Raw genomic sequence first — 288,358 nt, forward strand, 5'->3', positions numbered from 1 at the left:
TGTAAAGGGGACCAGAGGTGCAGGGAGATGTGTAATGTAAAGGGGTCCAGAGGTACAAGGGCTGTCTAATGTAAAGGGGTCAGGAGGTTCGGGGTACTGTGTTATGTAAAGGGGTCCAGAGGTACAAGGGCTGTGTAATGTAAAGGGGTCCAGAGGTGCAGGATGCTGTGTAATGTAAAGAGGTCCTTAGGTGCAAGGTCCTGTGTAATGTAAAGGGGTCCAGAGGTGCAGGGTGCTGTGTAATGTAAAGGGGTCCAGAGGTGCAGGGTGCTGTGTAATGTAAAGGGGTCCAGAGGTGCAGGGTGATGTGTAATTTAAAGGGGTCCAGAGGTGCAGTTGTGGAGAGGGGGGGTACACAGTAGTGACAAAAAGATATTGAAGGATGCAGAGGTATGCAGGGGGCACAGTGGGGTGTTTTTACATTTTAAGGTGGGGGGTGCCAGATATAGGATCCGTCCCGGGTTCCAAATGCTCTAGGTACGCCCCTGTGCTGGGGTTACGGGGCTATCTGTCTAATACTCCCTTATGGCAAAACATGAACTATAAAGAACTGTACAAACTCAGAGGCTTTGGGAACTGGGAAAGGATGGGAAATATATTACAAAATTATACCATGGGACTATCCTTAAATCATTTATGGAAATACAATCAAAGTTTAATATACCATGTACCAATTTCTACAAGTATTTGCAGCTGCGTCATGAATTACAGATGCAGTGAAGACAAACAGAGCTTAGATTGATAGACCACCCACTGATACAAAGGATCCTAATGGAAAGTGAAAAGAAAGGTATGATCTCCACAGGTTGCCACATGCTTCTCAACACAATTCAGAAACCCTGCCAGTCTGCCTTGTAGGTGCAAATGGGAGAGGGATGTGGGGGCCATGGATGGGGAGACGTGGAATCTTTGCCTTGCCTCCGCCCCCCTGGTCTCGGTATCTACCTCTCAAAAACTGTGCCATCTTTATTTATTACATTGGGCATACAGAACGACAGTACGCCTCCCCAAATGGGGAGTATGTGACACACCTCTATGTCCAAAATGTCAGAGGGACAATGGTGACCTTTTTCACATGCTTTGGAATTGCCCCAAACTCTTCTGTTATTGGAAGGAAGTCCTTGACACAATCTCTCAGGTGTATGCTTTCACCATTCCATGAAACCCTACGACATGCCTACTGAGTGCCCTGGATGACTAGATGTTATCCCCCTCAGCACGCACGGCGATTCTTCGCCTGTTATATACTGCTTGCAAAATAATTGCACAACTTTGGATAACTACCAGGGTTCCCACTAGGCGCCAATGGGTTGAGCAGGTCAATAGAATGTTAATCAGAGAGAAACTGACATACCAGCACAGAAATGCAGCCCTGCAAATTTGATACAATGTGGCTAACAACTAGAAAAAACTGTTTTACAGGGCTGGAAGGAATACTTGTGCAATTATGCAGATAGCATTCATAAAGGTGGTAGAATGTCGGGGGGGGGGAGATGTCGGGGTACGGCTTGTCACCAGGGATCTGGGGGCACGCAGAACCCATCCAAAATGTTTAATTGTTTTACTTTTCTTTATGCTGAAGTTTTGCTGCTTTAAATGGTTTTCTTCTTTTACTCATTGCGCTTTTTCTCATGCATAATTGCACATTACCTGTAAGCTCTGTCATATATTGGGTATACATGATGCAAAGTTTGACTAACTACCATGTGCTGATAACCATTATCTCTATTATAATCTGTAATATCCCCTATGTTATGTATTTGACACAATGAACAAATGAAATAAAAAACTTTTTTCTGATAAAAAGGTGTTGCAATTTTTTTTCCACGCAGTATTTGAGCAGCAATTTTTCAATCGCAATTTTTAAAAGCCTTTACAGGTTACCACTTTAAATTTACAGAGGAGGTCTACTGTTAAAATTACTGCCCTCGATCTGATGTTTTCAGTGATACCTCACATGCATGGTGAAATTGCTGTTTACATACGCCACAAGACCGACGCTAGTGTTCGCCTTTACGCTTTTACGCGTGAGCACAGGGAGAAAGGGGTGCTTTTTTTTTTTTCTTTTTAATCATCTTTATTGTTATCTCAGGGAATGTAAATATCCCCTATGATAGCAATAGGTAGTGACAAGTACTCTTTTTTGAAAAAAATGGTCTATTAGACCCTAGATCTCTTCTCTGCCCTCAAAGCATCTGACCACACCGAGATGGGTGTAATAAAAGGCTTTCCCAATTTCCCAATGGCGCTGTTTATATCCGGCAAAACCAAAGTCATGAAATGCTAATAGTTTCTGGTTACTTAGGCCATAGAGATGATTGGAGCCATTCTGGTCTCCAATCAGCTCTATGATCAGTTGACAGAACCACTCTGCATTCTTGGGTTCCCTGGTGGACAGAGAAAACCATGGAAGACGGCGGGGGGAACGTTCCCTCCCACTGCTTGTAAAAGCAGTCTAGAGGCTAATTAGCCCCTAGGATTGCTTTTACATGAAAGCCGAACACTGGCTGAAAAGAATGATACCAAGATGATACCTAAACCCTCAGGCATCATTCTGGTATAACCATTTCAAGTCCAGCAACATACCAGTACGTTGCTGGTCCTTGGTGGGCATATATTGTAATGTTATTTTTTTCATGCAGCCTATGGGCTGAAATAAAAAAAGAGATTGTTAGGTGGGTATGCCCACCATTAGAATACCTCCCTTCATTCACCCACTTTTAAAGATGGGCATACATGTACCATTTTTTTTAACCGTGGTGGTGAAATCACCTCCTACAGTGCTGGAGTCGCTGATTTACGTATTGTGAGAGCAAACGCTGTTGCTATCAAGATAAATAAATCATTACTGCAGTTGAATAGAGTAACTGAAAAGCAAATAATGATAACAATAAAACATTAACTCAATAAAACAACTTATTTTTTTATCGCAATCTGTGCTTAAAAAAATATATGCCAAAGCATGGGGGCAATCCGCCCCTAATGGTGGGAGCAAATCATCCCTCCACCCCTACCCCTATGCTTTGGCATATATGCTCTTTTTTTAATGGTGGTGGTGAAATCACTTCCTACAGCACTGGAGGCATGGCTTTACATACCCTGGGAGCAAACGTTGTTGCTGTCAGAATAAATGAACCCGTGCTGCAGCTGAATGGTGTACCTGCTAGGCAAATGATGGTTAACAATAAACAAAGTAACATTACAGTACAACAGTAAGACATACCATACCTGCAAAGCAAATACAATAAAACACAGTAAAAATAAAACATTACAGTTCTAAAATACAGTAACAATAGAGAGAGAACAATAGATATAGAACAATAAAGGGCGAGCAATAGAGTGGACAATAGAAAGTGAACGTAAGAGAGAGAACAATAGAGAGAAAATAAAAATAAAACGACAACTCTTTTTGGATTTTTTATTTTTTATATTTTTTGTGTTTTTTATGTGTTTTTTATTTTTTTTGCATTTTTATAAACTGTAAACTGTAACTGTAAATGTTCCAGATTAGGGTCTCTCAGAATGTAATGACCATCTCATCTTTTGAGACCCTGTGTAAGTGTGCCCTAGGACTGTGCAATGCTGTACCCTACGCTAATACTCCACTAATGTGTGATAGCGTTTGAAACAGTCACCAATGCAGAGGCCAGGTTGGTCAGGACAGGAGGGACAATAAAAGCAGGTCTCATGCCTATATCCGCGTTTTCTGCTGACACAACAGCTTCTTTGGGGGTTTCTTTGGGGAGGGGTTCCAGGGAGGGCATACCGAAAATGCTTCTCATGCAGCCGGCTCACTGCATTATATAAATATATAGACACTTTTTTACCAGTGTCTGGCTTTATGGGCAATTAGGCACATCACCAACAAATGGTCATTGAGGTCCACCCCTCCCATGTTAAGGTTGTACTCGTGGACAGAGAGGGGTTTCTCCACAACACCAGTCGCTGTAGGAATTTGGACTGTTGTATCTGCGTGAAGGGAGGACAGAATGAAAACATTCTGTGTATCCCTCCACTTCACTGCTAACAAATAATTAAATTTCAAGCAGGCTCTCTCCCCCCACCTAAGTCAGGATTCTACAAGCCGTTGGGGGAAGCCCCGGCGATTAGATTGCATAGTGCCACACGCACCAATTCCACAATTAAAAAGGTGACTAAAAAGACTAATAATTGTCCACACACAAGTGGTACCCCCTTCCAAATAAGGCTGACACTAAGTCCCACACAATCTTACCAGCACTCCCTATGTGGTCTGGTAGTTCTCCAGCTCCACGTGACTGTCCTTTTCCTCGTAAAAAACATAAAACTATATGTATAGCCTGTGGCTCTGTCACAGAACTTATACATCTTGACCCCATATCTGGCACGCTTGCTGGGAAGATGCTGTTTGATAGACAAGTGGCCAGAAAACTTAATCAGGGACTCATCAACGCAGACAACTTGATTGGTTGTAAACAAGGCTGCAAACTGCTGATTGAAGTGATTTACGAGGGGCCTAATTTTGTGGAACCGATCATATCCAGGGTTACCCCGAGGACGACAGAGTTCATTGTCATGGAAATGCATGATCTGCTCGTATCATGTCATGGAGGCAGAGAACATGGGCATATGGTGAATTGGGTCAGTGGACCAATAGGACCGCAACTCACTTTTTTTAACTATACCCATGAGGAGGGATAGGCTCAGGAAAGTCTTAAATTTGGAGACGGTAATAGGTCTCCAATCTCTGGCAGGGGGCAACTGGGGATTGGTGGCGATGAATTGACCAGCATACAAATTGCTTTGGTCCAGAATAGATCTATAGAAATCTTCCGTAAAAGACAGTGAATAAAAATCAAGTAAGGTAAAATCAACTGTTCCACCTGAATTCCGGGTTGGCCAGTGAATGGGGGAAGTACGGGTGCTGCAGAAGTGGTGGGCTCCCAATTCAGATTGGCAAATGCAGCAGGAAGGGCACTATGGGCTTGATGGCCTGTCTTTGTCATCTTGGTGGCTGCGGGACACTAGTTGTGCTAGCCAACTCATTAGTTTGAACTGCACTTATGGGACTCGCCACATCACCAAGTGTTACTGCAGTGCTGGATGTACGACCAGGATGTACTAGGCTGCTGGTGCTTGCCAGTTCACCAGAAGGATGAGAGAGGCTAGTACTGGCTCTCTGCTCCATACGAGAGCCCTATGGTTCTTGCACCTCAACAACAGCAGAAGAACAGGGTGGGGTACACCTGACCTTGGCAGGGACCACTACTCCGTCATCAGAGCTATATGTCAGGGTGCTGCTGGTGTCTACTGGTTCATATTCTGAGACTGAATCGGACAGATGGGTGACTTCCTCTTCACTCTCACCTGTCAGGCTCCGGAACATGTAGGCCTCTTCACTAGTGTACCTTCGATTGGAAATTTTGGCCGCTAAATTTACTGGTACACTAGTGAGACTCACAGGAAAAAAGAGCACCAGACTGTCAGCGACTGCTTCAAATGCTACCAAAAAAATGTTGGCATTCGCAGGGATCAGGCCTGACAAATGCTGCAGTTATGTGTTTAGTGTTTTGTAAGTGACATTTATCAATTGATATTGCACTAGGGTGGGCTGGGCTGGAAGGAGGGGCTAAACGCAGGTGCTAGCAGGTATCTGGGCTGATCCTGCACACACTGCATTTTTGGCAACCCTAAACTACTGGGGACGCTAATATAGATCTGATTAGGTCAGATATTGATCCGTTCAGACACTATACTACTAAGGGAGGTGTATGGTGTGTGTGTGTTAGCACTACTGGCACTAATCTGACGCTGCCTGGGGCGACGCAGACCCTAATTGATGCTACAATCCGCCGGGTGATCAGGGGGCTAAACATTTTATTAGGTAATATACGGTGGGTGTTCTGACGCTATAAAAAATAACTAGCTAACCAGCGTCACCCGTGCCACTAATACAGTGATCACTGGTGACAGGGGGTGATAAAGGGGTTAAACCTTTATTGGGGGGTCCCTAGACCTATCTGGGGCTACTACTAAGTACCTTAATGCTGATTAGTGTCATAAATGACACCAGTAAAGTGATCAAAGAAAAATATGAACACTGCACTGGTTGACACAGTGACAGGGAGTGAAGGGGTTAACTGGGGGGCGATCGGGGGTTAATTATGTGCCTATGTGTACTGTGTCAGTGTAGTGTTGGTGCAGCCGAGTCAACCTGCCGCAGTAAAACTGTAGCGACTGGTCCGAAAGTGGTTAACAATATTTTTTTTCCTTTTTTGTCTGTTAAATTTACCATTGAAAGCGTGAAAAATTTTAGGTGGTCTTGACCTCAAAATCTCAAAAACACACTTCCTGTCCTAGTGTGACCACTGTATCCATAGATACAGTACAGTGAATGAGAGTTGTCACCATAGGACAGGTTTAAGGACTGCATTATATTAAATACTTGTTCCTGAGTATACACTTTAATTCAACAACATTCACACGTATATCAAAGAAAATAAAAAGGTAAAAGAGTGTAGATTTCCTGTAAAACAGGTATACATGAGAAGGTAATATTGTAAAACAGCACTCCGTGCAGTTAACCTTTGTTCAATGTTGTAATAACTTTTACACAGTAAACAACACGCCAAATTAATGAGCATCAGCATTCACAATTTCCTTCAAGCTCTCACACTGGTGATATCCAGATTGGACCCTGTGACTCACTGAAGATAAGTGACTTAACATTTATCAATATGGATGAATGGGCTGCTTTGAATCAGGAGCTCTTACTTAGTGGAAGTGTTATGTGTTCCCAGTAGAGACATATGCATCTCATTATTTTTCATTTTGCTGCAAAGAGGCCCTTCTGCCCGCTATATGCACAACAGGCACTTCTTCATCCAAATTCCAGCCGTTCATAATATTGTTACATCAAACACAGATACACTTCCTGATGGGCCCTTATCTGGAGAATTGGATTTGCGGGGAGAATATGTAGGCTGGAAAGGACAAGAGATACATTTGTTTGTTCCAACATATTTATTAGGTTTTTTGATAAAATTTAAAACAATATGATCAAGAAATCTGTAAAAACTGGTAAATATGATTGTTTTGTGTTTTTGTGTGTTTTTTGTGTGATTGTTTTCTTTCTTTGGCTAGTTTGTTCAATCCAGCGGCAGAACTGTTAGGGGATAAGGGTGATGTGGAGGAGTACTAAGACTCATCAGGTAAGTAATACCGTGTTTCCCCAAAAATAAGCCATACCCTGAAAATAAGACCTAGCCTGATTTTCGATGAGGGCTGCAAAATAAGCCCTACCCTGAAAATAAGCCCTAGTAAAGCCCATGTAAAAATATATAATCCATTTTGTAAAAATGTTATATAATGTCTACTGTGTCTCCTTTTGTAACTTTTTTGTCGAAAATACCTTATTTACAGCGCCGCTGGGCACTCACCTGACCCACTGGAAATCTTCCCCTCTCCTCCCGGATGATGTTGGTGGCCCCTCCCTCTGCAGTGCTCGGAGCGGGGCTGGCGTCAGCAGGCATCTCGGCCCTTCCCTCCGCAGTACCTCTGCCCTTTCCTCGGCAGTGCTCAGAGCAGGGCTGACATCAGCAGGCAACTTGGCCCTTCCTTTGGCCATGCTCGGAGCGGGGAAGAAGAGCTCAAACGGATCAGGTGAGCGCCCAGTGGCGCTGTAAATAAGGTATTTTCGACAATACAGTTACGTAGGGAGACTCACTGGACATTATATCATATTTTTACAAAACGGATTACATATTTTTGGGATTAAACATGTGTAAGGATTAAGGGGTGTCAAAACAAAATGGTTGACAATATGTCTTACTAAATACTTGTCTCTCTATCCTTCTCTGTAAAATAAGGACTCGTCATCTTTAGTCACGTACGCATAAGGAGAGGCCGCATCAGCCCTAAAAAGCAGTCTACGCCCAGAAGATTGTCTTATCAGCTGATAACACCCGGAGAATTGTCTTTCCTTTGCAAAAATGTTGTTTTTTTTACATTTGCTGATGTTTGCCCTTTTCTGTCTATAAAAGAGAAGTAATAAAGAGCTCAGAGCCAGAGTGAGTCAGTCAGAGTGTCAGAGTTAAACACGGACTTCTGAGCAGAAATACTGAATACCTCCGTGTCTCTTTGCTTAGATAAGAACTCTAACTAACAATTGGGAAACGGTAACATAACCTGACAAATAGGTGACTTGTTGAGGTCACACCTAACATTTCTGGCGCCGCGAACAAGGGACCTGCAGAAAGAAACTACAAGAGGCGAACGAACATAAGGACGGAACAAAGAGGCTGGGCACATCAAGAACCACAGACAAATCCTGCGCAGGTAAGAAAAGCTTTATTTTCTTATAAACTCTGTGCTTCTTAGATTTGTGCCCACCTGATCTGTCTGAATTGTTCTTCAGGTAAACACCAACCTCTGTAGTAAGCGGGTCTTGAACTTAATATTTTGGCTTATGTTACCGTTGTTTCTTGTCTGTCTACTTGTCATCTGTCTGTTGTGACTGAGATAAGCCCTGTTTGTATGGTGTGAATTGAAACATATATCATCCCAATGGGTAACGGAATGCGCCCTTAACTCGTAAGAGTACTTTGGGGGTCCGACACTTAAGTTTGATATACGCTTTTTGATTCATGAGCCTAAAAACGGGTTGAAAGTATAAGTCCTGACTGCCTCAATAAAGCAGGAATAAGAAACGAATGCTGAGAGATTCCATGGTAATGGGACGGAAATAAGGTCTCCACAAAGTCCCGGAGACCTAGTCATATGTGTTTGGCCACCAAAAGGGAATGCTTGTATATGTTGTAGCCGTCAGTCTGGTCATAATATTTGTCAGTTGGCTAGCATATAAGGTAATTCGATTTCAGAAATCTCATCCAGGAGAGGTTTTTAGTATTTTGGCACCCTAGGAGGAGAAGGCAATGAGACACTTAGTAAGTGATCCAAACGCCACCTAGGCAGGACTGTCAAAATGGGCCAGACACATGGTAAACCCCAGGAGGAATCTCAGAAATGTTATGCTGTTAAAGACATAATTACAATGTTGTATGGGAAGGATAAGGCACAGGGCACAAATAGGATTCTCAAGAAATTGGGGATGGATGGAGAAAATGGATTAAGTGTAGAAGGTTGGGAAGAAATAAAGAAAGACAGACAGGGAGAGATATTGCAGAACAGATGGGTATTACAAATACAATGTTTAATTAAGGTTTCCAACAGGGCTGAAGAGGAGGGATGGGAGTATTGTCAGGAAAAGGGTGGATGGGATATGAAGGTCCGACACAAAAGTCTTCCTTCTGCTCCCGGCGATAGGGTTAATACGGGAGATACTCCACCTCCTTATAACACCACCACACCAGGTAATGAAAGACCAAAACTTTATCCTTCCTTAAGAGGAAGAGGATGGGTATGCCGAGTATGCGGTACCCAGAACCCAGACTGGGCACAGGAATGTGTGCATTGCGGCGCTCAAAGACCAGAGCCCGTAGCTCCAGTCCATAGTCGGACTAGGGTAATACAAGTAAATAATCCAAATGCGGGTCAAGCAGGACAGCCACCTACAGTGACCCGACAAGTCGTTCTGAGGACATGGACACCTTGGTCGGCTGACACTCTTATGGCATTAATACAGAATGCTCCTGATCCCGTAGCAAAACCTGCCGCATTCTGTAGATTCGTGACACAATTACTAGACACACATGAAGCAACTTGGCAAGATGGGGAAGATATATGTAGACATAAAATGACACTGACAATGTTTAATCAATTCATGACTAAACTTACCCCACTTAGACCGAATGGGGATCCTACCACAGATCCACCAGGAATACACCCCCGTCATATAGACTCTAGACCCCTGTTTATTGCTCAGTTACGAGAATTTTGCCAAGGGAAACAGCAGGAAAGGGGTTCGACAGCGCCCATAAAACAGGCCCCAGGTCAGACTGTTACAGAATTTTACCTCAACATGGAAAGCATGATGGCTGACGAAGGTCTAGATTTAGCCTTACCCGTCACCATTAGGGCTTTCAATCGACAGTTTATGGAAGGACTAGTACCCCAAATAGGTGACAAACTGAAGGCATGTACTCCCGAATGGAGAGCCATACGGGACAGAGGAACATTGTTGCAGAAAGCACAAGGCATAGAGGCTGATTTAGCAGAAACTAAACCCAGAAGGACACCGGGAGTTAACACTGTTGCCCGGGTCAATGAAGGAGGGAATTCCTCCCGTAAACCTCTTACCTGTTATTACTGCAACAAGGTGGGACATATAAAAAGAGACTGTAGGAAAAGGATAAAAGACGAACAGGAAGGAAACACGGACAGAGACACGAGGGACTACAGACAGAGGCGTACCAATGATAGGGACGATCCGACCGCATGACTTGCCCCAGTCCTAGCTGAATCAGAGAACAAAATGCTCCACATGTTGATGAAGGTGGAAGGTAAACATATTCCTTGTTTGGTTGACACAGGAGCGTCACGCAGTCTGTTGTCTGATTCAGTAGTCCCTCCACACATGACATCCCGTGACACCATACCCATAAGTGGTTATGACGGTCTTTTGTCCGATGCCCCACTGACTAAACCTTAAAAAGTAAAAATAGGGGGAATGGCAACCGCCTGACACTTGTGTATTGTTGCAATATGTAGACTTGTTTAAAAGCCACTCTCTCATTGTTACAATTCCTGGCTGAAAAAGGGTGCAAGGTGAATAGAACTAAGTTACAGGTATGTCAGAAAAAGGTTGTCTTTTTGGGCCACTGTATATCCCAGGGTACTCGACACCTCACTGAAGACCGAGTCCAGGCCATAAGACAAATGAATATCCCACGCAACTTTAAGCAACTTCGTATGTTTCTGGGAATGGTGTCATATTGTAGACAATGGATACCACATGCCAGTTCTCTGATGCAGCCATTATATGATTGCTTGAAAATAGTACCCTATGTACTCACAGAAGCAGGTCATGAATCTTTTAGCACCTTAAAAAGGTTACTAATTTCGGCACCTGCGATCGGGATCCCTGATTATACCAAAACATTTCATTTGTACATTGCTGAAATCACGGGACACGCAACAGGGGTGTTGACACAACAACACATCAAACAAAGGCCGGTAGCATACTTCTCGGCGGCTCTCGATCCTGTCTCTAGAGGATCACCGTCCTGTGTACGAGCAGTTGCAGCAGTGACAATTATCATTGACAAATCCTCAGAAATTGTCTTAGACAATCCTGTAGTGGTACATACCACACATGACATACACGCCATCTTGTCACAGGTCCAGCCAAAACACATATCAATGGCAAGGCAGCTGCGTCTACAATGCACCTTGCTCCTACCCTCCAATGTTACCTTTCAGCGATGCACTTCTTTTAACTTAGCACAGCTTTTACCATTACAGACAGATTTGACAGGGGGGAGTAATGATGATAATGGTGTAGACACAGCACAAGATACTCAGGATTCTGACACACTTTCGTTTCAAGACATAACATCTGATGAACACGATTGTTTTCAACTTATGGAACAAGAAACCACGGGGTTCCCACATGTCACAGACATACCCATTACAAATGCAGAACACACACTGTACATAGATGGTAGTAGATTTGCCGATGACAAAGGTAAATATCACACAGGTTATGCTGTGGTAACGGACACACAGGTAATTGAGGCAAAGTCACTACCAGCACACATGTCGGCACAAGAAGCGGAACTAACCGCTCTAGAGAAAGCCCTAGAACACTTGGAGGGACAAGAAGGGAACATTTACACTGATTCCGCATACGCCTACGGTGTGGCACATGATTATGGCCACATATGGAAAGCTAGAGGTTACCTTACAGCAGCAGGCACACCTGTTAAACATGGTGAAGGAATCAAAAGAGTCCTGAACAATCTTCAAAAGGTTATAAGAGTAGCCATCATGAAGATAGCGGCACACACGAGCGCAAAAACAACTGAGGCAAAAGGAAACGCATTTGCAGATTTAACTGCAAAGAAGGCAGCTCTAGGGGAAGTAAGCCCTGAGACCTTAGCCACGGTACAGGTGAGTATGCCCGAAACCACATGGCAGCAGCTAATCGAACTACAGGAACAAGCAGGGGCTATTGAGAAGGACCGTTGGGTTAAGGAGGGAGCTGCACCAGGCCTTGACAATGTATGGAGAGAAGGAGACAAAATATGTCTACCCGTTTCTCTATACCCCGCAATGGCAGCGGCTGTCCACTTACCCACTCATGTCAGCTCCAATTCTATGTATAGGATTGTAAGCCAAGGATGGCTAGCCCCTGGATTCAGTAGTACTGCAAGGAACTACTGTGCTGCATGCCAAATCTGTCTGATTAATAACCCAGGACAGAGAGTGAAAACCCCACGTAAACATCAGGTCCGGGCCCAATATCCCTTTCAGAGACTGCAGATTGACTACATACAAATGCCTAAGAGCGGCCCCTTTGAATTTGTTCTCGTGTGCATCTGCCTATTTTCAGGCGGGCCGAAAGTTATCCTGTGAAATCAGCTACGGCAAAAGCCACCGCCAAGAAACTGATTACTGAGCTGATACCTAGGTTTGGTCTCCCAGAAACAATAGAATCAGATAGGGGGACACATTTCAGGGGAGAAATAATGCAAAATGTGATGGCAATGTTAGGGGTTCAACAAAGTTTTCATACTCCTTACCACCCACAGAGTTCAGGATCAGTAGAAAGAGTAAATGGTACAATCAAGCTGAAAATACAAAAAGCTATGCAGGAGTTGAACAAACCATGGCCTGAGTGCCTACCCTTAGCTTTGTTCTCTATTAGGTACACCCCAACAGGAAAAACTGGGTTATCCCCATATGAAATACTGTTTGGAAGTGCACCTAGATTAGGTTTATATTTTCCTCAAAGTATGCAATTACAATGTGATAGGTTAACTACGTATGTAATACAGTTGCAACAGCGTCTGACTAAAATCCACAAGAGTGTGTATTCTTCTCTTCCAGACCCTAATTCTGTCACAGGTACTCACGATCTACAACCAGGAGACTATGTGTATGTAAAGAAACATACCAGAAAGACACTGGAACCAAGGTTTGAAGGTCCTTTCCAGGTGCTATTGATTACAGCAACCTCAGTGAAATTGGAAGGGAAACCTACCTAGATCCACGCTTCTCATTGTAAAAAGGAGCCAGTTGGCAAATGACAACATGTATCTTTTTATTGTTTCAGTAATCCTGGCTAATAGTTTGGTTACCTCACAGAATAAAATATACAAGGATGAAGGATTTTCTAAAAAAATGTTATTACTGAAGTTTAAATATGCTTATGCCCAGAAGTCAGGATATGAGAAATGTTGGATTTGTAGCAAATTACACCCCAGCACAGCAAGTATACCACTGATGGCAGTTCCTATAAACTATACTGATCTTGCTAACAGTAGCATTAACATAATTAGAACAAATACCAGCGAGACAGTAATGTTTAAGTCAAATGGTCTCGCCTTTTCCCCTGCCTGGTGTTTCAACTTAGGGAACACAACGGGAGGAAATGGAGAATGCCAAGACAGCAAGTTTAATTTGTCCATTGTCGTATTAAATGGAAGCTTCTATCCCAGTAATTTCAGACAACAACACCAGGTGGTTAGTATCCAACTTATCCCTCTATGGATACACCTCCCTTTATAGAAATAATATCGGTAGTAGATCAGTAGCACTGGGAAATAATATATATATCTGTTGTGAGGATAAATGTTATACTTGGATACATAACACCAGCATTGAGGTACCTGACTATTATGACATCATTGCACAACACCGTACGGAAGTAAAGAATTTACAAGAGAAGGCCCGAAATATTGGTCGCGACTGGGATCCGTTTGGTGGAACTTTTAGTTTCTCAGGGTTATTCTCTTGGGTTAAGAAGGCAGCAATGACGATTATAGTGGTGCTCTTATTCGTATTTTTCTTTTATGCATGCTTTAAACTGCTCATGTGCTTTTGCAAGAAAGCCAAGGTAAATGATGCGGAAAAGATGGAACTTTTGTGAAGATAGGTAGATTTAGATCCTTGACATCACCCATCTGTCAGAAAAGCCACTCTTCCTGAATTTTAGATGTTGGTACTGTCCAGGGGGATGGGTGTATACCCCTCTGACAACTCGCGGTCAGGGAGAGTACTCTGGATATAGGCCGACTAGAACTTGTTCAGGTGGACCCAGGGCAAGAGGGAGGGGTGATGTCAAAGGGGGAAATGTAAGGATTAAGGGGTGTCAAAACAAAATGGTTGACAATATGTCTTACTAAATACTTGTCTCTCTATCCTTCTCTGTAAAATAAGGACTCGTCATCTTTAGTCACGTACGCATAAGGAGAGGCCGCATCAGCCCTAAAAAGCAGTCTACGCCCAGAAGATTGTCTTATCAGCTGATAACACCCGGAGAATTGTCTTTCCTTTGCAAAAATGTTTTTTTTTTTACATTTGCTGATGTTTGCCCTTTTCTGTCTATAAAAGAGAAGTAATAAAGAGCTCAGAGCCAGAGTGAGTCAGTCAGAGTGTCAGAGTTAAACACGGACTTCTGAGCAGAAATACTGAATACCTCCGTGTCTCTTTGCTTAGATAAGAACTCTAACTAACAATTGGGAAACGGTAACATAACCTGACAAATAGGTGACTTGTTGAGGTCACACCTAACACATGTCATAATGATGACAGGGGGGAGAGGGGGAGAGAAGACAGGGGACATAGATAAGACATCCCCCTAAAAATAAGCCCTAGTGTTTTTTTTGTAGCAGAAATTAATATAGGACCCGGGCTTATTTTCGGGGAATCAGGGAGTGGGTCCATGACGCCCAGCACTCACAGGATGTCCTCGGTCTTATGAGGTGAATGACATAGGACCTCTTTTAATCCTGAAGACCAAGGGCATCTAGCTGTTGAAAATAATTACTGCATTAACACTGCTGGAGTGAGGTATGGTTTGTAGCCAAAAACTGGGTTTACTATAAATAAAATCTGGATCTTGAAATGTAAGATGCTGCAACTTACCAATTCTTAAAGTGATACTAAACACACATTGTTCAATGAGTTGCCAACACTGCTCTACAAAATCCCTAGCTGGTTTGGGGACTTGGACCAAAAAGGGAGATAGAGAACGGCAGGATCAATCATTTTTTTTTGCAGAATACAGAAAACAAATCTCATAGTGACTGAGTGAGCATAAACAGCATGTAATACACCATTTATTGAAAGTTTTTTTATGATGTGGGTTTAGCGACACTGTAATAGTCAAGAGATAATATAGATCAGTGATGGCAAACCTTGGCACCCCAGATGTTTTGGAACTACATTTCCCATGATGCTCTGGCACTCTGCAGTGTAGTGGAGCAACATGGGAAATGTAGTTCCAAAACATCTGGGGTGCCAAGGTTCGCCATCACTGATATAGATAAAGAAGGTGAGTAGTAACAAAACAATTTGTGAACATGTACCTATCTGCGGGTACAGTAGCCAACTGCTGAGCCCTGGGGCAAATTTAATAGATGGTAGCCATACAGAAGGTTCATGCTCGTGTTGCTGTGGAGCTACAAATTCCATCATTGAACTTCACATCATTGACTTACAATGAAGCCAATACTATTAGTGCTTTCAGGTTTCATTCCTCCACAGTGCAGGTTGATTGAGAAAAGGACTATCATGTGACATAGCGTACTATGGGTTCCGTAAGAAATGCTCCTTGGTGTTTGGAGGTTGATTACACTTCTGGTGCAGCTCTGTTCTGTGGTTAGTGTAAAGGTCAGCTTTAGGCAGGCCATAGATGATGCGATTTCTTTTCCTGAAACCTCTTGCAGAGCTATTGTGTCCTCCCAGTGAGGGGGACATGGGTTGCTGTCCCTGCTGAGAAAACACAGTGATTATTGCTAGAGGCTATAGCCGCTGGCAATAATTGCAGGCAAAAATCCAACATGCTGTTTGTACCCAAGTCGATCGATGGATCAACTTGGGTACAATGAGCCTGCCTGCCCATTTGAATCTCAGCTGCTAAACTGGCTGGGATTCAAACCATCTATAGCAAGCTTTACCTTGGTGTAAATGCTCCATATGCTTTGGTAACCAACAGTAGTTCCCCCTTTACCTTAATGGAGAGGGAATGGGCCCTCTTTTACATTGGTGGTACGTGGAAGAGCCCACTTTTTATTGGTGGTCAGTGGAAGGGCTTCATTTTAACTAATGACCACTTTGTATTTGTTTACTTTAAATACTCATTTATGTTCACAGTCAGTATAAATGCCCCCTACTACTCTACTGTACTGTATGTAAATGTACATATCCCTATTACGTTGGTGCTGCCTTCCATTGGTGATCTTTGTATAAAGTATATTTCCCCAACTACATTGATCATCAGTGTAAAATTGATAGTTAGTGGAGGGTTGTCACATACACTGCTTTTGAGTAGAAATGCCCCTTTTCCATTTGCGCCAATGTGCCATAAATGCTGCTCCTGATTCCATTGCATGGTTGGTTTGGCTGGCTGGACCATTGACAGGTGTGTGTATTATTGGCAGCCACAATGCACATGTCAGACACACTCAGAGGTGATTGCAGGCTGTACAGCTGCTAAGAGAATAAAGACCCTTTGTGTTTTCTGCAGGTCTATAATGGCATTGATGTGAGTATCAGTTTGTGGAAACCCATGACACCAGATCCAAATCCCAGTAAACAGGTGGAGAGGGCTTTGGATAACAAGGATGAGAGAGGAAATTCTGTCCAACTGACTGGCTGACCTGCCATAACTATCTGACAAGGGCCCCCCTGAATTTGGGCACTATAGCAGTTGTATCAGGTGCTTTCATTTTCCAGCACCTACCAAAAGCTAAAATCTCAGTTATGAGTGGACTGTCCATGTGGACTTTAAAGTGCATATATAGCCCAAAGCTTTTATTTAGTTTTAGATACAGCAGGCAGGGCTAACACTCTTTTTTTTTGTCTGTGCCCTATTGGTGAGAATTTCCTTCTCTTCCTGTCCAGGAGACACAACAGGAAGTTAGAGAAAAGGGAGACAGTTGAACAGTCGTCAGCAGATCAGGTGACCCAATTGAAAGATTTACCCTCACCTCTTGTTCTGGGGACAGCTGTACACTTTAGGATTTTCTTTAATTTCATGGTGACTGGTTATCAGGACAAATAGAGTAAAATAGAATACTTCTTGTCAGAGGGGATGGAGACCACAAATGCGACAGGGGTTCTAACTCTTCTATCTCAACCCATAACCAAAAAAACGTTGGTCTATACCAGTGGCCTCCAAATGCAGCCCAGGGTCCTGATGCGGCCCTTTTCTTGCCTTTATCAGGCCCTTGGGACACTATTTCTCCCACTGATATGAGGTACTATTTCTCCCACTGATATGAGGCACTATTTCTCCCACTGACACCAATGATGAGGAACTATTGCTCCCACTGACACCAATGATGGGGCACCATTCCTCCTACTGACACTAAAGATGTGGTACTATTCCTCCCACTGACACCAATGATAGGACACCATTCCTCCTACTGACATTAAAGATGTGGTACTATTGTTCCCATTGACACCAATGATGAGGAACTATTCCTTCCACTGACACCAATGATGGGGCACCATTCCTCCTACTGATACTAAAGATATGGTACTATTCATCCCACTGACATCAATTGACTAGTAGATCTCCAACTTACAAGCCAACCCCAATGCACTGTTTAACTGGGCGACTATGTGGCAGATGAGGTTTAAGGTAGATAAATGTAAAGTTATGCACTTGGGGGATAAGAATATGCATGCATCATAAATACTAGGGGAGTACAACTGGAGGAATCTGTGGTGGAGAAGGATCTTGTTGGTTTTGGTAGATCATAAGCTTAATAATAGCATGCAATGCCAAGCTGCGGTTTCCAAATCGAGCAAAGTCCTTTCTTGTATTAAGAGAGGTATGGACTCCAGAGAGAGAGAGATATCATTTTGCCCCTGTATAAATCATTGGTAAGACCTCATCTGGAATATGTAGTTCAGTTTTGGGCACCAGTTAACAAAAAGGATATCAGGGTACTGGAGAAAGTGCAGAGAAGGGCAACCAAACTGATAAGAGGCACGGAGGAGCTCAGCTATGAGGAGAGATTAGAGGAACTGAATTTATTCTCTTTTGAGAAGAGGAGATTAAGGGGGAGATATGATCAACATGTACAAATATAGAAGGAGTCCATATAGTGAACTTGGTGTTGAGTTATTCACTTTACGGTCAACATAGAGGACCAGGGGGCACTCTTTACGCCTAGAGGAAATTTAATCTCCAAATACGGAAAGGTTTCTTCATAGTAAGGCTTCTTTCACACTGGGGCATCGTGGTAAAGCACTGCTATTTTTAGCGGCGCTTTACCATTCTTTTTGTGCCACGTTTCGGCCGCTAATGAGGCACTTTTAACCCCCTCTAAGGGCCAAAAAAGGTTTAAATGCACCCGCAAAGTGCCACTGCAGCACCACTTTGCATAATATAACTGGGTAGTTCTAAAGGTAAAGTTGATCCAGGGAAAATCCGATGCCTCTCGGGGAATCAGGAACACATTTTTTTCCCCTGCTGTAGCAAATTGGATCAAGCTTTGCTGGGATTTTTTGCCTCTGGATCAACTGTGCGTATAGGATTGTGTATATGGGATTGTATGATATTATTTTTTATTTATTTTAATGGTTGAACTAGATAGACTTGTGTCTTTATTCAAGCTAACTATGTAACCAATGATGAGGCATTATTCCTCAACTGTCACCAAAGATGGGACATTATTCTTCTCACTGACACCATCAATGGGGCACTATTCTTTTCAGAGTTCAGAATTGGACAGCATAGTCCGATTCTGGTGCAGACAAACAAAAAGGGTCCTGCACCAGTTTGGTGCGAATGCGGTGTGGTAAGAGCCATACAAATCCATGGCTCAAATCGCACCCCAGAGACACCGCATGTAATTCACACAGGAATGCGATTTCTGTGCGAATTATATTCAGTGTCTGAACCACAGCAGTGTGATCCCAGGCTTAAGAGCAGTAAACTGGCCCTTTGTTTAGAAAGTTTGGAGACCTGTGGTCTATACCAAAACTATAACTGTGCAGCTGTACTTTGTGGTGTAATAGATAATAGATAGTTACCCTCCATCCGCTTCTACTGTCTATCTTCTATTTATGCCTTCCCTGATGCTAGTTCAGCGTCTTTCTGTCTGTGTTTGTACACATAATATGCAAACAAATTGCTTGTCTGTTAATAATTCATAGTGCATGGTACTGATTTAGGACAATCCATAAATTGTCGGAGGTCTCGTGGTACAACAAATTATGTTTTGGCTGCTTCCTGGCAGACAAAGGCTGCGTTCACCCAGAAACAAGCACTTTTCAATCCAAATACATCAACCTATGACATTATTTTACAAAGGATATAATACTACTTCATACAATAGAATGCATATATTTATATCATTAACGTCATAACAAACCAATAAACAGAAACATAAAATTAGCAGCTTTTTCCGCAAGTACAAAAATACACATCTTTTTAATAATTGCATTGTAATGGATATTACAGGAGGGAGTCGGGGCAATCTGTACAAAGTCATGAAACAAATGAGATTTCAGATGGCTTTAAATATAAAACATAAAATACTCAACATCATGTCCTACGACTACACAGCACATTGCACACACATACATTACACTGCTGAAATAATAAGAGGTAAACATAATAACATAGACATAGTCAATTCAATTATAGATATACTGTATATATTTATGTGTATGTATAATATTTACAGATTATTACTGACATTGGTAACTGTCCTCTCATCTCACACTTACCACCACAGAACACACTGGTCCCACTTACATGTTAGAATAATAGATTGTACCTATGAGCAGAATTTGACTTACCTACCTGTGAGTGCGCCTGTATTCAGTGGTACTAAGGAGCCGCATTTAGAAATGTGACTGCCTTAGACAGGGAATTATTGATGAATTGCCAAACAGTTTTCATCACTTTTAGCACCAGCAATATTAAAGCCGAACTCCAGCTAAATACAGTTAAAATACATACTCTTTTATCTGCTAATCAACTTGTAAGCCCTCGTTTTTTTTAGTTTAACGCATTTAGCACAATAAAATAAATATTCCCAGGTAAACTATTTGTTACAGTTCTTTCCCCAACAACTGCAGTTTACAACTTTCATTGCTGCTTTCTCATGCTTTCTCAGTGCGAAAACGAAACTTCAGGACAGAAAACAGTTACAGCGGAGTTCCACCCAAAGTGGAAGCTCCGCTTATCTGCCTCCTCCCCCCCTCCGGTGCCAGATTTGGCACCTTTCGGGGGAGGGGGGAGTGGGTACCTGATTTTGACAGGTACGGACCCCCACTTCCAAGAAATCTCCCTGCAGCGACATCACTCAGAATTTCGCCCCCCCCCCTCCTCCTTCCCTCACGGCCATCCAGAATGCGCAGAGCGCATTGTGCAGTAGGTAACCGGCTGTGATTACCGGCTGCGGTTTTCCTTACAGGCTATGGCAGCGGCAGCACCCGAGAGCCGAAGGAAACATCGCTGGATTCCAAGACAGGTAAGTGTCCTATTAATAAAAGTCAGCAGCTACAGTATGTGTAGCTGCTGACTATTATTTTTTTTGCTTGGGGAAGGGGGGGCAAACTCGGCTTTAAAGTATAACTAAAGGCAAAACTTTTTCCTGGTGCCTTCATGGCAGCATACATGCAGTAGTAGACCTGCCTACTTCTGCTCACAGGACCAGTGCACAGCTATAAAAAGTTAACACCCACACAACAGCCCATTCCCATGTGACTTTGTGGGCAGCAATCGCTAGGTAATTTTAAGGGCTGCAGCCAGTGAGAGTAATTGCTGTAAATTCCTCCAGCATCATCTGGACATCGTGGGCACCTTATGCAAAGATGCCACCCAATCAGGTTCTATTATGGTGCATTCTTTTAGCACTTCTGATGGGCTTTGTAGTCCTTACTACAGCTTTCTTTGGCGGGAAGCCAGTAGCTTACTCATTTTCTTATATGATAGGGTTTGCTGATTCGTCCCACCCAGGTAGGTAGTTATTGATATACCACATGTACAGTATGCTGCCATGGAGGCACCAGGAAAACAGAAAATTCTATTATATTTAGCGTAATTTTCCTTTCCTGGTGCCTATCCATGGCAGCATACTGAACCCACCCAGTTCTTTCCTATCAATGTACAGGACATGGGCTGTTGTGTGGGTGTTTTTTTTTTTTATAGCTATGTACTAATCCTGTGGGCAGAAGTAGGCGGGACTACTTACATATGTATGCTGCCATGGATGGGCACCAGGAAAGGAAATATTTTTTTAGTTTTGGATAGAGTGGAGAGGGATTAGAACACCAGTCAGACCCCCGTTAGGTAGATTCACTCTCTCTATTTGTCCTGTTTACCATTATCACTGAAAGTGAAAGCAAAAGAAAATCCCAAATTTTGTGTCGTCTCCAGAAAAGTAATAGAGGGGAAATCTACCAATGGGGACAGTAGTATTGGTGACCTGGGGGGGCCCAAGGGATTCCCTTCATTTGCATGGATTTCCTTTCACTTCCTGTTTAGTTATGGGACAGGAAGTGAAGGAAAATCTCCCCAATGGGACACAGATTGTGAAAAAAACACTATCCAAAATGGGAAAAAAAAGTTTTGCCTATAGTTCTACTTTAACAGTTAACAGTGCAGTTTGGATTCAGTCTGTTAGCGTGAAGAAGGGAGGAGAAGGGGAGGAGCAGGGAAGTGCCTTGCTATCCTAAGCTATGGGGCTGTGTGTTTCTCTTTTGCTGCACACAGTGTAAGGAGACACAACTCTAGTCCCTCTGCATGCAAGGGCAGTTCCATAGGATGCTGCAAGAGAATGGAGCCACCTTTAAACAAGGAACATGGGGCAGCAGTTTACACTGACAAATAGGCAAGGATTAAAAGATAAAAAAAACTGCATACTAAGTAATGATTACATTAGCTGCTGAAAGTGCTTAAACTGAGGGTTTAATAACAATTTATACAAGAACACCCCTTTTCTGTAAAAACAAACAAAAAAAAACAAAAAACAAGAAAAACCCAAACCTGCTGAATGGACAATTAAGGTGTAGCGGCACCCTCTGTGCATCTATTAGTATATTCCCTGTCAATGTATGTGCACTCTAGCAGTTTTAGAGATTTCTTATTAATGTATAATTGCAGCGTTTGCTGTTCTTTTTGTATCTGTCTGAAATTTGGGCTTCAATGATACGTCCACCCTAACACTAAAATCGCTACATCTACATCTACAGCTACAGCTACATCCACGATAAAAGCCAAACCTATCTAGCACCATAAAGAAAAAATCAGTATTCATACCTTTTTTGAAGCCAATGCGGTCCGGTCTCCAGCGGCAGAACCTCTGCAGAGGACACAGCCGAAAACAGCTGTGAAATGAATGGGGATTGACGACACCCATAGACTTAATATTTGGCTTGTCAGCTATGTCCTCTGCACCTGCCTCCACAGCGAAGCCACAGCTGACAGCTCAATGTGGGATTAGGTCGGATCGGCTTAAAAAAGGTATATATACTGATTTCTTCTTTACAGGGTTAAATAGGTTAGTGTAAGATCGTGGATGTCTGTAAATGTAGAGCTTTTAGTGTTAGGGTGCACTTATCGTTTAAAGAGAGACTGTCACTTCCCTCATTCAAGGTAAAGTAACGATGTCTGCAGATAGCCCACCACACCAGGCAGTTATACTTACCAAGCCACGGTCGCATGTAGCTTGAGCATTAGCTAATGGAGTGTGGCTGCATGGGCGCATGTGACCTCACCCATGTAACAGCAGTCTGGCTTGAGCCAGTTGCCATGCCCATGCACTGTCGCATAGGTTGAGCAAGGGAAGGGGGTGTTATGACGCTGGGATACTGCAGTAGAGAGGCAGCAACAAAGCATGACCCAGAAAATTTAAAAGCCTCGGGGAATGGGGGGTGGACTATCTGCAGACATGGCAATACTACCCTGAATGGGCAAAGTTACAGTGTTGCATTAAGTTGGTGCTGCAGTGCAGAAAAAGGCACTGTGTTGTCAACACAAAAAGGAAGTTAGGGGCACACTGGATTTCTCAATAGGTATTTTTCTGTGCAGCATTTTTAAATATGCATGTACTGGAGAAATGTACAGATTTTTTTAAATTCTATCAAATGTAAATCTGAAAACAAAGTTACGTTAACAACCCCTGTTGAAATTCTGCAGAAAATATTTTCTTTCTGTACACAGGCATACTAATATGTAGGTTAGTGGAATAATTAATGCACTCAAGAATGAGCCTTAAGCCAAAAATTTCGCTTATGTCAAAACTGTCCCCCCCCTCAGAAAAACATTAAAATACTGTCTAATTCTCCTTTAAAAAGCACACTACATTCGTTCGCATAAATTACACGCAAAAGTGACTCTTCCAAAAACAAAGCTAATTTGTAAGTTCAAAAAAACAAGGTCCCCTAAAAAAACACCTGTTTTAATGATCTATCTTCACACATAGGACTCCTCAGTGAAAAATCTTTGGTCTATCTCTTCAAACTTGGGATCGCTGCAGCGTTTTGCAGACCAGTCCTGGCTGTTTTGTTTTATGGCATTGTCATAGTCTTCTGTGCCTTTTACAGGCTTAGGTAGATCTGGCTGCAGGATTAAGTCTCCTGTGCTGGTGCTCAGTTTCGGAGATACACAAAAATTTTTCACCAAGTCACAGTTGGCAATTTTGGCCCCAGTGTCCACATTAGCAGGTAACACTTTATTCTTCTTGAAGCCAGTGACAAGAATGCTGATGTCCCTACCAAGTGATGTTTTGGCAATCTCTTGTTTTGAGCAAGATGGCTTATCCTCCGCCTGGTGGACAGAGTGTTCACTAGAAGACTTCAGGTTGGAATTGAGAAGCACAGGCTCCTCTAAAATGTAAGAGTTTGTAGATTTTCTTCGGTTTCTCCGGCCTAACAGTGTAATATTTTGACCAAAGAAAACCGTTTGTGGCATTAGTGTGCTATCTTGGCTGTTTGGCGATAACTCAATGTTTATGGATACGGGAGATGGGAAAAGGAATTCGCTGCATTCCACATCCTTTTCACCATTTCCTTTCTTGTCTGTCAAGCATCTCTCTGCTATATGAGGTTTTTGTGAAAGTTTCTGGCTACTTGCAGTACAACTTAGATGCCCATCCTCTTTGAGTTCTTTTGGCCTTTGCACTATGATTCGGTTCTTTGTTTCACAGTCTAAATTTGGCACAGATCCTTGTTTAACAAAGAAGGAACATTCTGAAATTTCAGATTTAGGTAGTCCTTTAGTGGTATGATTTCCATCTGCTTTACAGCAGTCCACTTGTGTCACTGATTTGTCCTTTTTTTTAGAGCTCTTCACACCAGATTTGCCATTTTTTAACCACGTAATTGGTTGAGTGCTGACATTGTGGCTTGGCCACTCGGTTTTATTTTTTCCCGTAGAAAGAGCAGAACTTTCATTAGGCTGTTTATCATGATCAACCATTGATAAGGAGTTAACACTCAGGAAGTCTGGACTGAGTTCCAATAGTTTTGTGTGTTGCCTTATACAGTCAAAGTTTGATGGCACTTCATTTGGATTCACCACCACATAATCAGAGAAGTGGGAAAAAGCACTGTCCAAGGAACTCAGTGAAGATCCTGATGGAGATGTTCCCGGAGAAGACAAGCTAGAGCAACTAGTCCGAGAACAAATGTTTAGCCTCAGTGCACTAGGTGGCAGAAGTCTATTAGGAGTGCTCTTTTTGTCATTTGTCTGTTTTTTACTGTTCGCTTTGGAGACATCAATACCTAAAGTTACGCTGCGATTAATAAGTTTCTGCCCTTCAACCTGCAAATAGCGATGCTGTTTAAGATAATCATCTGCTGACTGGGAGAGAAGTGCATCACAACTTGAGTTATTCTCCTGTGGAGATTCATTAAGCTGGCTGAACCTGGATGCCAGGATTCCAATGGCCGGTTCTGAGCATCGCCGATGCCTCCTCACATCTGTTGTGGAGGAATATCCTGAAGTGTTTGAGCACAGAGATTCATTCTCAGATTGCTCATATAACACTGATCGATGATGAGAAACTGCTGACATCTTCAGGGGTGAGGTCTTAGAACAACCATAGGTCCGCGTCTCTTCATGGTAGGCCTGGTCCATGTCACAGTCACTCAGAGTCAAAACAGAGTCTCTGCTGCGGTTTTCATGACTCATCTTTGTAGGTAAGCTACTGTATGGGGAATCTCCATCGTCATTAAGTTCATTCTCCAGGCTGTCATATGAAGAGTCAATATGCTTAAAAGAACAAAGATCTAGAAAATAATAAGAATGAAAAAATAAATAAATAAACCAATGCCATTAAATTCTGAAGATTAAAATAATACAGTCTATAGACATCAACATTATTCTAAGCTGTAATTCTGCTGTCCAATAACATTAACTGTTACTTATATGGAAACTATCAAGTATTTTCAGAACGTACATGTTATGAGTTATTATTGTTACCTCTAACTAAAAGCAATTTTAGATTTCACTTCCATGATTGTATTTAAAATCTATCCAAAGCCAAAACTTTTTATTTCATTTTGGATAGTGAGGAAAATGTATAGGCCCCCCTACAGCAGAGACACTTTAATTATAGACCTGCATCCCCTGTTCCCCATTCCAACAGTAAGCTAGCAGCATGCCAGCTTTATAATACCAAATATAAACACATTGAAGAAGCTTTTAGCGCTTGGTCCCTTCTCCATACTAGCTCAGCAGCTGCAAAACCTAAAAAACAAGACAGTTCTGTATGCACATTGTCCCCTAGGGGGCAGTGAGAGCAGAAAATATTTCCTCTGAGACTTCCTCTTCAAATATATATATATATATATATATATATATATATATATATACAACATATATTTTTTAATTACTGTATGGTAAACCATGAGATAAACCTGGTAAACCATCCAGCAGAAATAGGCCAGACTGAGTGAGAATAATCTGTGTGTATATGCACCTTTGTTCTGCCAAACCATTTAAACAGAATGAAGTTACATTGTAACTTATTAGGGACTTTGTCATTAAAAATTGCTCATGTGTACATTTTTCATATCCTCATTATTATGAGAGATGTTCCTTACATAAGTTGAAAAAGTCATGTCACATCATTGGCCTATATACTATAGGATTCTTATTCCTATTTTACAACTATTATAGAAGCTAATTTGTTTTCGTCCATGGCAGCATACACATGGTTGGTGGCTCTGCCCACATCCAACCCAAGGTCTATTTTTAACTTTACAAAAAAAGAGAGCTACCCGCTCACTCCATTCTTTTTTCTATCCTCAAACCTCCAGGACAAGAATGGGGTTTTCCAGACTTTCTAGAGGAGCCAATCTCATCCAAGTTACCCGAAATGGATGTGGCAAGGACCTTGAGGTGCTACGTCTCCACTACACTACCCTTTCCGAAAGATGAGAGGCTGTTTATAGTTCCCATCCAAGCAATAGGGGGTCAGGCACCCTCTAAGAGGACAATAAAAGGATGGATTGTGTGCATAATACAAACAGCATACCAGGCTAGTGGTTTTCCTATTCCTAAAGCTGTGAATGCACATTCGCTTCTTTTGTGGGCAGCTATGGCAAACGTTTCATCTGAGACAATCTGCTAGTTGGCTGTGGGCGGAGCAACCATATATATCTATGTCGACATGGATAGGCACCAGGAAAAGAAAATGACAGAGAGAGGAAAGTATTCCATTTTCTGTTATTGATATTGTATTATTCTACTATGGAAGTTTAGTACCTGAACTGTCCTCTCTATTGTCGTCCTTTGCTGACAAGCTGGCATACAATAACGAAAGGTCCTCCCCAAATATTGTACAGTAGTTTTCAATTAGAAACTGTACAAGTACCGACACCTGGAAGTAAAGTGAGAAAACAATACATGAGATGCATTGCAAACATCAGGATTCCCTCTAAAACAGCCTTTGACAAGGCAGGGATAATACTGAGCGTAGCAATTAAAAAACAACTTTATTTTTTCATAGAGTGGGGAAGTATGAGAACAGGTTTTAAATGTTCTTTGCATGCCTGATGAGCAGAATTCCTTCCACTTCCTATTTGTTTGACACATGTCACTTAGAAAAAAAGTGGGGGGAAATTTCCTCAGTAGAGGCACAGACAGCAATATAAGCCTACCAGGTAGGCCTGAGTTCCTATTGGGGAATCTTCTTTAAAATTTCTGTTCTGACACTCAACACCTGGAGATGAACTGTGGAGAAATCTTCTACACAGAGAGAAATAAAATAATAAAATCTTTATGAAAAACAGCATTTTGGTTGGTGCTGGGCTTTAACTCTATCTGGGCTATGTGTGAACTGCTGTGTCTGGCTCTTGTGTGCAGCAGGGATGGTTCATATAATTTCTTCAGGTGTGTGAAGTGGCACTGCACCAACCCCAACACATCTATGGCACTGGGGTGAGACTTGTAGAAGCCAGACTTCTGCACAATTATAATAAGTCAGGTGATCTTTATTTTACATAGGAAGCCCAACTTCACTATGGCTTTCAGGGACTACGGCACTGGAGTTGCACAGAAGTAACAGTTGTGGCTGCAATAACCCTGTATATAAGGAAACTGAGGTTCTGGTTTTCCAATTTGCCCAGCTCCCCTTTGGGGTATTGTCTACCATTGGGAAAGGTGTGACTCAGGCATCAACCTCTTTATGGACACATAAGGCTGGATCTTGCACCCTGCCCTAATTCACCAGTGTAAAGATGGATATACACACAATTTCATTGGATGTTTTTCATTGATAGAACGTTGCAAGAAAGCTTGTTAATTTTTCTAATCATTAGTGGGGTCAAACCAACGTTCGTTTTTGACCGCAGTGGCAAGAAAATTTGAAGGAGCAGGATGGAAAATGTTGAAGGAGCAGGATGGAAAATTTTTCTTGAATGTACAAATCTCTAAGCCCTTGTACACATGGTCGGACATTCCGACAACCAAATCCGTCGGATTTTGTTTGACGGATTTTGTCCGAAACTGTTACATACACACAGTCGGACAAAGTTGTCAGAAAATCCGATCGTACTTAACGTGATGGCGTTATTTCGTTAGGACGGGACTACGTTCAGGTAGTTCTAGTAGTCAATAGCTTTGGTCTAGGAATTTGATCTGAGCATGCGTGGCACTTTGTCTGATCGGAATTCTCTACACATGATCGGACAAAGTCCAATCAGATCATGTTGTCGAATAATTTTATAGCCCAGCTGGAAAACTTGGTCTGTCGGATACTCCGACGGAAACAGTCCGATGGAGCCCACACACTGTCGGATTATCCAACAACGCGGTCCTATCGGACATTGTCCATCGGAATGTCCGACCGTGTGTACAAGGGATAACAGTGAATGTGATTTTTGTCTGGTAAAGTCCATTCATTCCAAAATGTAATGTTAAAAGCAAACAAAATCTTGACCTACTTTCAAACGACATTCGAATGTTCTGAAATTTTTCTAACAATTTTCTTACAAAAAAATTATAATTTTATACAAATTTTCATTGGAAATTCTACTAGTGTTTACCCAGCTGTAGAATGCCTTTAACTACTTTAGAGACTGTTCTCTTAACACCAGGGCAGAGCTTCAAACTGGGAGTGCAGGTAGTCCTTCTACCTCCTAGTTTTATACATTCCTATGGCTAATGAATCAATCTTATCTCTTAGGCCCCTTCCACATGGGGCAGGCTGCCAGCTGATGCCCGCTGAGCAGGCGGATGGCTGGTCTGTGTAGAGCAGACACCGACATAGCCCACTCTCCTCTATGGGCGTTCAAATGTAAACAGACCGCCTGTCTGTTTACACCCGACTGCCATCTGATTCCATCCGCCAGGCGATCCCCATCCGTCTGTTTTTAGCAGATAGGATGGGAACAGATATCAGTAGTTGTCAACGGACACATGTTCATTGACACTGGCAGCTACATTAAAGGAGACTGGAGGGTCTGATGGGGTCCTAAAAAACTGACAGGTAGACTCGATCGGTCTGCCAGTGTGAAAGGGGCTAAAAGTGTATGTAAACACAATTGCTAAATTCACAGCTAGGCTTTAACTTACCATTTTACAAGCTACTTTCAATGTTTTTTAACTGTAGTTTTCAATAAAAGAATACCTATTCACCCTGCCATTAATGTCCTTGTTTAGGCACTTCCAATTATAGAGTGAAAAAGCTGTATCCCTTAAGAAATTACATGCTGTTGTGCATTAGGCATTAAGGCATTTTTATTTTTACTTATGTGAATGCAGTCCATTGCTTTTAAAGGACCTGTACATACAAGCACGTTATTATCAGTAAACTTGCCCTGTGTTTAGATCCGTAAAATCTGTCTTACTGGTCAGTTTTTTTCACACATATGCACAAATATGCACGACTATGCGCCATTACTCACGTATGCACATAAATCACACCTCCCCTTGAAGGCCTCATGCAGGTGAGTGTAAATAAATGCATTTCAAAGCATTTTTTGTTCACAAATCTGAATGCAGTTGTTTTGTTTTCAGCAGAGACATGCACAAACCAAATATCAAAAAATCTGTATCTAGAGACATGCATTTTATGTGCTTACGAGTATAACTGTATACGTGTATTCACAGATGCAAAAAAGGGTATTCTGGTATTGCAAAAAAAACAAAACAGAAGGATATAGAACTATAATGTTATGCTTTTAAAAAAAAATTATCTAGTGCTTGCTTTGGCAGCACATATACTAAAACATCTAAAAGCTAACATTTTACTGATCATTCAAACAGAAAAGCCAGAAAAAGCTTACCTATATGAAAAGTAAAATTGGTACCGTCCTGTGCATCCTCTCCATTCATAAGCTGAAGTATCATAAACAAAGTTTATGATGCTCAGTTATGAATGGACAGAGTCAGTGATCACTGTTCATTCTGAAAAGGAACAGATTTACCGTCTCCTTCCTCTGCTCTCCATCCTGACAGATCGAGGACAAAGGGGCCAGAGGAGCATGGAGGAAGACCAGAGCGGAGCACAGAGGGGGACCTTAGTGGAGCATGGAGGGAAACAGGAGTGGAGCACATTGAGGGGGACAGAAGCATGGAGAGGGACTGGAGGAGCCTCGAGGAGCACAGAGGAGGACACAGAGGGGGACTGGTGGAGGAGATGGGGACAGTCAGGGGTGATGGGTAGACATGTGCAATTGCATTTAGTTCCAATTTCCGAATTTTTGAATTTCCGAAATTCCGAATGTCGAATTTCCGAATTTCCAAATTTTGAATTTCCGAACTGCCAAGATTTAAAATTTGCAACTTTTCAAAATTGCGGAAATTCGGAATTCAAAAATTCGGAAATTTGAAAATTCAGAAATTTGAAAATTCTGAAATTCTAAAATTTGGAAATTCGGAATTCGAAAATTATAAATTCATAAATTCAAAAATTCAAAAATTCAAAAATGTGAAAATAAAATTTGGAAATTTGAAATTTGAAAATCCAAATTTTTGGATTTCCGAATTCTGAATTTTAGAAAAAAAACGAAACGAAAACGAACACATTTTTTGTCGATGCACATGTCTAGTGATCGGTGCGGCAGCGGTGGGGGGGAGTTACAAGCAGCAACCTCCCTATATAGATTTCAATAAAGCAGCTGAAAGCTGCGGGAGGGAGAGGAGGAGAAGCGGCTCCCACACCAATCACCAATGACTGCTCAGGTATCGGATCAAGCAACGGAACATTTGCCCGAGTACAAGTATCGGCATTGATACTGATACCCTAATAATCTATTTTATTATAATTTAATATAACTACTTATTGTATTATAATATATATTAAAAAGGTCTGAAAAGTAGGTTATAGGAACATTTTTTAATGCCTATACATGCATATACATGTGTAGACATGCCCACTATATGGAGCATACTCATTTTTTTTTTACGCAGGAACTTTCTGCCAGGAAGATCCAGTGTTCATACATTAGTACCCTGTGAAAGGACCTATATGCACATTTTCTTCAAAGAATGCATGTTCTTGCTGGCAGAGCTAGCAGAAGATCATACATAAAATACTTGTCTAAAGTACTTGCATTTAGACACATACAATGTTTAAATGCATTACATTTTTTTTAAATACAAAACTATTTACTGTACAAATCTGACGATGGTGTTTTAGACACCAGTTTGAACAAGCCCTGAAAGACAGCCAATTGGCTTGCCCTTTTCAGTATATCAGAAAGAATTCTGACCTGGAAGGGATACCGTATAATATAATATTTAAATTAAAGGATTTTTAGCACTAAATATAAATGTGTAACACTTATTGATGCAAAATATGACAAAAAGTGATGGAATAGTTTTAGAACAAGTCCACATGCTCACTCCGGGTACAATGTTACTCTGCACTACAATGCACACACCATGTAGCAGTATTAGGTGATCGTGAGGGCCAAAGCATTAAGATTTACACATATTCCAAAATCGCAGTATCAGTTGTCACACACTATGTTCTGCTTTTATTTGCTGAATGTTACCTTTCTTGTGAACTCGCCCTCTGCTTCTGGACTAGAAAGGTTTGGCAGCCAAAGCAGACTAGGGGCAATACACACTGCCAGATTGAAGGCTGTCATTTGGTTGGTGTCAGAACGTTGCTCAATGCAATGCAGAACCCCAAACAGGTAGTATAGTAAAGTGACATTTATTTGGGGAAGCTTCTCCAACAACCTGCAATAGGAAAACACAGGATAGTAAATACTTGACTGCTGAGGCACAGTGTGCCTAGGTCCCAATTAACATAAAACAATGGGATCAAATCCCCCACCACCCTTGCCCTTTACCCCGTTAAATAAGATACTTACACCCATTAGTTTGGAAAGGGAAAAGCCACAGCTTTATTAAATTCCAACACATAACATGTGAACATATTTAACCAGTGCCAGTCACAGTCGTACTATGAGCACTCAACCAAAAGAGGAAAGTGGGGCCTGTCCTTACCATAAGTGCTGGACAGACAGCCTACTTCCAATTTTCTATCAAGGACATAGCCCATTACAGCAACTTTAACTGCTGGCAAGGGCAAGAAATCGCTCTTCCAACTGACTCTTCCAAAAGACCCAGAATTCCCTGGGGCACACGTTCCCTGAGCTCAGACCCATCCCATCCCCATGTTTCAACCAATCGTTCCTCTTGTCCAGAACCTGGCCATGCCCCCATCAGTCAAGGCTCTCTTTCCTTAGGGAAGGGGGGCTCAAGAGGCCTTCATTATAGGATTTCTAACAAAAATTAACATGATTAGAAAGATTCAGCTTTGTGGGTATCGGAATTTGGCAATAACGCTGCGTGGTTTACTTAAAAAAAGCAGTATGGCTTTACTACAACAAAAGCATGGTTTAAAGGCATTATAAAAAACTTTCTGCGCCTTGAGTTTTTCACCTGCATACGATGTACATTGCCCTATAAACACAACCTATACTGCAGATGAGTAAATCTTCACATTCCGGTGACTGATGTTTGTTTCTAAACATGAGGCATGTGGCATGGCACTGCACAGGTTAATGGATGACCACTGTCTGTAGTGTGAGAACTGACAGTTTCTACTACATATCCCACAATCCCTAGGGCTCTCATCAAGTTCTCTTGGAGTAAGAGAAAGAGAAGTTCAGGGTTTGTAAAAAATAGATATACTCACTTCAGTGGATGCAGCATCGATCTGATACTGCATCTGTTCCCATGTGGCTCAGCACAGGACTGTCAGTCTCCGGCTCTCTGCTCTGCCACCCCCTGACCACCACACTCACTGGAGCTGTGGAGGGGAGGGGTGCAGCTGGCTCAGGTTGATTCTGGGTGGATCTTAACCATATGGGACTTTTCAGAGCCTGGACTGAATCTATGATGTCAGTTTACACCAGACTTCACTGTAGGCTGAAAACGGGTCACAGGAGTACACATCTAACTGCACTCCTGTGATCCATAGGAGAAGTATGGCAAAAAAAGGCTTTGGACATTCTTCTATACCAGTAATCAGATCTGACATAGACCAAGCAGACAGAGCAATTAACAGAGAAATCACCATGCAGTCTTTCATTTCATTAGCACGTTCACATTTGTGATGCAACACAGAGTAAATGGCTAGGCATCATTTGGGTGCATGAATCTTTAGCAAATAAGGATAAGCTTAGATAAATGAATACATGGACATAGCAGGGTCGATAAGCCATGACACTACAAGACACTACAAGTTGCAACAACAACATGTGAGCCCATCATTACAAGGTAAGGCAAACAAACAAAACATAATATAACTACACGAATGCCTAGTTAAAACAGTGAAAACATTTGAAGGTGTATAATAATATATAAGAAAATAGCATGGGGGGGGGGTCATAAAAAAAAATTCTGGTATAGAGACTGAGTGTCACAATTTTGTTTTTTAATTCATTTGACCCTCAATGTACTTTACTGAATTGAAAATAAAATACTCCTGTCCATGAAACAAAATGATTGCTGATGCTGTATCCTGACCAACCAATCACAATCTGTCTTTTTCTGGTCTGACTTATGGGTTAGAATGTAGTGTATTTTGTAGGCATATTTTAAAATTTTAAAAATTTTACACAATATTATATTTTTTGTTTGCCAACTGCCTCACAAAGAAAGGATAATCTGGCACCTACTTCTTAACAGCCTTTATTCTTTCAGCTGGACTTCCATGGTCCATGACAGAAACCCATTTATCATAAAGTTTGGATGAGAAGACACTGCCGGGGATGTTGCGCAGAAAGTCCTGTGTGAAGAAACAAATGTCAGGACTGAGCATGAAGGAATTTAGAAACAGATGTAGGAACGTATGACTGAGAAGAAAAAGTCTAATCTAGGCAAACTAAGAAAGTTAGTGGATGCCAGAAATCACAACTACATACACAGATTAAATACTTGTATGAGAGCTGTTTACTTGTCAAATGATTTGTATTTCTGTCCATCCAGTCATAAGATTTAAAAAGCTCTGCCACATAACATGGTCCTGTCTGATCATGCAGGAAACCTGATTTTCCGCCTCACAGTTAAGCAAATAATGCCGCGTACACACTACGGCATCAGACTATCCGGCGGACTTTGTGTGCAGGGCCCCCCTTCCCCAAAGCACCCCCCATGTTTAGGGCACGCGGTCTGGTACGGCTCAGGAGGGGGGGTGCTCACTCGTCCCCACCCCCTTTCATGACCGACCAGATAAGGGTCTTATATGGACCTTGGGGGGGACCCCCACGCCTTTTTTTTTGGCATAGGGCTTCCCCTGTAAGTCCAGCGACATGTCAATCTCGCCGCCGAAGGCGGTGACATTGACCTTCGCTAGTCCCGGCTACCTGGAGCCACATTCAAAATGAAAGGACTTTCCTCCGTGTGTGGGCAAGTCCGTTCATTTCAAAAGTACGGTGGACTCCCGCCATAGTCCAGCGGACCTAGTCCGCTGGAAAAGTCCGGTTGTGTGTGGGCAGGTCCGCTTGTTCGGAAAGTCCGGCGGTTTGTCAGCCGGGCTAAGTCCCCCGGACAGTCTGATCCTGTGTACGCAGCATTAGGTCTCATTCACATGGGTGTAGTTAAGCATCTTCTGCAAGCAAATATGGCCCTTTCCATGTTGTAAATGCAATCATATAAACATTGTCTTCCAAATCTTGGGCCTCTCCCTAGCCTGTGACTAAACAGTGAAAGGAGAAGCAGCATACTAATGAGCTTATTTTGCTGTCACTCTGCACTCTCCTTGTTAGGTCATGAACAGCAGTGAGGTCCAGGTTTTACCTGGAAATTTTTTTGGGAAATGTTGGTATACTTTTATTTGTGTATAAAATATACTATATAGATATTTCTGGTTTAAAGCTCAACTCAAGGTAAACAGTAAATTCACAAATAAAATGGTGGTCTGTTATGCCATAAATTCCTACTCCTACATATCAGCGGTGATGTACACTGGGCCATGCAGGGGCAACTCAGAATACATTACCGTACCAACTCTGTGACATGGTGAAAACTGGGTGCAGTTTTCTGTGACTCCCGTGTGCAGGAGTGATGTCATCATGGTCCAGCCATTTAGGTGGCCGAACAGAGTGAACCCAGAAGCGCAGTGTCAAAGGTCTTCCTTTGACAGGTAAGTCTGTCGTAATGTGAAAACTGATGGCATAAAGCTAGAGGGGACCCAGATAGAAAAAAAATTAACACGTTTTCTACCACTTCAAGAAAACATAAATACAGCCCTAGGTGGGACCAGGAAGGCAGATGAGATAAGCCAAATTCTAGAGGGCAATATAGATCGAGTCTCATTCTTTTATACCTTCAGCACTGAAGCGGTGACAAAGATAGATTCACAAGCAAAGTCAACATGGAATCCTGCATTGAGTCTCTCCTTCATTTCCTTACAGGATTTTGCATTTGCTGAACGCCTGAAGATGCCTCTTGTGAATGGTCCATCTTGGCAAAGCACAGAGAGCATATCCTAAAGAAAAAAAAATGTATATGCATTATCAATGTAGAACCTTCTAGTGCCTTAGATATAAATAGGTTAGTTGTTAGAGTACACAAATTAGCTTGGCTGAGAGCCAGGCCTGGGTTGTGAATCTAGGTCAGGGTTTATTGACTCAGGGAGGCTGGATGACTCATTCAGACAGCTCTTCTGGTGCCTCTTCCTGTTTTCTGGAGCCTTAGAGAAGGTTCTAGATGTAGTGGGTGGATGCTAGGAGGGGATGTTTGGAAGATTTATGAGGGCTCAGCCAATCCCCATCTTTTTGGCAGGGGGCAGAGCTTATATTACTTATAAAATAGACATGGGCCATAAAAGCTGGGGGCAGAGCTTACCTCATAAATAGACATGGGCCATACCAGCAGGGGAGTCAGGTGGAAGATGGAGTGCTAAGGAGGCTGTTGGAGGTGTTTGCTGGGCGCCCCCTAGTCTGGGGGTGGCCTTGGGTCTGGGGCTCGGATGCTGGAAGGATTCCCCACAGCACACAGTGGAATACATTCCCGGAGGCATGGGAGTAAGGAGATAGGCAGAGCAGGTCAGCACATCTGGGAGATCTCCTGAGAAGTCAGCCAGGTGGGCTGGTGAGTGTTCAGTCTGGAAAGACTGTAGAGAGAGTGGCAGGGCTGGGCTCAGCCCTTCCTTCTCTGAGCTGGCCGCTCAGCTGTCAGCTAATTGCCAGCTCCTATCTCTCCACAGTGTATCATTTGTTGATGATATCCTGCTTGTCAGTCCTGCCTACGTAAGCTTCTCAGTCCAGATGATCTCTGCCTTCGCCTTGGTCACATCTCTAGAGACGCTCTCCTGTGTTCTTGTTAAAGACTTGCTTGTCTGACTTTTCTTCTGCTTGCTGTTCTATTACGCTGTTCTCTGGCTCCCTGATGTTTTGGCTTGTCTGACTATCTGTCCCGGTTCCTGAACTCTGGCTATGCTTTGACCACATTTATTCTGTTTACCTTTTTTTATTATTATTAAACAAGTGTGATTTAACTGTACTTCTGTCTCAGTCTGACTTATGGTTTCTGACAGGGAGGACTGCGGGAGAAGTTAGCCTGGAGGGCTAGCGAAAGGGGCAGCTGCAACCAGGCGGGTTGGCAGTGCCTGAAGAGGTGGTGGTGGGATCAGTAACCACAGGAGTGATTAATGCTGGACACTGAACTTTTGCTATGGGGCCTCTGGTTCCTGCCATTAATAGGCTATTGCTCAAAAATCTGATTGCCTTGTCAGATCTCTACAGTGTACCAGCTGGGTTGTGCAAGCACGTGAGTGTTGGAGGAAGAGTGGCGTATTTATAGGACTGTATGTAAGAAGTGTTGTCCCTGAAATTGTTTGGAGTTAAGTGGGCATCCCAAAATTTCCAATCCCTATTCAAGTCTATACCCCTCAGTAAAACCAAAAAATAAAACCAAAAAAAAAAAAAAAACAAAGTCACGGACTGTTCTCTGACTCTAGAGTGACTGTGGAAATTTGGTGTGCCTGGCTGTACAGGGTGGGGGATCCCAGTTACTAGCGGCCCTTAAGGGGGTGTGCTACATCAAGTTTTTAAATATTTAACATTATCTCTCCTTGCAGTCAGTATGGACAATGTTCATTCAGTCTAAAACAGTAGTTATCAACCCTGTCCTAAGGGCCCACTAACATGCCAGGTTTGCAAGATAACTGAAATATATCACAGGTGATATCATTTGCTGCTCAGTGATTTCAGTATTCTAGTCTGTATCTCCCCAAGGTAATACATAAAACCTGGCCCGTTAGTGGGCCCTGAGGACAGGGTTGATGACCACTGGTCTAAAACATGTATGTCTAGTTTCAGCTATGTAAGTCGGGTATGTACATTGTTTTAATAAAATGAGAAATTAAATGATTAAAGTGTTACTAATCCCACAACAGTAAAAACTGTCTGTTTTTGCAGCATAGCATGCTTGTTACAATCACTGTGGAACTTAAGAGGTTAATCCTCTGCATTGTGTAAAAAGGCTGTTTTCTCTTGTATGCACAGGTCCTTCCCTCCTGCCCGGTCTATCTGGGGAAAGCCAGCTAACACAGGCAGGGTAGCCAACCTGCACATGCTCAGTTGTGTCTTTTATGCTGGAGAGAATAATTACTTGTTCTCAGAGATAGCCAGGTCACATGATATTGACATCACACATGTGGGCGTGTATACAGGCTGCAGTGGAAATCTCCTCCTACGTGAACTCTCAGCACTGGAGAAACTGTGCAGTTTATCACTGACTGTGGTATACAGATCAGCCAAAAAGGTATACAGTGGCAATATTTTAATGTAAAAAGAAGATTTATAAGCTGTGGGCACTGTGGGGGGATGGATGAACTATTTTCATATAACTGGGTTTAGTAACACTTTAACTGTTTTCTGGTAATCAAAAGGGGGTTTTCATGTGTCTTTCAGGACACTTCTGTATAATGTCAGTCCCAGCCGTCTGGGCTGCTGCTAGGTTTCCATTACTACAAAACTGAATGTACAATGCATCTGGAAAGTATTCACAGCGCTTCACTTTTTCCACATTTTGTTATGTTACAGCCTTATTCCAAAATGGATTAAATTCATTATTTTCCTCAAAATTTTACAAACAATACCCCATAATGACAACATGAAAGAAGTTTGTTTGAAAATCTGAAAATGTATTAAAACAAAAAAAAATGAAATAAATCACATGCACATAAGTATTCACAGCCTTTGCCATGGTACTCATACTTGAGCTCAGATGAATCCTGTTTCCACTGATCATCCTTGAGATGTTTCTACAACTTCATTGGAGTCCACCTGTGGTAAATTCCGTTGATTGGACATGATTTGGAAAGGCACACACCTGTCTATATAAGGTCCCACAATTACTAGTGCATGTCAGAGCACAAACCAAGCCATGAAGTCCAAGGAATTGTCTGTAGACCTCTGAGACAGGATTGTATCGAGGCACAGATCTGGGGAAGAATACAGAAAAATGTCTGCAGCATTGAAGGTCCCATTGAGCACAGTGGCCTCCATCATCCATAAATGGAAGAAGCTTGGAACCACTAGGATTCTGAGCGATCGGGAGAGAAGGGCCTTAGTCAAGGAGGTGACCAAGAACCCGATGATCACTCTGACAGAGCTCCAGTGTTTCTCTGTGGAGAGAGGAGAACCTTCCAGAAGAACAACCATCTCTGCAGCACTCCACCAATCAGGCCTGTATGGTAGAGTGGCCAGACGGAAGCCATTCCTCAGTAAAAGGCACAAGACAGCCAGCCTGGAGTTTTCCAAAAAGCACCTGAAGAACTCTCAGACCATGAGAAACTAAATTCTCTGGTCTGATGAAACAAAGATTATACTTTTTGCCCTGAATGGCAAGTATCATGCCTGGAGGAAACCAGGCACCGCTCATCACTTGGCCAATACCATCCCTACAGTGAAGCATGGTGGTGGCAGCATCCTGCTGTGAAGATGTTTTTCAGCAGTAGGAACTGGAAGACTTGTCAGGATTGAGGAAAAGATATATGCAGCAATGTACAGAGACATCCATGATGAAAATCTGCTCTGGAACTCAGACTTGGCCAAAGGTTCATCTTCCAACAGAACAATGACCCTAAACACACAGCCAAGATATCAAAGGAATGGCTAAGGAACAACTCTGTGAATGTTCTTGAGTGATCCAGCCAGAGCCAAGACTTGAACCCGATTGAACATCTCTGGAGTAATCTAAAAACAGCTGTACACCGGCGCTCCCCATCCAACCTGATGGAGCTTAAAAGGTCCTGCATAGAGGAATGCGAGAAACTGCCCAAAAATGGTGTGCCAAGCTTGTAACATCATACTTAATATGACTTCAGGCTGTAATTGGTGCCAAAGGTGCTTATAAAGTATTGAGCAAAGGCTGTGAATACTTATGTACATGTGATTTTTTTTATTTTTTTTTTATTGTTAATACATTTGAAAAGATTTCAAACTAATTTCTTTCACATTATGGAGTATTGTTTTTTAGAATTTTGAGGAAAATAAAGAATTCATTCCACTTTGGAATAAGGCTGTAACATAACAAATTATGGAAAAGTGAAGCACTGTGCACTGTATACTAACATAAATAAAAAAGTTGGCTTATGTATTAGTATTTATGGTGTATGAAAGTATAGCTGAATATATTTAAAATGTATATATGATATGTAGGGGATACAATATTTTCCAAGACACAGCTGAAATCTTCCTACTAACTCATCTTACTAACAAGTTGTCTTACTTACAAATCTAACTTTTAAAATGTTGGTCCAGCCATTTTTATTTTTTATTTATGGTTGATGCTAAAAAATTAAACCACCTGACAATTTTTTAATCTCATCTTATTTTTTAATATACCATCCAGTCTTGTAGTAGATATAACACAGTACCCAGCAGATTTAGGTTTGGTATTAGAGTTTAGCCTATGCTTACACAGTCACGTACAGACAGTGCAGTGATACATCATCTCACATGAACATTTAGCACAAGCAATATACAACTTAGGAATTTTCTTTCTACATGATTGGCCTTTTCAGAAACAGTGCCAGTTCCTTACAGTCGAGCCAAGGTTTAACGGCAACATTTCTCAGCCACATACAATACATCAGAAAATGATTGTAGATTAAGATTAATTTATTATTCTAAAAGACAGTCCCATTAACTAGCCGCTGTATCAAACAGATATGTTTTCATTGAATCGATTTAGAAATTATTCTCAGTCTGGAGAGACGACGTTCCATGCCATTCCAGCTACCAAGAGAAATGTTCTTCTGTCGTGTGCTGTGTATAAACCTCACAAGGCAAATTAATCAGTTGGTAAGATGCCAAAATACCATGGATAAGAAGGCTGATCTAAAGTTGCTGACTGCTTTTAAAATTTAATTTCCATCTTCTGTGAGACGGTACAAATAGATGGAAGTGCCAAGAATGGGTGACAACCTAATCACGGCCACCAGTAGTGACCTCTATCAATTAATATCATAATGTATGTAAATTCAAGAACAAAAATGGAAAAAAATGCAGTTTACCAGTCCATAGATGTGGTGGCTGCATTCATTTTTTCTGCCTTTTTTTATTTTTCTTTTTCTAGTGATTGTGACAATATCACACAACATTTATAATGTTTGCATACTGTACTGTATATATGAGAAAGCAGTGTTGTCATCCTAGAGTGGGAAGTGTGTTAAGAGTACAACCCCCCATCTCCATACCATAGTGGAGAGTTGTTCTGTAGTCCACAAGGGAACCTTGGCATGCCAGGCAACACTGCTTAGGATTTCAGTGCAGCAAAGAAAATGTACTGGCAACTCAATAAGGTTATAAATATGACTACATTTAAACATAACTAAATACTACTCTCTCAGAAAAAGCTACGCTACAGGTCTGTATTTAGAAATTACATTGTCCTATGCCACATGTGTCAAACACAAGGCCCGCAGGTCCAATCTGGCCCCCCAGGCCATTTCATTTGGTCCTCGCACCTCTTCTGCAGCTGCACCCCCATATGTCTCCGTAATCACCTCGTCTCAACAGTTGGCAGCAGAGAGGACAATAGAACTCCTCCGCCAGATCCTGCATTTCTCTTTGCAGCCACAGGGAGGCTGGTCTCTACCCAGTGGTCTCAGCCATTGGCAGCAGAGAGGACTATAGAACTCCTCCGCCAGATGCTGCATTTCTCTTTGCAACCAGAGGGAGGCAGGTCTCTGCCCCCGGTCTCAGCATTGGGCAGCAGAGAGGACAGGACTCCTCTTAGAGATCCTGTGCATCTGCAGCCGTACCACCCCTTTGCTTCCACCTCACCGGTCTCAGCATTAAGCAGACTTCAACAGCTGACTCCAGCTCTCCTTTGCTCCTGCTCCAGACACTGCATTTTCTGCTTCCTAGCTCTACGCCAGCTTCCTTCCAGCAGAAGCACAAATTAATGGGGGGGGGGGGGACTTCTGATGGTGGGGTGGCTTGCTCTGGACATCTAGTCTTACAACCAGCCCTTTGAGGGCACTGATAATACTGATGTGGCCTGCGATGAAATGGACTTTGACACCCCTGCCCCCTAATAAAAAAATATCAATAGTCCACACGTATAGAGTGCATTGATGTGCTGACAATTGTAATTGACAAACCAGTCATTAGGAAACCCCCATCAGTGTTGTCGCCCCTTCATACCCAATCTCGTGCACAGTCTAATGCATGCTGTGCCCTCCCTGTCCTGTACTCGGCAGCACACATATCAGGCAGCAATTCCTGCCAGGGTGGTCATAAGAGATTGCCCGACAGCGTCTCCAGCAGAGAATCTCGCTGTCATCTAAGTACACAGCAATCTAGTGACACATAGCAAGTTAAGCAATAAACTGCCTAACTGCCTTAGACTAAGACAAGATACCCCCACTGCCCTTGAAGTGTACAAAAGTTGCATAGTGGTCATGTGACTGCTTGATAATTTAACAAAAATGGGCTTAGTTGCATTTTATATATGGTACTTGCTTCCTATTTTTTGTTCATGGGTAAAATATAAGGAGAAAATAAGCTAGTTTACATATGCTTTAACATCTGATACATTTTAGAAGTGTTTTATCACGTGATGAGGGTTGTGTCAGTATCTTATGTGCTTCTTAAGAAGCAGTTTCAGGATTTGCTGCTCACCATTATGGCTTTGGGCAGGTTGTCATTCTCACATATGGTTGGCAATGACAGTCCAAACAGCTTTCCAGGAGTTGAGGAGGTTGGAGAGAGCGGGATGTTGTCCAGATGAGTGTTAGAACCACGCCAAAAAGTCCAGTTTATGATAGACCTCTTCCTTTTAAATGGCTTCTGGCTTGACTCTGGGGAAAAAGTGAAAGCATTTAATGGAAACGCTGCGCTCTAATCAATTTAATATTTGTTTTCTTCCTGGGCAGTGACCAGGTCTATCTTATAAAACACAATACACAGTCCTGATTTATATCGCCAACATTTTTTTGACTGCGTACCAGAAATGATAGCAAATTGGATGCGTAAAAACCTTGAAATCAGCTTTTCTTTTGACATCTTATTTTGAAAGCAGGCCCTGTGCTAAAGCATTTAATGCTTGTGGGTGACGGACAGCATGACAATTGTTTTAAAGGGACAGTTCAAAGATGGCCTTCGGGCATAGAACTAAACACACATATGAAATACATATTTGTAAACTGTCTATCTACCAAAAGACTTGTAATTCTGTTCATATGATTTTTATCCAGGCACCCTGCCAGAAAACATAGCCAGGTCCTTGCAGTTAACCAGTTTAGCTGGACTAGGGGCTTGCTCTTGCCTATGATTGGACAATAAATGAGCAGCAGCCCAATGAGGAAGCCATAACTCAACTCGCTCTGCTCTCTTTTCCTGTTATCAAGTTCCAGTGTTAGTTTGATAGCATTATTCAATGCACTCAAAGCTGATTGGCACATAGTGCTGACACTTTTAGTGCAAGTTAAAATAACTGCAGATTCAAGAGTTTGGTATTTAGATATTCTTTAAATGGTATCCAGAACCTTAGGTCCCAAAACTGGTAAACAGAAAACAGCAAATATATGCCTTAGTTTCTACCCATTGCTTAAATTGTCACTAAACACACATCATATAAATATACAGTGTATTACATGCTGTTCATACTCACTAAGTCACTATGAGATTTGTTTTCTGTATTCTGAAAAAAACCTGGTTGATCCTGCTGTTCCCTAGCTCCACCTTCTGTTCATGTCCCCAATTCATCTAGGGATTTTGCAGCTGTGGTGGCAACTTTGCACATTCTCAATTCTCCCTCCTCCTCTATGCCAACTAACCAGCTAAAAACAATGGGGGTGGCAAAATACTTATAGATTAAACATTTTCCACCCATGCTATAGCCGAATGATGGCTACAGCGCGGGCTTCCAGTGCCAGAGAGGCGTCAATAGGTTGGCACGCTCTGTGACTGCCAAGCCCTTCCGACTCGGGTGATCACAGAACAGGGTAAAAGGGACAATCACAGCAGGCTCTTTACCACCTGATTAGCTGTCAGCCAATGACAGCTGATCACAGAAGTAAACAAGCTGGTTATTGTCTTTTTTTTCTCCTCATGATCAGCGGGAGGAGAGAAGCAGAAAATCGGTAACCGGCTTCTGTTACAGGGACATCGGTCCCTGCCTTGGTGCCCGCCAGTGCCACCTATCAGTACTCATCAGTGCTGCCAATCAGTGCCCACCAGTGCCACCTATCAGTGCTGCCAATCAGTGCCAATCAGTGCCTCACCATCAGTGTCCCCTGTCAGTGCTGCCTATCTGTGCCCATCAGCGCCACCTATCAGTGCCCATCAGTGCAGCCTATCAGTGCCACCTCTCAGTGCCACCTATCAAAGCCCACTAGTGGCAAAAATAATTTTCCAAAAAATAAAAACCCATAAGTGCCACCTATCAGTTCAGCCTCATCAGTGCCTCCTCATCAGTGCCCACCGGTGCTGCCTCATCAATGCCCACCAGTGCAGCCTCAGTGTCCATCAGTGCATATCAGTGCCGCCTCATCAGTTCCCATCAGTGCCGCCTCATTAGTGCACATCAGTGGAGAAAAATGACCTGTCTGCAAAATTTTATAACAAGCTATGAAAAAAACAACTTTTTTTTCAAAATGTTCAATTTTTTTTTCTTTAGCAAATAAAAAAAACATTAGTGATTAAATACCACCAAAAGAAAGCTCTATTTGTGTGAAAGAAAAATTATAACAATTTTGTTTGGGTACAGTGTTTCGTGACTGGGCCATGTGACAGCTGTATATTAATTATATTAATTAGGAAAAAGGTACCTAGATGTTGTCTTTTATTAAAATAATTACAGTGCCATCATCCACATACAGAAATAGAATGGACAATGTGTTTCAGTATCACTTTAAGATCAGTACTGAATGCTTTATCACATAGGCCATTTACTAGAGTGATATAACAACTTCATCTCCTTTGCAGCCTCCACTGGAGACTATAGTCTATTACTACAGATACTAGGATAACCGATCAGGAAGACTGAATGTCTGCAATCTAAGCCTCGGCAGACATAAAGCCCATTTTTTTTGGCGTGCGTATTATATATTGTTCACTATCTTATGCCGCGTACACACGAGCGGACTGTATGGCGTACTTAGTCCGTCATACAATCCGACGGACAGTCCGTCATACTTTCGACTGAACGGACTTGACCACACACGGATGCACAAACAGTCAGTCGAAAGCTTGCGCGATGACGTGTACAGCACGTACGACGGGACTAGAAATAGGAAGTCCAATACACAGCAAAGCACCCTTCCGCCGTGTAAATCCTTTCTGAGCATGCGCCATTCTTAGTCCGTCGAACTAGCCTACTGATTGTCCGCTGAAACCAAAGTACGACGGACAGAATTTCGAAAAATCCGAAATACTTAGTACGCCAGACTGCATGCTGAAAAAGTCCGCTGAAGCCCACACACGAGCGGACTGTCCGCTGAAATGTGTTTCGACGGACTAAGTACGCCATACAGTCCGCCCGTGTGTACGCGGCATTAGGTTTACCTTGTACTTTTACAGACACCAGAGGATATCAATGTATACATACTGACTGCTATGTATGTTCCAAGTATATTCCATTTACAAATACTATATTTTAGTAATATGCTGGCACCATATTTTTCCGAATAGTATTTTTCAGAACCTCTAAATAGAACAAATATCACGTTGAGGCACCTCCTTTCATATTCACTGAAGGCCTCACAAGTAGTTGAGAAAAAGTTGGACCGAGCTTGCTTATATAGCTGAAGAAACTTATTATATCACTTGGATCTTTTAATATGGTACCAATAAATTGTGATAAATGACATACACATACCTAAACATCAAAGAACAAACTTAATTTTAAAACTAGAATGTAATACACATAATGTAGGAGTATAGGATATATGGTGCCCAATAATTCTTGGATAATGGATGACCTGATGTGAAAACCTTAATCAGATCATGTATTTGTTTATGGATGCCAGCCCCCTTCTCCACCCTATGATTAGTCCTTAACTATGATGGGCAGCCTCAATTACCAATTGTAAAGAGCAGTAGGAATTTAACAGGGTGCCCAATGTGTTGAAACGCACTTCATCAATGACCACGGTTAACTCTGCACTTTCTGAATGGTCCTGCCGTCTTCTGGGACCTCTGTGGAGGGGGGCGGAAATGTCGTAAGATCGTCAAGCAGCGATCTTACCTGTAAGTGGGAGCAGGTATAAATCAAAACCAGGTACCCACTACCCGAACCCAAACGTGCCAAATGTGGCAGGGGGGTGGAGTTATGAACAAGCGGAGCTTCCCCTTTTGGGTGGAGTACTGCTTTAATTATATATTTGCTTCATGTACTGTATGTATTATACTCAGGACTAAATATCCAATTAGTCATTTTAATATCTTTTCGATTCAGGCAAATAGAAAATATTGCATATGAATAATTCATATTTTCCACCCACAGCCAGCAGGTAACCAGCTCCGTAAGAGTGGAAGCTTTCTAGAAGTTCATATACAGTTGTGCAACAGACCTGAATGGCACAGAAAACAAATTTCACAAATTGTTGACTTATACAAGAGGGACACAACTCCTCTCTGAGCATTAATGGGGGTGTATGGCCTAGTCAATTATACACAGGCTGCCAGCAAGCATACACACACTGTACTGGACTGGCTTATTAGAAAGCAGAGAATGCTTTGCCAACTGAGAATATTAAATGTTTGCTTGTAAAATAATGGTTTAATGAAAATAATTTATATGTAAATATAATAAAACTAATTATATAAATTATCGGTCTACAAACTTAAAAAAAGCTGAATCAAGGCCAACCTTATTTACTTTTTAGTAAAGCCAGTTCAGCAAAGGATGAATTCCCATTTGCCTTGCTGAAATATCTGATAAAAAAGCAAGGAGAGCGAAGAAATAATTTTGCTCCTTGGCTTGCAGGAATGATGGCTTTGACCCCACTATTCAAATTGTGGTGTGAGATTATTTTTTAATTCAATGTGTATGTTTTTCCTTAAAAACATTGGGAAAATATTGTACGTATCTCCTTTTAATGGCAATAACATGCCTCATTTGCTCTAGTAAAAGCACACACTGCTGACATCCAAATACTTGCCTTTGTCCTGTGAGAGCATTGCAGCCAATTTATGTGTAAAATAAGAACAGCACTTTTGAATCCACCAACATAACAGCCCCACCAAAGAAAAGCTGGCCCAAATCTTTGACGTGTATGGTTACCGCCAAACGTTAGGAAGGACGGAAAATACAACCGTGTTCCTTTAACCCCTGTGGTAACCAAGGATTTTAAAGGATCTCCATCTTGACAAACAGAAAAGGCTCATGTTGCATGTTCCCCCTGAATATGACAGCAATCAGCCCCATATGTCATTGACAAAGAATTCCGTTTTTTTTTTTCTTTTTCTGGGTGTGGTGTTTCTAAGACAGCTGAAATATGAATATCACAGTCTGTTTCTTTTTTCTTTTTATTATTCTATATATTTCAGTATTGGATTTGCGCTGCCCCACTTGGGACTGGGTGGAAAGACCTTTACTGGAGGCTTTAACTTATAAAAATATTTCTCTACATAACCCTTCGGTAACCCTCTGACTTTTCAACAAAGGAGTACAAAGTCAATGCTGAATTTACAGTGCTGTATTGCACTTGGCTTTTAGGTGGGAGTTCAGAAAAAGAGAACAATAAAAAAAAAACAAATAAAATGAATAACTTTCTTATGTCACCTAGTCCTTTATTTTACCTTAAGGGCCCATTCACACCTCTCAGTGTTAACACACTCGTTAATGTGTGCTACGTTAAGGTCACCTATTCACTTTCAATAGGCAATTAACAAGCCTCAGCACAGGCAAAAAAAATATACCTGGCTATCTTTGGCAATGCAGAACACCACAGTGCACAAAGAATCCCAGATAACAAGCAAATGAGCTGTACGTTTGAAAATGACTTGCTAAGCTATTGCTAGACTTGCCAGGCTTCATAAGTTTGTTGCACAATTGCAGCAATTGCAGGATTCCAGATCAACTTTTTTTGCAAACAGTTCTTGTTCAGTTATGTTGTGCAATAGTCCTCCCACCACAGGGGTCACTGTCACTGAATTTTCATCTTTGCTCCCTGCTGTAGAGCTCTTGCTGTAGACTCACCACAGCAAACTTTGCTCTCCCTAGAGGCTTGTCATGCAAATTTGCTACAAATTGGAAAAGTGTCAACTAGAACTTGTGCTTCAAGTGCTCTGCAAATGTACAACCTGCCAGTGAAAAAGTGCAGCAAGTTGACCGACTTACAATTCAACAATGCCACAAATTTGTGACAAGTTATCCTTGCTATCTGGGATTCACACCTGTGCCAGTGTTGCTAACCTACCAGATTGAAATTTACTGACACGAGACCCAAAACTTACTGGCACTGTCAAGTTTTTACTGGAATATCTAAAAGTTACAAAATTGAATTTTTAAGTGCAAATTTCAGTATTTAGGCTACAAACAAGTTCAATATGCAATTAGCAAAGTGATCTAAGGTAAATATTAAGGCAAAGACATATTTCTTATTTTTCTTATTTATTTTATTTTTGATATACTAAATAAGTAGCTCAGGGACAGGAATCAAGAGGGCAAGAATGGGCGGTGCGCACACACATGAAATTGACTCTTACAGTGACACTGACAGCAGCGTGCAGCAGCACAGATGATGATGGCACCTCACCAACATGACACGTCCCCTCCTGGCATGGAGAGTCACAGGGACCCTCTCTCTCCATGCTAGGTGGTCCCTTCAGTCCACTCCTGGCTTGCCTTCCTCCTGTTCTGTAGACCTGCACATAAGGCTTTGGCTGCTCCGTTCCCTTGCATGACTTCACGTGGCACACTGCTGGCACAGGCCGAACACACTGTAGCAAGCACTCGGATGGTTTCGACCAAGCGTCACAGCAATGTTTTTTACTGGCAGCCTTTTTCTTTCACTGGCATTTACTGGCAGGAGAAAAGTGCCTATTTTTTACTGACTGCCAGTAAAAATACTGGTGGTTGGCAACACTGATCTGTTCATTGTGGTGTGCTAAAGCATGCATGTATACTAGGGTACAAAGTCCATACCATACATTACTTACCTTACTTAAGCCCCATACACACTATCAGATTTTCTGCTGATTTTTGTCTTCAGATTTACCAAAACCATGTAGTAAAAGGGCTTGCCTGACTGCATACACATTGAAACTCCTAAGGTTTGACCTCATATTATATGGTTTTGGTAAATCTGAAGGAAAAAATCAGCAGACACTCTGATAGTGTGTATGGGGCTTTAGTGTTGTGTTAATGTGCAATCATGGCTTTAAACTGATATTAACACACATAGAAAGGTGCTACCCAGATAGCAAGGATAACTTGCCACAAATATGTGGCAGTGTTGAATTGTAAACCCCTCATACACACAATCGGACTTTCCGACAATAAAACTGTGGATTTTTGTTCGAAGGATGTTGGCTCCAACTTCTCTTGCATACACACGGTCACACAAATGTTGGCCAACAATTACGAACGTTGGAACGTACAAGACGTATGTGATATCTCCATTACGATTGCTAGTTATATCTCCGGCTCGTACTTGATTCTGAGCAAGTGTGGCTTTTGTCTGACGCACTTGTGTACACACAATCGGAAAGTCCAACAACAAACATTTGTTGGCGGAAAATTTGAGAACCTGCTAGCCAACATTTGTTGGCGGAAAGTCCGCCAACAAATGTTCGATGGAGCATACACATGGTCGGACTTTCCGCCAACAAGCTCACATGCAACATTTGTTGTTGGAAAATCCGATCGTGTGGAGGGGGCATTCGTCTTGTTAATTTGTTACAGATTTTCACTGGAAAATTGTACGCTTGCAGAGCATTTGAAGCAGTTCTAGTTGACACTTTTCCAATTTGTAGCAAATTTGCGTGGCAAGTCTCTAGCAAGAGCAAAGTTGCAGCGGTGAGTCTACAGCAAGAGCTCTGCAGGTCTACAGCAGGGAGCAAATATGAAAATTTAGCCACAGTGATCCCTGTGGTGGGATGACTTTTAAGAGTCATGAAATGTGGACTTGCTGCAATTGTGCAGCAAACACGTGATGCCTGGAAAGTCTAGCAATAGCATAGCAAGCCATTTTCAACGGGAAGCACAATTGCTCACTATCTGGATAAAATGGCTGTAAATCTGAACTTTAAGAATGAGTTATACACACACATATGAAATACATATAATGGACTGTTTTAATTCCCATAGGATTGTATTATTCTGCATCTAGTTCTAAAATTTACACTGCTCCACCAAACAGCACAGCTCTTTATGGCAGGCCAGAAGACTTTCCAGTTCTAATGCCCAGCCTGTAACTTGACAGTAAAAAGCCAAAGCAGTACATTTATAAGCTCATCTTTGCTTACTTCTTCTGTCAGGATTGTTTGTGTTAACCCCTGATTACTGCAGTACAAGTGATTGGCCCCTTGGGTTGTTTCTCCCTGTCCCAGTCTAAGCTCTGTTGTACAGGGATTGCAAGTGGCTCATACTAGGCCCATAAGTCCCACAACTCCTTATAGAATCACTTTTTTCTCAGTATGGAATTCTGCCTGAGTAAGAGCTTATTTCTCATCCTGTAACCTGACGGGGGGGGGGGGATGTTACTATAAAAGCCGGCTTCTTAAGGAAATGTTACCCTATCAAGGTCTACGAACATTAAGAGAAGCCTGCAGATGGTTGATATCACCAATGTTCCCTGTCCTGCCTTAAATAGGTGAGTGCACTTTAGAAAGAAACTGGTATCCCTACACATGTGCATGCTCACAGGTCTTTTTATCATATTCACCAACAAAAGTACTTAAAGGTGCAGGTAAATCCATGTTCCCGCTGCCTGGACTGCTCAGGGCTGGAGCCGTATTTTTTTACTGTACTTTGCCCCTTGCATGAGCTTGACCAGAACATGCAGAATAAAGGCCTGATTCAAACATTTAGGACAATTATTATTCTTTCTATCAGGGTTTCATAGGAAGCAATGATGAAGGACATAATGAGGTTGATTTACTAAAACTGGAGAGTGCAAAATCCTGTGCAGCTGTGCATGGTAGCCAATCAGCTTCTAATTTCAGCTTGTTCAGTTAAACTTTGACAAAAAAAACTGGAAGCTGATTGGTTTCTATGCAGAGCTGCACCAGATTTTGCACGCTCCAATTTTAGTAAATCAACCCTAATCAGTGCTCCAGGCCTTGGTCAGACCAAGCAGTGAGATCATGACTCTGTCTACATACGAGGTCTGTAATTCTTCTGCCAAATTTGATAAAGTCAGTGGGGTCAGATAGGATTCCAAATTTTCCAAAAGTACACAAACTCTTTAAACCATTTTGCTACATTCAGAAGAACCTCATTTCTTTATTAATCCTGAAACTTTGTCCAGTCACAACTAGAAAAACTGTGACTACACGTAGCAGAAACAGATCAATCTTTAGCATCTGGCAAATGTGAGAAGGCTAGACACTGCGCATGCATGACAATGGACTTTATAGATCAACCTCCGTAGACAAAGTTATAATTAGCCGGCCTATGAAAGGTGCTTACCTGCTGCCATGGGGCATTGCAATCAAAAGCTGTGTGTTGGCTGCTTAACTCCTTCATCTGTGTATGTTATTGCAATACATTTCTATATGTAAAAGGCTAAAGTAAGTGGCTTTACACCAGAAGACTAAAGGAAAAGCGATATATTGTGAAAATCATATTTATATACAGAACAAAATCCTATGTGCTTACTTGATATATAAAATTAAATACCATCAACAAGGGTGCAACAACTAGTGGATCCATTGTGAGAGGAGGCGAGTCAACTACTCCTGCAGCAGCAAAGGTAAAGACAGTTTGTTGACATCTCCTGTGCTGCTGCAGAAATTTGGGTGTGTCTACATTGATAGGTGTACTACTCAGGTAGGCCTATTCCTACACCAATCCCAAATGTATATCTTAGTAGGACGGTTTTTCATCTACTTAGTTAAAGTGGTTGTAAACCCTTACATATACCCAGTGAAGGGACATTCCTCAGGTGATACACTGAGATGAGACAAAGCCTCCTACATAAGTTGTACCTGTCTATCTATACAGAATTTATAAGCTTGCCTGAGAATTCAGAAAAGAAGGGGAGGAGAGCTGAAGTTACACTCTGCAGAGCTCAGTGAGGAGAGCTCTGAGAGCTGATTGGAGAGGATGGGAGGAAAGGGGAGGGAAGGGAGCCCCGCCCCTACACACAGCACACAGGAACAGAGCTTAGGCTGTCAATCTGCTGGAGATCCCTCCCCTGTCACCAAAATTGTCAGAAGTGATTCATGCAGATAGCAGAGGAACCTATAGAAGGATATGCTTTGGTCATATTTCATGTCTGAGGTTTACAATCACTTTAATTGTTGTCTGGCCTAAGGGAATGTGAGGGCACCTACCTTCTTTAGAATATTTAGGAATAATCAAGCAACTCTGCAAATCAAACCTTTTTCCTTGCTGCCTTTAATATATAAATATAATAGCCCTTAATAAAACTTAGTAGAAATATACAGCTCTCCAGATAAGAAGTTATGTTAATAAAAGCATCTACAACATCCTTTGTATGATTACTAAGCTAGCTTATGATAGCTTTGCACATATAAGCAGGAGGCATGCACATGTAAAGGGATACTTGAAGTATGTTCTTTCAAATAACATTGGAAAACATAAAGGGTTTATTTAGTTAGTTAGTTTAAACACTTCCTGTCCTAGGTTAACATGGCTCACAAACTGTGATTAATTCATTCTCACACTAAGATAGGACTATGGAACACTTTTGTCAGTAGAGGCAGAGAATAGACAAGAAAGTTGACAAGATTTCTGCCAGGATCAACAGGTAATTCTTTGCACTTATTGAGCAGATATAACATTGTCATAATCACTTTAAATGGTATATTTAACAGACCCAAAGGGACTAAATAAGGAAAATTCATTTTAATAATTACATATGATTTAAAGTCCCATAATATGAGACTGATCCACACAATATGTGTAGCAATACACTGGTTGATAGCATTCCAACCTTTTTTTGGCATATGACAAAGCTTTTTGTACCATTTTTTGTACCAAATAAAAACAGTTTGTAAACAAAAAGAAAAAAAAAAGTATAACAAAAGGTTTTAGTTTTTAGTTTTAGTTTTCTCGCCTCGACTACTGCAACTCCCTCCTCATTGGATTACCTTTACATAGACTATTCCCCCTTCAGTCCATAATGAATGGCGCTGCCAGACTCATCCACCTTACCAACCATTCAGTGTCCTCCACCCCTCTTTGCCAATCCCTCCACTGGCTTCCACTCACCCAATGAATAAAATTCAAAGTACTAGCAATTTAAAAAGCCATCCATAACTCTGCCCCCAGCTACATCACTAACCTAGCCCCAAAATACCAACCAAGCCGCTCTCTTCAGTCCTTCCAAGACCTCCTGCTCTCTAGCTCCCTTGTCACCTCCTCCCATGCTGGCCTCCAGGATTTATCCAGAGCTTCTCCCATCCTTTGGAACTCCCTGCCCCAATCTGTCCGACTGTCCCCTAATCTATCCATCTTTAGGCGATTCCTGAAAACCCTTCTCTTCAAAGAAGCCTATCCTGCTTCCAACTAACACTGTTTTACTTCCTCCATCAGCTCATCCCCCACAGCTAAGTTGATCCTTCTTTTTTAGATTGTAAGCTCTAACGATCAGGGCCCTCTGATTCCTCTTGTACCAAATTGTAATGTAACTGTAATGTCTGCCCTCATGTTGTCAAGCACTGCGCAAACTATTGGCGCTATATAAGACCTGTATAATAATAATAAATAATAGTTTTGGTTAGAGTGGAGAGGGACTAGAACCACTGTCAAATTGTATTGGTGTCTGCGCCCTGTTAGGGAAATTCATCCTCTCTACTTGCTCTGTTTGCCGTTATCGCACAAAGTGAAAGAAAATCACAAATTTTTGGTTGCCACAGAACAGAAATCTTCCAATAAGGACACTAGTTCTGGTGATAACCAGTGTTTCCCTCACTTTTCAGGGATTTCATGTCACTTCCTGTTTGGCTAAGGGACAAGAAGAGAAGAGAAATCTCCTCAATGGGAACATGGCAAAAAAAAAACTGATACTTTTAGTGCCTTGGATATTTAAGGCTGCATACAAGCTAAATGGAACTAAATCCACTTCAGAATTTCATTTTACTTGTCTGATATTTATACTTGTCACAAATACGGAAGCAGGGCATGTATTATTATTGGTAATCCAGTAAACAAACTACAATTTCTTGCACAATTTTAGACAACAACACAAAAATGATCAACAATGTATTCCTTTTTAAATATGATATTTTTCATAAAACGCAGGGTTACAGTCCTAGCTAAACTGTGGAATGTTGCCCCTTCCCCTTTCCCTCCACACACAGAAGAATATCAATACAGAACGAGGAAAACATGTATTTCGAAGTAAACATATATCAGGATGGATTTTTAAATATTCCCTGTTGTGGTAATTGGAAGCGGCCTCAGAGGACGGTTTCCTGAAAATGTTACTTTTCTGAACATATGTAAACATGCCGTAAATTCTAGGAAAATACTTCAGGCAGCTGGAATGTGCCGCTCTCATTATGTCAGCTCGCAGGAATAACAGTAGGCTGAAAGGGCCCCTGTAACAAGCAGCACTCACCAGTTAGCGGATGGCATATGGCCATACGGCTGGGCTTCAGTATGAACTGACATTGCATCTCCCGAGGAAACTGTTCCATGAGGAAGGGCTCCTCCAGATTTAAGGGACAGGTAGGCTCCTTCCCTGTCTGAAGTTGTGGCAGTGCGTCACGAATATGGCTCATTTTTATTGAGAATGGGTATTCATGCCCTGAAGAAAGACAGATAAAATTCAGACATCATGTAAAAGCTATTGACCATTCATATAATATATATATATATATATATATATATATATATATATATATATTATATATGTATATTATACACATATATATATATATATACAGTGGTGTGAAAAAGTGTTTGCCCCCTTCCTCATTTCCTGTTCCTTTGCATGTTTGTCACACTTAAGTGTTTCGGAACATCAAACCAATTTAAACAATAGTCAAGGACAACACAAGTAAACACAAAATGCAATTTGTAAATGAAGGTGTTTATTATTAAAGGTGAAAAAAAATCCAAACCATCATGGCCCTGTGTGAAAAAGTGATTGCCCCCTAAACCTAATAACTGGTTGGGCCACCCTTAGCAGCAACAACTGCAACCAAGCGTTTGCGATAACGTGCAATGAGGCTTTCACAGCGTCCTGGAGGAATTTTGGCCCACTCATCTTTGCAGAATTGTCCTAATTCAGTTACATTAGAGGGTTTTCGAGCATGAACGGCCTTTTTAAGGTCATACCACAACATCGCAATAGGATTCAGGTCAGGACTTTGGCTAGGCCACTCCAAAGTCTTCATTTTGTTTTTCTTCAGCCATTCGGTGGTGGACTTGCTGGTGTGTTTAGGATCATTGTCCTGCTGCAGAACCCAAGTTCGTTTCAGCTTACACGAACAGATGGTCGGACATTCTCCTTCAGGATCTCTTGGTAGACAGCAGAATTCATAGTTCCTTTTATCACGGCAAGTCTTCCAGGTCCTGAAGCAGCAAAACAGCCCCAGACCATCACACTACCACCACCATATTTTACTGTTGGTATAATGTTCTTTTTATGAAATGCAGTGTTCCTTCTACGCCAGATATACTTGGACACACACCTTCCAAAGAGTTCCACTTTTGTCTCATCGGTCCACAGAATGTTGTCCCAAAAGTCTTGGGGATCATCAAGATGTGTTGTGGAGAAATTGAGACGAGCTTTGATGTTCTTTTTGCTCAGCAGTGGTTTTCTCCTTGGAACTCTGCCATGCAGGCCATTTTTGCCCAGTCTTTTCCTGATGGTGGAGGCATGAACGCTGACCTTAACTGAGGCAAGTGAGGCCTGCAGTTCCTTGGACGTTGTTGTGGGGTCTTTTGTGACCTCTTGGATGAGTCGTCCCTGCGCTCTTGGGGTAATTTTGGGCGGCCGGCCACTCCTGGGAAGGTTCACCACTGTTCCATGTCTTCGCCATTTGTGGATAATGGCTCTCACTGTGGTTCGCTGGATTCCCAAAGCTTTGGAAATGGCTTTATAACCCTTTCCAGACTGATAGATCTCAATTACTTTCTTTCTCAATTGTTCCTGAATTTCTTTGGGTCTCGGCATGATGTGTAGCTTTTAAGGATCTTCTGGTGGACCTTACTGTGTCAAGCAGCTCCTATTTAAGTGATGCCTTGATTTTGAACAGGTGTGGCAATAATCAGGCCTGGGTGTGGCTAGAGAAATTGAACTCAGGTGTGGACAACCACAGTTATAGTATGTTTTAACAAGGGGGGCAATCACTTTTTCACACAGGACCATGATGGTTTGGATTTTTTTTCACCTTTAATAATAAACACCTTCATTTACAAATTGCATTTTGTGTTTACTTGTGTTGTCCTTGACTATTGTTTAAATTGGTTTGATGTTCCGAAACACTTAAGTGTGACAAACATGCAAAGGAACAGGAAATGAGGAAGGGGGCAAACACTTTTTCACACCACTGTATATATATATATAAATTTATTATATATGTATATTATACATATATATGTGTATATGTATATATATATATATATATATATATATATATATATATATATATATATATATATATATATATATATATATATATATATATAGTATATAAATTTATATTTATTATGCATCTACAATTAATTATTTATATTATTATAGTACGTGATTTATATAGCGGTAAGAGTGCTTTACAACGTGAGGACAGACAGTACAGTTACAATAAATAGAGTGCAGCACTAAAAACATATTTGCAATATATAACACAATGCATATAACAGGTGCAAAGATTAATAAAGTGCATTAAGTGCAATCAATAGTGTATATAACGATATAGGAAATCAATAGCAAAATATTGCATACAAAAGAAATATGATTTTTTTTTAAATAAAACATGTACTAATTAAAGTGCAATAAGTTTCATCAATTGTGCAAAACCTAAAATGCAGCTAGAGATGAATTTCAAGCATAAATATCAGTGCAATATATATAAAGGGTGCAGATCTCTGCAAAAAATCATATGGGACTTAAGTCCATGTGTAAAGTCCATTGCAAAACCGTGTTTAAATGATCATCAAACACCCAGTTGTGTAACACCCACTAAAGTAAAAAATGGAGTACAGTTACAATGCAATTGAATACAGGAGGAATCAGAGGGCCAAATGTTAGCTGATTTAGTTGTTATTGTCTGAGGTTGTACTGAACACCTTTTTCTGCCTATGTGCATACTTACCTCCTTTGTCTATTGGATGTTAGCTTAAAGGCACGGGCAGCACTAGATTTTTCCAGGTACATATGTATACAATATAGTAGGCTGTCCCTGCCGAAGGGGGTGAGGAACGACTTTGGGGGGTGGGGGGGGGGATTGATGGTAAGCCAAGGCTAGTTTAGGGGGCCAGGGAGGAAGGCTGGAGATGTTTTAGAGAATTTGTGGATTGGTCCTTTAAAACCCACCAAAACTACTTTAAAGCAGAATTTAACTTAATCTTTGCCAGTAAAACACAAACCATCAAATATATGTACACATACTTCTCAACTTTTTGAGACAAGAATGAGGGACACCTATTAGCAAATGTATGTAGACATCCCTGCCTTCTGCAGACATACAAGCAGGCAGATTCGACAAAAAGTCCTTCCTCTCGCTGCTGCTGTAAGCAAAAGAAAAAACCCTGAAGACTGCTGGGATGTATGACGATGATATCCCACGAGTCTGCAGGTTGGAGAGGCAATGCCATTTTACCCCAGGCCATGAATGCGAAAGCAGATTGAGGATTACTAAAATGTTATGTTGCATGTCAGAGTTTAGGTTTGTCTTTCCCTTGACATCAATTGATTTTGGCAAATTATAAAATTTTCACCAAAATCTCCCAGTTTGGCCCGATCCCTAGTGACCATCTGAAACACAACAAATGATTTTAGCGTGACGATATCTGTATACATACAGCTAATTTTAAACCCAATGAGAGTAGGAAAATAACTGATCTGAAAAACGTTATTTGCATTTGCGTTTTTGGATCTTATCTATTTGTAATGGACAAATGTAGGCCCCGTTCTCTTTTTAGTACATACACCGTCATTGCTGACAGTTAGCGAATACACTGTAACAATTTCTGCACTCGTTAGCTTTCATTTGTTATTACTGGCACAATTTTTCTTTTATTTTCATAAGGGTTATTTTCAATATTTATCTGTTATATTTGGATTAATGTAATCTGTTTTGCTTCAAGTGCCTGGAAACTTTATACATCTGCCGAGGAACTTTTCATGTGCCAATGTTTTTTTGTTTTAAAATTGCCGCTACTTTTTTTTTTTAAATACAGTATAACACAGCATGTCTGCGGGATCTTGACGTTCGGGGCATGGAGAGAGCATGCATTTTCCCCTATGCCCTTTACATGTTTATTGCTTGAGTGACCTGTCTGAACCCTGAGCACAGGGTGCATGGGCGCAGTGGCGTTTCTATGTGTTTATACAGTATGTAAATACAGACTTTGAGAAGGTCTATATTTGCACAGAACCTTTGAGGGGGGGGAAAAGATGATCTACAAGGGTGGGGGGGACTACACCTAAGTTAATAAACTATTTAAATAGTAAATACTTTTAGGATCTAGTAAATACTTTAAGGCCAGCTTCTCACCTGTGTGGTGTAATAACGTACACACAATAATGCGCACTGGATTAAAGTGATTGTAAAGTCTCAAGTTTTTTTTTGTTTTTTTTTTAACCACTACAATACAGGGCACTTTCGCCCCCTTCCTTCCCAGCCCAATTTTCAGCTTTCATCGCTCTCGCACTTTCAATGACAATTGCGCAGTCATGCTACACTGTACCCAAATGAAATTTTTATCATTTTGTTCGCACAAATAGAGCTTTATTTTGGTGGTATTTATTCACGACTCCGTTTTTTATTTTTTGCGATATAAGCGCAAAAAAAGCAGAAATTTGGAAAAAAAACAATATTTTCTTTTTTCTATTTTAAAAGAAATCCAATAAAATCAAATTTTGTCATAAATTTAAGCCAAAATGTATTCTGCTACATGTTTTTGGTAAAAAAATTCCGTTAAGTGTATAATAATTGGTTTGTGTGATCACGGACATATGTACGCAAATGATCATGTACAGATGTGTGCAGGTGATCACGTACATATGTGTGCAGATAATCATTGGAACATGTGATTTTAGTGGGACATATGTGGGGGACATGTGTTTTTTTATTTGGGGACATGTGTGGTGACATGTGTATTGTGGTGACATGTGTGTTTACACTGTGTGGTGATGTGTGTTTACACTAGACTGGTGATCAGTTAGTAAAAAGCTGTAAAAACAGCTCATACTCACTGATCACCAGCCGGCTGCAGCGATCTGCTCTCCTCTCCTCAGCGATGACTTCTGTGTGAGGAGAGGAGGAGATGATTGCCTAGCAACCGGCTGTATGTTTACATCACATGACGGCTGTGATTGGACACGGCCGTCATGTGATCAGGAGGGCCAATCACAGAGCCCTCCTGCCGATCCGAGATGCGCCGTGTCCGGATGACACGAGCACATCCGGATCGCGCCGCTGCGCGGGTACGCGCGCGCGCGATCCCTCTCCTTCTGAAGGACGTTCCTGAACGTCCTATCAGAAGTAGACGGCTCCCACCCGGCCGTATATGTGCATTGGCCGGGTGGGAAGTGGTTAAATAACAAACATGTTATACTTACCTCCTATGTACAGTGGTTTTGCACAGAGCAGCCCAGATCCTCCTTTTTTGCTGCTCCTAGCCCCTCCCTCCTATCGAGTGCCCCCACAGTCAGCAGCTTCCTATGGGAGCACCCAAGTCGAGTCAGAGCTCCGTGTATCCATTCAGACATGGAGCCCCGACCTGGCCCCGTCCCCTCTCTCCCCTGATTGGCTGACTGACTTTGATTGAAAGCCATGGGAGCCAATGGCACCGCTGCTGTGTCTCAGCCAATCAGGAGGAGTGTCCCGGAGGGCTTAGATATTCGTTGACATCACTGGAGAGAGATGGGGCTCAGGTAAGTAATTAAGGGGTGCTGGGGGGCTGCTACACACAAAAGTTTTTTTTATCCTAATACATGGAATGCATTAAGCTTTAATTTATTTTACCTTGTTGGTTTAAATAAATTCTACAAAAGCATATTGCGCAATGATGGCTATTTACTTCTTATCAGACTTTTTACACCCTCACATGGGTGGATCTAGGAGGACCCAATCCTCTAAAGCACATGGAAACTCCTCCCTGGTCTTCTACAACCTTCTGTGGCTATTTTACATTGCCCCACATGCCACCCGGTGAAACGGACAAGATGGTGCCAGCCGCCTCCACCATATGTACACAGACCCCTCCGCAGCCGGCATGGCAAGATCCAGCTCCAGTTGTCGGGAAGAGGCCCTTGTCCTCATCAATATGGGGATAAGGTGCTTTGGGGTGGGGGGGCCGCAGGGCGCACCCTTCTCCAAAGCATCCACCCCCCCATGTTGAGGGCATGCGGCCTGGTACGGTTCAGGAGGGGGGGCGCTCGCTCGTCCCCACCCCCTTTCCTGACCGGCCGAGCTGCGTGCTTGGATAGGGGTCTGGTATGGATTTTGGGGGACCTCCACGCCGTTTTTTTGGGGTAGGGGGTTCCCCTTAAAATCCATACCAGACCTAAGGCCCTTTTATGCTCTTGGAAGGGGAACCCATGCCGGTTTTTTATTTAAAATTCGGCGTGGAGTTTTCCCTCAAGATTCATACCAAACACAGTGCCTGGTATTGGCGGGAATCCAAGTCGGACCCCGCACCAGTGTGAACCTGGCCTCAATGTCAGCAATGCTTGTCGCTCATTGGGAAAATAAAATAAACGTTTTTCCTTTCCTGATGCGAGCCGGCTAGGCGCTGGCTCCCGCGACGGGGCTCACAGGGTGTCAATCTCGTCAATAAAAGCGGCCAGATTGACACAATATCGCGGGCACCTACTGTATGCTCCATTGGGAAAAGATACTAGGTGAAGAAGTCCCTGAGATGACACGCCGGACAATATGGACCCAGGCAGCTAAGAGCACACTTTACAAGGAAAATGCCTGTAAAATCCTTTACTTTTGGTACTTGACTCCAGATGTGCTCCACGCCATCTATCCATCTAGCTCTGACTGATGCTGGCGATGTCAAAGGGATAGAGGTACTCTTTACCATATCTACTGGAGTTTCCCCCTGATAGTGCCCTTTTGGCATTCGACGCAGCACCTGCTGCCCTGCCTATTTGAGGTGGCGGTTCCTTTGACGCTAAAATTTTTCCTGCTAGGTGTATCACCACTACAAATTCCCAAACCGCACAAGAAACTACTTAGACACATCCTTACTGCTGCACGCTGTCTGGTTGTCTTCAACTGGAAGCGGAGCTCACCACCTTCTCAAAACGCTCTGTAGGCCAGAATAAAAGACGTGGAGCTAATGGAAAAAAATACTGCTAGAATACAGGATAGGCTGAAAATACATGATAAGGTCTGGTACCTGTGGCATCTTCGGGAGGACCCCTCTTGAGCCGGTAGATGGGCTAATGTGCTATTCCCCTACCATTCTTTTATTCCCCCTTTTCCCCCAAATACCCTCTTCTCCCTACCCTTCTATTTCTTCTTTTCTTACACTCTTTCTTTTACTTTAAAAGCTTATATCTCAGCTGTGGCAAACTCCATATGTTACCCAACAGTTCATGGTATGATCTAGCACGCAAATTGTGCCAATTGTATCTACATTGCTTGAACTTGCGGTACTCGGGTTTCAGTACTACTTGAAGCTTACTTTGTTATTTGCAAAAAAAAAACCTGAAGAGTTTGACCATGAACTAATGTTTCAGACACTTCTCACATTTTCCTTTTGTCAGTTTAGTACTGTACATGATTACCTTTTCTGTTACTAGTGCAACAAGCTATAGTGTATACGAATCTATCAATACACTAATATATAGAAGAGTTATTGATCACTGTGAATGTTTGGCATCCTTTGACTGTGTCATTGATGGACTGGGCATCCTATATCTCATAATTTAGTGAAAACCTGAAATGAATTTGATGAGTAAATCAATAGATTGCAACAATAGCATCTATCTGTTGTGCAATGATTGCAGAGGTCAGCTATTCATACATTCTTGTCATATCTGTGTGACTGTGTGACAGGCTCCATTTAAACATTTAAGCTGAAGATGACATTCCTTGTACGTACCAATAAGAGGATAAGGAGCATCATCTTTGCCCGAGGTGACCCACAGCTGGTAATCTGTATCTGAGCCCTGCGGAGAACACAACAGAGGATAAATTGAGGAAAGTTTACTGGGCACACATTTTATCATACCCTATCAACAGAATATTTCTATTTTTTTAAATCCAGGATGGCTCATCTGTCCCAAACCACAGGTAATTGCTCTATGTGTGATTACAACCCAAACACCCACAGATAGCAGTTGCTGTCATCCTATCATTGTTTGTATAAGCTGAGTGGCCACAACTATCTACATTCACCTGTAAATCCAGCCCCAAGAATATGCTTTTTGCCCAACCAGTGATTTAAATCCCGTGAGAATGAGGCCTTAAAAGACAATTCCAAAGTTTGAAACACAAATACACAATATACAATATACAAATCCTCCCTGACTCTGGGGTTTTTTTTTTTTATTAATGCAAACACTGCACATTCATTTACCCACTATTGTATAAAAAAATCAGTGCATAAAACGCAAGGCTTCATGCCAGCACTGATTCTTGCACCAGTTTACCAAACATAGAGTCAGCCAGCCCATAGATGAGTTGGTTCTTTTTTTATTCAACCAGTGGGTTGAAAAAAAAAACGGACCTAATTTCCCCATCTACACATTCAAGGTGGACGGGGGAATCCTCCCTGCTGAGATATTGTATTTTGATGTTGGGGAGACTTTTCTACCATTAGAATACAGTGATCAACTTTGCAGGCTACAGCCTGCAGTGCTGATCGAGCAGGGAAAATCCAACAGGGTGATAGTACAGAATATGATCGGTAGATCGACTTCTGTACAACATCCCTGCCCATACATGGATCAAAATTCGGCTGGTTCTTGCTGAACTGGCTGAACTTCAATCTATGTATGCCTGGCTTTAAGAAATGTTCTATTTGGAATGATTCCTTTCCTGTTATAAACCGGTAATGAAATGTACAGCTTAAATTACATATTATATTTGTGGTGATCCCTCCATCCGTTGGTGACTTTTTCAAGTGAGTAATCCCCGCACAGTTATGAAAACAATCTTCCAGAGGTGAAATTGATTATCTCTAGCACAGTTTTCACAAATAATCCCTGCTGCAGATTACATCATGTTGGAAGGATATTGTGTATTATGTTAAATGGAATTCTGATTTAAATCAGAACGAAACAGCAATTACAAAATATTTGACAAGCTGCTGAGAGGTGGAAAAGTGAGATGATTCTATTAGCCCAGAAGATGGACGGCAAAGGAACTTGTCATCCTATACTCTCATAGTGACACGCCACTGTGGTGGGTGCTGGAACTTGAGATGATGCACTGCAGAGCTCTACCTGGCCTTAGGCCTCATTCACACTGGCACCCCTGCGCTTTTATATTCTAAAGGCAGAAGAAGTCAAATAAACATTTTTTTTTTTTTTTTGCATCCCAGTTCGCCTATTCCTGAATTTAAATGTCCCTACTCTAAAGCAGGTTTAGCAAAGTTTAGGTGCATTTAGTCACGTTTAACATTTTTAATCAAATCCTAGACCCACAAAATAATTTTTTCTCTAAATGCAGCTAAACTGGCCACACCTTAACATGGGTAAACACACAATGTGGAAGATATTATTTACATGCACATGCGCATTTAGAAGTATCCTACAAATGCATAGAAACGCAGGTTTGACAGTGTCGGTGTGAATGAGGTCTTAGGCCCCTTGCACACAGGGCTGTCCAGCTACAATGTGGCCCTTCTGGTACTTTAATGTGCCTGGGAGGGTCAGGTGCAGTGTGCAGGCATGTCTATTAGTTAGACGGTGCTTTAGCAAACTAAAGTTCATTCAGTTGGAATTAAAAGGACTTAAGACCCCTTTCACACCGAGCTGCCACCAGCGTCAGCGGTAAAACAGCGCTATTTTTACCACCGCTTTACCGTCACTTTACTGTTGTTTTAGCGGCGCTATTCGGGCGCTAGTGGGGCTGTTTTAACCCCCCCCCGCTAGCGGCCGAAAAGGGGTTGAATCCGCCCGCAAAACGCGTCCGGAGCGGCGTTTTGCCAGCGGTATCGCAGTTCTGCCCCATTGTATTCAATGGGGAGCAGCGGTGGAGGAGCGGTGAGTTCACCGCTCCTTCACTGCTCCAAAGAAGCTGCTGGCAGGACTTTTTCTGAGACCCTGCCAGTGCCCCGCTCCAGTGTCCAGCCCTCGGGCTTTCGCACTGGAGTGCATGGAGCAGCTGTTTTAGGGCGTTTGGCAGGCGCTATTTTTAACACTATTACGCCTGCAAAATGCCCTCAGTATGAAAGGGGTAAAGAGACTGTTTTTGTTTGTGGGCGCAGTCCTTTTAACTCCTGTTAATTTCTTCTGCAAAATGGTCAGACCTCAAAAACATATTCTGTTAATTCTGTCTCAAATTAACATACTTGCGTTTTTTGCTTTCCTTGCTCTTTTCTAAGTCCTGTTTTGTTGACCAATAAAATTTGTAGCAATTTTTTATGTTTTATGTGTTTTGTAGTGTTCCAAGTAATGAATTTTACACCCCCCCCACCCCTAAAAAAAATTCATTCAACATATTTCCCAGCTTACACACTGGAGCGGTGCGCTGGCAGGGCATAACAAAAAGTACTGCAAGCAGCTTCCTTGGAGTGGTGAAGGAGCAGTGAACTCACTGCTCCTCCACCACTGCTCCCCATTGAAATCAATGGGGCAGCGCTGCGATACTGCCAGCAAAGCGCCACTCCGGCTGTATTTTGCAGGCAGATTTAACCCCTTTTCAGGTGCTAGCGGGGGGTTAAAACCACCCTGCTAGTGGCCGAATAGTGCTGCTAAAATGTCGGTAAAGCGCCACTAAAAATAGCGCCGCTTTACCGCAGACACCGGTGGCGGCTCGGTGTGAAAGGGGTCTTAAACACATGCATTTCATCTGTTGTAACTGTATTAGACAATCACTTACCTCTACACCAAACTGCTGTAAAGCCATTTTAATGATATCAGTCACTGTGTCTTCATTGGTAACAGTCAGTGTTTTTGACTACAGAAAAAAAAAAGTTACGTTAACATTTCGAATATAGGTAATTATATTTAATCATGTTGTAAAAACTCTAAAAAATAGACTAAGAATAAGAATCAGTTAATTTCAGAAAATCCGATAAGCTAGCACTTCTGAAAACCTTCCCTGTGATTAAAGAGCAACACAGAACCCAAACCTCTCACAAACTATGGTCACCATTTTCAATATTCTTCCCCAGAGTTGTTTTTTTAACTGATGACGTGTATATATTAGTGTATGTAGAGTATGTATATATTAAAATGCATGTCAGGTTTGCTTGCTCCCCACCTTTGGAAGTTTCATTCTATTTAATTGTCCTGGTGGTCTTTGTCATTAGCACAAAAAGTGATGAAATAGCCAACATTTATAAGTGGTCACTGGAAGTCACTGCAACAGGACCTTCCAATATGGACACCTGTTCTGATGATATCCATACCTCCCAACTTTTGAGATGGGAATGAGGGACATCTATCAGCAAAAGTAAGTAGGCATAGGACACACCCCTTGCCACGCCTCCTTAAAGGAGAATTGTACAAAAACAAAGATTGGTTAAACCCACAAGTGCTTTTTTACCACTACTATTCCTTTATATTGGCTTTTGGAACTTACAAATGCAGCAATTTAGAAATCAGATGAAAGGTTTAGCCCTGTAAAACACTTTTTGATAGATACAATTTTTTATTTATATATATTTTATATACAGCCATATAGATCAGACCAAAATGAGAGACAAATGAGGAGGAATGAGGGACAGAGGGACATTGCTCCAAATCAGGGACAGTCCCTCGAAATCAGGGACAGTTGGGAGGTATGTGATATCTGTTTATGGGAGGAATTCCCCTCACTTTGGAGAGATTTACCTTCCTGTTGTGTCTCTGGCATTAAAGAAGTGAATGGAAATCTTTTCAAAGAGACAAACAGCAAGAAAAGTGAAACAGTTACTAACCTGTTTCCTACTCGGAAAAAAAAACACTTTAAGTTATATACGATTGTTTGTATCCTTTATGTAATGTTGGCTTTTGAAGTCTACATTTATACATTTATTTGCCCTGAATTGAGTTTGAAAAATGTTGTGCCATTTCACTGAATACTCATTCAAGTTGAAACAAAAATGTAACAAATTTTAAGGTCTTTTTTGTGTAGAATGTTTAGAGGACCCTGAGCCACATCATAAAATAGTCTGCTTATGCCAGGGGCGGACTGACAACTCATGGGGCCCCCGGGCAATAGGAGATTATGGGGCCCTTAGGCAATCAAAGATTATGGGGCCATACAGTAGACACAAACACACACACACAGTATACAATAACACAGTATACACAAACGTGTTTCTATTGGCTGAGAAGGTACTGGAGAGGTGGGACAGCTCTAATCTCTCGATTTTTAGACCAAAAGGATGTCGGTAAGGGACAATTCAGAGACAGATGTAAAAAAAACAAACAAATTTTTACATACTGTCCCTGGTTTTATTGAGGCTGACAACCCTGATGGGGCCGCCTAGTGGCATGGGGCCCTCGGGCAGTGCCCGAGTGGCCCAAGGGTTAGTCCGCCCCTGGCTTATGCTTAAAAATAATACTAAAACTGAGGGATAAGTGGAATGGTTTGCGCAAAATGAATTTTACTGCAACACAACCGATTTCTGAATGAGCAAATATTGTTCATTCAGCTACTTAGGTGAAGGTGCTTGAAAAAAAACACATGTATGTGTGGATGGTATCAGTAGAGCAGTGGACGGTGTCAGTAGGACAGTGGATGGTGTCAGTAGACAAATGGATAAGGTCATTAGAGCAGTGGATGTGTCAGTAGGATATAGATTGGTGTCAGTAGTAATGAATGGTGTCAGTAGTTTTTTATTTGTATTCGTTTTTTTATATTTATTATTTACAATTACATTTTTTTATTATCTTTACAATATTATTATTATTATTTTTTTACAAGCCCCATTGAAGGATTTTGGTGAGCTATCAGGGGACTAAACAGACCAGGGCATGAGCAGCAGGGGGAATCTGCGCCACACGGAAGTGATTAGGGTGTGCCCAGGCACACCAGGCACACCCTGTGCACATGCCTATGAAAGGGTACTGAGAGTAGTTTATTTAATTTAGTGATCTTTGTATTTAAATTCTTGTTTGGACGAGAGAAAGCTTCCTCCTCCAGTTAAGCTAAACTTTCCTGTTGTCACCTAAATCCTGAGTGCTGGGGGTAAATGGAGCCATCCCCTCTCCAAAAACACTGGTGAAAATGGAGAGATCCCACACACATGACATAATTTCTATACAAGGTTATTTTAATAAGCAACTACAACAGCAATACCCGCCTGAAAACCGCCCTCTCTAACATGTTTCACACAATAGGGCTTATTCATAGAGATCTCTCTGCTTAATAAAATAATAGTAAAAAAAAGTGTAATTTCTTCTGACACTTATTGCTGGTCAGTGATGTGGGAATCATTAAGACCAATGCATAAGCAATATAGCCAGGCAATCAAACTTTTAGCCCTTGTACACACGGTCGGACATTCCGATGGAAAATGTCCAATCGGACTGCGTTGTCGGATAATCCGACCGTGTGTGGGCTTCATCTGCCTTTTTCAGTCGGAATGTCCGACCAACAAAGTTTGAGAGCTGGATATAAAAATTTCCCAACAACATGATCCGATCGGACTTTGTCCGATCGTTTGTAGAGAAATTCAGCCAAAGTGCCACGCATGCTCAGATCAAATTCCTAGACCAAAGCTATTGGCTACTAGCCTGAATGTAGTCCTGTCGTAACTAAATAATGTCATCACGTTCCAAATGATCGTATTTTCCGACAACTTTGTCCGGCCGTGTGTATGCAACACCAGTTTCGGACAAAATCCGTCGGAAAAAATCCGACGGATTTTGTTGTCGGAATGTCCGACCGTGTGTACAAAGGCTTAGAAGTAATGGTCAATAATGTTGTGTGGTGTGTAGAGGGTGCTGGGTAATAGCTAATTAAGTATAAACACAATAATATAAAAAAATTAAATAATCATGCATGTATGAACAGTGCAACATTCATACATGCATGATTATTTAATTTTATTATATTATTTTGTTTAGACTTAATTAGCTATTACCCAGCGCCCTCTACACACCACACAACTGTCTTTTGAGTACTACCATACCAGTTAGGGGAGCAACTTATATTTCTGTATATTATTTTCACAATTTTTCAATCTCCTTTATCTTGTTTGGCGCAGAGTACACATATAGTTTCTATCACTAATGGCGAGTAATGGCAGCCTCTATAATTTTATTATAGATTGCCTTTAAAAAAACATCCAATTCAACATAATTTTGTCTTGCCAATTAACTCCACGCATTTTGCCAAAATATTCATGCTGATTTGCAGACGCTTCAGAGAAAATAAAATAATAACTTTGCTCATCCCTAGTAGGCACTTTGCGGGTCAGCTCTTGGGAAACAGCATCAGTAAAACTTTTACGTTTAGCGACAGGTTCACTTTACGCATTTAATACAAAACTCTACTAAATAAAACAGAAGAAAGTTTACTAAAGTTCATGTGCAGCAGCAGATGAAAACGCAGCGGAGCCTAAAGCCTGGGGCGCACAGCACTTGAAATAAATGACAATAGAACTGTGGAACATTGGGGTAGATTACAAAGTAAACATGCTGTGGAGATACATTCGCTTTCCCTAAGGTCCTTGCGCTTGATTGACTCGGCGAGGTCAGATGATCCGAATCTGGCACCAGGAAAACATTAGGTTATATGCCACATTTTGTCGGTTTTGAAATAATTGTGGTTGCTTCTGGGAATTCTGCATGTCTAAGATACTAAGAAAGACATGCTGAAGATGAGCCCCATGCTAATGGATAGCTGTCATCTGACACTTCACCCGTCACCAATTAAATAACGAGGCGCAAATGCAGCTGTCTGACGATTCCCCATCAGGGTTATTTTTATGTGTGGTGTAAAGTAGAACCAAATAAAACTGAGCTCCAGGCACTGCATTTGTTATTTCTTAAATTTTTAATGTATTTTTTTTTTAATATACAAGCAGTGCAAGTATCTGCCTCTTGCAATCCACTGTACTACAGCCCTGAGCCTGGGAGAGGGAGGGGAAGGACTAGAAGCCAATCAGGTGTGCTGAGTCTTTTGTGCTAACAAGAAGTATGTTGATAGGTGAAGGCAGCAGAGAAGTCAGCTAATCATTTTGCTGCTTCTCCTTTCACTGTCCAGTCACAGGCTCTGGGGGTTTGGATATGACCTCTGAAGCCCCATATACAAGATCAGAAATTCTGCCAGCAAAAGTCGGATGTGAGCTTTTGGTCAAAAATTCCGACTGTGTGTATGCTCCATCGGACTTCTGCTGGCAGAATTCCAGCCAGCAAAAGATTGAGAGCAGATTCTCTATTTTTCGGTCGGAAAAAGTTCCAATTGGAAATTTCCGATCATCTGTACAAATTCCGACGTGCAAAATTCCTACGCATGCTCGGAAACAATTCGACGCATGCTCGGAAGCATTGAACTTAATTTTCTCGGCTCGTCATAGTGTATGTCACTGCGTTCTTGGCGGTCAAAAGTTCTGAGAACTTTTTCATGACCGCGTGTATGCAAGCCAAGCTTGAGCGGAATTCTGTCAGAAAAATCTGGAAAATCCACTCGTGTGTACGCGCCATGAGTGTTACCTAACTTCAGCAGAGAAAAATCAGGTCTACTACCCTGCCAGACAGAGATGAGCTGTGTGGTGGAGCTTGTAAATCTCAGAAATGGATGGACAGAAATATCCTCTGGCATGTTAACTGCTCTCTTATATGCATTTCATTTAGGTATTTACTGTTTGCCTGGGGTTTACTTCAGTGATTTCCAGCTTCCAGGAGCATCGGCCACAAATAGCATATACTGTACATAGATACATTGGTCAAAACTGGATGTAACTATATATAAAATATCCATACCCGGGACTCATCCTTAGGAAATAAATACTGGACATAAAGTGCCGGTTCACACTATTGCGATGCCAGACATCGCATGTAATTTGCAGAACCACTGCTGTTCACATTACATGCGATGTCTGTGCGGTGCGATGTCAGCCATACAGATAGTGATATCCCACCGCATTCAGTCCAAACACGCACAGGACCCTTTTTTCTGTTCGGACCAGAATCAGATCGCATGTGTGTTCACACATATGCGATCCAATTCATGTCCGAACTGTCAGTTCGCAGGGCGATTTGCGAGCTGAAATGGGGATGTCGCTAACATATAATGACACTCCCCAGCAGTTAGCATATGGCATTGTGAACTGCCATGTGTGCGGGTGCGATGCGGGAACCTGCAGTTGATTCGCAGGGTTCTCGCATTGCAATAGTGTGAACAGGCACAAATAGTGCAAATCCAACTCCAGACAAAACTTTGTGATGGGAAATCACTCCAACATGGACACAAAAATAACCTCCTCTTGAGTAGAGTTAGGAAGAGTTAGAATTTCAGGCAATATTCTTTATTACTGTCTGTGCCTTTCTGTCCCCGTAACAATAACACCCCCACCTTCTTATTATTGGTATGGCCATCACTGGGACAAAATATGAGGAAAAGTCTATCCAATAGGGTAACATACACACATTTAAAACCAAGGCTGTATATACTGTAGGCAGGGCCACCATCAGGGGCGTACAGCCGCCACAAGTGTAAGGGGCCCCGTGGCCCGCCTGGGCCAGAAGAAGGCAGGACGGGTGGAGGGAACCATCACAGCTCCCCATGATCGGGAGCAGTGATCAGTGTTGTGTCACACACAGCCCCTCCCCCCCACAGTTAGAACCACTCCCTAGGACACACTTAACCCCTACAGTGCCACCTAGTGTTTAACCCCTTCACTGCCAGTCACATTTACAAAGTAGTCAATGCATTTTTAATTGCTGTATAACTGCGAATGGTCCCAAAATCGCGCCAAGAGTGTCCGATGTGTTCGCCATAATGTCGCAGTCCCAATAAATATCACTGATCGCCGCCATTACTAGTAAAAAAAATAATAATTAAAATGCCATAAACTATCCCCTATTTTGTAAGCGCTATAACTTTTTGCACAAACCAATTAATTAACGCTTATTATTTTTTTTTTTTTTAATATGTAGAAGAATATGTATCAGCCTAAACTGAGGGGAATTTTTTCTTATATATATATTTCTATGGGGGTATTTATTATAGCAAAATGTTTTTTTTTTTTTAAATTGTCATTATTTTTTGTTTATAGTGTAAAAAATAAAAACCGCGGAGGTGATCAAATGCCACCAAAAGAAAGCTCTATTTGTGGGGAAAAAAAGGACGTCAATTTTGTTTGGTAGCCAAGTTGTACGACCGCGCAATTGTCAGTTAAAGAGACGCAGTGGCAAATCGCAAAAAACGCTCTGGTCTTTGACCAGCCAGGGTTTAAGTGGTTAAATAACACTCATGATTTGGGAACGGGGTGTCCAACATGTTAAACGAGGTGTGATGGTCAGGTGCCCAAAAACAAATGGCTATATAGTGTATAATTCTTGATATAATGTGCCATCAAGAAAAAAAAATGATTACACAAAACAAATGAAGAAAATGATATGTCTGTGTAAGCCCAGAATTGATGAGTGAGCGTCTATTGTACAGCGTCTCCCTGCACGGCACAAATAAGGACAGTTTTATGTAACTACAGCTGGAAAAGTCTGGCATCATTTATACTGTATGTGACTTTTAAAGAAGTAGGCTGTGGCTGAAATAAAGAAGCTTAAGTGTAACATAAACTGTCTGTGAACCATCATGTAATGTGGGATAATTATCGGCAAAGGTCCTGACCCATCAGCTAAATTTAGATAAGTATTTGTGAGGAGCACACTCAAGATGCTAAAGTGGATTCCATGAAGGGAAAGTAAATCGCCTTTTTTACGTACTTGTTGATCCACGTGTATCACAAACTCCGGGACTGCTAATGCTGCCCTCACTTATTAGCATTTGACACCTTGCTGTAACTATGAAGGCTGAAGGGATAGTTGTGTGCTTCACTTTTATCCTACTGATCAGTACAACGCGTGGAAAAGTTTTTGATGAAACTGATTAAAAAAAATTGTAAAAAAATAAGGTAATTTTGGAAAAAAAACTTTAGGGACTGATTTACAAAAACTAAAGCATGGAAATCTGGAGTAAAAGTGAAGCTTTATTGATAGTTACCTCAATTAGTTACCTCACCATCTTATTGGTTGCTAAAGACTGGAATCGCAATATGATGTTATAAAAAGTAGCATTTTTGTGTGCATTTTTAAGCTGTATGTTTTTATGTTCATTAATGCCGCGTACAGACGATCGCACATTCCGAAAACAAAATCCACAGGATTTTTTCTATGGATGTTTGCTCAAATTTGTCTTGCATACACACAGGCGCACAAAGTTGTCAGAAAAAGGATTTAATTTAGTTTAACTTTGCAAAGACACAAGTTCAACTGTGATGCATGTCAATGGCCCATTTAGACCTTGTTTAACAGAAAACACCAGTTGCCTTTCACTATAAATTTTTTTAGTCCAGTCCTGGAAATCTGCATCTGCTATTAATTTCCATGAAAATTGGGTTCCTCCCGCTATATGCGCCAAATGCATCTAGATGCGCAACCGCTTTGTATGTGAGATATGCAACTGCTGTGTGCGTGGAGGTATGTAATTGTGGCGCATATCTGGTTCCCAGACGTGGTGGCCAGCACACAGGAATGACATCACGCCCCTCCAAGAAGTTGCTTGTACTGCTGCTAATTTCTTCCCACCACCATGCCCCGCTCACTGTTCTCACTGTTCTCTGAGGAAGAGATGATCCTTATTTGCAAATGAAGATCATTTTTTATTTATTTTTACATGGGGTGGTGTTTGTGTGGGTCATGTGTGTATGTCTAAATGATTTGGCCTCAAAACAGATACCTACTTCCTGTGTACAGATTCACTTCCGGGTCAATGTATATTGCTTCCTGCTTCATTGTGTGTGTGTGTGTGTATATAGATATATCTATAGATGTAGGTTCTTGTGTCCACCAGCAGAGAGAAGTTGGGTAGATGCCACACTCCCAATTCTGGAGGCATAATAATGGTCTAGCACAGGGGTCTCCAAACTACAGCCCTCCAATTGTTTAGGAACTACAATTCCCATCCTGCCTAGTCATGTCTGTGAATGTCAGAGTTTTACAATGCCCCATGGCATGTATAGTTCCGCAACAGCTGGAGAGCCGTAGTTTGAATATTCCTGATCACTCTAGCATGTCTTGAAAAAAGGTGTTTTTTCATGTGCCTTGTATAATACCCAAGAAATATTGGTTGGAAAATACAAGTGGGTCATGGCGCATCTACATTCCAAATTTGGCACTTAAATGGTCATGCATTATCCAATCTGATTGGCAAATCTCTGTACAACTTGATATTTAGGCAAAATAGATAATAGGAAGACGCACTTGAACAATTAATTCAAATGATAGGAAATCAAACAGGCTCTTGCACTAAATCTAATTTATTTAGGATCTAACTGATTGCAGTGTATGGTCACCTTTAAAGATCAAGATCTAAAAATATGAATTTATTGGGTTTAGAAACTCTTCTCTGTTATTTGTAATTTATTCAAAGATTTGGGTAAAATAAGAAGAAAACACATTTTAAAGATATATTAGAAGTGATTGGAATGAGATTAGCATCAAAAGGGTTAATCAACTGAGTATACCTACTAATTGCCTAACAAGACACATCCAATGAAATTACATTAACCAATTGTATTGGGCGTGCGCTATTATCAATGAGAAAACCGCAGTGACCCTAGCGACTTGCAGTTTACATATGCGGGTATTTGTTATCGCTATTTGCCCTTAATTAATGACTTTTCCGATGCACCAAATAATGTATGAACTGGTGCAGTGCCTTCTTCTTAGTAAATCACCCCCAATATGGAATTGGGTTCTTTGTGTCGCTGCATTACTCTCATGCATTTTGCATGTAATTGCATAGAAAAATAAAAAACATAAATTCTGTTTACTGGTTATACATATGGCATACTGCATTAAAATTAAAATGTATCATACCTGTGTTTTTTGCTTGTTTATGCATAGTTCAAATTAGCTTTTTTTGTGCATGCATTATGTAAGGTCAAGGAGAAATATTAAGAACAGAGATTCTTTCTGGTGTAATTCAGCTCAAGACACACATAAACTACTGTATGTTTTGTGTAGCATAGTTTAAGTAAAAGAGTGAAGTGAAAGAAAATACATATTTCTAAGCCAACACTTGTTCTAAAAAAATTAGAATAATATACTGACCCATACTTTCATAATCCTTACTTAATTCAGAATGATTAAATCCAAGATCCTTCAAATTTTTGGTAAATCAAGCTCGAATCTTGGCCAAGATTCACAGCAAGATTCGGTCTTGATTTACCAAAGCGTACAGTATGGTAAAGCGAGCCTATTTTAGCTTTAGATGTCCAATCCTATTGTTTTTTTCAAACCCCTCCAAAGTGTGAGCCAGCATTTTTGGTCAGTGGGAGAATATTAGATTTTCTTGTGTAAATATATTCTGTCACAGGGTAAACTGCTGCAGACATGAACTGCGTTGACCCATTCCTACAGCAGCCTCCAAAAAGACACATATAACCCACTTTAACAGACAAAGCTTTGACACTTTGGAGTAGTTTTGAAGCTTACAATTGAGCTCCACTGCTACTACCCCATCGCTATAATGGAACCCCCAATGGGCAGTATGAATGAACAGGAGGCAGGAAGGGATGGGCAGACTTCAGCGCTATGAGGAAAGCCCTTCTCTTTACACTACTACACTAGGCTATCTTGAATTGTAATTTTACATTCGATTATATAACCCACTCTGGAAACTTTAGACATTTTAGACAATTGTGCACTTCCAAATTTGTTCTAACAATTTGGGGAAGGCCCTTTCATGTTTCAGCTTGATGGTGCTCTGTGTACAAAGCCAGTCCCATAATTTGGTTTAATATGGTGGGGAGGAACTTGGATATAATGCAGAGAACCATGACCTTAACCCTACTGAACACCTTGGGGATGAATTTGAACACTGATTACTAACCAGGTCCTCTCATTCAGCATCACACCTCCAACTAATCTTTTACCACTTCCATCAGCTCATTCCCCACAGTTACAACCTTTTGTACCACCTGCCCCACCCTATTAGATTGTAAGCTCTTCTGAGCAGGGCCCTCTTAATCCTCTTGTATTTTATTGTATTATAACTGTATTGTCTCCCTTTTATATTGTAAAGCACCGTGTAAACTATTGGCACGATATAAATCCTGTATAATAATAATAATAATCAATATCTGACTTTTAAATGGTCTTTTGAATAAATAGGTACACATTTTTGAAGACACAATATTGTGGAAAAAATTCCTAGATAAGTGGAGGTTGTGGTAGCACCGAAGGAGAGGCCAGTTCCAAATAATGCCCATGGTCTTAGAAAGAGCTATCCAACAAGCTTATATAGGCATGATGTCAGATGTCTACAAATCACTGGCCACAAAGTGTACAACAGTTAAAATCAAATTGCATTCTATGAGCAACATGGCTGTTTCTTTCCAAAAATTACAAACAACTAAACTATCGTGAAAGAAAGAAAATGTTTATCAAATGTCCTGATCCGATGAATGACAAATACTTCAGGAATGGCCCCATCACCAGTAAACACTACAATTATAAGCAATGTATATAACATGGATTAAGCTAACTATAACCTTTAAAGTACAATATAAACCAGTATCACGCTGAGGTTTTATTAGATAAAATAGTCACATTATTACAAGTTATGCTAACTGCACATGGAATGTAAGAAATGTTACTATTTATGACCTTGGGTTAAATTTGATAATGTGTTTCTTACTATTGTTGCATTCAAAACTATTTTAAGTAGACACAATGAAAATGTTGTTTTTTTTTTTTTTTTAGTTTTTTACGAAAGCAGAGAAAGTACTGCAAAAACAAGATAATATTCTGATTGCTATTCCTGAGATGTTAAAATGTAAACATTTGCTTTCAGCGGTCAGTGTTTTTTTTTTTTTTCCTATTTAAATAGACTTTTCAGGACAAAAAAATGCAAGCTTCTAGCATGTATAAAGCGTAGGCCCCTCTCCCCGTCCTCCTGAATGCTGGGACACCCTGGGCAGGTAAATCTTTGGCATTCCTGGGTAATGACAGAGCTTGTGCCCTCCTGCCTCCCCCACTCCCCCCATTCCCAAGATTTCTGTCACAATGATGGGCTGCCTAGTTGGCCAATAGGATTGTGTATAAATACACATGTTCACTTTAAAAACATCAGTCTTTTAGAGTCCACTTTCAACATAAAACATGTAATTGTACCTTAAATAACACTGTTGCCTTAAAACAAATTCTAAATAATACACCCAATGAGAAATAAAGCAGTTAAGAGTAAAAAATTGCAGAGCTATTCATCCTGGGAAACTGCATGTGCATCTGCTCTGTGAGAATAGGGGCAAAAAGTATGTTATTAGGTTATTTGCTCTCCAGATTGAATGTTATTCATTCTTACAAAATGTAGCAAATCATTAAGATGCTACATAATGGCCAACAATGGAGCTGGCAGTTATAGTAAGGGCCGGTTCACACAGCGAGGCGATGCGAGGCGACACGGCTCGCCTCGCCTCGCTCCCGCAAGTCGCCCCCGTTCTGTACAATGGAACCGTTCTGAGAGGAGCGACTCGAGTCGCTCCGACTCAGAAAAAAGGTTCCTGTACTACTTCTGGGCGACTTCGGGGGCGACTTGCATTGACTTCTATACAGAAGTCCTCTGCAAGTCGCCGCTGAGGTCCCCGCAGGTCGCGGCGAGGCAAGTCGGAGACGCCTCGCCGCGCCTCGCTGTGTGAACCGGCCCTTAATAAGTATTGCCTCTCAACTCAAACTAGTGGCCATAATGTGACATTTTCCGGATACACTCTCTTCTGTATGAAGGATATATTTTGATCTGGAAAGAATATAGCCTAATAACATTTGTTTCTGCCCTAATTTGCACAGAACAGATATACATGTAGTTTCCCAGGACAAATAGCTCTGCACATTTTTTAAACATACACCTATTCATGCTCAGCTCTTCTGCTGCTTGAACATGCACCGCAGAAGAATCTTCAACACTCAAGTTTCTTCCAGATATATGAGATGCTTTGGGCCCACTGAGCATCATGGCACTGACCTACAGGTCCCTATATCAGTGCTGTGTCCTGTAGTGACCACAGAATGATCTACAGAAGGAACCACAAGGCACGGCAGAGACAGAGGCATCCAAAACTCCTGGGAGTGTCACATGAAGACTCCAAAGAGGCTGCGGCTCAGAAATGGGAGGCAGGACAAGTAGGTATTGCAGTCTTCTTTTTACCTCCTGCCACTTCTAGGTGGTTTTCATGTATGCTGCCAGTAAGTGACGGTAGCTTTTTATTTTACTCAGTGAAAATATAGACTTATAGTTCTCCTGACCTGTCCTCCTAAAGAGGGCTTCAAGTTAAAATGAAAGACATTAAGTATATCTAAAGCCAAAACATTTTGCTTCATATTGGATGTAGAACGGGATGGTTAAAGCATTAGGTTGTTTGTGTAATTTTGGAGATTTACCTGTCCTATAGACACAGCAGGAAGTGAGAAGAAATCTCCTCTAATGCCCCTTACACATGATCGGATTTTCTGATGGAAAATGTTTGATAGGAGCTTGTTGTCGGAAATGTAGGCTCCATTGGACATTTTTCATCGGAATTGCGGACACACAAAATTTGAGATCTAGATCTCAAATTTTCTGGCAACATTGTCGGAAATTCCGATCGTGTGTACACAATTCCGACACACAAAGTTCCACGCATGCTCGGAATCAAGCAGAAGACCCGCACTGGCTATTGAACTTCATTCTTCTCGGCTCGTCGTACGTGTCGTACGTGTTGTACGTCACCGCGTTCTTAATGTTCAGAATTTCCGACAAGATTTGTGTGACTGTGTATATGCAAGACAAGTTTGAGCCAACATCCTTCAGAAAAAAAAACATGGATTTTGTTGTCGGAAAATCCTATGGTGTGTACAGGGCATAAGACAGTTGTCATTCTGTCAACTTCAAATTTTGGGTTTTCCTTTGACAATGGTCACCCGGACAAAGTTGGGACGACAATAAAAATCTGACAGGGGTTTCACAACTATAACCAAAATAATAAAAAAGGATTCCCCAAAGCAAAACATGACTTTTCTTAGGGTCATAACCAGCATTTTTCTTCCGCCAAACACGGCGAGTCGAGTTAGTGCCAAAGAGCTCAATTTTTATCTCATCTGACCACAGCAATTTCATTCAATCCTTCTCTGAATTATTTAGATGGTCATTGGCAAACTTCAGCCTGGCCTGTACATGTGCTTCTTGAGGAGGGGAACCTTGCAGGTGCTGCAGGAATTCAATTCATGGCTTTTGTGTTACCAATGGTTTGTTTTGTGACTGTGGTTCCAACTGCCTTCAGATCATTCACAAGTTCCTCCCGTGTAGTTCTGGGCTAATCCCTCACTTTTCTCATGATCATCCTTACCCCATGAGGTGAAATCTTGCATGGAGCTCAAGCATGATGGTGATTGATGGTTATTTTGTATTTCTTCAATTTGCAAATAACCACTCCAACAGTTGGCTCCTTCTCACCAAGCTTCTTGCTGATGGTCTTGTAGCCCATTCCAGCCTTGTGCAGGTCTACAATCTTGTCCCTGATGCCCTTTGACATCTCTGTGGTCTTGCCCATGATGGTGAGGTTTGAATGTAAGAAAGAGATTCTGTGGACATGTGTCTATTATACACATAACAAATGTGTTGTTAAGCCCCATACACACTATCAGTTTGTCTGCTGAGTTTTTCCTTCAGATTTACCAAAACCATATAATATGAGGTCAAACCTTAGGAGTTTCAACTTGTATGCAATCAGGCAGGCCCTTCTATTACATGGTTTTGGTAAACCTGAAGGAAAAACTCAGCAGAAAAACTGATAGTGTGTATGGAACTTTAGGAGCACCTTCTTAAATTGACAGGATTAATCTGTGTACCAGGTGAGCAGATACTATAGCCAGTCTGTGGGAGCCAGAATTATTTTTGGTTGGTAGGGGATCAAATACTTATTTTAGTTACTGAACTGCAACTCAATTTATAATATTTGTATCATATGTTTTTTTTTGGGGGATTTTTGGTTGTTATTCTGTCTCTATCATTTAAATGACGCCTATGATAAAATGATAGACCCTTCATTTCTTTATAGGTGGGCAAACTTACAAAATCTGCAGGGGATCAAAAAATTATTTTCCCAACTGTATGCATAGCCTATGATGACGTTGACCCTATTATTTATGAATTATGTGCCATTACTTCTTAATGATGCTGCATATGTAACATCTAGTTTGTTGTTCAGTTAGTATTGCTGTTTCCTATTGTGGTCTGTGGTCCCAATGTATCATCCCAGCAGTAAAATACTGTATAGCATTGACTGTAACCCTTCCAAACCAAAGTTTTTTGTAATGTTCCTATTGGAGACATTTCCTTTTTTGGTGACCATCATTCCAGAGACAAGAGCAGAATGCCAATAAAAAAAACTGACAGAGATTCTAGCCCTCTCTCTAACCAAACAAAAACACTTTTTTCTAGAGTTCCGCTTTACCAGTCTTTGCAGATTAGGAGGCAGTCACGGAGTGAACACACAGAATCTCGCAGCACAGTGCATACTTGAGAAAATGTGTTCAATGGAAAGTTATGAAGAGAAATATTTTCCTAACCTGGGTTACAGACGTCAGTATACCTAAGTGAAATTTAATGAATTTATACAAACACTTACATAGGCACAGTTCCCGATATCCTTTGTAATAATCTTTAGAGGAATGGTTTTTGGGTGGTCGTTTTCTTTCTCTTCCTTGATGTATCTAGTAAGCAAGAATAGAAATAAAGGTTAAAAACGCTAACGCTTAATGGAATACTCCATTTACAATACAAATTACTGGGACATACTGTATATACACAAGACATTTTTTAATGTATTGTTATTTAAAGAAAAACACCCTATCGTTTTATTCCACAGTCAGCTATGATTTTCTAAAACTGCCAAAATTTCCAGTTTAATTTTATTGCAACTGCAGCAAAAGTATTTGATAATTGTCTAATGAGGCCTTTCCAGTATGGGATCCTCCACTCAAATCTTAATTCTAGCTTGGTATCATTAACTGGTCTTTTTTGGGGGCAGCCCTAGGAGAAGGTGAATAATGCAGCCAGAGCTGTGGGATTTTTAATTTTTTTAATTTATATATGGTATTTTGGAGACAAAAAAACATAGAACAGGGCCTAAGTGGCCTGTCTCATTTACCTACAGAAGAGAATCAGGAAAGAATCTGTAAGAAATGTACCATAATCGTTGGAGTGCAAATAAGTGACCAGGAAACAATTCTTATTTTCATAGCAAATGTGGAGGTTTACTTTAAAAGCATAATAATGTTGAAAATAAAGTCATAACTACAGACATTAGGAATGATAATGCAAGGAATAATAACCCATCCCACAGAATCATTATCTCCGATAAAGCAGGAAATTATGATTGCTGATTGGCTGATACGGTTTACTAGGTGTCCTGTCTGCATGGAGTTTGTATATTCTCCCCATGTCTATGCTAGTTTCCTCACAGTGCTGCACTTTCTTCTTAAACACTTGAAATATGCTGAGCTGATTAATGAAAACTGGAGAAAAAAATGGAACAGCTGGCAATAACAAATATTGAGGTTTCATTTTTCAGTTACTGGAAAAATAAAATAAGGGATATAATTGCTTAATATGGGAAAATGTCTCCCTGCAGTTGAGAAATTTAAATTTGAGAAGTTTAAATGGCCCTGTCCCCACAGGGTCACTTAGAAAAGAGGCCCATCTTTACTTACCATTCCAATTGTCCGTGTCATGAAATGCTTCCTCCTCAGTGTCCGATACAGTCCCTGAGAAATATAAGAAACTGTCAGGTGGTTATAATCTCCAACATTTACCCAAAACTAAATGTCTATTTTCATTGCTCCCTGATGCTACAGTTATTTCACACTTCCATGTGTAGGACTACCTGCTCCTCCCACTACATGCAGTGGTTCCTCCCGCACGCTTGTACATCTCCATAAGACATACGTGCTGGCAGGAGGGACCACTGAGTGTGACAGGGGAGGTAGGTATTCAACCCTTCTGAAAGTGTAAAACATCTGCAGCAATTGGAGAGCAGTAAAAGCAGATACTTTTGTTTTTGGTAGATGCTGTAGAATTTCTTATATTTCTCAGGGACTCTATTGATGAAATCTCTGTATGTGATTTCCTGGGTCTGCACATATGCTGTAGCCATTACGAGGGAGGTGGGCTCTTCATGTTATTTTCTGCACAATATAATATAAATAAACAACATAGCAGGAAGAGTGGATACCGCTCATAATTGTTATAGCATGCGTGCAGAAATAATACTCTATAAATAAATAAAAGGCAGCACTGAAAAAAAAAATAACGTTTTAATTATCATATATTTATGAAAGACAGCATCATAAAGAGAAATAACCGTACAGCAGAGTACATGCACAAGATCTCCCCACAGTTCCTCTATCTAGTCAAAGACACAGTCTAAGCTACAAGCACCATACACATTTTCATTATAACCTGATGAGATTCAGGCTAATAGTACAGCAATTGACAAACATCAATACACATGAATAAATACCAGAAAAAGCCTTTAGCTGAAATGCGGACACAAAGGATCATGCAGAGGAGGGGATTACAAAGTTTCAGAGTAAAGCCCCCTTTCTCCAGATGGATCTCACTTGAGCAAGGGGTTTTTGCTCTGAAACTATGTGATTCCCACCTCTGCATGATCCTGTGTGTCCCCATGTCAGCTAAAGTCTTTTTCTGGTATTGATGTTTGTTAATTGCTGTACTATGAGCCTGGATCTCCTCCCCTTTCTAATGTAAATGTATATGATGCTTGTAGCTTAGACGTTGTCTTTGTCTAGATCAGGAGTGCCCAGCCAGTGGCCCGTGGAGCCCTCTGATGTGACCCATGACCTCCTGCTCTGGGATGGCGGGTTGGCAAGCCCAGATGGTGGGTTCCCAATCCACCATCCCAGAGTATCAGTGTTGTGAATAAAGCTGGTGGTAGAGGAAGTAAGCGGCAGAGCCGTATAAGCCGATGCTTCTTGTATAGCGCCACGCCTCCTGTCACAGGCGGAGTGATACCAAATGCACTCTGCCTGGGACAGCAACAGCTGGCGATACCTGAGTGGAAGACTGTTATTAAAGGTAAGTTTAATACTAAATCACAGTGTATATGCGGGCATATCTATTCTGCACTGGTTACTGGGCTGCTTTCAAACTGATCCGCAGGTGCAGCGCAGTGCACCTGCGGGTTACCTGCACAGAGCCATAGACTTCTTTTGTTACCTATGGGTTGGTGCGCTTTCAGAAAGTGCACCACACCTGCAGGATATAATAGAAGTCTATGACAAAGTGCAGCTAACCCGCAGGAAAGCCACAGGTCCACAGCGCATCAGTGTGAAAGCGCTGTGGAGCGGCAAATGTAAATAGACTTGTGTCCATTTACACCCGCCTACCTCCAATCCAATCTGCTAAAAAAACAAAACAACAGAAGGGGATCTGTCCCCTTCCATGTGGGTGGATCAGATCAGAGGGCCCACAGAGTAGCGTGGGCTGTGTCCATGTCTGTTCTGCATATGCGTGGACACGGACCTGTCATCTACCTGCTCTGATCATTGTGACCCACGACCGGTTAACAAGTCGCCTTCGATCTTCAAAAGGTTGGGCACAGATGGTCTAGATCAATGAACTGTGGGGAGATTTTGTGAATGTACTCTGTTATTACAGGTACTTATATAGCACCGCCAATTTATGCAGCGCTTTACATGTATATTGTACATTAATATCAGTCCCTTCCTTTAATGAGCTGACATTCTAAGGTCCCTAACTCACATTCATACACATACTAGGGCCAATTTAGACAGTTGCCAATTAACCTACCCAACATGTCTTTGGAGTGTGGGGGAAACCAGAGTACATCCACGCAGGCACAGGAGAACATGCAATCTCCAGGAAGGTAGTGCCTTGGTTGGGATTCGAACCTAGTGATGCTAGGCAGAAGTGCCTACCTCTTAGCCACTGTTTATGATTCTTTCTTTCATAAATATATGAAAATCAAAACATTAGCGGTTTGGAGTGCTGCCTATTATTTTTTTATAGATTATTATTCCTGGGTCTTTCTTGAGGGTTTTACTAATAGCATGTGTGCAGACCCATGAACATGTGGAGCTGGACCATATAAACATCAATAAACATGGTGGGAATACCCAAGACTCCCGGGAGGACTGGAAAAGAGTCAGAAATTATGACCGGGTGATCTCACTGTTGGAGCACCCAAGATATTTTAAAATGCAGAGGCTGATATAACCAACCAGGCTCCACCCAAAGTTAAAATATTACTTTTGAAAAGATCTGGAACTTTAAATGTTTCTTACATTTTTAACAAGGGCTAATGATGATAGAATCTAGTTCTAGAATTCCCACCTATCACAACAGTTACATTTGGGTTTTACTTTCTTCATGGATTAGGATCCATTCACATTTCTTAATTTTTACCACATGGGATTTCCATTAGAACAGTTCCATTGTACTGCATGGAGCGCGACATGTCAGGCTAAAAAGTCGCCTGACAGGTCGCCCTGATGTGGGAATGCTAGGCAGGGAGTGATGACTGAGGCTGCAAACTCTGAACTGTGACTTTACGGGGATTGGCTGTATTACTTATTATATAGAATTTATATAACGCCAGCAGTCTTTACAGCTCATTACAATATGAAGTGAGACAGTAGAGTTACAATACATTATACAGTAATTTAAAAATCAGTTTTTGGAGGATCCTGTTTGTAAGAATCTACAATAAAAAAGGGATGGGAAAGTGATACAAAAGGTAGTAACTGTGTGGATATGAGTTGATGGGGAAAGTAAAAGTTTAGTTGTTAGGTGGAAATGGGATAGGCTTTTCTGAAGAGATGAGTTTCCAGGGATCGCCAAAAGGCAGACAGAGTGGAAGATACCTGGACAAATTGGGGTATGGAGCTCCAGAGGATGGGAGAAGCTCTGGGGAAACCCTGGAGGAGAGCATGGGAGGTGGTGAGAGGTGATGAGGAAGCCAGAGAGCAGGATGTCTTGGCAGAAGAACAGAACAGAACAGGACCGTGAACAGAACGGTTTAGGTGATATTTTGAGATAAGGTTGGTGATGTAGCTCAGGGCAAATTGGATAGCTTTGTATGTTGTTGTTTGTATTTTGAATTTATTTGTTAGTTAAGTGAAGTCGCAGTAGCCAAGGCAAGAGATAACAAGGGGGTGATACTTTTATTTAATTAGTAAATTACTTCACCATGCTCTGTAACCTGAAACATAAAAGATATCAAAGAGAATAAATATAGCAGACAGGGACCACCAGAGAAGTAAGTCCCAGTCTGTTTTTGGTGACAACCATGTGACTTTATGGAACACTTCATGGAATCTGGCTACACACTTTATGGTGCGTAGCCAGATTCTTTTTACTATAACAGAAGCAGGAGAATCCCAAAAGTGTTCGGAAGCTCCCAAAATGACCAAAGGCAGGATCAGAGCCAGGAACTCCGACATACAGAACTTTCTGCTGGAGGTCCTTAGAGAAAACACAAGCCAGATGATCCTCCAGACTTGACTTATAACTTTAGGGAATCACTTTTGGGTGGACTGTTCCTTTCAATCAGCATACAATACAGCATACAAATGTTGTAATTTTTCCACTAATAGAAAAGGTAGCAAAAAAATGTAATTGTTGATTTGTTAACTGTTAGAAAAATGATTACTTTTCATTTCGACACCACAATAAAAAAAGTGGACTTTAACTTTTCAGTCCAAACAGCACAAATTCCGCAGACTGAAAATAAAGCCAAGAAGACCACAGGAATCCAGCAGCAGCTGATCGCCCAGCATGCATCTCCGTATCACAATAAAACCATCCATCATATCCCTGACAGTAAGCATTTTTTGTAATGAAAGTGATTTATACTCGGTACAGTGGAAGGGAGCAGTTTGTATTTCAAAAAAAATTACAAAGAAAAACAAAAGTGCTGTGTTATTTGTTTAATAAGTGCCTGATGTTATGAATCCAGCACTGACAGTGCAAAGTGTTATCACATGGCTAAATGGCAGCTGCATCCATCCAATCAGTGAGCAGCATTTGTTCCCACCTCTGTAAAAATACCCGAACGTTTTACTAAATGCTCAGTGTATACAAGCTGATATTTTATACACAGGTTAGCCATTGCTTTAAATTGTTCTGGTTTACATATTGGGTCCCTTATCAATTTTTTGATGCATCCACGCACAATTGGCAGTGAAAGCCTATGCGGGCGTGGCCTGACCTTGCATGGCGTAGGACGTGTATCTCCGGAGCTCGGCTGAGTGATCCTGTCTCCCACAATAATCCTGCAACACCACAGCGCAAATAATCACCCGCACGGACCTGGAAGGCTTCCCCTATCTCCGGTGACCATGTCTCCCTCGAAATCCCAGCGATCGGCAGCAGCGAGGCTGGCCCAGTACCGCCGACATGTTAGTGAGGAGGGGGAGGAAAATGGCGGCGCTGAGGAGGCGGGAGACACAGACAGGCTTCTTGAGGCTATTACACTATGCCGCACATCCCTTACATCGCAAATTGAGGAAGTGCAAATGGACATCTCCTTAATGCGGCAAGACTTTCAGAAACTGCGTGAATGGGTCAGGGATACTGAGGCCCATATTAGCAGTATGGAGGATGCTCTCCCGCCATTACAAAACGGCTCTGACCACATGCAGAAGCAAATAGACCTAATGCTTGCTAAACAGGACAAAATGGAAAATCGCATATGCAGATGCAGCATTCGATTGATTGGTTTTCCAGAAGGAGCAGAAGGTAAAGACCCAACAACTTTTCTGGAACAATTGCTGATTAAGACATATGGCCGAGAATCTTTCTCCCCCATCCTGGCGGTGGAGCGCGCGCACCGTATGCCTGCCAGACCTCCATGCACCTTTATTGCAAAGCTCTTGAACTATAAGGATAGAGATGCTGCCCTGCGTATGGCCAGGGAAAAGGTTAACATACCTGTCGGCAATACTAAAGTGACAATCTTCCTGATTTCTCTGCGGAAATCCAGAAACGCCGACAGAGCTTCATGGAGACGAAAATATTACTGCGTGTGCAACAAGTGAAATATTCTATGCTATTCCCAGCGCGCTTCAGAGTGGAGGCCGGAGACCGGGCACTCTTCTTTGAACAACCCAGGGAGATCATAGCATGGCTGGAACGCAGAGCGACTCAGGATAGAGCTGTCTGGCAGTGAAAGCCTATACAGGCATGGGGTATGGCTGTATATATATTACTGATAATACGTGTAAAAAAATGCTTACCAAAATATGTAAATATAACCTAAAATGTAATTGCACCTATCACTCTGTAGTCACCCTTGTCCCCCCCATATACTCAACTGCCCCAGATTTACAGAGATATTACCAACAAGTCCATACAGATGGTTGTCATGCTCTTTTATAGCTGGGTCAGCTCATGGGCTCCATACTCCTTTTCCTATAAGAATTAGGTAAAGGGGGTACAGACGGCTGAATTTCAATCTTTGTCAACTGAAGTTGATCATTAGATTGACTTCTGTGGAACGACCATGCTGAAAAATGTTCATCCCTCATGGCTGCGGCTGATTAGTATATTATGACAGCAGAGAGTCCCCACTTTCAGAATACAGTGGCACAGTAGTGAGAATTCCTCCATCCACCTCACGTGCATGGATGGGGAATCAGTATGTTTTTTTTTCATTTAGTCCACAAGCCGAATGAAAAAAAAAACTGGTGTTTACCCAGCCCAGCCAGTCTTGTATACGATCTTGTACTTAAAAAAGATAGGATATGCATGTGTGGGCTTAAAGGAGAAGTACAGCCAACTCTCATTTGTCTTTACTTCTCCTGTGAATCACAAGCATGCAGTTTGTTCTGTGACCCATTTTCGGCAGACAGCAACAATGAAGTCAGGATCTGTCCACATGCCTGGACTGACACCAGGTTCAGCCTCTCAGCGAGCCGCAGAGAGCCTGAGCTGGCAGCTCCTGCCCACTCCACAGCCCAGAGCTCCAGTGAGAGCGGGGTGGGGTCACCAGCTCTCTGCTCAGTCACCAGCTCTCTGCTCAGGGAGCCCTGAGAACTGAACGATCAACGGTGTTTGATCACTTGGTTCCCAGTCTTTGGACAGGGACAGATGCAGCATCAGACCAATACACCTGTCAAACGGTAACACAGGTGTCATAAGACGAGCTCAGGGAGGACAGAATCCTCCCGTGGAGCAGAAGACCCATGCTGCATCCACCTAGGTAAGTATGATTCTGCAAAAAACAAAAACATACTTCTCTTTTAACCTGGAAGATTTTGATAAATAGTCGTGTGGCTTTGTCTGTTACTCCTGTTACTCTTTAAATCACCAGACTGTATTTTTTGGGAGCTCTTTTGGTGAAGTATCTCGTGTTGAATTCCTGGCTCAGCACCCCTGCTATGGTCATTATAAGGGGCTCGCTTGCTCCCTGCTGGATTTTACATTATGGGAAATGCATCAAAAGGAACTTGAGCACAAAAATATAGGCAGGGACACCCAGCACGCTCAGATTAACAACATAGTTGGCAAAAATGGCACTTAGAGCTTTCTGTTGAATGGGTCTCAGACATTTATCAGACATATAAGACAGGGGCTGGCTCAACCCATAAGGCTACACCTATAACAGGGGTGCTCAACCTGTGGCACATGTGGCCCACTGAGCCCTCTGATGTAGCCCCTGACTTCAAACCAGGGAAGTGCATGCCTGGGGTTGGAAACCCATTGATCATGATCTGGGCTTGCCGACACACCATCGCAAGGCATCAGAGTGCATCAAGCCAGCAGCAGAGGAAGCAAGGGGGCTCTTGTCCCAGGCGGAGCGATACCAGGTGCACTTCCCCTGGGGTTCCTTTCTAGCAGCCTGGAGACTGATGCCAGCAGAAGCTGGAAGACGAAAAGAAGGTCAGTGTATTAAATGACACATAAACTGTGCATTTGCAATGTGCATATTAGCACCTACAACAGGGTTAATATCTATTAGGCTGCTTTCACACTGATCTGCGGGTGTGGCATAGTGTGCCTGTGGGTGTCCTGCGGTTTAGCTGCACTGAGCCATAGACTCTATTATATCTTATGGGTGTGGTGCACTTTCTGAAAATGCACCAAAACTCCTGAACTCCTGAATCCTGAAACTCCCTTTCAGAAAGTGCACCACATCCACAAGATATAATAGAAGCCTATGGCAAAGTGCAGCTAACCCAGGAAATCTGTAGGTGCATCAGTGTGAAAGCGCCTAATAGGGGGCTCAGGACAATAATAGCTTGTTTACATTTACATTTTGGGTTGTGGTAAAACCCCACAGTTGAGCCATATTTTTACCACACAACCCCAACCACTGGTGTAGCGTTAGTGGTTGCAATAGCAACGCCGCCCTATACTCTAGGGGGGCCCTTTCAGCCTCCCTGTCACCTTCTGTTTTAAACTTGGAAAGGAAGTTTCTACTGCAAATGCTGAAAGACAACTTCTCCCCCCCAACGGCATTAAGTAGCTGCAGGAGGAAAATGTTAATTATGCTATTCCAAATTGAAATTTTTTAATTCTGAACCATTTTATTTCATATATGGCCCACGTTACCAAATCAATTATGTGGCCCCCACTCTTAAAAAGGTTTAGCACCCCTGACCTATAACATATATACCATGTTGGGTATACTGACCCTTTAAGAGGAACCCCGGTCCAGTAATTGCACATGATGAAAGAAATCTAGGAATTGTCAAATTAATTTTTTAGCAAATTGAAACTTACAGACAGATTGGTGGCAGATCAAAGTGGGTATTGGCAAAGTATAGGTTCACGTTAATCAATAGGAAGGGGAATAAAGCACTGTGCTCTATATTGTACAAAAACAATACAAATAACATCATAATAAGAAGCAACCTACCTTTCAAAAAGCATAAACCATTTTTCTTTCTCCTCTGGAGTACTGCAAGAGAAAAGCAGACAAAAACCATACATATTAAACAAAAACAATTCTACGTTCAGGGAATATATTACATTAAAGCCTAACTCCAGGAAAACAGCTAACTACTCAGCCAAGGCACATATTTCTAAACTGCCCTACCTGCCAAACAAATCTGTAACTCTCTTCAGCCAGTCTTGTGATTCAGAAACCAAGGCCAGGTCAGTGACTTCAGAAACTGAAACCATATACTAACTAGAAGTGATGGGATTCCTAATTTAACACATGAACTGTATTTTTACTGTAAACAGCAAATAAGCCCAAGACATTGCTATTATAAGTGAACAATAGCAGACAGCACCAGTAGGGGTGAATGTGGGGGGTGATCTGTAATTGTAGCTCTAGTTTTCAAGAGGATTATGGGCTGCTGTACAAAAGCTAATAAAACAAGAAACAAAATATTATTTTTACTAATACGTTTTATAAAATGGAAAACCATAGATAAATGAAACAATATAAAAAGATAGATAGATAGATAGATAGATAGATAGATAGATAGACACTATATTACCAAAAGTATTGGGACACTTGTCTTTACACAGACGTGAACTTTAATGGCATCCCAGCACACAAAGCAGGGTCCATAAAGATATGGATGAGCGAGTCTGGGGTGGAGGAACTTGACTCATCTGCACCAGAGTCCTGACCTCAACCTGACAGCCAGCCCTTCTCGTCCACATCAATGCCTGACCTCACAAATGTGCTTCTGGAAGAATGGTCAAACATTCCCATAGACACACTCCTAAATCTTGTTGATAGCCTTTCCAGAAGAGGAGTTGAAGCAGTTATATCTGCAAAGGGTGGGCCAACTCAATATTAAACCCTACGGACTAAGACTGGGATGCCATTAAAGTTCATGTGCATGTAAAGACAGGCATCCCAATACTTTTGGTAATATAGGGTATATAATATAGAGAGAGGTGTTCTGTAGACCACAGAAGTGATCTCAGCAGACCTGATAATGTTGCCTGCGATTTCAGTGCATCAGTAATTACGAGCTGATAGGATCTCTTGCAGGATCAACATCTATTTTTGTGCAATTATAGAACCGATCTAACAAAATACTTTTGATTGTAAAAAACTTCTGTAAGAATGGTCAAAGATTCCCATAGACACACTCCTAAACCTTGTGAACAGAAGAGCTGAAGAGGTTATAGCTGCAAAGGGAACAACTCTATATTGAAGTAAAAAATAGGTGCAGAGCTAAATTAGACATGTGCACACTGAAATATTTTGTTTTGGAATTTCGTTTTCGCCCAAAAAATACATTTATTTAGTTACTCCCGAAATTTGTTTTTATTTATTTTGCTTCGTTAAAAAATGCATTAGTCCGAAAATCCAAAATAATTAAGGTCAAACCTGTCATTGAATGCTTATGGTGTCTGTCGAATGTTCTAAGAAGATTAGACGGAGCAGCGAAACTGTACGACGCCGTAATCATACATTTCCAGTCAAATGTTCCGCCTACAATCTTTAGTAGAATTCTAATGTTGTAAGACACTAGTAATAATTATATTTATTAATTATTATTACTAGTCAAACAACATTAGAATTCTTCCATAGCCTATGGGCGGAGCATTTGACCATAAATGTCCACTCACGGCGACTGCTTAGTCGAATCTTCATATCAAATCTTTTCTCTCTATGTCGAATAATCTTGGACTAATAGAGTTAGGTTAGACACATTCAACCTTTTTTGCTATTGTCTCTATAATGTCGAATATTTTCTCTCTATGTCGAATCTTTTCTCTCTATGTAGAATAATCTTGGACTAATAGAGCTATTGTCAGTGTCATGTCGAATCTTCTATCTATATCGAACTGTTGTCAAAACGAAAACGAAAATAAAGCATTTGTTTATATTGGATTATTCGGCTTTCGGATTCTGCACATTTTAACAAACGATAACGAAAATACCTGAAATTTGGATGAAAACGCATTTGGACAAAAATGGATGCACATGTCTAGCGCTAATCCAATGAATATAAATATATGGGGACCCTATCAAAAGGATACCACTATAGTTCTAGTAGTTGGTATCACAAGTGATTCATGTGTTAATGTTAAAACTAAAATAACCATATTGCAAATAAATATATTAAGTGCAAAAAGAAGTGCAGAAAACATTGCAAATAATATTTGAAAAATCCATGTATCGATATTGAATATAAAAAAAACACACATACGTTATTTTGTGGTTATGACATTCATGTGGAAAAATATATAACAATATTTTCATTTGCTGTAAGTGCAATTGCTATTTTTATTCTTATTAAATATTGGGTTTTACACTATTGGAGCCTCTTATCTCTTTCATGATATTTGATATATAGCGATGAGTTTTGAGCCTAAGAAGCGGATTGAGGAGCGCTGGGCATTTTTTATATCTGGAGGCTGTGCATTAAAGTGGTTTGGTACCTAAAAATGAAAGTTCATGTTATTAAAATCAACAGATAGCATACTTACCTAAACGAACCCTGAAAAAAAAAAATATTATTTACTTACCTTTTATTTCTGATGTTTCAGCTGACTTCCGGGTTGTCCTCCCGTGGGAGTAGGCGTGGCTATCGTCCTCGCAATGGTCCCTGGGAAATTTCCCAAGAATCCATGGGGGACAATGAAAGTTTTTCTTTCCTTGTCACTGCTCTCACTGAGCATGTGCAAGATGGAGCGGAGCATGCTGGGAGCCAGACGTCATCATATACCAGGAAGTAAATGCCTGTGGGCTTCAGACGCCCACAGTTAAAATGGAAAACACCATAGCAGGTTTTTATAAGTCATCCTGAGGAAAAGATTTGTCGCGCCGGGGGTCAAATAAACGCCGGACGTGGATGCCAATCGAAGGTAGCACTCGCCCACCAGTGAGACAGGTAAGAAAAAAATAAAAAAAGAGTGGAATCCCGCTTTAAGGAGGTCTGCAGGATTGTCTGACGATCCAGGAGTGATATATTTCTATTACAAGCTCTCCACGACCCTATGTAGCGGGGGGTCATATACTTCTGGTAGCGGATTGAACACGGCTCACAATTGGAAGATTTGATTCATTTAAGGATGGACTTTATATGAATATCCAAAAAGCTGTCGGTGACAATCAACACTGCGCTATCCCCAAGAAATTATATACAAAAAGAAGCTGCTAACACGATCACAAGGATAAAATAGTGAACAGAATACCAAATATTAAATTATAGTGTAGCGCTATAGAAAAAAGAAGAAAAATAGTCTATTTAAACTACTTAGTTTCAAAAAATTTTTCACGATTTTATGCAAGTGTGGTGCAGTCTGAGAAGCATCACTGAATGTTATTTAATTTTGACACTTATATAATATTGTTATATCACTAAGTAGTTTAAATAGACTATTTTTCTTCTTTTTTCTATAGCGCTACACTATAATTTAATATTTGGACTTTATATGAACAATTTTTAAATTTATATTTTAGTTATGCACGGGTGTTGTTATTAATGTAATCACATTTATTTTTATTGGACACTAATTTGGGATTTTAAGGTCACTGTTAAATTGTGTCATTTTTTATATGATCCGTAGAGTATATACAATACATAGGTGTGCGGTCAATATTTTCACACAGTTGTTGTCACACTAAGTCGCACTGCCTCCTTTATCTGGTTAGTGTGTTTTTGGGTATTTACACATAATTCAATTAATTAGTGTTACTGGTTTAGCGCAATTGTTTTTTTCACCGTGTTATCTTTTACTGTAGTTATGTTATACAGCAGAGTTGCAGCTTCCAATAGGGATTTATAGAAGGCCTGTTTTAGTTATAGTTGCATTCATAGTGCATATATTGACCGTAGCGCAGTCTCTTTTTTCTTATTTGTCTAATAGCTTAGCAAGTCATTGTCAAACTTTCAGCTCAATTGCTTGCTATCTGGGTGATGTTCAGCACCCTCTCTCTCACTTTGCTGTGCTAACCTGCTGCTGGGTGAACACACTAACTGCTGACAGAAAACTAAAAAGGTACATGTGATGCCCATCAGAATCATTCACTCTGTGACAGGTTAGTCCCCTATCTGCTCTCAGGGATGTGGGCAATTGGAAATTTTTTATTACATCTGGTGGATATGTCACGTAGCTCAAAAGTACTGGGCAGATATCTTTCTCCTTGCTACCTTGATAGGGCATAGGATTCCTTGCAGAGTAAAGTACTCCCTCCTCTGTGACAGGCCACCTGATCTTTTCAAGGCTCAGTTCAAACTTATGACTTATGTTCTTACTGCTGTTAAGCAGACAATCAAAAAAGCATGAAAGATTTCCACTCTTTATGTAGCCAAACTCAGGTCTAGAATCACAAGGATCATCTTCATGAAACAATGGAGGTCAGGCTGTCTGTTACATATTTTCTTCACTCAGGGACTAACGTGGGCCTATAGCCCTATATCTCCCCAATGGAACCAATGGAACCCTGTAAGTAAGTTTTTTGGGGGGATCCCTAATAGATCAGACTTCTTTTTTTCATTCTTCTTTCATTAGTTCTATACCTCGTAACACCAATAATATGTACCTTTATGTTCTCATGACCTGCCCCCTAGTAGGTCAGATTTTTGTAACCCTGAATATCATATTTGTAATGGAAAGAAAACATAATAAAAACCACTGAACCCAGGAACCCATTAAGTGCCACCCTGTTAGTCAGGAACTAGCAAATTTTTGTAGTAGTTTATATGAGCAGATTTTTCACGCTATGGCCTTGCTGTGAAAAGTTCTTCTGCTCGGGAACTGGCTGTTCCTGAGTGTCCTTGTCTTGTGTGTGGTTTACCACTGCCAATACCAGTTTAGCCTGATATATATATATATATATATATAATATATATATATACACATATACATATATACAGTTGTGCTCATAAGTTTACATACCCTGGCAGAATTTGTGATTTCTTGGCCATTTTTCAGAGAATATGAATGATAACACAAAAACTTTTCTTTCACTCATGGTTAGTGTTTGGGTGAAGCCATTTTTTTATCAATCAACTGTGTTTACTCTTTTTAAATCATAATCACAACAGAAACTACCCAAATGACCCTGATCAAAAGTTTACATACCCCAGTTCTTAATACCGTATATTGCCCCCTTTAACATCAATGACAGCTTGAAGTCTTCTGTGGTATTTGTGGACGAGGCCCTTTATCTTCTCAGATGGTAAAGCTGCCCATTCCTCTTGGCAAAAAGCCTCCAGTTTCTGTAAATTCTTGAGCTGTCTTGCATGAACTGCACATGTTTGAGATCTCCCCCGAGTGGCTCAATGATATTGAGGTCAGGAGACTGAGATGGCCACTCCAGAACCTTCACTTTATTCTGCTGTAGCCAATGACAGGTTGACTTTGCCTTGTGTTTTGGATCATTGTCATGTTGGAATATCCAAGTACGTCCCATGCGCAGCTTCCTGGCTGATGAATGCAAATGTTCCTCCAATATTTTTTGATAATATACCGCATTCATCTTGTTATCAATTTTGACCACATTTCTGGTGCCTTTGTAGCTCACACATTCCCAAAACATAAGTGATCCACCTCCGTGTTTCACAGTAGGAATGGTGTACCTTTCATCATAAGCCTTGTTGACTCCTCTCCAAATGAAGCATTTATGGTTGTGGTCAAAAAGCAAAATTTTGGTCTCGTCATTCAAAATGATTTAGTGCCAGAAGGTTTGAGGCTTGTCTGTGTGTTGTTTGGCGTATTGTAAGCGGGATACTTTGTGGCATTTGCGTAGTAATGGCTTTCTTCTGGTGACTCCACCATGCAGTCCATCTTTCTTCAAGTGCCTCCTTATTGTGCATCTTGAAAGAGCCACACCACATGTTTTCAGAGAGTCCTGTATTTCACCTGAAGTTATTTGTGGGTTTTCTTTGCATCCCAAACAATTTTACTGGCAGTTGTGGCTGAAATTTTATTTGGTCTACCTGACCATGGTTTGGTTTCAACAGAATCCCTAATTTTCCATTTCTTGATTAGAGTTTGAACATTGCTGATTGGCATTCTCAATTCCTTGGATATCTTTTTATATCCCTTTCCTGTTTTATACAGTTCGACTACCTTTTCCCTCAGATCCTTTGACAATTCTTTTGCTTTCCCCATGACTCAGAATCCAGAAATATCAGTGCAGCACTGGATGAAAGATGCAAGGGTCTGTCAGGAGTCCAAAAACGTATTGACCTTTTTTACACACACACTAATTACAAGAAAACAGATCACAGGTGAGGATGGTTACCTTTAATAGCCATTCAAACCCCTTTGTGTACAACTTGTGTGTATGTCAGACCAGAATCACCAGGATATGTAAACTTTTGATCAGGGTCATTTGGGTAGTTTCTGTTGTCATTATGATTTAAAAAAGTAAACACAGTTGATTGATAATAAATGGCTTCAACCAAACACTAACCATGAGTGACAGAAATGTTTTTGTGTCATTCGTATTCTGTGAAAAATGGCAAAGAAATAATAAATTCTGCCAGGGTATGTAAACGTATGAGCACAACTGTATATATTCACTGTATTACACTGCTAATTGGAAGCCTAGTGCAGCACTGCTGAAGCACACTCAGAAACCACAGCATAACTGGAAGGAGATCAGTGTTCTCCACAGTGTTATTTAAGGAAACAATGTACTCTTGCCAGTTTTCCAGCAACAAGAACAGACTCTTGATAAACATTTGGATTTTGTCACATATGTTCCTAAACAGGTGTACTCAGCAATCAATCTCCAACTGAAACTGCAAATGAAACATATTGCTACAATTGTATTATGATGTTATGTCAGTGAATAGTGTATGTGGCTATGGCACTTTATTTTAACTTTCAAAAGTGTGTGCTTAAATGTAGTAGCCTTCTGTTTAAATCTTTGATGTGATGGTTTCAGTATTTTAAAGATTGTCACTGGGGAAACTTCACTTCTGAGTGTTTTAATGACAGGTCTGTAAACTTTAGAAGGAGCCTTAATTGGTTCAAAGCAACCTCTGAGGTTCAAAATAAATGCTGATTAAAGGTCCCTGCAAAAGAAGACACACTGGGGTTGATTTATTAAAACCGGAGAGTGCAAAATCTGGTGCAGATTTGCATAGAAGCTCGTCAGCTTCCAGGTTTTTTGGTTAAAGCTTTATTGAACAAGCTGAAGTTAGAAGCTGATTGGCTGCCATGCACAGCTGCACCAGATTTTGCACTCTCCAGTTTTAGTAAATCAACCCCACCATAGTTATTTTTTCAGCAGACCATATGTCTCCAACCTTCCCTCCATTCCAGTACTGCAGCCTATTGGGCATTTGAGACGCCTGAAAGTGTCAGATGCCTGTGTACCCCATCACATGCTATGGTTCCTTCCTCCAACCCCTATGTCACTGCTAAGTACTGTAGTAAGGTAAGGGTCAGGGGCCAAAGATACTTTTGGAGGCTACAGAGTAGAGCTGCACGATCAATCGTTAAAAGATTGCGATCTCTATTCAACCTCCCATAGAATCTTAATCCAGCATTTCTACGATTCATGGAAAAAGTGCTGATACTAAGCATTTGCACAAATATCGGTACTCGTGCAAATGCTCCAACAACCGAAACCAATACTTTCAGGCTTGGTTATTTCATCTGGCTTATTCCTCCTCTGACATGTAAAAAAAGAAAAAAAAAGCCACAATCATCAGTTGTTAAGGAGCGGGGTCACCGCTTGCTTAACAATTGATGACTCATTCAGCTGTCAGAGCAGTTCCCCTGCTCACAGCTGCCAAAAAGAAAATCAGCTGGCAATGTTTATCAACAACATCGCTCATCCACTGAAAGAGACAGATAAAAAGAAACATTGTATCTTCTTATCTGTCCTTCTGTTCATTTACAGATCAAAGGGGTGAACTTTGATCTGCAAATTAAGCCAGTTTAACCACTTACCACTGACCGCTCGCCGTCATTATACGGCAGCTCTTCGAAGTGGAATATCATTGTTATGGCAGCAGCTAGCTGCCATAACCCCAGTATCCACTTCTTCAGCAGGCGGTCTGCTTTTAGATAGAAGTGGTCTCAGCAGCGTATTTGCCGTGAGATCACTTTTATCGGTGGTGGGAGAGGGCTCCCTCCATGCTCCAGTGACGGAAGCCATCGGCAGCGATGGCCCCCACCCGGCTCCATACCATTGCATTGCCCCTGGAGCCGATGCGAGTGCCTAACGGGTGCGATAACCGCTGGGCTCCCGTGATCGCTTGTGACACACCGAGAACCGGGATCTGTGTGTGTAAACACACAGATCCCAGTTCTCTGAGGGGAGAAGAGACTGATCCTGTGTTCATACAAAGTATGAACAGCGATTTGTCATCTCCCCTAGACAGTTCCATCCCCCCTTCAGTTAGAACACAGAGAGGGAACACAGTTAACCCCTTGATAGCCCCCTAGTGTTAACCCCGCCAGTGACATTTTTACAGTAATCAGTGCATTTTTCAAAGAGCGTGGGCTGGCTCTAACTGGTTTTCTCTGATGATTCTGATACCCTACACTTCCCCTCTCCCTCTTACCTTGCCTTTGTCTTATTTTCTTGTTTCCACCCTCTGTCTTTTTTCTCTTGATGGGTTGCTAAGCCCTATTTAGTCTCCTATTTGTGCCCCGGACTAATCACAATGTGGTTTGCTAGCTGATATGTCCTGGCTGATTTTCCTAACCATGGGGACTTACCTGGGAACCAATGGATGTTACATTTAGGTTTACTATGATTGTTCCTCCTCTTTTGTCTATGCTATGTATGTTTGTTTTCCCTTATGTCACCAGTCATATAGCCCCTGCATGGGCGGACTAGGTGCCTTTTTGTGTTACTGTGTTTTAATGATATAATTGAATACAATTATTGAACCAGAAATTAAAGTAAAGACCCATATATGGTTGGCCTAAGACAGTGGTAAGTTGTCTCTTGTGTTTATTTGCTGAAAGGTCCTGTTGTCCTAAGCACAGCTAACTGAACAAATTGTGTTGCACTGAGGGAGGGCCCGGTCTGTATTATTATAATAATTGTCATTAAAAATGATCAGCTCCTAGAAATGAGAATTTGTTTTCTCTTCTCCAAATTGAAGTCCAGTGTTTAGTATGACCTCTGGATCACAGCTACTCATTACAGAGCAAGTCAAAGGCTTTAATCACACTCAGCCCTTTGGATGAACTCTCAGTCATAAAACCTTGATCTACATAGCATATGTTGCTATTTTACTACAGGGTATTTTAGGAGAATCTAAGCAGAGATGAAAAGGCAATCAAGGCATGGAATAAGACACATATAATAGAGGTCTAGTCATCATCACTCCTAATATTTGTCCACATTACTGGCAATTCTTCATGAAGGATCAGTTACCCTCCAACCCATTCCATCTTCATCCACCAAGTATTGCTCAATGCTCACATTCCACCTTGGCCTTTCTCATTAAGTCTGCTGCTGTTAGGAAAGCCAGTGGGAAATGGGGAATGTTCACATTTTCCTTGCTGCTTTACAGAAATAAAAGTGTCTGCAGACATCAGGGATTGCTGTCCCAATCAGAGAATTTATGTATCTACATAGGCATGGCCTGACCGTGACACACAACCCCTTGCATGTCCTCACTAAGATGAGCCCTTACAACCTAGCTGCATGTACAGTGACATAAATCACCCTCAGAACTGCTTTCACTTTCAGCAGCTTAGATGCACCCTGCCCCCTCTAACCAGTGATGTGGCAGCCTGCCAGTCTTTCTATCTCTAAAGTAAACACATAGCACATATATTTGAGACACAAGGCCCACGGGCTGAATCCAGCCAGCGAGGCCTTGCCATATGGCCCTCACACCCAGTTTTGCAGCCGAATCATGGCAGAACTCCATTCCGCCACCTCCATCTCTCAACTTCCCCTCCTGCTGCCCGCTGTCACTTGTAAACACAGAAGCATGAAAAGCGTGAAAAGAAAAGCGCAAATTAACAATCACCAAACTTCTACTAACACAAAATTAGCAGAATTCCGCTCCTGCTGCCCGCTGTCACTTGTAAACACAGAAGCGTGAAAATAGTGAAAAGAAAAGCGCAAATTAACAAACACCAAACTTCTACTAACACAAAATTAGAAGAAGGAGCCCAAAGGGTGGCGCTAAAGAGCTGAAAAACCATGTAGTATGTCAGTACGTTTGTGATTGTTGGCCAACAATTGTGTGACCGTGTGTATACAAGACAAGTTTGGGCCCACGTCGTTCGGAAAAAATTCCACGGTTTTGTTGGCCAACAATCCGATCATGTGTATGAGGCTTTAGAGGCACCTCTCTTCTCTTTTATACTCAGTTCTGAAATGACGCTACTTGTATATCAAGACACCGCTTGTATGTCAAGTCCAAATTTATTAAAAATGTTTGCCTGTCTTGTAAAACGATCTCAAACCAAGTTACTCTCAAACCAAGGTTTTACTGTACTTAAATGTCCATAGTTGGTCCACAGGTTCACTTAAGCTTGCACTATTATCAGCTTAGGCAAGGATCACAATTGCAGTCATTATCAGATCCTGTCTATAAACAACATATCTGTCTATAATAACTCCAGGGCAAGGATCAAAATCAATTTTACATTGAAAACCAGAGGCATGTAATGCACAAAATGTGAAAAACATTTGTGTCTACGTGTGTTGTCTTTTGTTTGAAGCACAGCAATAATGCTCCAGCTCCCTTTATGGGGAAGACATAAAAGTTATTATAATTAATAATAACAGCATTTACAAAACAGACTTGGGATCTCTTTGAACAGCACGGCAGCCAGTGAGTCCTTTAACAAGAACTCATTTTCATTGCAGCTCATCCAACTAGCAGCTGCAGCCAAAAAATTGTTTATCAGGGGAATATTAACACGCAAATGTCTCTACAATTTACACAAATGAATTCTTCAAATATTCAATTGCTTACACTTCATTAAACAGTTGTAAATTTTTCTAAGGTACAGAAAAACGAATCCAGTAATTTATTTCAGACAGTTACAACTGTATATGACATTCCTGATTGTATGCACCAAAGATATTTATTTAAAGAGAATTCAAGCATCTGTTTCCATTGTGGAATGGGTAAGGGAAGAGTCCTTTAAAGAGGAAGTAAACTCTCCCACTATGATGCTTCTCTTCATTTACCGTATATACTCGAGTATAGGCCGACCCGAATATAAGCCGAGGCCCCCAATTTACCCCCAAAAAACTGGAAAACTTATTGACTCGTGTATAAGCCGAGGGTGAGACATGGCTGTCCATCCCTGTGTGTCCGTCCATCCCTGTGTGTGTGTCCGTCCATCCATCCCTGTGTGTGTGTCCATCCATCCATCCATCCATCCATCCCTGTGTGTGTGTCCGTCCATCCATCCCTGTGTGTGTATCCATCCATCCATCCATCCATCCCTGTGTGTGTGTGTGTGTGTGTGTGTGTGTATTCATCCATCCATCCATCCCTGTGTGTGTGTGTGTGTGTGTGTGTGTGTGTGTGTATCCATCCATCCATCCATCCATCCCTGTGTGTGTGTGTGTGTGTGTGTCCAGCCTACCTGTGTCCCAAGCCTCCGTCCCGAGCCGCCGTCGTCCCGAGCCTCCTCTGTCCCGTGCCTCCTCTGTCCCGTGCCTCCTCTGTCCCGTGCCTCCTCTGTCCCGTGCCTCCTCTGTCCCGTGCCTCCTCTGTCCCGTGCCTCCTCCGTTCCGTGCCTCCTCCGTCCCGTGTCGTGCCGATGGATCGCCGCTCTTCTCGGCGGCCATTCTACAATTCAAAAGCCGCGCCTCCGTCCTCCGCCTGTGATAGGCGGAACACTCAATTTCCCAGCAGCCTGTGTTCCGCCTATCACGGACATCCTCTCATACTCGTCCGTAGTATGAGAATGAACGGATGTCCGTGATAGGCGGAACACTGACTGCTGGGAAATTCAGTGTTCCGCCTATCACAGGCGGAGGCGGAGAAGGAGGCGCGGCTTTTGAATTTTAATGTCCGCCGTCTGTCTGCTCGATACGCTGATCGAGCAGTCAGACAGCGGTGACTCGAGTATAAGCCGAGGGGGCACTTTCAGCCTCAAAAAAGAGGCTGAAAATCTCGGCTTATACTCGAGTATATACGGTAGTCCATTATAATAAATCATTATCAGACTATAGCCACTGTAATCCAGCCCAATTCACATATTACTTACTGTTTAAAGAAACTTTAAAAAAAACTTGTTTCCAGGGGTTAGGCAGCTCCATCTTAAGTATTGTTTTCTGAGTCCACAGTGGAGTGTATTTCCGCCCTTACATTGAGCACTTCCTGTACTGTTAACCAAGCCTCCTTCTCAGCCAACGTTTCTATGGCAACCCTGCTTCCCTGTTCATAGCTTACTTGTTTATTTCATAGTATTTACTTGTGCCAATGTCTAATGTTTGCCTTTGTCAGACTTATCAGCTTCAGCTGATAAGACTGCAGTAATGGCCAAGTTTAGACTGTATGTGAGGTCACATGGTGTGTAGGAGGAAGCTCTGAGTGATTAGCAGAGTTCAGTGTTGTGCTGTAGGAAGTCCTGATAACAGATAGATAAGACACAGAGAGTGTGCCGTAAATCAGGGGCGATCTGGGCATGCTCAGTGACTTCATTCTACAGAACAACAAGGATTACAACAATACTAAGCAAGTAAGGAGATATCTACAGGCGGTGTTCATTAGGGTTTTTATGCTGATTTACATGGGACAAAGTTGGTGGGGAGGGTTTACAACCACTTTAAAGGCAAACTTTTTGGTAAAAAATAAATTTTAACAATATATGAATATATATATACAGAAGCTATTTTTCTAATTAAAAACAACCTGTTAAGGCTTCCCTATAGTCATATGAGCAGTCTCGTTTACATTCCTTCAGTAACATTACAAGTCTTCGTAGATACAGTGGTGTGAAAAAGTGTTTGCCCCCTTCCTCATTTCCTGTTCCTTTGCATGTTTGTCACACTTAAGTGTTTCGGAACATCAAACCAATTTAAACAATAGTCAAGGACAACACAAGTAAACACAAAATGCAATTTGTAAATGAAGGTGTTTATTATTAAAGGTGAAAAAAAATCCAAACCATCATGGCCCTGTGTGAAAAAGTGATTGCCCCCTAAACCTAATAACTGGTTGGGCCACCCTTAGCAGCAACAACTGCAACCAAGCGTTTGCGATAACGTGCAATGAGGCTTTTACAGCGTCCTGGAGGAATTTTGGCCCACTCATCTTTGCAGAATTGTCCTAATTCAGTTACATTAGAGGGTTTTCGAGCATGAACGGCCTTTTTAAGGTCATACCACAACATCTCAATAGGATTCAGGTCAGGACTTTGGCTAGGCCACTCTAAAGTCTTCATTTTGTTTTTCTTCAGCCATTCGGTGGTGGACTTGCTGGTGTGTTTAGGATCATTGTCCTGCTGCAGAACCCAAGTTCGTTTCAGCTTGAGTACACGAACAGATGGTCGGACATTCTACTTCAGGATCTCTTGGTAGACAGCAGAATTCATAGTTCCTTTTATCACGGCAAGTCTTCCAGGTCCTGAAGCAGCAAAACAGCCCCAGACCATCACACTACCACCACCATATTTTACTGTTGGTATAATGTTCTTTTTATGAAATGCAGTGTTCCTTCTACGCCAGATATACTTGGACACACACCTTCCAAAGAGTTCCACTTTTGTCTCATCGGTCCACAGAATGTTGTCCCAAAAGTCTTGGGGATCATCAAGATGTGTTGTGGAGAAATTCAGACGAGCTTTGATGTTCTTTTTGCTCAGCAGTGGTTTTCTCCTTGGAACTCTGCCATGCAGGCCGTTTTTGCCCAGTCTTTTCCTGATGGTGGAGGCATGAACGCTGACCTTAACTGAGGCAAGTGAGGCCTGCAGTTCCTTGGACGTTGTTGTGGGGTCTTTTGTGACCTCTTGGATGAGTCGTCGCTGCGCTCTTGGGGTAATTTTGGGCGGCCGGCCACTCCTGGGAAGGTTCACCACTGTTCCATGTCTTCGCCATTTGTGGATAATGGCTCTCACTGTGGTTCGCTGGATTCCCAAAGCTTTGGAAATGGCTTTATAACCCTTTCCAGACTGATAGATCTCAATTACTTTCTTTCTCAATTGTTCCTGCATGATGTGTAGCTTTTAAGGATCTTCTGGTGGACCTTACTGTGTCAAGCAGCTCCTATTTAAGTGATGCCTTGATTGTGAACAGGTGTGGCAATAATCAGGCCTGGGTGTGGCTAGAGAAATTGAACTCAGGTGTGGACAACCACAGTTATAGTATGTTTTAACAAGGGGGGCAATCACTTTTTCACACAGGGCCATGATGGTTTGGATTTTTTTTCACCTTTAATAATAAACACCTTCATTTACAAATCGCATTTTGTGTTTACTTGTGTTGTCCTTGACTATTGTTTAAATTGGTTTGATGTTCCGAAACACTTAAGTGTGACAAACATGCAAAGGAACAGGAAATGAGGAAGGGGGCAAACACTTTTTCACACCACTGTACATCCCTGAGCTGTCACAGTATGCCTGTGCAGATCGCCCCAGAACCCCCTAATACTTACCTGAGCCCCATCTCGATCCAGCAATGTTGCACAAAAGCCTCAGCTGTCTGAGACTCTACCTCCTGATTGGCTGAGACACAGCCCCATTGGCTCCCACTGCTGTCACTAAAATTAAGTGAGCCAATTAGGAGAGAGAGTGGGCAGGGCTGAACTATGGCTCCGTGTCTGAATGGACACACACAGAGTAGTGACTCAGCTCAGGTGCCTCCATAGCAAGCTGCTCGATGTGGGGGTATTCGGCAGGAGGGAGGGGCCAGGAGCACCGAAGAGGGACCCTAGAAGAGGAGGATCTGGGCCAATCTCTGCAAAACTACTGTACAGGGCAGGTAAGTATCACAAGTTTGTTATTTTTAAACAAAACAAAAAAATGAGACTTTAATATTACTTTAAGGTCCATACACACTAGGCGGCTGAAAAAAATGTGTGAACTTCTGGCAGAAAAAGCAGCATAAAAATGCATATAGTGGCTCATATTGCACAAGAGTTTATGTTTATGGGCATTTGCTTTTATAAGTGTTTTATTTCCCCAAAACATTACCCTCTGCTCATTTTCCACTGTAATCAATGTACACTTGAAAACTCTGAACGCTACTAACGTCACCTTTTAAGAGCATTTATACACGTCAAGCATTTTTACTGCCTAAAAGCTCCTCTCAAAAACACACTTTTGATATTTTTTTTCCTTTTTTTAAGCCTGAAAACAATGCTCTGCAAATACACTATATTACCAAAAGTATTGGGACACCTGCCTTTTTACACACACACGTGAACTTTAATGGCATCCCAGTCTAGTCCGTAGGCTTCAATGTTGAGTTGGCCCACCCTTTGCAGCTATAACAGCTTCAACTATTCTGGGAAGGCTGTCCACAAGGTTTAGGAGTGTGTCTATGGGAATGTTTGACCATTCTTACAGAAGCGCATTGGTGAGGTCAGGCACTGATGTGGATGAGGAGGCCTGGCTCGCAGTCTCCGCTCTAATTTATCTCAAAGGTGTTCTATTGGGTTAAGGTCAGGACTCTACTCAGGCGAGTCAAGTTCCTCCACCCCAAACTCACTCATCCATGTCTTTATGGACCGCAGGGCGTGCTCGGGCAGTGTGATCATGGCAGGACCTTATATGACAGCCTCCCGGCACAGTAAGCTGACATTCGGCTATAGCGTGGGTGGGAAGTGGTTAAGTGTTACTTATTCAGTTTTTTATCAGCCATGACTGAGGACTAAGGTCTGAAATGCGTAGGATGTTTTTACAGCTTTCTACATGTCTTTTCAATAAAGGAATAATATTTTTTGGATGTCATCCTGAGTGCTGACCATCCCTTTCCTTATTCTGGTACGTTGAACATGTCGGCAGCCTCAAGGTCTGAGCACTGGGCGGAGCTGATATGTGGGAAGGTTGAAGCACCTATACATCCGTTCTCTTCTGAATATATGACTGTAAATGCCCAAACGACGTGCATGGACAAATAGGCTAACATAGAATTGTTTATACAGGCTAAAAATAAAAATGCCAAACGCCTATATAAGCATCTTTTTTTTTTTTTGGATGCCCAGTGTGCATGAGGCCTTACTGTCCCTGGCTCACCAACTTCATTTATTAGATTTGAGTTTTATTCAATTAAATCATGGAGGCTCAGCATTACATATGGGTGTTACCTAGTGCTGTCTGCATGCAATGCAACCCTCCTCCAGACTGACATCAGCCCATCAAGTCTTTTTTATATTTGCATAAACTTCATAGAAAAGCATAGAGCCCCAGTGATGTTGTCACTGGGTTTAAATAATGTATGTAATGAAAAAGAAAAGGTTTACTTAAAAATGTGTCTCTCATGTTGATGAGGAGGAAAGCAGTAACTAGGGAAGGCAAAATATAAACAGATTAAACATCAGTCATATTTTTTATAAAAAATTAAAAAAAGAGAGAGGTTATACTTGCCTGCCCTGTGGTGCAATGGTATTGCACAGAGTGGCCCCAATCTCCTATTCTTGGGTTCCCACCACCAGATTTGCAGGTTCACTCCCAAACTGCGCTCTGTGCGTTCATAGACACACACAATGTGGCTCAGCCCCGCCCACTGTCAATGGCTCCCACTGCGCTTAGACAGCCTGTGGGAGAGGGGGGTAGGAGGAACGGCTACTTCCATTTCAAGGGAAAGGGGCGTTTTTTCACCGCCCTGCCAGTGCACTGCCCCAGTGTGAAAGCATTCATTTATTTTCATGGAAATAGGTTTTCGTGAGATTTTCATACGTTTTTTTTTAGCGTAAAAGCACCTGAAATGCGCCTCACTGTGAAAGAGATCTAAAGCTAGCCATACATTGTTCATCAGGAATTGGTTGAAATTTGCTTAATGGGTGTCACCCCCCTCCCACCTCACATGCTTCCGTTGAGCTGACCAGAAATGAATGTCTGAATAGTAGCTGCACCCAATTAGAGATTTTTACCCTTGTGTTAAAGCTTTGTGCAGGTGAAAAAAAAACGGGGTAAACTGAAAATGTTCCAAATAGCAACCAATGTAATTTTATCTTTACATTGGTCCCCGGTTCTTTCCAAGGGAATTTCTTACGATCCCCAGCCAGTTAAATGATATATTCCCACCATTATGTTCCAGGTCTGTCTTCATACCTCGATCGAGTAGAACATGCCTGGTGCAGCCACCATATAGGACACACATCTCTCATCTCTCATCTGTAGGGTTGCCACCTCATCCCTCATAACAAAGACATTAATTATACAGGTTCTGTGGCTGATTAAGGTGGTAATTAAACTCACTTGGTGCCTTATCTGCATTAAATTAGCCCAGAACTGGTGTAATTAATATGTGTTCGGGTTTAAAGGGATGAGTTTGCAACCCTAGTCACCTGTCATCTCTTGGATCTAGGGAACACCAGCTCTACAGAGGTATCATGCGCTCAGCCCCATAAGCCCAGCATTTCTGAAGAAAGTTCATTCCACTGCCTACTCCAGTAACATTTTTGTTTCAGCCATTTCAATCTCCTTCCTATGGATTGAATATCAGGCTGACCACACATACCTGAAGGTGGCAACGCAGTTGGTGATTGGCCAGCCAATAACGAATGACCTCTCTGGGTATGTGCTGCCTTCACAGACTTCCTCCATGCATGATGCTGTCCACATCTCACCGACTCGCACATGGTGCTTCAGTTTATAGTGGGATGGGGATCTACAAATAAAATAAAGGCATAAAAATATTGTCAATAACAACTGCAGACCAAGAAGAATTTTTCTGTATCCAACTCATCTGTGCCCGTAAACCATTTCTATATCTGTGCAGAAAATCTGTTGCTTGTATCTGTGTCATGCAAACTATGTAACAAAAAGGATGAGAAGCTGGACTCAGCACACATTGTCCTACATATGTAGGAATGAGAATATGAATCTTTACTCTTAAAGTAGTATGATGGCACACAGAGAGGCTGCACGTAACTGTGTAGTCATAAGGTTTGAAAATGTTTGGCTTCTAACTGTCCCCTGTACTGAGCAAGCGCAGTACAGGGCAGACACTATGTGATAGGGGACACTATCTGATTGGATACTGGCGAGCTACGGGAAGGTGAGAGTCCCTCTCTCTCACCCCCTCTCTCTCTCTCTCTCTCTCTCACCCCCACCTCTTTCCCCTTCCCCCCCTTTCTCTCCATTTCCATCTCCCCCATTTCTCTCTCCTTCCTATTCCTATCTTCTCATGGGGGGGGGGGGGCAGCATCAGGCTAGTGAGGGTGGTGGGGGAGCACTTTGGTAGGCCAGAGACCCTGCATAGTAACCACAGAATCCACACAACCACCAGAGACCCCAAATAGCCACCAGAGAGCCCACAGAGCCACCAGAGACCCTGCATAGCCACCAGAGAACCCACACAGCCACCAGAGACCCTGTATAGCCACCAGAGAACCCACGCAGCCACCAGAGACCCTGCATAGCCATCAGAGAACCCACACAGCCACAAGAGACCCCAAATAGCCACCGGAGACCCTACTTAGCAACTAAAGAACCCACACAGCCACCAGAAACCCTGAATAGCCACTAGAGAACCTACACAGACACCAGAAACCCTGCATAGCCACTAGAGAACCTACACAGCCACCAGAAACCCTGCATAGCCAGTAGAGAACCTACACAGCCACCAGAGACCCAGAATAGCCGCTTGAGAAGGAAGGGGTGTGACCAATTTAGATGTGGGGCTCCCAATCTTAGTTTTGCCTAGAGCAGCATAAAACCAAAAAACACCACTGTATATATGTACATTTATATATACAGATAATTACTAATATGCTTGGGATGAGGATGGATGGATATTATTATTGTTAAAAATCATCATGGTAAGCTCTGGGGCTCTAATTTGCTATTGGCTGGGCTAGCTCTGTGGACATTGTAATTCTTTGATTGGTAACAGGCTGGTCTTTGTCGCTATTTGTCTACAATTGCACAGTAGATCCTATAATCCCTGTTCTCAATACTATCTTCCACGTGCTATTCTAAAATTAATGTTTTATATTATATTTTCTACTAAATTGCCTGGTGTTCTTTGCTTTTGCTTAATTTTTTATATAGTTTTGTACAATTTCCTTTGTGTCTAGTAATATTATGTTAACCTCCCTGGTGGTATTCCCGAGTCTGGCTCAGGTGAGATTTAATTACCATAAGCATTATTCCCAAGCCAGACTCGGGATTGCATCGCTGGATCCATGTGGGGTGGGGGGGGGGTTACTTACCTTGTCCCCTGGATCCAGCGATGTCTCCCCGCTGTGATCAGCGAGCCGTTGCGTCTCGCTCTATCGGCGACGGCGCCAGGCTCTGTTCCCTGCGAGCGTTGCGACAAACGGGGACGGAGTTCAGCGCCAAATTCAAAAAGTAAAATACACAGTATGGATACGGTATACTGTAATCTTACAGATTACAGTATTGTATCAAATAATTACACATCCCTTTTGTCCCTAGTGGTTTCTCCAGTGCCCTGCATGCAGTTTTATATTATAAATACTGTTCTTTATACCAGGAAACTGGAGATTGTCCATAGCAACCAAAAAATTTCAGTTTACATCAAAAGTGGTTATAGACCAGCTAGAAAACAGCGATAATAAATTAGAATCACTTGCAGAATTGAGCGATAGTAATTTGTGGGGAAATTCGTCATCAAACACTAAAAGTAATGACGGCGACAATTCTGCAACTCAGCATATTTCAATGTTTTTTTTAATCTGAATTATATGTGATGGATCAGAACACAATAGTCTAAGTTGGTGAAGTAAAATTTGGAAAATATATACATAAAACTATTTTTCAGAAATAAAAAACTAATAATTGGCATGTGCGGACGTATTCACCCCCTTTGTTATAAAGCCCATAAAAATCTCCGGTGCAACCAATTACCTTCAGAAGTCACATATTTCGTGAAATGATGTCCACCGGTGTGCAATCTAAGGCCGCGTACACACGGGCGGACTGTTCGCCCAACTTAGTTTGTCAAACAATCCGACAAACAGTCCGCTCAAAATTTGCATGAGCGGACTTGACCACACACGATGAACGAACAGTCCGCTGAAAGCGTGCGCGATGACGTGAACGGCACGTACGACGGGACTAGAAAAACGACGTCCTATACACTGCAATGCAACCTTCGCCGTGTAAAGTCTTTCTGAGCATGCGCGAGACTTAGTTTGTCGAACAAGCCTACACACGAGCGGACTGTCCGCTCAAACCAAGTTTCAGCAGACTGTCTTACGGGAATTCCGAAAAACTTTGTTCGTCAGACTGTCCGCTGAAACTGTCCGCTGAAGCCCACACACGAGCGGACTGTCCGCTGAAACACTGTTCAGCGGACAAAGTTGGGCGAACAGTCCGCCCGTGTGTACGCGGCCTAAGTGTCACATGATCTGTCATTGCATCTACAAAGCTTTTTGAAATTCCCCAGAGGCTGCAACTCCTAAGCAAGAGGGACCACTAACCGAACACTGCCATGAAGACCAAGGAACTCTCCAAACAAGTAAGGGACAGTGTTGTTGAGAAGTACAAGTCAGGCTTAGGTTATAAAAAAATATCCAAATCTTTGATGATTCCTAGGAGCACCATCAAATCTATCATAACCAAATGGGAAGAACATGGCACAACAGCAAACCCGCCAAGAGACGGCTGCCCACCAAAACTCAGGGACCGGGCAAGGAGGGCATTAATCAGAGACCCAGCACAGAGACCTAAGGTAACCCTGGAGGAGCTGCAGAGTCCCACAGCAGAGACTGGAGTATCTGTACATAGGAAGACAATAAGCCGTACACTCCATAGAGTTGGGCTTTATGGCAGAGTGGCCAGAAGAAAGCCATTACTTTCAGCAAAGAAACAAAATGGCACGAGTTTGTGAAAAGGCATATGGGAGACTCCCAAAATGTATGGAGGAAGGTGCTCTGGTCTGATGAGACTAAAAAAAGCAACACAGTGGTTTAAGGGGAAACGTGTAAATGTGTTGGAATGGCCTAGTCAAAGCCCAGACCTCAGTCCGATAGAAAATCTGTGGTCAGACATTAAAGATTGCTGTTCACAAGCGCAAACCATCCAACTTGAAGGAGCTAGAGCAGTTTTGCGAGGAGGAATGTGCAAAAATCCCAGTGGTAAGACGTAGCAAGCTCATAGAGACTCATCCAAAGCGACTTAGAGCTGTGATAGCCGCAAAAGGCGGCTCTACAAAGTATTAACTTTAGGGGGGTGAATAGTTATGCACATTGACTTTTTCTGCTATTTTCTCCTATTTGTTGTTTGCTTCACAATAACAAAAAAACATCTTCAAAGTTGTGGGCATGTTCTGCAAATGAAATGATGCAAATCCTCAAACAATCCACATTAATTCCAGGTTGTGAGGCAACAAAACACGAAAAATGCCAAGGAGGTGAATACTTTTGCAAGGCACTGTAAATCAAAACTATAGACCTTTAGGTGCCACAATATCCCTACACTTTACAATTGCTATTTCTTTTAAATTATTTTAGGCCAGGTCCCGTTTGCTTTAACTTGCATTATTTGGTGGATTTTACCAGCTCTGCATTTAAAAACAATATTCTCCTTTCTATTGTATAGACTTTATTCTTTATCAAATTCAAATACTATCTCTACGTTCTCTGCCATTGGGGGGGGGGGAGGGGCAGGGTATAGGAAATTTACTTCTTTATACTATTTAAATGCCTTCAATATATATGAACAGCCTCTGCTTTACAAGTGTATTTATTACTAAACCTGGTAAAAGCAGCAGAAGATTTTTAGAACCAGCTAGAAAGAGCAGAAATCCAGGCCACGGCCACAGATTACCTAACAGGTCAGCCGCATTTCTCTGCTGGGGAAGGGAGGATTATGTCCAGCATAAGAACATGCAGTGACTTCCTTTAATACCCAAGGTCACGTTTACTATGTTAGGTTTATAAATAGAGATTATGTCTAACAGTCACATCATATCCTTTGTCCATAAACATGCTGCATTCTTCAGCTGGAACTGTCAGTGGTAACACACACCTATGTCAATACAATTTTCTCATGTATCTATCATGCTTTCTAGCTTTGTAGCTATACACAGTAAGTGAAAATGATCTGCTTAAAGGAAAACATATATAATAACAACTATAAAAATAATAATTATTTGTATACAACACAAAAAAAAAAAAAAAATGTATACACACCATGCTGGGCTTTTTAGTAAGAAAGCCCAGCACTACTTCCTTTTATGACAAACTAGTAAAAGACCCTGCTAGCACAACAGCTATAAGAAAGTATTCACAGAGCTAAAAGCTTATTTGCAGTTTAACAACACCTGTTGGCGGTAAGTTGTAAATAACATTCAAATAATAAATCACATTACCTTCTAAAAAATTTTTATAAATACGTATGTTTTATATATTATTTGTAGCACTCAACATAATATAGAAAATACATTTAACCACTTGCCGACCAGCCGCCGCAGTTGTACTGCGGCAGAATGGCTTGGCTGGGCGAAACAACGTTATATAAGTACATGACTTAGTACTTGGAGGAGAAACCCTTGTTGGCAAGTACAGAGGTAAGATGATTCTTGTATTTGGTTACCAGGTTTGCACACATCTCAGGAGGGATTTCGGTCCACTCTGCTTTACAGATCTTCTCTAAACTAGAAATTTCAGCTCCCTCCATAAAATTTCTATAGGATTAAGGTGTGGAGACTGACTAGGCCACTCCATGACCTTAATGTGCTTCTTCTTGAGTCACTCCTTTGTTGCCTTGGTGGTATGTTTTGGGTCATTGTCATGATGGAAGACCCATCCACGACCCATCTTCAGTGTTCTGGCTGAGGGAAGATTTTACAATACATGACCCTGTCCATTGGCCCTTCAATGCGGAAAAGTCAGCCTGTACCTTTGGCAGAGAAACAGCCCCAAAGCATTATGTTTCCACCTCCATGCTTGACTGTAGGGATGATATTCTTGGGGTCATAGTCAGCATTTTCCTTCCTCCAAACACAGCGATTTGAGTTAATGCCAAAGAGCTAAAGTTTGGTCTCATCTGACCACAGCACTTTCTCCTAATCCTTTTCTGAATCATTTAGATGTTCATTGGCAAACTTCAGACTGACCTGTACATGTGCCTTCTTGAGGAGGGGGACTTTGTGGGTGCTGCAGAATTTAAGTCCATGGCAGCGTATTGTGTTACCAATGGTTTATATGGTGACTGTGGTCCCAACTGCCTTGAGATCATTCACAAGCTCCTCCCGTGTAGTTCTGGGCTGATCCCTTGCTTTTCTCATGATCATCCTTACCTTATGAGGCAAAATCTTGAATGGAGCTCCAGACCGAGGGTAATTGATGGTTATTTTGTATTTATTACATTTACGAATAATCGCTCCAACAGTTGTCTCCTTCTCACCAAGCTTCTTTGGTCTTGCCCTTGATGTTGAGGTTTCAATGGAAGAAAGAGATTCTGTGGACAGGTGTCGTTGGGAGGGCCTTCTTAAATTGACAGGACTAATCTGTGTACCACATGAGCCCATACTGTAGTCAGTCTGTGGGATCCAGAATTATTGTTAGTTGGTAGGGGATCAAATACTTATTTTACTCACTGAACTGCAACTCAATTTATAACCTTTGTATCATGTGTTTTTCTGGATTTTTAGTTGACATTCTGTCTCTATCACTTTAAATACACCTATGACAACAATTATAGACCCTCCATTTATTTGTAAGTGGGCAAACTTACAAAATCTTCAGAGGATCAAATAATTCCACCCCCCCCCCCCCCAACTGTATAATATAGGGAGAGGTGTTCTGTAGTCCACCTAAGCAGGCCTCATAATGTTGCCTGGGATTTCAGTGCATCAGTAGTCACGAGCTGATTGGATTTCTTGCCGTATCAACAGCTATTTTTGTGCAATTATAGAACGGATCTAACAAAACACTTTTGATTGTAAATTTAGCAAACATACACAGAGAAAATAAGGGATGTTCTTTGTTGCGGTATACATACACTATAATGTATGTAATTGGTACTTAGACATCATCTGCAATAGTGGTGACAATAGTACACAACTGACAAAAGTTTGGGAACGGTTGTTTGACAATAATAGCTCGGAGCTCATTTCCTAATTAGATTTTTATAATGTCAGCGCTGGAAACATTTTACCCCAAGTTTAATTGTTCATTTTCCTGATTGTTCCCATTAGGAAAGACAAACTACACAAAACACATGCACTTCCTGAAAAACAAATGATCTGGATGCTGCTTTCTTACATAATAAGGGAAAGCTGGCTTGCCAGCATTGTATTAACAACCCCCCCCCCATGTAATCACAGAGATGACCTAACAACCTACCACAACAATGATTTTCAAGGACACGTTTTAGCACATACTGGACCTTGGATCCTTTTCGAGATAAAATGATACAGCATGTCATTTAGTGTTCATCATGGTAATGTTTGACAGCTTATAGAGAACTGTCTGATCTACTTCTATATTTGTCAACGGCTACTTTGAAATAATGGCAAACTGGGCCTAATGACTCAAAAAGAGACAAAAGTGGAAGTCTCCTTCATAGTAACAAATCAAACCCCAGCTGTCACTTTTATAGTCCAGGCTGGAAGTCTGATGAATGACTTACATTTTCCTATTTTATAACAAATCATTATTGTTATTCCACGCAAGATGACAGAGCATTCTAAAAACAATGGTTTTATTTTTTTATATATATCATGTAAATCTGCTACGCAACCCTTTTTTTTGGACATTTCACAACTATTCACTAAAATGTTCTTATTCTGACAGTTTATGTGCACTATTATGTGTATCTTCTATACCTAACGTAAATTTCCCAGCACTTTCCCGCACCCAAGTAGCCACACTTGCCATATACATCCTGCCATTCAAGTGAATAGCTGTATATACTCTTTGTCTTCGCATGCATGTCGGGTATATTTCCCAAACTTGGACATTTTGTGTTCAGGAAATACATCAAGAGCACATGGGCGGCTAAGCAGGGTCCTCCTGTCCCCTTCTATAATTGTACTGTCCCCCTCTACATTGTAAAGTGCTGCACAAGCTGTTGGCGCTCTATAAATCCTGTATAATAATAATAAACACCAATGCAAAGAGCATCAATGGGGGTTGATTTACTAAAACTACAGAGAGTAAAATCTGGTGCAGCTCTGCAGAGAAACCAATCAGCATACAATTTTTTTTTTTTTGTCAAAGCTTAATTGAACAAGCTGAAGTTAGAAGCTGATTGGCTATCATGCACAGCTGTACAGAGTTTGCGTTCTCCATTTTTAGTAAATCAACCACAGTGTTTACAAATGTATGGCCAAGTTCAATTATTAACTTGAATGGCAGGCTGTACATGACACATGTGGCTCCCCGGGCCACATGTGCATGAAGCCTTAACCTCCCTGGCGGTATGATTCAGTCTGGAATTAGGTGCTGAAAGCGGTACAATTATTTTGCATGGAAATCTGGCTTTTATTTTGTAGTCCTGTAATTCTTAGGAATAACTCTCTTAAATCTGTTCAAACCAGAGTCTAGCAGACATCCCGGGTATGATAAAATTTATAATATAATAAAGAATAATAACATTTATTCAATAATGTAATAAAATCCTAAAACACTGAAAAATTTACACTTTTTGGTTGCTATGGACAATCTCCAAATTCCAGGCAGTAAAAAACAGTATTTATAATATAAAAGTGCATGCAGGGCACTGCACAAACCACTAGGGACAAAGGGGTTGTGTAATTTTTAATACAGCATTGTAATCTGTAAGATTACAGTGCTGTGTGTGTTTAGTGTGTTTTAACTTTTTTGAATTTGCCGCCGTTCTCCGCTCCCGTGTGCCGTAACGTCGCAGGGAACGGAGCTCGGCGGCATTCGGCACTGTGAATCGAGCGGAGGACAGCTCGATCACACAGTGCGGCGGACATCGCTGGATCCAGGGGACAAGGTGAGTAACGATCCCTGTGTCCTCCCCTGCATCGAGCGAAGCCATCCCGAGTCTGGCTCGGGGTTACCGCTCCTATCAGTATATTCCTACCCCGAGCCAGACTCGGGATTACCGCTAGGGGGGTTAAAGTGACATTGTTGCTATTTTTAAAGAGGTAGTAAAGTCTCTAACTTATCTTGTACCTACGGGTAAGCTTAAAATCAGGCTTACCTGTAGGTACAATGAATATCTCCTAAATGTGCACTGCTAAGGAGATATTCACATCAGCAATAGCCGATGGTATCACCCACGCATGCGCAGTGATGCTCTACATTCAGGGCACATAGTATGCTATGGAATGCAGAGCGCCGTGCCCACAGTTCCTGTGTGTATGTGACGTCTTAGAATGGCTTGAGCCTGCAAACCCAGAAGTAAGACTGGGTGAAAATGGAAGCCCTGGCAGCAGTGACAGCATGCCGCTAGAGGGCTTGCTCTGAAAGGTATGTATACCAGTGCATACTAGCACATTATGACATAAACCTACTGTGGACCTTTTTTTTGGGGGGGGGGGGGGGGAGTGGTTTACTACTGTTTTAGAATATGTAACAAAGGCATCCTTGCAAAGCAAACAAATAATTTCTGTCCCACAGGCCAAACTTCAAAATTCCTTTGGGCTGAGGAGATAATCTTGCTAAAAGAGCTTCAGCATCCAGCACACTTCCAGGTTTGTCTGCTGCCTGGTCCTGTTGTGTGTTGTGGTTCCTTTCACTACTCCCTGTGTTCTGTAGTGATGTAGGAACCAGTAGAGGAAACCACAGAGCACAATCATCCAACACTCCCTGAGTATTTGGTGGCCAGGGCAGTGGTACAAGTGGGTATTACTTGTTTGCTTTGTAAGGATAGCTGTATTATATGTTTTGCAACAGAGTTGCATTAACTGCCATTTTTTAAAGTAGAGAGAGTAAGTAGAGTAGAGAGTAATGCCCTGTACACACGGTCAGAAATTCCGTAGACAAAATCCGTCTGATTTTTTCCGATGGATTTTGGCCCAAATTTGTCTTGCATACTTTGTGTGTCAGAAATTCCAATGGAAAAATCACCTTATAAGAGAAAATAGATAAATGAGGTATAACTATGGCCTATAGGTCACCCACTCAGCGCCACCTCAATCCTACAGTGCCAGCAGCAGGTACATGTGTTGAACTATTCAATATCATATGACGATGTCTCAGACTTTAAAATCAAGAAAACATAAAATGTCAAAATGCCATCTGTTGAAGTCGAATGACGAAACCGGTCAGGGCGTGACCAGCACGGAAACCGGAAGTGACGTTGTGCGCTCCACCGTGCTTTGCCTTCTACCCGGAAGTGTCATACAGTGTCTGCAAGGAACAACACACTTCCAGTGGACGACTGGAGATGGTGATAGCGCCCTTTATTTTATTTTTTTATGCTCGTTGATTGCATTATAAATGTAAGCAGCTAGGATTAAGGGGGGTTTCTGCTGTATGGGAATTTTGCATTATAATAAACAGGATTACGCTATGTACACCTATCCCTGTGTTTTATGATACAATCGGAGTACCTATACCAGTGGACCTTCTGGATAAGTGGGGTGTCAGCACAGAGCGGTGTTTGTATACTGATACAAGGCTCTCTTTCTAGCGGCGTCTGGTGAGTTTGTACCCCAGAGGGGTGTATGCTTCACAAGGTGGATAATTGCATTCTTACTCTGGAAGGTGAACGCTATGAGAAAAGTGACTGAATTATCTGAACTGTCCACATATCCATCTGCTACATAAAGACTGTTGGCCGTGGTGTTTGTCGTCGTCGCCATATGGTTTCATTACCATCAATTTTTTATTTCTATTTTTATTTGCTTTTTAGCGCTGTTTTAATATTTATCTGATGCAAGGAGGACTTTAGCTCTGGCGATACTACTGTAATATTATAAGAGGGAATGTCTGAACAAAGACTTTAATGGCAGGATTACCAGGGATTATTGTAATGGATGCAGATTTAAAAACATTGAAAATGAGTTTTCAGCAGCAGCTAGGGTACTGCTAAATGATTTTAATTGAAAAGTAACACTCCATACACAATGTAGAACTTTTGTTGTCTGATTTCCTTTAGATTTAACAAAACCATGAAGTGCAAGGGTCTGCCTTATTCCATACACATTGAAACTCTTAAGGTTTGACCTCAATTATTATATGGTTTTAAAGAAAATTGTATTGTGTGTATCCAGCTTCACTGACCTAGAAATGTTTTTTTCTTCTTTAGAAGAAGTAGAGCTAAACTGTAATTTTCACTTAATGGACACAGGAAAGTTCCTAAAAGTAGAGAATATTAGATATAAGGAGCAGACTGCCAATCATAAAGGCAAGTATTTGTCTGCATATAGGAATGAAAATATTGTCACAAGTTCTAATTCTATCCAATATTGTAAGGTATATCCATAGACATGTTAAATAATCTTTTTCTTTTATCTAAATTAAAGTATTTTATTGAAAATATTGCATGGATAGATACAGCATTATCAGGAATAATAATATTGTACAGGACAGAGATGACGCACCGAAAAGATCAATACACATACTGTAGCAGGAGGCAGCATCAATCAACACAATGTGGGTATCAAAAGAGTTACATGAAACTAAATGAGGAAGATATTGACCCAGAGGAGATGTTGAGTTATAATGCAATGCACCCTTTTATCTTGAATATTGCATGGAATTATATTCCATGCAATTTTCAAGATAAAAGATAAAGAAAAGACATTTAAATGCCACTTAAAATTTTTAAAGAAACCAATTAAATCATTTTACATAAAGGAAAACCCTGTTGTGTGGTTGTTCAGTAGAGCATATATTATGCCAGAAAGATATGCTAAATACAGTCAACCATAATACATAACCATTGTAAGAGGAGAAATCTCCTTCCATATTTGTGGAGCAGTGTTACAAAATCATTTCATTATTGGTAAGAGCTATAGGTTTAGCTGCAGATGTCTTCTATGTCTAAAGGACAGCAGCTAGAAGGTTCAGATTGGCAGGTTCCCCCAGATTTTTGGCCATCCCAATACTTTTTTGGGCATCCCCATGTTCATATATCAATTTATTTTGGATAATCTTTTAACATAGAATTGGTGCAGTATATTGTTCTTTCTGAGCTTCCAAACAGAAATGCTGACAGATAGCGTTAAATGATAAAAGTCTTGAATCATGAGACTTGTTATACTCACTTTGACTTTGCAATGATAAGGATGTCAGTAAAGAGGAAGAGGTGCCGGTCCTGGGTCTGTAGGCCCGTCTTCAGCTGAACGTGGCTGTGTGCTATGAAGTTTCGACTTGGGCAGATGAATGCTTGGACAAGAGGGCATGATTCAGGACTGACAGGTGAGAAACAGCCATCCCTATACAAATGTAAGAAACACATGTCAATGAACCTAACAATTGCATATGCTGAAATAAGCAGAAATATACATTTAACTATAGACATAAAAGCAAGCCCAGCTCTGCTAAGAAAACTCCTTTCAGGTGACGCCTTCTAGGGATTAGATGATGATTTTTTTTTTACTGTGACTTTCAGTGATAATGGTAAACAGGAGAAATAGAGAAGGTCAAGGGCACAGACAGCAATAAAATCTGACATTTTAACCTGCTTGGCGGTATTCCCAAGTCTGGCTCGGGGTGGAATTTCAGTACCACGAGCGGTAACCCCTGAGCCAGACTCTGGATCGCATTGCAGGATATAGGGAGACTTACTTACCTTGTCCCCTGGATACAGCGATGTCCTCCACGCTGTGCGTGTGAGCTCCTCCGCTCGATTCACACAGTGCCTGAGTGCCGCTGAGCTCCGTTCCCTGCGATGTTATGACGCACGGGAGCAGAGATCGGCGCCAAATTCAAAAAAGTAAAAACAAACAATACACATACAGTACTGTAATCTTACAGATTATAGTACTGTATAAAAAAAAATACACATCCCCTTTGTCCCTAGTGGTCTGTGCAGTGCCCTGCATGCACTTTTATATTATAAATACTGTTTTTTTTCTGCCTGGAATTTGGAGATTGTCCATAGCAACCAAAAAGTGTCCCTTTATGTCAAAACAGCGATAATAAATTAGAATCACTTGCAGAATTGAGCGATAGCGATTTGTGGGGATATCCGTCATCAAACACTAAATCTAATGACAGTGACAATTCTGCAAATGAGCAAATTTCAGTGTTTTTGGATTTGAATACATTATTGAATCATTTTTATTATTATTTGTTATCATTATTTATAGTTATTTATTATATTATAAACTTTATCATACCCGGGATATCTACTAGACTCTGGTTTGAACAGATTGAAGAGAGTGATTCCTAAGAATTACAGGACTACAATATAAAACGCCAAATTTCCATGCAAAATAATTGTACCGCTTTCAGCACCTAAAATCAGAAATAATCATACCGCCAGGGAGGTTAATCCCTCTCCACTCAGTCCAAACCTAAAAAAATATTTTGTCTTTAGTTATATTCGAAAGCCTGTTAACACCAATAAATTGTTATTAAAAGCTCCTAAAACATTTGTTAATGCCGTGCGGTACAATTTTTACACATTATACAGACACAAACAGACTGGACATTTGCTATGTTTTTTCTACATATCCAACAAGCTTTATTGAAAGTGGTGGAAACTCACAAAGCCAGAATCTGGCACATGCTACCTGCCAGACACACGCCTACTCTTTTGATGTTTTTCCCATCCATCAGGGGCTTAGTCATGACCTTCATAGCAAAGCTTTCTGGCAATCAAGAAAAAACTGCACAAGTGCAGCCTTTCTGTCTGTATCTATATATTGTGTGGAAGAGGAGAGGAACAGATTCAGGTGCAGTCCGTACTTCCCACTGCAGGTGGCGCTCAACTGAAGCGGTAATGTAAAAGGGGAAGGAAGTTGTGGGGAACTTGTTTCCTCTATGACTTTCTACCGTGACAGGGAGACAGCTGTCCGATTGGATGCTGGCGCCCCATGAGTCTCCTTGTCCATCTCGAGTTAGGCAGCCTATTTAAGATTCCGACTCTTGAGTTTGTCGCACTTTATGAGAGTGGCTAGCATAGGGACAGGATCCCTGGCAGGGACAGTGCTTAGAGGCAGGGCAGGGACTATAGGGGTTATTTACGAAAGGCAAATCCACTTTGCACTTTAAGTGCAAACTACAAGTGCAGAGTGCACTTTAAATTGCACTTGGAAGTGCAGTCGCTGTAAATCTGAGGGGTAGATCTGAAATGAGGGGAAGCTCTCCTGATTTTATCACCCAATCATTTTCAAGCTAAAATGCAGTTTTTTTTTTTCCTTGCATGTCCCCCTCGGATCTACAGCGACTGCACTTCCAAATGCACTTTCAGTGCAATTTCAAGTGCACTTTGCACTTGTAGTTTGCACTTGTAGTGCAAAGTGGATTTGCCTTTCGTAACTAACCCCCCTATGTCTTCTTCTCTTCAGGAAGCCTCCCCTTTAGTTATGGACTGGCCAGGCTGCATTTTGCTGCTCTTTGCAGATGCAGTTGGCATCTTCAAGTCTTCAGACTGCTGTTACAATTCGTAAGCGGCTCAGGACAGGTGTGCCTGGCCACCGGGGCTGAATAAGTTGTGCAACATAGTTGTGAAGTTGTGAACATATGTTGAGAACCGGTGGAAGGAAAGGCTGATTGGGGCGATTGACACCATTAAATCTCCAGGCCAGGATCTTTCTTACTGCAGCTTAAACAGTGTGATGTTTCATGCATCGGGGAGTTACAAGATATGGGGGGTTGATTTACTAAAGGGAAAAAGACTGTGCACTTTGCTCCAGAGCTTAGTAAATGAGCAGAAACTCTGCTGACTGCCATCATCCAATCATGCGCAAACAAAAATGCATTTTTTTTAATTTTCCTTAGTCATGATTGGGTACACTTGGCAAAGCGAAGCCTTACCTCATTTACTAATCTCTGGAGTAACTGCACTCTGCAAAGTGCACAGCCTATTTGCCTTTAGTAACTCAACCCCAATGATGTGAACATGTCTGGCTGCCCTTATAGTGCTATGAACAGCCTTAGGTACACATATAAATATGGGCCATACCCAAAGGTTTTATGGTGGGATGTACCAACATATAAATTAGATGCAGAGAGGACAGTGGAGAGGAAGCAGCTAGTCCCAAGAAGCTAGTCATTTCTGTATAAAGATGAAACCTTCCATAAAGGATAGACTGCATCAGCTCCTCCTTCACAATGCTCAGCCACATCTCCTAGCCTAGGTGTGATGTTCCAGACACTGAAAGCTGTGAAATCATCTGACAAGGTGTGAACCGCTAATAAGTGTCCAGCTGCAGGATGATACCATTTTCTAGTCTCAGCCAACATCCATTTTAAAAGCTTTCAGGAATGTAAGCCAATATAGACTAGTCAATTAAATGAAGTCATGTTATCATTATGACTGACCGTCTAACTATCCACATAAACAACCACGCACACAATAAAATCATAAAAATAAGTGTATGATTACATGCACATTAATGAGTAAAGATACACTGTTGGTGAATGACATGTAACAGCCAGATGTGTACATCAGCCATTCAGTTCCTCCAGGGGTGGCTGGGGGTTCCTTGAGCTGTGTGGCTAACTGACCTCCTATCTGATGGTGCCTGCATGGTAGGGATTGACCGATATAGTCTTTTCGGTGCCGATATGATACCGATATTTTGGCTACCTCTCAGACCGATTGCCGATATTCTACACATTTAACCCCAAACCTCTTCTCTGCACTTGAAAGTATTCAAAACGTCAAGATTGATGTTTTTGAATACTTTATATTTTTTTAAACCGATGCCTTTAAGATGGCAGTAATCCGGGAAGCGATGTCATGACATTACTTCTGGATTAGTAGATCCGAGACCTGAATGAAGTATCGGCTTTGTTTGTGTCTCTGGTCAGCCGTTACTCAGGCCTCCCGCTGGGACAGGAGTGCCCAGGCAAGTGCTGGAAGGTGGCGGGAGGGGGATGTCTCCTCCCACTGCTTGTAAAAACAGCCGAATGGCTGTTGAGCCGCATCGGTTGTTATTAAAGTAAAGCCAACCGTCCGCGCTAAAAGCCGGTATCGGGGTGATGCATGCAGCTGCATGCATTACACTGGTAAAACCCCTTGAAGCAATATTGGTAATATCGGGTACATTTGTGCCCGATACCAATATTTTAAAAAAAGTGAATATGGGCCACCAATAATAGGCCGAACCGATAATCAGTCGATCCCTACTGCATAGTTCCAGTTTGAGGTCCAATGCCACTTGGCAGAGGCAACAGTATGACCGCAAGGGTGTCATTCTGGCCACCACTGTAGGGCAGGCATTCTTCTCACCTACTACCACCAATGTAAGGGCCATTTTCCAAATAACCCCAGTATACTCATCTTACTTGGGGTTCCCTGAGACCTGAAAATTATTTCAAGGGTTCCTCTGGGGGTTGAGAAAAGGCCGATGTAGATATACAGTCCACTCTTAAAGTACCAGTCCACTGATATGGCATCTACAAAATATAACATATTCTCCTGATATTATTCTATTATCCTACCATCCTTAATTCTCCTCCCTTCTCATGATACTTCACTTTGCCTTTTTTTTAATGATTGCAGTATGTATGCACATTGATCCCCAGCGTAAAGAGAACAAATAGCTGCTGGAATCACCTTAAAGTAAACCTGTTATGAGAGAAATATGGCAGCTACCACTGCCAACCCTCTTCTAAACATCCCTTCTCCCACACATGAATTGTGGTAATAACACCCAGGGGTGCGTCCATGACACCCTGCAGTCAAAGGGAACAGGTTTAAAGTATTTTAAAATAAAAAAATACACACTGGAATTGGACTTAAAATGGTAATAAACCCTCAGAATTTTTTATCTTAACACATTGAGCACAATAAAATAAACAGGTTTAAAGTATTTTAAAATAAAAAATACACACTGGAATTGGGCTTAAAATGGCCATAAACCCTCAGAATTTTTTATCTTAATACATTGAGCACAATAAAATAAACATTCTCTAGTAAACTATTTGGTAAAAATTCTTATCCCGGCACTTGCAGTTCACTGAGGGAGCTCCTACTCCCTCAGTGCTGATTCCCTGACCTTCTGGTCTTCACAGGAGAGAGTGCTTCTATTGCTGCACACAGTGTCGGGATACACAATCCTAGTCCTGCATGCAAGGGTGGCTCCTTAGGATGCTGCAAGAGAAAGAAGCCACCCTGAAAAAGGAAACCTGGGGTAGTGGTCATGGCAGAAGTTTAGCACCCCTGGCGGTATTCCAGAGTCTGGCTCGGGGTGAAAATTTTGAACCATTAGCGGTAACCCCAAGCCAGACTCGGGACCGCATCGCTGGATCCAGGAAGAGGTTACTTACCTTGTCCCCTGGATCCAGCGATGTCCCCCCGCTGTACGAGCAAGCCGTCCTCCTCTCGATTTATCACATCCCCGGCTCCGTTCCCTGCAAGCGTTGTGACGCCCAGGGATGGAGAACGGCGCCAAATTCAAAAAGTAAAACACACACATTACATACAGTATAATGTAATCTTACAGATTACATTGCTGTATGTAATTATTTCACATCCTCTTTGTCCCTAGTGGTTTCTCCAGTGTCCTGCATGTAGTTTTATATTATAAAAACTGTTCTTTATGCCTGGAAACTGGAGATTGTCCATAGCAACCAAAACTGTCCCTTTACATCAAAAATGGTTTTAGACCAGCTAGAAAACAGCGATAATAAATTAGAATCACTCGCAGAATTGAGTGATAGCGATTTGTGGGGAGATCCGTCATCAAATACTGAAAAGTAATGACAGTGACAATTCTGCAACTGAGCAAAATTCAGTGTTTTTGATTTGATTACATTATTGAATATTTTTATTATTATTATATTATTATTTGGTATAATTATTTATAGTTATTTATTATATTATAATTTATGATTTCATTTTTCAAACTTTATCATACCCGCGATGTTTACTATATTTTGGTTTGGACAGATTTAAGTGAGTTATTCCTAAAGCCACGTACACACGTAGCCGTCTGTCTGACGTACTTAGTCTGGCGGACGTCCGCCAAACTGTCCATCGGAATTTTCGAACGGGCTACTTGCCCACACACGGCACTTTTTCAGCGGACTAATACGGCGTACTAAGTCCGCCGTACTAAGTCCGCCGTACTTTCGAAATGAACGGACTCGCCCACACACGCGGAGAAAAGTCCGCTCATTTCGAGCGGGTCTCCAGGTAGGCGGGGCCCGTGAAGGAGACGTCGCTGGCCCCGCCGCCTGGTATGGACTTAAAGGGGAACCCCAACGCCGAAAAAAATCGCGTGGGGGTCCCCCCAAGTCCACAACAGACCCTTGTCCGAGCACGCTACCCGGCCGGCCAGGAAAGGGGGGCGAGCGAGCGCCCCCCCCTCCTTAGCCGTACCAGGCAGCGTGCCCTCAACATGGGGGGTGCCTTGGGGAAGGGGGGGGCCGCGCGGCCCCCCCACCCCAAAGCACCTTGTCCCCATGTTGATGAGGACAAGGACCTCTTCCCGACAACCCTGGCCGTTGGTTGTCGGGGTCTGCGGGCGGGGGGCTTATCGGAATCCGGGAGCCCCCTTTAATAAGGGGGCCCCCGGATACCGGCCCCCCACCCTATGTGAATGAGTATGGGGTACAATGTACCCCTACCCATTCACCTGTAAAATAAAAGTACAAAAAAAAACACAACACACGAGATAAAATACTTTATTGCACAGCTCCGGGGGTCTTCCGTCTTCAGGGGTCTTCTCGCCGGATTCCTCCGCTATCTTCTTGTAGCTCTTTTGCTAGCGGAGGAGTCCGGCTTTCTTCCTCGCCGCCGGCCTCTTCTCCCGACTTCGGGGGTCTTGTCCCCCTCTTCGGTTCTTCTGCCGGGCCACCGCGCCTTCTTATAGCTCTTTTACAGGCGGTGGCCCGGTCTTCTGTCGCTGCTGCCGCCTTCCGTTCTTCTTCTTCTTCTTCTCCTTCTTCTCCTGGAGATGTTGACTCGATGCTCTCTCCGGCCACAATGCCAGGGACGCGCTGCGCGGCCACTTATATAGGGACAAGGGGCGGTGTCACATGGCTTTATGCCACATGGGTTGGTCACATGGGTTGATGTCACATGGGGACTGTGACATCGTAAGGGGGCGGGGTCACCATGTGACACCAACCCATGTGACATAAAGCCATGTGACACCGCTCGCTCGCCCCCCTTTCCTGGCCGGCCGGGTAGCGTGCTCGGACAAGGGTCTGTTGTGGACTTGGGGGGACCCCCACGCTGATTTTTTTCGGCGTTGGGGTTCCCCTTTAAGTCCATACCAGGCGGCAGGGCTAGCGACGTCTCCTTCGCGGGCCCCGCCTACCTGGAGACCTGCTCGAAATGAGCGGACTTTTCTCCGGGCGGGAAAAGTCCGCTCATTTCAAAAGTACGGCGGACTGGCATACACACGGCAGGATTGTCCGCCGAAATGTGAGTACGGCGTGCAGATTGTTGTGCAAACCGAAATTCTAAGTCCGCCGTACTGTCGGGTCAAAAAAGTATGCCGGAGGCTACACACGGGGGGATTGTTTGGCGGACTTGAGTTTGCCGGACTTTTCCACCGAATTGTTTGATCGTGTGTACGCGGCATAAGAATTACAGGCCTACAATATAAAACACCAAATTTTCATGCAAAATAATTGTACCGCTTTCAGCACCTAAAATCTGAAATAATCATACCGCCAGGGAGGTTAAACAGGAACATATGCTAGGATTAAAAGATAACAAAGTTGTATACTTAGTAAGGCTGGCCATAGACTGAGCAAATTTATTTCCTGTAACCACGGGTGTTGATGGGAGAATTCCTCCTACTGAGCCATTGTCTTCTACTAGCGGGGGAAGGTGGGGGAAGCCATCCCCGCCAGGAGAAGACAGTGATTCTGGCTAGCGGCTATAAAAGCCACTTGCTGTAATCACATGGAAAATCCGGCAGGCTGGTTACCCTAGTTGATCGATCATCCAGCTTGGGTATATTAAGCCTACACATACATGGTTTAATCTCATCCGCTTCCTGTTGAACTGGTTGGGATTCGAACCGTCTATGGCTGGCTCAAATAATTTAATCAGCAGCTTGTTTCTCTTTTGAAAAGTTTACTTTATTCCTATAGCAACTGCTTGTCATACAACATGCAGCTCACAGCAGCCTCTAGAAAGAAGTGTTGTATGTAGGAAAGTATCAGTTACATCACAGCCCACCCAGATATTAATGAAATCAAACAAAATTTAAACTTTCCATCCTTTATGTAAAAAATTTAAAAAACTGAGAAACAGTGGAGTGGATTTACTAAAGGCAAACAGACTGTGTACTTTACAAATGCAGTTGCACTCACTTTCCTTAGCAAATGTAAATGTTGTAAAGAAAAGCCAGTCAACAATCCCCATTTTATGCTCTAGATTCTCAGATTTCAAATGTCAGAAATAGGCTTAGTCATGAAAGGGTTAAATACACAATTTGAATCCATTTATATCTAATCAATGAAAAATTAAAAAAACTCCCGGCAGTGCCCACATGGCAAATCCTTTATGTTTAGTTCAGCCGGAGTCTGTTGTGCGGTATGACAGTTTATCCTGAAGGCTGCTACTCCCTTTAGCAAAACTATAGCTATTTCTTTAGGAAATCTTAACCCCTCCTGAAACATAATGAACTGTTCAGGAACTCTACGGCTGCCAAAACATCTCCCCGATGCATGAAACATCACACTGTTTAAGCTGCAGTAAGAAAGATCCTGGAGATTTAATAGTGTCAATCGCCCCAATCAGCCTTTTCTTCCACCAGAGCCAGCGTCCGCATGGTCCATCTCCTCATATATAAAAAGGACTGCAGGCAATTAAAGATATTAAATATTAAAATGTAATAATAAAAGCTGCATTATGTCACATTAGTACAGATATACACATTGGGGGTAATTTACTAAAGGCAAATCCACTTTGTACTGAAAGTGCACTTGGAAGTGCAGTCGCTGTAGATCCGAGGGGGACACGCAAGGAAAATAAAAAACAGAATTTTAGCTTGCACATGATTGAATGATAAAATCAGCAGAGCTTCCCCTCATTTCAGATCTACCCCTCAGATTTACAGCGGCTGCACTTCCAAGTGCACTTTCAGTGCAATTTCAAGTGCACTTTGCACTTGTAGTTTGCATTTGTTGTGCAAAGTGGGTTTGCTTTTGTAAATAACCCTCATGGGTTTCATCCAGACCAATGCTGACACCTGCCCTGAGTGCAGGCTGCCTTTGTTTTCTCCCCGATCTGCATGTAGGCAGCCTACAGAGGTGTATGCAGGCACAGCGGCTGCACGGACAAAGCTGCATGTCAAAATCTGACAGGAGTGGCTGCTCGGGCTTGAACGCAGACAGTGTGCAAATTCAGGCACAAAAACAAAGGCAGCCTGCACGCAGGAAGGGTGCCAGCACCGTCTGAACGAAGCCTTACTGGCCAGATCAAAAGGTGAAAATAAAGGAGCCTAAAAAAGACAAAATGAAAGCAACAGATCTAAAAGTTGGTAGGCTGCATTATAATTTCATTTTTTGGGGTGGGGTGGTGCTTTATATCTGTTATGCCCTTTAACACAATAACTAAACATGGGCTAGACCAAAAATTTTTAGTAAAATGGCTACTAAAGACTTGGAACTAAGAATTTCCCACTCATAAAGTAAAAATCTTAATTGTCTGGTATTAAACTAGATGTTCATCGGGAATCCTTTTAACAAAAGCATTATTTAAAATTGAACCTGTAAATCCAGTTAAACTTTCAAAATTTTAACTGAGATGAATGGGCTTAGGTCCGCAAGCAGGACTTATTGCCCAAGCTGAAGGGCTTTAGTGAGACAGTTGTAGAGGGCTTTCTGTGAACAATTAAATGGGTATTCAAATTAACACCTTGTTTTTAACTTTGAAACTTTAACCAGTGCAACAGGTTTACATAAAAGGGCAAATCCAGGCACCTGGTGGGGGGGGGGGGGAATTTACTAAATCTGGAAAGTCCAAACTCTGGTGCAGCTCTGCATAGTAACCAATCAGCTTCCATGTTTTATTGTCAAAGCTTAATTGGACAGGCAGAAGTTAGAAGCCGATAGAGTTCAGTGCAGAGCAGCTCTGCATGGTAGCCAGAGTGCTCCAGTTTTGGCAAATTTCCCCCATTGGTTCTATGGAAGAATGTAACATCTTGTCATATGTGCACTGTGCCCTTTCCCTCGTATTGATGCAATGTGGGTAAAGTTAGAGCGGGCCGTTGTGTGATCCCTTTAGATCAGTGATGGGGTAATGCACTAACAGAATTTCATTAAAATGTTTTTGTTTTAACAGCGTTTGTTAATTTTTTTAATCATCAGTGGGGATCCATTCAACGTTAATTTTCAACCACAGTAACAAGAAAATCCAAAGGAGCAGGATGGAAAATCTTTCTCAAACAAATGAATTTCCAACAGTGAATGTGGTTTTAATTTGGGAAATTATGATTGTTCTAAAATTCAATGTTAAAGGCAAACTAAACTTTGGAGTGCATTTGAACGGCATTCCTGAAGTCATTGAATGTACTGAGGATTTTCATATAAACGTTTGTCTGTACAGTAGAGGCATGGCTTTGTGACATCCCTGATGACTTGTGCTGAGATGGTTGGTGGAGGAATAATCAAGTATCACCAGGAGAGGTAGAGGAAGCACAGATCCAGAGAAAGCAGATCACAGCAATGCAAGATCTTAGGTACAGCTCTCTCTCCAGCAAGGAGAACAATGAGCAGTGCAATTTACTATGCCTCTCGAAGATTGAGGTAGTGAAATATCTAAAACTTGAATTCTTGGGTCTACATGCCTTCTGTGCCATTACATGGGTTTCCAAATCATTCTGCTGCATTTTTCATTTCTTTTATGTTGTGGAAAATGAACAGGCAGTTCTGAAATAAAAAAAAGGTAGGCAGCAGCAGCACCCAGAATTCATAAGTAGACAGGAAAAAAACTGGTGACTATGGTGTAGAGCACATATGTCAAACACAAGGCCCACGGGGCAAATCCAGCTTACCAGGCCTTGCCATGTTGCCCTTCTGCCACCTCTGGCTCTCACCCTCCACTCCTGCTCCCTGCTGTCACTTGTAAACACAGAAGCCTTCTGTGTTTACAAGAGACAGCTTTGTTCTCAGCAGCTCCCATATCTAACAGATACCTGCATGCTCTCAGAGCGGAGCACGGCAGGGACAGATCTCTAGAGAGAGAGAGAATTATCTCCCCACAAGGCAGCCACCTACACAGAGAAATACTAAAGCCGGGCCAGGTAGGAGAGATGCCAGGAAGCTTTTGGGGAAGGGGTGCACACCCTGCAGTCTGTACACAGCACACCCCCGAATTCTGTACTCTTTACGTAATGCACCCCTAAACCCTGCACTGTGTACACAGTGCACCCCCAGACTCTGCACTCTGTAGGTAATGCACCCCTGAACCCTGCACCCTTTACACAGCACACCCCTGAACTCTGCACAAAACACACTATTGAATTCTGCACAAAACACACTATTGAACTCTGCAATCTGTACGTAGCGGAATCCTGAACTCTACACTCTGTACCTAGGGTACTCCTGAACTTTGCACTCCGTATGTAACGTACTCCTGAGCCCTGCACTCTGTATGTAGCACACTCCAGATACAACTGGCCCTTCAAGGGCAACCATAGCGCAGATGCGGTTCACAATGACATTGAGTTTGATGCCCCTGGTGTAGAATGTTGACTTTGGAGGGCTGACTCAGTCCACTAGGGTCCACCCTATAACTAAAATACCCTTTCAAGCGAATGTGTCCTCGGGATACAAACTTTTGAGGGAAGCAGTTACTGTATCTTTAAAGCCTAACCAAACAGTAGCTTTGCTAATGAATCTATTCAATGTCACTGTAAACTATTTTACACACACACGCCACTGGTTAAAGAGGGCAGTTGCCTTGGGGGAGGAATTATTAAAAAAAAAAGACTTGGTATGACAACTTCTTTTACTGAAAATGCTACAGCCATGGAGAGCTGAGTAAAAAATACACCCCATTATACAATAGTTTTCTTTTTTATTTACTAGTTGTGCCAGAGCTCCCAACTGTCCCTGATTTCAAGGAACTGTCCCTGATTTCCAATGTTCTGGAAATCTTTCCTGCAATCTGTCCAAATGTCTCCCACTCTGTTCCTCTTTAGGCAATCACTCAAAGCCATAGCTCCCAACTGTCCCTGATTTGGAGGGATTTGTAGCAATGTCCCTCTATCCCTCTTTCCTCCTCCTTTGTCCCTCATTTTGGTCTGATCTATATAGTTGTATATAAAATGCACTTTTAATCTTTCAAAAAATGTTTCCCAGTGCTAAACCTTTCATCTGATTTTTAAATTGCGTAATTTGTACATTTTAAAAGCCAATATAAAGGAATAATAGTGATACAAAAAAAATCCTTGTAATTTAATTAACTTTTTTTGGTTAATTCTCCTTTAAGGGGGTGTGGCAGGGGGTATGTCCTATGCCTACATACATTTGCTAGTAGGTGTCCTTTATTCCCATCACAAAATGTTGGGGGGTATGGTTGTGCTAATAGTTACATAGTTAGGTCGAAAAAAGACATAAGTCCATCTAGTTCAACCAATAATGATATGGAGGGGGGTGAGTACAGGTGTAGAATGGCTCCCACTGACTCCAAGTAAAAGCAGGAAGGAAATGGACAATAAATTATAAAGACAGTTTTTATATTGCCAGCTTTCCTAATTCCATCAATGGAAACAAAATTGTTAATTAGCTCTAGTAAAAGATAAAACAGTTCTGCCATTAGAGACTATAGAAGACATACTGATTAGACAAGCGTTGTTCTAAAACACCAGCCCTGCGTTGTGTATAATCTGCAAATTTGCTACAATTACCATTACTATGAATAATTTATCGTTAACAGTAATACTCATAGATCATTACTGTGAGTTCAGCATAACAACAACAGCTTGACAGGCTTGTCTAGCAGGATAAGCTGGGGAAGAAAATGTCTGGCACACAAAGTACCCACCCTGCGCCCACACCAGAACTTTTGCTTCTAAGGAAAAACAGGGAAGCAGATGGTATGTGAGAATTATTTGGCCCGTGTCATTTCATCCGAACATGTACAAGGATTGCTGCTGATTTGTGACTCATATGGAACTTCTCTAAACCTTCTTCTTTGATCTCTGCAGAGCAGGGCTGGCCCTCAGATTCATACTGCACACAGCAGATCCAGACTATATGTAGGACACGCACACTTAGGATAAACTATTATTAAAGCACAATTGAATGTTCATTTAAATCAGTTATACAATTACATCACATGTATAGAGGGTCTATCTCACACACATACTTCTCTCCTCAGTAGATGTAGGTGCACCACCAGCCGTAGTGCTACCAGTGACCTCAATGTAAAGAAATACTCAGCACACCAATAGTAAATTCAGCTCGTTCACATTTAAACAGCAATCAACAGCAATGTGATGTTTGAATGACAAATAAGACCTTGAGAAGAATCCAATTTAGTATTATGTCAAAAATCCACTTACGGTAATTATATTTTATTAAACAAAATTGGTAAAAAAAAATTAAAATACATAACAAAATGAAATAAGTGAGCACTGATAAAATATTCAACAAGCAGCCAGCACTTACAAGGTGAATATACAACCTTCAGTAAACACTAGAATAACAAAAGAAGTGCAACGCTACACAAAATATAGTGACTGTCCATATATTAAATAGATATAGTCCCATGTGCAATCAATCTTATTAGGTAGAAAGTCCTTAATAGGTTCCAAAGATCAACCGTGACTGTGTGGTGTGCCAAAACACTTACCAGATAGAAAATGTGAAACAGCATATAATCATAAACTTGAAGATCCGAGTGTTGCTCAGTGCTCCTTCACCATTCTATGCACTCACCAGATATCAAATCACTATGAGCCTTGTATTAATATCCTGGAGCTTGGTGACATCTCATTCAGAGTTGTAATCAGCAAGGTGAACCTCATGGGAGACAGTGTGCAAAACAAAGCTCACACGCGGGAGCCAGAAAGATGCTCACATAGTGTAGTATTTATTAAAATCAGAATACTTAAAAAACTGCAGCATATATATGAACAGTGGCCAAAAAACAAAAGACTTACAAAAGATGACCGCTGCTCCCAGCATGAGGACACGGCGGCAGTAGTATCAGTGTGTAGGCCCCTCGCCTGCCTTATAGTGATTTGATATCTGGTGAGTACATAGAATGGTGAAGAGATACCCCAATTAAGGAGCACTGAGCAATACTCAGGTCTTCAAGTTTATGATTTTATACTGTTTCACATTTTCTCTCTTGTGAGTATTTTGTCACACCACACAGTCACGATTGATCTTTGGAACCTATTAAGGACTTTGTACCTAATAGGATTGATTGCACATGGGACTATAACTATTTAAAATTTGAACATTCACTATATTTTGTGTAGTGCTGCACTTCTTTTGTTATTCTGATTTAAAAGAACATGGCGTAAAGAGATACGTCTTTCTGATATTACATATTATCAACATTCTGCTTTCACAAATTCTCTGTGAGTCATATAGACTTCCACCATTAGAGATCTTGCAAATGATTACTACAGTATGAATGCAAATATGTAATGGGTTTCATTGAAGCAAAGCCATGACAAAGATCTTTAATAAGATTAAATACATAAGTCTATGTTAGTACATATACAACATACTGAGGCTCATTTACTAAAACAAGAATGCAAAATCTGATCAAGCTGTGCCTGGTAGCCAATCAGCTTCTAACTTCAGCTTGTTTAATTAAGCTTTGACAAAAAGAAACCTGGAAGCTGATTGGATTCTATGCAGAGCTGCACCAGATTTTGCACTTTCCAGTTTTAGTAAATCAACCCACTGTATATTTATTTGATGTGATTGGTAATTTACATAGACATATTTAATTACATCCAAAGCTCATATATGATAGCACCCAGTTTAGGGTGGAAATCTCTAACCTGGAGAAAAGGGATGAGCACTGGTGGTATGCAATTTGAAGCTGAAGGGCATGGGTTTTCGATATAGCAAAGCTTCCATGACATTTTCATTTTTTTAAATGGTTGAGTCTAAAAGGGAAACTGTTAGAGTCACGAGTCATAGTGAATTTTAAAATGGTTCTGGACCATAATGGGGTAATACATTCATCATCTGCCTAAGTTTTTAATGGTGCAAATCTATTTAACTTGCAAAGGAAACTGACAGTATGTAATATCAGAAGGACTGATCTCTTTGCACCATGCAACCTATTTGTTCTTTTAAATGTTTTTATTGATTTTTTTCATTAAAATATAACAGTGGGTTGATTACATAATAGGTCATTGGATTATTATGTACAAGTTAGATATCATTAATTTCTAATTCTCATGCCATTAGAAAATACACTTTTACAAATTACTATTGGGGTGCTGGCTATTGTCTACACTAAATATATTTCAAAGCACATATTACCAGCACATCACCATTCTACCAAATAACTCCATTTTATAATAAACTCTAGTTTATTAAAGTGATCATATCATAGCAGAAGATTGCAATATTTCAGGTTCACAATAGCTCTTTAAGTTTATTATAGTGATCATATCACAGCAAAAGATTGCAACGTTTCAGGGTCATGCACGACCCCTTCATCAGACATCAGTAATATTCTAATGGATTTACTAAAAATATTGCAGGTTTTCATCATGACAAAAGGTGTACGAAGTCTTACAGTTCATTTTCTGTAGAAAGCAGCCACAGCCCAAGCAGAATCAATATTCAGGTTTTTATTTAGACCAGAGCTATTTTTTAATTGGAACAATCATTGTGGCATTTAACGCTCCTATTCTTTGCCATTCTAGCAAAAGCGCTAAGTGCATTATTGAAATTTTTTTGCATTGCTTAAAATGACCACGCATAGTGAGCCCTTGTTTTTTGGCAGATGTAATCATATTTCTTTCTAACAAATAATAAACACACACTGAGACAAACACAAAGCAGAGGAACATATTATGTAACAGCCATTCTGTTTAAAAACGAATCCCTCACACGAAACTGCACTACATCATCAGGGTTAAATAACTCACATTTTCAGCATATTCCAGAGGATAGATGGAAAATGCAAAAAGACAGAACTGTTAGAAAATAATAAGTTTGTAATACTGTACATGTTGCTACTAGGGTCCAAATCATTAAACTGCTGATATTTACCTCCGTTATAGGGCTGGACAGCTTCACTATTTACATTGTATGTATCTCCCCTAGGTTTGAAGGGCCTAAATAGTTAAAAGATAAAACCTATTTTTTATTTTTTTGATAATTTTCATATATTATCTAGGCTAATCTATGATCTGTTCACATAACTAAAACAATATGGAAATTCGCCAACATTTGTACTTAACTACAGGGGTAAGAGAAAATTCTTGATCTACAAAATTCTTGGACTCAAGGGGTGTCAATCAGCCAGCCATCTGTTCAATAGCAATTTTTTTTCCCTACAGTAATTGAACTACACAATAATTTACGGAGCTCCTCTTTTATAGTATCTGCAGATGCACATCTGCCATACATGCACTTTTTAACATGTTTTTTTCCTAAAAATACAAGATGATCTGCCAGAAATCTAGTGAGCTCCTAATTTCCTGTCTGAGCTGCCAACTTGTGCCTCTGTTGCACCAAAATCCCAAATAGTGTTGTCAGCCATGCTTAATTTTCATTTCTAAGCTACAGAACACCTCCATAACATTTAAAATGTATACCCCTGCTTAACCAATGACACCACATAGGTGTTATATAGTTATCTCTCAACTATTGAATCACACTCCTGTTTTCCTATCTTTTCATATCTTTACACAGGCTATTTCCACTTCAGTTTATCATGAATGCTGCTAGCAGACTTATCCACCTTACCAACTGCTCAGTCCACCATCCTCTCTGATAATCACTCCACTGGCTTCTGATCACCTGACAAATACAAATCAAAATACTAAAAACAACATAAGAAGCCATCCACAATTCTGCTCCGAGCTACATCACCAACCTCAATTTAAAATTTTACCCAGATAGTCCTCTTTGCTCCTCCCCAGGACTTTAGCTTTCTAGCCCCTGGCACCATCTCCCATGCTCGCCTCCAGGACTTTTCCCAGAGCCTTTCCCATCTTCTGGAAATCCTTCCTGCAATCTGTCCAAATGTCTCCCACTCTGTTCCTCTTTAGGCAATCACTCAAAGCAAGCCATAGCTCCCAATTGTCCCTGATTTGGAGGGATTTGTAGCAATGTCCCTCTGTCCCTCTTTCCCCCTCATTTGTCCCTCATTTTGTTCTGATCTATAGAGTTAATTTTGTAAATTTTAAAAGCCAATATAAAGGAATAGAATAGTAGTGGTAGAAAAAAAGTCCCTTGTGGATTTCATTAACCTTTTTGTTTTTGGTTAACCTCCCTGGCGGTACGATTATTTCGGATTTTAGGTGCTAAAAGCGGTACCATTATTTTGCATGAAAATTTGGCGTTTTATATTGTAGTCCTGCAATTCTTAGGAATAACTCTCTTAAATCTGTCCAAACCAGAGTCTAGCAGACATCCCGGGTATGATAAAGTTTGAAAAATTAAATCATAAATTATAATATAATAAATAATTATAAATAATTGTATGAAATAATAATATAACAATAATAAAAATTATTCAATAATGTAATCAAATCAAAAACACTGAAATTTGCTCAGTTGCAGAATTGTCGCTGTCATTACTTTTCAGTATTTGATGACGGATCTCCCCACAAATCGCTATCGCTCAATTCTGCGAGTGATTCTAATTTATTATCGCTGTTTTCTAGCTGGTCTAAAATCATTTTTGATGTACAGTGACAGTTTTGGTTGCTATGGACAATCTCCAGTTTCCAGGCATAAAGAACAGTTTTTATTATATAAAACTGCATGCAGGACACTGGGCAGACCACTAGGGACAACGGGGATGTGAAATATTTACATACAGCAATGTAATCTGTAAGATTACATTATACTGTATGTATACTGTTTGTTTCACTTTTTGAATTTGGCGCCGATCTCCGTGCCCGTGCGTCGCAACGCTCGCAGGGCACGGAGATCGGCGATGTGATAGATCGAGCGAGACACGGCTCGCTCGTACAGCGGGGAGACAACGCTGGATCCGAAGGAGAAGGTAAGTAAACCTCCTCCTGGATCCAGCGACGCTGTCCCGAGTCTGACTCGGGGATACCGCTCTTGGTATAAAAAATCCACCCCGAGTCAGACTCGGGAATACCGTCAGGGGGGTTAATTCACCCTTCAAGGGGGGCGTGGCTTGGGGGGGTGTCCTAGGCCTACATACATTTGCTAGTAGGTGTCCCTCATTCTCATCTCAAAATGTTGGGAGGTATGCTCAAAGCTCATATATTCAGGGAAACCTATCCCACTTCCACCTAAAAACTGTACATTTACTTTTATCATCAGTTCATCCCTCACAGTTATTAACTTTTTTTTTTCACTTGCTCCTCTCTTTTAGTTTGTAAGCTGTCATGAGTGGGGTCTGCCTAACCATCCTGAACTGTATTGTGACTGTACGATTTCCCTTTATTTTGTAAAGCACTGTGCAAACTGTTGTTGCTATATAAATCCTGTATACTAACAATAACAAAGAGGCCAAAAACCTAGCCCAGGTCCAACATAGGACAAAGATAAATAATCCTGTCTAAATTGACTCTAGCATGTGAATGAGTTAGGGACCTTAGATTGTAAGCTCCTTGAGGGCAGGGACTACTGTGAAAGTGTGATATATATATGTAAAGCGCTGCAAAAATTTGACAGTGCTATATAAATACCGGTAATAAATAATAAATAAAAATAAACTTCAGAGTCAAATTGTAAATCAGTGTAAGGTTAAAGTCAAAAGGAAGTGTGAGGGAAATCAGAAAAATTCCTGCTTGCAGTGGGGTTGTGCCTGCATTGCTAGGTTTAACTGCTCCGCGAAACATGCCAATTTTGCCATGTTTTGCCTATTTCAAAAATTTTGTTAGATCCTGCCTGTAACACTGCCTCTGCTGCACTGAAATCCTAATCAGTGTTATAAGTTCCACCTGAGTTCTCCCTTGTAGACTACAGAACACCTCCCTGTTATGTTCTGGAGATGAGGAGGGGGTGTTCTGGGATGTTGGTTGACACTATTATTATCATATACACGGAGCAAGATTATAATCGCAACACTTTTGTGAGCTGAACGTAAAGATCTACGACTTTTTCTATGTACACAAAATGCCTATCTCTCTCAAATATTGTTTACAAATCTGTGTAAATCTGTGTTAGTGAGCACTTCTCCAAGATAATCCATCCCTCTCACAGGTGTGGCATATCCAGATGCTGATTAGAGAGCATGATTATTGCACAGATGCACTCTAAAATGTGCAGTTTTATCACACAGCACAATGCCACATATGTCGCATGTTTTGAGGGATGTCCACCAGAGCTGTTGGAATGTCCACCAGAGCTGTTGCCCTTGCATGAAATGTTCATTTCTCCACCATAAGCCATCTCCAAAGGTGTTTCAGAGAATTTGGCAGTACATCCAACCGGCCTCACAACCCGCAGACCATGTGTAACCACACCGACCCAGGACCTCCACATCTAGCATCCTCACCTCAAAGATTGTCTGAGACCAGCCACCAGGACAGCTGCTGCAACAATCGGTTTACATAACCAAAGAATTTCTGCACAAACTGTCAGAAACCGTCTCAGAGAAGCTCATCTGCATGCTCATCGTCCTCATCTGGGTCTCGACCTGACTGCAGTTTGTTGTCGTAACTGGCTTGAGTGGGCAGATGCTCCCATTCGATGGTGCCTGGCACTTTGGAGAGGTGTTCTCTTCATGGATGAATCCCGGTTTTCACTGTACAGGGCAGATGGAAGACAGCGTGTATGGCGTCCTGTGGGTGAGGGGTTTGCTGATGTCAACATTGTGGATAGAGTGGCCCATGGTGACGGTGGGGTTATGGTATGGGCAGGCATATGCTATGGACAACGAACACAGGTGAATTTTATTGATGGCATTTTGAATGCGCAGAGATACTGTGATGAGATCTTTGAGGCCCATTGTTGTGCCATTTATTCACGACCATCACCTCGTTGCAGCATTATAATGCACGGCCCCATCAAGGATTTGTACACAGTTCCTGGATGCTGAAAACATTCCAGTTCTTGCATGACCAGCATACTCACTGGACATGTCACCCATTGAGCATGTTTGGGATGCTCTGGATCGGTGTATACGACAGCGTGTTCCAGTTCCTGACAATATCCAGCAACTTCGCACAGCCATTGAAGAGGAATGGACCAACATTCCACAGGCCACAATGAACAACCTGATCAACTCTATGTGAAGGAGATGTGCTGCACTGCTTGAGGTAAATAGTCATCACACCAGATACTGACTGGACCCCCGGACCCCCCTCAATACAGTAAAACTGCACATTTTAGAGTGGCCTTTTATTGTGCCCAGGCTAAAGCACACCTGTGTAATAATCATTCTGTCTAATCAGCATCTGGATATGCCACACCTGTGAGGTGCATGGATTATCTCTGCACAGAAGAAGTGCTCACTAACACAGATTTAGACAGATTTGTGAATAATATTTGAGAGAAATAGGCCTTTTGTGTACATAGTGCAACAGCGTTGCGTTTATAATTTTGCTCAGTGTATATATCATATACCACTATTATTATCATATATATATATATATATATATATATATATATCTCATAACTTCTTATATATACAGCATTCTTGTGGATGGAAAGTTTTCCAAATACTTTACTCATAGTGGAGAAGTTTCAGAATACCATTGTCCTATGTCAGTGGTCTCCAAACTTTGCTTGCCTTTATCTGGCCCTTGGGACACTTTTCCCTCCTCTGTCAGAAGACACTATTTCTCTCACTGACATCAACAACAGGGCACTATTTCTCCCATTGATACCAATGCACTATTCCTCAAACTGATACCAATAATGTAGATTGTGACATTGCAGGTACAAGATTTAGCTCTCGGGGTGAGTAGGGTTAAAGGAGTTGTAAACCCTCTTGTTTTTTCACCTTAATGCATCCTATGCATTAAGGTGAAAAAACTGCTAATGCCGCGTACACACGATCAAACAATCTGGTGGAAAAATCCCCCCGTGTGTGGGCTCTGGCTGACTTTTTTTTACCCAAAAGTCCGGCGGACTAAGAAAGTAGTTTTGCACCAAAATATGTCCGCCGGACTCGGAATACGGCCGTGTGTGTGCTAGTCCGCCATACTTTTGAAATGAACGGACTTTACCCGCACGGAGAAAAGTCCGTTCATTTTGAGTGCGGCTCCAGGTAGCCGGGACCAGCATCCTCTGGGACTGTGACATCATAATGGGCGGGGACATCATCTGGCAATGTCCCTATATAAGTCGCCGCACGCCGCGTGCCTGTCATTGTGGGCAGAGACAGCGATGAGGCAACAGCTCAAGAAGAGAAGAACAGAAGAGAAGAACAGAAGAACAGAAGGCGGCGACAGAAGACCGGGCCACCGCTTGTAAAAGAGCTAGAAGAAGGTGCGGAGGCCCAGCAAGAAGATTCGAAGAGGGGAACAAGACCCCCGAAGTCGGAAGAAGAGGGCGGCGGCAAAGAAGAAAGCCGGGCTCTTCCGCTAGTAAAAGAGCTAGCAAAAGAGCAGAAGATAGCGGAGGAGTACGGCGAGAAGACCCCCGAAGACGGAAGAAGACCCCGGAGCTGTGCAATAAACTATTTTAACCCTTGTGTGTTGTGTTTTTTTTACATTTTTTTCACAGGTGAATGGGTAGGGGTACATTGTACCCCATACTCATTCACATAGGGTGGGGGGCCGGGATCCAACGGTCAGGGTTGTCGGGAAGAGGCCCTTGTCCTCATCAACATGGGCCCCCCCTTCCCCAAAGCACCACCCCATGTTGAGGGCACGCAGCCTGGTACGGCTCAGGAGGGGGGCGCTCGCTCGTCCCCACCCCCTTTCCTGAGTGGCTGGATTTCATGCTCGGATAAGGGTCTGATATGGACCTGGGGGGACCCCCACGCGTTTTTTTCGGCCGCTTTGCTCCGTGTGTGTGGGCAAGTCCGTTCATTTCAAAAGTACCGCGGAAAAGTCACGTGTGTGGGCTCGTTCGGACAGTCCGGCGGACCTTACGGCGGTTTGTCCGCCAGACTAAGTCCGCCGGATAGTCTGATCGTGTGTACGCAGCATAACACTGACCGGCCTGCTAGCACCCCCCGTTTTACTCACCTGAGCCAGTTCGTTCCCTCAGTGGAGATGCGCTTTACCTCTCTGCCAAGGGTTATCGGCTCTTGATTAGATTGATTGATAGCAGTGAAGCCATTGACTCCTGCTGCTGTCAATCAAATCCGATGACATGGGCGCCGGGGGGGGCAGGGCCGAGTCCGGTATTCTGTGTCTATGCATGCAAATATTGGACTCGGGAGTGCGCCCGCAAGGTAACCCCCAAGGAGAGCACTTCTCCCAGGATGTTTACTAATGCGAGAAAGAGCCATGAGCACCATTGGGGGACCAAAGGAGACGATGATCAGGGCCACACTGTGCAAAACTAACTGCACAGTGGAAGTATGTTATGTTTGTTATTTAAAACAAAAAAAAAAAAAAACGAGGATTTACAACCCATTTAAGCTTGATGTCAGAAGTGAAGGTCCTCTGTATAGGGTGTGCATGGTATCTATTAGGCATATATATATATATATATATATATATATAAAAATATGCCTAATAGATACCATGCACACCCTATACAGAGGACCTTGACTTCTGACATCAAGCTTTAGACCCCTTTCACGCCACACCGCCCATATAGTGGGCGGTAAAACGCCCCTATTTTTAGCGCCAAATTTCCCCCCCGCCGCCGCTTTTACCCCTGCTATCGGCCGAGAAAGGGTTAAAACCGCCGGCAATACGCCGCAATAGCGGCGTTTTGCTGGCGGTATTACAGCGCTGCCCCATTGATTTCAATGGGGAGCAACGGTCGAGGAGCGGTAAACACACCGCTCCTTCACCGCTCCAAATAAGCTGCTGGCAGGACTTTTCCCTGACGTCCTGCCAGCGCACAGCTGTAATGTGAAAGCTCTCAGGCTTTCACACTACAAACAATGGTGCAGCTTTTTTAGGGCCGATTGCAGGCGCTATTTCTAACGCTATAGCGCCTGCAAAACGCCCTGGTGTGAAAGGGGTCTAAAGGGGTTGTAATATATACCCTGTTTCCCTGAAAATAAGACCTAGCGTGATTATCGGTGATGGCTGCAATATAAGTCCTACCCCCCAAATAAGCCCTACCCTGTTTCCCCGAAAATAAGCCCTACCCTGAAAATAATACCTAAAAGGACTTTAACTAGGGCTTATTTGGGGGGTAGGACTTATATTGCAGCCATCATCGACAATCACGCTAGGTCTTATTTTCAGGGGAACAGGGTATATATATATATATATATATATATATATATATATATATATATATATATATATATGTTTATATATACACACACACAGTAAAGAAGACATTCAGTTGCACTGTTTTGAAGGTAATCCATTGTTTAATTCCTCTTTAAATGAGTCATGAGTCCCACAATCACATTTATATTTATAAGGAAGTGACAGCAAGGGAATAATGACCTTTGTTCAATGATATTGGTTGAGTACTGTGTAGCAATGCCAGTTTGATACATTTTGACAACAGTCTAATCCTTGTCGTCCTTGATTTCAGCGAACAGAGCTGCTACATGGACAAAATTCCACAAGAATTTGCGTCTGGCTGTGAAACTATGCATTACCATTCTTCTCTGACTCTTTGTTTTAGAATCAGCATTTATAGTGATTATCTTGGCATACATCTAATACAAGTGGTGAAATTCCCTTGCCTTCAAGCACTTTAGAAATGGGCAGTTAACGGATTTAACCTGCTTTTTGCAAAGACAGGCTCTCATTACATTCAGACCTATGGTGGTTTGGCTTGTAGAGTGATCCTTGTGCTGTACTGGGCAGACATCTTGTCTTTCAGGGTTGATACTTTTTTAAGGGCCGGTAAACATAAATTACCAGTTGGTTCATAGAAAGACCTTTTAATAACAATAAAGATAGATATTTCAGTAATCCGTGGGTTTACCAAAACTACAGATACAGTCGTATGCAAACATGCGGCCACTCATTTCCAAATTACTGATTTTCTGGGACGTAGTAAATACAACATCTGCAAGGAGTCAATATGAGATATTTCTGCAACATTTAACCCTTTTGCTGCCAGTGCCATTTTTGCATTTTTTTGGTACACTTTAAAAAAAATCATTTTAGGCCTGAAGATTATGTAAAACCCCCAAATCATTATATGTTTTCTGAAAGCAGACACACTAGAGCAGTGGTCTCCAATTCCAGAGGTGGCTCTTTCCTTGCTTTTTTTCTGGCCCTTGGGGAACAATTTTTAGACATTAATACCAACAATGGGGTATAATTCCCCCCTGCTTACACCAATGAAGTGACAGAATTCCTCCCAATAACCCCAGAGATGGGGCACAATTTCTCTCAATGACACCAAAAATGGGACCCAATAACAACAACAATGGGGCACAATTCTGCCCATTGACACCAAAGATGGGGAATTGTTTTGCCTGGACCTTTTCTACTCCCAATGCCCACAGTCTGGCCCCCCTTAAGACTGAAGGACAGCAACTGGCCCTTTGTTTAGAAAGTTTGTAGATCCCTGCACTATAGAATAAAATTGTGAACGTTCTAATTTTTTATGTCACACAATAATAATGCACATTTTTTTTGTGGGGGGGGGGGGGGATTTAGAGTGCTTGGGTGTAAGTTTATTTTTTATTTTTATACTTTTTTTTTCTAAAACAAAATTTCAAGTGCTCAAGTATCCCCAACAGGTCATGTTTTGGGAATTTATTTTAGATAAAATAGCTGTCCAAAATACCAAGCCGTTGACTCTGAATTAAAGCACCTGTGCAAGATAAAGGAAAACCTGCAGACATGGACTGTTGGGGGTACTTGAGGACTGAGGTTGAGAACCACTGACATAGAGGACAGGTTCTCTTTAATCTTTCATCCAGTGAAGCTAATGAAGTGCACATTGCACCTTTTCTGAGGAAAGTAAGTGACAACAGAACCAATACATTTTACATGTAGCTTCCATGTTATTAGCAGGAATGGGAGATCAGAGAATATATACATTTACTCATTTCCCCCTCTCCTCTAGCTGGTGGCAGTTGCCATGCCAGTCCTGGGTCCCATGGTGAGCGTGTGTGTAAGTGATCCAGCAGCCGCACAGCCACCAGATCACATCCATCTGAAAGCCAACAGTTGGCTTGTTAGATTTTGTATAATACTCCCAATTGCCCCCACCGCATGGCATATGGTAAATGCTGTGCACTGTATGGCAGTAAAAAAGTTAGGGAGAACTTGTCACCAGACTGTTTATCTCAACAACAATCTGATAAGATTAAGTGAATAACTTGTGCGCTACTCTGTGTGTAAGAAAGTAAAAGATGAGTGAATGAATTGACAAGAATATGTATAAACCAAAATCTAATATTAGGTGGATAAAGCTGCCATCCTCTGTAGTGCCATCACATACATAATCAGTATAGTAATAAATAAATGGAGTGGCGCTAAATCTATTACGTTTTTTCTATGTGAAGCAAGGTTATTGCTCTAATAGTAACCAATGAAAAACACATACAATGATAAATATTTGTATCATGAACTAAATAAAATAAACAGAAAGTAGTGAATATCAATCAGAATAACCTCAATAAGTGGTGTTGCCAAAGTCCAGAGCAAAACATGAATATCACAATAATAAAGTTCTTAGTGAAGTGCTAAAATATTGCTTCAAAATTCAGTGATAATAGAACAATCATGCAGTCCAAGGAAAACAAACTCCACCAATGTGCACAATGGCCGCTCATCTTAAATTAAAAGGTAACACATATCAAGTGAATCAATGGTCTCTATGGGGTGTACAGCATGTCACTCAGAAGTAGATGGTACTCAATGGGCTCGCACATGGAATAAGAATAAGAATCCTCATGGTGTAGTAATAACAACAGGCTTATTTAAAAATGTAGAGACTTACAATTAAAATAACCACTGTGCATCCAGCAACTGGGACCATGGAGTCACACAAAAGCAGAACGCTTACTAATCCGAACTTCCGGTCTCGGTCATGATAGAAAGAGACGTCACTTGGCTGCTCCCAAGCAAATGGGAGGAGCCGGTGACGTCACGTCCGGTAGTAGTCACCCAAATACAGTTAGACTGCTGCTGGGCACTGACATTTTTGGAAAATGGTATCGGCAGCCCCAGCAGACTCAGAGTGGTCAATAATTGACTCTCTATAGTATTTTCCTTTGATAACTTCCTCTCATCCATACTGAGATGCTATTTAAAAGGTTATATTGGGAGGTGAGGGAAGGAACAGTGGACCTAGGTCAGCACAGATAGTATGCAAACACTCCCAGAAGAGAAGAAGGCTATAAAATGCTATGCTATTGAATCGACTCCTGAAGAAGTCAAATTTGCCAGAAAGTTTAAAGGCACTTAGCAAGTGAATAAAACATTGATCATGGACAGGAAAAGCAAGTATTTAAAGCGCTTGATTTTTTCTGTACTTTTGTGTGCCATTTTTAAGGTGGTAACATAATTATGGATATTTTTTTAAGCATAAATGAAAAACAAAACAACATACTGTATAAAGTATACAAAACTTAGAAACCCTGGCAATCAATGCTACGGGAGAACCATCATAGAAATCACATCCTCTGCGTGTTTCTTGCTTCCGGTATCTTTTTATACTTTTCCATGCAGAAAATTTTATTAGAAATATCTTTAATCGTCTTCCACTGTATGTTTAAAACCTACCCAGTTTTTTTATAACCAAACTTTACTTGATATATATAAAATTGTGCTTTCAAATCTAGCATATGCCAGTCAATAATCCCGATTCAGGAAAGTTACATTTGAATAGCAAAACTGAGATTGGCAAAGGTACAAAATACATGTTTAAGAAATTGTGATGCTAAGTCCCACTCCCGCTGTGAAGTGAAATGCAGGGTGAGTCACAACAGTCTTCTGAGGCTCCGTGTTGTGGCAGGGTGTGCCTCAGGACTGACTTTTCTAAAGTTGGATATTTGATACTGCAGAGGGCAGGATTGTGGAATCTGTGAGAGCACATTACAATGATTCCTTGACATGTGGAGATACCTACTCACCCCCTCCCCCCCATGCTCCATTTTCTTGAACAGAATTAGTGACTTGTTTCTAAAATGTCCATTCCCCACCTCCACAATCTTAGCCATTCACCAATTTAAACAAACCAAAAGGTTTCTAAGTCCGCTGCCACTTGACAATCTACAGTGGTGGAAAGTGGCGATTGGAAGCTGCACTCAAGCCAAATAACTGGTCCTGTAGCTGCCCCTCACATTGCGACATCGGGTTGGCTCCACTGAAAGACTCTGTGAGGCCTCCTTGAGAGTTCTGTGATGGACACATTTGGAAGACAATGAAAAGTGTCCATATCTGTAGGAAATGCCATGGGCACCACAAGAAGGAACCTCGTACACTACAGACCAGAAAAAGAATTGGGATCCCGACAGTCACGTACTGGCAGTTTCAGGTAAGAAATTAGATTTAAAAAAAAAGAGAGAATAGCTAAGGGGGGTTAGAGTGTTCAGGGAACTTTTTCATTTATAACTAGAGATGGATTTTAAATGTGTTCTCTACAAAGGCTGCGTTGATATATTACTTAGAAGATGAACAAGACATGTTATTTGACCAGCAGTGGCAACACTTTCTATATAGATGTATCTGGGATGAAAGCATAGCATTGTTGCAGAAATTTTGCTACATTCAGTTGGTTCCGCTCTGATAATTCCTTGGAAAAATAAAGTCATCCGCAAACATTAGATGACAGTAGAAACATCCAACTACTGCAAAATAATTCTATATAAGGAACATAATAAAAACAAGCACTCTTTCAGCTGAATATTGAATAAGTGGGCACCTCTTGTGCTGAACAATAGACAATAGAAATCATCTACAAAAATTCATTTTGACAATCGACTGGTGAGCTGAGGAGGGTCTAAAGCCTGGGAATTGTGTGATGACAGACTGTTTGCCTAAAATCCGACCGTTAGTACGCTCTTTCAGACAATTGTTGTCCAACTTTTCTCCAACAAATGTTGTATGGCAGGCTAGTAAGTTTTTGGCGAACTACGGTCTGTTGTCAGATTTTCATATCGTATGTACACAAGTCCGTCACACAAAAGTCCAAAGTAAAAATACGCATGCTTGGAATCAATGCCATGTAGTACGTCACTATGTTCGTGTTTGTTGGCCGACAATTGTGTACCGTTTGTATGCAAGACAAGTTCCCGGCACACGCCCTTTCCACAAAAAAAAAGTGTGTACAAGGCTTTAGGCTTGGTTTACACTTATGCATTTTGCTTTTGATCCGTTTCTGCAGTGCTTTTGCTGTGCATTTTGCATTTTTACACATGCATTTTTTAAGCATTTTTTGCACGCTTTATGGTGTGTTTTGCATTTTTAATGCTTTTTTAAAAATTTTTGGCCAATTTGTTGTTGGGTGGATTAAAAAAACGCAAAACACAAATCATGACAAAATCGCACTACATACTTTTCTGCAGCTTCTCCACTGAAGTCTATTGAATCAATATTGAAGTATCGGTTTCAGTATAAAGAGCATTTTCATGAGTATGAGTACCGATTCTGGTATCAGTGCATCCCTATAATGCCCTGTGTGTAGGCTCCATCGGACATTTTCCATCGGAATTTCCACCACACAAAATTTGAGATCTGGATCTCAAATTTTCCGACAACAAAATCTGTTGTTGGAAATTCCAATCGTGTGTACACAATTTCGACGCACAAAGTTCCACGCATGCTCGGAATCAAGCAGAAGAGCCGCACTGGCTATTGAACTTCATTTTTCTCAGCTCGTCATACGCGTTGTACGTCACCGCGTTCTTGATGTTTGCAATTTCCGACCAACTTTGTGTGACCGTGTGCATGCAAGACAAGTTCGGAAAAAAAATCCATGGATTTTGTTGTCGGAAAGTCGGATAAATGTCCGATCATGTGTACGGGGCATTAGAATCCCTGCAATGTACAGTACATTGCTCACACAGAGGGGATTTTGTGTGTGTGTGTGTGTATACTGACGAACCTACATTAGTTCCTCTATCAGAAACGTGTACTATTCATAAACCTGATTAGAACAGAATCATATCAAGATTAATATTAAAAATGAAGAAGGTCAAAATGAGAAGTGATATTTTCAAGTAAACACTTTACTTCCTGTGCACTACTTCCATCAAAGAAACTTACCAGCAATCAGCTTACTTCCTCTTTTTTGCCTTATATATCAGCTAACACAGTTTATAGAGTAACATCGAAATGAACTCAAAGACTGTATTAGTGTGGTCACTTTAACACACAGGAAAGTAATTTCCAGCACTTTCACCTTAAAGTCTGGGCTAAATCTATCTAATCCTAAACCTGCTCCCACCCTCATTCTAAGTACCTGTACAGGAAAGATTTCTATACTTACCTATTCTAAGGGCGCTCCATCCACATCATGTGATCCTCTCCCAGAGTCAGCTTCAGTGGAGAGGAGAGATTGCCGATGACAGCTGCCTGTTCTGTGACGTCACCCATAGGCTTACTATGGGGCATCCGTTGCCAGCTGTCCTTCCTCTACACTGAAGCCGCCCACTGGCAGCCTATCACGACTAGACCTGAGCAGCCTTAGAATAATTAAGTATAGACAGCTTTCCTCTAGACGCTAGCTAGTAGGGGGGTTACAGTTAGGGGGAGGTTTAAAGCATTTGTTAACCCCCCAAAAAAAAAAAAAACAGACCCTGTCCCCTTAAAGCTTGTTATACAGCACAGTGCTTGTGCTGTGTCATTTGGCCCCCTGTAACACCTGTAATACCCGTCTGATCCGGCCTGGCTATACCCTCCCCTCTGTACGCTGACTCTCATATATCAGGGCTGCTGAGCTCTAACACTGTGTTCAGCGTACGTGCCTCCGTCATCCTGCTATCTGTCTCCTGTGTCCTCTCCTCCATCCTCTCCCCCCGCCCATCTCTGACTGTCTGCTTGTGTAAGTATTTGATCACCTCTGCGGTTTTTATTGTTTGCGCTATAAACAAAAAAAAGCGTCAATTTTGAAAAAAACGCATAATTTTTTTACTTTTTGCTATAATAAATATCCCCAAAAAATATATAAAAATGTATTTTTCCTCAGTTTAGGCTGATACGTATTCTTCTACATATTTTTGGTAAAAAATCACAATAAGCATTTATTGATTTGTTTGCGCAAAAGTTATAGCGTCTACAAAATAGGGGATCGTTTTATGGCATTTTTATTAATAATTTTTTTAACTAGTAATGGTGGCGATCAGCGATTTTTATCGTGACTGCGACATTATGGTGGACACATTGGACACTTTTGGTGCTATTTTGGGACCATTCACATTTATACAGCGATCAGTGCAAGTAAAAATGCAATGAATACTGTGTAAATGTGACTGGCAGTGAAGGGGTTAACCACTAGGTGGCGCAGTAGGAGTTAAGTGTGTCCTAGGTAGTGATTCTAACTGTGAGGGGGAGGGGCTATGTGTGACACGACACCGATCACCGCTCCTGATTACAGGAAGCTGTGATCAGTGTCCTGTCACTAGGCAGAATGGGGAAATGCTTGTTTGCAACTCCCCATTCTTCAGCTCCGTGAGACAATTGCGGGTATCCCCACGGACATCGAGTCCGCTGGACCTGCAATCACACTCACGGAGGTCGCGGCGGGCATGCGCACACAAGCTGCATCTTATTTAGCAATGTACAGGTATGGTAATCTGCCTGTATGTGCCCTTCTGCCGACGTATATCAGCACGAGCCAGTCGGCAAGCGGTTAAGATTAGATTAGAATAGGGTTTAACTTGGACTTCCATTTTAAATCACTTTTTGTTTTTTTAGGCTCGGTTCACACTGCCGCGACCTGAAAGTTGTACGACTTGCATTGCAATTTTGCATGCGACTTCCTGATGACTTGAAAGCTAGTTTGATACAAGTATTGAATGGAAGAGAATAGAAGTCAGATAGAAGTCGCCTTGAAGTAGTACAGGAACCTTTTCTGAAGTCGGAGCTAATTAAAGGAGACGTACAGCCAAAGCTCGATTAGCTGTACTTTTCCTGTGGATCACAGTAGTGCAGAACATTCTCACTCCCATGCCTCATTTTCAGCACACAGCGGGCTATCACCCGCTGTCAACTGATGTCACAACTGGTCCAAACTCGGGAAGGATCGCGATCCTATGGTTGGGATCCACCCACTTGCCTGGACCCGCACCCGGCTCAGCCTCTCAGCAAGCCGCTGACAGCCTGAGTCAGCAGCTCCTGCCCTTTCCACAGTTTAACGATCCAGTGAGCGAGGGGGGGCAGAGCATTTATGTGCCTATATGCATTTAGAGGCCTTTACAGAACATAATTACAATAGCTTTTTTTTTTTTTGCTCAGGATCTTTCTTCCAACTTCTCCTGCATATAAACACCAGTAAATGATTATGTGTGTGTACAAGAGGCCTTAGATCAGGGGCCTTCAAACTACAGCCCTCTAGTTGTTCAGGAACTACAATTCCCAGTCATGTCTGTGAATGTCAGAGTTTTACAATGCCTCATGGCATGTGTAGTTTTGCAACAGCTGGAGGGCCGTAGTTTGAGTATCCCTGCCTTAGATTTCATCCTTGCAATTATCAAGGTTCAGAAGCTGTTAAATCTTTAAGATGCTAAAATGAAATACAAAGTATAACTTACTTGTTTATGGTTCTTGATTTGTTCAGCGCTTTACTTATTACAAGAGATGGTGCAGATTGACGCCTTTGTGCCAAGCTCTTCATTTTCTAAAGAACAAACAGAAACCAACAAAAAGTTAGCTTTTCAATAAAGGACACAAACAAAATGCCCAATAAATGATTTTTTTTTCTCTCTTATAACCGTGATGTGTGTATGTATGTAGGCGTATGCATCGTTGAATGCATGTGAATGAGTACCTTCCTCTGGATCACTGCAAGGGAATATAAGTTGGAGTGTCCAGGAAAGTAACATTTTTCATTCTAAAACGCCTACAGAATTTTGAGGCATATCTGCGTAGACATAAGGATATATTTTAAGACTAAGGCTCCCATCCCTTCATGTCTATGTGTCATGATTGGCCTGTACTGACTACACATATGTTTGATTATAGGGTTAAGATAACTGTCTTCCCTAAACACTCCACTAAATATGCAGCCCAGCCCAGTACAAGAATGTCAACCGAGAAAAATAAAAGAAACCCAAAGGAACTTATTGATCTCTTTTCATTTTTGCAGAAAACAAAATCTACATAACGTTTTACAGTTAAAATGGATCTATGGTCAAACGGTAGGTGTTTAATGATCTTTTAGGAGCAAATGAAAAAAGAACACAGACAAACTGAAAAACCTGACTGCTCAGAAAAAAGCGTTCCAGATGAGGGCCCCAAGACAAAATGCAGGACCAGATACAAACAATTGTTACATGATTTCAAATGAAGGAGCTTAAAGCTGATCAAAAGCTTTTTTTTTAATATAGTATTTAATTATAATTATATTATATATTAATTAATTATATTATATTTAGAGCAGTTCTATTTTGCTGCCTCTGTCCCATTTGGGTTATTTGCTTTTACTTCATCACTTTCTGTCTTTGTGACTACGGTCATTTTGGACAGAGAGAGTGAATCTCCCCAGCAGCAACACAGATGGGTGTGAAAAGGGGAGAAGGATTTTTATTTTATTTTTAAGTATTCTTTAATAATAAAAGGAAATTTGTTGTCACAGAATACACTTCCATTTTATAACCAGCACCGCAATAATAATCCAATCAGTAGTTATATTTGACAATCCAGTATGAGTTTACTTGAAAAATCTTCTTTCATGTTGTGGGTGCTGCCTGTCTGCTGGCCATCTCCTTCCACAGAGTGACAGGGAAGGGGAGAAGGGGGACAAAGTGACCAGGAAAGGGGGGGGGGGGGTGAGCAAGTGAAAAAAGACTGAGGAGTGATGGGGAGGGTTTAGACATGGGGGGGTGCACTTTGGGAGGGGAAAGGACCTATGCTAGAAGTGGGGGTTGAATATGAAATCAGACCTTCTATAAGAGCATAAGCCCTCTCCCCTCCCAAAGCGCCCCCCCCCAGAGCATATCCGACCCCCCCCCCACCTCCTTACAATCACAAGTCCTCTCCTCTCCCAAAATGTTCCCCTAGCACATAACAGACATACCCCCACTTCCCTACTAGCACAAGTGTAGAAGGGTGTGTGTACTGAGGAAGGGGGGTCTATACTGAGGGAGAGGGATCTATACTTAGTGGAGAAGGGGGGATCTGGACTGAAAGAGGCAGGTCTATATTGAGGGAGGCAGGTCTATACTGAGGGAGGGACAGCAACGGGGGTCTATACTTAGTCATGTGGGTCAGTACTGAGGGAAGGGGGTCTATACTTAGTGGAGAGGGGTGTGTGTACTCAGGGAGGGGGGCCGTACTGAGGGAGGGCATCTGTCCTTAGTGGATGGAGGGTCTGTACTGAGGGAGGGGGCTCTATACTTAGTGGAGAGGGGTGTGTACTGAGGGAGGGGGGGGCTGTACTTAGGGAGGGGGTTTGTACTTAGTGGAGAGGGGGTCTGTACTGAGGGGCAGGGTCTATACTTAGTGGAGAGGGGTGTGTTTACTGAGAGGGGTCTGTACTGAGGGAGGGGGTCTGTTCTTAGTGGAGAGGGGGATCTGTACTGGGGGGGAACTATGCTTGGTGGAGAGGGGGGTGACACCATGTTTTACCGCACCAGGTGACACCAACCCTAGTGACACTACTGGGTGCAAGCAGTGATGATTGTGTTAACAATCCTTTTCTTGGAGTACATCACGGGACACAGAGCCATAGTACTTACTATGTGGGTTATAGGCCACCTTCAGGTGATGGACACTGGCACACCCTAAGGCGGGAAGTCCACTCCATATATAACCCCTCCCACTACTGGGAGTACTTCAGTTTTGTAGCAAGGGAGGGACCTATGTGACCCGTGATGTACACCAAGGAAATTATTTTACAGGTGAGCGGTTATAAAAATCCTATTTTCTTTATCGTACATCACGGGACACAGAGCCATAGTAATTACTATGTGGGATGTCCCAGAGCAATGCCAACTGAAGGGAGGGAGACACAACAAAAGTAGGGCACCATGAGACCAGATGACTTATACTGCTGCCTGCAGCACACTACGCCCAAAGGTAATATCCTCACGCCTTCTTACATCCATCTGATAGAATCTGGTAAATGTATGGACTGAAGACCAAATTGCGGCCTTGCAGATTTGAGCCATGGAAGCTTGGTGATGCACTGCCCACGAAGCACTAACAGCCCTAGTGGAATGCGCTTTGATTTGAGAGAGTGGAATCTTCCTCTTTAAACCATAAGTTTGAACAATGACTTCCCAAATCCATTTAGAAATGGTAGATTTCGATGCTGCCTGTCCTTTTTTAGGACTTTTAGGCAACACAAACAAAACATCCATTTTTCGAACCTGAGCAGTCGCCTTCAAGTAGACCTTGACTGCTCTCACCACATCCAGAGGATGTAGTGACTTCTCTTCCGTAGAACAGGGTTCTAGAAAAAATGAAGGTAAAACAATATCCTGGTTTAAATGAAAACCTGACACTACCTTCGACAGAAATTTAGGATGAGAACTGTTGTGGAAAATACATCTAAAATTTTCCACAACAGGACGCAATACCACCTTATCCTTGTGAATAATTAAATATGGCTCTTTAAAAGAAAGAGCAGCCAACTCTGATACCCTTCTTGCAGAAGATATGGGGAAATTAGTTTCCTTGTCAAAAGAGCCAAGGGAATATGCCATATCGCCTCAAAAGGCTGTTTTTGCAATGCCGACTGAACTAAATTTAGGTCCCAAGGTTTCAGGGGTGACCTAACTGGAGAATTAAGCCACGTTACCCCTGAATAAAACCAGGAACCAAAGAATGCAAAGCAATGGTTTGTTGAAATAATACTGATAGGGCCAAGACCTGTCTTTTGATAATACTCATGGCCAGCTTCATTTCTAACCCCATCTGCAGAAAGTGAAGGATTCTAACTATGACATACTTCCTGGGGTGCCAACCCCTGGATTCACACCAGGAAACATATGCCTTCCAGACTCTATAATATATGATTCTGGAGGCCGGCTTCCTTGCATTAATCAAGGTAGATACCACTGAACCTGATAGCCCACGCTTCTTCAGAATGTGGGTCTCAATAGCCAAACTGTTAAATTTAGCATTTGTAAGGTAGGATGGAATACCGGACCCTGCGAGAGAAGGTCTGGACGTTGTGGTAGGGTCCATGGGTTCCCTACCGCCATCCTTATGATCTCTGCATACCAGGATCTTCTGGGCCATGCTAGGGCCACAAGAATCCCTTCCTGCTTGAACCTGTGAAGAAGCCATGGAAGCAGCAGGAGGGAATGCATAAATAGGAGGGAATGCATAAATCAGTGAGAGCTGATTCCACTGGAACACCAAGGCATCTGTTCCGCACCCTAGCGGATCCCTTGTTCTTGACACTTTTTGTTGAACCTGGACACAAACAGATCTATGTCTGGCATCCCCCATATGGCATATATGCCAGGAAGATATCGGGGTGACGTGCTCATTCTTCCGTGAACAACTGCTGTCAACTCAAGTAGTCCGCCCTGCCAATTTTCTATTCCTAGAATGAAGACTGCCGATAGGCAAGGCACATTGTTTTCTGCCCATGTTAAGATATCATTCACCTCTCTTTGGGCCGCATGACTTCTCATGCCCCCTTGGTGATTGATATAGGCCACTGCTGTGGCATTGTCGGTTTGGATCCTGACAGGACAATTCCGTAACCTGAGCGTCCAGGCCCTCAGGGCCAAACATGCTGCCCAAATCTCTAGAATGTTGATGGACAAGGTCATTTCTGATCTGGACCATTTCCCTTGGACAGTTGCCTCTTCCAGGACTGCTCCCCAACCTGAAAGGGTGGCATCTGTTGTTACTACCTTCCAGGTAACTGGAGGAAGGATTTTCCCTTTTGCAGATTCTTGGTTATTAACCACAAACTGAGGCTCCGGCGCACCCTTAGAGGCCGACACATTGGGAAATCTAGCGCTTGGACCTTCTTTTTACAAGCCGATAGGATACTGTTTTGCAGCAGCCTCGAATGAAACTGAGCATGAGGAACGGCCTCAAACTAAGCCATCTTTCCCAACCTCATGCAAAGTCAAATGGAAGGATTCTTCTTTGCCTTGACCACCCGAATCAGTTCCTTTATGGCACTGATCTTTGTCTGGGGCAAAAATACCCTTTTCTGGGCTGTATCTATGATCAGACCCAAGTATTCTAATCTCCTTGATGGTTTTAAGGAGGATTTCTCTAGGTTGAGAATCCAACCTAGGTATTCCAGGTAGTTGATTGTGCTGATCATACTTTGGTCTAATTGGGCTACCGACTGGTCTATCAACAGTAGATCGATACCTTGGGCCCTTAATCTGGCTAGAGGAGGGGCCAGGACCTTTGTAAACACTTGAGGTGCAGTAGCTAGACTGAAAGGCAGAGATACAAACTGAAAAATGTTTTACCTCGAAGCATAGATATTTCTGGTGAGCGTGGAAAATGGGCACATGGAGATATGAATCCTTTATGTCGATTGATGCCAGAAGTTCTGAAGCCGCCCGAAAAAAAAAAGCTCTGCCTCGATGGGAGGCGCCCTGCCGACTGCTGTCTCTTGGTTGTGACAGCTGTTATATAGGCAAGAGCGAGGCCACCCAGTAACATAACTGATGTCAGAGAAGCGGGGTCATCCGCTTACATCAACCCTCCCATAGAGGTGGAGTATTTTCGTTTTTTATTCTTTATTTTTCGGGTCCATCTCTCTTTTGTCATTTTTACTTTTTTATACTTTTTTTTGGTGAATGGGTAGGGGTACAATGTACCTGATACCAATTCACATGGGGGTGGGATCTTGGGGCCCCCTTGTTAAAGGGGCTTCCAGATTCCGATAATCCCCCTCAGCAGACCCCGACATTCAATGGCCAGGGTTGTCGGGACGAGGCCCTTGACCCCAAAGCCCCCTCCCCATGTTGAGAGCATGTGGCCTGGTATGATTCAGGAGGGGGGGGCGTTCGCTTGCCCCCCCAACCTGTCCTCCAGGCTGCATGCTCGGATAAGGGTCTGGATTTTGTCGGTGGGGACCCACGCCAATATTTTCCTTGATTTTTATCTATATTACTGGGAGCCAGCAATACATTACAGCCACAAGCAATTTTAAATGACAATTTTTCCTTAAAACTGTAATTTTGCTGTAGCACTGTAATATACATCACACAGATGTGCCACTTTACAGGCGGACTAAGGGGACCTTCCAGGCACAATATTTAAAGGAATATTTTACTTTTATTGCTTCACTTTAAGCATTATTAAAATCACTGATCTTAAAAACACGGTTGTTTTAAAAACTTTTTTTGCATTGATACATGTCCCCTGGAGCAGTACCCGAGTCCCCATACACTTTTTATGGCAATAACTTGCATATGAGCCTTTAAAGTGCTTTTGATTTTTCATTTTCATGTCTCATAGACTTTAATAGGGTTTGCATGTTCGCACAAATTTTTTGCCTGTTGGCATGTTCTGGTACTTGGTATAACATTTATCACTATTCAAAATTAAGTTATTTCCAAAGGATATTTAGAAATGTTGCTACAATTATGTACATGTGATGAAATTTCAACCATAGGTGGGTGAATATAGACTGGAATTCCTATAAAGAAAACGTATACAGACTAATAACAAGCAAAATGAATGTTATAGTGTAATATTATCCAGATGTTATAAAACTGTGTTTATATTAAGTCTAGATTACAGGGAGGACATAATTTGCAGGCAGGAGTGATGATGTATTATGCTGGAGTCATAGTGAATCAAATTTAATAGTAGGTGAAATGGGATAACAGAAATTAATCAGATTTTTGGGCATGTGGGAATCTCATAGAACTTGATGATGCCATTTTGCAATATTGCAGTTTTGATAAATAAAAGATTCAGCAGGGTCAGTTCTTCAACAAGGAGGTTCTCCAGCTTAAGCTAGAAAGTGGAAACCAATGCTCAACACATTCTGAGTCTCAGAATAAAAAAAAGCCTAAAAGCTATGAGCATAAGATGTCCCCCTAAATCTGCATAGCAACTCATTTCCAAGAGTCCATTGGTAGGGCAGAGATCCCACTGGATAGCAATTGGGTAGAGGGGCACGGTCATGCATTCCTCCTTTGAGAAAACTTCATGTGAAATCTGCAAAAAAACAACACTTCCATGACTGTCAATCTGCTGGGCCCCCCCATTGCTCTCAAAGGGTCTTCCTACTGACCTTCAAGTATTAATGAATGCAATAGTGACATGAAGGTCAATAAGAGAAACCAATGAGCACTGCAGGAGAACCATGTGATCGACACTCCAAGATGTGTTGGTTTTCCAGTGTAATTCACATGTAGGTTTCCCATGAACAGAGTGATATCCTGCTTGTGCAGACAGAGGTAAAGGTAAGTATAATGCCGTGTACACACGGTCGGACTTTCCGGCAGAAAAAGTCAGACAGAATCATTTTATCGGATATTCCAATTGTGTGTGGGCTTCATCTTACTTTTTTTTTTCAAAATCTGATGGACCTAGAAATAGAACATGTTTTAAATCTTTCAGACAAAATCAATTCCTATCGGGAAAACCGTTAGTCTGTATGCTGTTCCGACGGACCAAAAACGGCGCATTGGGCAGCACTTGGCTACTTAACTTCCTTTTTCTAGTCCCATTGTAGGTTCTAGACGATCGGACTTTGGTGTGATCATGTGTAGGCAAGACTGTTTCAGCGGAACTCTGTCGGAAAAACCATCAGAGTTTACTGACGGAAAAAACAGCCGTGTGCACCATTAGACCTGGTTCACACCTATGCATTTTTTTAGTGCGTTTTCAGTTTTGCAGAAACACACTACAGTCCATTTAACATGGTTTCCTATGGATGTAGTTCACGTCTGTGCATTTTATGGAAAGGGTAAGGGACTTTTTTCTGGTTTTTGGTTCCATAGATTTCAATGGATCAAAAGCATGTATTGAAAAACGGTGTGAACCAGGCCTTACTAGTTTTTACAGGTAAGGCTGCATGGGAACGGGAACTATATTTAATGGCAGGCTCACTTTACCAAAAAAAAAAAGCAGACTCTACATCAGGCTTTCTTAACCTTTTAACCCTAGAGGAACCTCAAAAATAATGTTCATGTCTCGAGGAACCCTTACTAAAACCAAATTATCAGGGCTCAATAGGAACAATGCTCCTTATATTAGTGGTCAAAAGAATGTACCCCATAAAGTGGTGTTCAGAATGCCACCCTTAAAGACAGCTAAAACGATATTTGGTGTCACGCTCCTGGCTTTGCTAACTGGTGCTGAACCTTGAACACTGTAGGCATCGTCAAATAGGTGGTTCATCAGCCAAAGCTCAAGGAACCCCTAGCCACCTCTGGAGGAACCCCAGGGTTCCACCGAACCCTGGTTGAGAATGGCTGCTCTACATCTTAGCTTTACACTTATATTACATAATGTGATGTCAGTTTAGAGAGTAATGGAAGGCTTATTGAATATTTCTGTTGCTAATGTTACTGAGGTTGATTTAGTAAATGAGTAGAGCTTTGCAGCGTTAATTTTCAATTAATTTAGTGTATGGGGTTAGTAAAAAATTCACTGTTTGAGGAATACCCAATCATGTGCAAGGAAAACGTAAATAGTTTTTTGTATGCATATGACTGGATAATTGAAGTCAGCACAGCTGACTTCAATTATTTTACTTTGCAACGGGAAAGTAACGAGAATTTGCTGCGGGAATTTTTACCTAGCTTAGTGAATAATGGGCAACTATGCTGACTTCAATCATTAGTTCATGTGCAAGCAAAGATCCTTGCTTTGTTTTAAATTTCCTTGCATGTGAATGTGTATTCAAACTGAACCCAGGTTTATCTAATTTGTTAACCTATGTGAAAATGAAATTTGAAAAGTGACTTTTTATAAAGTAAAAAAATCACTTTGCAGAATGAAAATGTTCTTCAGCAGTAAATTTAGTGCGCATGCATTACACTGATGATGGCCAACAAGCCCGAATCAGCTATAAGGTCTTTAATATTGGATGTTATATATGTCATAAACCCGTGGATACACATTTGGCCACTGGGGTACAAATGAATGATTGTAATGGCCCCCATCCACAATTCTTAATTGGGGACAAACTGATTTTTAGGGGTTTTTCTGGTTTTTGGTAGAAGTGACAACATGTAAATACAATCTGCTATAGGAAGTCGGTGCTGTACTTCACTGTGGAAAGTGCCATTTATGACAAGTTAAAAATTCATAACTTGGCTTAAACTCATAGAAGAATAATGATATTTCAAAAGTAGCAGATGTTTTTAAGAGTGACTATCTACTACAGAGCATAACATTCATGGAAAAAAATACATTTGTAATGTCGCAAACCATTTTTTTTAAGTGACAGCTTTCAATGCAATCTGTCACAAATAAGATTGCCTAGACATGGAGCAGCTTACTTTGAAAACCTGCAGATACGGATTCATTTCGAGCCATCCAGTAGTAATAGTGCTTGCCACAAATCCTCACCCTTTAAATTTCTATTGGCCCATCACCACGATGGGCTAGCTTATTGACCAGTAGGAATTTGTAGGAGGCAGGAAGGGGCGGGCAAGTGTTGGTATTATGAAGAAATAGAGACAGCATGCCCCAGGCCCAAATGCAGCAGCAGTTTATACCCACGGGGGTTTACTTGTATTTATTATGTTGACTTTGTAAAGAGAGTTTAGTAAATGTGGTAAAACTAGTTTCATGTCAATTAACAAATAATGTCCTAGCAAAAATCTCTCTCTTTTTTTACATCTCCCTCAGAAATGATGTGCGTTTCATACGAATGCAGGTTCACTTTATTTGCTTCTATTTACCTTGCAAGGAAACAACCTCTCCAGCTTTGGTAAATGAATCCAATAGTCTTTTTAAAAGAATCCTTCCACTGAGTCTTTTGGTGTATGGTAGACGTTGAGTGTAGAATGCAAAGATTTGTACATTGGGGAGATAAAAACGACCCTGTATAAGGGGGCGACCACAGCAGATCAGGACTCAGCGGACTCACTCTTGAAATTCCACCTTCAGCTATGTGATTTTAACAATATAGATCTTTTCCAGACATCATGGCACCAAGAGATTCTATTACAGTGGAACCTTGGTTTACGAGTAACGCAGGTTAATGAGCGTTTTGAAAGACAAGCAACTTTTTTTTTTTCAATTCTGACTCGGTTTGCGAGTGTTGTCTCGCAAAACGAGCAGAATTCAAGTTAATGGGTGGCGCAGTACCGCATTTGGCCAGAGGTGCGGGGGCGCCGGGGACACTTGGAACGGTTCAGAGCCATTCGGAAATACTCGTAACGACTTGGAAATACTCGGAACGACTCGGAAATACTCTGTTCCCAAGTATTTCCAAGCCTTTACGAGGCTTTCCGAGTTCAGCCAAGCTGTCCCCAAGTATTTCTGAGGCTCTCAAATGCACCGCCCATTAGCTTGAATTCTGCTATTGCATGTAATAGAAGTCAGTGCGGAACGAATTATCTTAGTTTCCATTGACTTCTATGGTGAAACTCGCTTTGATATGCGAGTGCTTTGGATTACAGGCATTCTCCTGGAACGAATTATGCTCATAATCCAAGGTTCTTCTGTATATCATTAGACCAGGGTGCTTTCACCCTCCCTTATGTTCCTGGACAATCAACATCTACCTTGATACATTTCATAGTGAGTGGATTAGGATGACTGAGTTATCTGTGGTCCTATAAATGGGGTATGTTTCTAAAACCTTGTACACACGGGCCGAATATCAGCTGGTACTGGCCAGTTGAGAAAGCGTCTGACATTCGGCTCCTGTGTACATCAGCCTGTCCGACAGACGCTGGCTTCTGTCAAATGGGCATGCTGGAAAACCAGCATCAGATCAGTGCTAACTGGTGTGTAGTCCCCCTGTTAGAACACAATAGATCATCAGGGAGATCGATGTACTAACATCATACAGTTAGTACAGCTGCTCCTCTTGAGCTCCTCTGTTTTTTTTTTCTCGTTTAGCCTGTGGGGTTGAACGAAAGAAAAACTCTGTGCTTTATGCTCATTAGAACAGAATAAACTGCTTGGATTAGCAGCAAATCTTTTTTCAACATTACAGAAGATGTCCAGTTAAATGTGGCCAGCTACTATTAGGCTTCCCGCATCATTCATCTTCATCACTACATGACATATGTCCACTGAGTTTAAGCTTTCACCAAAGTATTGTAAGAGAGAACTGCACTGGTAATGGCTTGATATTACATGGATTGGGCAACTACAATAGAAACATCACATCTGAAATTAATTGAAGCAACACTAGGGCAACCTAGTTACTTAAAATGTTACTAAACCCAGAGCCCTGCATTCACTGTGTCTGGTGTCCCACAGTACACAGAACATGGAAATGCAATTATTTTAGTAATTATAAACCTCTAAATACCTTTTCTCATCAGTAGCATATAGCCAGTCTTGTTAAAGCTTGTACGAGGAGTTTGCATTCTCCCCTGACTGTCCTATGAGACTGCAGGGCCCCTGACCCTCTATCTGGGCAGTGCTGATTGGCCCTGTGCTAGTCACATGCACCCTCCCAAGAAAAAAAACCTCTCTAGCAATACACACCAAACTGAGCATGTGCAGAGTGATTTCAAAGGCCCCGTACTATTAGGAGGTGGATTGGGGAAAGTGGAAAAAGGGGAGGATCATTGAAGACAGGATCAAATAGCCTTTTTACACAATGCTGAGGATTAACCCCTTAGGTTCCACTGTGAGTATAACAAGCATGCTTTATCGCATATACAGACTGACTTTACTGTTATGGGTTTAGTAACACTTTAAGGTGAGGTTCACATCTAAGATGGATGGGGCTCACAGTAGGGGTCCAGCGTGTCCCTGTTCTCCATTTCAGGGTCGAATTTTAGACTGAATTCAGCCCTGAAACTGAGCCAAAGATGCACAGGACTCTCGTGCAAGCCACTCCACAGCCTCTCCGGAAATGTGTGAACCAGCTCCATAGAGAGCCAGTCACAATCTCCTGTCATGCGATTTGGATGCAGGGAAAACCCACATCCAATTGGCAATAGTGTGAACCCAGCGTCAAGCTGAAGCCTGAGCAAACAGCTAAATGCATGTATGAGAGCCTTTTAACCATCCAAATAATTTGTATTTCTTTCTATCCAGTATTGAGATGTACACAGCTCTGCCACAGGCAGGGCAGGCGACTTGATTTTTCTCTACTGCAGTTTAGTAACCCTTACAAGTACCCTGTGACTAGACAAGGGAAGCAGAAGCAACAGACTAATGAGTTCATTTCTATCACTCTGCACTCTCCTCCTTATCAGCATGTCCCTTGATAGCACCGTGTACCACACCTAACGCCATGTCCTGTTTCTCCCTTTCCCAGTCTGTGCTCTGTTGTACAGGGGCTGCAAAAGACTGATTCAAAGTCAGATACTTACAGTAGTTACAATAAAAGAATACATTTTATTTGCTGTATCATTGAATACAAGTCCATTATATCTGCCTATAGTTGGCAATATTTTACCATTTGTATATTTGGGGAACTATTTTCACTTTCATATTCCGCCTATAAATAACACTTGTTTTGGCAGTTTTGTTTGCAATCTTCATTATGCCACTTCTGAAAGTTGCTGTTTTTGACTATATGTAGCCCTATTCATCTAATTTTAAAGTGCTGAATAAGCCTGGTCACCTAAATTGTCATTAATCTGAAAGTAAGGGAAAGATCAACCAGAACAGGAATAGAGAAAAAAAATCGTCCAATGGGACCAGAAGGTGCCCTACCTGGATCTTTATTGGTGCGCCTAGCAGGACTATAATGCTAATGCTGGACTCCAAGCAGGTATAAAACTATCAGGCTCCATTCACACTTGTGCGACTTGTTATACACTTGCTGGGTTGATTGGTTCCACCTGCTGCTGGAAGGAGGCTCCAGTGAGCAGTGCAGGAGGGTCAGCTCCCTGTGTTATAAATATACACTAAATTACCAAAAGTATTGGGACACCTGCCCTTACACGCAATTGAACTTTATTGGCATCCCAGTCTTAGTCCGTAGGCTTCAATAGTGAGTGGGCCCACCCTTTACAACTATAACTGCATCAATTCTTGTGGGAAGGCTGTCCACAAGGTTTAGGCGTGTGTCTATGGGACTGTTTGACCATTCTTTAAGAAGTGCATCTGTGAGGTCAGGTACTGATGTTGGACGAGGCCTGTCTCACATTCTCCGCTCTAATTCATTCCAAAGGTGTTCTATCAGGTTCTGTGTAGGCCAATCAAGTTCCTGCACCCCAAACTCGCTCATCCATGTCTTTATGGACCTTTGTGCACTGGTCCAAATCATTTGGTGGAGGGGGATTATGGTGTGGGGTTGTTTTTCAGAGGTTGGGCTTGGCCCCTTAGTTCCAGTGAAGGGAACACTTAAGGTGTCAGCATACCAAGACATTTTGGACAATTTCATGTTCTCAACTTTGTGGGAACAGTTTGTGGATGGCCCCTTCCTGTTCCAACATGACTGCGCACCAGTGCACAAATCAAGGTCCATAAAGACATGGATGAGCGAGTTAGGGGTGGAGGAACTTGACTGGCCTGCACAGAGTCCTGACCTCAACCCGATAGAGCGCTTTTGGGAGTTAATAGAGTGGAGGCTGCAAGCCAGGCCTCCTTGTCCACATCAGCACCTGACCTCACAAATTAGCTTCTGGAAGAATGGTCGAACATTCCCATAGATACACTCCTAAACCAGCATTCCCATAGACACAATCCTAAACCAGCATTCCCAGAAGAGTTGAAACTGTTATAGTTGCAAAGGATGGGCCAACTCAATATTGAACCCTATGGATTAAGACTGGGATGCTGTTAAAGTTTACGTGCATGTAAAGGCAGGTGTCCCAATACTTTTGACAATATTGTTTATATTTGACCCGTCCAAACTCTGAGGAGCTGTAGTCAGAGTAATAGCTATGATAAATGTTTAGAAACACCTTTCCAGAACTCACCTTCCCCTAGGGCTTCCCCATGGCTAGATGCCTATGTAAAGGATTCCTACTTGGGCCTCCCCTTTGCCTGGAGCATGTGCTGTGCACCCAACAACTCAAGTGAGAGCTGGAGTGTATATCTGAAGGACTCTGTGCTGAAAAGGAGATCTTCTTCTAAAGAGTGTCACAGAGGAACTTGGTAGAAGCTGTTACATAGTACTTATGAGAGGAAGTCATTTACCAAAGGCTCAGGTTTCTTTGAGTTGAGTGCCTTCAAAGGGACAATCAGCCCGACTTATCCAACATCAGGCTAGGTTCACACATATGCAGCTCTGCGAGACGCACGGCTCCATTTATATGAATGGGCGAAGTGCAGTATGGTTCTGATTACCAGTGCATGCGACGCTCCATTAGGATTAATGGCACCCACAGGCATCCAGCGCATTTTTGTGCAGATGGCTGAGGCTGCGGGAACAGGTGTGGACCTGCAGCAAGAATCACCTGCAGAGATGTGAACCTAGCCCAATGAAAGACTGTTACTGCTCTTACAGGGTCACATAGCTGTCTGAATGTTCCTCTACTTATGGCATTTGCCAAGAAGCTGCTCCTAAATAGCCTGATATTTCAGTATACCTGTTCCATTTTTGTACTTTTTTTTGGTACCCGGCATCCTTGAACTTTATCTCCTGTTGTTGAGTTCAGGAAAAAGGGTAGAAAGTCTAAAGTGAGTGATGCCCATCTTCTTTTTCATCCCAACATACAGGGCTGGTGCAAGAATTTTTGACAGCCTAGGCAAAACCTAATTTTGCCACTCCCCCCTTGGTTCCACCCCTGACTCCACCCCTTTGTCCTGCCTGCCTGTGTATACTCCACCTTTTTAATGAAGCACCCATCGAATGCAGCCTCACCAGCCCCCATCAAATGCAGCCTCGCCAGCACCCATCAAATGCACCCTCACCAGCCCCCATCAAATGCAGCCTCGCCAGCACCCATCAAATGCACCCTCACCAGCACCCATCAAATGCAGCCTCACCAGAGCCCATCAAATGCAGCCCTACCAGCACCCATCAAATTCAGCCTCACCAGTGCCCATCAAATGCAGCCTCGCCAGCACCCATCAAATGCACCCTCGCCAGCACCCATCAAATGTAGCCTCACCAGAGCCCATCAAAAGCAGCCTCACCAGTACCCATCAAATGCAGCCTCACCAGCACCCATCAAATGCAACCTCACCAGCGCCCATCAAATGCAGCCTCGCCAGCACTAGAGCTGCACGATTAATCGTTAAAAAAATGCAATCTCGATTCACTCCCCTGATGATCTCTCCCACTGAGAGTAGGTGATTCTTTCATATAAACAAGTGGAGAGATTATCTACTCACTCAGCTGTCAAAAGAAAGCATCCAGGGCAAATCTGCCAAGTTTAGAACTTGAAACATTGTAACTAACTTACTTCTTAGATCAAAGGCATAGAACTTCTTGTGTAAACAAATAATCTGGGCAGTCTACCAAGCTTTCAACCACTGTAAATGCAGGAAGTTTAACCACTTAAAATCTAAATCTTTTTATGACACTTTCTTAAGTTAAAATCAATAATTTTTGCTAGAAAATTACTTGGAACCCCCAAACAGCAATCCAATCCCTGTCCGAGTTTGCAGATCGCACTGCGATATGCGAACTGATCTGGGGGTGTCATTAACATATCACTGACACTCCCAGCAGTTCGCATAGGGCAGTGTGATCTGCCGCCGGGAGGCATGCGATGCAGGAACCGATTCGTGGCGTTCCCGCATCGCTGCAGTGTGAACCCAGCCTTAATGTGAAAGAAGATGTTACGCCGCGAGATTTGTGAGAGAATCGTGATTCTCATTTTAGCCAGAATCGTGCAGCTCTAGCCAGCACCCATCAAGTGCAACCTCACCAGAGCCCATCAATGCAGCCTCAGAAGCACCCATCAAATGCAGCCTCACCAATGCCCATCAAATGCAGTCTACCAGTGCCCATCAAATGCAGCTTCACCAGCACCCATCAAATGCAACCTCACCAGTGCCCATCAAATGCAGCCTACCAGTGCTCATCAATGAATGTTTACTTGCTTCCATTTATTCGGGAGACAGACACAGTCCTCCGCCGCCCGCTTCGCCTCAGACACTATGTGTTGCTGAGACTTAGTTGACTTAGTTGCTTGCTGCAGAGAGAAAAGAGTAGGAACACCAGTGGCTGGGTGCCCTAGGCAGCAGTGCACTAGGCGGCTGCCTAGTTTGCCTAGTGGTAGCACTGTCCCTGCCAACACACACCAAGGAACACACTCAGACATTTATAATTCTAGTCCTCTATGCCATCTGAGGGGCAGCCACCAGTGCCTTTAAATGAAAGGACAGGGAAAGGGAGACATTAAGGAAGGAAGGAGAAAAGAAGGGAAATTAGGAGGGATAGATTGAGGCAGAGAAAAGGAAGGAAGGAAGGAAGGAAGGAAGAAGTAGTTGAGCAAGAGGGGAAGGGAGGGTAGAAGGAAGGAAGCGAGATAGAAATCAAGGTGGGGAGGGAGAGAGGGAAAAGCAGGGAGCTTGGAAGGAAGAGGGAATGAAAGGAGAGTGGAAGAGAGGGGAAAAGGATGGAAAGCAGTAATGAAGAAAGAAAGAAGGTAGAAGGGACAAAAAGAGAATGGGGGAAGAAGAAAGGAAAGAAGGAGGGGAGAGAGTAAGGAACAAAGAAAGGGAGAGATCTTGGCATTCTTTATCTCCTCTTTAATATGACCTGGTAAAAATGCACAGTGCACCTGAGGATTGCATCCATCTCAGGAATACAATACAATTATACATTTTCCTGAATGCAGCTGACTTGGATGAAATCACAGACACAGTTTATTTCCCCAGAGAAGCAGCATTTGGCAGCAAAGTGGAATCAGCAGAACAAGCATCCAGGCAGACTGGGGCAGACATCAGAGTAAAATCTGACAGTCATCAAATTGATGTGAATTATGGTTAAATGCATATTATTATATTTCCACTTGGCCTTCTCTGACCTGTTCTCTCTTATTAGTTAGATGTCTACCAGCGCCTGAGATCATTTCATAGCTGCCAATCATACATCCCAAATTCTCAGAATTTTTGTTCCTAAATGTTTGTTTTAATAATTTCCTTGATTTTAAAACTGACCAACTTCATATAAAATCATTCCATTTTGCATGTTGGATCCAACACCTAAGATTCTTTTAATGTTCATTTGGCTTTTTGTTTCAGAGAGGCTGATTTACTATAGGAGAAGTGGCTGTTTACTTTGCAAAATATGAAAAAGAACATTTACGAAACAGTCTAGGTAAAAAGCTGCAAACACAATGGTCAATGGTCTCCTTTCACGAAGTGTTATCTACCAGTTTAAGGCTGGATTCACACCTATGCAGTTTTAGTGCTTTTTGCATTTTGCAGATTTGCACCACAGTCCATTTAACATGGTTTCCTATGGAACACGTTCTGTAGTGCAAATCTGCAAAATGCAAAAAGCACTAAAAATACATAGGTGTGAATCCAGCCTAAGATCAGCGGTAAAATAACTCATAACATTTTTAACAAATTGTTTTTGCAATTCACAAAGAAATGCTACTAAAATACCGCATGCACTATTTCTTGAAATTATGCCATATTTTAATAGTGAAAACATGCAGTATTTTAAAGTGGTTGTAAACCTAGTTATGCCACTTTTACCTACAGGTAAGTCTATAATAAGGCTTACCTGTAGGTACCGTGAATATCTCCTAAACTTGCAAAGTTTAGGAGATATTCACTGTATAAGCTTGAGCTGACTGACGTCATCGGCGCATGCGCACTAAAGAAACGGTCCACTTGTGCCGTTTCTTCAGGGCCCATGCCATGACCAGCGGCTCCCGCGTGCATGTGTGGGAGTGACATCATCACGGTTCCAGCCAGTCACAGTGCCGGAGCCCGCAAACCCAGAAATAACTCCAGGGAGATATGTCTCCGGTCATAGATGTGTGAGGGGACCAATCCAACAGCGTCGATCCAAGGTAAGTATTTCATAATGAGCTAGTATGTGAGGCATACCAGCTCATTATGCCTTTGTCTTGCAGGTATTTTTTTAGTTGTTTTTTTTAGTTTATAACCACTTTAATGCCGACACACACCAGCCTCCTTAACAACAAGGGAATAGGTGGTAGACCTTAAAGAGCTGGCATCTGCCGCGTTCTTAACAACCATGACTCATCTGCTGTCAGTGTGACTCCCTGCTGACAGCAGAATGTAAACAAAAGAAGCATTAAGAAAAGAAAAAAAAGCGTGAGGTTCCCCTCCCAATCCATACCAGGCCCTTATCTGATAATGCGGCCCCCCAGGGGAGGAAAGAGGGAGAGAGCGGCTTTTCCCCCCAAAGCACCTTGTCCCCATGTTGATGAGGACAAGGGACTCTTCCCCACAAACCCAACCAGGTGGTTGTGGGGGTGCAGGGGGTGACTTATTGGAATCTGGATGCTCCCTTTACTAAGATGACCCCCAGATCCTGCCCCCCTCCCGATCTGAATGAGTTCTGGGTACATGGTATCCGTACTCATACCAAAAAAATGGCCAAAGTAAATGATTGGGTAAATGGAACCGCCATTTACCCGATCAGTAAATAAAATCCTGGAAACATTTTTTTCAAAAGATCAAAGATTAAAAATATATAAATATCCCCCCAAAATAAATCCATTGTCAATCAGGACGAGCACCACCCGATGAACTGACATAGTGAACTGACATTTTTAGCATCACATGTGATATTTGCGAAATAAATGTCATGTGACCCAAATACAGCATGCAATATAGGTGGAAGATGGAAATGACGGAACTCCAAGACAGATGAGAATAAAAATATCTTTATTGCAAAATCCAGTTAAAAATCACAGGAAATAACACAACACAAAGGGCATGTGATATGTTTTGGTGGACTGAGTACAATGTGACAAAATCACTGAAATATACAGTATGTGCGGATCAGTGCTGCACTCAAATTTGTTAGCAAACTTTCAATTATATAAACAACACATAAAATTAATGACAAATAAAAGTGCAAATATTGTGATAAAAAATCCTGAAAATGTTCTAACACTAAACTCAGTGATGTAAAGCAAACAAGTGAAAATAAACAGTGCACTTATGATATCTAAATACTACAAAGTCTGTGCAATCTTTGTAAAAAGTCCAAAGCATCGAATGGCCCATACACACGATCAGAAAATTGGACGACAGATCTGTTTTTTTTTTTTACATGCTAGTCGCATATCAAAAATGGAGAGGTTACTAAAGTTACAAAAATTTTTGTATGACAGAATAAAAAAATCGGAAAATGATGTCATATGTTGTAGAGTATTTGTACTATATTTTCAGACGACAACTGTATTGATTAAAAGGAAAATCGTACGATCTGGTATCATACGAGAAAAATTTCCGTGATTGCCCGATCGGATAAATATCATATGAACTGTCATGATCGGCTCTTGCAAGCTGTGTACTAACAATCCGATTATCGTATGATCGATTCGAAAGCAATATTTTCTGTCTGATGTTCGGATCGTGTGTACAGGCCCATAAGACTCAGTACAATGATGCATTTCAGGTGACTAGCCTCCACCGTCCCCTTTGCAGTAAACACTCACCTTAAAGAGGTGTTCCCATTAAAAAAAAAAATTAAAAGTCAGCAGCTACAAATACTGCAGCTGCTGACTTTTAATAATCGGACACTTACCTGTCCCAACGTCCAGCGATGCGGGGGATTGAAGCTCCGCTCGTCTCCATTCTCCGTTCAGCAGCGCCGGCATTGTAACTGTGGGCGCCCGGATGTGGCTTCACAGCTGGGCACCTACTGCGCATGCGCGAGCGGCGTTGCGCACCGTGATTGGCCTTGCAATCATCTGGGACCTATCAGGTGTCACAGATGATTGACAAGAGGGAGGGGCAGAGCTGAGCCCTTCCTGTGTGGAGGGGAAGTGACGTCAAGAGCCCAGGCACTGAAAGAGGCAGACTACGAGGGACCCCCTAGCAACAGCTATTTGGAGGTGAGTAAAAAGAAAATTATTTCCATTTTTTTTTTTTTTTTTTTGGGGTGGAACACCACTTTAAAGTGGCTCTAAAGCAATGGTGCTCAACCTATGGCCCTCCAGCTGTTGCAAAACTACAACTCCCAACATGAGTCACGCTTGTGAGGCAGTCAGCAGCTTGCAATGCCTCATGGGAGTTGTAGTTCCGCAACAGCTGCAGGGCCAAAGGTTGAGCACCCATGTTCTAAAGGCTCAAGGATTTTACCTTCATGCATTCTATGTGTACTCTTCTCCATGCAGAAACCCTTCAGCCCCCATAATACTTCCCCCTGAGCCCCATCACAATCCAGCAATGTGCACAAGAGCCTCGGCTCTCACTGCTGTCAATCACAGCCAGTGAGACAATGAGGAGGGAGAGGGGCGAGGCCAAGCCACAGCTCTTTGGTGTGAATGAACATGCAAAGGAGTGGCTTGGGTGCCCCCAGAGAAAGCTGCTTGCTCTGGGGGCACCCGGCAGGAGGGAGGGGCCAGGTGCGCTGGCAGGGGATCCGAGAAGTGAAGGATCGGGATTACTCTGTGCAAAATCATTAAACAGAGTAGGTAAGTATAACATGTTTGTTATTTCTTTTTAAATGGCCTTTAATATGACTTTATACCTTGACCCCCATTACAAAGGTCATGCACACATCTTTATATTTCAGGATCCAGCAATTAAAGCGTATTAAACCCAAAAGCAAACCGGTATTATATTGCAGCTTACCAATTCTTAGATGTGATGGCTGCATTTGTTTTCTTTTCTCAGGCTTTCTTTCTTGTACTTTCACTTTGTAATCTGGCCAGTAAGTCTGTTGTTTTTTAACAGAATAATCTGTCCTGCAGATGTAGCAGTTAAAGTGTTGAAATAAACCATTTACCACTGATGGGATGCTTACAATTATCTACATGTAAAACTTATATCCCAAAAGGAAAAAAAAACTGTTTGCTGCAACTGCTAATAAAGTGTTATGTGGAGTTTGGCCAGTGTATTTAAATCTGCTAGTACATCTAACACCACCCTCCCTAAGATTAACATTGCTGCTATCCAAAGGTGTCTTTGTTGCATCTTCTTCCAGAGTGGAGCCCCTCTAATACAGGAGGTGTATTACTGGCCAGATAACCAGGTGAAAAGAGAGTGAAAAAAGCCTAAAAAGGGAAAACTAATGCTGCTACCACATCTTATGATTGGTAAACTGCAATATAATCAATTTTTGGCTTTGGGTTTAATATCGCTTTAACAGTGGATACAGAAAAAGCGACCCCCAGTCTGCTTCAGCCTGCACTGATTACCAACAGACTATCTAATGACTTAGATTTACATAAAACAGGTAAATCATCCAGCAAGGTAAATAATCCAGGGATTAACTCCTAGTAACAATGCTAAAAAAAGTAGTGAAATGGACATAGTGATCACCACTTAATTACAGTTAAAGCAAGAAGAAAACGCTTGCACGAGCTACTAACACATGGCACAGGAACAGCACTGTCTGGGAGGAGTTCACAGTAAAACCGCTATGCAGTGCAATAATCCTTCCAGCCCACAGCCAGCCTGTTCATTTCAGGATTACCAAGCTTCACCCACTGGGTGGAAAAAAAATGAAATACACAGGGTACAAAAGTGCTTTAAAGGAACCCTACTCTCTCTTTGTTTTATACGGTAAATAGCCATGAATGTACTATTAAAGTGGTTGTAAAGCTCAGAAATTAAAAATGAACAAAGCACGTCCCTCTATAGTGTGTACTAGCCTGAATCCAAGGCACTGGGTCTGGTTCTTCTCTGATCTCTGATCCCTCCACTATCTGCGTGAGTCACTGAAAAGACCCTCATCCAACACACAGCCTTGAGGGAGTTGCCTGCCCCCTCCAGCACACAACTGACTTATAGCCTCGGCTCTGTATGTTTTTTTATGAGCCTGTTATAGTGACGGGAGATGTCCCTTCCCTCCACTCTGCTATCAGTTATTGGGGAACACTGTGCTCTTGCTCAAAGTGTATGTGATGTCAGATCCCTGTCCCCTGATTGCTAAAGCTGAGGCAAATCTCTTGAACTGTGTATTTTAGAAGGCTGTAGAGCACATGTGTCAAACACAAGGCCTGTGGACCCTATTCGGCCCTCCTGGCCATTTCATGTGGCCCTCGCACCCGATGCTTGGCTCTGCCCAAATCCCCCCGGCCACCTTCTCAGCAGCAAAGACGACTTCTCCTACAGATTCTGTGCCTCTCTATGCAGCTGCAGCACCACCTCAACTCCGCCTCCCCTGGTCTCAGCATTCGGCAGCTGACTCTTGCCTTCCTCTGGTCCTCCTCCAGACCCTGCACTTTTAGCTTCCCAGCTCCACCCTCAGCTTTTCCTGGCATGGAAGGGGCACTGTGATGTAAGAGAGGGTGGGCGACTCTGACTTCTGACCATGGGGACTTGCTCTGGATATCTAGTCTTAAAGACACAACCGGCCCTTTGAGGGCAACCATAATGCAGATTCAGCCTGCAATGAAATTGAGTTTGACACCCCTGCTGTAGAGGATAGGGAGCTGCAGATAAAAAGGTATATATATGTATATAGGATATACATATACATATACATATGTAGAGAGATTTGTGAATCATAGGAGGCCAGTCACTTTCACTGGGTACATGAAAAGGTTTACAACCACTTCAATGAGCTTGAACCTAAATAATGTTTATACATTTATGCTGTACTGTGTATGTGCATGGGGGTAGCCCTGTTTGTTCATTACATATAAGGCTCTGAGTCTTGCTTACAACTACTGCACAGTCTGAACAGAACTTCTACAAAGTCTGTGCTTTGCCTTTTCTCTCTGTGGGACTCCTTTCACATGAAAAGGCCAAAGAGCCCTATGGACAGGTGGATGTAAACTTGTCACCTACCTTTGTCCAGGTTCAGAAAAAAAACTGAAAAGACTGTGTGCTTTTCTGTTTTTGCAGACCGACCAGAGGTACCTGATTTAAACATACAGTGTAGTTCGTTTATACCCAACCACCAATAGAGCTGACAGGGGTCAACCAATGTCTGCTGGGCACAAACTGAACAGACATGGATGTGACATTCATCCTGATTGGCTCTGATTAGCAGGGGATCTGCTCACGGATCCCCGCCAATCACTTCAAGTGAAAAGAGCCCCAGACCTCACTCGCTTGGGCTTTTTGGTCTGGATAGCACATTCTTATGGCTGGAATAACAGACCGCTCATTCTGTGCAAAGCAATGACAGGCACCACAGCTGTCCACCGCTTTTCACAGCTATCCACAAATCCAGCGTTCACCTGTGAGTGGGAACAGATGACCGGCCCCAGATGCAGACAGATTGCGGATACACAGGAACAATAGAGGACCGCTGGGATTCCGGCCCAAAGAATCCGCTGATTGTCACCACATGAATCTGCTCTCAGGTCAAAAAAGCCCATGTGAATGAGGCCTAAGGGCCAGGCCTGACCTGACTAAATGCAACAAATTTACTACAAGGCATAGCTCCCAACTGTCCCTGATTTTGAGGGACCGTCCCTGATTTGGAACAATGTTCCTCTGTCCTCCTCATTTGTCCCTCACATTGGTCTCATCGTTGTGTAAAAAAAGCACTTTTATTGGGCTCCTGGTAACCATAACGTACCAGATATAGTAGGGTTGTTGTCCATATGCATATGGAAATGATTAGGTTTATAACCAATGTGCTAAATGGAGAACATGTTTATACGATTCCCTGATTGTTTTGCATTCTGTTTTTCCCTCTGCTACATAACATGACCTGAAGAATATTTGTAGCTCATAAAAACTTTTGCATGATGACCATGATGTCCGAATTGTAACATTTATCTGTTTTTGACTTCAATAAAAAATGTATGGAAAAAATAAATAAAAATAAATAAAATGCAGAATCCGATTGGTTTCTATGCAGAGCTGCACCACATTTGTATACTCCAGTTTTAGTAAATCCACCTCATAGTCTTTTTGCCTTAAGTAAATCATCCCCTAAGAGTCAGTGAGTGGGGAGTGCAGGCGGGGAGCACAATGGAGTGGAATCCGCACTTTAGGAAGTATAATTGCACTGGCACTTTGTTTTGCACTAATGGACTTTATGATGGTTGCACATATACTGAAAAAAGCATTGGTCACTTTTTATGTATAATTGATGAATTATTTAGTTTGTATTTATTTATTTCATTGAGCACAATGTCATTTAGTTAAATTTAAGAGCAGCGCTTGGTTCTTTTGCTATTCACTTTTTTTATATATGCTGTTTCCCGTGGCACAAAGTAGATGTAACAGTTTCTCTTATTTCAAGTGGTACAGTAGACCCAGAAGTAGCATATGCCAGTGGTTCTCAACCTCAGTCTTCAAGTTCCCCCAACAGGCCATGTTTGCAGGTTTTTCTTTATCTTGCACGGGTTCTTTAAATCAGAGTCAATGGCTTGGTATTTTGGACAGCTATTTTATCTAAGAGAAATTCCCAAAACGTGGCCTGTTGGGGGTTCTTGAGGACTGAGGTTGAGAACCACTGGCATAGACAATAGTTCACCCTGCTCCCCCACTGCTCTCCAACTACACTGCTCCAAATGAGATGAATAATTAATTAGCACTGATTGTCATTGCTTGTCTTGGGCACCAGGCACTTGCTGACAACAGCACTGTCAAAGTGCAAACAGAGGAATGGGGTACGTCAGCTAGAGGGGGTGAACCAGGGCAACAGCCTGGTAAACATTCAGGGGTGATGGGGGCAGGAATCAAGGGAGCTCTGCCTGAGCTCAATAAAGAGTTATGCGGGGGAAGAGGAGTGTCAGAGCTCCTCGCTTTCTCTATGGAGACTCATATGTGGAGGACTGGTGGCAGTACTGCCACACTGACAGATGTGGGTAGATAACATCAGCGCTCTACAATAAAAACACCCACAAATTGGGCTTCTGGAGGGGAAGAAGCAGAAAAGCTGAATTGGAACGACTCAAAAATCATTCATGAGAAAGCGAGAACAGGTATTTCTAAATGAATCCACACACCAGCATTTAATTTTTCAAAGCTTTGGAGACTTCTTCTTTAAAATACTCTATAATTTCAGCCAATATATAATAATAGAAGCAACTTTAAAGTGCAAACACATTACATACACGCGTTACAAACTGTCCATCATTTACAAAGCCGAGTTTTCAGTAAATTCACAGGGATGCATTTAAAGACACTATTGAGTGCAAATCCTAGTTTTAAGAATGCAAATCCTCTCCTTCCAGTAAGGATCTGGCTGGATGTTACAACTTCAAAGTGCTCGAATTTCTGAGATCTCTGGGTATGTTATTATATTTTATGATACCTGACTGTTAGAAGCCAAAACCGCAGCACAATCTGCCCCTGACAAACTTTTCTTCTTTTCTAAGTTTAGTAATGTGCAGACAGAGTGAGTTTTACTGCTGCTTGAAAATGAAGGCTGCTGACATAACTTGGGAAGGCAGGAGAGCTTGGGCCCCGTATGCCACCATAAAGAGAAAAAAAATCAACAGACTGTGGAATTTTCTCTGCAAATAAAAACTTGACAAGAAATAAATATGAATTTGGCAGGAATATTCTATGTTTGATTCTTCTGGAAAGCCTCAGTGAACTTGTCTAATGGAAAGTTATCTGAACTTTTAAAAGGATAGATAAAAAATATTCCACATGCAAAAGCAATGTAGTAAAAAGAAGCACCTGATAAAAACAAAATATGTAACACGTCAAGGAAAATGGCATGTGTTCTACATTAAAGAAGACCTGCCAGGTTAATAATAACATTAAAGAAAAGCTCCAGTTTTAGCAGCAATTTCCATAAATACCCTTTTATACTTTACAAAATGACATTATTGCAAAAAATCCACCTATCTTTTCCTATACAATGTGTCAGTGGCCATGCTGCCTTGGCCTTCTGCCTAAAGCTGGCTATACATGGATTGCAATTCGGCCCTTCTGTAGGAACTGGCTGATATGCGATCAATCTATGGTCGTTCCTGTTCAGGAGAAGTTGTTCCCTCTATTTGTCCTGATGACCACTGTCCCCAGAGATGAAAGTGAGGGAAAATTCCAAATTTTGAGTCACCAGAACATTTATACAGTAGGGGATACATCTTATATGGGGACATTTGCTCTAGAGACAAGGAGGAGATTTACTCCACTCTGAAATATTTCTTCTCAATTCCTGTTGTGTCCACAGTACAGTAAGTGATGGGAAATCTATTGAATGGGACAAAAATGACAAACATGGTCATGTGTTTTAGGACATTGCCTATTCTGTCAAACATTTGTAAAAAGTTTTTGACTTTCGTTATATCGTGATTAACAGTAAAAGATAGTTTGTCCATACAATGTCCTTGACGATGCCCAAGAGGAAGGGCGAAATGCGTCAACGCATTTCCAGTTTACATAGCAGTGACGCAACTTCCGGTGTCTGTGGAACACATGCTGCATATGCGAACCTGGATCACACTCATGCCTGTTTTTCAAGCTGTCTTGTGAGTGGTGTTTTTTGTTAATGCGCATTAACTGAGTGCCAGCAGTACTTCACTATGTATCTTCTTCTCTCTTTTTCCAATTACCTATCATCCTCTAGGGTCCAAATGTAAAACATCTTTGGAAGCCTCTCTGATCTTGGATCCATATACCACAACCCCACTAAGCATTTTTGACCACTGGACTGCAAAGCTGAGGGTCCATAAGCTCTGGTGAGTGGGGTCACATGTCTTTTGCGTGTTTTGAGACCCCTTCACATACGTACATACTGGTTGTTTAGTCCTATAGGTCTCACAGGAGTCTCCAGGTCTTTTTAAAAAAGCTAACTGTGGTGGCAATCATTCATGGTTCACAGTGGAATATCTCCATGTCCATTCAGGCCATCATTCCCATGACTAGGGTAGCTCAGAGGTCACCTCTATAATGCCTGCACGCCCTCTAAAACTCCACACCCCTTAACCCCAAGAAAAAAATTAACACAAGGTGGAGTTAAATGGCCATCAGGCCTTTTATTAAACAAAATAACAATAAATAACAATAACATTACAAAAAAATATACATTCCCTCAGACACAAAACACCGCCTCGGGGGCATTAACACTTGCCCACAGACCTTACAGATCTACCAATACCTGGTCCCTATTACTGGACCACACCCAACCAGAGGACACCATACTAAATGATATTTCTCTACATGTATCCCACCAACACATTTTTAACCCCATCCAGGGGGGCCCAACCACCACCATAATACCTACAAACCTCCTGCCTACATATCCCATATCAGGGAGGGAGGGAGTGACATTCAGACTCCGACTGTTACTGTCCCACCCCTTCCTGCAGCCTACTCTCCTACGCTCTTCCCTATCACCCCATCTCCTCAGCCAATCATGTAAGTAAGCCTCACTCCTCTCCTTTGAACACGTTAATTCTATGCTGTCTGGTTCCCCTACCACCCTGTCATGCCAGCGCTACGCTTCATTTGTGCCTTATAGCTCTAGGCTTTCCTTAAAGCGGTAGTAAACCCGCAATGTTTTTTTTTTTTTTTTTAAACCTGCAAAGCAAAAGGCATAATGAGCTAGTATGCACCGCATACTAGCTCATTATGAAATACTTACCTTAGAACGAGGCCCCGACATCTGGCCCGATCCACGCCGAGGGAGCCGACATGCTCCCTCGGCGTCTCTTCCGGGTATCGCGGCTCCGGCGCTGTGAGTGGCCGGAGCCGCGATATCGTCACTCCCGCGCATGCGCGCGGGAGATTTCCGTCCGGCCGCACGAGCGCTGCCGGATTTTCACGGAGAGAACCCCCTTGTGCGCATGCGCCGCTGCAGTCAGCGGCGCATACCGAGGGGAATATCTCCTAAACCGTACAGGTTTAGGAGATATTTTTTTTACCTAGAGGTAAGCCTTATTATAGGCTTTCCTGTAGGTAAAAGTTAAAAAAATGACCATACTACCACTTTAATCATAAGAAAGTTGCAGGGATTTGCTGAAAGAGACTATTTCACCCGTTCAGTTTATCATTTGCTTAAACAGGAGAAAAAAGCCAACACTGCACCATACCACATCTACACCACCAGTGTACAGTCAGATAAAGAATGAAGGGATTGTACAGGGGTCTGATTATATAGAGGGATTGATCACATTCTTATGTGAATGGCCAGCCTGAATGTTCCTGATTTTTAGTTTTGGAGTAGCAGGGAATGTTTCAAACTCCTGTTAGCTTTTTTTTTTTTTTTTTTTGCTGTTTGTGTCCTATTGGGGAGATTTACCTTAACTTCCTGGTCCAGAAACACATCAGGAAGTGAAAGAAAACTTCTCCAAACAAAAATCCCCATTATATGATTTTCCCTCACCTACTGTTCATGTGACAACTCTTACATTTTGGATTTCCCATAATTCTTTGTCCTGTTGACAACAGCCACCAGGACAAACAGAGATGGTGTCAGGGCTTGGCTCAGCCCTCCCTTCTCAGTAATTAGCTGTCGGTTAATTGGCAGCACTCATTGTTCAACAGTAGCTCAACTGTTGATCATTTCCTGCATATCAACCAGCCCCTCCTGGCTATTTAAACTGCCTGGTTAATTTCTCCTATGGCTTCACCTTGGTCAACATATATAAATATTCTCTGCTGTGTTGTTGTTATAGACTTGCCTGGCTGACGTCCCTTCTGCTTCCTGATCCTGTTTGCTGTCTGCGACTACGCTGATCTCTGGTTTCCTTATTTACTGACTTGCACTAACTACCCACTTTGATTACCGAACTCTGGCTATGTTTTGGCTATGTTTAATATTTGTACCATTTTTATCACTATATTAAAAGGTTTGATTTCTATTGCATTTTCTGTCTCTGTCAGGGTTAATCTTCCCAGCAGGGACACATACAGTAAGCAAAACCTTACAGCTGTTTCAACACTTTCAAACTCTATCCAAAACGTAAAAAAAAAAAGCTTTGGCTACACTACAGGGTGTATTTATTTATTTTTTAATGGAATACCTATGTGTCCATTGAAACTGCATGTAAATAATTTTTTGTGAAAAGGCCAAAATCAAATGTTCTCAAACTATATTCTTTGTAGATCAAATCAGGAAAATACTGCATTATGGTCATTAGATGGAGCCAATGAGCTTACTTATTTCCTGATAGTCAATGCCATCTACTGGCCATAATGCAGTATTTGTGCCACTCACAAACCCAATTTGCAAAGAATATAAGATTTGGCCTCAATTGCACAGAATGAATTTACATGCAGTTTTGATGGACAAACAGCTAAGCATTTAAAAAAATATATATACCCCTTAAAGTAGAAGTAAAGTTCAGCTTTCCTGTTGCTTTAGATAGTTTGTTTAGTCCATTGGTTGCATTAGCTACATAGAGTAGAGGTGCAAAAGGTGTGGATGATGTGGATGATGTCTTGATTTCCATCTAGGCCAACCAGAGGAAGCCTTGTATTTAATGCTAAAAATACAAGGCTTCTCCTGAATGGCTGAGAAGCAACCAGCCCAACTCTTTAATTCTGGCAGCAGATGGGAATATCGTCCATACTGCTGCCGCAAAACACAGTGCCGTTTACTGTGTGCAACTAATGCTGCAACAGTATGTTAGAGCACATACAGCAGCAGTATCATTATGTAATGGAAATAGTTTGGGCCAGGTTGACCACATCTAACTATTTAAAGTGATAGAAAATCTGGAATTCCACTCTAAATATAACAGTTTTTAAGCACATTATAAAAGACTGAGTCCATACATGGGCCATGTCTAAGGTTTGAGGCCTACAGATATATGTTTAGATATAGAATGGCAGGGATGAAAAGTCATGTTGCATAAAAGCCTTCCTGATATCTGTAATACAGATGTTCAGAATAAAAAGACTTGATCAGATGTGCCCGTTGCTGTGGATGATCACATTTGTGCATATAAAATTGCTCATAGCTGAAGCCAAATAGGGTTATTTGGGCCACCTAAAAGCTAGATGCATCAGAATTTGGTTATTCAACTCAAGTAATCGTTTGATCATACAATGTCAAGACCAATCAGGGATCTCTGCCTATGTGGTCAGCTTTAAGACATGCTGAGACTTCCAGATTAGTAAAAGTAAACATTACAGAACGCGGTCTTCAAACTTTGCTAAATACATAAATAATCAAGGCCTGATGATAAAATACATTAAGAGGCAGAAGTAAACAGACCTATCTAATCTTTCAAACTGAAGCCATGCAGAACTCATTTAATATAGTGCTCAAACAAGGCGATTGGGGAAATGTGTTTTACATTAGTAGATAAACACTGTTCCTGGTTGGCGTATTTGTGTACAAACTTTTCTGTTTTCCATTTATGCGCAAAAAAAATCCCTTGAACATATCAAACTGTGTTAACCCAACTCTGTCAGGGTGTTTGGGTTTCAAAAGACGTCAAGAAAACTCTTGGGGTCGTCAACTCAGCAAGCATGTGGAAGTTATTGTAGCTCGTTGACTTCTCTTTTTTCTCTTTTATTAGACACACAGCACTCGAAGCACAGTAGAACTTTCATAAAACAGACAGTATCTAAATGTCTAAAGCCAGCTGTACATGAATTGAAATTAAGTCAGTTCAGCAGGGACCGACCAATCTTAGGTCCATGTACAGGCAGGCTGGTTGTACAGAATTGATCTACAAATTGACTTCTGTACAACCAGCCTGTCGGACTTTCCGTCTGCACTGGATCAGTGGCGTGGCACTCCCTGCTGTCAGAACACAATACCTTAGTGGGAAGGATTCCCTATCCACCTCGGGTGTGTGTGTATGGGAGAATTGAGTCATTTTTTTCATTGAACGCAAAAAAAGATTCATCTACGGGCTGCTTTACTTTTATTGCACATCCCCAAAACAAGTGTCTTGTTCCTCATTTTAGGAGGGGGGGCAGTGCCACGCAAAATATTCCTTTATTCCCCTTGACCAACTGCACATCCAGGACCATTGGTTTATAGCTAGGGTTTGTTCTGAGCAGGTCAAGGTCTGAATCCATAAATCAGCCATCATTTCTGGGCAAATGAGCTATCTACAGGGAATTCCCACTTTGCAGTGAATGTACACAAAGGGCTGAGGATGCTGGTGATATTATTGAACTAATATGGTCATATGGTTATATCAGATCAATGGAATTGTACCAAAAATGACAGCTGACTTCCAGGTTTGGAGGGGTCACACACACATACACATATATAAACACATACGCACATATAATGTATGTATATACACACACACATATATATAAATACACACATATATATAAAATGCACATATGTACACATATATAAACACATGCACACACACACATACATACATGCACATGCACACATACATACATATATGCACACATACTCATACATACATGCACACATACATACATACATACATGCACATGCACACATACATACATACATACATGCACACATACTCATACATACATGCACACATACATACATACATGCACATGAACACACACACACATACAGTAGTTAGAAAGCCTTGTAAAAAATGGCAGTCCTTTACCTTACCTCTTCCTGCTGGGTACTGCACTGTAGGGGGAGACAAAGAGCACAACACACACTGTGCTTTCACTTTAGGTCAAATCAATGTGATGAGCTCCCTGCAGTGCCAATTACAGTTCGGCTGAGGATCGGGGAGCTCGGTCTCAGCCGCCCTTGCCACTCCTCCTATCACTCAACCCACAGTCTCTCTCACTAGACTTGCTGATTCACTGCCACTGAATCCCTTGAGCTCTTTCAATCTGCACTCTAGTATCTTCCTTACCCCCGCTTCTCTGCTGGGTCCCTAGCTTGGCACTCCAGATACTTCCCAAGCTTCACCCCACTGGTATGCTCAGTCCCTGTCTTGGCACACAAGGCGGTACTGCAAGAGTCATCTCCGCTGTCTGGGTCCCTGGCTTGACACCTGCTGATGTTTCCCAATTCTTCACCATCCCCAGTTGGTGAGAATACTGCTCCAGCACATACTTCAACTACTCATTGTGGTCCATGCTAATAAGATGGATGGTCCTTTAGTGGCAACAGCTTCCCCTCTACCTCCGACCTTGACTCTCTGTCCGGCAGAACCGTCACTTCTGGTAGGACTGCAAGCTGCAATCCCAACCCTTCGCTGCTCTCTTGCTTCTGGATAGGCCCAAACTCTGGCCTAGCAGCCCGGGCAATACAACACACATCCACCCAGACAGCCGTCCAGGTGGCACAGAACCTTGAACACCTGACTCCACCCAAATATATAGGTTCTCCCAGCAGGCCAAGGGGTTGAAGAAAACCCCTGCTGATTGGCTGAGATGTCCCATATACTCCTAATCTCTCCTTCCTTTCCCCTTATCATATCTAATGTTGGTAGGTACCAGGCCACCTAGCTACAGAAGAGAGTGCAGCAATTCCACACTTAAGGTAAACTCAATTGATCCCTAACAATAAGCCAAGGTAACCACCTGACAGGTAAATTTAAGAGCAACCCTGTCTAAACATCAGGGTGCTATATATGTATTTCATCTATGTATTTTATTGTTTGTCTGAAACCACATAAGCCAATGAGACTCGACAGTCCTCTACCATCCAGTGGTAGCACAATAGAAAACATTTACATTGCATCAAAATGTTAGGATCTCTAGGACAGAAGAAAACATTACCATGCCTTTGTAGTAGGCCTCATGCACATCCGGTGTCAAAAACACCACGTTTAGGGCTGTTTGACTTTTTTTCTGCTCTAAATGTCCCTCCATGCATTTAGAGGCAGAAAAAAAAAAACCTCAGAGCCAGCGCATTCAGGAGAGGAGCGCTTTGCCGCTAAAATTGCCCAAGTTTGCATTTAGGCAAGGTGTGTCAATCACTTGAGTGTTCATTCACTTCAATGGCCAGAATAAACGAATATTCTGGCCAATGAATGAACATCCAAGTGCTTGATGGATTTAAAGAAGCCTAAACGCTTTGCAAAAATGTAGCTTTAGCCACGTTTCTGACGCTGCTTTTCTCCTGCCTGGAGAAAGGCATTTAGAGGAGCTGGGAAAACATCCAGTGTGCATTAGGGCCTAAAGTGGCAGATCAGGAGGCAGATTAGCATATCCAAGTGATCGCTTTAAGCATATTTCTCTAGGTCACATACTGGTCACCCTGTTTTGTGGTACATTCTACAATGGTAAACTATGTTATGTTAATAATATTTATTGCACTACCATTATGGGCAAAGAGCTGTACACAGTGGCTGCTGAGGCATAAATCTAGAAATTATTATTGATAGACCATACTTGCTGAGCTTGGAGTTTTGCTGTAAATGGTGTTTCATTCATGGCATACCAAATATGTTGGTTTGGTTTATACAACTCAACAAGTGTTCAGTGCTTTCCTGTATTGTTGGCAACACTCACTGCATGTAGAGGTGAGGAATTTTTGCAAGGCTCAAATTTTGTACATTCCATGTACTGTATATATGTAGTCTCTGCTCATCACAGACGTACCGTTGTCCTTCTTGGGTTCTGTAATGTATGATTGAAAAGGGAAATATGATTGGTTTTGGCTGTACATGGCTCAATTTTAGCTGATGAACCCAGTTAGAAAGCCTAAATCCCCGTAAACACGAGAGGACTTATGTCCGACAGACTTCCGAAGGAGTTCTGCCGGAGTTCTGCCGGAGTTCCGACAGAGTTCTGATGGACTTTTCGAATGAGCGGACTTGGCCACACACAATCACACTAAACTCCGACGGATTCGAACGTGATGACGTACGACTGGACTCGAATAAGGAAGTTCATAGCCAGTAGCCAATAGCTGCCCTAGCGTCGGTTTTAGTCCGTCGGAATAGCATACACACGAGCGAATTTTTCGAAGGGACCGGGTCCGGCGGAGTTCCGTCGGAAAAATTTGAAGCATGTTCCATATTCTAAAGTCCGTCAGACTTTGGCGAATCAAAAGTCCGTTGCAGACCACACACGATCGAATAGTCTGATGGAATCAGTCCGTCGGACTTTGGATGTTGAAAAGTCCGCTCGTGTGTACGCGGCATTACAAAAACCAGCAGTCCTTTACCTTACCATTTCTTGCTGGGTACTGCACTGTAGGGGGAGACAAAGAGCACAGCACACACTGTGCACATGCACACATACATACATGCAAATACACACACACATACATACATGCCCACATACATACATACATACATGCACATGAACACACACACATACAGTAGTTAGAAAGCCTTGTAAAAAACGGCATTCCTTTACCTTACCTCTTCCTGCCGGGTACTGCACTGTAGGGGGAGACAAAGAGCACAGCACACACTGTGCTTTCACTTTAGGTCAAATCAATGTGACAAGCTACCTGCAGTGCCAATTACAGTTCGGCTTAGGATCAGGGAGCTCTGTCTCAGCCGCCCTTGCCGCTCCTCCTATAGAGGTATACAGGGGGCCCTTTTAAATTGACTTTTGTTGGGCCAGGTGGTGTTTGCAGGGCTGCCCATTGCCCTTCAGAAAGAATCAGCCAAAATTAAAGGTGTCTTTTGTCTTTAGTCAGCTTAAAGTGGTATTAAACTCAAAACCAAAAATGTTATATACTGCAGCTTAACAATCATTAGATGTGGTGTTTTTCCTCAGTTTTCAACTAGTGATCTGGCCAGTAACACACCTCCTACATTAGAGTGCCCACTAGGGTTGCTACCTCATCCCTTTAAAACCAAACACATAATGATTACAAAGGTTCTGTGGCTGATTAACTAGTTAAGGACCGGAAAGCATTTGTCCCCTTAATGACCAGGCCATTTTTTTTGCGATACGGCACTGCATCGGTTTAACTGACAATTGCACAGTCGTGCGATGCTATACCCAAACAAAATAACATACTTTTTTCCCCACATATAGAGCTTTCTTTTGGTGGTATTTGATCACCTCTGCAGTTTTTATTTTTTTGTGCTTTAAACAAAAAAAGAGTGCCAATTTTGAAAAAAAATACTTTTTTTTTTTAGTTTTTGCTATAATAAATATCCCCAAAAAATTGTAAAAAAACAAATCTCTTCATCAGTTTAGGCCAATATATATTCTGCTACAAATTTTGGTAAAAAAAAAATCACAATAGGCATATATTGATTGGTTTCACAAATGTTATGGCATCTAAAAACTATGGGTAGATTTAGGAACTTTTATTTATTTTTATTGTTTTTACTAGTAATGACGGTGATCTGCAATTTTTAGCGGGAAATGGAAAAACCCCAGGGGGTGGGACTTTGAAGGCGCTCAATAGTAGTACAATAGAGTATTCAATAAAACACAATTTATTAATAGAATTAAAAATTGAAACATGGAACGAACATGGCCTAGACAACTGGAAATACATATAGGAATGCAGATACAATGGTATCCTTCACCCAACGCGTTTCAGAGCTGAGTGTAGTCTCTTTCATCAGGGGTTAACAGGATATCAGTATTATATAAAATGCAAGTACAGGTAATCAATATAGATAAATCTACATGATAGTACATTAGTATATTGGACAAAGAATTTACAACTCACATGCATTCGAGCCATGGACTGGAATTTTTAGTGGGACTGCGACATTGCGGTGGACAAATTACACTTTTTGGGGACCAGTGACATTATTACATTGATCAGTGCTATAAAAATGCACTGATCAATGTAAAAATGACACTGGCAGGGAAGGGGCTAACACTAGGGGGATGATCAAGGGGTTAACTGTCTTCCCTATGTGTGTTCTAACTGTAGGGGGGATGGGCTGCCTGGGACATGACAGAGATCACTGTTCCAGATGACTGGGAACAGTAGATCTCTGTCATGTCATCTGTCAGAATGGGGATCCGCCTTGTTTGCAAACGCAGATCCCCATTCTGACTCTGTACTAGGCGATCACAGGTCACCGGCGGACATCAAGTTCCCCTGACCCGCAATTGTGCCTGCGTGAGCCGACGTACAATAACAGCAACTCACCCATTAGAGCCAACCTGCTGCAGTACAACAGTGGCAACTGGTCTTAAAGTGGTTAAGGTTATAATTAAACTCACTTGGTTGCCTCATCTGCAATAAATTAGCCTCAGAACCTGTGTAATTCATATGTGCTCGGGTTTAAAGTGATGAGGTGGCAACCCTAGTGCCCCCACTCTGGATGAAGGAGCTAAGGGGCACCACTGGACAGCAGCATTGTCAGTCTGGGGGGAGGGGAGTGTTAGATTTACTAGAAGATTTAGATACTCTAACAAATTGAAGCTAAACTCCAGCTAACACTTTATAAGCAATTACAGCAACAGTTCTTTTTCCTTTTGGAATAAAGTTTTTACATAAATAAAAGCTGATCATTCTAAGCACCCCTGTCAGTGGTAAATGGTTTTTTTCAATGCTCTAACTGCTACATTTGCCAAGGAACTTTCTGTTGAAAAAAAAAAAAACACGCTTTCTGGCTGGATCACCAGGTGAAAATTAAGGAAAGCCTAAAGCCCCATACACACTATCAGATTTTCTGCAGATTTTTGTCTTCAGATTTACCAAAACCATGTAGTGCAAGGGCCTACCTGATTGCATACAAATTGAAACTGCTAAGGTTTGACCTAATATTACATAGTTTTGGTAAATCTGAAGGAAAAAATCTGCAGAAAATCTGATAGTTGTTGTGGTGCACTGTGCTGGAAAAAATGGTACAGGCCTAATTTTAGGTCCATTGTGGTGTCCTGCCAGCCCTTTCTAATGTGTAATAATGCACTTTATGCATAATTAAGCACACAGGTGGAAAGGGGGCATAACAAGCAATCAGATTTTATCATTATATGCTGCAGGTGAGAGAAAAGCTTAAAAATCTCTTAACTAACCTGTTACTTTGGTTAAGATTTTCACTTTGATACACACAGTTCTGCTCATAAGTTTACATACCCTGGCAGAATTTATGCTTTCTTGGCCAATTTTCAGAGAATATGAATGATAACAGAAAAACTTTTCTTTCACTCATGGTTAATGTTTGGCTGAAGCCATTTACTATCAATCAACTGTGGGCCCTGGTAGGTGGTGCTGGTGGGCACTGGTAAGTGAACCTGGTGGGCACTGGTAGGTGACACTGGTGACATCTCCATGATCGAGACCGATGTCCCTCTCTGTCCCTCTCGCAGCCGCCATTTTTTTTCCCCTCCTCACAGTGGCGTAACTAGGACCTTCAGGGCCCAATGCAGGAAACCTTGGAGGGCCCCCCCCCGACCTCCGGACAGGGCTCTTTTCTCCGAGCCCGATGGTGGAACACCAGGGCCCAGTCCCAAGTGGGTGGCCGCATATAAAGGAACCGATTTAAAAAACATCAATTAAAGCCACTGTGCCCATCAAACGCCGCCACTGTACCATCAAATGTCACTACTGTGCCCATCAAACGCCACCACTGTACCATGAAATGTCACTACTGTGCCCATCAAACGCCACCACTGTACCATCAAATGTCACTACTGTGCCTATCAAACTCTGCCGCTGTGCCATCAAACTCTGCCGCTGTGCCCATCAAATGCCACCGCTGTGCCCATCAAATGCTGCCAGTGTACCCATCAAATGCTGCCACTGTGCCCATCAAATGCCGCCACTGTGCACATCAAATGCTGCCACTGTGAATCCCCACCACCTGCTCGCTGTCTGCCTGCCACTTACCCTGTCTTGGTGGGGCAGCGGGTAACGGCCATGAGCGGGGTCCTCCATGCATCTCCTGTCATCCTCATCTCCCGTCCTCTCCTCTTGATAGGCGTCCAATAGCTGGGCCTATGGTTTCAGCCAATCAGGTGATGGGTAACAGACCCGCACACCTGATTGCTGGAGAGGCGGTTCAGTGTTAGGAAAGTGAATATTAATTCACTTTTCTAACACACCTGGGTAGACTGTGAGCGTCAAGCATGGCGCTCGCAGTTCACCTATTTTGAAGCCTATTAGAGCACATGGCTCTAATCAGGTACTGCAAAAACAACCCCCGCCACTGTAATTCTGGCGCCCGGCACCCCAAAAAGGGACCAGACACCTAAATATGGGGGTGGCAGCGGTGGCCATGGATAGATTCATGCTATGCTATGCATGAATCTATCCATTGGTCATATAGGGTGTGGCTGGAGAGAGGGGGCGACACCTGTGCACCCTTTTGGATGCACCGCCACTAATAAACACATGCACATTCACATACATACATATGCATACATGCACAAACACATACATGCGCACACACACATGCATACATACACATACATATATAAACACACACACACATACAAGCATGCTCACACACACACACATACATGCTCACACACACATACATGCATGCTCACACACACACACACACACACACATACAAGCATGCTCACACACACACACATACATGCATGCTCACACACACGCACATACAAGCATGCTCACACACACACATACAAGCATGCTCACACACACACATACATGCATGCTCACACACGCACATACAAGCATGCTCACACACACACATACACACATACAAGCATGCTCACACACGCACATACAAGCATGCTCACACACGCACATACAAGCATGCTCACACACACATATACAAGCATGCTCACACACACGCACATACAAGCATGCTCACACACACACACATACACACATATACAAGCATGCTCACACATACACATACATACAAGCATGCTCAAACACACACATACATACAAGCAGGCTCACACACGCACACAAAGAAGCATGCTCACACATACACATACAAGCATGCTCACACACACACACACACACACACATACATGCATGCTCACACACACACACACACGCACATACAAGCATGCTCACACACACACACATACACACTTACAAGCATGCTCACACACACACATACATGCATGCTCACACACGCACATACCCTGTTTCCCCGATAGTAAGACACCCCCGATTGTAAGACATATCGGGGGTTTCAGAGGGGTCGGCTAATATAAGCCGTACCCCGAAAGTAAGACATATGTCTTACTTTCGGGGAAACACGGGGGTATTGCCGCCTCCCTCTCATCTAGCTGCGCGCCGCCTCCTGCCCACGTCCGCACCGTCCCCCTCTCCATACGTCGCCGCGTCTGCCATTTCCCTCTGATCTTAATGAGCGCCGCCTCCTACCCACGCCTGAGCCGTCCCCCTCTCCATACGTCACCGCGCCGTCCCCTGCACTTGTCACTGCCGCCTCCTGCTTAAAATACGGTAATGCACACAGTATTGATCATACATCAGTAAAACATACACACTGGCATACTGGGGTATCATCTGCTGTATGTAACCCAGTGGGTATCAGCAGGTGTCACACTGGATTAAATACAGCAGGTGGTACTGTATCACACATAAATCTGTTTTATCTTCCAGTATTCCACTGTTCGTTCTTACCATTTTTCATTGTTTTACATGTTATGCAATGTTGTAACAAGACATTCTTGGCACTTCCTTTTATAAAACTGTTTTGTGGTGAATACAATACTGTTCAGGTTGTTAATAAATGTTAATTTTATGGTTAAAACAAAAAATTCGACAATTTTTTTCCAATATAAGACATACCCCGAAAGTAAGACATAGTGGGGCTTTTGGGGATAAAAAGAAAGTAAGACACTGTCTTACTTTCGGGGAAACACGGTACAAGCATGCTCACACACGCCCATACAAGCATGCTCACACACACACATACAAGCATGCTCACACACACACACACATACAAGCATGCTCACACATACACATACAAGCATGCTCACACACACACACACACACATACATACAAGCATGCTCACACACACACACACACACACACACATACAAGCATGCTCACACACACACACACACACACACATACAAGCATGCTCACACAAATATAAACACAAATGCAGTAGCTAGTCTTATAAAAAAAAAAACGGCAGACATTTACAGTACCTTGGCTCTTCCTGCCGGGTACTGCACTGTAGGGGGAGACAAAGAGCACACACTTTACCCTAATGTGAGGAGCTCCCGCACAGTGTCGATTTCAGTTCGGCTGATGATCGAGGAGCTCCTCTCAGCCTCCCCTCCTATGGAAGAGTACAGGGGGCCTTCAAGGGCCCCCTGCAGCAAGGGGCCCGGTCGCCATGGCGATCTTGGCGACCCCTATAATTCCGCCACTGCCTCCTCACGCTATCAGCATAAGGAGGAAAAATAGCTGATTACCTGCTCTGTTTACATCACATGATCAGCTGTCATTGACTGAAAGCTGATCACGTGGTAAGGAGTCTGGATCGACCCCTTACTACGATCTGTGATCAGGTGAGTCTCATAGACAATGAGTTTCTGGACTCCTGACAGACCCTTGCATCTTTCATCCAGTGCCACGCTGACGTGCAATTATAAATATATTCCATTTTGGAATAAGGTTGTAACATAAAAAAATGTGGAAAAAGTGAAGCGCTGTGAATACTTTCCAGATGCGCTGTACATTGCTGCCATGGGCACACTTTTTGAATCACAAAGATTTAATATGCAGAAAATGATTGGTGAAGCCCGCATGAGTGCTTTCTGGCCTCTTCTTTTTCCATTTTACTGCTTTCTCAAAATAAAAATTTAGTAATGTAAATGTTGGCTAAAAAGTTGAATGCACTATTTTAAAAAGAATAGTACATTTTATATGGAGATGACCAAACAGGGAGAACTGAGGCTGCACAAGGGAAGGAGGAATTTTGTCTCAAGAGAGGGACAATCGTTCTGAATATGGGACAGTTGGGAGCTATAAGCCCCTGTACACACGGTCTGAGATTCTGCCAACCAAATCTGTCGGATTTTGTCTGTCAGATTTAGTCTGACGGATTGTGTCCGAGACTGTTGCATACACACGGTCGGACTAAGTTGTCCAAAAATCCGATCTTTCAGAACGTGATGACGTAATTTCGTTACGATGGGACTACATTCAGGCTAGTAGCCAATAGCTTTGATGTAGGAATTTGATCTGAGCATGCGTGGCACTTGGTCCGATCAAAATTCTCTACACATGATCGGATTACGTCCGACCGCCGCGGTTGGTCGGGAAATATTTCCAACATGTTGGAAAATTGGGTCCGACGGAGATTCGGACGGAATCAGTCCGATGCATACCACACACAGTCGGATTATCTCCGACCGTGTGTACAAGGCATAAGAGTGTCTCTGGAGGGAAATGAACCTAAAGCCCCAGCACTTGCAGGCCTGACATACTTCACAATGGAACTGCTTCATGGCATTCTAACAGTGTGAATAACAGCTGTTTACTGTGCACAAGTCATCTATATAAAACAGAATATGTCAAGTAAATATGACATGTATATTTTCTGTGACATATAATTAGGGCCGAGGTTTACGCCAACGCGTCTGAAAAGAATTTCAGCATGTCAACCAGAACATATAAGCAGGCACTGATGTAAGTATACTAAAATATAAAGTATATGGAAACACACAGCGCGGCTTGACCCCCCCCCCCCCTCCCTCCTCACAGGACTTGACAGACAGCAGCAGGAGCCAATCGATAAATAGAAGAAGATAATCCACAACTCCATACATGCTCTTAAATATCTTCAAATTTTTTGATACTCCATAAAAGACAAATATGGTTAGCAGAAGCCAATGGATCCTGCTGCTCTCAGCAATGCCTGTGAGAGTAGGAAGAGAAGACCTGTGGCCAGGCACAGTACTGGATTAAAAGAGGACCCAGGTAAGTGTTAGGCCCCTTTCACATAGGACGGATCCGTACTGATCTGCCCTGTGAACATCCGCTTGCTCAGCGGGGATCGCGCCGTTGATCTCTGCTGAGCAGGAAAATGACAGGTCCATCTCTCCACACTGCGCAGGGACAGACTGTCAGAGCGCCGCTCTCCCCTATGGGAGATCGGGTGACGACGGAACGCAGAGTCCATCGTCACCCGATCAAATGACGGATGGAAAAGTAGGTTTTTCCTCCGGCACACTTTTTCGGATCGGATTGGGTCAGATGTCAGGGGACATGTCACTGCTGACATCCGATGCTCCATAGACCTCTATGGAGCATCCGTTCAGGTGCGCCTGAAAAACTGACAGGCGGACCTGAACGGATCATTCGTGTGAAAGAGGCCTTAGGGAGGGGATAGAGAATAGTGGGGTGGGGGGGGACTAGTATTGGAAGGCTTTTTTTTTCTTAGGCTCCCGTTCACACTGAATCCAACTTTGAAATTGTGTGACTTCACTTAAAGTCGCACAATTTCAAAAGCTGCAGGTCAGTGTGACTTCAGGTGCAACTTGGCTTACATCTATGCGACTTCATGCACAGGTGCTATGCAAGTCGCACCTGAAAGTGCAAAAAATAGTGCAGATACCTTTTTTTCAAATCGGTGCAGCACCACAAAGTCAGAGTCGCACCGATTTGAACAGTTTCATTGTCAACATGAGGGAGAGACTTGTCATGCTATTTGGACCTGTCAGAGGTACAGAGGTACAGACTGAAAGCCCGAGGACGTCTGCAGGAGCCCACATTGCACCTGTAATGACCATGACCATGGGTACTGACCATGGGTGCAATGCTTTCCAGGCTCCTGCAAAAAAAAACTATAAAATTAAAAAATTAAAAATTATAAATGTACATTTTTTTCTGCAAAAAAGTATGCTTTTTTTTTGCAAAGTAATATTAAAGCGTTGAATTTTTTGTGAATTTTTTGTGTACTAAAATAATAAACTTGCTATCAGTGGCAACTGGTGCTATATACTTTAAGAGGGGGGAGGCAAACAAAACACCCACTGACTACCCCAACAACCCCTCCCCACCGATCGGTCAAACCCCCCCACCCCTGACGTTCGCTCCCCCCTCCCCCCAGCCCCATACTTACCCCATCTAAGTCACGGGTAGCTTCGACTCCTTCCTGTGTCTTCTCCTCCTCAGCAGCAGCTTCCTCCTTGGGGGTCAATACAATCGCTTCTTCTCTGGGACATTCTGACATCACTCGAAAAAATGCAGGACCAATATTCTTTACTGCAATTGAGGACTGCAAGGGCCCATCCACAACTGGAGTGTTGGAGAGAAGAGGTGATCTCCATAAGCCTGGCGGACTTAGGGATAAGGCAAGTATTGTAGCTTATTCCTCTACAGATAGACTTAACAACCATTTAATCCATGTAATGTGGGAAGGCTCCACATCAAGGGTCATTTTTTTTTCTATCCTGGATTGCCTTCAAGGGAGAAAAAGAATTGTATTTTTCTACGCTGCAGCAAATGGGACCATGCTTTATAAAAAAAGGTTTCCCCCCCCCTGTATCAACTGTGGGTATAGGATTCTGTATGTGGATGTTTTCTATTTATATTTTCTATTGGTTAACTTAGATGGCCTTGTACCTTTTTTTCTGCATGACTTACTATGTAACACATGGAAATGTACCTTCAGAAAGCAGTCCGAATGGAATTCCTAAATTGTTTATAGAATAATTTTATTTGTTGCCTGGAGTCGCTCTTTAACACTATGGCGCTACCTACTAGACAAACACGCTTTCCCTAGGTACTTTAATTAATCTTTTAAGACAAGAAGATGCCTTGTAATTTAGTGCATAAGCTGGTATAACCAGTTCTAACAACAAAGTATTCTTGACACATCTCACTGAGTTATAACATACACTGAACGGAGTGTGTCTTACAAGGAGATTCCTTTACTGCACATAACAGGCAAAATAAAAAGCTTTCCAGATTATGATGTTAAGCTACTTCTGTAGACTGGCTGCAGTCTGATGCTTAATTGCTTTAGCATGGTGCCTTGAGCAAGCGGCATTGCTTGCAGTACTGCAGCAATTGGGTAAGTACTAGCTCCTGCATGCTCAGCCTTTGTTCCAGGGTTGGTGATGGCTACAGTTTTTCCATATCTAATCTACAAATTTGGGTGTACATAAAACTACTTATGGACCAACAAGGTCTGGGAGTCCAAGCAAAAACATTACATTATTAGATAGATACAGTAGATAGATAGATAGATAGATAGATAGATAGATAGATAGATAGATAGATAGATAGATAAATTAAAATGCAAGGTCTGCTTGTTAGAGACTTGTGCTTCCTCACCCTGTAACAACTGCTGCATAATAGTAGTTGGAAAATGTACCTGTAAGGAAAAATGTTGGATAATATACTTACTTTTCCCCATCTTCCAAATTGCGGGAAGAACCCCAAATCACATAAGAAGACACTCCAACCCAGTGCAAGGGAATCTTCCTGCAAGATTTGGTATCCTGTTCATTCTCAGCATCTCGTTGGAAGTAAAATTACATCACCTTCACCTAAACAATACAGGCGGATGACAGTTGAAGCTAAGTATATAGTCCAACATTTTTCAACTAATTGTAGCGGGTGCCCTGCATATCCCTCTGCCTGGACAAGCTGGCCAAGATTTTCCTGTGAGGGAGAAAAGTGCCTGTCAGTTTCTGAGGGGAATATTTCCCCTCTCCTTTTTTTCTTCTCATAGAGACACACACAGAGACACACAAGGCTGCTCACTCTGCATCCTCCCCAGTGTCCCTATTGGCAGGAATAGGGGAGCCAATGACAGGAACAATTACACATGACAGGAACAATTACACAAGCAAATCAGAAAGACTTTAACAATCAGCTTCTGCAAAGGATTCTGGAATGTGTAGTCCCCATCTAAAACGGCCCCATAGTTTTCTATGGGGACACAAATACAAGAGCCAGCTTGGAAGCAGGAAACTAAAGACTCCCTCTTGCTGATTGGAGGAGATTCAGACAGCACAAGGCAGAGAGATCAGACCTAAGGGAGAGATGCTGTCTCCCAGGTGGGTGATTTCCCTGTGTGATTTTGGCCTCCACCGCCAGTCAGGACATCCAGCCTGAGAGAGGGGGTTTTCCAGGTGAACATCAAGGCGCACCTGCACAGGCAGTGAAGTGTTCCAGTGTGAGGTTACCAGTCGGGTCACCAGGCGAGCCTGCTGTTCCAGGATGTTTGTTTGTACTTTGACCGCAGGATTGGGTGAGGGGGGTTTTGCCCATCTGCAGGAAACAGGGATACTGCACCACAGAAGAAGTTAAATGGACACTGTATACAAATATCATTGCTGTTAATCATCTTGCAGACACTTGTAGTGCCACAGGCTAAAGGAAAAGGCCATCCATTTTCAGGGACACTGTATACAGACAGCATTGTCCTTTCACCTTGCTGAGAAAGATCCTGCCTTCTTCACTTGATAATCGGGGCAAGTTGTGTTATTTGAGAGTGGCTAGCTGAAGACACAAAGCCTCATCTTTCATCAAAAGGACTGAAGCTACAAGTGCCATACGGACCCGCACACACATATTCAGGGGTCTGTGTATGCAGTGGGTGTGTGGACAGTTTATCTTGGAAGTTAAGGCCTTACATGTTGATTTATATAAAGTATTTAAAGTTGGGCCTGTGGTGTCAGGGAACAGAAGAGAGAGGCCTGACACAAAGAGTCATTCCTCTGCTCTCCTCCTTCCTGGGCTCATAGTGCCAAATTTGAGTAGAAGTAACCAATCTGATATGAAGGGGTTTATTTACTAAAGGCAAATCCACTCTGCACTACAAGTACACTGCAAATCTGAGGGGAAGATCTGAAATTAGAGGAAGCTCTGCTGATATTATCATCCAATCATGTGTAAGTTAAAAATGCTGTTTTTTATTTTACTTGCATGTCCCCCTCACATCTACAGTGACTGCACTTCCAAGTGCATTTGCAGTTCACTTTTAGTACAGAGTGGATTTGCCTTTAGTAAATCAACCTCAAAGTGTCATATTGTAATTTATTTGCTATTTAAGTGTGCCTCTGCTCCTGGAGGCATTCTCAGGTTTGGAATCCCTCGAAAGCAGCCTGAACATAGTATTGAGCTATACTGCTCTCAATTTCACTTATATTATAGTTGATTACTTGAATATACAGTATCTCACAAAAGTGAGTACACCCTTCCCATTTTTGTAAATATTTTATTATATCTTTTCATGTGACAAAACTGAAGAAATGACATTTTTCTACAATGTAAAGTAGTGAGTGAACAGCTTGTATAACAGTGTAAATTTTCTGTCCCCTCAAAATAACTCAACACAGCCATTATTGTCGAAACTGCTGGCAAAAAAGGTGAGTACACCCCTAAGTGAAAATGTCCAAATTGGGGCCAAAGTGTCAATATTTTGTGTGGCCACCATTATTTTCCAGCATACCTGAACCCTTTTGGGCATGGAGTTCACAGGTTGTCACTGGAGTCCTCTTCCACTCCTTCATGACGACATCACAGAGCTGGTGGATGTTAGAGACCTTGCGCTCCTCCACCTTTCATTTGAGGATACCCCACAGATGCTCAATAGGGTTTAGGTCTGGAGACATGCTTGGCCAGTCCATCACCTTTATCCTCAGCTTCTTTAGCAAGGCAGTGGTCATCTTGGAGGTGTGTTTGGGGTCGTTGTCATGTTGGAATACTGCCCTGTGGCCAAGTCTTTCGAAGGGAGAGCATCATGCTCTGCTTGCTTCAGTATGTCACAGTACATGTTGGCATTCATGGGTCCCTCAATGGACTGTAGCTCCCCAGTGCCAGCAGCACTCATGCAGCCCCAGACCATGACACTCCCACCAACATGCTTGACTGTAGGCAAGACACACTTGACTTTGTACTCCTCACTTGGTTGCTGCCACACAAGCCTGACACCATCTGAACCAACTGAGTTTATCTTGGTCTCATCAGACCACAGGACATGGTTCCAGTAATCCACGTCCTTAGTCTGCTTGTCTTCAGCAAACTGTTTGCGGCTTTCTTGTGCATCATCTTTAGAAGAGGCTTCCTTCTGGGATGACAGCCATATGCAGACCAATTTGATGCGTATAGTCTGAGCACTGACAGGCTGACCCCCCACCCCTTCAATCTCTGCAGCAACGGTAGCAACACTCATAAGTCTATTTCCCAAAGATAACCTCTGGATATGACGCTGAGCACGTGCACTCAACTTCTTTGGTCGACCATGGTGAGACCTGTTCTGAGTGGAATCTGTCCTGTTAAACCGCAGTATGGTCTTGGTCACTGTGCTGCAGCTCAGTTTCAGGGTCTTGGCAATTTTCTTATAGCCTAGTTCATCTTTATGTAGAGCAACAATTCTTTTTTTCAGATCCTCAGAGAGTTCTTTGCCATGAGGTGCCATGCCGAACTTCCAGTGACCAGTATGAGAGAGTGAGAACGATAACACCAAATTGAACACACCTGCTCCCATTCACAACTCAGACATTGTAATACTGATGCGTCACATGAAACTGGGAGGGAAAATGGCTAATTGGGCCCAATTTGGACATTTTCACTTAGGGGGTATACTCACTTTTGTTGCCAGCAGTTTAGACATTAATGGCTGTGTTGAATTATTTTGAGGGGACAACAAATTTACACTGTTATACAAGCTGTACACTCACTACTTTACATTGTAGCAAAGTTTCATTTCTTCAGTGTTGTCATATGATAAGATATAATAAAATATTTACAAGAATGTGAGGGGTGTACTGACTTTTATGAAATACTATATATACTGTTCCTGTTTGTTAATTTCCCACCAAAATATTGCAGTAACGACAATTTCTGTGTTTTATCATAACGTGTGTGTTTCTCATTGGTCCTTGCACTTACACTATTGCCAGGTGTGCCAGAGGGGGCTGAGACTGTTATTGGGGTTGAGAGGCAGAATGACGGACTGAACAAACTTAAGCGGCACCTCCGGGAGTAGTGCTATAGGATACTATGCAGCAATTTTACAGGAAGAGGGGGCCTGCATCTTATAGAGTGGGGAAAATAATTATTTGATCCCCTGGAGATTTTATAAGTTTGCTCACTTGAAGAGTCTATCATTTTTATCATAGGTATATTTTAAATGATAGAGACAGAATATCAACCAAAAATCCAGAAAAAACACATGATACAAATGTTAAATATTGAGTTGCAGTTCAGTTAGTAAAATAAGTATTTGATCCCCAAACAAAATCTGACTTAGTACTTGATGAAGAAACCCTTGTTGGCAAGCACAGAGGTAATACCAGTTTTGGCTGGCGCTCCAAAAAATTTTTTGGGGGGGGAGGCGCGCAACTTTTTTTGAAAAACAAAATCAATAATTGCAGCCACTGTGCCCTCAAATGTGGCCACTGTGCCCTCAAATGTGGCCACTGTGCCCATGAAACGCTGCCACTGTGCCATCAAATGCTGTCACTGTGCCCATCAAACGCTGCCACTGTGCCCATCAAACGCTGCCACTGTGCACATCAAATGCTGCCACTGTGCCATCAAATGCCGCCACTGTGCCATCAAATACTGCCACTGTGCCCATTAAATGCTGCCACTGTGCCCATTAAATGCTGCCACTGTGCCATCAAACGCTGCCAGTGTACCCATCAAATGCTGCCAGTGTGCCCATTAAATGCTGCCAGTGTGCCCTTGAATGCCCCCAGTGTGACCCCCGTCTGCTTGCCATCTGCCTGGCACTTACACTGTCTTGGTGGAGCAGCGGGTGACAGCTCACACCCCCCCCCCCGCAAATGGATAATGGGACACCCCACTCACAACTCCCCCGTGGATAGATTGCGGACACCCCACTCACACCCAACCCCCCACGGATGGATTGCGGGACACCACCTCCCCCCTGGAGGGATCACAGCACCCCCCACCCCTACGGATACATTCCCATGCAGGAGGTCCACACTTACTGGGTCTCCTCTTCTCCGGCGTCTCCTCTCCAGTCAGCTTCCTCCGCTATGTCCCACTTCTGCCAAAGCGCTGAGCATCCAATAGGGACATCTGGTGCTTTGGCCAATCAGGAAACAGGTCTCACTGACCTGCCTCGAGATTGGTGGGGAGGATATTCAGTATGAAAATAGTGAATATTCATTAGCTATGGTCACACAATTGGGTGGGATCAGGGAGCATCCCCCAAGCCCACCCTTTTTTGAAGCCCATTAGAACCTCTGGCTTAAGGTGCTTAAAAAAAATACAACCCTCCTGCCCCCGCCATAGGAGTCCATGCGTCCGGCATCTTGAAAGGGGCCGGGTGCATGGATAGGGAGGCAGCAGCAGGGATAGGGGGCAGCGCCCATGCATCCACAATGCATGGGCTACCACTGGGTAAGACGTTTATTGTAGTTAGCGACCAGGTTTGCACACATCTCAGGAGGGATTTTGGTCCACTCTTCTCTACAGATTTTCTATAAATCCTTAAGGTTTCTTGGCTGTCGCTTGGCAACTCGAAGTTTCAGCTCCCTCCATAAAATTTCTATAGGATTAAGGTCTGAAGACTGGCTAGGCCACTCCATGACCTTAATGTGCCTCTTCTAGAGCCACTCCTTTGTTGCCTTGGCGGTATTTTTTGGGTCATTGTCATGCTGAAAGACCCATCCATGACCCATCTTCAGTGTTCTGGCCGAGGGAAGAAGATTCTCACCCAAGATTTTACAATGCATGGCCCCGTCCATTGGCCCCTCAATGTGGCAGTCAGTCTATACGTTTAGCAAAGAAACAGCCCCAAAGCATAATGTTTTCACCTCCATGCTTGACTGTAGGGATGGTGTTCTAGTCAGCATTATTCTTTCTCCAAACACGGCAATTCCCCCTCCTCAAGAAGGCAAATGTACAGTCATGCTAATGAACATCTAAATGATTCAGAGAAGGATTGGCAGAAAGTGCTGTGGTCAGATGAGACCAAAATTGAGCTCTTTGACATTAACTTGACTCTGCGTGTTTGGAGGAAGAAAAATGTTGACTATGACTCTAAGAACACCATCCCTACAGTCAAGCACAGATGTGGAAACATGATGCTTTGGGGATGTTTCTCTGCTAAAGGTACAGGTCAACTTTGCCGCATTGAGGGCAAGTGGACGGGCCATGTATTGTAAAATCTTAAAGGAAAATCTTCTTACCTCAGCCAGAAAAATAAAGATGGCTCGCGGATGGGTCTTCCAATATACCAATGACCCAAAACATACCACCAAAGCAACAAAGGAATGCCTCAAGAAGAAGCACATTAAGGTCATAGAATAGCCTAGTCGGTCTCCAGACCTTAATCCTACAGAAAATGTATGAAGAGAGCTGAAACTTCAAGTTGCCAAGAGGCAGCCAAGAAACCTTAAGGATTTAGAGAAGATCTGTAAAGAAGAGTGGACCAAAATCCCTCCTAAGATGTGTGCAAACCTGGTAACCAACTACAAGAAACATCTTACCTCTGTACTTGCCAACAAGGGTTTCTCCACCACTAAGTACTAAATCATGTTTTGCTTCTGGATCATTTTTATTATTTTGGTTATAGTTGTAAAAACTCCTGCCAGATTTTTGCTGTCATCCCATGTTTTACTTGGGGATCACATGCTTATTTTACTCACTGAACTGCAACTTACAGTAATTTATAGCAATTGTTTAATGTTTTTTTTCTGGATATTTTATTGATATTCTGTCTCTATCATTTAAAATACAACTATGATAAAAATTATAGACCCTTAATTTCTTTGTAAGTGGGAAAACTTACAAAATCTTTAGGTGATCATATAATTATTTTCCTCACTGTATGTGAACCTAACATTTTACTGCATGGTCTGCTTTTGAATCCCATATATATATATATATATATATATATATATATATATACATATATATATATATATATATATATATATATATATATATATATATATATATATATATATATATATATATGTTGTTTTGCAATGTGATAAACATAAATAATTGCTTGTAAAAGAAGTATGATATTATTTCAATCCAGATCTTTACAGGCATACCCCACTTTTAAGTACGCAATGGTGTTTATTTACTAAAGCCAGAAAGTGCAAAATCAGGCTAATTTCTGCAGAGAAACCAGGTTTTATTACCAAAGCTTAATTGAACAAGCTGGGGTTAGAAGCGCATTGGTTTCTATGCAGGAATTAGCCTGATTTTGCACTTTCCAGCTTTAGTAAATAAACACCATTGTGTACTTAAAATTGGGGTATGCCTGTATTTATTGTATTAAAAGCTCTTATAAAATAAAAATAAAACTATTTGTAGTGCATCTGATATCAAATAAATATGTATGGGTGTCAAGCACATGAATACGGGTGTCAGGAAGTGAACGGGTCCTCCAGTGTAAGCAAAGGACAAATCATTGATAAAATCAGTGACCATGAAGGGATGGAAGCTGGTGTCTCCAATAACAGCTGTACTGAACATTGCTCATACTTCATTTTCCAGCTGAAGAATGTGCCAGTGCAGACGTGCCATGAATAGCATAAATGGAGACCTGACACAAAGAACTCATGGGTAGCAAATGTGCCTTATAACATGGCGCACAATCCGAAAGAGCAATTTGCTAAGAATGGTAAACCAATCATTCAATGCTTGATAAATGTACCCCTTAACTCCAAACGTCATCTTTGTTTTTTGAATACTTTACAAACTATTTGCAAAAAGAATAAGAATAGTTATCGGCTTTGGCAATTATATATATTTTATATATATATATATATATATATATATATATATATATATATATATAGCACACTATAGCAAAACTAAAAGATTTTCCTTTAAAATAACCCTGTCACACACTTGGGCAAATTCAATCTATGCATACAATAAAAATTACAGAGGTTTACTATAAGCGGATGCACAAGCTGCTTGCTCACATGGTGTGCACAGTTCATGGTGCAGAGATCCTATAATGGCTGGGTATTTCCTGAGATTCATACCCACCAGCAAACGCTCTCCTGAAGAAGTAAATGCTGCCTGCGAAACACGTATAGAGAAATCCTAGATCTACAAAGCATTCCTTTATTTTTTATATTATATTGAAATTTTATCTAATATAAATAAAATTGGAGAATTCTAAAAGATATTATTTTCTTTTGTACTATGTATTGAATGTACCTGAAAAGTCCCATCGAAAAACAGCTTGAGTTACCATTAGTGAAAACTGAAAAATGATCAGTACATCCAGAAATAAAAACAACTGAAGTTGTATGCAAATCTTGACTTTTCTTATCCAACTTGCGCTTGTTTCTACCATATGCCAACTCCCAGATCACATGAAAGGTCAGTAAGACCATTCATTAAATTAAATAATCCATTTGGGAGGTTTGGAAGGTAGAAAGGGCAAGGTCACACACAACTTCTACAGGAAAATTCTAATTGTCTTGTAGCTTCAGCTGCCTAAATGTCTAAACCCACTGACACAAGCTGTTCTGGATATAAGTCAGAAAAGTCTAAAAGCCTATCTAAACCCCACATAAAAATGTAATATAATGCAGCTTACCACCAGTCCCCAGATGTGGTGGCGGCATTCGTTTTTATCTCCTTTATTTTAACCTGGTGATCCTGCCAGTGATACACTTCCTGCCCTGGGGTGACAACACTCACCACACTGTATTTATATAGGGAATGCATTGTGACTGCAAAGACCTCCTCCTCATTATTACATAGAGGGAAATAGAGTCCACAGAAGATAGCTAGAAAAAATGACAATATTTTTTGAGATTTTACTTTAGGACTGATTAAGTTACAAGAATTCTGGATTTCTATCAGAATCTGGCAAATATTTTTCTATATAGAGACTCAACTAAGCCTGAAAAAGAAAATGAATGCTGCCACCTCATCTGGGGACTGCTAAGCTGCCATAGATTTGTTTTTTTCTTGGGTTTTAATGCCGTCCAGACTACACCATTATAGTACATGATACAATTGGATTTGGATGATACAGATGTGCAGCAATCCACAGCGAGCAATCAGTTATCACTGCCGAAATCCATTCAAAGATAATACAAACTAGTTGCTTTGAGTCACTGCAAAAACCTTGCGCAATCTTATTAAGCAAAGAAAATGTATTTTCATGGTACATATCAGATGTATCACTTGTGTTTAAGAACTCTCAATGGAGTCCCTTAACCAAGTCAGGGATACCCAGATGCTTAGATATGATATTCCATCTACTGGGTTCTCCAGAGACTGGCAGTTGTAGTGCCAGTTAATGATATCCTGGGTCTTGGGTGCTCTCCATAAAATCTCACTTCTGCTGTATATAGATATTGCATGGTAGATCAGCAGCTGCTGTGTATAATGCCAGATGTCAATGCACTGCCTTAACCCCTGAAGATAAAAGCAGCATGTGGTGTCAATTCCCTTTTTTCTCTTGCACAAGTCATACAGTAGAAAGAAAATGTATCATCTAGACAAGCAACTTTGCCATGACAATAGATGAGGATGTTGAAGTGTTATACAGACGCAATAGTGTCATTGCTACCAAGGAAAACACAAAGCTCAATCAGCTGGCTCAGTCTGGACACTTGTCAATACATCCCCACCAGTCTACACATCTCTGGTTCTCTGCTATTGAATATGTGACATGTAGTATTTAGAGCGCACAGCGAAAAGTGATAGACAGTGGGAGTTATTTACTAAAAACACATCCACTTTGCACTACAAGTGCACTTGGAAGTGAAGTCGCTGTAGATCCGAGGGGGACATGCAAGGAAAATAAAAAAACAGTATTTTTGCTTGTACATGATTGGATGATAAAATCAGCAGAGCTTCCACTCATTTCAGATCTTCCCCTCAGATTCACAGCAACTGCACGTCCAAGTGCACTTGTAATGCAGAGTGGATTTGCCTTTAGTAAATCAACCCCAATATCTCTCAACCAGTCCTTCTGGAACCACATTTCAGTAAAAGCATCTTTATAAAAATAATTTGTTAAATACGCTCCATCTAGCCATTCATACATCTACATGACCCAATAAGCTGTACATAGACGCAAACATGCTATGTCTGTAAAGGTGAACTGTCAATGAGAACCACAGTATACAGTATACACAGGCTTGCAGCCATTACCTAATCAAACAATGCAACATCCACCATGTACAACAATGTCTTTTTATTGCATTCTGCCATGTCAGATCATTATCTGCAGTGCCCAGGCACAAAGCAGCACCAGGGTGCCCATTGCCAGGCAGCAGGCAGAAGTCAAAGAGATCTTTTCTTCAAAAAACTGTTGAAGCAAATTTCACTGCTGATTAGCCAGCAATATCAACCAGATAAAGCCAAAGCAATTTTTGCACTGTCAGTCTAACATACAACACAGCAGTTTCACTTTTTATAGGTAGATAGATAGACAGATGGATGGATGGATTATAGATAGATAGATAGATAGATAGATAGATAGATAGATAGATAGATAGATAATGGATGGATGGATGGATGGATGGATGGATAGATAGATAGATCGATCGATAGATAGATAGATAGATAGATAGATAATGGATGGATGGATGGATAGATAGATAGATAGATAGATAGATAGATAGATAGATAGATAGATAGATAATGGATGGATGGATAGATAGATAGATAGATAGATAGATAGATAGATAATGGATGGATGGATGGATAGATAGATAGATAGATAGATAGATAGATAGATAGATAATGGATGGATGGATGGATAGATAGATAGATAGATAGATAGATAGATAATGGATGGATGGATGGATGGATAGATAGATAGATAGATAGATAGATAGATAGATAATGGGTGGATGGATAGATAGATAAACGGATGGATGGATAGATAGATAGATAGATAGATAGATAGATAGATAGATAGATAGATAGATAGATAATGAATGAATAGATAGATAACGGATGGATGGATAGATAGATAGATAGATAGATAGATAGATAGTTGATGGATAGGTAGATAGATAGATAGATAGATAGATAGATAGATAGATAGATAATGGATGGATGGATAGATAGATAGATAGATAGATAGATAGATAGATAGATAATGGATGGATGGATAGATAGATAGATAGATAGATAGATAGATAGATAGATAGATAGTGGGTGGATGGATAGATAGATAGATAACGGATGGATGGATGGATAGATAGATAGATAGATAGATAGATAGATAGATAGATAATGAATGAATAGATAGATAACGGATGAATGGATGGATAGATAGATAGATAGATAGATAGATAGATAGATAGATAGATAGATAGATAATTGATGGATAGGTAGATAGATAGATAGATAGATAGATAGATAGATAGATAGATAGATAATGGATGGATAGATCATAGATAGATAGACAGATGGATAGATAGATAGATAATGGATAGATAGACAGGTAGATAGTGGATGGATAGATAGATAGATAGATAAATAGATAGATAGATAGAGATCACGGATGGATGGATGGATGGATGGATAGACTACCATCAACACACACTTTTAGACATACCTTCAAAAGTAAAGTCTATTGCTATGCCCAGACATATGTAAGAATTCTAGGTGTCAGGTGGCAAAGTACATAATTGTTCTGCACAGATATAGTGCCACATGAAGCCATCCTCTGTGCCAATCAGATTGTGGATGTTGAAAATAAAGCAGAGTAGGGTTTCTATCTATGCCATCAGTGAAGACAACTTCCTCCTGATGGTCACAGGCAGACAGCTAGCATTTAAAGCATGTGGTCCCCCCAACTGTGCCAGAAGTACAAATCTTCATATGGTAGATCGTACTGGAGACTGCAATATCTATCAGCAGGGGCACCATATTATGCCATCCTCTGCATCACCCTGGTCCAGAAATACTCTGTGCCCATTTAGCAGCAATGTATGCCTGGCTTTAGTAGCAGGTGAGGTGACATTGTCATCTCACTGATCATAAGAATAAAAAAATATATAAAAAAAACATTAAATCTCCCCACAGCACAAGTATGCCAAGTCTTGTAGATATGGAAAACGGGGGTGCCCCAGGATGCCAGCCTGCAAATCATTGGCTGAATTGTGCAGATAAGATAAGCGTGGCATGAAAGCTGGTATAAGCAGTCTGACTAGCGGCATCATGCCCAGATTGCCATCCTGCAGCAGTGATCTAAGCCTACACTGGCATCAATGGTAGCAATGTAAGAGGTACCTACCTTTCTGCTTTCGGCGATCCCGGATAATTTGGGCTCCCCTGTCAAGGATGAAGATCGAGCCTGCTGTCCTACATTGTCCTGTTGCGGTGACATCGCTTCCATTAAGATGTTTCCATATAATTCCACAGAGGATCAGTCATGGTGGGCAGGGTGGCAGGGGATGGGTATGAGCGGGCACAGCACACAGGCATCCCCGACTCTGTACTGAGCTCCGGCTGGAGGGAGATGACAGTCTATAGAGCGCGGACCGCCCCGCTCCTCCTCCTCCTCTCCGCATCACAGATCGGTCTGCACTGCCGGGCTCAGCGCTACTAATCCCTCATCATTACATCACTGACAGCAATCATCACCGCACCTCCGACACATGGTCAAGGCATTTACACCTTCTTTTATAATGCGGCCTGACAGCCTGACTGCTCATTTACACAAGTCATTTTTTTATGGATAATTCATGGCTGAGGTTTACCGGTACTTCTATAGACGTGTACGCTATGCTTCTATAGACTTGTACGCTGCGCTCCTATAGACGTGTAGACTGTGCTTCTATAGACGTGTGCGCTGTGCTCCTATAGACGTGTACGCTGTGCTTCTATAGACTTGTACGCTGTGCTTCTGTAGACTTGTACACTGTGCTCCTATGGACTTGTAGCTGTGCTCCTATAGACGTGTACGCTGTGCTCCTATAGACGTGTAGACTGTGCTTCTATAGACTTGTATGCTGTGCTTCTATAGATGTGTAGGCTGTTCTCCTATAGACTTGTACGCTGTGCTCCTATAGACTTGTACAGTGTGCTCCTATAGACGTGTACGCTGTGCTTCTATAGAAGTGTACGCTGTGCTCCTATAGACGTGTAGGCTGTGCTTCTATAGACTTGTACGCTGTGCTTCTATAGATGTGTACGCTGTTCTCCTATAGACTTGTACGCTGTGCTCCTATAGACGTGTACGGTGTGCTCCTATAGACGTGTACGCTGTGCTTCTATAGACGTGTACGCTGTGCTCCTATAGACGTGTACGCTGTGCTTCTATAGACGTGTACGCTGTGCTTCTATAGACGTGTACGCTGTGCTTCTACAGACTTGTATGCTGTGCTCCTATAGACGTGTACGCTGTGCTCCTATAGACGTGTACGCTGTGCTTCTATAGACTTGTACGCTGTGCTTCTGTAGACTTGTACACTGTGCTCCTATGGACTTGTAGCTGTGCTCCTATAGACGTGTACGCTGTGCTCCTATAGACGTGTAGACTGTGCTTCTATAGACTTGTATGCTGTGCTTCTATAGATGTGTAGGCTGTTCTCCTATAGACTTGTACGCTGTGCTCCTATAGACTTGTACAGTGTGCTCCTATAGACGTGTACGCTGTGCTTCTATAGACGTGTACGCTGTGCTCCTATAGACGTGTAGGCTGTGCTTCTATAGACTTGTACGCTGTGCTTCTATAGATGTGTACGCTGTTCTCCTATAGACTTGTACGCTGTGCTCCTATAGACGTGTACGGTGTGCTCCTATAGACGTGTACGCTGTGCTTCTATAGACGTGTACGCTGTGCTCCTATAGACGTGTACGCTGTGCTTCTATAGACGTGTACGCTGTGCTTCTATAGACGTGTACGCTGTGCTTCTACAGACTTGTATGCTGTGCTCCTATAGACGTTTATGCTGTGCTCCTATAGACGTGTACGCTGTGCTCCTATAGACGTGTACGCTGTGCTTCTATAGACTTGTACGCTGTGCTTCTGTAGACTTGTACACTGTGCTCCTATGGACTTGTAGCTGTGCTCCTATAGACGTGTACGCTGTGCTCCTATAGACGTGTAGACTGTGCTTCTATAGACTTGTATGCTGTGCTTCTATAGATGTGTAGGCTGTTCTCCTATAGACTTGTACGCTGTGCTCCTATAGACTTGTACAGTGTGCTCCTATAGACGTGTACGCTGTGCTTCTATAGACGTGTACGCTGTGCTCCTATAGACGTGTAGGCTGTGCTTCTATAGACTTGTACGCTGTGCTTCTATAGATGTGTACGCTGTTCTCCTATAGACTTGTACGCTGTGCTCCTATAGACGTGTACGGTGTGCTCCTATAGACGTGTACGCTGTGCTTCTATAGACGTGTACGCTGTGCTCCTATAGACGTGTACGCTGTGCTTCTATAGACGTGTACGCTGTGCTTCTATAGACGTGTACGCTGTGCTTCTACAGACTTGTATGCTGTGCTCCTATAGACGTTTATGCTGTGCTCCTATAGACGTGTACGCTGTGCTCCTATAGACGTGTACGCTGTGCTTCTATAGACTTGTACGCTGTGCTTCTGTAGACTTGTACACTGTGCTCCTATGGACTTGTAGCTGTGCTCCTATAGACGTGTACGCTGTGCTCCTATAGACTTGTAGACTGTGCTTCTATAGACTTGTACGCTGTGCTTCTATAGATGTGTAGGCTGTTCTCCTATAGACTTGTACGTTGTGCTCCTATAGACTTGTACAGTGTTCTCGTATAGAAGTGTACGCTGTGCTTCTATAGACGTGTACGCTGTGCTCCTATAGACGTGTAGGCTGTGCTTCTATAGACTTGTACGCTGTGCTTCTATAGATGTGTACGCTGTTCTCCTATAGACTTGTACGCTGTGCTCCTATAGACGTGTACGGTGTGCTCCTATAGACGTGTACGCTGTGCTTCTATAGACGTGTACGCTGTGCTCCTATAGACGTGTACGCTGTGCTTCTATAGACGTGTACGCTGTGCTTCTATAGACGTGTACGCTGTGCTTCTACAGACTTGTATGCTGTGCTCCTATAGACGTTTATCCTGTGCTCCTATAGACATGTACACTGTGCTTTTATAGACTTGTACGCTGCTCTTCTATAGACGTGTATGCTGTGCTCCTATAGACTTGTAGGCTGTGCTTCTATAGACTTGTACTCTGTGCTTCTATAGACGTGTATGCTGTGCTTCTATAGACTTGTACGCTGTGCTTCTATAGATGTGTACGCTGTGCTTCTATAGACTTGTACGATGTGCTTCTATAGATTTGTACGCTGTGCTTCTATAGATGTTTACGCTGTGCTCCTATAGACTTGTACGTGGTGCTCCTATAGACGTGTACGCTGTGCTTCTATAGACATCTACACTGTGCTTCTATAGACGTCTATGCTGTGCTTCTATAGACGTGTACGATGTGCTTCTATAGACTTGTACGCTGTGCTTCTATAGACGTGTACGCTGTGCTTCTACAGACTTTTACACTGTACTTCTATAGACGTGTATGCTGTGCTCCTATAGACTTGTAGGCTGTGCTTCTATAGACTTGTACGCTGTGCTTCTATAGACGTGTACGCTGTGCTTCTATAGACATATACGCTGTGCGTCTATAGACGTCTACGCTGTGCTTCTATAGACGTGTACGATGTGCTTCTATAGACTTGTATGCTGTGCTTCTATAGACGTGTACACTGTGCTTCTACAGACTTTTACACTGTGCTTCTATAGACTTGTACGCTGCTCTTCTATATACGTGTATGCTGTGCTCCTATAGACATGTACGCTGTGTTCCTATAGACTTGTACGCTGTGCTTCTATAGATGTGTACGCTGTGTTCCTATAGACTTGTACGCTGTGCTTCTATAGATGTGTACGCTGTGCTCCTATAGTCTTGTACGCTGTGCTTCTATAGACGCGTAGGCTGTACTCCTGTAGACTTGTGCGCTGTTCTTCTATAGACGTGTACGCTGCGCTTCTATAGACGTGTACGCTGTGCTCCTATAGCCTTGTACGCTGTGCTCCTATAGACGTTTATGCTGTTCTTCTATAGACGTGTACTCTGTGCTCCTATAGACGTGTACGCTGTGCTTCTATAGACGTGTAGGCTGTGCTTCTATAGACTTGTACGCTGTGCTTCTATAGACGTGTACGCTGTGCTTCTATAGACGTGTACGCTGTGCTTCTACAGACTTGTATGCTGTGCTCCTATAGACGTTTATGCTGTGCTCCTATAGACGTTTACGCTGTGCTCCTATAGACGTGTACACTGTGCTTTTATAGACTTGTACGCTGCTCTTCTATAGACGTGTATGCTGTGCTCCTATAGACTTGTAGGCTGTGCTTCTATAGACTTGTACTCTGTGCTTCTATAGACGTGTATGCTGTGCTTCTATAGACTTGTACGCTGTGCTTCTATAGATGTGTACGCTGTGCTTCTATAGACTTGTACGATGTGCTTCTATAGATTTGTACGCTGTGCTTCTATAGACTTGTACGCTGTGCTTCTATAGATGTTTACGCTGTGCTCCTATAGACTTGTACGTGGTGCTCCTATAGACGTGTACGCTGTGCTTCTATAGACATCTACACTGTGCTTCTATAGACGTCTATGCTGTGCTTCTATAGACGTGTACGCTGTGCTTCTACAGACTTTTACACTGTACTTCTATAGACTTGTACGCTGCTCTTCTATAGACGTGTATGCTGTGCTCCTATAGACTTGTAGGCTGTGCTTCTATAGACTTGTACGCTGTGCTTCTATAGACGTGTACACTGTGCTTCTATAGACATCTACGCTGTGCTTCTATAGACGTCTATGCTGTGCTTCTATAGACGTGTACGATGTGCTTCTATAGACTTGTATGCTGTGCTTCTATAGACGTGTACACTGTGCTTCTAAAGACTTTTACACTGTGCTTCTATAGACTTGTACGCTGCTCTTCTATAGACGTGTATGCTGTGCTCCTATAGACATGTACGCTGTGTTCCTATAGACTTGTACGCTGTGCTTCTATAGATGTGTACGCTGTGTTCCTATAGACTTGTACGCTGTGCTTCTATAGATGTGTACGCTGTGCTCCTATAGACTTGTACGCTGTGCTTCTATAGACGCGTAGGCTGTACTCCTGTAGACTTGTACGCTGTTCTTCTATAGACGTGTACGCTGCGCTTCTATAGACGTGTACGCTGTGCTCCTATAGCCTTGTACTCAGTGCTCCTATAGACGTTTACGCTGTTCTTCTATAGACGTGTACTCTGTGCTTCTATAGACTTGTACTCTGTTCTTCTATAGACGTGCACGCTGTGCTCCTATAGACGTGTACGATGTGATCCTATAGACGTGTACGCTGTGCTCCTATAAACGTGTACGCTGTGCTCCTATAGACTTGTACGCTGTTCTTTTATAGACTTGTACGCTGTGCTTCTATAGACTTGTACGCTGTTCTTGTATAGACGTGTATGCTGTGTTCCTATTAGTGATGGCCGAACGGTTCGCCCGGCGGTTGTTTCGCGGCGAATTTCGGTCGTTCGCGGTCCGCTCGTTCGCTCGCCTTTTTCCCGTCATTCGCCCCGGCGGACTTACGTGTTTAATGTGTAAAAGAACTTTGACCTATGATAACACGTCTATCATGGGGTACAGGACAGCCAATTGAGACATGACAGCACATGGACACTTGGACATTCCCCCTAACCTATAAATACACCCGATCCGGTGGCCATTTTACATTCTTTCTTCTGTCACTATAGGGAAAGGTTGCTGTGTGGAGTAGGGACAGATAAAACGCTAGCTATTTGGTACACAAAAGTTCTTTTCAGGACTGGTATAGGTGTTAGGTGTATATAGGTTTGCTGTGCTACTGATTCTTGCAGCAGCCTGAGTGTCTTTTGTCAGTTTAGAGAAAGGGACAGAGAGCTGTGTGCTGCTATTTTAGGGACAGCCAGATTAGTCATCATCATCATCATTAGCTGTTACTATCAGGTCCACAAAAGAGCTGTTCCAGTAACCACTAATCGTTCCAGTCTACTCTTTTTTGCCACTTTGTATAGGGACAGGAAGGAAGCAGTGTTGTCAGGCAGTGAGGGTCAGTTTAAAGACTTGCTGTTACTATTAGTTCCACAAAGGTTCTTTTCAGGACTGGTATCAGTGGTACGGTAATAGGCTTGTACACGTATAATATTCTTTCTTCCAAATATAGAAAGAATATTATACTTGACTGCTGCCCTTCTGCTGCAGTCTGCTAAACATTCACAACTCACTTGTTCCACAAAGCTCTTTATCAGGACTGGTAACTTGGTCTGTGTAGGGTGCTACAGTACATAGGGTTGAGTGAGGTACAGTCTGCTGTTCTGTAAGGACCGCTATCGGTCCACAATAGATAGAGTTGAGGTGCACCACTGCTGACCGCTGCCCTATACTGCAGCAGTCCTTCATTGGTATTGGGACTGAAGTACAGTCTGCTAATCACTAACACACAACCTGCTTGGTCCACAAAAGTTCTTATAAGGACTGGTAACTTGGTCTAGGGTGCTACAGTACATAGGGTTGAGTGCGGTACAGTCTGCTGTTCTGTAAGGACCGCTATCGGTCCACAATAGATAGGGTTGAGGTGCACCACTGCTGACCACTGCCCTATACTGCAGCAGTCCTTCATTGGTATAGGGACTGACGTACAGTCTGCTAATCACTAACACACAACCTGCTTGGTCCACAAAAGTTCTTATAAGGACTGGTAACTTGGTCTAGGGTGCTACAGTACATAGGGTTGAGTGAGGTACAGTCTGCTGTTCTGTAAGGACCGCTATCGGTCCACAATAGATAGAGTTGAGGTGCACCACTGCTGACCGCTCCCCTATACTGCAGCAGTCCTTCATTGGTATTGGGACTGAAGTACAGTCTGCTAATCACTAACACACAACCTGCTTGGTCCACAAAAGTTCTTATAAGGACTGGTAACTTGGTCTAGGGTGCTACAGTACATAGGGTTGAGTGAGGTACAGTCTGCTATTCTATAAGGACTGTTATCGGTCCACAATAGATAGAGTTGAGGTGCACCACTGCTGACCGCTGCCCTATACTGCAGCAGTCCTTCATTGGTATAGGGACTGAAGTACAGTCTGCTAATCACTAACACACAACCTGCTTGGTCCACAAAAGTTCTTATAAGGACTAGTAACTTGGTCTAGGGTGCTACAGTACATAGGGTTGAGTGAGGTACAGTCTGCTGTTCTGTAAGGACCGCTATCGGTCCACAATAGATAGAGTTGAGGTGCACCACTGCTGACCGCTGCCCTATACTGCAGCAGTCCTTCATTGGTATAGGGACTGAAGTACAGTCTGCTAATCACTAACACACAACCTGCTTGGTCCACAAAAGTTCTTATAAGGACTGGTAACTTGGTCTAGGGTGCTACAGTACATAGGGTTGAGTGAGGTACAGTCTGCTATTCTATAAGGACTGTTATCGGTCCACAATACATAGGGTTGAGGTGCACCACTGCTGACCGCTGCCCTATACTGCAGCAGTCCTTCAGCGGTATAGGGACTGACGTACATTCTGCTAATCAGTCACACACAACCTACTTGGTCCACAAAGGTCCTTATAAGGACTGGTAACTTGGTGAAGGGTGCTACAGTACATAGGGTTGAGTGAGGCACAGTCTGCTGTTCTGTAAGGACCGGTATCGGTCCACACTAGATAGGGTTGAGGTGCACCACTGCTGACCGCTGCCCTATACTGCAGCAGTCCTTCATCGGTATAGGGACTAAGAGTTTTGTCACAGGGTCATTTAAAAAATGACAGGCAGAGGAAGAGGCAGGCCCTTCCGCAGGGGTGGTAGGGGTAGGGCAGGAGCAACAGCCTTGAGCCAAAGTGGGAAGTTGCAGAAGGTGCGTTCAGTTACTTTAAAGGACGCACCAGACTTGGTTGAGTGGCTCACTCAGCCTTACTCTTCTGCACCCTCCTCATCCTCTCGATCTGCACCCTCTTCTTCACTCTCTGCTATGTGCACCCCCAAAGACACTACCACCAACAACACCACCACCACCACCACCACATACCTTCCGCTTGAGTCACAGGAATTATTTTCCGATCCATATCAAGAGGACATTTCTGATGCGCAGCCACTCTTGGTATTGGATCAGGAAGAGGAGGTAGCAACAACCGCTACTCAGCAGTCTGACGACAGTACCCAGATCAGCCCAAGGAGGAGGTTGGTCCCCGGTGTTGCTGCCTACTCCGAGATCTCTACTTATAGCGGTGGGGAAGGTGACGTTGATGATGACGTGTCTAGTGATGTCACGTGGGTGCCCACAAGAGAGGAAGAGGAGGGGAGTTCAGAGGGAGATATGGACCAGCAGATAGGGAGGAGAAGCAGGACTAACTTACATTGCACAGGAGGGACAAAGCAGACTGCAAATGTATCAGGAGCGAGTCATCGACCATGTACGGTCATATCTGGCGCTCCCAGGACACCGGCACATGGCTCCGCAGTGTGGGCTTTTTTTAACGTGTCCGCTGCTGACAATAGCGTTGCCATCTGCAATCTTTGCAGTCAACGCATTAGTCGCGGTAAGCCCAACACTCACCTAGGGACGACCGCCTTAAGAAGGCACATGAGCAGCCATCACCGAGCCGAGTGGGAGCAACGGAACACTCAAAGCCACACTGCAGGCTCTCACCGTCCAGCCTCGTCTTCTACTTCTCCTCTCTCCTCACAATTGTCCTCCACTCCACCTTCCATCACGCCAAGCTCACGTTTTTCTGCAAAAAGGCAGGCTTCCGTGGGCCTAATGTTCGAGCGTAAAAAAATGATGACGTCGGATAACCCTCTTGCCCAACGGTTGACGGCTGGCTTGTCAGAACTGATAGCCCGCCAACTACTGCCATATAAACTGGTGGACTCGGAGGCCTTTCGCAAATTTGTGGCCATTGGAACACCACAATGGAAGGTCCCAGGAAGGAAGTATTTCTCGGAGAAGGGCATCCCAGAGCTATATGGCCATGTTCAGCGGCAAGTGAATGTATCTCTGGCACACAGTGTCGGTGCCAAGATACATCTGACCACAGACACGTGGTCTAGCAAACACGGGCAGGGAAGGTATATCACTTTTACTGCCCACTGGGTGAACCTTCTGACGGCCGTCAAGCATGTAACCCGTGGCACCCGTGTAGATTTGGTTTTACCGCCACAGATTGCATGCAGGCCTGACTCTTCTTCTCCTCCTCCTCCTACTCCATCCTCCTCCCTCTCCTCCTCAGCTGGCTCCTCCTTTTCCGCTGCTAGCGTCTCTTCCGCTGCACCGCCCAAGCTCCCCAGAACCTATTCCACATGCCAGGTGAGACGTTGCCATGCCGTGCTGCGTCTGTTGTACCTGGAAGCCAAGAGCCACACTGGCCCGGCACTCCTTTCAGCTTTGCGTTCACAGGCAGATCAGTGGCTAACACCGCTCAATTTGACAGTTGGTAAAGTGGCGTGTGACAACGGTGCCAATCTGCTTAGCGCATTGAAACAGGGCAAAATCACGCACGTGCCATGCATGGCACACGTCTTAAACTTGGTGGTGCAGCGATTCCTTGTCAAATACCCTGGGGTCCAGGACATCTTGCGGCAGGCAAGGAAAATCTCGGCCCATTTCAGAAGATCTTACACGGCCATGGCTCGCCTTGCTGACATTCAGCGGCGACACCATCTGCCGGTCAGACGTCTTATTTGCGATTGCCCGACGCGATGGAACTCAACCTTCTATATGCTTGATAGGCTGCTCCAGCAGAAACGTGCAGTTAACGTCTACCTGTATGAACTCTGCGAAAGAAACGGTTCTGGGGAGCTGGGTTTTTTTTCACCGCGCCAGTGGCTGCTCATGCGCGATGCATGCAGACTTCTGCTTATGAGGGGATCACACCATCCCTGTGCTGTGCTGACTTCCTCCTGGGGGTTCTTATTATGAGGGGATCACACCATCCCTGTGCTGTGCTGACTTCCTCCTGGGGCTGCTTACGGTGCTGCTGTCAGTGCTGAATATCACGGTGCTGGTGTGAGTGCTTAATGTCACGCTTCTGATGTCAGTGCTCTCTGTCACGGTGCTGCTGTCAGTGCTGTATATCACGGTGCTGATATCAGTGCTGTATGTCACGCTTCTGATGTCAGTGCTGTATGTCACGGTGCTGCTGTCAGTGCTGTATATCACGGTGCTGATGTCAGTGCTGTATGTCACGCTTCTGATGTCAGTGCTCTCTATCACGGTGTTGCTGTCAATGCTGTATGTCACGGTACTGATGTTAATGCTTTATGTCACGCTGCTGATGTCAGTGCCCTCTATCACGGTGCTGTTGTCAGATGCCTCTATCACGGTGCATGTGTCATTGCTGTATGTCACGCTGCTGGTGATCATCTCCTGCACCCTCTTCTCTGCCTACCCTGGTCCCTGACCTTCCCTCTCCTCCATTGCCTTCATGCGCGCCACAGTCCTGAATTGTCAGAACAATTTTCCATATAAAAAAAGAATGCTTGTAGTTATCGATCCCAAATTCACCCCATACATGTGTTATGTCATTGGCCATGTGGTGGGACTATGTTTGCCCACCTAATAATTATCCTGTGGCAGCAAATTCGACCTAAAGGTTTAAAACGTTCGCCTCCCATTGAAGTCAATGGGGCCTGCCGCGAACGTTCGGTCCGCGTTCGCAAAACGTCCCGTCGGAAGTTCGTCCATCACCAGTTCCTATAGACTTGTACGCTGTGCTCCTATAGACGTGTACGAGGGGCGTAACTAGAAATCCTACGGCCCCATAACAAAATGTTGTATGGGACCCCCCCCCCACAAAAGAAAATGAACTAATGCCATTGAACAACAGATTACCACACCCATGTGGCACAGTACCCAGGCAACAGTTTATATCAGTTTCGAACAACAATGTATGCAGTATACTGTATGCAGCCCCTGAAGGACACACATTGCTGACCTCCATCAGTACAGACACCCCCTCAGTGCAAACCCGGCAGCAGTACAGACACCCCTCAGTACAGACACCCCCCTTACTACAGACACACCCTACCTCAGTGCAGAAGCCCCAGACGTACAGACACCCCTCAGTACAGACACCCCCCTAGTACAGCCACCCCCCATAGTGCAGACCCCCCCAGCAGTACAGACCCACCCTCAGTACAGACCCCCCCCAGCAGTGCAGACACCCCCCTTTGTACAGATACCCCCCAGAGCAGACCCTCCCTAGCATTACAGACCCCTCTCAGTACAGACCCCCCCCCCATCAGTACAGACCCCCCTCACTGCAGACACCCCCCTTAGTACAGACACCCCCATTACAGACCCACACTCAGTGCAGGACCCCCCAGCAGTACAAATACCCCCCAGTGCAGACCCCCCAGTGCAGACACCCTCAGTATTGCAGACACCCCCCTCAGTGCAGGACCCCCCTCAGTAGTGCAGCTCCCCTCAGTAGTGCAGACCCCCTCCCCAGTAGTGCAGACTCCCCCTTAGCGCAGACTCCCCCCTCAGTAGTGCAGACACCCCCCCATTAAAGACCCCCCCCAGTGCAGACGCCCCCCTCAGTGCAGGACCCCCCCAGCAGTACAGACACCCCCCCGGTGCAGACATCCCCCAGTGCAGACACCCCCCTCAGTGCAGACCCCCCCCCTCAGTAATGCAGACCCCCCTCAGTAGTGCAGACTCCCCGTTCAGTGCAGACACCCCTCAGTAGTGCAGACACCCCCCCATTGCAGACCCCTCCTCACGACAGACACACCCTTCAGTGAAGGACCCCCCCAGCAGTACAGGCAACCCGCTCAGTGCAGACTACCCTCCCTCAGTGCAGACCCCCCATCAGTAGTGCAGACACCCCCCATTACAGACCTCCCAGCAGTGCAGACACCCCCCTCAGTGCAGACACCCCCCCCCCCAGTGCAGTGCCACACACAGCCATTAATGTGTAAACTACTAAAGGCAGTGGTCATCTTGGAGGTGTGTTTGGGGCTGTTTTCATGTTGGAATACTGCCCTGCGGCCCAGTCTCTGATGGGAGGGAATCATGCTCTGCTTCAGTATGTCACAGTACATGTTGGCATTCATGGTTCCCTCAATGAACTGTAGCTTCCCAGTGCTGGCCGCACTCATGCAGCCCCAGACCATGACACTCCCACCACCATGCTAGACTTTAGGCAAGACACACTTGTCTTTGTACTTCTCACCTGGTTGCCGCCACACGCTTGACACCATCTGAACCAAATAAGTTTATCTTGACCACAGGACATGGTTCCAGTAATCGATGTCCTTAGTCTGCTTGTCTTCTGTAAACTGTTTGTGGGCTTTCCTGTGCATCATCTTTAGCAGAGGCTTTCGTCTGGGATGACAGCCATGCAGACAAATTAGATGCAATGTGCGGCGTATGGTCTGAGCGTTGACAGGCTGACCCCTTCAATCTTTGCAATAATGCTGGCAGCACTCATACATCTATTTCCCAATAGACAACCTCTGGATATGACGCTGAGCACGTGCACTCAACTTCTTTGGTCGAACATGGCAAGGCCTGTTCTGAGTGGAACCTGTACTGTTAAACCGCTGTATGGTTTTGGCCACCATGCCGCAGCTCATTTTCAGGGTCCTGGCAATCTTCTTATAGCCTAGGCAATCTTTATGTACAGCAACATTTCTTTTTAATGTGAGCTAAGTTCAGCCTTATGCCTCAAAATGAAAAAAATTCCCAATTTTTCAACCTTTATTTTGCAATATCCAGTGCCATCACATGACTTCAAGTTTACTTCCTTCTGAGTGTAAAATCAGCCAGTGGGTGTGGTTACTGATAGCTAGTGACATTACTTCCAGGGAGGGACATCGTTCTTGAGTAGCCAGTGGGAATTTACAGGATGGGAGGGGCTGATCATAGGTTCCCGCCCAGTGCTCTTTCATCAATAAGGATGCATTGTACATCCCAATTTATGAGAAAATTTACGAAATAAAAAAAGCCCCATCCACACAGGACTTGGAGGGGGGGGGGGCTGGGAGGTGCAGTGCACATATATAGTATAGCTGAGCTGAGCTTTCAGTGAAGACTAGCACTGGAGAAGGGAGCTGGACATGGATGGGGGGGGGGGGCTGTCAGTGTAGCTGGAGGCGCTCTGGGGTCTCAGCTCACAGTCTACAATAATCACTATACACTAAAGGAACAGTACAGGCAACCACACTTAGACTTCATTCACTATGACTTGTCATGCGACTTTCGACACATAAAGTTGCATGAGAAGTCACAGCCCATTGATTTTAATGGCACCCGTTCCCATCTATGCACTACTTTGATGTGACTTTAGTCCAGAGAGTGTAAAGTTGGATCAAAACTGCACTCAAAGTTGCATCAAAGTCACACTCTAACCGGCTGAATTGCGATCAGTCTCTGGCTGGCCTTAAATTCACCTGCCCCTGATCCAGCAAGATGTGGTCACATTACTGCTTTTCAAAAAGTAGTGTGGTCACATTACTGCTTTTGGGAGGAAGAACGCTCTATTCTGTAATGCTGCGGACATGGTCAAACGACCAAAAGTCCTAACTTAGCCTACAGATATATCATTCAAAGTAAGATCAATAAAGTTTAGTTCTACCCCTCTCTCTTGCCTTCCTGTTGTACAGGAAATTACAGGCGGCAGACATTCAGATTGACTGAAATTCATTTTTAAGTGTTAACATGCTGCAGATGGTGCAAACTAGATAGCTATGAAATATACACTCACTATGTTTATGAACCTCTAATTTTTGATACCCCAGACACAGTGACTCATAGAAACAATATTACATTTATTACAGTAACAAAAATAAAATTTTTATTTTCGTCTTTAAAATGAAACATTTAGAATTACAAATAGGTCTTTCAGTGTCACACCCTAGTTACGATAGATACAAAAACTATAAAGGGTATAGACCCCCAACTATGGCGATATTTTAAAGCACGACTAGAAATATATTTAAATTACAGTTTTTTACAAAATGTCATTCATTAACACAACAAACATTATTAAAATGCTTTCCTAAGGCTACTGGGTTTGATGTCCAAGTTATATTATACAACATACTGTTCAGTGTTGATTATGACTGGTACAGAGCGCTCCAAGACACTTGATGCATTTCTTAGATAAATATCCACTTCATCAGGAGTTCATTGGTGGAGCCCAGCTACATTCACTATATACAAAGATATACACATAAATTATTATTTCAACAGAACCGAAAAATTTACTAGTAATCTCAATGTACCAAAATCTAACAAAATTACATGAACATTCGGGCATGGGGGAGGAAAACCCAAGAAGTTAGAGGGGTATTTAAACTAGGCGACGGGGGGGAGGGCCCAGAGGTAGAGATAGCGCAGAACATATTCCAGAGGGGACTATTGGGGGCATTAGCGGTAGGTTGAATAAAGCACATAAACCCAAGGTAAGTATAGTAACAAGTCTAGAACACCCAATGAGAGCATAGTATGCGACCGGTCTAAACTATGTGGCATGTTCACCAATGCCAGGAACCTGGCAACCAAGATGGGTGAACTAGAGTTACTGCTGTACAAGAAGGATTTGGATTTTGTGGGAATTTCAGAGACCTGGTTCAACAGCTGTCACGATTGACTAGCAACCATTCAAGGGTATACCCTTTATCGTAGGGATAGAGAGGGTAAAAAAGGGGGAGGGGTATGCCTATATATCAAGAGTAATGTACAAGTGAATGTGAGAGATGACATCACTAAGGGAGCTAGGGAGGAGGTGGAATCCTTATGGGTAGAGCTTCAAAAAGATGAAGCTAAGGGGAAAATATTACTGGGAGTATGCTATAGGCCCCCTAACCTGAGGGAGGAGGGGGAGATGGATCTCCTATCGCAAGTTGGATTATCTGCAAGGATGAGAAGTGTTATCATAATGGGGGATTTTAATTACCTAGACATAGAATGGATGGAGGGAACCACGCATTTCTCTAAGGCCGCGTACACACGCGGGGACTGTTCGCCCAACTTTGTTCGTCAAACAGTTTGAGCGGACAGTCCGCTCAAAATTAGCATGGACGGACTTGGCCACACACGACGAACGAACAGTCCGCTGAAACTTGCGCGATGACGTGAACGGCACGTACGACGGGACTAGAAATACGACGTCCTATACACTGCAATGCAACCTTCGCCGTGTAAATCCTTTCTGAGCATGCGCGGAACTTAGTTTGACGAACAAGCCTACACACGGGCGGACTGTCCGCTCAAACCAAGTTTCAGCGGACAGTTTTACGGAATTTCCGAAAAACTTTGTTCGTCAGACTGTCCACTGAAACTGTCCGCTGAAGCCCACACACGAGCGGACTGTCCGCCGAAACACTGTTCAGCGGACAAAGTTGGGCGAACAGTCCCCGCGTGTGTACGCGGCCTAAGGCTCGCCAGTTCCTAAATGTCTTGCAGGACAATTTCATGGTTCAAATGGTAGACATACCAACTAGAAATAAAGTGTTACTGGATCTACTGACTACCAACAATACAGACCTGTATGAATCACACAAATAGGAAACATAAGGGGAATACAAAGACACTGAATTTCAAAAGAGCCAACTTCCCTAAACTGCGAACCTTGTCAGAAGGCATGACTTGGGATAAAATCTTAGGAACAAAGAACACAGAGGAGACATGGGTTTGCTTTAAGAGCATATTAAATAAGGGCATTAGCCAATGCATCCCATTGGGTAATACATTTAAAAGAGCGAACAAAAGTCCTGGATGGCTTAACTCCAACGTAAAAATGTAGATCATCATCAGCATTCAGACTTTCTAAAGAATGCAATAAGAAATGTAAGGGTGCAATTAGGGTGGCTAAGATAGAACACGAAATACACAGCAGAGGAAAGCGAAAAAAATCCCAAGAATTTTTTTAAGTATGTAAACAGTCAAAGAGGGAGGACAGACTATATTGGCCCCATAAAGAATGAGGAAGGACATATGGTTACAAAGGATGGGGATATGGCAAAGGTATTGAATTGATTCTTCACCTCAGTCCTCACGAGGTAATCGGGGGCTTCAGTAACCAAAACTGCAGTGTTTATCCTTATGACACCTCAGAGAAAGCACCTCCATGGTTAACAGAGGACAGAATTAACATCAGACTTTGGAAACTTAACATTAATAAATCACTGGGACCAGATGGCTTACATTCGAGGGTATTTAGGGAACTGAGTCAAGTAATTGCCAGACCAATTTTTACTGACAGTCTACTGACTGGAACAGTACCAGGTGATTGGAGAAAAGCCAATGTAGCACCAATATTTAAAAAGGGACCAGAATACATCCCTGGGAATTACAGACCAGTTAGCCTAACATCAATAGTATGCAAGCTCTTGGAGGGGATGATAAGGGACTATATACAAGATTTTAGTAACAAAAACTGTATCATTAGCAGTAATCAGCATGGATTCATGAAGAATCATTCTAACCAAACCAATCTATTATACTTCTTTGAGGAGGCGAGTTGCCATCTAGATAAAGGAAGGCCTGTGGATGTGGTGTATCTGGATTTTGCAACAGCATTTGACACCGTTCCCCATAACATTTTACTGTACAAAATAAGGTCTGTTGGCATGGACCATAGGTTGAGTACATGGATTGAAAACTGGCTACAAGGGGTGAGTTCAGAGGGTGGTGATAAATGGGGAGTACTCAGAATGGTCAGAGCTGGGAAGTGAGGTCCCCCAGGTTTCTGTGTCAGGACCAAATCTATTTATTTTGTTCATAAACGACCTGGAGGATGGAGTAAACAGTTCAAACTCTGAGTTACTGATACTGAGCTAAGCAGGGCAATAACTTCTCCGCAGGATGTGGAAACCTTACAAAAAGATCTTAACAAATTAATGGGGTGGGCAACTACATGGAAAATGAGTTTTAATGAAGAAAAATGTAAAAAAAATGCATTTGGTGACAAAAATATGAATGCAATCTATACACTGGGGAGAGAACCTCTTGGAGGGAATCTAGGATGGAAAATGACCTGGGTGTCCTTGTAGATGATAGGCTCAGCAATGACATGCAATTCCAAGCTGCTGCTAACAAAGCAAACATAATATTGGCATACATTAAAAAGGGGATCAACTCCAGAGATAAAACAATAATTCTCCCGCTCTACAAGATTCTGGTCCGGCCGCACCTGGAGTATTCTGGGCACCAGTCCTCAGGAAGGATGTACTGGAAATGGAGCGAGTACAAAGAAGGGCAACTAAGCTAATAAAGGGTCTGGATGATATTAGTTATGATGAATGGTTGCGAGCACTGAACTTTTTCTCTCTGGAGAAGAGATGCTTGAGAGGGGAAATGATTTAAATTTATAAATACCGTACTGGTGACCCCACAATAGAGATACAACTTTTTTGCAGAAGGGAGTTTAACAAGACACATGGCCACTCATTAAAATTAGAAGAAAAGAGGTTTAACCTTAAACTCCGTAGAAGGTTCTTTACTGTAAGAGCGGCAAAAGATGGGGAATTCCCTTCCACAGGTGGTGGTCTTAGCGGGGAGCATCGATAGTTTTAAACAAATTATTAGATAAGCACATGAAAGACCACAACATACAGGGATATACAATGTAATATTAACATATAATCACACACATAGGTTGGACTTGATGGACTTGTGTCTTTTTTCAACCTCACCTACTATGTAACTATGTAACCTTCGGTTAGGGAGTAAACCACAGGCAGGGACTCAGACCATGGGGCAGGGCGCCGGGGTAAACACCACATAACCCACACAAAGATGTTAACAGACACTATATGAGGTATATATTTCTACATGATCTATAAGTATAAACAAAAGAGAAAGAGGGGGTTGTCTATAATTAAGGCTAGATCATTAACTATGTATTTATTATCAAATAATAAATGCTCAAGGAATATTTTATGATTTATTTTACCTGTGTAGCAAGGTCCCGGGTCCCCTTTGGTCTAATGAGAACCTCCAGAGTTAGGGATAGCTGACATCCTTCTGCGTAGAGTGGGTTACAAGGCATAGTGGGTGTAATGCAAGGTAGATTCATGGGAGTCAGACACTTCATGAATACAAAGAGATTTATTTTCCCTTGAACAGAACCATGGGAGAAAGGGTTTAGGGCCAGGACACCCTTTAGTAGTTGCAATGCGAATTAACAGACCCCAAAGCATCCAGCAAGAAACCACATCTGCATGTGTAGACACGCTGTCTCCTATGGCACAGTCTTATAACAATTTCTATTTCTATTCCTATCTAAATTGTAACAAACGTCTATACTTTACAAGCACTTCTTGTAGATCTCCACTCCACTGAGCTCCGAGTCTCTCTCACTAGACTTGCTGATCCACTGCCACTGGATCTCCTGAGCTCTTTCAAACTTCTCACTGATTATCCTCCTCAAGCGTCACCCCACTGGTCTGCTCAGTCCCTAGCTTGGCACACAAAGCTGCTCTGCAAGCGTCACTTCCACTGGCTGGGTCCCTAGCTTGGCACTCACAGATACTCCTCAAGCTTCACCCCACTGGCCTGCTCGTTCCCTGGCTTGGCACACAAGGCTGCTCTACAAGCGTCACCTCTGCTGGCTGGGTCACTGGCTTGACACCTGCTGAAGCTTCCCAATTCTTCACTGTCCCTGGTTGGTGAGAACACTGCTCCGGTACTTGCTTCAGCTATTCACTGTGGTCCCGGGTAATAAAGTGGATGGCCCCTTAGTGGCGACAGCTTCCCTTCTACCTCCGACCACAACAGGTTCTCTGGCCGGCACAACCATCACTTATGGTTGAACTGCAAGCCACAGTCCCAACCCTACGCTGCTCTCTTGCTTCTGGATAGGCCCTCAGACAGCCTAGCAGCCAGATGTCCCTAGGATAGGACTCATGTCCACCCAGAAAGCCATCCAGGTGGCACAGAACCCCGATCACCTGACCCCACCCAAATAAATAGGCTCTCCCAGCAGGCCAGTGGACCCAAGCAGATCCCTGCTCATTGGCTAAAATACCCTATCTATTCCTAATCTGTCCTTGCAATGCCCCTGTCTTATCTAATGTCACCAGATACCTTGCCATCTAATGACAGAAGAGAAAAGTGCAGCAATTCCAGAATTAGGGTTGAATAAATTGATGCTCTAACAATTGGCCAAGGCAACTATGCCTGGCAGGTAAATTTACTAGCAACCCTGCCTAAACATCAGGGTGCTACATCCTCCCCCCGCCTACAAAACTACATATTGGGAGCCGCTACCCCTCCAGGCAGTCAAAAAAAATTACAATTTTTTTTTTAAAACTGGCCCTTTAAAAAAAAAAAGAAAGAAAAAAAGGTCCTTAATTGCACTGTGTTCGGACGCCGGACACAGTGCACTTTGGGAAGTGCCATGTCTATGCAATCACGAGATTGCTGACACTGTGCTTCATTTGCAGGCTTTTGTTAGCTTCTTTAGCAAGGAAGTGGTCATCTTTGTGGGGTGTTTGGAGTTGTTATGTTGGAATACTGCTCTGTAGTTCTGTCTACGAAGGGAAAGGATCATGCTCAGCTTCAGTATGTCCCAGTACATGTTGGCATTCATGGATCCCTCAATGAACTGTCATGGGCGTCCGCAGAACTTTTTTCAGGGGGGGGGCATAATTTTAGGGTCACCCATGCGCCGCCCCTTTTCAACAATGTCATTATCACATTATCATGGTCAGAGACTGCAGACATAGTACAGTCCCTAGGATAAGTAGTGGATAATGGCCGACAGACCCTCTTACCAGACCCAGCGAAACTACGGCAGTGATCCCTCCAGCTTGACCATTGCTCACTCTGGGTTTCCCAGGGGTGACTCTGGTCAGTAGTGTAGTATGTCTGTACCCTGGCAGTGGCTCAGTCTTTTTCTCTCTGGCGGTGCTGGGCAGTGTGCCTCTCTCTGGTGGCGCTGGAAAGCATGGCTCTCTGGTGGCACGGGGCAGTGTAGCTCTCTCTGGCTTCTGCCCAGCACACTCCTCATTCTTTGTCCTGTAGCACTCTCTCCCTTACCTTTTTTCCAGGCTTCAGTCTCTCAATCTCTCTCTTGATCGAGCTGTAGCCTCCTCCCTGTAGAAAATGGGGCTGCCAATCTTTGGGACTACATGTCCCATGATGCTCTCCTCTCCTAGTCTCCTTTGATTGGCCCTTAGTTGTGGCCAATAGGGAAGGAATGGAGTGGGCAGGAAGCTGGGCGGGGAACCTGGTGAGAGCCGTCGTCTCTTCTCCCTGACAGGAGAAAGGGAGGGTGACCGGGGGAAACCTGACAGCCCGCAGCTCACCTTTCTCCTGTCACAGCGCCGCCGAGTTCTCTGCTGGACTGAGCAGGGAAAAGGGCCCGCAGTCACACTACACTGATAGGGGGGCTTGACAGAACCTTGATGGTGTCACCCTAATAGTGATGGAACTGTGCTGAATTTAAGATTTGATCCCTGATTCCGGGGGGGGCACTTGACCCCCCTTGCCCCTACCTGCAGAAGCCCATGTGAACTGTAGCTCCCCAGTGCTGGCAGCACTTATGCATCCCCAGACCATGACACTCCCCCCACCATGCTTGACTGTAGGCAAGAAAAACTTGTCTTTGTACGCCTCGCCTGGCTGTCGCCACACATGCTTGACACCATCTGAGCCAAATAAGTTTATCTTGGTCTCATCAGACCACAGGCCATTCCAGTAATCCATGTCCATAGTCTGCTTGTCTTCAGCAAACTGTTTGCAGGCTTTCTTATGCATCATCTTTAGAAGAGGCTTCCTTCTTGGATGCTCAGCCATTCAGACCAATTTTATGCAGCGTGCGGCGTATGGTCTGAACACTGACATGCTGACCCCTCACCCCTTCAAGCTCTGCTGCAATGCTGGCAGCACTCATACGTCTGTTTCCCAAAGACAACCTCTGGATATGATGCTGAGCATGTGCACTCAACTTCTTTCGTCGACCATGATGAGGCCTGTTCTGAGTGGAACCTGTCCTGTTAAACCGCTGTATGGTTTTGGCCATCGTGCTGTAGCTCAGTTTCAGGGTCTTGGCAATTTTCTTATAGCCTAGGTCATCTTTATGTAGAGCAACAATTCTTTTTTTCAGATCCTCAGAGAGTTCTTTGCCATGAGGTGCTATGTTGAACTTCCAGTGACCAGTATGAGAGAGTAATGCCCTGTACACATGGTCGGACATTCCGACCACAAAATCCATCTGATTTTTTCCAACTGATTTTGGCCAAAACTTGTGTTGCATACACACGGTCGGACAAAGTTGTCAGAAAATCCAATCGTTCTGAATGCGGTGACGTTCGTTGTGTACGACGGGACTACGTAGAGGCCTATAGCCAATAGCTTTCATCTCGTAATTTATTTTGAGCATGTGTGGCACTTTGTCCGTCGGAATTCTCTACAAACGATCAGAAAATTTTTAGATCCAGCTCTCAAACGTTTTCTGTCTGAATTTCAGACGGAAAAAGTCCGATAGAGCCCGCACACGATTTTCCGACAACATAATCCGATCGGACCATTTCTGTTGAAATTTCCAACCGTGTGTACAGGGCATAAGAGCGATGACACCAAATTTAACACACCTGCTCCTCATTCACACCTGAGACCTTGTAACACTAATTAGTCACATGACGTCGGGGTAGGGAAAATGGCTAATTGAGCCCAATTTGGACATTTTCACTTAGGGGTGTACTCACTTTTTTGCCAGCAGTTTCGACAATAATGGCTGTGTGCTGAGTTTTTATACAAGCTGTACATTCACTACTTTACATTGTAGCAAAAAGTAATTTCTTCACGTAAAAAGATATAATAAAATATTTACAAAAATGTGAGGGGTGTACTCACTTTTGTGAGATAATGTAGCTATAAATGGCAAATGTATAAATCAAGGCTGCATGCTAATGCATTATATGATAAGATTGATATAAACATTAATATAGCTGAGTGGCAAAGTTATATATGAAGACTACATACCAGAGCAGAGATTATTAATATAGTGGAATATGCTAATAATTATGTATCCCCAAGGCTTCAAGCATGAAACCAAAGGGACAGAGATCTGGATACTTTCAATGCTCAACAAAGAAATAACTCAAGTAAATTCAAATAAAGACCACAAAGTTTCCTCCTCTTCATTCATCCCCCAGTGTATGGGTATTCCTTACACAAACTATTTAAGACATTGAGGCTTTTATCCCAAATAAGATAATTAATATGAATTTAACATACGAGCAGATGCAAGCGTTACAGTGCCTCCAAAGTGATACCACTAGTTATGCCTGCCGATAAAGGCGGCAATGTAGTAGTGATTGGGTGTCCAATAATATGATGACATATGTAAAACACTACTTAATGAACTGGTACAGATGAATTTGTGAGCCAAAAGTCGACCGATTTCATGCAATTTTTTTTAACCTTGATCACATCAGCAGTAAGTGAGGCAATAATAGACAAGGAAACACGAATTTCTGGCAGTGAAGTATCCACGTATTCCTACTTTTTACTCATTGCCCAAAATACACAAGAGACTCCAGATACCAATACCTAATCTAAAATAAAAATAGTTCGCTGTCCTTTTAAATTATATATATATATATATATATATATATATATATATATATATATATATATATATATATATATATATATATAAATAATCAAATCAATCCTAAACTACATTAATCTGGACGTGCAAAATGAGCAGAAAAATGCGTGCAAATTAAGCCATATGAAAACCATAAAAATGCAAAAATGTGCTAAAAAATGCAATATTGCAAATGAAGCAGTAAATAAATTGCATGTGTACACATAAATTTTGTGAAAAGCAGTGTAGCGCTTATTTGTTTTTACCACATTACAATGTGACCAATGTAGTCAATACATGTATTAGACTATGCAAAGAAATAAAAAAACATTTAAACATTCATTGCTGTATGTGCAAAGCTAGAATGTGTACACATAAACACAATAAAGTATCAATAAATAATATAAAAACACCATAAAGATGGCACGAAAAGACTTCTCCTTGCTCCTCATCTGGGATCTCCAACCCTACTATACCTCCAATCCTCTCAAAAACCGGCACTGAGAAGAATGAAGGTATAGCAATAGGTGACCCAAGTACTTGCAACCAATCTGCTAGTAGTACACCACCATCTAATTTTAGCAGGCAAATTTCCTTACCCCAGTCACTGAGCCGTAAAAAGTAATTCAGTCCTAGCCATCCACATACACAGCGTCTAAATGCTAGCGGCCAAATTGCTAGCACTGCAACTGCTGCCTTTTCAGCTGGTAGACTCTGCTCCTTTTTCGTGAATTCATGGAATGTGCTGTATCTCAGTGGCAGGTTTCAAAAATGCCATTTCTTTTCAAGGCAATTCCCAGCTCTCTATCAGCATGTGGAAGGCAATGTTTTGGCCTCGTTGGACAGGGCTGTCAGCAGTAAGGTTCATATTACCACTGACTCATGGTCCAGCAGGCATGGGCAGGGATGATACCTTTCCTTCATGGCACACTGGGTGACTCTGCTGGCAGCTGGGAAGGATGCAGGACAGTTTTCAGTGTTGTTGGAGCTTGTTACACGACCACGCCTCCAAAATGCTAGTGGTGATTCTGCCACAGCTCTCTCCTCCACCCCCTCCTCTTCTTCTTCCTCTATGGCCTCTTCTGCAGATTTGTCTTCTGGTGTTTCGTAAGAATTCAAGGGGCTACCCAAGCAGTCAGGCTAAACGAGGCCATGTGGTGCGTGAGTTGGTCTGCCTAGAGGACAGGAGCCACACTGGGGCATAGATTCTGTCAACTCTGCAGGGGCAGGCCCAGAGGGGGTTGACGCCACGTCAGCTTCAGCCAGGAATGGTTGTATGTGACAATGGCACCAACCCTCTCTCTGCCCTCCAAGAGGAACACTTTACCCATGTTCCATGTTTAGCACACATCCTGAATTTGGTGGTGCAGTGGTTCTTGAGCAGGTACCTAAGCTTACAGGATCTCCTGAGGCAGGCCAGAAAAGTATGTGGTCATTTCCACCGGTCATACAATGCCAGTGCTTGGCTGGCTGACATTCAAAGGGAATGCAACCTGTCCACCAACCGCCTCATTTGTGAAATGCCCACCAGGTGGAACTTAATGTTGGCAATGCTGCAGTGGCTGCACACACAGCAGAGGGCCACCAGTGAGTACCTGTGCGAGTATGGCTCCAGGAGAAGGTCAGGGAGCTTGGCTTCTTTTCGCCACGCCAGTGGCTACTGATCAAGGATGCATGCACTGCCCTTTCAACATTTGAGGAGGCCACAAGGATGGTGAGCAGTGACAATGCATGCATCAATGACACTGTCCCTCTAGTCTTCCTGTTGGAGCACATGCTTTGTGGAATCATGGACAGGGTACTTGAGGCAGAATAGCGGGAGGAAGAGGAGGACTTCCTTACCTCTCAAGGCCCCCTTTATCCAGATAGCATTCCTGTGGGCCTGCCAAACACACAGGAAGAAGAGGAGGAGGAGAAGGATTGTGTCAGCATGGATGTAGAGGATAACACTCAGCAGCAATCTTCAGGGGATGGTTTTCAGTCTCCAGAAACCAAAGGAGTTGTATGTGGCTGGAAGGAGGTAGTTACAGATCATGTGATCCTTAGTGACCCAGAGGACTCAGAATCAAATGCCTCTGCATGGCCTCTCTGATTCTGCAAAGCCTGCGAAAGCACCCTAGGATTCGTGGTACCAAGGAGATGGATCATTACTGGCTGGCAACCCTTCTTGATCCACATTACAAGGGCAAAGTTGTAGAACTCATCCTGTCTTCGCAGAGGGAGCAGAGGATGAAACATCTTCAGGATGCCTTGAAGAAAGGTTTGTGCAACACATTTCCAGACCCTGGGAGGTTACAATTTCCTGGTGCTGGACAAGTTGCTGAGGCTTTGTTCAGTCAGATGAAGAGCAGTGGAGAATGTGGCCGGCTGACCGATGCCTTTAAACAATGTTTCAGTCCTCAGCACCCAGGTCTGATTGGTTCAAGCAACCATCGCCTGGGTCTGCATTACATGGTGCAGGAATATCTAGGGGCAAGAGCAGACTTGGAGACTTTCCCAACAGAGCATCTACTGGGTTTACGGAGTCTTGAGGATGAACCACTGGCCAGAGCTTGCTCAATATGCAATTGAGCTACTGGCCTGTCCTGCATCCAGCATGTTTTCTGAATGCATATTCAGTGCTGCTGGAGGGTTTGTAATGGATCAAAGAGTGTGCCTGTCCACAGACTCCATTGATAGGCTCACATTCATAAAAATGAATCAGTCTTGGATCAGCAGCTATCAAGCACCTGATGCTGATGTAACTGATTGAATTTGCTATGGATGTGGGATCCCTTGAAGACTGCCTATGCTGATTATCCTATTCCTCCTCAATCTTGATGATGTTATCTTCCAACAATATTTTTGGTTTAGGGAACCACCACCCAAAGCCCAATTTTTCTGCCCCTGTTTAAAAGGGGCATATAATTACAATTTTTGATATAATATTTCACAGCAGGGCCCAGTCCTGCACCCAACAAGAGTATCTGTGAGGGGTTACAGTCTTGTGGCATCACCACCCAAGGCCCAATTTTTCTGCCCCTGTTTAACAGGGGAATGTAATTACAATTTTTGTTATATTTCACAGCGGGGCCCATTCCTGCACCCAACAAGAGTATCTGTGAGGGGTTACATGAAAGGCAAATTGGAACCAGAGTACCTGATGAGTACCTTAAGAATTCACTGAGAATTGCTACTACATTCACCAAACCAGATATCGATGTGTTAGTTTATCAAAAATAGTGTCAAATATCACACTAGTTTTATGTTGTCCTCTTTTACTTTTATAATAAAAAAATTACAAAACAAAATTATGTTTTATTACTCAAATACATTATCTATATCAGTGATCATTACCTTGTGATTTGCCCAACTTTTTATGCTCATCAGCTATCCTTATTTATACATTTTTTTAATCAAATCCTTTTTTATATGAAAACAACATTGACACAGTACAGACAAAACCACAAAAATAGAGACCATATCAAACCAAAACCCCCCAGAAAAAAAAAAAAATATAAGCCCCAGACCACCCCCTTCAACAAACCCCCCCCCCCCCTACACACACACACACGGAGTATATATAACACAAAAAAACACAGTGCCCATTGGTTTACATGATACCTAAGTCATAGAGTGAAGCTATCTACACCTGATAACATGAAACTTATTCAGGGAGCTCCTTAGGGAATATGTATGCTTTTCAAAAAGAATGATCCTATTGAGATCTACAATCCAATCGGACACAGTCGGTGGATGTGGAGAGGTCCACTTAAGAGCAATATGTCTACGGGCAATAAAAAGTGCGCGCCTTATAGTATTACCAATAGGGGAGGTATAGATAGAGGTATCACAGTAACCCAATATACAAATAAGCGGTTCAACCAGAATATTAATATCCAATACCCTATTTAAGGTACCAATCACCTCCGCCCAGTATCTTTGAAGTTTTGGACATCGCCACAAAAGATGTATTAATTTACTTGTGTTACTGCATCTAGTACAGGCTGGCTCAGATTTCAGTCCAATTGCACAGAGAAACTGCGGAGTTCTATAGACCCTATGGAGAATACAAATCTGGGTCAGTCTATGTGATGCAGAAAGAGACTCCCTAGAGAGGGACCGGAGGACAGCTATCCTTATTGTTAGTGTATTTTATGTGTGACCTAAGGCTAGTGGTGGCCCGACCATACGGGGTGCAGGGGTGCTGCCCCCAATCCATGCATCGGCCCCTAATCTACATGCAGGGCGCCGGATGCATGGATTGCAATGGTTTTTTTTTTTTAACACGTTTAGAGCCTGATGCTCTAATTGGCTTCAAAAAAAGGGGGGGGGGTGTCTCAGGGTGCAGAGCACTGTGCCCTGAGCCCATCCAGTTGTGTGACATTAGCAAATGGATATTTGCTAACGTCTTCCTTTTTCTGCTCCTGGCCAATCAGGAAGCAGGTCCTAAGACTCGATTGGCCAGGAATCCTAAGACCCATTGGTCTGGAGGAGAAGCAGCGACCATTGGGACACAGGGGAAACAGAGAGGGGAAGCCGCAGCCACGACTTGGATGGTGTAAGTAACGATCGATCTTTGAGTGAGCCAGAGACGGGGGGGTGGTGTGGGGTGCCAGACTGGAGCGACTGGGGGGTAGATGTCTCAGGTTTGTTTACCTCACCCCCTGACCAATGAAGCACCAGCCGCCTTTGCCCAAGACTAGTTCTCTTCTTCTAATGTGGCCCAGGAAAATCAAACCCCTGCCTTATTACTTTAATTAAGATACAGTTAAAAGTGTAAAGTGCAAAAGACTTAGGCTAGTCATTTGTTTTTTTGTTTAACCAGCAAGTCATTTGATGTGGAATGCAATGACTAGTGATGGCCGAACGGTTCGCCCGGCGGTCGTTTCGCGGCGAATTTCCGACTTTCGCCGTCCGCGGGTTCGAACGCCTTTTTCCGTCGTTCGCCCCGGCGGACTTACGTGTTTAATGTATACAAGAACTTTAACCTTTCGTGACACGTTTATCATGTGTTACAGGACAACCAATTGAGACATGACAGCTCATGGACACTTGGACATTCCCCCTAACCTATAAATACACCCGATCCGGTGGCCATTTTACATTCTTTCTTCTGTCACTGTAGGGAAAGGATCCTGTGTGGAGTAGGGACAGAGAAAACGCTAGCTATTTGGTACACAAAAGTTCTTTTCAGGACTGGTATAGGTGTTAGGTCAGCAGCCTGAGTTTCTTTTGTCAGTTTAGATAAAGGGACAGAGCGCTGTATGCTGCTATTTTAGGGACAGCTCAGCCAGATTAGTCTTTCTTCATCATCATCATCATCATCATCATTAGCTGTTACTATCAGGTCCACAAAAGAGCTGTTCCAGCTAATCGTTCCAGCCTACTCTTTTTTGCCAATTTGTATAGGGACAGGCAGGAAGCAGTGTGTCAGGCAGTGAGGATAATTTTAAAGACTTGCTGTTACTATTAGTTCCACAAAGGTTCTTTTCAGGACTGGTATCAGTGGTACGGTAATAGGCTTGTACACGTATAATATTCTTTCTTCCAAATATAGAAAGAATATTATACTTGACTGCTGCCCTTCTGCTGCAGTCTGCTAATCATTCACAACTCACTTGTTCCACAAAAGTTCTTATAAGGACTGGTAACTTGGTCTGTCTAGGGTGCTACGGTACATAGGCTTGGGTGCGGTACAGTCTGCTGTTCTGTAAGGACCGCTATCGGTCCACAATAGATAGGGTTGCCGTGCACTACTGCTGACCGCTGCCCTATACTGCAGCAGTCCTTCAGCGGTATAGGGACTGACGCACAGTCTGCTAAACACTAACACACAACCTGCTTGGTCCACAAAAGTTCTTATAAGGACTGGTAACTTGGTATAGGGTGCTACGGTACATAGGCCTGAGTGCGTTACAGTCTGCTGTTCTGTAAGGACCGCTATCGGTCCACAATACATAGGGTTGCCGTGCACTACTGCTGACCGCTGCCCTATACTGCAGCAGTCCTTCATTGGTATAGGGACTGACGTACAGTCTGCTAATCACTAACACACAACCTGCTTGGTCCACAAAAGTTCTTATAAGGACTGGTAACTTGGTATAGGGTGCTACGGTACATAGGCCTGAGTGCGTTACAGTCTGCTGTTCTGTAAGGACCGCTATCGGTCCACAATACATAGGGTTGCCGTGCACTACTGCTGACCGCTGCCCTATACTGCAGCAGTCCTTCAGCGGTATAGGGACTGACGCACAGTCTGCTAAACACTAACACACAACCTGCTTGGTCCACAAAAGTTCTTATAAGGACTGGTAACTTGGTATAGGGTGCTACGGTACATAGGCCTGAGTGCAGTACAGTCTGCTGTTCTGTAAGGACCGCTATCGGTCCACAATACATAGGGTTGCCGTGCACTACTGCTGACCGCTGCCCTATACTGCAGCAGTCCTTCATTGGTATAGGGACTGACGTACAGTCTGCTAATCACTAACACACAACCTGCTTGGTCCACAAAAGTTCTTATAAGGACTGGTAACTTGGTATAGGGTGCTACGGTACATAGGCCTGAGTGCGTTACAGTCTGCTGTTCTGTAAGGACCGCTATCGGTCCACAATACATAGGGTTGCCGTGCACTACTGCTGACCGCTGCCCTATACTGCAGCAGTCCTTCATTGGTATAGGGACTGACGTACAGTCTGCTAATCACTAACACACAACCTGCTTGGTCCACAAAAGTTCTTATAAGGACTGGTAACTTGGTATAGGGTGCTACGGTACATAGGCCTGAGTGCGTTACAGTCTGCTGTTCTGTAAGGACCGCTATCGGTCCACAATACATAGGGTTGCCGTGCACTACTGCTGACCGCTGCCCTATACTGCAGCAGTCCTTCATTGGTATAGGGACTGACGTACAGTCTGCTAATCACTAACACACAACCTGCTTGGTCCACAAAAGTTCTTATAAGGACTGGTAACTTGGTATAGGGTGCTACGGTACATAGGCCTGAGTGCGTTACAGTCTGCTGTTCTGTAAGGACCGCTATCGGTCCACAATACATAGGGTTGCCGTGCACTACTGCTGACCGCTGCCCTATACTGCAGCAGTCCTTCATTGGTATAGGGACTGACGTACAGTCTGCTAATCACTAACACACAACCTGCTTGGTCCACAAAAGTTCTTATAAGGACTGGTAACTTGGTATAGGGTGCTACGGTACATAGGCCTGAGTGCGTTACAGTCTGCTGTTCTGTAAGGACCGCTATCGGTCCACAATACATAGGGTTGCCGTGCACTACTGCTGACCGCTGCCCTATACTGCAGCAGTCCTTCATTGGTATAGGGACTGACGTACAGTCTGCTAATCACTAACACACAACCTGCTTGGTCCACAAAAGTTCTTATAAGGACTGGTAACTTGGTATAGGGTGCTACGGTACATAGGCCTGAGTGCGTTACAGTCTGCTGTTCTGTAAGGACCGCTATCGGTCCACAATACATAGGGTTGCCGTGCACTACTGCTGACCGCTGCCCTATACTGCAGCAGTCCTTCATTGGTATAGGGACTGACGTACAGTCTGCTAATCACTAACACACAACCTGCTTGGTCCACAAAAGTTCTTATAAGGACTGGTAACTTGGTATAGGGTGCTACGGTACATAGGCCTGAGTGCGTTACAGTCTGCTGTTCTGTAAGGACCGCTATCGGTCCACAATACATAGGGTTGCCGTGCACTACTGCTGACCGCTGCCCTATACTGCAGCAGTCCTTCATTGGTATAGGGACTGACGTACAGTCTGCTAATCACTAACACACAACCTGCTTGGTCCACAAAAGTTCTTATAAGGACTGGTAACTTGGTATAGGGTGCTACGGTACATAGGCCTGAGTGCGTTACAGTCTGCTGTTCTGTAAGGACCGCTATCGGTCCACAATACATAGGGTTGCCGTGCACTACTGCTGACCGCTGCCCTATACTGCAGCAGTCCTTCATTGGTATAGGGACTGACGTACAGTCTGCTAATCACTAACACACAACCTGCTTGGTCCACAAAAGTTCTTATAAGGACTGGTAACTTGGTATAGGGTGCTACGGTACATAGGCCTGAGTGCGTTACAGTCTGCTGTTCTGTAAGGACCGCTATCGGTCCACAATACATAGGGTTGCCGTGCACTACTGCTGACCGCTGCCCTATACTGCAGCAGTCCTTCATTGGTATAGGGACTGACGTACAGTCTGCTAATCACTAACACACAACCTGCTTGGTCCACAAAAGTTCTTATAAGGACTGGTAACTTGGTATAGGGTGCTACGGTACATAGGCCTGAGTGCGTTACAGTCTGCTGTTCTGTAAGGACCGCTATCGGTCCACAATACATAGGGTTGCCGTGCACTACTGCTGACCGCTGCCCTATACTGCAGCAGTCCTTCATTGGTATAGGGACTGACGTACAGTCTGCTAATCACTAACACACAACCTGCTTGGTCCACAAAAGTTCTTATAAGGACTGGTAACTTGGTATAGGGTGCTACGGTACATAGGCCTGAGTGCGTTACAGTCTGCTGTTCTGTAAGGACCGCTATCGGTCCACAATACATAGGGTTGCCGTGCACTACTGCTGACTGCTGCCCTATACTGCAGCAGTCCTTCATTGGTATAGGGACTGACGTACAGTCTGCTAATCACTAACACACAACCTGCTTGGTCCACAAAAGTTCTTATAAGGACTGGTAACTTGGTATAGGGTGCTACGGTACATAGGCCTGAGTGCGTTACAGTCTGCTGTTCTGTAAGGACCGCTATCGGTCCACAATACATAGGGTTGCCGTGCACTACTGCTGACCGCTGCCCTATACTGCAGCAGTCCTTCATTGGTATAGGGACTGACGTACAGTCTGCTAATCACTAACACACAACCTGCTTGGTCCACAAAAGTTCTTATAAGGACTGGTAACTTGGTATAGGGTGCTACGGTACATAGGCCTGAGTGCGTTACAGTCTGCTGTTCTGTAAGGACCGCTATCGGTCCACAATACATAGGGTTGCCGTGCACTACTGCTGACCGCTGCCCTATACTGCAGCAGTCCTTCATTGGTATAGGGACTGACGTACAGTCTGCTAATCACTAACACACAACCTGCTTGGTCCACAAAAGTTCTTATAAGGACTGGTAACTTGGTATAGGGTGCTACGGTACATAGGCCTGAGTGCGTTACAGTCTGCTGTTCTGTAAGGACCGCTATCGGTCCACAATACATAGGGTTGCCGTGCACTACTGCTGACCGCTGCCCTATACTGCAGCAGTCCTTCATTGGTATAGGGACTGACGTACAGTCTGCTAATCACTAACACACAACCTGCTTGGTCCACAAAAGTTCTTATAAGGACTGGTAACTTGGTATAGGGTGCTACGGTACATAGGCCTGAGTGCGTTACAGTCTGCTGTTCTGTAAGGACCGCTATCGGTCCACAATACATAGGGTTGCCGTGCACTACTGCTGACCGCTGCCCTATACTGCAGCAGTCCTTCATTGGTATAGGGACTGACGTACAGTCTGCTAATCACTAACACACAACCTGCTTGGTCCACAAAAGTTCTTATAAGGACTGGTAACTTGGTATAGGGTGCTACGGTACATAGGCCTGAGTGCAGTACAGTCTGCTGTTCTGTAAGGACCGCTATCGGTCCACAATACATAGGGTTGCCGTGCACTACTGCTGACCGCTGCCCTATACTGCAGCAGTCCTTCATTGGTATAGGGACTGACGTACAGTCTGCTAATCACTAACACACAACCTGCTTGGTCCACAAAAGTTCTTATAAGGACTGGTAACTTGGTATAGGGTGCTACGGTACATAGGCCTGAGTGCAGTACAGTCTGCTGTTCTGTAAGGACCGCTATCGGTCCACAATACATAGGGTTGCCGTGCACTACTGCTGACCGCTGCCCTATACTGCAGCAGTCCTTCAGCGGTATAGGGACTAAGAGTTTTGTCACAGGGTGATTTAAAAAATGACAGGCAGAGGAAGAGGCAGGCCCTTCCGCAGGGGTGGTAGGGGTAGGGCAGGAGCAACAGCCTTGAGCCAAAGTGGGAAGTTGCAGAAGGTGCGTTCAATTACTTTAAAGGACGCACCAGACTTGGTTGAGTGGCTCACTCAGCCTTATTCTTCTGCACCCTCCTCATCCTCTCGATCTGCACCCTCTTCTTCACTCTCTGCTATGTGCACCCCCAAAGACACTACCACCAACAACACGACCACCACCACCACATACCTTCCGCTTGAGTCACTGGAATTATTTTCCGATCCATATCAAGAGGACATTTCTGATGCGCAGCCACTCTTGGTATTGGATCAGGAAGAGGAGGTAGCAACAAGCGCTACTCAGCAGTCTGACGCCAGTACCCAGATCAGCCCAAGGAGGAGGTTGGTCCCCGGTGTTGCTGCCTACTCTACTTATAGCGGTGGGGAAGGTGACGTTGATGATGACGTGTCTAGTGATGTCACGTGGGTGCCCACAAGAGAGGAAGAGGAGGGGAGTTCAGAGGGAGATATGGACCAGCAGATAGGGAGGAGAAGCAGCAATGACTTACATTGCACAGCAGGGACAAAGCAGACTGCAAATGTATCAGGAGCGAGTCATCGACCATGTACGGTCACATCTGGCGCTCCCAGGACACCGGCACATGGCTCCGCAGTGTGGGCTTTTTTTAACGTGTCCGCTGCTGACAATAGCGTTGCCATCTGCAATCTTTGCAGTCAACGCGTTAGTCGCGGTAAGCCCAATACTCACCTAGGGACGACCGCCTTAAGAAGGCACATGAGCAGCCATCACCGAGCCCAGTGGGAGCAACGGAACACACAAAGCCACACTGCAGGCTCTCACCGTCCAGCCTCGTCTTCTACTTCTCCTTCTCCTCTCTCCTCACAATTGTCCTCCACTCCACCTTCCATCACGCCAAGCTCACATTTTTCTGCAAAAAGGCAGGCTTCCGTGGGCCTAATGTTTGAGCGTAAAAAAATGATGACGCCGGATAACCCTCTTGCCCAACGGTTGGCGGCTGGCTTGTCAGAACTCATAGCCCGCCAACTACTGCCATATAAACTGGTGGACTCGGAGGCCTTTCGCAAATTTGTGGCCATTGGAACACCACAATGGAAGGTCCCAGGAAGGAAGTATTTCTCAGAGAAGGGCATCCCAGAGCTATATGGCCATGTTCAGCGGCAAGTGAATGTATCTCTGGCACACAGTGTCGGTGCCAAGATACATCTGACCACAGACACGTGGTCTAGCAAACACGGGCAGGGAAGGTATATCAGTTTTACTGCCCACTGGGTGAACCTTCTGACGGCCGTCAAGCATGTAACCCGTGGCACCCGTGTAGATTTGGTTTTACCGCCACGGATTGCATGCAGGCCTGACTCTTCTTCTCCTCCTCCTACTCCATCCTCCTCCCTCTCCTCCTCAGCTGCCTCCTCCTTTTCCGCTGCTAGCGTCTCTTCCACTGCACCGCCCAAGCTCCCCAGAACCTATTCCACATGCCAGGTGAGACGTTGCCATGCCGTGCTGCGTCTGTTGTGCCTGGAAGCAAAGAGCCACACTGGCCCGGCACTCCTTTCAGCTTTGCGTTCACAGGCAGATGAGTGGCTAACACCGCTCAATTTGACAGTTGGTAAAGTGGTGTGTGACAACGGTGCCAATCTGCTTAGCGCATTGAAACAGGGCAAAATCACGCACGTGCCGTGCATGGCACACGTCTTAAACTTGGTCGTGCAGCGATTCCTTGTCAAATACCCTGGGGTCCAGGACATCTTGCGGCAGGCAAGGAAAATCTCGGCCCATTTCAGAAGATCTTACACGGCCATGGCTCGCCTTGCTGACATTCAGCGGCGACACCATCTGCCGGTCAGACGTCTTATTTGCGATTGCCCGACGCGATGGAACTCAACCTTCTATATGCTTGATAGGCTGCTCCAGCAGAAACGTGCAGTTAACGTCTACCTGTATGAACTCTGCGAAAGAAACGGTTCTGGGGAGCTGGGTTTTTTTTCACCGCGCCAGTGGCTGCTCATGCGCGACACATGCAGACTTCTGCGGCCATTTGAGGAGATCACCAAACTGGTCAGTCGCAGCCATGGCGCCATCAGTGACATGGTACCTTATGCCTTCTTTCTGGAGCGTGCATTGCGTCGTGTCATTGATCAGGCTGTGGAGGAGCAGGAGCGGGAAGATGAGGAAGTCGCAATGCTGGATGAATTCCCAGGGGGGGCTACTCTATCTGAGACAAGTCAACAACAGGAGTCTGATGAGGAGTCAGAGGAGGATGGTGCCGGGGCGGATGAGCAGGAGCAAGAAGAGCATGCTTTAAACCTTTCTGGGATCCCTGTTGTGCGAGGATGGGGAGAGGAGAATGAAGAGGACGACATTATCCTGGATGATGAGCAGGAGCCAGGCCACCACACCGCTTCCACTTTAGTGCAAATGGGGGCCTTCATGCTCCAGTGTTTTAATAGGGACCCCCGTATAAAAAGCATGAGGGTCAAGGACCAGTACTGGGTGGCAACGTACTTAGACCCCCGGTACAAACACAAAATGGCGGAAATGTTACCGCCGTCGCAGAGGGCTGTCAGAATGCAGCACTTCCAGGCCTTGCTTCGAGAAATGCTGCATTCTGCTTTTGCGTGCGCTGGCAGAGGAGCAATTCCCACTCCCAGAGAAGGATTTGCGGGTACCAATCCAACAGCGCCTGCAAGAAGAGGCCGGTTTGAAGATGTGTTGGTGACTTCGGATATGAGGTCATTCTTTCAGCCGACCCATCGACAGGTGTCATCCGGATCCAGCATCAGGGAACGCCTAGACCGTCAGGTGTCCGACTACATTGGGTTAACGGCCGATGTGGACGCTCTGAGGAGTGATGAACCCCTAGACTACTGGGTGGGCAGGCTTGACCTCTGGCCAGAGCTTGCCCAATTTGCAATCGAACTGTTGGCTTGCCCCTCATCCAGTGTCCTGTCCGAAAGGACGTTCAGCGCAGCAGGGGGGATTGTGACCGATAAGCGTACTCGCCTAGCTCACCACAGTGTTAACTACCTCACATTTCTAAAAATGAATGAGGCATGGATCTCGGAGGAATTCAACACATGTGATCAGTAGACCATGTATATGTCTATAAACAATTTTTGGAATCAAGCACACAGACCTTCTTAATTCATTTGGCTCACTTCCCTGACCCAAAAAAGCACACCGTACTATATGCCCCTACCCTCCTCTTTGAAGAGGTTGAGCGGTGTCATATTTCTACTGGGGCTGCTTATTATGAGGGGTTCCCACCATCCCTGTGCTGTGCTGACTTCCTCCTGGGTGTTCTTATTATGAGGGGCTCCCACCATCCCTGTGCTGTGCTGACTTCCTCCTGGGGGTTCTTATTATGAGGGGATCACACCATCCCTGTGCTGTGCTGACTTCCTCCTGGGGGTTCTTATTATGAGGGGATCACACCATCCCTGTGCTGTGCTGACTTCCTCCTGGGGGTTCTTATTATGAGGGGATCACACCATCCCTGTGCTGTGCTGACTTCCTCCTGGGGCTGCTTACGGTGCTGCTGTCAGCGCTGTATGTCACGGAGCTGCTGTCAGCGCTGTATGTCACGGAGCTGCTGTCAGCGCTGTATGTCACGGAGCTGCTGTCAGCGCTGTATGTCACGGAGCTGCTGTCAGCGCTGTATGTCACGGAGCTGCTGTCAGCGCTGTATGTCACGGAGCTGCTGTCAGCGCTGTATGTCACGGAGCTGCTGTCAGCGCTGTATGTCACGGAGCTGCTGTCAGCGCTGTATGTCACGGAGCTGCTGTCAGCGCTGTATGTCACGGTGCTGCTGTCAGCGCTGTATGTCACGGAGCTGCTGTCAGCGCTGTATGTCACGGAGCTGCTGTCAGTGCTGTATGTCACGGAGCTGCTGTCAGCGCTGTATGTCACGGAGCTGCTGTCAGCGCTGTATGTCACGGAGCTGCTGTCAGCGCTGTATGTCACGGTGCTGCTGTCAGCGCTGTATGTCACGGAGCTGCTGTCAGCGCTGTATGTCACGGAGCTGCTGTCAGTGCTGTATGTCACGGAGCTGCTGTCAGCGCTGTATGTCACGGAGCTGCTGTCAGCGCTGTATGTCACGGAGCTGCTGTCAGCGCTGTATGTCACGGTGCTGCTGTCAGCGCTGTATGTCACGGAGCTGCTGTCAGCGCTGTATGTCACGGAGCTGCTGTCAGCGCTGTATGTCACGGTGCTGCTGTCAGCGCTGTATGTCACGGAGCTGCTGTCAGCGCTGTATGTCACGGAGCTGCTGTCAGCGCTGTATGTCACGGAGCTGCTGTCAGCGCTGTATGTCACGGAGCTGCTGTCAGCGCTGTATGTCACGGAGCTGCTGTCAGCGCTGTATGTCACGGTGCTGATGTCAGTGCTCTGTATTACGGTGCTGCTGTCAGTGCTCTGTATCTCCAGCACCCTCTTGTTTGCCTACCCTGGTCCCTGACCTTCCCTCTCCTCCATTGCCTTCATTAGCTCCATAGTCCTGAATTGTCAGAACAATTTCCCAAATAAAAAAAAAATGCTTGTAGTTATCGATCCCAAATTCACCTCATACATGTATTATGCTATTGTCCAGGTGGTGGGACTACGTGCTACCCCCTAATAATTACCCCGTGGCCGCAAATTCGACCTAAAGGTTTGCGAAATTCGCCTCCCATTGAAGTCAATGGAGCCCGCGGCGAACGGTCGTTTTCGCGAACGTTTGTGCCCGTTCGCGTTTCGCGTTCGCGAAACGTCCCGTCGGAAGTTCGTCCATCACTAGCAATGACCAGTGTTGGTGGCTACAGCTGACAGCACTGATCATTTAGAAAAAAAATGACAGGCTGATTGTACACAAGTCGATTGATAGATCATCTTGTACAACCAGCTAGCCCATACATGGATCGAAATTCAGCCAGCACCTGCTGAACCAGACAAATTTAAATCTATAAATGACCGGCTTAACCACTTGCCGACCGCCGCACGACGATGTACGTCGACAGAATGGCACGGGCAGGCATAAGGGCTTACATGTACGTCCTTGCCTGCCCGCCGGTCGGGGGCCCGATCGGGCCCCCGCCCGGTGCCTGCGGCGGTCGGTATTCGTTCGGGAGCGATCCCGGACGAGGGGACGGCCATTCATTCATGGCCACCCCCTCGCGATCGCTCCCGACGAATGAAAATGTCCCGTGACATCACTTCCTCTCCTGTAATGTAAACACAGGAGAGGAAGTGATGTATTCTCTCCTCCGTGTCGGTATTTTTCGTTCCGGCACCGAGGAGAGAGGTTTGGTGAGTTGCACCAACACACCACACATACAGTAGAACATGCCAGGCACACTCACACCCCCCCTTTACCGCCCGATCACCCCCCAATTACCCCTGCCCCCCCAGTCACAGTGACACCAATTGCTTTTTTTTTTTTTTTTTTTTTTTTGCATTGGTGTCATTTGTGACTGTAATAACTGTTAGGGCAGTTAGGGTTAGCCCCCTTTAGTTATAATGTGCCCCCCTAACCCCCCCAATAAAGGTTTAACCCCGTGATCACCCCCCGTCACCAGTGTCACTAAGGCTGGGTTCACATTGCAGCGGTTTATGAGAACGAATGTGATTCGCACCGCACTGCAGTGCAAATCACATCTGATCTCTGTGCGATTCGAGTTCAGCCATACAGATAGTATGGCTGAATTCGTGTCGCACCCGCCGCACCCGCCGCAAATTCGCACGGGACCCTTTTTTTGGCCCGCAGCAGAATCGGATCGCATGGGTGTTCACACCATGCGATCCGAGTTTGCAGATCGCACTGCGATATGCGAACTGATCTGGGGGTGTCATTAACATTTCACTGACACTCCCAGCAGTTCGCATAGGGCAGTGTGAACTGCCGCCGGGAGGCATGCGATGCGGGAACCCGCCGCGGATTCATGGCGTTCCCGCATCGCTCCAGTTTGAACCCAGCCTAATAAGCGATAGTTTTTCTGATCGCTGTATTGGTGTCACAGGTGACGCTAGTTAGGCAGGTAGGTATTTAGGTTCGCCACAGCTTTTTATAGCGCCAGGGACCCCCATATACTACCGCATAAAGCCCCCTGATTGCCCCCTAGTTAACCCTTTCACCAGTGATCACCATATAACTGTTACAGGTGACGCTGGTTGGTTAGTTATTTTTTTATAGTTTCAGGGCACCCGCCATTTATTACCTAATAAAGGTTTAACCCCCTGATCACCCGGCGGGTGTCATTTGTGACTGTAATAACTGTTAGGGCAGTTAGGGTTAGCCCCCTTTAGTTCTAAGGTACCCCCCTAACCCCCCCAATAAAGGTTTAACCCCGTGATCACCCCCCGTCGCCAGTGTCACTAAGGCTGGGTTCACATTGCAGCGGTTTATGAGAACGAATGTGATTCGCACCGCACTGCAGTGCAAATCACATCTGATCTCTGTGCGATTCGAGTTCAGCCATACAGATAGTATGGCTGAATTCGTGTCGCACCCGCCGCACCCGCCGCAAATTCGCACGGGACCCTTTTTTTGGCCCGCAGCAGAATCGGATCGCATGGGTGTTCACACCATGCGATCCGAGTTTGCAGATCGCACTGCGATATGCGAACTGATCTGGGGGTGTCATTAACATTTCACTGACACTCCCAGCAGTTCGCATAGGGCAGTGTGAACTGCCGCCGGGAGGCATGTGATGCGGGAACCCGCCGCGGATTCGTGGCGTTCCCGCATCGCTCCAGTGTGAACCCAGCCTAATAAGCGATCGTTTTTCTGATCACTGTATTAGTGTCACAGGTGACGCTAGTTAGGCAGGTAGGTATTTAGGTTCGCCGCAGCTTTTTATAGCGCCAGGGACCCCCATATACTACCGCATAAAGCCCCCTGATTGCCCCCTAGTTAACCCTTTCACCAGTGATCACCATATAACTGTTACAGGTGACGCTGGTTGGTTAGTTATTTTTTTTATAGTTTCAGGGCACCCGCCATTTATTACCTAGTCTCACTAGTGTACCCCTAAATTTAGGGGTGTCTACTTTCCAAAATGGGGTCATTTGGGGGGGGTTTGTGCCATCTTGGCATTTTATGGCCTTCAAAACTGTAACGCCCTTAGAAAGCCTGAAGGCGGTGCTTGGTTTTCGGGGCCCCGTACACGGCTAGGCTCCCAAAAAGTCCCACATATGTGGTATCCCCGTACTCAGGAGAAGCAGCAGAATTTATTTTGGGGTGTCATTTCACATATGCCCATGGCATGCGTGAGCAATATATCATTTAGTGACAACTTTGTGAAAAATAAAAAATAAAAAAAAGTTTGTAATTTTCCCGCAACTTGTGGCAAAATATAAAATATTCCATGGACTCAACATGCCTCTCAGCAAATAGCTTGGGGTGTCTACTTTCTAAAATGGGGTCATTTGTGGGGGTTTTGTGCCATCTTGGCATTTTATGGCCTTCAAAACTGTAATAGGTAGTGAGGAGTGAAGTCAAATATTTACGCCCTTAGAAAACCTGAAGGCGGTTCTTGGTTTTCGGGGCCCCGTACGCGGCTAGGCTCCCAAAAAGTCCCACATATGTGGTATCCCCGTACTCAGGAGAAGCAGCAGAATTTATTTTGGGGTGTCATTTCACATATGCCCATAGCATGTGTGAGCAATATATCATTTAGTGACAACTTTGTGAAAAAAAAATAAAAAAAAATTAAAGTTTGTAATTTTCCCGCAACTTGTGGCAAAATATAAAATATTCCATGGACTCAAAATGCCTCTCAGCAAATAGCTTGGGGTGTCTACTTTCTAAAATGGGGTCATTTGTGGGGGTTTTGTGCCATCTTGGCATTTTATGGCCTTCAAAACTGTAATAGGTAGTGAGAAGTGAAATCAAAAATTTACGCCCTTAGAAAGCCTGAAGGCGGTGCTTGGTTTTCAGGGCCCCGTACGCGGCTAGGCTCCCAAAAAGTCCCACATATGTGGTATCCCCGTACTCAGGAGAAGCAGCAGAATTTATTTTGGGGTGTCATTTCACATATACCCATAGCATGTGTGAGCAATATATCATTTAGTGACAACTTTGTGTAAAAAAAAAAAATATATATTTTTTTTGTCATTATTCAATCGCTTGAGGCAAAAAAATAAAATATTCAATGGGCTCAACATGCCACTTATCAATTTCCTTAGGGTGTCTACTTTCCAAAATGGGGTCATTTGGGGGGGTTTTGTACTGCCCTGCCATTTTAGCTCCTCAAGAAATGAGATAGGCAGTCGTAAACTAAAAGCTGCGTAAATTCCAGAAAACGTACCTTAGTTTGTAGATGTGACAACTTTTGCGCAAACCAATAAATATACAATTATTGACTTTTTTTTACCAAAGACATGTGGCTGAATACATTTTGGCCTAAATGTATGACTAAAATTGAGTTTATTGGATTTTTCTAATAACAAAAAGTAGAAAATATCATTTTTTTTCAAAATTTGCGGTCTTTTTACGTTTATATCGCAAAAAATAAAAATCGCAGAGGCAATCAAATACCATCAAAAGAAAGCTCTATTTGTGGGAAGAAAAGGACGCAAATTTTGTTTGGGTACAACATTGCATGACCGCGCAATTACCAGTTAAAGCAGCGCAGTGCCAAATTGTAAAAAGACCTCTGGTCATTGACCAGCAAAATGGTCCGGTCTGAAGGTGGTTAAGTCCCTCTTTAGCAGCAGTCTAAGTACTTTTTAACAAAGGTTGAGTAAACTCTCCATTAGACTATTCAGGAGCTGGACATTGGCCAGTGGGAGTACAAAATGCTCCTATACTGGTAATCAGTAGTGGTAGGTGTAAGGGGAGTCACTTTGGGTGGCGGGGGGGGGGGGGCTTGTGGCACCCAGCTTACCTTAGAGGGCTTTGGAAACTCCCTGTCCAGCTCCTCCGTTCCCTCCTTTGTCTAAATAACCTGTGTTTATTAGGGGCACAGGGTGATCATGAACCCTAGTTGGGTCTGCACTAACCAGACTCATGGTACAACCACATCGGACTCAGCATTTCGTGTTACTCCTGTTATCCTGGGTCTTATATGTGTGGTTTGTGTTGAAAGTCTCTAGTTACTGAATGTAGTTTACCCCACCCTGTGTTATTATACAAAGAAGGGGGGATGGTTCCCTGAGTGTATATCTTTTTGTACCTATGTTTGAATAAACAGTCTTATGCTTCTGTTCACCCTACACTGATGCCTCAACAAGTGACCGGGTGGGCGAAGGGACCTTGGACCATTCTGGTATCGGGCAACGTGGCAGACATACTCTTCTTGAGTACGGGAGTCAATCACAATAGGAAAATCTTCCTGGATTTGATTCACCAAGGATTCAGTGAACCTTGTTTGAAAATTCAGCAAATCCAAACCTATCGATGAATCCCATTGAAGTCTATGATGGGTTTTTTTTTAAAACAATCTCTTTATTGATTTAAAGCAGGAGTTCCGCTGTTTTTTTTTTTTGTTTTTTTTAAAAAGCCAGCAGCTACAAATACTGCAGCTGCTGACTTTTAAAATAAGGACACTTACCCGCCCAGCGCGCCCGCAATGTCGGCACCCGTAGCCGATCTCTCGATCGTCTCTCGGGTGCTGCCGCCGCTATCTTGGGTATGGGAATCAGGAAGTGGAGCCTTGCGGCTTCATTTCCCGGTTCCCTACTGCGCATGCACGAGTCGCGCTGCGCAATAAGGATGGTCCCCGCTGTCTCTGGGATCTGTGTATTTCCCAGCAGACAGCGGGGGACCTGCGAAAAGGGGCGTAGATTCTGCGGAAAGGGGCGTAGATTCTGCAGATATCTATGCCGGAAGTGGGTGCAGATACCTGTACTATACAGGTACCTGCACCCCCCTCCCCCCTGAAAGGTGCCAATTGTGGCGCCGGAGGGGGGAGGGTTCCAATGAGTGGAAGCTCCACTTTAGGGTGGAGCTCCGCTTTAAGGCGCAAAACAAAACATTACCAGGAGGCTTAGCACATGCAGGGGCAGACCTTTCTGAGATAAAAACAAAACATACAGACCAAAACCAAAAAGGTGTGCTGACATAAGTGTGTGTTGGCTGTTTCTAAACTTAATACCAGAACAATTATAACAGATGACACAGGCCCCCTCAAAATCATGATAGAATCTAAGGGTAGCACAAATTTTACAAAGTCCTCCCCATCCTCTAGCCCAGTCCCACTGATATGCAAAAACTATGTAGTGGTGTCATCTTTCAACCATTTGGCCCAGATTGTGTTGCATTTCTGGAAGCAGCCCCTATTGGCATAAGTGCTTTTGTAGAATGGTAACCGAGCGTTTACTAATTGTTTTCAGTAAGCAACTGTGGGGGCCAGGGCCGGTGCTACCACTAGGCAAACTAGGCAGCCACCTAGGGCGCACTGCTGCCTAGGGGTGCCCGACTGCTGGTTTCCCTACGAGTTTGCATGCTCTGCAGGCTGCAGCATGTAACTAACTCAGTCCGACCGGTAGTGTAACGAGCCGTTGTAGCTATACGTCGGCTCCTTTAAGTGGGATAGCAGTCGTGCGTGCGCTCCGCTGGTGGCGTGCACCCGCTGCGGGGGTGTTGATGCTCGTGGCCGACTGTCCAGGGCCGCCTAGGAGCACCCGGCTGCTGGTTTCCCTCCGTGTTTGCATGCTCTGCAGGCTGCAGCATGTAACTAACTCAGTCTGACTGGTAGTGTAATAAGAAGTGCAGCAGAGCACTGGAGCCAGTACTAGAGGAAGCAGAGCCAATGATTCCTGTACAGCAGTGCCTTCTGTCAGATGGGCAGGGAAAATTGGTTGGAGTCAGGGGTGGAGTCAATGGGGTGGCAAAATTAGGTTTCGCCTAGAGTGTCAAAAAGCCTTGCACCAGCCCTTGTGGGGGCTAGGGCTTTTCCAGTGACACGTGAGAGCCTTTCTGGCGTAAAAAAGTAGGACTCCTATTACAAAAGCTTTGGACCAGACCCAGCAAACAGATTTTTTGAAAAGGAGCGAAGGAGATCTGTGCAACTTTGCTGATGATATCAACCACGGCTCCCCAGAGTGACGCTTCATGTCAACAAAGTGTGAAAGAAGTCCCCTTCGGCTCTGTCACAGCGCTAGCATGTGGAAGGGATGTTAGGGTTAAGCTGGTGTAACCTGACGGGTGTAAAGTAGGCTCTGTTGAGGATCTCAAATTGTTTTTGCTGGCCCCTGAGATCAATTGTTTGAATGGAGCGTCCTATGGAGGCGAATTTTGTTAAATGATGTCAATCATTGAGGCAAGAAGGCAAATTACTGCCAAAAAACATATATTAGGGCAAAAAAAAGTTCTTAAAAATACTGTACAGTGTTTTTTTACAACTTTGAGCGCAAGATTGAAAATACATGAATTCTTTTATTTACAGGTTGGAGGATGTCTTAAAACTATACATGGTGTTATGGATCGATATTATTTTCACAAACAGTCTTGGTGACAGCATACACTGGACGCTCATATTTGATTCTGGAATTGATATTTTTCCTTTACTATTAGCTTGGCTTACATATAGCAGCAATACGCCCAATCTGATCATTTTAATAAAAAAAAAAAAAAAAAAAAAATTTTCATCAAATTGTAATAGGCAATAAGTAATTTAAATCAGCAGATAGAAACTGGCCAGGAGTTTGCTCAAGCTTGTTTTCACTGATGTAACATAGTTTTTCTGCTGGCCAAAGTTGATTGGAAAAAAAAAAAAAATATATATATATATATATATATATATATATATATATATATATATATATATTGATGATATCTTTTCTATGCTGGGATATGATGGGTGAAGTTCTTTTATCTGTCAGTCATTTATTGTTCTTTTTGTTTGTGGAATGTTTTTAGAGTATTAATAAAGAGAGGCCACGGAGCAGCAGCCAAAGGCTGCTAAGCGCAGGGACGGCATGACAGTTTGTTTGGATGCACTGTCGCCGCTTTAAGAGATTAAAGGTGGGCCACTTTAAGAGGCCGGGTAGGCGGAGCCAGGGGGCGGAGCTACAAAGTTTGGCCGGGAAGCCGAGCGGAAGCCAGGCCACTTGGAGAGCGGAGGAGGAAGAGATTGGACGGACCCTCGCCGCTCCTCCACTTATCCAAGAGGGCGTCCGCGGACTTGCTGGCCCAGCTCAGGGCCGTTATTGCACAGGAGGGCGCCGCATGGCTACAGGGGCAAGTGGCGGCCTTGGCGGCAGAACGGGAGGCGGCGACGGACGGGGGACGCCGGTGACTCCTCGGCCGCGGCGTTCCAGGCGAGCGTTACAGTCCTGGAGCGGGCCGCGGGGGGCGCTCACGTCCGCGAGGAGCGAGGGCGACACCGACCGGCATCCACAGCGGAGGACAGCGTCACCGACCTCCACCCCATGGGGGGAAGGGAGAGGCAGGTACTCGGCCAGGAGCGGGGCCAGGAGGAGGGGACTGGGGAGCGTGGCTGGGAGGCAGGGTGGATCGCCCCTGGATTCAGCGCCCCCTGCTCGGCGCAGATGCATGGACCAGGCCGGGGGGGATGGGGAGGTCGGCCTGCAGAGGTCAGCTGCACAGCGGGTGGTGGCACGGCCCGGCGTGGCGGCCCCCAGTCCAAGGGGTGATGGCGGGATTTCCGGGGGCGGCCTGGACACTGGGCGCAGCATGGCCGTGGGGCAGGGGACGAAGAGCCGGCGAGCTGTGAGGCGCAGGAGCCCTTCACCTAGCAGTGTGGGAGGAGCGGGCGGTCGGGTGGGCCGGGCCCCCAGAGATGTTCAACGCAGAACCCCGGATGGCGGAGCGGGCCCGTCTGGGCGTCCTTCTTCCGGGCCGGTGTCGGCCGTGGCCAGCGACCGATCGGAGGGCGAGCTGTTGGAGTCTGATGGCGGTGATGTCCGTGACGCGGAGTCGGCGATGGGTCCCGGTGCGGCGGCTGCGAGGCCCGGTCCTGGGCAGCCCGGTGAGTGTGACACTTCTTTTTCTATATCTACACTGTTGCATGATTTGTTGGGGCAGGGTAGTTTGCGGGGTGCGCCGGCGGCCGGCGGGGGCGGTGGGTCCGCGGGATTGGCGGGCGCGAACAAACCTACGGAGCCGGTAGCGGGTGGGAGGCCGGAGGGCCTTGGGGGGTTGTTGGCGGGCCTGAAGGAGCTGGTTCAGAAATTTGAGGGGGGCTTGGCGGGCGGGCCGGCCCGGGCATGGGTGCCGGCGGCCGCCGGAACAGTCCCGTTTGGCGTTGGGGCCCACTCCGGCGGTGGCCCTGGGGGTCCCAGCGGCTGGGGGGGAAGCGCCGACGGGCTCGGCGGCCCCTGCGGCTGACGGGGTTTCGGCAAAGACGGGGGAACAGAGCGCCGACCTGGTCAGGCTGGCGGACGCGGCGAGGAGCGAGGTGTATGTTTGCTTCGAGGGACCCTTGGGGGCGCACTTGAAGCAGGAGGTGAAGGAGAAGATTTGGAAGGGTGAGTACATCGAGATCTTTACCCTGCTTCCGCTGGAAAAGTTCAACCTGGACCGGTTGAAGCCTGAGGAACGGAAGAAGGAAGACGAGGAGAAGCGGAGGTATAGGTTGATTCCGCATACTTTTTTGAATTGGCTCCAGGCGTTTGCCATTCTGGCGAGCGTGGTGGGGGAGAAGGCGCCGGAACATTGCTCCGCGTTGTTCGTGTATCTGGAGGCCATCAGTGAGGCGCATAGGACGTATGGCGGGGTAGCGTGGCTCCGGTATGATGAACAGTTTCGGCAACGGATGGCGGTTCGACCCTCGCTTCGCTGGGATCACAAGGACATCAGCCTGTGGATGAAGTTGATGATGGCTGCGAGGGCTCCCAACCCGTTTTTTCAGCAGGGGGTCGGAGGTTCAGCTACCCCAGGACAGCCGACCGAGAAGCGCTGGGGTTATTGCTGGCAGTTCAACGAGGGCACCTGTAAATTCGGATCCACCTGCCGCTTCAAGCATTTGTGCTCGGGTTGCGGCGGGTCCCACCCCCTCGCCAGATGTTTTAAAAAAGGAAAGGGGCGCGCTGGAGATGCTGTCCCGAAGAGGGACGACTCCAGTGCGGGTGGAAAGGATGCGGCCTTTTCTCAATAGATATCCGGACCGGGAGGGGGCGGGGGTGCTGGAAGAGGGTTTTACGGTGGGTTTTCGGATCCCCTGTTCGTTGGCTGCCCCCCCCTCCCGTGGCTAACAATTTGAAGTCCGCGTTGCAACACCCGGAGGTGGTGACGGACAAGTTGAGCAAAGAAGTGGCGTTGGGCCGCATGGCTGGCCCGTTTCTGGACTCACCCCTCCCCCATTTAGTGGTTTCTCCGCTGGGGGTAGTCCCCAAGAAGGAGCCCAACAAGTTCCGTTTGATTCATCACCTGTCCTTTCCGAAAGGGGGCTCGGTTAACGACGCCATCTCGCCGGCGGATTGTGCGGTGACGTACACGTCCTTTGATGCGGCGGTGTCCTGGGTGAGGAGGTATGGACGGGGGGCCTTGATGGCGAAGTCGGATGTCGAATCGGCGTTCCGGCTCTTGCCAGTGCATCCTGATAGCTTTTGGCTTCTCGGGTGCTGTTGGAAGGGGGGGTTTTACGTCGACCGTTGCCTGCCCATGGGTTGCTCCATTTCATGTGCTTTGTTCGAACAGTTCAGTTCTGTCTTGGAATGGGCCGCGCGGGACGTGTCGGGCATCAACTCGGTCATTCACTATTTGGATGATTTCTTGTGCGTAGGCCCGGCCGGCTCGAACGTTTGCGCGGTCCTCTTGGGGACGTTGCAGCACTTGGCGGGCCGCTTTGGGGTCCCGCTAGCGCCGGAAAAGACGGAAGGGCCCATAGTCTGCATTACGTTTTTGGGGATCGTGATCGACTCCGACAGGATGGAATGCAGGTTGCCCCAGGACAAATTGGAGTCCTTGCAGGAGGAAGTGCGGGCGACAATTGGGGTTCGCAAGCTGCAATTGCGGCAGTTGCAATCTTTATTGGGCAAGCTCAATTTCGCGTGTCGGATTATTCCGATGGGGCGTGTTTTCAGACGCCGGTTGGCCTCGGCCACGGTGGGGGTCCGGTCACCTACTCATTTCGTGACTCTGAAACAGGAGCACAAGGACGATCATTGGGGTGTGGCAGGCCTTTTTGGCCTCATTCGAAGGGGGCGCCCTATGGATGTCGGGGCCCATTAGCAATTGGGATCTGGAGTTGTTCCCCGACGCGGCTGGGTCGTCGGGTTTCGGTGCTTACTTCAAGGGTCAGTGGTGCGCAGCACCGTGGCCGGCGGAGTGGGCCGCGGCCGGGCTCCTGAAAAACCTGGTCTTGTTGGAACTGTTTCCCATTGTGGTGGCCTTGGAGATTTGGGGGGAGTCTTTTCGGAATTTGAAGGTACGCTTTCATTGCGACAACTTGGGGGTGGTGCACGTGGTTAATCGGCTGACGGCGGCCTCTGGGCCGGTGGTCAGGCTTGTACGCCACCTGGTGTTGCGTTGTTTGCAGGTTAATGCATTCGTCTATGCTGTGCATCTGCCGGGGGTTGAGAACAAGTTGGCTGACGCTCTGTCTCGTTTTCAGTGGGACAGGTTTCGGGGGCTGGCACCGGAGGCAGAGCGTCACGGGATCGCCTGTCCGGCTTGGATGTGGAGCATAGCGGTGGAGTCGCAGCGCGGCTGATTGAGATGTCGGTGTGTAAGTCGACATGGCGGGCGTATTCAAAGGTTTGGCAGGAATGGTCGGAATGCCTAGCGGCGATCGGCATGGCCCCGGGTGAGGCGGGCATGGCTCAGGCTGTTTTTTACTTTCTTTGCAGGGATATGGACAGGGGGGTTTCGGCGGCCTCCATAGACAGGAAGCTGGCTGGGTTCGCCTTCTTGTTTAAATGGGAAGGGAGTCGGGATTTTACCAAGGAGTTTTGGCTGCGACAAGCGGTAAAAGGGTACCGGAAGGCGCATAGACAGAGGGATGGGCGGCGTCCGGTTTCCTTTCAGATGCTCCGGGGCCTGTGCACGGCGGTGGAGGCGGTGTGCGGGTCCTCTTACGAACGGAGCCTCTTTAGGGTGGCTTTTTCTTTGACTTTTTTGGGGCATTCCGGATTGGGGAGCTGTTCTGCCCGGCCAGGTATCGGGTCGGGGGGTTGGATGCGGGTGATGTGGAATTGGGTCGGGATGGGGTTAGAATTTGGTTGCGCAGGTCTAAGACGGATCAGGGGGGGAGAGGGGTTTTGGTGGAAGTGGCCCCAATTGCGGAGAGGGATATATGCCCGGTGTGGGCGGTGGCGGCTTTGATATGCTAATGACCCATGTTCCAGTGTTAAAGAAAAAGTTTACAAGTTATTATTATTAAAAGTTATTTATTAAAAGTTTATATTTTATATTTATATTTTGGTTAATAAATCAAGGCCTTTGGCCCTTTACTCCAAACGTAGTCTGGTCTGGTTTAATGGGGTGAGGGGGTTTTGGAGAAAAGGGGGGTGATGGATGGGGGGTATGTGGCAAAAGGTGGGGGGGGTGGAAGTGTCAGACAATACAAATGTCAAGAGAGGCCACGGAGCAGCAGCCAAAGGCTGCTAAGCGCCGGGACGGCATGACAGTTTGTTTGGATGCACTGTCGCCGCTTTAAGAGATTAAAGGTGGGCCGCTTTAAGAGGCCGGGTAGGCGGAGCCAGGGGGCGGAGCTACAAAGTTTGGCCGGGAAGCCGAGCGGAAGCCAGGCCACTTGGAGAGCGGAGGAGGAAGAGATTCCCACCCACCCTCCCCTGTGGTTGGTAGGATTTGGTGGTGTGTTGGCAGGGTGTGCTGATTGTTTGGGGGTCAGTTTAGAAGGGTAAGTGGTGCAGGTGGTAATTAGGTTGTACCCATCCATGGGGATGGGGATGGTTGTTGATGTACTTCCTGGTTACAAGGGGGTAACCGGAGGAGAAAGGGGGTAGGTCACTGCATTGGTTTGGGTTTAGCCTCCGAGACAGGGGATGCCGTCTGGAGGTCAAGAGGTTAAATATATGGTGCAGTGACCAGTAGGGTCTTGGATATGCTAATGACCCATGTTCCAGTGTTAAAGAAAAAGTTTACAAGTTATTATTATTAAAAGTTATTTATTAAACGTTTATATTTTATATTTATATTTTGGTTAATAAATCAAGGCCTTTGGCCCTTTACTCTGTAAGGATTAAGGGGTGTCAAAATAAAATGTTTGACCTTATGTCTTACTAATTACTTGTATTTCTCTCTGTAAAATAAGGATTCATCATCTTTAGTCACGTACGCATAAGAAGAGGCCGCATCAGCCCTAAAAAAGCAGTCTACGCCCAGAAGATTGTCTTATCAGCTGATAACACCCGGAGAATTGTCTTTACTTTGAAAATGTTGTTTTTTTTACATTTGCTGATGTTTGCCCTTTTCTGTCTATAAAAGATGTAATAAACAAGCCTCAGAGCCACAGTCAGTCAGAGACAGTCAGAGTTAACGACGGACTTCTGAGCAGAAATACTGAATACCTCCGTGTCTCTTTGCTCGGATAAGAACTCTAACTAACAATTGGGAAACGGTAACATAACCTGACAAATAGGTGACTTGTTGAGGTCACACCTAACATTTCTGGCGCCGCGAACACGGACTCGCTGAAGAAACTACAAGAGGCGAACGAACATAAGGACGGAACGAAATGGTCGGGCACATCAAAGAACCACAGACAAATCCTGCGCAGGTAAGAAAAGCTTTATTTTCTTATAAACTCTGTGCTTCTTAGATTTGTGCCCACCTGATCTGTCTGAATTGTTCTTCAGGTAAAACACCAACCTCTGTAGTACGCGGGTCTTGAACTTAATATTTTGGCTTATGTTACCGTTGTTTCTTGTCTGTCTACTTGTCATCTGTCTGTTGTGAATGAGATAAGCCCTGTTTGTATGGTGTGAATTGAAACATATATCATCCCAATGGGTAACGGAATGCGCCCTTAACTCGTAAGAGTACTTTGGGGGTCCGACACTTAAGTTTGATTCATGAGCCTAAAAACGGGTTGAAAGTATAAGTCCTGACTGCCTCGATAAAGCAGGAATAAGAAACGAATGCTGAGAGATTCCATGGTAATGGGAAGGGATAAGGTCTCCACAAAGTCCCGGAGACCTAGTCATATGTGTTTGGCCACCAAAAGGGAATGCTTGTATATGTTGTAGCTGTCAGTCTGGTCATAATATTTGTCAGTTGGCTAGCATATAAAGTAATTCGATCTCATATAGGAGAGGTTTTTAGTATTTTGGCACCCTAGGAGGAGAAGGCAACGAGACACTTAGTAAGTGATCCAAACGCCACCTAGGCAGGACTGTCAAAATGGGCCAGACACATGGTAAACCCCAGGAGGAATCTCAGAAATGTTATGCTGTTAAAGACATAATTACAATGTTGTATGGGAAGGATAAGGCACAGGGCACAAATAGGATTCTCAAGAAATTGGGGATGGATGGAGAAAATGGGCTAAGTGTAGAAGGTTGGGAAGAAATAAAGAAAGACAGACAGGGAGAGATATTGCAGAACGGATGGGTATCACAAATACAATGTTTAATTAAGGTTTCCAACAGGGCTAAAGAGGAGGGATGGGAGTATTGTCAGGAAAAGGGTGGATGGGATATGAAGGTCCGACACAAAAGTCTTCCTTCTGCTCCCGGCGATAGGGTAAATACGGGAGATACTCCACCTCCTTATAACACTACCACACCAGGTAATGAAAGACCAAAACTTTATCCTTCCTTAAGAGGAAGAGGGTGGGTATGCCGAGTATGCGGTATCCAGAACCCAGACTGGGCACAGGAATGTGTACATTGCGGCGCTCAAAGACCAGAGCCCGTAGCTCCAGTCCATAGTCGGACTAGGGTAATACAAGTAAATAATCCAAATGCGGGTCAAGCAGGACAGCCACCTACAGTGACCCGACAAGTCGTTCTGAGGACATGGACACCTTGGTCGGCTGACACTCTTATGGCATTAATACAGAATGCTCCTGATCCCGTAGCAAAACCTGCCGCATTCTGTAGATTCGTGACACAATTACTAGACACACATGAAGCAACTTGGCAAGATGGGGAAGATTTGTGTAGACATAAAATGACACTAACGATGTTTAATCAATTCATGACTAAACTTACCCCACTTAGACCGAATGGGGATCCTACCACAGATCCGCCAGGAGTACATCCCCGTCATATAGACTCTAGACCCCTGTTTATAGCTCAGTTACGAGAATTTTGCCAAGGGAAACAGCAGGAAAGGGGTTCGACAGCGCCCATAAAACAGGCCCCAGGTCAGACTGTTACAGAATTTTACCTCAACATGGAAAGCATGATGGCTGACGAAGGTCTAGATTTAGCCTTACCCGTCACCATTAGGGCTTTCAATCGACAGTTTATGGAAGGACTAGTACCCCAAATAGGTGACAAACTGAAAGCATGTACTCCCGAATGGAGAGCCATACGGGACAGAGGAACATTGTTGCAGAAAGCACAAGGCATAGAGGCTGATTTAGCAGAAACTAAACCCAGAAGGACACCGGGAGTTAACACTGTTGCCCGGGTCAATGAAGGAGGGAATTCCTCCCGTAAACCTCTTACCTGTTATTACTGCAACAAGGTGGGACATATAAAAAGAGACTGTAGGAAAAGGATAAAAGACGAACAGGAAGGAAACACGGACAGAGACACGAGGGACTACAGACAGAGGCGTACCAATGATAGGGACGATCCGACCGCATGACTTGCCCCAGTCCTAGCTGAATCAGAGAACAAAATGCTCCACATGTTGATGAAGGTGGAAGGTAAACATATTCCTTGTTTGGTTGACACAGGAGCGTCACGCAGTCTGTTGTCTGATTCAGTAGTCCCTCCACACATGACGTCCCGTGACACCATACCCATAAGTGGTTATGACGGACTCCTGACTGATGCCCCACTGACTAAACCTTAAAAAGTAAAAATAGGGGGAATGGCAACCGCCTGACACTTGTGTATTGTTGCAATATGTAGATGACCTATTGTTATGTTGTCCAGATAACGATACTTGTTTAAAAGCCACTCTATCATTGTTACAATTCCTGGCTGAAAAAGGGTGCAAGGTGAATAGAACTAAGTTACAGGTATGTCAGAAAAAGGTTGTCTTTTTGGGCCACTGTATATCCCAGGGTACTCGACATCTCACTGAAGACCGAGTCCAGGCCATAAGACAAATGAATATCCCACGCAATTTTAAGCAACTTCGTATGTTTCTGGGAATGGTATCATATTGTAGACAATGGATACCACATGCCAGTTCTCTGATGCAGCCATTATATGATTGCTTGAAAATAGTACCCTATGTACTCACAGAAGCAGGTCATGAATCTTTTAGCACCTTAAAAAGGTTACTAATTTCGGCACCTGCGATCGGGATCCCTGATTATACCAAAACATTTCATTTGTACATTGCTGAAATCACGGGACACGCAACAGGGGTGTTGACACAACAACACATCAAACAAAGGCCGGTAGCATACTTCTCGGCGGCTCTCGATCCTGTCTCTAGAGGATCACCGTCCTGTGTACGAGCAGTTGCAGCAGTGTCAATTATCATTGACAAATCCTCAGAAATTGTCTTAGACAATCCTGTAGTGGTACATATCACACATGACATACACGCCATCTTATCACAGGTCCAACCAAAACACATATCAATGGCAAGGCAGCTGCGTCTACAATGCACTTTGCTCCTACCCCCCAATGTTACCTTTCAGCGATGCACTTCTTTTAACTTAGCACAGCTTTTACCATTACAGACAGATTTGACAGGGGGGAGTAATGATGATAATGGTGTAGATACAGCACAAGATACTCAGGATTCTGACACACTTTCATTTCATGACATAACATCTGATGAACACGATTGTTTTCAACTTATGGAACAAGAAACCACGGGGTTCCCACATGTCACAGACATACCCATTGCAAATGCAGACACAAGAAGCGGAACTAACCGCTCTAGAGAAAGCCCTAGAACACTTGGAGGGACAAGAAGGGAACATTTACACTGATTCCGCATACGCCTATGGTGTGGCACATGATTATGGCCACATATGGAAAGCTAGAAGTTACCTTACAGCAGCAGGCACACCTGTTAAACATGGTGAAGGAATCAAAAGAGTCCTGAACAATCTTCAAAAGGTTATAAGAGTAGCCATCATGAAGATAGCGGCACACACGAGCGCAAAAACAACTGAGGCAAAAGGAAACGCATTTGCAGATTTAACTGCAAAGAAGGCAGCTCTAGGGGAAGTAAGCCCTGAGACCTTAGCTACGGTACAGGTGAGTATGCCCGAAACCACATGGCAGCAGCTAATGGAACTACAGGAACAAGCAGGGGCTATTGAGAAGGACCGTTGGGTTAAAGAGGGAGCTGCACCAGGCCTTGACAATGTATGGAGAGAAGGAGACAAAATATGTCTACCCGGTTCTCTATACCCAGCAATGGCAGCGGCTGTTCACTTACCCACTCATGTCAGCTCCAATTCTATGTATAGGATTGTAAGCCAAGGATGGCTAGCCCCTGGATTCAGTAGTACTGCAAGGAACTACTGTGCTGCATGCCAAATCTGTCTGATTAATAACCCAGGACAGAGAGTGAAAACCCCACGTAAACATCAGGTCCGGGCCCAATATCCCTTTCAGAGACTGCAGATTGACTACATACAAATGCCTAAGAGCGGCCCCTTTGAATTTGTTCTCGTGTGCATCTGCCTATTTTTCAGGCTGGTCCGAAAGTTATCCTGTGAAATCAGCTACGGCAAAAGCCACCGCCAAGAAACTGATTACTGAGCTGATACCTAGGTTTGGTCTCCCAGAAACAATAGAATCAGATAGGGGGACACATTTCACGGGAGAAATAATGCAAAATGTGATGGCAATGTTAGGGGTTCAACAAAGTTTTCATACTCCTTACCATCCACAGAGTTCAGGATCAGTAGAAAGAGTAAATGGTACAATCAAGCTGAAAATACAAAAAGCTATGCAGGAGTTGAACAAACCATGGCCTGAGTGCCTAGCTTTAGCTTTGTTCTCTATTAGGTACACCCCAACAGGAAAAACAGGGTTATCCCCATATGAAATACTGTTTGGAAGTGCACCTAGATTAGGTTTATATTTTCCTCAAAGTATGCAATTACAATGTGATAGTTTAACTACGTATGTAATACAGTTGCAACAGCGTCTGACTAAAATCCACAAGAGTGTGTATTCTTCTCTTCCAGACCCTAATTCTGTCACAGGTACACACGATCTACAACCAGGAGACTATGTGTATGTAAAGAAACATACCAGAAAGACACTGGAACCAAGGTTTGAAGGTCCTTTCCAGGTGCTATTGATTACAGCAACCTCAGTGAAATTGGAAGGGAAACCTACCTGGATCCACGCTTCTCATTGTAAAAAGGAGCCAGTTGGCAAATGACAACATGTATCTTTTTATTGTTTCAGTAATTCTGGCTAATAGTTTGGTTACCTCACAGAATAAAATACACAAGGATGAAGGATTTTCTAAAAAAATGTTATTACTGAAGTTTAAATATGCTTATGCCCAGAAGTCAGGATATGAGAAATGTTGGATTTGTAGCAAATTACACCCCAGCACAGCAAGTATACCACTGATGGCAGTTCCTATAAACTATACTGATCTTGCTAACAGTAGCATTAACAATTAGAATTACATGAATTAGCAATTGAAAGTATGAGTGCAGCATTAACAGGACTCTGTGAAACTACTGAGGACTATGAGTGCTGTACTTGGATACATAACACCAGTATTGAGGTACCTGATTATTATGACATCATTGCACAACACCGTACGGAAGTAAAGAATTTACAAGAGAAGGCCCGAAATATTGGTCGCGACTGGGATCCGTTTGGTGGAACTTTTAGTTTCTCAGGGTTATTCTCTTGGGTTAAGAAGGCAGCAATGACGATTATAGTGGTGCTCTTATTCGTATTTTTCTTTTATGCATGCTTTAAGTTGTTTATGTGCTTTTGCAAGAAAGCCAAGGTAAATGATGTGGAAAAGATGGAACTTTTGTGAAGATAGGTAGATTTAGTTTCTTGACATCACCCATCTGTCAGAAAAGCCACTCTTCCTGAATTTTAGATGTTGGTACTGTCCAGGGGGATGGGTGTATACCCCTCTGACAACTCGCGGTCAGGGAGAGTACTCTGGATATAGGCTGACTAGAACTTGTTCAGGTGGACCCAGGGCAAGAGGGAGGGGTGATGTCAAAGGGGGAAATGTAAGGATTAAGGGGTGTCAAAATAAAATGTTTGACCTTATGTCTTACTAATTACTTGTATTTCTCTCTGTAAAATAAGGATTCATCATCTTTAGTCACGTATTCATCAAGAAGAGGCCGCATCAGCCCTAAAAAGCAGTCTACGCCCAGAAGATTGTCTTATCAGCTGATAACACCCGGAGAATTGTCTTTACTTTGAAAATGTTGTTTTTTTTACATTTGCTGATGTTTGCCCTTTTCTGTCTATAAAAGATGTAATAAACAAGCCTCAGAGCCACAGTCAGTCAGAGACAGTCAGAGTTAACGACGGACTTCTGAGCAGAAATACTGAATACCTCCGTGTCTCTTTGCTCGGATAAGAACTCTAACTAACAATTGGGAAACGGTAACATAACCTGACAAATAGGTGACTTGTTGAGGTCACACCTAACAACTCCAAATGTAGTCTGGTCTGGTTTAATGGGGTGAGGGGGTTTTGGAGAAAAGGGGGGTGATGGATGGGGGGTATGTGGCAAAAGGTGGGGGGGGGGGGGTGGAAGTGTCAGACAATACAAATGTCAAGGACTTTGTAACAACAACTGTCGTTGTAAATTGTTTAAATCCCTGTAAAAGTGTTATTTCAATTTGGGTTCATATGAAAGGGATGAAGTGTGTTGAGCTCAGATACAGTTTTATTTATTGCTTTTTTTGTGCAAGGCTCCCTCTTCATGTCGTAATAGACTCACTGCTGGAACTAAGGCACCGTAGATCACTCAGGCCAAGTAGTGTCTAATAAAGATTTCTGGGGGCTAGAATACACTACTGCTCTTCAGGGACATATATTTAGACATCACACTTCCTAAAATACAAGTTCTGCCCCCTATGTCATGTGATTATGTTAGTAAAAACTGCTATTAGAATGCACTGTTGGAGATAGCATGTGACCTGCTCTATAAACTGCTTTCTAACTGTATAAACAAAAAAAGGAGAAATGGTTTCATTTATCCTGAACAATAAAACACCTTCTGACTTCTCTGATCATACATCTGAGTACCCTTCCCAAAATGCATTATCAAAACAATTTTCATTAATCTCAATATTTTGTGTTTTTTAAGTGAAAAACATTGAAAAAAGTAACATTAAAATGGTAAAACAACAGCCAACAAATAGCAAAGCACAGTGGCCAAGTGATTAGAAGTTCCTCCTAGCAGCACAAGGGTTGTCGGTTTGAATACTATCCACAGCCCTACCTGCCTTGATTTTGTGTTCTCCCTGTGCCTATAACTCCAACAACATGCTGGTAGGTTAGTTGGATCCTGTCTAAAGTTATGGAAATTAGATTATAAACTCCTTAAAGCGGGAGTCCGCCGTTTTTTTTTTAAAAGCCAGCAGCTACAAATACTGCAGCTGCTGACTTTTAAAATAAGGACATTTACCCGCCCAGCGCGCCCGCGATGTCGGCACCCGAAGCCGATCTCTCGATCGTCTCTCGGGTGCTGCCGCCGCCATCTTGGGTATGGGAATCAGGAAGTGGAGCCTTTCGGCTTCATTTCCCGGTTCCCTACTGCGCATGCGCGAGTCGTGCTGCGCAATAAGGATGGTCCCGCTGCCTCTGGGATTCGTGTGTTTCCCAGCAGGCAGCGGGGGACTTTCGGAAAGGGGCGTAATCTACGCCCCTTTCCGCAGATAGCTATGCCGGAAGTGGGTGCAGATACCTGTACTGTACAGGTACCTGCACCCCCCTCCCCCCTGAAAGGTGGCAATTGTGGCGCCGGAGGGGGGGGGGGATTTCAATGAGCGGAAGGTCCACTTTAGAGTGGACCTCTGCTTTAAGGGCAGGGACTCAATGTACAGTATGTAAAGTGCTGCATAAATTGATGGTGCTGCTATATAAGTACCTGTAATAAATTAAATACAAAAGAAAAATATGCAAAATGGAATAACCTGTGCTACCTTAAAGTGTTTGTAAACATTCACCTTGTAAAGCAACCAGTTCAGTTTAAAATGGAAATGAAAGGCAACATTTTTATATATATAAAAAAAAATAAACACTGTAAATATGTTTTTCCCTTTTTTTAAGTGATCAGTTATCAGCTGCATAGGAGCTGGGGGAGGAGAAAGAGCAGCAGTACACTGAGCTTTCCAGTGAATGGCTGTGCAGTGGGGGCGTATCAGGACAAGTCTGATCATTGGAGGATAGCACACTGAGTTCCCAGCACAGCTAGAGAACTGATCATGGTGTGTTCTCCTGCTTAGTGTGGTCAACTTTTATTAGGAAAGCAGAGGGGCTGGCAGAATACTTTCTGATACAAGTACATGGTACAACAGACACATATCAGGAAATGTTGGGATAAGAAATGCTTTAAATACACCCCCAAACATTGTACATTTTTATATATGCAGGCTTCCTTCTTTGCAGTGTTGCACAATGGTTTTCCTTTTCTGCTTCTGCTCACAATACAAGTCTATGTTGCATGTTCACAGCAGAACATGGTGCAGGAAACCTGCCTTCTGTGCTTGATTCCCGCACTGCGTTCCAAATGCAAAGGTGTGTTATCCACTGAAGGTGTCTATAGATTCAGTGCTTTGCGCCCTGAGCCCAAGCCTTTTCAAGCCGATTAGAGCCTCAGGCTCAAATCAGTTGGCTTGAGAAAAAAAAAAAAAAGCGTACAGAAACATATGAGTCCCACGGCCTGCATGCATCCCTGCATGCAAACTATGGAGTGAGGCGCCCCTGTTCCCCATATGGACCAGCCGCTCCTGACAATAACCCCCAACCATAGCTAGCTTTAGTTTCACTTTATCCCCCTAAGTATCCCCCCCCAGTAGGAATCTCTGCCTGTTTCTCCCTTCATCTCTGACAAGTCAAGGGTATGTTCCAATTGGGCCTGCATGTTCCAAGCCCCTTTAGGGTTATAAATGTTTTTACTGGTACTGTAGTATAAACAGCGTAACAATGGCATGACTGATATATCAAATAGAGTAAAATGTCACTGGGCCAAATGGCTATCGCGCCATATCACATCATAAACATAGATGAGTGAAAATTATATCAAACAATGAATAATAAGGTAAGAGAAAGAAAAGGAAAGATAGAGAGACAATACAAATGTCAAGAGAGGCCACGGAGCAGCAGCCAAAGGCTGCTAAGCGCCGGGACGGCATGACAGTTTGTTTGGATGCACTGTCGCCGCTTTAAGAGATTAAAGGTGGGCCGCTTTAAGAGGCTGGGTAGGCGGAGCCAGGGGGCGGAGCTACAAAGTTTGGCCGGGAAGCCGAGCGGAAGCCAGGCCACTTGGAGAGCGGAGGAGGAAGAGATTCCCACCCACCCTCCCCTGTGGTTGGTAGGATTTGGTGGTGTGTTGGCAGGGTGTGCTGGTTGTTTGGGGGTCAGTTTAGAAGGGTAAGTGGTGCAGGTGGTAATTAGGTTGTACCCATCCATGGGGATGGGGATGGTTGTTGATGTACTTCCTGGTTACAAGGGGGTAACCGGAGGAGAAAGGGGGTAGGTCACTGCATTGGTTTGGGTTTAGCCTCCGAGACAGGGGAGGCCATCTGGAGGTCAAGAGGTTAAATATATGGTGCAGTGACCAGTAGGGTCTTGGATATGCTAATGACCCATGTTCCAGTGTTAAAGAAAAAGTTTACAAGTTATTATTATTAAAAGTTATTTATTAAACGTTTATATTTTATATTTATATTTTGGTTAATAAATCAAGGCCTTTGGCCCTTTACTCCAAATGTAGTCTGGTCTGGTTTAATGGGGTGAGGGGGTTTTGGAGAAAAGGGGGGTGATGGATGGGGGGTATGTGGCAAAAGGTGGGGGGGGGGTGGAAGTGTCAGACAATACAAATGTCAAGGACTTTGTAACAACAACTGTCGTTGTAAATTGTTTAAATCCCTGTAAAAGTGTTATTTCAATTTGGGTTCATATGAAAGGGATGAAGTGTGTTGAGCTCAGATACAGTTTTATTTATTGCTTTTTTTGTGCAAGGCTCCCTCTTCATGTCGTAATAGACTCACTGCTGGAACTAAGGCACCGTAGATCACTCAGGCCAAGTAGTGTCTAGTAAAGATTTCTGGGGGCTAGAATACACTACTGCTCTTCAGGGACATATATTTAGACATCACACTTCCTAAAATACAAGTTCTGCCCCCTATGTCATGTGATTATGTTAGTAAAAACTGCTATTAGAATGCACTGTTGGAGATAGCATGTGACCTGCTCTATAAACTGCTTTCTAAGGCCGCGTACACACGCGCGGACTGTTCGCCCAACTTTGTCCGTCAAACAGTTTCGGCAAACAGTCCGCTCAAAATTAGCATGGACGGACATGGCCACACACGACGGACGAACAGTTTGCTGAAACCGTGCACGATGACGTGAACGGCACGTACGACGGGACGAAAAATACGACGTCCTATACACTGCATTATAACTTTCGGCGTGAAAATCCTTTCTGCGCATGCGCGCAACTTTGTTTGACGAACAAGCCTACACACGAGCGGACTGTTCGCTGAAACCTTGTTTCAGCGGACAGTTTTACGGAATTTCCGAAAAACCTTGTTCGTCAAACTGTCCGCTGAAACTGTCCGCTGAAAGCCCACACACGAGCGGACTGTCCGCCCAAACACTGTTCAGCGGACAAAGTTGGGCGAACAGTCCGCCCGTGTGTACGCGGCCTAACTGTATAAACAAAAAAAGGAGAAATGGTTTCATTTATCCTGAACAATAAAACACCTTCTGACTTCTCTGATCATACATCTGAGTACCCTTCCCAAAATGCATTATCAAAACAATTTTCATTAATCTCAATATTTTGTGTTTTTTAAGTGAAAAACATTGAAAAAAGTAACATTAAAATGGTAAAACAACAGCCAACAAATAGCAAAGCACAGTGGCCAAGTGATTAGAAGTTCCTCCTAGCAGCACAAGGGTTGTCGGTTCGAATACTAACCACAGCCCTACCTGCCTTGATTTTGTGTTCTCCCTGTGCCTATAACTCCAACAACATGCTGGTAGGTTAGTTGGATCCTGTCTAAAGTTATGGAAATTAGATTATAAACTCCTTAAAGCGGGAGTCCGCCGTTTTTTTTTTTAAAAGCCAGCAGCTACAAATACTGCAGCTGCTGACTTTTAAAATAAGGACATTTACCCGCCCAGCGCGCCCGCGATGTCGGCACCCGAAGCCGATCTCTCGATCGTCTCTCGGGTGCTGCCGCCGCCATCTTGGGTATGGGAATCAGGAAGTGGAGCCTTTCGGCTTCATTTCCCGGTTCCCTACTGCGCATGCGCGAGTCGTGCTGCGCAATAAGGATGGTCCCGCTGCCTCTGGGATTCGTGTGTTTCCCAGCAGGCAGCGGGGGACTTTCGGAAAGGGGCGTAATCTACGCCCCTTTCCGCAGATAGCTATGCCGGAAGTGGGTGCAGATACCTGTACTGTACAGGTACCTGCACCCCCCTCCCCCCTGAAAGGTGGCAATTGTGGCGCCGGAGGGGGGGGGATTTCAATGAGCGGAAGGTCCACTTTAGAGTGGACCTCTGCTTTAAGGGCAGGGACTCAATGTACAGTATGTAAAGTGCTGCATAAATTGATGGTGCTGCTATATAAGTACCTGTAATAAATTAAATACAAAAGAAAAATATGCAAAATGGAATAACCTGTGCTACCTTAAAGTGTTTGTAAACATTCACCTTGTAAAGCAACCAGTTCAGTTTAAAATGGAAATGAAAGGCAACATTTTTATATATATAAAAAAAAAATAAACACTGTAAATATGTTTTTCCCTTTTTTTAAGTGATCAGTTTTCAGCTGCATAGGAGCTGGGGGAGGAGAAAGAGCAGCAGTACACTGAGCTTTCCAGTGAATGGCTGTGCAGTGGGGGCGTATCAGGACAAGTCTGATCATTGGAGGATAGCACACTGAGTTCCCAGCACAGCTAGAGAACTGATCATGGTGTGTTCTCCTGCTTAGTGTGGTCAACTTTTATTAGGAAAGCAGAGGGGCTGGCAGAATACTTTCTGATACAAGTACATGGTACAACAGACACATATCAGGAAATGTTGGGATAAGAAATGCTTTAAATACACCCCCAAACATTGTACATTTTTATATATGCAGGCTTCCTTCTTTGCAGTGTTGCACAATGGTTTTCCTTTTCTGCTTCTGCTCACAATACAAGTCTATGTTGCATGTTCACAGCAGAACATGGTGCAGGAAACCTGCCTTCTGTGCTTGATTCCCGCACTGCGTTCCAAATGCAAAGGTGTGTTATCCACTGAAGGTGTCTATAGATTCAGTGCTTTGCGCCCTGAGCCCAAGCCTTTTCAAGCCGATTAGAGCCTCAGGCTCAAATCAGTTGGCTTGAGAAAAAAAAAAAAGCGTACAGAAACATATGAGTCCCACGGCCTGCATGCATCCCTGCATGCAAACTATGGAGTGAGGCGCCCCTGTGCCCCATATGGACCAGCCGCTCCTGACAATAACCCCCAACCATAGCTAGCTTTAGTTTCACTTTATCCCCCTAAGTATCCCCCCCCCCAGTAGGAATCTCTGCCTGTTTCTCCCTTCATCTCTGACAAGTCAAGGGTATGTTCCAATTGGGCCTGCATGTTCCAAGCCCCTTTAGGGTTATAAATGTTTTTACTGGTACTGTAGTATAAACAGCGTAACAATGGCATGACTGATATATCAAATAGAGTAAAATGTCACTGGGCCAAATGGCTATCGCGCCATATCACATCATAAACATAGATGAGTGAAAATTATATCAAACAATGAATAATAAGGTAAGAGAAAGAAAAGGAAAGATAGAGAGAGAAAGGCATGGGAAAGAAGGAAGAAAGGCGGGGGAAGGAAGGGAATCCACTGGGAGAGCAGGGAGTAGAAACAAAGCAGTAACTTGACTAGTGAGGACCATCATCACACATTAATAAATTCCTGAACCGAGCTAAGCGCCAGCATCTCCTCCATTCTCATAACCCACAGTGACAATGGGGGAGTAGTGATGGTTTTCCAATAAAGCGGGATAAGTTTCTGAGCCGCAGACAAGAAAAAACGGAGGATACATTGTTTCTGGGAGGCTATAGAGCCTGGTAATATGGAGAGGAGGGCGATCTCTGGGGTTGGCTGTAAAGATTCCTCATAGATAGCATTATACACCTGAAGGGTGAAGGGTCATATCCATTCACACTCCCACCAGACATGGAGGTAAGTACCCGAGCTGCACCGCAATCTCAGCAGGAGGCTGAGGTAGATGGGAAGATTTTGTGCAATGTAAAGGGGTCCCTGTACCATCTGGAAAGGATTTTGAAATTCTTCTCCTGCGAGTAACATGAGATAGAAGATTTGTGTGCGACGTGGAATGTAGTCTGCCAATCCACTCTGGAAAGGCTTTTTCCCAGCTCTGCCGACTACATTCTAGTGTAAGGAGGTAGGTCACCCTGTGTGAGGGCTTGGATTAAGCCATAGAGGGAGGAAAGTAGATGTCTGGGCATATCATGGAGGGATCTTAAAAGTTCAAATTCAGAAAGTGGACAATGTATTTGAGAGGAGAGGAATAGGTGTTTTGCAAAGCAGGCCAAGTGTAGGGAAGTGAGCCAGTCTCGGGTATCATCAGGGACGATCCGGGTCCCAAGTCCTAAGTGGATGAACGTATGGGCCTGGGGCCAGGAGGAGCATTGGAATGAACCCAATGTAGGGACCCCGATGCCCTGGTGAAGGGCCGGACTTTGAAATAAGGAGGATAGGGGAGAGGGATCTGAGGAGGAGACCTCACATAGCCCCCTCCAATGCCAGAGTGTGAGGACAGCGGTGGTTAGAGGCGAGGCACAGGGTAGGCTGGAGAAGCTATTTTATAACCTCATAGGAGGGTACATAAATCAACTGGAGCCAGATTCTGCTTGACCAGAGGCTTTTTGAAAAGGGCGTGGGTAGCACTCTAGTGCGTGCACCATGAGAGTAGCTTTATAGTATAAATCATAATCAGGGCGTCCTGTGCCTCCCTGTAGCTTCAGGTGGGTGAGAAGTTTGTACTTGACTCTAGATAGTCTCTGGTTCCAGATAAAGCAGATGCAGAGGGAACGTAGGGCAGAAAAAAATTATTTAGGAATTAGTATGTGTACAATTTGGAAGAGGCACAGTCATTTGGGGAGAGTATCCTATTTAATGGTGTTAATTCAGCCGAACCAGGGTAGGGCAGCACCCCTCCAGGAAGCTAAGACTTTCTGGAGATGGGAGAGGAGAGGGATGTAGTTCAGTGAAAAGAGGTTAGAAAGGTTGACAGGTATTGTTATGCCCAAATAGGAGATGCCCTCGGTCTGCCATTGGAAGGAGTAGTTGGAGCGAAATGAGGACATTGCGGGGGCGGATAAGGAGATGTTGAGGGCCTCCGTTTTAGAGATATTGTTCTTAAAGTTACTGAAAGAGCCAAAGCGCTTGGACCAACCCCCTTTAAAAACCACTAAACTCCTTGTCCAATATCCCATAGATTGGTTTAAAAAAATAAAAATAAAGCATTAGTAAGGAAAATGTTTCTTTAACCACTTGCCGACCGCCTCACGCCGATGTACGTCGGCAGAATGGCACGGGCAGGCATAAGCACGTACATGTACGTGATTTGCCTCCCGCGGGTCGGGGGCCCGATCGGGCCCCCGCCCGGTGCCTGCGGCGGTCGGTTTTCGTTCGGGAGCAATCCCGGACGAGGGGACGGCCATTCATTCATGGCCACCCCCTCGCGATCGCTCCCGACGAATGGAAATCCCCGGTGACATCACTTCCTCTCCTGTAATGTAAACACAGGAGAGGAAGTGATGTATTCTCTCCTCCGTGTCGGTATTTTTCGTTCCGACACGGAGGAGAGCGGATCAGTGAGTTGCACCAACACATCCCACACACAGTAGAACATGCCAGGCACACTCACACCCCCCCTTTACCCCCCGATCACCCCCCCAATTACCCCTGCCCCCCCAGTCACAGTGACACCAATGTCATTTTTTTTTTTTTTTTTTTTTTTTTTGCATTGGTGTCATTTGTGACTGTAATAACTGTTAGGGCAGTTAGGGTTAGCCCCCTTTAGTTCTAATGTACCCCCCTAACCCCCCCAATAAAGGTTTAACCCCGTGATCACCCCCCGTCGCCAGTGTCACTAAGGCTGGGTTCACATTGCAGCGGTTTATGAGAACGAATGTGATTCGCACCGCACTGCAGTGCAAATCACATCCGATCTCTGTGCGATTCGAGTTCAGCCATTCGCCGCACCCGCCGCACCCGCCACACCCGCCGCACCCGCCGCAAATTCGCACGGGACCCTTTTTTTGGCCCGCAGCAGAATCGGATCGCATGGGTGTTCACACCATGCGATCCGAGTTTGCAGATCGCACTGCGATATGCGAACTGATCTGGGGGTGTCAGTAACATTTCACTGACACTCCCAGCAGTTCGCATAGGGCAGTGTGAACTGCCGCCGGGAGGCATGCGATGCGGGAACCCGCCGCGGATTCGCGGCGTTTCCGCATCGCTCCAGTGTGAACCCAGCCTAATAAGCGATCATTTTTCTGATCGCCGTATTAGTGTCACAGGTGACGCTAGTTAGGCAGGTAGGTATTTAGGTTCGCCGCAGCTTTTTATAGCGCTAGGGACCCCCATATACTACCGCATAAAGCCCCCTGATTGCCCCCTAGTTAACCCTTTCACCAGTGATCACCATATAACTGTTACAGGTGACGCTGGTTGGTTAGTTATTTTTTTATAGTTTCAGGGCACCCGCCATTTATTACCTAATAAAGGTTTAACCCCCTGATCACCCGGCAGGTGTCATTTGTGACTAATAACTGTTAGGGCAGTTAGGGTTAGCCCCCTTTAGTTCTAAGGTACCCCCCTAACCCCCCCAATAAAGGTTTAACCCCGTGATCACCCCCCGTCGCCAGTGTCACTAAGGCTGGGTTCACATTGCAGCGGTTTATGAGAACGGATGTGATTCGCACCGCACTGCAGTGCAAATCACATCCGATCTCTGTGCGATTCGAGTTCAGCTATACAGATAGTATGGCTGAATTCGTGTCGCACCCGCCGCACCCGCCGCAAACTCGCACGGGACCCTTTTTTTGGTCCGCAGCAGAATCGGATCGCATGGGTGTTCACACCATGCGATCCAAGTTTGCAGATCGCACTGCGATATGCGAACTGATCTGGGGGTGTCATTAACATTTCACTGACACTCCCAGCAGTTCGCATAGGGCAGTGTGAACTGCCGCCGGGAGGCATGCGATGCGGGAACCCGCCGCGCATTCGTGGCGTTCCCGCATCGCTCCAGTGTGAACCCAGCCTAATAAGCGATCGTTTTTCTGATCGCTGTATTAGTGTCACAGGTGACGCTAGTTAGGCAGGTAGGTATTTAGGTTCGCCGCAGCTTTTTATAGCGCCAGGGACCCCCATATACTACCGCATAAAGCCCCCTGATTGCCCCCTAGTTAACCCTTTCACCAGTGATCACCATATAACTGTTACAGGTGACGCTGGTTGGTTAGTTATTTTTTTATAGTTTCAGGGCACCCGCCATTTATTACCTAGTCTCACTAGTGTACCCCTAAATTTAGGGGTGTCTACTTTCTAAAATGGGGTCATTTGGGGGGGGGGGTTTGTGCCATCTTGGCATTTTATGGCCTTCAAAACTGTAACGCCCTTAGAAAGCCTGAAGGCGGTGCTTGGTTTTTGGGGCCCCGTACGCGGCTAGGCTCCCAAAAAGTCCCACATATGTGGTATCCCCGTACTCAGGAGAAGCAGCAGAATTTATTTTGGGGTGTCATTTCACATATGCCCATGGCATGCGTGAGCAATATATCATTTAGTGACAACTTTGTGAAAAAAAAAAAAAGTTTGTAATTTTCCCGCAACTTGTGGCAAAATATAAAATATTCCATGGACTCAACATGCCTCTCAGCAAATAGCTTGGGGTGTCTACTTTCTAAAATGGGGTCATTTGTGGGGGTTTTGTGCCATCTTGGCATTTTATGGCCTTCAAAACTGTAATAGGTAGTGAGAAGTGAACTCAAAAAATTACGCCCTTAGAAAGCCTGAAGGCGGTGCTTGGTTTTCGGGGCCCCGTACGCGGCTAGGCTCCCAAAAAGTCCCACATATGTGGTATCCCCGTACTCAGGAGAAGCAGCAGAATTTATTTTGGGGTGTCATTTCACATATGCCCATGGCATGCATGAGCAATATATCATTTAGTGACAACTTTGTGAAAAAAAAAAAAAAAAAAAAAAAGTTTGTAATTTTCCCGCAACTTGTGGCAAAATATAAAATATTCCATGGACTCAACATGCCTCTCAGCAAATAGCTTGGGGTGTCTACTTTCTAAAATGGGGTCATTTGTGGGGGTTTTGTGCCATCTTGGCATTTTATGGCCTTCAAAACTGTAATAGGTAGTGAGGCGTGAAATCAAAAATTTACGCCCTTAGAAAGCCTGAAGGCGGTGCTTGGTTTTCGGGGCCCTGTACGCGGCTAGGCTCCCAAAAAGTCCCACATATGTGGTATCCCCGTACTCAGGAGAAGCAGCAGAATTTATTTTGGGGTGTCATTTCACATACGCCCATAGCATGTGTGAGCAATATATCATTTAGTGACAACTTTGTGTAAAAAAAAAAAAAAAATTTTTTTTTTGTCATTATTCAATCGCTTGAGGCAAAAAAATAAAATATTCAATGGGCTCAACATGCCTCTTATCAATTTCCTTAGGGGGTCTACTTTCCAAAATGGGGTCATTTGGGGGGGTTTTGTACTGCCCTGTCATTTTAGCACCTCAAGAAATGAGATAGGCAGTCGTAAACTAAAAGCTGCGTAAATTCCAGAAAACGTACCTTAGTTTGTAGATGTGACAACTTTTGCGCAAACCAATAAATATACAATTATTGACTTTTTTTTTACCAAAGACATGTGGCTGAATACATTTTGGCCTAAATGTATGACTAAAATTGAGTTTATTGGATTTTTCTAATAACAAAAAGTAGAAAATATCATTTTTTTTCAAAATTTGCGGTCTTTTTACGTTTATATCGCAAAAAATAAAAATCGCAGAGGCAATCAAATACCATCAAAAGAAAGCTCTATTTGTGGGAAGAAAAGGACGCAAATTTTGTTTGGGTACAACATTGCATGACCGCGCAATTACCAGTTAAAGCAGCGCAGTGCCAAAGTGTAAAAAGACCTCTGGTCATTTACCAGCAAAATGGTCCGGTCTGAAAGTGGTTAATAGTTCATTTTCATAACTACAGCACTACTAAGTTTGTTATGAAGAGTTTGGCAAACATAGGCTGTTTGCTGTGGCACGTGGACAGGTTGTTGCGTATATAGCAAATCCACATACACACCCAGCTCTTCTCAGTGATCTCTGACACTGAACCAAGATTATATGCTACCTCCCCTGCTGAGATTCTTATCACTTTTTTTTATCAATCGTTATTTATTGAAAGTTTGTACAAGACAATGATACAATAAGGGAAACACACAGAAAAACAAATACTGGTAAAAAAAAAAGGAACGATACTGGAAGTATTAGTCCAGGCAATATCTAGTGAGAGCTCAACAGGGTAGATTCCATATCAACAGATTTTACCCCTAGGCCAAGGATATGCAATTAGTGGACCTCCAGCTGTTGCAAAACTACAAGTCCCATCATGCCTCTGCCTCTGGGTGTCATGCTTGTGGCTGCCAGAGTCTTGCTATGCCTCATGGGGCTTGAAGTTCTGCAACAGCTGGAGGTCCGCTAATTGCATATCCCTGCCCTAGGCCAAACAAAGCACATAATTTGGTATTATTTTATACTCATCAAAGTTTAACCTGTAAACTGAACCGGCATACCCAAATGAAGAAAAACATGCAGATCCTGGGTATTGTCATCCCATATTAAAATGTACCATATTGGACCAATACTAACAGTCGGTAGATAATTGAGAAGGGGAAAAGAAGAAGAAAAGAGGTGGATAAACACCTTGACATGTAGAACCGAAGAGCAAAACCAGGTGTGGTCACGTAGTGTCAGGGTTGCCTCAGCTACACCTAAAACTGCATAAGGGCCTCTAATTCCGACAGGGATTAAAGTGTGGTCCTAGGGGGGTTGCTACTAAGTTCAAAAAGGATATAATTAAGCATCGGGAATTTAGAATAGTACATTCATCCCAACCAAGTATCACGGAAACGGTCCAGTTGGTCCTTTACAGTAAGCACCCATCGCTCAGCCTCCATGATATAGTTTATTTCTCACTTCCATTCATTTAGTCTTGGAAAGGTGACCTGTTTCCAGTACCTTGGGATCAAGCATTTGGCAGCATTCAACAAATAGTGAGTTACACTCTTTTTGTATCGCCTAACTGAGGACCTAACTTTGTAGATTCTTATCACTTTTACTTACTAGTCTAGTCCTAACCTAAAAAGAAAAGTTAAATTTCAAGTTCTTACCCCTGGTGTTTTTTTTTCCCAGATGGTAAACTAACTGTATCTATTACATTTTTTTGTAAGAGAATCTAATCCAAAAAAATCTAACTTTTTATAAGAAAATCCAATCCACAGTTCTGAAAATGAAGGCAAAGCAACTAATACATTCTTCCCTAATGCTTTACATTTTTTAACCAATTAGATATGGACTTTTGTACATCTAATCTAGTTTCATTGCGTTTGGAGGGTACTGTTTGAGCACACACTTGGCTTGTCAGTCATTTTCTTATGTCAGTGGAGGGATGAGGAAGCAGAAGAAGAAAGGGGGTGGACAGAGACTCCTAGTAGATGGACAATACACTGCAAGTCTACAAAACAAGAACAATCCAGTAATGAGCCTTTTTATTTTTTTTAACTTGTTGTGGCTGAGGGAATTCTCCCCTCTGAGCTATTGTATTCTGAAAGCAGGGAGACTTCCTCACCGTCAAAATACTCTAATCAGCATTGCAGACTGCATTACTGATCGATTGGGGAAAATCCAATGGGGTGGTTGTACAGAACTACAGAAGTCCCTACTGAACTGCCTGAATTTTGATCTATGTACAGTCATTTTACTATTCAGGAGCGGGGACCTTAAGACCCCTTTCACACCAGGGCATTTTGCAGGTGCTATAGCGTTAGAAATAGCGCCTGCAATCTGCCCTAAAAAAGCTGCACCATTGTTTGTAGTGTGAAAGCCCGAGGGCTTTCACACTACAGTGGTGCGCTGGCAGGACATCAGGGAAAAGTCCTGCCAGCAGCTTCTTTGGAGCGGTGAAGGAGCTGTGTGTTTACCGCTCCTCCACCACTTCTCCCCATTGAAATCAATGGGGCAGCGCTGTAATACCGCCGGCAAATGGCCGCTATTGCGACGTATTGCCGGCGGTTTTAACCCTTTCTTGGCCACTAGCGGGGAGTAAAAGCGCCACGCTAGTGGCCAAAATGCACCGCAAATCTGGCGGTAAAACAGCGCTAAAAATAGCAGCGTTATATGGCCCACGCTATGGGCGGTGTTGTGTGAAAGGGGTCTAACTAACATTTTAATAAAACCAGGAATTTTAGATGCATACAGTCAAGGCTAAAACCCCCCATCAATAGCAACATATAATTACCAATTCTTTGCTTTCCCACATATGTTTTTAGTGCTGGGAGCCAAAAAAATGGTTGTTTCAGGTATGGAAGAACATATGACTCCAAATGACAGTGTTGGGTCAGTCAGTGAATAAGTACAGTATTTACTGCTGGGGAGAGTTACATTAAAATTAACCATGTACTTTGCCCTGCAAATTATAATTTCTTACCAGAGACAGTCATCGGAGGCAGGTAAGGGTGAGCTAAAAAAGATAAAAAAAAGAAAAAAAAAGAAATTCAAGCTTTGAGGGTCGTAGCTCAGTACCCTGGGGTCAGGGGGTAGGTAGCCTAAGTCCTACCCCACCACTGGTAAAAATTTGGGGCTCCTATGACCTATGGTTCCAGAGATACGAGGCTCCTTGCACAGCCTGTCAGAAGCTACATACAGAGCGAGCAGTTTAAATACAAGCTGACAGCACACTCTGTTTGCAGCCGACTGAGAGGATGAGCTCACAGTGCATCACCTCACTTCTTGTCAGAGGCACTGAGCTCAATGGACAGCTTGGAGTCTTGGAGCAATGCTAAAGTACCATTAGCCCCAGCTGTCCAATAAAAATGCTACAGTGAGAGGCGTGTCATAGAGGAGGCATGTGTCTAAAAGACAAATGCCCCCTTCCAGCCCAGCCCTGTTAACTACAAGGAAAAAACATGGGTTTATGGATGTAAGATTTACCCATAATCCAATGTTTTTCTCACACAGTTAGGAGGGAGAATGAGAATCTGCTGCTGGTGAAAAGGTACCGTTATAATCAAGCTAAATCATATATTATTATGCTATATGTTATAAGATAATAATATATTATTTATCTATTTTCTGTTAAATTATGTAACTTCAAACTTAAGTAATTTGTCCGTTAAGCCACCTGCTTGAGTACAGTCTTTGGAAATATAGCAAATTACCTTAAAAACATTATATAATAATTATTTGTATATTACTTATGGTAATTAACCCCTTGCCACCCTGGCCAATTCTGACATGTCTCTCCTACAAGTAATAATCATAATTTTCTTCTCAGAAAATTATTCAGAACCTCCAAACATTATATATATTGTTTTAGCAGACACCCTAGGGAATAAAATGGTGGTCGTTGCAAATTTTTATGTTACACGGTATTTGTGCAGCAAATTTTCAAATGTGTTTATTTGGGAATATGATTGTATATATATATATATGTACTGTATATGTTTTTTTTGTATAATGTAAAAAATGATGTTACGCCAAGTAAATAGATACCTAACGTGTCACGCTTTACAATTGCACACACTCATAGAATGATGCCAAACTTCAGTACTTAAAAATCTCCATAGGCGATGCTTTAATTTTTTTTTACAGATTACATGTTTAGAGTTACAGAGGAGGTCTACTGCTAGAATTATTGCTCTTGCTCTAACAATCGTAGTGTATGTAACCTGTGTGTATCTAGCTCTGATACTAGCCAGTGCCTCACCAGCCACTGACCTCACCGCATGTCCCTGTTTCTTACTGTATTCATTAAGTAAGGAATACCAACATGTTGACATGCATATTGCAGCAATTAAAAAAACAAAACTGATTTCATCTAGAGCAGGGGTTCTTAAACTGGCGGCCCTCCAGCTGTTGCAAAACTACAAGTCCCATGAGGCATTGCAAGGCTGACAGGGACAAGCATGACTCCCACAGGCAGAGGCATGATGGGACTTGTAGTTTTGCAACAGCTGGAGGGCCACCAGTTTGAGACCTCTGATCTAGAGGTTGCCCAAGGCCTCTTTATCAGCACAGCAAAATCTTAGAAATTCCAGCTTACCTAAGGCCACAGGAGACCCTCTGTGTCCTTACCAAAAACAGCAAAAATATAACCTTCCTCTATTGTAAAGAGCAGGAAATTAGTTGGGTGTAATAAAATGTCTCCCCCCATTTTTTTGTAATTATTTTCTAGCAGCCCCCTGTTACCTTTACTTCCATACTGACAATGTTATGGATTATTCTTTTATAATCAGATTTGAGTTCTACGTTTAATTGACCTTCCATGCTATAAGCAACCTAATTATTATGTTTCAGTGGATGAAAAAATATGCAAACGGAGACCATGATAATTTGTTATATACCTATGATGAATTCATCTAGTAAGAATACATAGTCAACTGAAAGCTGTCTTTTATCTGTGTAACTTCAAGGGTTCTGTACATGTCTACCTAATTCATTTTTCTTCTGACTATGTTTACAGGTGATGGCGTTGTCCAGCATTTGACTTGAAATACCCCAGATCTTAAGGTTTCACACCATCCAGAGGAATGTAGATATACATACATTGCATTCCAAATATTGCCTGCACACTCTGCAAATACTACACGTAACAATGGGAACATTGACATATTTTCAGACATTGTTCATTTATAGCAGGAAAAATGTCTATACACTGAAGTGAAATATTTGGCAAGACAACTACTGAACTTCACACATTCTTGAGCTTCTCATGGGACTTTGGAACTGTGGCATACAATATTCCTCCACTTTTAGCTTGTAAAACTAATAATTATAGTTTATCTCCGTGTCTATTTTCAGTCTTGATTTAACTCTTTCTTTTGCTGCTTGTTTTCTCTTTTTTCAGTAAGGTGGCAGCAGACGATTTCTGACCCTTTAATCAGAAGGACACTTAAGGCATTATGATGTGACTAACCTAGTAAATGGCCCCGGGAGATAGAATGGCCAATACCCCGATGAGCCAAAGCTATTTCTCCTACCAGTAAGATCATGAAGGCTAACCACACTTTTTTATTTTTTTGGTAAAACATATATGATTGCTAAATAATCCTTTTTGTAATGTAGCACACTTAAAAACTACCTTTCGTAGTTCAAGTTGAAATCAGCTAACATAGAAATATAGAAACGTAGAAAAGTGACGGCAGAAAAGACAGAGCAGTCCATTAAGTCTGCCATTTTTTTTAATACATGTTTTGTTTTTTTGTTAACTTTTTTGTATGAGTATATATCTATGTTTGTCCCAAGCAGGTTTGATGCCATTTACTGCTGACTGTTTCACTACCTCTACTGGAAATGTATTCCAAGCATCAACTACCCTTTCAGTAAAATAATACTTTCTAAGATTAGTTTTGAACTTTCCTCCAGTTAGTTTAAGGTCATGTCCCTGTGTTCTTAATTTTGGTTCCATATTGAAAAGATCGCCTTCCTGAACTTTATTCACATTTCAATCATGTCTCCCCTTTCCCTTCTTTCCCCCAGACTGTACAAATGAAGTTCCTGAAATTGCTGTTCATATGTTTTCATCTTTCCCCCCCCCCCCCTCCATCTTTTTTATGTAATTGATGGCACTGTATATGCCTTTGGCTCCTTCAACCAACAATATACCTATATTAACATATGATTATTTGTAAATAATTTTATTTGTACTACTTTGCATGCATTGCAGTGTTTTATTTTTTCCATCCCCCTTGGTGCAAACCGCTGTGTTCAGCCCCGCGTCACTGGGTGGGTGCCTCTTTTCCACCCCGCTTCCCGGCACGGTGGGGAGACGCAGATGTTATCAGCGATTCTCCCCAATGTTTGTTTTCCTACAGTTGAGTCCTTTTTGGGCCACTGTGGGGGGCCTTCTCCGTGCCAGCGGCATTCCATGATCGCCACCGGACTGTCAGTGACGTCACGCTTTTGCGTCGGAGGCGATGGCTTAGGCCAGGGCTCATGCCTTCCAGAACGCCGAGGGGACCATGCGGATGACGCCTTTTGGTGTTGTAGACCTGTGGGAGGGTGAATTGGGTGGGGCCTGACACCTGCAGACAATGGACAAATCATGCAGATACTTTAAAATACCACAGCTCCCAGGAGATCCTGAGGTGTTCCCTGGTAGTGCTGTCATACACTAATACAAGACTGATGGAGTGCTTGGTAAGTGCAGCTTTTGGAATGATTCCGACTGGGTAATCCTTGTACTTATATGACACCCACTCATTTACTAACATTGCCATTTAACCCACACAATATTATTCTTTTGTAATACTGCATAACCATAATCCTACTCCCTCACTTTATGCATATAGCATTCAGTGTCATATCACTTGTGTTTGGCACTTTGATCCATCTCACTTTCACCTTCTTATTTAATTATCACCCTCTTTTTCCCTTTTTTCCTCACACACACATACACGCATGCATTATCCCCTCCACACTCATCTAGTTGCCCACACTTGTCACTTCACACTTACAATATTTTGTTGTTTCAGTTCTTTTTTAGCAGTTTGGTTTTGTTTTGTTCTGTTTTCACTTTCACACTTCTCTTGCCCCATCATCAGTTTACCTCACATAATGCATTTTCACTTCACCCATCACATCACCACACCCCATCCCTCACCCACCTTCTTTTCACTGTCAGTTAATCCTTCTTATAATCAATATAACTAACGAACAAACTACGCCATGCTAGGTACAACTAGCTTAATTCTTTTATAATATGAATCCATTAATGACCAAGTAATAATAAGCCTGCAGCTGCCAAGCACTTCTATATACTCCCTCTAATATTATATTATATAATGACGACTTACAAAGTTTTTTTGCATGTCCATCTGCAGGTGTTTTACCCCCCATCCTCCTCTCTGGGTCCCAAAACGTGGCCCTCTGTAAGCTCAGTGGAATATGCACCCACCCAGAGGGCGCGGGGGGAACATGCGGCAGCGGCGGGATCACTGGATGGCTATAATCCTGCAATGTCCTCATCCACCCATTGGTAACTATATCTCTATATGCATGGAGACATAATTTTGCTTAATTTGAAATACTATACCTATATATATTTTTATATTGTCCAAAGTCTTTAATTAGATATTTTGACATTTCCCTAGAATATAAATCCCCCTGAAGAGACCGGAAATCGCAAGGGTCGAAATGCATCGGGGTTTTTCATGTGGATACATATGTTACGAATACAATTGGCAAACCATGCCTGTACAGAGTTTTTTTGCTATGAGTGATGTTCCATGTTTGTTTTTGTCGCACTACCTATATGGATGATATATTATTGTTCATTTGGAATTACTATTGTCTGTTAAATAAATGATTTTTTTTTTACATCAACTATTTTCATACCAACTTTCTGCTGCTAAAAAACCCCTGGGGTAATTTCCTGTGTTTTTTTTTGTATACTTATGGGTTATGCAGCTTTGGGGGTCCCTTATTGTGTTATTTTTCCTTTTTTCATATGTTTTATTGCCCAAACCTTTCACTATTTTTGTTACCTGTCTCTGGACTCGTTTTATCTTATCATTATCTTTCTGTAAATGAGGTCTTCAGAACTGGACACGGTATTCTAAATTAGGTCTCACTAAAGATCTATATAGGAGAATCAGAACCTCCTTCCTCCTGCTAGTGATCCCTCTAGTGATGCATCCTAGAATTCCCATTGCCAGATCACACTGTTTAATGACATACTAGTGAAAACAGCGCTAGAAAATGTAACATACATGTGAAAATAAATAGAGACTCATGTCAATAGCCAAACATGTGAACGTGAAAGAAAATAGGTGAAGACTCATGTCAATGACCATAATATCTGACAATAGTTAGCATTTAAATGAGTTCAACGTAGATAAAGTGCATACAGTGCATACAGTATGTCCAACGTAGATAAAGTGCATACAAAGTGTCCTTCTTTTTAGACCGCACTCACCAAACAAGCAAAACCTTCCAGTCCAAAAATCAGGCAAGTGAACGAACTGATGATGTGGGAAGTTCCAAATAAGGACATTAGGCACACACTGGATCATAGGGGAATTTTCATTTTCCACCAGTAAAAAAGAGAGAAAATTGCATGGTGAAGTGCTGTGAGGCTCAATTAAAGTTGCGCGCTTCGGCGCTACTTACAGGATTAGATGAGAAAGCAAACTTTCAGATAAGAGACTTCCGCAATCGCCGCTCGTACATCGTGCGCTCCTCAGAGGCAGAAAATGGTGTCACTGGTTTCATAGTTTCATAGTTAGTAAGGTTGAATAAAGACACCAGTCCATCCAGTTCAGCCTGAGTGAGTGTCTACAATTGTCCCTATCCCTGTATGTTACACACTCACATTGGTCCCTACCCTCAAGGAGCCCACAATCCAAGGTCCCCATTCATATGCTAGGGCCAATTTTTGGACAGAAGCCAATTAACCTACCTGCATGTCTTTGGATTGTGGGAAGAAACCGGAGTACCCGGAGGAAACCCACGCAGGCACAGGGAGAACATGCAAACTCCAGGCAGGTAGTGTCGTGGTTGGGATTTGAACCAGCGACCCTTCTTACTGCTAGGTGAGAGTGCTAACCACTACACCGCTGTGCTGCCCATTGGTTAAGCCGCAGGCATAGGATGTCTTTGGTGACGCCCTGGAGGAGGGGCAAAACGCATCGACATAATTTCCGGCCTGCGGCTTAACCTAGAGGCGATTCAGTTCGCATTGTGCGCTATACAAGTATTTCATTCATTTATTCATTCATTCAGTGATATAATTGTAATGTAATGTATAAAATTGTACACACAATATGAAAATCAGAAGTAAAATTTAGCCGCTCTGACGATTTTCTGATTGTTAGCATGGTGCTTTCGAAGGCTGATTCACATTTTTCGTACGACAAACGCTAGATGTGCAGACTATAACATTTTTGTCTGATGTGAACGTAACATCCAATTTTCGTTTAACCAGCACGGTTTTCATCCGAAATAAATCGTAAGAGCAAGATTACGCATGATCGGAAATTAAAGAACACATACAAAACGATTCAACACATTACGTAAATTCTGAAGTTGAATTCAGTCTACGAGAATTTTCGTATAGCGAGTAACCACTTTCGACATGAGACTAGAATGCAACAAGAAACAGATGACCGTTTGTCCAAAAATCTGATTGTGTGTATGAGGTTTTAGTGCAATTTATTTACTGAGAAGAAGTCATTTTTTACATGGTTTGCTATTTTACTATATTGTTATTACTATATTAAGCTGGTAAGTGTTACTCCAGATTAATGTTAGAGCGGCACAGTGGTGTAGTGGTTAGTACTCTCATCCTAGCAGTAAGAAGGGTCAGCTGGTTCAAATCTCAACCACAACTCTACCTGCCTGGAGTTTGCATGTTCTCCCTGTGCCTGCATGGGTTTCCTCCGGGTACTCCGGTTTCCTCCCACACTCCAAAGACATGCAGGTAGGTTAATTGGCTTCTGTCCAAAATTGGCCCTAGCATATGAATGGGGACCTTGGATTGTGGGCTCCTTGAGGGTAGGGTGTGAGGTGAGTGTGCAATGTACAGGGATAGGGACAATTGTAGACACTCACTCAGGTTGAACTGGATGGACTGGTGTCTTTATTCAACCTTACTAACTATGTAACTATGTTGGTTTTATCAGACGTTAGAAGTCTTAATACATAAATTGTCTGAACAGCTTTGCGAATTTGACTTTCAGCTGTTGCTGATAATAAGAACATGTGCTAATAACAACTAGGTGAATTTGGTTGATGTGGTGCAAGAAGAAAAGAAAAAAGCATTTGGCCTCATTCACAAAAGCAGCTTCAAGAACGCACCTTAAAGCCCCATATACACCATCAAATTTTCTGCTGATTGTTTCCTTCAGATTTACCAAAACCATATAATATGAGGTCAATCCTTAGGAGTTTCAATTTGTATGGAATCAGGCAGGCCCTTGCACTACATGGTTTTTTGGTAAATCTGAAGACAAAAATCAGCAGAAAATCTGATAGTGTGTATGGGGCTTAAGACTTGTTTTTCTAAATGCGTTTAGGCGCATGAAGCACTTGGACATTAATTCATTTCATGGGTCAAAATTATTCTTCATACCTTCAGTATGCAGCCCCCCCCCCCCCCGCAGCCCCCATTGATACTTACTTAATCCTGATCTTGATCCAGCGATCTGCATGATATGGGCTACTGTAGAGTGGAGGGGGAGAGCTCAGAGCACCGGCAGGGGACCTGAGAAGTGGAAGATCTGGGCTGCTCTGTGCAAAACCACTGCACAGAGCAGGTAAGTATAACATCTTTGTTATTTTAAAAAGAGCCTTTAGTAACCCTTTAAATAAACTATAACTAATTAAACTATAAGAGCAATGCCATGTGGTACTGTGAAAATAAAAGTTTAGAATCTTTCAAATTAAACTGATTTGCAAGAAGTCGAGTGCTTTAGCATTAGTTTTTTTGTGTAAATTTAGCCTATTACTGCTTTATTAAAAAAACCTTATTAAAAATGTCAGGTGTAACAGCTTAACCAGTTGCCGACCGCCGCACGCCGATGTACGTCGGCAGAATGGCACGGGCAGGCATAAGGGCTTACATGTACGTCCCTTGCCTCCCGCGGGTCGGGGGCCCGATCGGGCCCCCGCCCGGTGCCTGCGGCGGTCGGTTTTCGTCCGGGAGCGATCCGGGACGAGGGGGCGGCCATTCATTCATGGCCACCCCCTCGCGATCGCTCCCGACGAATAGAAATCCCCCGTGACATCACTTCCTCTCCTGTAATGTAAACACAGGAGAGGAAGTGATGTATTCTCTCCTCCGTGTCAGTATTTTTCGTTCCGACACGGAGGAGAGCGGATCGGTGAGTTGCACCAACACTCTACACACACAGTAGAACATGCCAGGCACACTCACACCCCACCGATCACCCCCCCAATTACCCCTGCCCCCCAGTCACAGTGACACCAATGTCATTTTTTTTTTTTTTGCATTGGTGTCATTTGTGACTGTAATAACTGTTAGGGCAGTTAGGGTTAGCCCCCTTTAGTTCTAATGTACCCCCCTAACCCCCCCAATAAAGGTTTAACCCCGTGATCACCCCCCGTCGCCAGTGTCACTAAGGCTGGGTTCACATTGCAGCGGTTTATGAGAACGAATGTGATTCGCACCGCACTGCAGTGCAAATCACATCCGATCTCTGTGCGATTCACAGGTGACGCTAGTTAGGCAGGTAGGTATTTAGGTTCGCCGCAGCTTTTTATAGCGCCACGGACCCCCATATACTACCGCATAAAGCCCCCTGATTGCCCCCTAGTTAACCCTTTCACCAGTGATCACCATATAACTGTTACAGGTGACGCTGGTTGGTTAGTTATTTTTTTATAGTTTCAGGGCACCCGCCATTTATTACCTAGTCTCTTTAGTGTACCCCTAAATTTAGGGGTGTCTACTTTCCAAAATGGGGTCATTTGGGGGGGGTTTGTGCCATCTTGGCATTTTATGGCCTTCAAAACTGTAACGCCCTTAGAAAGCCTGAAGGCGGTGCTTGGTTTTCGGGGCCCCGTACGCGGCTAGGCTCCCAAAAAGTCCCACATATGTGGTATCCCCGTACTCAGGAGAAGCGGCAGAATTTATTTTGGGGTGTCATTTCACATATGCCCATGGCATGCATGAGCAATATATAATTTAGTGACAACTTTGTGAAAAAAAAAAAAAAAAAAAAAAAGTTTGTAATTTTCCCGCAACTTGTGGCAAAATATAAAATATTCCATGAACTCAACATGCCTCTCAGCAAATAGCTTGGGGTGTCTACTTTCTAAAATGGGGTCATTTATGGGGGTTTTGTGCCATCTTGGCATTTTATGGCCTTCAAAACTGTAATAGGTAGTGAGAAGTGAACTCAAAAATTTACGCCCTTAGAAAGCCTGAAGGCGGTGCTTGGTTTTCGGGGCCCCGTACGCGGCTAGGCTCCCAAAAAGTCCCACATATGTGGTATCCCCGTACTCAGGAGAAGCAGCAGAATTTATTTTGGGGTGTCATTTCACATACGCCCATAGCATGTGTGAGCAATATATCATTTAGTGACAACTTTGTGTAAAAAAAAAAAAAAATTTTTTTTTTTGTCATTATTCAATCGCTTGAGGCAAAAAAATAAAATATTCAATGGGCTCAACATGCCTCTTATCAATTTCCTTAGGGGGTCTACTTTCCAAAATGGGGTCATTTGGGGGGGTTTTGTACTGCCCTGCCATTTTAGCACCTCAAGAAATGAGATAGGCAGTCGTAAACTAAAAGCTGCGTAAATTCCAGAAAACGTACCTTAGTTTGTAGATGTGACAACTTTTCCGCAAACCAATAAATATACAATTATTGACTTTTTTTTTACCAAAGACATGTGGCTGAATACATTTTGGCCTAAATGTATGACTAAAATTGAGTTTATTGGATTTTTCTAATAACAAAAAGTAGAAAATATCATTTTTTTTCAAAATTTGCGGTCTTTTTACGTTTATATCGCAAAAAATAAAAATCGCAGAGGCAATCAAATACCATCAAAAGAAAGCTCTATTTGTGGGAAGAAAAGGACGCAAATTTTGTTTGGGTACAACATTGCATGACCGCGCAATTACCAGTTAAAGCAGCGCAGTGCCAAAGTGTAAAAAGACCTCTGGTCATTTACCAGCAAAATGGTCCGGTCTGAAAGTGGTTAAATTACCTGAAAAAAAGTTTTTTTCTTCAAATTTCAATAATTAGATTGGAGTGCTGCTGTAGTTAAAAGATCAATTGCATATCCAAAATATGTGATGCCAGAATACATTATGGCTCACACTGTCCATCAAAATCATACTGTTCTGTAATACCACATGCAGAGCTCTTAAAATTACATGAAAAATTTTTAAAAAATCAGTTTAACCCATTCCCACTGAGTGTACGCAGATGTGCATACTCGGCTTTCGGGGGTTATACCGGGATTATGCCCGCAGCTGCAGGCATCATCCCAGTACCGTTGTTAAGAGCAGGCGATTGGCTTTCCGACGATAACAACCGATGCGGCTAAAAGCCGCTTGGTTGTTATCCCGGGAAAGTGGGAGGGGACGTCCCCCCTCCCGCCGCCTTCCACCGCTCTTCCCGGATCGACGATCCGGCTCTTCCAGCGGTTAGTGACAGAGTGGAACGAAGCCGGAAGCGGCTTTATTCCAGTCTCCTTGATGTAAACATGGAAGCGATGTCCACTTCCTATTTACTCGGTTGCCAATGGTGCCGGATTTTAAAAAATATACAGTATTCAGATACACCATTTTTGGTGTATACTTCGAATACCATCTATTGGCGGATACGCTGTGTTTGTCCCAGACACCACCGAACGCTGCTTGCATCCAGCTAAAGAGCGTTTAGCCTATAGGTGCAACTGTACACTGTTGCAGCGATACATTGCAATCTGGGTGCGCACTTAATCCTCACCAGCATTTGGGTTTATTACTCCCTTTCAGTTTGATACTACTTTCGGTACTAACTGGTTCCCGTCTATGCCCTCCTGAGCCACTCCACCTTACTCTTAAGCGGGTGGCCCTGCACACTTTACATTACATCTTGATTGGTGCTCCTATGGAAGACGGTGGATTTGAAGGGAGGCTTGTATATCCCCTGAAGAAGCTAATGCGAAACATGTCGGGATAACTGACTGCAAGCACTTTCTCCCCTTTTTTCATTATGTGGACCTGTCATTTTTTGTAATCTTTGTATCTATGCAATAATTGCCACATGTCAATTTTTAATGTATGAGAATAAAATAGGTGTTTTATGTCCTATTTCTTTTTGTTGTCTTGTATAAAGTAGCCTAGCACCGTAAAAATCCCCTTTTTCGTTTGGTTCTCCCATTATTTAAAATATACTTTTTTTTTTCTTTTTTTTTAATTCATAAAAGTGTGCCTTTTCCCAAAAAATTGCGTTTAAAACACCACTGCACAAATACCCTGTGACATAAAATATTGCAACAATCGCCATTTTATTCTCTAGATTCTTTGCTAAAAATATATATATAATGTTTGGGGGTTCTAAGTAATTTACTAGCAACAAATAGGGATTTTAACTTGTAAACACCAAATGTCAGAAATAGGCTTACTCATGAAAGGGTTAAAAAGCATAATATAAGAAAATTAGTTTTAAAAAAGAGAAATACTATTAAAGCCCCTCCTCCCCATGCAATCATGCACACACATACAACCTTAAACCTCTCACATAGGTTCTGCACATGTACAGAAATTAGTGTGCAACATATATGACATCATCACATGCCTGACAAATGGGTCCTGTGTGGCTCCGAAGAATTGCACTACACCGTTTTGTGATTTGATCTTTCTTTAATAGGAACTGTTTGGAGGAAATTGATGATCCTTGGAGTGCTGACAAATACCTATATACTGTATATGCCCCTCCCCCCCACTTCTCATCACTTCTTATAGAATCCACCCACTCTGTCCCCTGTAGTACATCATATACCAGACTGTATATTATACACAGGGCTCTGTACATCATATACCAGGCTCTACATTATACATGGGACTCTGCACATCATATACCAGGCTCTACATTATACACAGGACTCTAGTGACACATCAATCTGTCTCACAGCCCATCAGGGACAGAGGGATGGTGGTTGGGTGGGATCAGGGACAGAAGGATGGGATCAGGGACAGAGGGATGTTGGGGTAGGATGGGATCAGGGACAGAGGGGTGGTGGTGGGGTGGGATCAAGGACAGAGGGATGGGATCAGGGACAGAGGGATGGGATCAGGGACAGAGGGATAGTGAGTGGGATGGGATCAGGGAAAGAGGGATGGTGTTTAAATGGGATCAGGGACACAGAGATGGTCGGTGGGATGAGATCAGGGAAAGAGGGGTGGGATCAGGGACAGAGGGATGATGGGTGGGATGGGATCAGGGACAGAGGGATGGTGGGAT

The 288,358-nt window shown here is 43.3% G+C and overlaps 1 protein-coding gene across 2 annotated transcripts; it reads right to left on the bottom strand.

The window, feature by feature from the left end:
* Positions 1–19,530: 19,530 nt before the first annotated feature.
* Positions 19,531–205,783, bottom strand: ARHGAP20 (Rho GTPase activating protein 20). 2 transcript variants are annotated; one of them, XM_077483975.1, is made up of 15 exons: positions 205,523–205,783; positions 150,121–150,206; positions 118,364–118,534; positions 106,724–106,873; positions 89,087–89,128; positions 79,814–79,898; positions 64,870–64,947; positions 61,925–61,991; positions 54,252–54,440; positions 42,175–42,353; positions 35,364–35,525; positions 33,715–33,824; positions 31,576–31,765; positions 26,840–26,954; positions 19,531–25,359 (listed from the first exon to the last, which is right to left on the bottom strand). In XM_077483975.1, the coding sequence occupies exons 1-15, from the start codon at positions 205,622–205,624 to the stop codon at positions 23,543–23,545; spliced, it is 3,543 nt and encodes a 1,180-aa protein (XP_077340101.1). In that variant the 5' UTR covers positions 205,625–205,783; the 3' UTR covers positions 19,531–23,542. The 2 variants fall into 2 exon arrangements, with proteins under 2 accessions (XP_077340101.1, XP_077340102.1); XM_077483976.1 differs by lacking the exons at positions 89,087–89,128; positions 106,724–106,873; positions 118,364–118,534; positions 150,121–150,206; positions 205,523–205,783 and adding an exon at positions 80,898–80,916.
* Positions 205,784–288,358: the final 82,575 nt, after the last annotated feature.

This window comes from Lithobates pipiens, unplaced genomic scaffold (assembly GCF_037356315.1).
Source record: "Lithobates pipiens isolate NorthernLeopardFrog02 unplaced genomic scaffold, aLitPip1_a1.2 Scaffold_16, whole genome shotgun sequence".
Lineage (NCBI taxonomy): Eukaryota > Metazoa > Chordata > Amphibia > Anura > Ranidae > Lithobates > Lithobates pipiens.

Excerpts from the sequence above, each read along its gene's own strand:
- ARHGAP20 (XM_077483975.1), bottom strand. The coding sequence starts at position 205,624 with ATGGAAGCGATGTCACCGCAACAGGACAATGTAGGACAGCAGGCTCGA. Across the intron at positions 42,354-54,251 it reads CATATGCCATCCGCTAACTG|AGTCAAGCCAGAAGCCATTT; the intron begins GTGAGTGCTGCT and ends CTTTTTCCCCAG. Across the intron at positions 25,360-26,839 it reads CAATAGAGAGGACAGTTCAG|ATCTTTGTTCTTTTAAGCAT; the intron begins GTACTAAACTTC and ends ATTATTTTCTAG.